Below are 232,317 nucleotides of genomic sequence, written 5' to 3'. Positions count from 1 at the left end.
GATGCATGTAGGCCTGGGGCCTACCGTATATATGGTACATCCGAAAACCAAAAATATCTGAAAATCAGACCACAATCGGTCCCAAGAGTTTTGGATAAAGGATACTCAACCCGTAGCATATTTTTGAGCACATATGCTGTAAGTTGCATGATGCCTTGTCCATGAATGTTATTTTAATCTGCTGCTGAGGTGAAGCTGTATGTATCTTGAAGTCCACAAGAATTAATTGTCATTCAGTAAACAGATGGCAGGGTCATTCAGAGTTTAATTATTATTTCAAAATGGAAATCTTCTGTCGGGAATGTCTTTCAAATTTTAGACTGCAGATCAGAAGCCAGGTTGAAATGATGAACTTGTATGTTTAATTGCTGGTCCCTGTCTCCTGTTCAAGCAGACTGTTTGCAATCTCAGCATCCTGACTTTCCGATCCCATATCCTCTTCGTAAAGGCTATCTTTTTCCATCCTCTGAATATCACCCATCATTGTCTCCTATTGTCTTTGTCACCTTCGGATCCAATTACTCCAATGCTCTCCGACTTGGCCTCCTGTTATCCATCCTCTGTGAAGATCTGCTGTCTGTACCCCACACCATTTCACCACCCCATCCCAGCTGACCGATAAATAGTCCACCATCTGTCAGTAACTTGGATTTAGTATTCCCACCATGGCCTTGTCTGCCTCAATTTCTACAACATCCACCATCTCTACAATCCTCACTCCAAGGCTTTCCATTCCTCTCACTTGCCTCTTGTGTGCACTTGGCCTTTCACCCCAGCACAGGCAGCCATGTCTTCAACTGCTCGGAACGCTGCTTTGCAGCTCCCACTCTGAACCCCACTGCATCTCCATCACATCGCGAGTTCGACATGTTGACAACATAGTAGTTCGCAATGGTGAAGGTTGAGGCCAAATGTGACCAGAAATTGTGGCAACAGAAATTATTGGTTGCAGACAGGAATTGAATGCGCAAAGGAAAGCGTTACATCTAAAACTTATTCTAATCAGTCCAGTTTGATTCTGATCACTCCAACTAATATTTTCTGCTGCTTAGTAGGCGGAGAGGTGATCTTATTGAAACATATAAGTTTCTGAGAGGGTTTGACAGTGTAGATGCTGAAAGGATGTTTTCCCTGTCTGGGGATCGTAGTCTCTGGGTACAGGACAGAGATGAGGAAAAGTTCTTCACTCAACCGGTTGTCAATCTTTGAAATTCTACACTCCAGAGGGCAAAGAATGCTCTGCCACTGAGTATGTCCAACACTATGGATAGATTTGTGGACACCAAGGGATTTGGGGATGAGTCAGGAAAGTGGGGTTGGGGTAAATCAGCCGTAATCGTATTAATAACTTAATGCTTAGTAGGCGGAGAGGTGATCTTATTGAAACATATAAGTTTCTGAGAGGGTTTGACAGTGTAGATGCTGAAAGGATGTTTTCCCTGTCTGGGGATCGTAGTCTCTGGGTACAGGACAGAGATGAGGAAAAGTTCTTCACTCAACCGGTTGTCAATCTTTGAAATTCTACAGTATGTCCAACACTATGGATAGATTTGTGGACACCAAGGGATTTGGGGATGAGTCAGGAAAGTGGGGTTGGGGTAAATCAGCCGTAATCGTATTAATAACACTGCAGGAGATGGGGGCTACAAAACCTATCCCTAATCCTGTTTCATGTGTTCTTCTATTCTCATATCCTTCTTAGCCGGAATTGAACCTGGGACCCCGGTGCTGTGAGGCAGCAGTGCTAACCACTGTGCCACCATGCCGCTGACAGTTATGGGTTCAAGGACTGCTCCATGATTTGAGCCCATTGTCTAAACTGGAGTTTCAACGCGATACTGCTGGAGGTGCTGTCTCCCAAATAAGTCTCTCCTCCGGCTGGTGTAAACAATCATTCTTTACAGAGGTCCATATTGGAAAGCGTGTGTTTACAAACAGTGGATAAGGATGGGCTTGGCCCCCTTCCACAACCATGATCCAGTCCATTGCTGATACATCACAAATGGCCAATTAGGGTGGCACGTGGTGTGGGGGAAATCAGATGGCCTCACCCCAACGCAAATCCTTAATAATCATGATATCTTTCCTATAGGGTGACAGTCCCTAGGGTTCCACAGATGAACCATCCATTCATCAGTCTTTGTTGCATGATGTCCTGAATTGTCTCAGTGACTGATTATCGAGATGTCCACAAGATCGGTGCCGTGATGGGGTCTGGTTATTTTTCTTCTTCGAACAGCTGCGAGTGTTATGATATGTTTTCTAGTGATTGTGTTGTCGCACGGGGTGGATTTGCTGCACAAAAATGCCTTGTCACCATCTTGGCACAGGGTTCCACAGAGCTGTGCGATCATTACATTTGGGGAGGGGGGGGAATAATAACCATGGATTGACACCCACGTAAGCCTGGACCATCATTTATTCATTCTCTGACATCAAGGTCTGTGCATGGTATAAAGGCCCTCCTCGGTGAGCTCCAGAAGCCAGCAGCTGCAACAATCACTTTGCATTGGTTGGATTGAGTATCCATTTGTAATGTTGGCTGTTGCGTGCTGATTGTGAATTTTGTTCATTATTATATTTCTTGAAGGAACTGCCCTCTTGGGGATGGACTTTCTTGTCATCCAAGATCATCTTTTCTATAAAATGACATTATGAAGAGAAGAGGGAGACTAGCTTCAATGTTCATTATCCACATATTGCCATTGGTTATTCCTTGCTTCGAGGATTATATTAATGTACATGAGTTTCTGCCCTGGATCTTCATGTAACTGAACAGGCTGATTCTCTACTTACAGATCTTTGGGCATGTGGAACAGGACGTCCCACAAAGCAGTGGGATCTGCAGTCATAGACTCATTGATTCATACAGAAGAGGTCTTTGGCCCATCGAGTCTGTACCAGCAAAACTACACTAAAGCTGCACTAATCCCACTTTCCCGCACATGGCCCTCTGCATTAGTCATTGATGTCAATGCTGCTGTGCTACAAGGAAAGCTTCAGAGTGTCTTTGAAGGGGTTTCTTTGTCCTCCCCTGGAATCAGAAGGATACGTTGGAGGAATTGCTGTTGGAACTTCTCCAACATTCTTGTGTGTGACTGATACACGGGGGTCCAGGCCTGACTGCAGTACCAAAATACTGATGACAACTTCTCTGTACACTCTGACTTTTGTTTACTGAAGGAGTTTTTTGTTGTCAAACTCTCACTGATGCAGTTTGTAGAAGGTTGAGCTGATGCAGCTGACCTGACGTTGGGTCTCCCTGTCAATTCTGACCTTTTGGGAGAGGAGGCTGCCATGGTGTGGGAAGTGCTCAACATATTCCCAAGTCTCTCCTTCAACGTATGTGGGAGGAGGAATATTTGACTGAGCACATCCTCAAAGTGAGGTTAGAGAGTTTTCCATCTTGATTGTATTCAATACTGACACCAGAGGGCAGTTGATCTTTGGTGAAGTGAATAGCCACTGTTGAGTAGATTGTAAGGGGGTTGTCACACAGCCTTGCTCAACACCAGTTGTTTGGTGGATTTTGAAAGCTTGTGTTTCAGATCGCCCACTCAAGACAGTTGCAGTCATATCATCATGGATGCATTGCAGGATTGTGAACATCCAAATCTTTGGAACACAAGCCACAGTACTTTGCGATTTACTGAGCCAATATCTTTGGTCATGTTGATGAGCAAAATGCAAGACTCTAGGGGCCTGGTAGGGGGGGGGGGGGGGAGGAGAGAGAGAGAAGAAAACACTGCTCGCAGCTTGGCATTAAGTTGGCACTTCTGTTTGCAAAGGCAGCGACAATGAGCAATGTGGGAGATGGGAATGTCGCGCCGATGCAGGAAGGACGCTTGCTCGAGGGTTGAATTCAAGGTGGTTTCTTTCATCGTGAAGCAATTCGAGACCTGGAATCTCTCACTGACTTAGGCAGAGTTGACCATCCGAGTCTTTTTTTCTTGTTCTTTCAGAAGGGTTTTCGGCAGAATGAAGTTGCAAGAACCCCTGTGGGGATTCCACCCCCCATGCCCATCCCCCGCCACAATCCTTTACCAAATTTACAATGATACTTCATTCGTTAAAGAAATGCCAGTGAGGCCTTGGAGGCTTGGTTGAAAACAGTCACTTGTTGTCATGATATTCAAACACACACATCATGATAGACACACCAACAGACAAATCAGAACACACAACACCACAACCAATGACAGAAAGATATAAAAGCACAGACACGACCCCCGGTGGTCAGTATTAGCTGGAGAGGAAGACCAGGACAGACCTGCTACCAGACACACTCGGAGACAGCACGTGCAGAGTATCCAGAACGAACTGTATTATAAGAGTTAAAATAAAATAGAGTTGTACCACATGCAACTGTGTTGGCTCATCTGTGCACCAGAGCACCCAACACCGCATGGTACAGGAGTGGATCGATACCTGCCGGCATACCTCAGTGTACACAGACAACCAGCAGTGCCCAGGCAAAATGATAGAGCTCCCGGTTCCACAGCCGCTCCAGTGCTACGGCGATCTCCGCGAAAACTGGCGGCGATTCCGGCAAGTGTTCGAATTGTTCCTGGTGGCAGCTGAACTCCAAGACCTGGATGATAGCGAAAAAATTGAATTTCTCCTCACCATCGCCGGTGCAAGGGCAAGAGAAATATTCACAAGTTTCAGGTTCTTCAGGAGGCAGCAAAGGTACGATTACCAGGCAGTCCTGGACAAATTCTCCAAGTACTGTGAAGAAAACGCAATCCAATCGGCAAGTAAAGGTAAGAAAAGCGTCAGTACTCACCTCGTGGCCGGGATCCCGGAGCCCGAATTCCCAGAGGCCGAAATCCCGGGCCTGAGAGAGGGCTGGGTCGAGGTCGGTGGCCATCTTGCTAAAGGTATCACGCTAGCACAGTTGCGCGAGCAGTGCGCAGAACCGGAAGTTTTGTTTGCGCATGCGCGAGATGCTGCGCATGCGCAGTCAAGAAAACGGCCATCGGTAAAGGAACAGCGATCTGAGCATGCGCAGTCGCTTCCTACGTGCTACATACCGAGCGTCAGGATGTCAGAGGCCCCAGACTGCACCAATTTAAAGGGGAAACGTCCCAAATCCAATTTAAAAGGGAAACGTCCCAAATCAAAAAAACAAAAATCTGTTAAAGCTGTAAAACAACCTTCCCTCACCTGGAATGACAGCACATTGCCGCAAATTGACCCAGGAGATGAATTTGACCTCCGAAGAACCCTCCGACAAGCAGTTACCTACGCACAAGCCGATGATTCCGACCTCGAATACTTCGATGACGATGTTTACAGTGTTTCCGGACCTCGCGAGCCCAATGATAGCTCCGTGGTCCTATACGACTATGACTCGGACGAACCTTTTGTGTTGCACATTGGCGGCCCCCACATTGAATCCGACGCAGATGCGGATTCATTTTTCGGATTTGAGGATCTTCAATCCAGCAGATATGACGTCCCAACTTATCAGTACCGGATGATGCTGCAGCCTGACATTAACAGACAGGGAACGCTGCAAGCACACGGAGAGCGCCCTGCTGCCACACAGAGCGTGGTCCACGTCCCGCTCAATGTTCCCGATTCTATGAAAGAAGACATGCAAGACTCCAGAGCGCAGTCCTTGCATGAACAAGAAGTGACTCCAGTGTCACAAGCCTCCACAGAGAGCTCGTGGACAGCCTCCACGATAGAAGCAACGCAAGACTCCAATGTGCAGTCCTTGCAGGAACAAGACCATGAGGGTCTAGCAACCTCTCCTGACCAACCAGCGGCAGACGATGCAAGTCTGCCATGCTCACGTGAACAGCAAGAAGGCTATAACAGCCTACCATGCTCCACTACACAGCAGCATGACCATGACGGTCTCTCATGCTACAATGAAGGGCACAGCGCTGAAGACTGTTCAAGCCCAACTGAAGACAAGCCAAAGGAATCGCCTCGTCCAAGCCCGAAGAAAAAAGGTTTATGCGCTGACCTTCAGGATCATTATAGCCGAACAGAGATTAATAATGCTGCACGGCCACAGAAGGATGCTGAGGATTTGCTAAAGAAATTAATTGAATGTTTAACTTGCAAGGAGCAGACTGAGAATTGCCAGTGTTTTAGTACGGATCGAAAAAATGGACAAGACATTGATCCTCAGGTAATGGAAATAACACAACCTGAATCATATCTACAGCAGGGACAAATGTCTCCCTTCAACACAACGCCGCAAAGTCCCAACTTCGGAGACCAGCAGTTAGTCAGTAATGACTCTTCAAACCTTGAGGGGAACATTAATTGCATTGAACCTATACACACTCCACTGATAAATGAGCAGAACATTGGAGCAAGAATCCTGAGGACACCGACATCGAGTAGCCAGATAACGAATTTAAAACCCACAGCAGTTTCAAGTGAACCAAGTGTGCTTTCCACCAATGGTGAAGATGCAGATAAGGTCGACCCGATTATCCATTGTACCACACTAACCCCAGTGATTAAGCAGTTATGTATGGGGAGTATAATGTGGGCAATTGAGAACAGTAAAAGAGAGACTGTGACCATGCCAGTCCCAGCAAAATCAGACCCAGAGACCATGAAGGCATGTACATTAGACAAAGATACATATGAGGTACCTGAGAAGAAAAGTGAAACGGAATGTTCTTTGGAAAATAGTACAATGTCGATAGAAACATTGGATCCTATATTCGAGACCATACATATGGGAGAATTTGGGGGTAATAAACAAGGTTCTGCAATGTCTGGGGGAAGATTTAAAATTCCAAAGAAGAAAAGCCCAAATGAAGGACAACGGCAAGACAATGACAGTCCACCGACATGGTGTGCACCGCCAGATGAAAACTCTGACAATTTACCCAACCCTAGTGAACAGCAAGCTGCTAATGAGGATCTATCCACGGGATGTGAGACGAGTGACGACAGCATCCCACTTCCCATGCAAAAGGTGCAAGGTGACAGACCTCGCCTCGTGCATACCGAGGCACTCGACGATCACGGTGGGACCACTGACGACTGCGGTGGCGGCGCACCGCTTCCACCCTCGATGGCTCGAGCCTCTCCACTGGTTGGTGCATTCCTGCATGTTCCGACTCCAGAAGTGCAGCTTCAGGGAATCTCGGCTGCCTCCAGTGAACCTGTTGGGACTCCGGACGGGGGGCATCGACGGAAGGCAGACCGGACTCCAGATGGGGAGCAGCCAAGCGCCGACTCTGATTCGCGCACACCAGACCTTGCTCCGGACGGGCGGTGTCGCGGCCTCGGTGATGGCACACTCAGGGTGACGGCGGATGCCACGGCGACAGGGAATGGATCGTGTGGCAGTCCCACTGGGTCGGCAGTGGCAACCAGCACCGGCGGTCCAAGATGGACACACCAATTCGCGCCATCGCCAGACGTTGATGCGAGCAACAATTCTCTCTCCAAGGCGACATGCTTCGATGTTTCTCTGCGGAGTCGCCCTTCCGGCACAGCAGGTGGCCGGAACCAGCGTGCACGGTCTCGGCCAACTTCCACATCTGGCACAGTCATCGCCTTGCATGATATAAGTGATGGTGCTACTTCGATGGCAACGACCCATCGGCACACTCAGGGTGACGGCGGATGCCACGGCGACAGGGAATGGATCGCGTGGCAGTCCCACTGGGTCGGCAGTGGCAACCAGCACCGGCGGTCCAAGATGGACACACCAATTCGCGCCATCGCCAGACGTTGATGCGAGCAACAATTCTCTCTCCAAGGCGACATGCTTCGATGTTTCTCTGCGGAGTCGCCCTTCCGGCACAGCAGGTGGCCGGAACCAGCGTGCACGGTCTCGGCCAACTTCCACATCTGGCACAGTCATCGCCTTGCATGATATAAGTGATGGTGCTACTTCGATGGCAACGACCCATCGGCTACAAGATGCTGTCCACCACAAACATAAAAAGAAAAAAGACTCCACCTTGTTCCTGGCATGCAGGGCAGATGGATTGGTGCGTAGGCGCAATCAGCGAGCTTTGCGCCGCCTTCCACGCTCGCAACTGAACCGTACGCACACGCCGGATCCTCCACTGGTTCCCAAGGATGACTTTGTGGAGATGCCACGGATCATGCCCCTTCCATCGCCACCAGAACCAAACCACAGCCAAAGCAACACTAACAAAGATGTTGAATGTTACATTTGCACGAATGAAAAACCAAGCACTGCACGAAGTACAACAAATGGTAAAGTAGAGACTTCGGCAACAGCATCACCTCCAACAGTCCAAGGTGAACCAGTGTGACCCCAAATCTCCACAGCTGAACCGGCTTGAGGACCAGCCCATTCTTGAGGCGGTCACCCATTAGACTGGACTTATAATGCTGTTCATACGTTCAAAAAGTCAAACACTTCTGTATTATAACCTGTTGTTGTTTATTGTTCCAGATATCGTCTGACCGGACCACTGTTCAAGTTTTTTTTTTTCTTCTCTCGCATCCATGTTTTGTTATGGTACAACCTTGTTAGTGTGACGCACCCGACATCGCCCCATGTAAATAGTTACGTCATATACACACGCTGTACACAACACACGCACACACTCTTAGATGCACTCACGACACGATTATATTTATAACCACGTAGGCACATATCTTTGTAAAAAGGGGGGATGTCATGATATTCAAACACACACATCATGATAGACACACCAACAGACAAATCAGAACACACAACACCACAACCAATGACAGAAAGATATAAAAGCACAGACACGACCCCCGGTGGTCAGTATTAGCTGGAGAGGAAGACCAGGACAGACCTGCTACCAGACACACTCAGGGAGACAGCACGTGCAGAGTATCCAGAACGAACTGTATTATAAGAGTTAAAATAAAATAGAGTTGTACCACATACAACTGTGTTGGCTCATCTGTGCACCAGAGCACCCAACACCACACTTGTGTGCCCAGTTTTCTGGGGGATCCAATGGGAGGTGAGGAGAATCCTAATGGAGTTTCACGATCTTTTTGTTTCACTTTGCAGAGAGGGTCAATTTGCCCGGATACTGGGGTTTGGTTGGAGCAAATCAATTTTACTTCTAACCTGTGCGGTGATTGATTTAGCAGTGTGGAGGGAGTTCTAAACTGGTCCATCCCCCACACTGACACCCTTCACTTTAATCACCATACCTGCTCGGCAAGGAAAAAGAAAGCTACAGTGTGTGCATTTCCCACTGCAATGAAAGTGTTCTAATGTCAGTGTATTTAAATGCAGCGAGAGCGCGACACGTGAAAGGAGAGACGAGTGACGAAGATGAGGAGACTGAATATTTCGATGCCATGGAGAATGCACCAGAATTCATCACAGTAACCACGGATCCCACAAAACACAGGCAAGTGATGGTGGAATAGATGGAATGGGGAGAGTTGGCTAATGCAAATGGATGGAACATTGCACCGTCAAGAGTGAACATGTACAGCAGCACACTCACACAAGTGCAGATCTGCACATGGGCAGGCACTCGGATGCAGACATACACCCTGACACATACACTTGCACACTCTGACACACGCACTCACACACCCTAAAACATGCACTCGCACATGCTGACATGCGCACTCCCTGACACATGCACTCGACACGCTGACACACGCATACGCACACCGTGACACACAGGCGCGCACCCTGACACAGATACTGTTTTTGAAAAATCGCCACTATTCTTAGAAGTCCCCCTATACCAAAAAGGGCCGACATTCTAAATGGTGATCAGGGCTTCTTACTCCCCGACTCCGATGCAAGCTTCAGTGGGTGCTATTCAGGTCAAACTATGTTTTCAAGTTATCCCCCGGTATAACCCATACCTTCACCGAAGATTTCATCTACTTACCACTTAGTAGCATTGATCCTGGGTCCCGCATTGCTAAGTAAGTAAAGTAGACTTTGGAATAACCACTGTTTCAGGTTAAAACTTATTATAATATTTTTTTCTCTTTTTAAAAGATGCAATCACTGTCTTTACAGAAAAGTAAAAAGATCTTGCTTCTGGATCCTTCTGGTTGGTTGAAGGGACCTTCAGGCCCAACTTGACAATCAATCTTCTTTAAAGTCTGGTCTTCTTTCGATGTATTTAGCTATTTTAGCTCGGCTGCTCTGCCCTGTCCATTTCCCATGGCCGAGCTGACTGTAATCTGAGTCTAGCTGCTTGTTCCTTCTCTGCTTCTCTCTCTCTCTCCCTCTGAGCTCTGGTTGTCGTTCTGGTTCTGCTAGTTCCTGCCCTGGGGCGAAATTCTCCCGAAACGGCGTGATGTCCGCCGACTGGCGCCCAAAACGGCGCCAATCAGACGGCCATCGCACCGCCCCAAAGGTGCGGAATGCTCCGCATCTTTAGGGGCCGAGCCCCAACATTGAGGGGCTAGGCCGACGCCGGAGGAATTTCCGCCCCGCCAGCCGGCGGAAATGGCCTTTGTTGCCCCGCCAGCTGGCGCGGAAATGACATCCCCGGGCGGCGCATGCGCGGGTGCGTCAGCGGCCGCTGACAGTTTCCCACGCATGCGCAGTGGAGGGAGTCTCTTCCGCCTCCGCCATGGTGGAGACCGTGGCGAAGGCGGAAGGGAAAGACTGCCCCCACGGCACAGGTCTGCCCGCGGATCTGTGGGCCCCAATCACGGGCCAGGCCACCGTGGGGACCCCCCCGGGGCCAGATCGCCCCACGCCCCCCCCCCAGGACCCCGGAGCCCGCCCACGCCGCCTTGTCCCGCCATTCAAAAGGTGGTTTAATCCACGCCGGCGGGACAGGCAATTTATCGGCGGGACTTCGGCCCATCCGGGCCGGAGAATCCAGCGAGGGGGCCCGCCAACCGGTGCGGCCCGATTCCCGCCCCCGCCGAATATCCGGTACCGGAGACTTCGGCAACCGGCGGGGGCGGGATTCACGGCAGCCCCCGGCGATTCTACGACCCGGCGGGGGGTCGGAGAATGACGCCCCTGGTCTCGAGGTTTATATTTGCTTTCTAACAATTACGTTTTTTGATGTTATTGTAAAGTACATCTTATTTTCTTTGATTGTAAAAAGTACTTTTGATCTAAACCTTTTAATCCAACTAAGTATACATTTTGACATGACTTCATCACATAGATCTGATTACATTGTTTCGTTTGTGGGGTTCAAAATGCTTTGGTTTCAATAGGTGTTACTTTTAATTCCTGTCATTTCTCTAGTTTTATTTTCCAATTGTGTCCTCAGCTCAATTTTGACTTTGATTTTGGCTTTGAATTATGTTTCTCGTAGACTGATAAACCTGGTATTAGCAAATTTTCACACCTAGAACCTCATCCATTCTTTTCCAGATCCTTACTAAGTTAGTTACTTTCAACGAAGCTGTGAGCCATTGTTTTTGGCTTCATTCAAAATCCCATTTGTCTTCTTTGCTCAGCCTACTTGACCAAGGATATCTGCATTTTACAATCCTTCCCTGACAGCTGCTGTTAATCCTTTGTGGGATCTTTCCCTGTATCCTATCATGTTTCTCTCAGACCAGATATTGCCAGACTTCCATGTTTCAAATGACACATCTTTCCATATTATCAATTACACCCCATCTTGACATTTGAAACATAACTATATCATTTCGTCAATTATCTCCCCATCTAATTGTACTGACTAACATTTATCCCCGATCTTTCTCATTTGTATGTACATGTTTTGTGATTTTAAATTGTGCACCGAAACCAATTTGTAAATGTATCCATATCACAGACCAGTGTCTTGTTTCGTTCTTTCCTCAAGTCCAATTACCGTGAACCATAGCCGCAGTTGCTCAGGAAGGTAACACAATAGCTGTATCCGTGTTCCACTACCTCCAAAGCATTTTACTTCCTTGGGGTAGCAGCACCGTAGAAGCTTCCTCGTGTCCCTTAGAAACAGCACACAACTCAGTCCATCATTAACCAAAGGGTCTTTTGTCCATCACTGGCTACGTGCACACCCTGACACACGTACGTGCGCACCCTGACACACGTACGTGCGCACCCTGACACACGTACGTGCGCACCCTGACGCTCGCCCTCGCGCACCCTGACGCTCGCCCTCGCGCGCCCTGACGCTCGCCCTCGCGCGCCCTGGCGCTCGCCCTCGCGCGCCCTGGCGCTCGCCCTCGCGCGCCCTGCGCTCGCCCTGCCGCTCGCCCTCGCGCGCCCTGCCGCTCGCCCTCGCGCGCCCTGCCGCTCGCCCTCGCGCGCCCTGCCGCTCGCCCTCGCGCGCCCTGCCGCTCGCCCTCGCGCGCCCTGCCGCTCGCCCTCGCGCGCCCTGCCGCTCGCCCTCGCGCGCCCTGCCGCTCGCCCTCGCGCGCCCTGCCGCTCGCCCTCGCTCGCCCTCGCGCGCCCTGCCGCTCGCCCTCGCGCGCCCTGCCGCTCGCCCTCGCGCGCCCTGCCGCTCGCCCTCGCGCGCCCTGCCGCTCGCCCTCGCGCACCCTGCCGCTCGCCCTCGCGCACCCTGCCGCTCGCCCACCCTGACACACATGCATCCTCACGCATACCCACACGCACCCACACGGAGACACGCGCATGCCCTGACACACCGGCGCGCACCCTAGCACCTGTGCACGGGCATTTACCCTGGCAAACACAATCATGCCAATATGTGTCTGTGAGCCGGGTGGGGGGGAGAAACTGGTCAATGGGTGGGCAGAGGGGAGAACTAACAGTGACCAGGAGATCCTCTTTGTTTCACCCTCGAGGTGGGTCTGGAAGCCATCTTAGGTAAGCCTGGGACCCAGGAATTTGTGTAGGAGTATTGCATCGTGGTGGGGATGGCTGACTCGAGGAGGCCCGGTGGGGGTGGGAGACCCCCAACAAATGTCTCCTGGAATGTGCAGGCAGGAGTTTGTTTCCCCCATTTAACGGGTTTAGGGGCTGGTGTGCTGTTCCTGCAAGAAACACTGGTGCCAGACCAGGCTGTGGAAGGACTGGGTGAGCCAGGCTTTCCACTCAGTTTGAGTGTAGGACCCAGGGGGTGGCAATTTTGGTCAGTAAGAGGGTTCGTTTTCAGATGGGGACAGTTCTGACAAATCGGGGGAGGTTGTTACGTGATGAATTGCAGTTACACTGGAGGGGATGCCATGGTGTTGGTGAATGTGTACACCCTGAATTGGGACAATGTGAGGTTTATGAGACTGTTGCTGGCTGCAATTCCGGAATTATATACACACAATTGATTCTGGCGGGGCGGGGGGAGGAGGAGGATTTTAATTGCGTGTTGGATCGGAAGTATGGTCGTCCCAGGCCGAGATCGCTGGCCCCTTCGGGGATGGCGAATGTGTTAGCCGCATTCATGGAGGAGACAGCAAGGCCGGATCCGTGCCGGTTTACACATCCAGGGGTAAGGAGTTTTCGTTTTTTTCACCCCGGTTCATAAGGTGTACTCGAGTATTGACTGTTTCTTCATGGAGAAAACCCTGCTCCCTGGCGTCTCAAACGCAGAGTATTCGGCGTTGGTTATTTCTGATCATGCACCGCACTTGGACTTGATGTTGGAGGAAGTTCGGGTGCAGTGCACTGGATGGAGGCTGGATGTGGGATTTTTATCTGATATCGGATTTTGCGGGAAGACTTTGATGGCCATAAAGGAGTGCATTGTATTGAATGAGAATGGGATGGTCTTGCCCTCTACTTCGTGGGAGGCATTAAATCATTGAAATCATAGAATTTACAGTGCAGAAGGAGGCCATTCAGCCCATCGAGTCTGCACCGGCTCTTGGAAAGAGCACCCTACCCAAGCCCACACCTTGACCTTATCCCCATAACCCAGTAACCCCACCCAACACTAAGGGCAATTTTGGACACTAAGGGCAATTTATCATGGCCTGCACATCTTTGGACTGTGGGAGGAGACCGGAGCACCCGGAGGAAATCCACGCAGACACGGGGAGGATGTGCAGACTCCGCACAGACAGTGACCCAAGCCAGGAATCGAACCTGGGACCCTGGAGCTGTGAAGCAATTGTGCTATCCACAAGGCTACCGTGCTGCCCAAAGGTGCTGATTAGAGGAGAGATCATCTTGGACAAGGCAAGCATAGATAGGGAGGCCAGGAAGGAGGGTCAGGATCTGGTGGACGAGATTCTGGGTGTAGATCGAGAGTATGTGAGTGACCCAATGCTGGAGTTATGGGCACATAGAAGCAGCTGTAAATGCAGTTCGACCTGTTGTCCACGGGCCTGGCAGTGCACCAGCCGCGGCACTTGAAGAGGGCGGTGTATGAATATGGGGAGAAGGCTAGCCGCCTTTTGGCTCATCAGTTATGGTGACAGGAGGCTGCTGGGGGGATTATGGGAGGGTGTGGGAGGCGGGGTGGGGTATAAGTTGGTATCCGCCCGGAAAAGGGCATTTCGGACCCTCTGAGTGGCTTTATAAGTCTGAGCTGCCAGAGAACTAAAGGGATTGCAAAGTTCTTAGAGGGTTTGGGGTTCCCCAGGTGGGGGAGCAATTTTGGGTGGAGCTGGAAGCACCATTGGGGTTGGCGAAAGTTTGAACAGCTTTCGGAAAGATGCAGATGGGGAAGGTTCCAGGGCCAGGTGGATGCCCGGTAGAATTCTAGAAGTTCGCGGATCAGTTGGGGATGTTTAATGATCCACTGGCACGGGGTTTGCTCCCGGAAACATTGGGGCAGGCATCCTTCTCTCTCCTCCAAGGAAGGACAAGGCTCCCACAGAGTGTGGGTCGTGCCTCCCGATTTCGCTGTTCAATGTGGATGCGAAGCAGGACTTGGGGCGGATACATTCAGGTACTTTTAGGTACGGGACTTTGTGCAGCAGACATTTCTAACATTCCCGGTAGCACCACCATCCATTTTATTGGAGAGGATACTCTACTGTGTGGGATGGAGGAGGGCCGCACATCTGGGATATATGGATGGATCTTGGGAGAAAAGCAGGTCTCAGTGGAAGAGGTGAAGGCCAGGTGGCGGAGAAGCTGGGACCCATTTTGGAGGAGGAATGTGGAATGAATCCCTCCACAGGGCGAGTGATATGTCATCTTGCGCGAGGTTGAACTTGATCCAGCTCAAGGTGGTGTTCAGGGTGCACCTCATCAAGGCCAGAATTAATTGATTTTCTTTTTGTGGGGGTTGAAGATAGGTGTGAGCGGTGTTCTGGGTCTGGTCCTGACCAAATTGGTGGATTTTTGGGGGTCTTTCTTCAGCACCATATCGGTAATCTTAAATGTTGACTTAGAGCCCAGTCCGTTAGTAGCTATATTTGGGGTGTTGGACCAGCTGGGGTTGAGGGTCTTAGTTGGCCATTCATATTGCACTGTAAAAAATTGGTCACTGTTAGCTTTGCGGGGGGGGGGGGGGGGGGGGGGAATTGTATTTCCGTTAAGGGGGGCATTGTTCCTGTTGTTGCTTGGAATTTTTTATTTTGTTTATACATGTGGGGCGGGATTCTCCGTAATCGGCGCAATGTCTGCCGACCGGCGCCAAAAACGGCGCGAGTCAGTCCGGCATCGCGCCGCCCCAAAGGTGCGGAATTCTCCACATCTTGAGGGGCCGAGCCCTTACCTTGAGGTGCTAGGTCCGCGCCGGACTGATTTCCGCCCTGCCAGCTGTAGCCACCTAAAATGGCTGATTCCCGATTAATTTGGCTAAAACCCGATATGAAAAGGCTGATGGGAAAAGCAGCCAACAGGGCACAAATGGACAGCTGCAGACAGAACAGCGTATTCGGCTCTGGGGAAGCCGGCCCAGATCGATACCTGCGACCATTAGCAGCACATCAACCCAGACATCTGCAGTTTAATCGGCTATCCCCGGGAACAATTGCAACATATTAGCAATTGAATGCCGATCCAGACCTCTCGGCGCCAGCAGTGGCCGAGACAAAGGCAGGTGAACGACCATCCCCCGATCAAGGAATCGCCCCATTATTGGAGCATATCGAACCCAGTGATAGGGAACATGTCCAATCACTTGGGACTCAGGGCCAAGGTCCGCCCCGAGAGGCAGGAAGCCCCTGGGCCCTATAAAAATAGGGGCCGAGTTCAGATCGACCCTTCTCTCCCTTCTTGTCCTGCTCGCAACCTTCGCAAGAACCATCGACCAGCAACCATAAGTTTGACTCCAGCAATCGCTACCCGATAGAGACTCCTAGCTATCGACCTGTATCAGCCTTTGAATCCCGCAGGCCAGACCCAATTCGATAAGCCATTCGTTTCCCTGAAATTCATGCACAGTGGAGTGGGTCTCTTCCGCCTCCGCCATAGTGGAGACCATGGCGAAGCGGAAGGAAAAGAGTGCCCCCACGGCACAGGCCCGCCCGCGGATCGTTGGGCCCCGATCGCGGGCCAGGCCATCGTGGGGGCACCCCTCGGGGCCAGATCGCCCCGTGCCCCCCCCCAGGACCCCGGAGCCCACCCGCGCCGCCGTGTCCCACCATCCCAAAGGTGGTTCAATCCAAGCCGGCTGGCGTGGGTTGACAGCGGCGGGACTTCGGCCCATCGCGGACCGGAGAATCGCCGGGGGATTCCCGCCCGATCGGCACGGCGCGATTCCCGCCCCCGCCGAATATCCGGTGGCGGAGAATTCGCGACACGGCGGGGGCGGGATTCGCGCCGTCCCCCCGGTGATTCTCCGACCTGGTTGGGGGGGGGTCGGAGAATCGCGCCCGTGGTTTTGTTTTGCTTTGTAAATTTTTGATATAAAATGCTAAAAGTTCAATAAAAGTATATATTTTTTAAAAACATGCCACTATGAACACAGACAATTTATTTGGTGCTTAGATCACTTCCCAGGCTTGTGGAAGTTCTCCATTTCCCCACACAAATTCAAGGCCCCCGTTGACATTAAGCTGATTTAAGGTAACAGGCATCAGGAACAGCTCGAGTTGCTTTGCTGGTCTTCAGATTATGTTGGAGAACTGCACAGTGGTAACTCTTCTGTGCAATCTCACCCCAAAGGGCCATTCTTCATGAGTAGACTTAAACAGTGAGGGTCCACAGGCTATTTGGTTACTTGGTCTTGGCTATTTGGCATGGAGGGCATCACAGCCAAAACCAACGCTGCACCCGCCTGTAATCAAACCAAGCCATTTTACATGATTAGAGGCAGAGATCCCTGTTGGTTTTATTCTAAGAATATTTGCGCTTTTCAAAAGTTCAGAGTGTCCCAAAGTGCTTTACAGCCAATGAAAATACTCAAGTGTAAGTGCTGGTGTAATGAAGGGAATTCAGCAGCCAGCTTAGACACGGCCAGATCCAACAAAAGAACAATGAGATGTTGACCAGATGATCTGTTGAGATAATCCTGTGGGATATTCAGCTGAGGGGACAACTGGGGCCTTGGTTTAATGTTGCACCCTCACTACTACACTTCAGAATTTGGACCCAAGCCCAACTGATCAGGGAAGAGAACCAGCCACCCCTGTCCCATCTGGTCAATAAGTGACTCCAGTCTTTCACTATGCTGTTGATTTTTAATGCCCTCAGCATAACTCATGATGGGCAGCAAACGTTGCCTTACCAGCATCACCCACATGCCAAGAACACAATTTTTTTTCTTAATATAGTTCCTGTGTAGAACTGCTGGCATTTCCATGTTTAGATCTCCCAATTTTCTGTTTGTGCAGGCGCACCGGAAGTAATATCAGCGGAACCAGCAGCGATCAGACTGAAACCTGGAACCTTGAGGACCATGTGAGTAACAGAGGGTCACTTCACTGCAACAGCCCCCGCCAGCCTGAAAACATCACCAGGGAAAACCTTCCGATGTCATGTTTCCGGTGGGGAGCTTGGCCAGTTGGAAACTCATTGCAACAAAAAGCTATAAAATACAGGCAGTGCGCATAGCTTCCAAATTTCCAGCATGTGTGTACTGCGCGTCAGCGGGCGAGGGTTTACACCGCATCTGATTTCACCCTCCGTTGACATTGATAAAAGAGGGTACTTCTTAGTTGCTTGTGAAGCATTAGATGAGTGCAGGCTTCAGTCTTTTGTATGTGGATCTCCGGGTGATGAATTGTGCGTAGCCTGAACTGCATGGAATTATGGGTATCAATCAAGGAAAATGAATATCGAATCCCTACAGTGCAGAAGGTGGCCATTTGGCAGATCAAGCCTGCACCGACTCTCCGAAAGAGCACCCTACCTAAAGCCCACTCCCCCACCCTATCCCCATAACCCAGTAATGCTACCTAACCTTATGGACATTAAGGAGGAATTTAGCATGGCCAATCCACCTAACCTGCACATCTTTAGACTATGGAAGGAAACCAGAGCACCCGGAGGAAACTCGCGTAGACACTGGGAGAACGTGCAAACTCAACACAGATAGTCACCCAAGGTCGGAATCAAACCCGGGTCCCTGGCGCTGTGAGGCAGCTGTCCTAACTACTCTGCCGCCCTCTTGATTGATGTGCTGGTAAATCTGATGATTATTGTAATAATCTGTATTAGTGTCACAAGTGGGCTTACATTAACACTGCAATGAAGTTACTGTGAAAATCCTGACTGTACGCTGTTCCCTTTACAACCAGGATTGTCATTGTGATTCCATTTTAAGCACACCGTCAAATCAACAGCTGCCCACAGGAAACATTCCTCACTGTGACTTCCCCATAGTGTAGTCTCACTCTGTAACCAGCTCTTTACAGGCTCCATGAAGCTCTACCATGGATTCTGCCAATTTTTCTCACTCTTTGTTTTTCCATTCTGATTTCCCCATTCAGTTGTACGGAAACAAATTTCCCCTTTTGGAATCCCAGTCACTGACAGCAGACTTCTCTCATATGTCAATTTGTACGTTTTTCATCTCTCTGCATTTCGCACTCTGCATACTTCATCTGCTAGGAAGGATGCCGAACTGTTCCAAAATCCTGCTGATTAAGGGGCTGTGAAGTTAGATCGTTCTTATTTATTTTGCAAACTGCACGAGTGTGAAATCCAGAGAGATTTTTTAAACTCTAGTCACATTGTTTACATTGCAGAGCCTTTGAGTCCAGTTTCTGAGTTCTTGAAGCTGGATGTCTACAATCCAAATGCTCATCATTTGGTATAGCAAGCATAGCTTCAGAATTATGTCACTCCCATTTATAATTGCACAACAGTAACAGTTACCTTAAATTAATGAAATACAAAATTATGTCCTAATTGTTTCTCACTAAAGCTTGTATTACAAACGTTATTCACATTTAAAATGACATTGGTGTTTGTATGTCCTGGTCTATTTGCTGTGCTGGGAAATCGAGTACCTTTGTAAAATATGACACCAGGTGTTGCTGTAGCTGTCCGTCACAATAAGCACTGGATTTACCAGCACATCAATCAGAAGAGGGGATACATGCCTGGAATAACCAGCAGGCTAATTAATAACCAGTGGTTGATCAGCAAATTCCCGAAGCCAGAATATACGGCTCACACTGACACGTCTCTCAGTTAACACAGCTGTCATTTCTATTGCAGTCATTATTACACAGCCGTAGTCCTCCGTGTAGCAGGCCCAGCATTGTACCCATCATTGTGATATACCCTCAGTGTAACTATCTCATGCAGTGTCTGGTCATGGGACCAGTGCCAGTGATTTGCCGACCTTGCAATGTTAATCCTATCGATTTTATTCAGTGATTTTGCTTCTTTTTTAAAAAAAATAATTTTTATTAAAGGTTTTCATAAAATATCAATAACAAAATGAGAAAGAAAAAAGAACCCAACAGGGTTAAGTACAAAACACAATCTAAAAAAGCAACCCCCCAATCCCCCCCACCCCCCCAACCCCCGTACCTAAATAATAAATTAACATTAACACCCCAACTTAAAACAACAGGTGTATACACCCCCTCAGACCCTTCCAGTGTAAATAACCTAAACAAAAATAAAGTAACCCCCCCCCCACCCCCCGAGCTGCTGCTGCCATTGACCAATGTCTATCATTCTGCCAGAAAGTCTAAGAACGGTTGCCACCGCCTAAAGAACCCTTGTACCGACTGATTTGCTTCTTATGAGTTTGAATTGTGATCAGTATTCTTTATTAATAATCAGGATTCTCTCCAAATCAGCAGATCAATTTTAAAATTACCTAAAACTTTCTCCACAAGTTGAAATATAACCCATGACTTTCATTGTAGTGTCGAGCCGCAGGACATAAGCTCTGCGCTATGGTAAAGTCGGCATAGTTCCAGATGACCATAGGGTGCTTTCTCCTTTGAGGGGGAGAGCTGAGTGGTGGTGATTTAACCTGAGGATCACCTCGGAGAAGGTGGGGCCTTCAAGAATAAACTCAGCCGGTGCGGGAATTGAACCCATACTACTGGCTTCACTCTGCATCATGAACCATCTGTCTAGCCAACTGAGCTGAACTGGCCCCTGCATTGGTGGGTAAAGTCACATTACCTTTAGCAAATACTGTTGTTATATTCCCTGCATCCTGTGTTCGGAAGCTATTTATGAAGGCACTATCTGTATCAACAAAGTTTCTTGTTCTTATACTTTCACACAGAAATACTACTTTGTGCTCCCAAGTCTGCATTTGCTGGGAATTAACAGTAACTCTCCTTTCTCAGACGCTGTCCCACCTACATATAATTTATCTCACATTGCTGATTGTGTTGTCCTTCCCGCAGGCTTTTGACTGTCAACATCAAGCTTCCTTCAGTGCAGCCAGCAGAGCAGTAAAGCCAAACAGAAAGAGACGGGCTCAAATCCCGGACAAGCCCAATTACAGCCTTAACCTCTGGAGCATTATGAAAAACTGCATTGGGAAGGAGCTGTCTAAGATTCCCATGCCTGTAAGTAATTTGTACCTTTAGCCTGGAGGAGGACACAAAGAGATATAGACAAGTTAAGGGTGTGGGCCTCAAGGTGGCAGAAGGAGTATAATGTGGGATGGGTGCGCTCACACACTTTGGTTGTAAGAATCAAAAAGCAGATTTTTTTTTTCTTAAAAGGTGTGGGTTTCCTTGGACAAAGAACACACACAGTTAGCAAGCAATTAGGAAGTCAAATGGCAGGTTGGCCTTCATTGCCAGGAGATTGAGTACAAGAATGGGAGTCTTGCTACAATTGTACAGGGGCTTTGGTGAGACCTTACCTGGACTTCTATGTGCAGTTTTGGCCTCCATATTTGAGGAAGGATACAGTTACATTGGAGGAAGGTACAGAGAAAGTTCACTAGATTGGTCCCTGGGATGAGAGGGTGATCCCTGGGGTGGGAGGATTTCCCTGTGGCGAGAGGCTGAGTAAATTGGGTCCATATTCTTTGGAGTTTGAAAGAATGAGAGGTGATCTTGTTGAACTATAGAATTTTATGCACACTCAGCAGGATTTTCAGATGGCTTAGATCTTGGCTGAAATGGAGCTGGAAAGCAAATCACAGAAGCCTGGTGAACCACCCAGCCATTCAGACGTCCTGAACTGTAAGTGCTGCTGGCTGGTTGGTGGCACATTTCAGAGAAAGATCAAGGCCAAGGCAATCAAAGGAGGCTAAGAGGACGGAACATGACACACGCCACTGAAGCTACAAGGGAATCGGAGAGAGCAGGGCAGGTTTCAACAAACATTGGATATTGAAGAGAGCCAAATATTGATAGAACCAATGAAATATTTTGGGCAGATTTTCAGGAGTATTACTGATGAGTAAATGGCTTTTTGTGTGCCATTATTGGAGAGATGGTAATTATCAATGCACAACAAGACCCTAGATTGTCATTTACTGGCTGAACAAGGCAGACAAAGAAATCAAAGTAAAACTGCTTTGATTCTCTAATCTTCGTATATTCAGGGGTTGAAGGGTTCTCAGGAGGATTTTTCACAACTGATTGCCCTTGGAAGAGCAATCCTAATTGTTATTTGAAGCACATTAACTCCATTCACAACGTGGTAATATCAAACTCCAAGCTTTGAGCACAGCTTTGTTACTGCTTTTCTGGTTCAATCTACAATTTATGGAAAATTTCTTCTGCAAAGAATCAGAATGAGATCAAACCGTTAAAAACATTTTGTAGCTGCGATGTTGAAGACCTTCTTAGGAACGCCTACGCATCAGCTCTTTCTCTCCCATTTACGGCTTAAAACGAGCATCACATCCCCCAATGAAAAGCTGACCTGGAAACTTCACCCTACACCACCTGCTGGCCTGCCCCAGTACAGCATCCATGAGTGATCGGATGCTGAAACCCGAGAGCACGGGCGTCATTCTCCGACCCCCCGCCGGGTTAGAGAATCGCCGGGGGCTGCCGTGAATCCCGCCCCCGCCGGTTGCCGAAGTCTCCGGCACCGGATATTCGGCAGGGGCGGGAATCGGGCCGCGCCGGTTGGCGGCCCCCCCCCCCCGCTCGACTCTCCGGCCCAAATGGGCCGAAGTCCCGCCGGGATAAATTGCCTGTCCTGCCGGCGTGGATTAAACCACCTTTTGAATGGTGGGACAAGGCGGTGAGGGCGGGCTCCGGGGTCCTGGGGGGGGCGCGGGCCGATCTGGCCCCGGGGGGTGCCCCCACGGTGGCCGATCGGGGCCCACCGATCCGCGGGCGGGCCTGTGCCGTGGGGGCACTCTTTCCCTTCCGCCACCGCTACGGTCTCTACCATGGCGGAGGCGGAAGAGACTCCCTCCACTGCGCATGCATGGGAAACTGTCAGCGGCCGCTGACGCTCCCGCGCATGCGCCGCCCGGGGATGTCATTTCCGCGCCAGCTGGCGGGGCAACAAAGGCCGTTTCCGCCAGTTGGCGGGGCGGAAATTCCTCCGGCGTCGGCCTAGCCCCTCAATGTTGGGGCTCGGCCCCCAAAGATGCGGAGCATTCCGCACCTTTGGGGCGGCGCGATGCCCGTCTGATTGGCGCCATTTTGGGCGCCAGTCGGCGGACATCGCGCCGTTTCGGGAGAATTTCGCCCCATGTCTTTTTCTTATCTCGAGACCCAACAATTCTGGAACTCTTGGTCCCTAAATCCGAACCTGCGCCGAGTCACGTTCACCCATCATCCACCCATCATCCTCACACTTACAGCTCCACATTGATCTAGCTGTGCCTCGATTATAACATTTGCGTGCTTGTGTCCCCCCCCCCAATCCCCTGTTGTAAAGTGAAAGGTGGGTAAATGTACCCAGACTGACCTTGACCAGTTTGCAGTAACCCTATTTAACTGAGGTGCGTTATGCAGTGAGATGACAAAGGGGAGAAGAGTCAGTGAAGGTCCAACACAATTTTATCGACAACATTTTGTGGAAAACAATTTTTCTCAAACTCTCTATAAATAAACAGTCTCAAATCTACACTAGCTATCTACTTCTGACACGCACTCCCAAGGTTTTTCTACGCCTTATCCACCGATTCCTATCACTATATTTGAACAGTTTGTCTGAAAATAGTTATTAGTAATACCTATTCATAAAGGTTGGGACAGGCTGTTCCTCGGTGTTTGAGGGTTGGCTGACGTTTCAGGATCTGCGGTTGCCGATTTGAGCTTCCCCTCTCATTTAGGACTGGTTCTGGTCTTCGGACCATCTCGCCGGGCTGTTCTCTCGGACGATGCCATTTAGGAAGGTGCAACAGTAGAGACAGAGAGCTGGGGTTCTAGGTTGTCCCTTGTATACCCCTCTTCACACCCTTCTCAAAGGTTTTGTGCCTGTGTCAAATACCAACATTGGCCAGGGCAGAAAGGTCAATGAGGTGACTGCTCCCCATATTTGGAGGTCGCAGAACAAAGTTTTGAACCTTCAACTATCAGGTGTTGTTCTGCCCATGCCAGGCCTCTGGCCCCCTACTGAGCTGGGTGCCACTAAATCTGCGCAGCAGTCTCCTAACAAAGCAGGTTCTCCTGAGGTGTAAGCAATGCTTTGTTTTGAAACCATTTGGCCATTAGCACCAGGCCAGGCAGTTCCAGGCCTGTCTGGTTTTGATGGGAAGTTGATTGTCCCAGACCTGGCTGCATGAATCCAGTCTGTTCCAACTCTGCAGTTTGCAACTTGTAGGGTCTGGCTATGTTTAAGCTTGGCTTCCACATTTTGAGTTTTTATCCAAGTTCATGGAAAAAAAAAACCACAATTTCTGTGATAATACTGGAAGTCATGAGTCACCTGACCACATTCCAAATCTCAGATATCCACACTCCTCCAATTCTGACCTATTCAACGCTCTAGTTTTCATTGTCTCAGCTGCCTAGATCTTGAACTCCCAAACTCCCTCCCTAAACATCATCTCTGCTCCCTACCTCTCCCATAAGACCATAAGATATAGGAGCAGAAGTAGGCCATTCGACCCATCGAGGCTGCTCTACCATTCAATGTGATCATGACGGATCTGATTTAGTTCTCAATTCCACTTTCATGCCTTGTCTCTACAATCCTCAATTCCCTTACTGATTAAAAATCTGTCTATCTCAGCTGTGAACATACTTAACGACCCAGCCTGTACAGCTCTCTGCAATAAAGAATTCCACTGGAACACTACCTTCCGAGAACAGATTTCTCCTCCTCTCCGTCTTAAATGGGTGATCCCTCACTCTGAGATTATGCCTTGCGGATGCAGGGAAACAACCTCTCAGCATCTACCCCGTCAATCCCCCTGAGAATCCTATATGTCACAATAAGGTTGCCCCTCATTCTTCTAAACTCCAATGAATACAGGTCCACCCTACGACATCTCTCCTCCATACCCGGGATCAACTTAGTGAACCTTCTCTGGACTGTCTCCAATGCTACTGTATCATTCCTTAGATAAGAGGGACGAAAACTGTTCACAGTACTCCGGTGTGGTCTAACGAGTGTCTCGTATTCTTCTTTAAGAAGCACATCAAAACCAAGTTTATAGTTGCTATAACCAACTCATGGGATGGGCTAACCATAGGATGCCCATCTCTAACTGCCGTTAAACACAGTGGCTTGCTAGGCCATTTCAGAGGGTAGTTAAGAGTCATAGAATTTACAGTGCAGAAGGAGGCCATTTGGCCCATCGAGTCTACATCGGCAATTGAAAGAGCACCCTACTAAAGCCCACGCCTCCACATATAGTCAACCATGTTGCTATGGACCTGGAGTCACATGTAGGCCAGGCCAGGTAACAATGGCAGATTTCCTTCCCTAAAGGTCATTAGTGAACCAGATGGGTTTTTATGACAATCAAGAGTTTCATGGTCACTGTTTTATAGTCACTAGCTTTATATTCCAGATATTAATTTAATTAAAATTGCACCAGCTGCCTTGGTGGGATTTGTGCCCATGTTCCGAGAGCATTAACTTGGAAATCTGGACTGTGAGTTCAGTGACATTACCACTATGACACCATCTCCGCTTAATCTCATGGATTTACACTGACCAATATTAGTCTCAATGAGGTGTAAAATCAGGCTGGTTGTAAAAAGCCAGTGTCGCACCAGATGGTGTCCATTTAATGGTAGGCAGGCTAGGTTAAGATTGCTCCCTAAGTAAACACTAAGACTGGGATATATCACAGCCAAACCTGCCCTTGCCCTCACCCAGCATCCAGACATACTTTGCAGCAAGGTTAATCTCCTTGTGTGGTTTGGAGTTCAATTGATAACCCTCCTGTGAAATCTCTTTACATGTTTTAGTGCATTAAAGGTGCTAAATAAATGCAAGTTGTTGTTGACATTGCCAACTTCTGCTGTGCCGTTATTTAATGCTTTGAGAAAGGTTCGGACAGTTAAGACTGCTTTCACATAGGATCATCAGCACCAACCCAAAACAGAAATTTTTACCCTATTGGTTCAGGCTTGCAAGACCATTATGCAAGACATTGCACCCATCTGTTTTCTTTATTCTTCTGCGAGACGTGGGTCAGTGCCCTCGAGAAGGTGGTGGTGAGCCACTTTCTTGATGAGAAAGATCCATCCCCTCCACGTCCAGCACATCCTGGCTGTGTATTGTCCATCAAAACACTAGCAACTTGCCAAGACACCTTTGACAGCTCATCCCAAACCAGGGACCTCTTCCACCTGGAAGCACAAGGGCGGCAAGCACTTCCGAACGCCGCTGCCTGCAAGTTGCCATCCTAACATGGAAATGTATTGCTGTTTCTTCATCGCCACTGCGTCAAAAACCTTGAACTTTCTATCAAACACTACTGTGAGTGTACCTTCATCATGGACTGCAGTGGTTCAAGAAAAAGGTTCACTACTCCCTCAAGACAACTAGAGATGGGCAATAAATATCTCCTCATCCGCAATGCCCACACCCTATAAATGAGTTAAAAAGCAAGACATTGTGAGTACCTAAGATGCTATTGAGCTTCATGAGGAAGTGTTTAGATTGCATTATTAACGTTGAAGGAAATCCACCTCCTTCAGCCCCTAAAACTTGTGTCAGAAATGTCCAGTGTAGACAAAAGCTCCTTCTGTCTCCATTTTGCGTGTCTAATCGGCTTCTCAGTGTTAAAAATAATCAGTTCGTTCACCAGCAAAATGTGATTTAATATTGTTCCTCTGCTGTTATTCTCCAGAATCTCCAAATCCTTTGGAATTTAGTGAGATGAGCAGCTGACAGGCTGTTAATGAGAATCCCTCGGGAAACGCGTCACAGTCTGGGACGGAGGAGGGAACAGACTGTGTGTGCTTTATCTCTCTCTGCCACATTCACAAAAACCTTAACCTGCAGTTATTATTCCTGAGTGAAGTGCATATTGTGTACTTAATGAAACCTTCCTTTGATAAGACTTGCAGTGACAGTGATATAAAATGAAAACTGCAGGAAATTATTTATGGGAATGTCTGCATTATCGCACTTCCAGAGGGGGCGCAGGTGAAAATGTACTGGAAACTGAGGCAAAGTGGGACAGCTATTTATAGTGAGCGTGAAGAGATGGAATAATTAATGTCTCGGCTCCTGGGATGCTGCCAATTTAGGAGAGGAAGCTTCAGCTCTGACAGGCTTGCTTCCAAGATGCAGTTTCACTTAAAGTTGCAGTTCTCCCACACACTTTGGGGGAGTTTTAAAAATTTATTTAACTTGTTATGTGATCAAATGGAAAGAGCAGCTTCTGAGCCAAGGTTTCAACTTTACAGCAAATCGACGATCATCTAATTTGCAATCGTTGTGGACGGTGGCACAGTGGACCCAGTACTGCCTCACAGCGCCAGGGACCCAAGTACAGTTCCAGCCTTGGGTGACTGTGTGGAGTTTTTACATTCTCCTTGTGTCTGCATGGGTTTCCTCCGGGAGTTCCAGTTTCCTCCCATTAGACTATTGGCCATGCTAAATTGCCCCTTGGTGTTCAAAGATTAAGTGGGGTAGCAGGGGACTGGGCCTAGGTAGGGTGCTCTTTCAGCGGGTCAGTGCAGACTCGATGGACGACTGACCTCCTTCTGTACTGTAGGAATTCTATGATTCTCCTATGTCAGATTAAGATAACAAGCGAGTGAATCAATGTTGCCCATGATATGCACTTTCTAGGATCTGACTGAAATCGAGAGATGAAATGATAGGATCTTGTGAAGATGAGGAAGTCTACCTTAATTCACCCATCCAGAGATTCCAACATCCCCTTCTTCTTGGTGAAGAAGGCCTTGGGGATGAAGATCGGGAGGGAGGTGAACAGGAAAAGGAACCTGGGAGTGCGTTCATCTTGATCGTCTGCACTCTTTCCGCCAGGGGGCGTAGGAGCAAGTCCCATTCTACAGATCCCTTTTTATCTCCTCCACCAGACTTGTCAGGTTCCATTTGTGGATCCGTGTCCAGTCGTGGGCTATTTGGATCCCCAGGTATCGGAATTTTGTTTGAGCCAGCTTGAACGGCAGTTTCCCCAGCTCTGCTTCCTCCTGCTCCCAGGGGATGACTTTGCTCTTGCTCAGGTTCAGTTTGTAACCTGATAAGGCTCCGAACTCCCTTCGGAGATCCATTATTCCTCCCATGCTGGCTTAAGGGGTTTGAGACCTAAAGGAGCAGGTCATTCGCATAGAGTGAGACTGAATGCTCTTTGTCCTCCCTTTGGATGCCTCTCCACCACTTCACTGAACTGAGAGCGATTGCCGTGGCTTGATCGCCAGGGCAAATAACAGTGGGCATCGCAACCGGAAGTATTCAGAGTTGGTGGTATTTGTCTGTGCGCTCGCCATGGGAGCGCTGTACAGTAGTTGCACCCATGAGGTGAACCTCTCTGCATCCAGGGAGATGATCACTTTACTGGTGTCTCTTCCCCGGGTAGGATTACCCCTTATTATTACAGTAAGAAGTCTGACAACACCAGGTTTGTTTCAAACACTAGCTTTCGGAGCCCTGCTCCTTCCTCAGGTGAATGGTGTTGGAAGACTTCTTACTGTGCTCACCCCAGACCAACGCCGGCATCTCCACATCACCCTTATTATTAAACAGTGACCCTAGTTCTACTTTCTCCTACGCCATCCACCCTGTGAAGATCCGTCAGAATCTTATGTGCTTCAATCATGTTGTCTCTTACTCTTCTAAACTCCAGCAGATACAAGCCTAGCCTGTCCAACCTTTTCCTCATAAGGCAACCTACCCATTCCAGGTATTAGTCTGGTAAATCATCTTTGACCTGCTTCCAACACATTTACATCCTTAAATAAGGTGGCCAATACTGTAAATGGTACTCCAAATGTGGTCTCACCAGTCCCCTGTACAACTGAAGCACAACCCCCCCCCCCAACTTTTATATTCAATTTCCCTTGCAATAAATTATAACCGTCCATTACTAATTACTTGCTGTACCTACATACTAACCTTTTGTGATTCATGCATGGGGGCAGTCAGATCCCTCTAGACGTCCATTCCCTGCAATCTCTCACCGTGATTTAATGCATTGTTTTATTCTTTCAGCCAAAATGGACAATTTCACATTTTCCCACAGTATGCTCCATTTGCCAGATCTTTGCTCACACATTTAATTTTTCCGTTTGTCGACTCCTTATGTCCTCTTCACAAATGACTTTCTTCCCTATCTTTGTGTTATCAGCAAATTTAGCAACCATCCCTTCGTCAATGTCATTTCGTAGAATTTACAGTGCAGAAGGAGGCCATTCGGCCCATCGAGTCTGCACCGGCTCTTGGAAAGAGCACCCGATCCAAGGTCAACACCTCCACCCTATTCCCATAACCCAGTAACTCCACCCAACACTAAGGGCAATTTTGGACACTAAGGGCAATTTATCATGGCCAATCTACCTAACCTGCACAACTTTGGACTGTGGGAGGAAACCGGAGCACCCGGAGGAAACCCACGCACACACTGGGAGGATGTGCAGACTCCGCACAGACAGTGACCCAAGCCGGAATCGAACCTGGGACCCTGGAGCTGTGAAGCAATTGTGCTAACCACAATGCTACCGTGCTGCCCCTATATAGATTTATATAGATTGTAAAACGTTGAGGCCCCAGCACTGATCCCTGTGGCACACCACTCGTTACACTTTGCCAATCTGAAAATAACCCATTTATGCCTACACTCTGCTTTCTGACAGCCAGCCAATCTTCCATCCATGCCAGTAGCTTAACTCCACTCCCCCCCCCCCCCCCCCCCCATAGCATAAGCTTTTATTTTCCTCAATGTGGCACTTTATCAAATGCCTTCTCCAATGAACCTATGTAAACCATTGTTTACGAGGCCTTAGTGTACTGATAATCCTGTTTACTCCTGATGATCATTTCCATTGTTTTACCTTTTTATAGAATTTACAACACCGAAACAGGCAGTTTGGCCCGACTGCTTTATGGGAAGAAGAGGTGTTGTTCCTCACTGCAGGAGGATAGACCGGTCAGAGAGGGATCTGTGTCTCATTCCACAGATGCTGCTTGGCCTGCTGAGTGTTTCCAGCATTCTCTGGTTTTATTTTATAATGAGTGTGGCACTGCCATTCTTTGTCTTTGTCTCCCTCCTTCTGCTGTTGTCATTCCCCCTTTAGTAGCTGTTAAGTGAAAAGTGAGACAAAGTATTTGTTCAGTAATCTGCCTTCTCAGCAACATCACCTCTAAAATCTATCTTGCTCGTCCCTTATCAGCACTATTCCTCCATTAATTATCCTTATTTATATGCCGGTAGAGCACTTTACTATTTATCTTAATGCTCTTTATCTTCATTACAGTATTTGCCTTACTAATTAGTTCTCTTCCTGATATCTTTTCTAAACTCATCATATTCCCTTTTGTCCTTTACTTAATATAAAATAAAAATCAATAATTCTTTCACAATCACTGGGTTTCGCTGGCTATGTCAACATTTTTAGTATTGGTTCATGCCTTGTTCTTTAGGGTCAGTGATATCCTCGCCTCTCGATTAATCCATGCCAACTCATTTGTTGCTACTTTGTTCTTATTGCTCAGTGGAATATCGTTCACTTGAGCTCTCTTCATCTTCCCTTTAAATATTGCCAAGTGTTTTATTCTCTTTGTCAATATTTTTCTCCAATTTACACTACTTATCTCCACCCTTCATAACTGGCTTTTTCCAATCAACTACTTTGATCCCTGTATCATATATATCTCTCTCAATCAGGATCTTGAATATTATTACATTATAATCACAATTCCCAAGATGCTATCCTGCACTTACGTTGGTACTGTTAGTACCTGGCATGGAAGATTAATGGGCTTGTGCGGTTACTGGCATAGAATGTTTGCTTTCTCCTTGACTGGCAAATCAAAGATTAGGTGGAAAAGTAACATTAAAAACTAGATAATTAAAACTTCAATGCATCTGCTGATTCTGACATAAGCTATCATATGAAAATCGCTTATTGTCACAAGTAGGCTTCAAATGAAGTTACTGTGAAAAGCCCCTAGTCGCCACATTCCAGCGCCTGTTCGGGAAGGCTGGTACGGGAAGCTTTGTGGTAGCTTTTATTTATGAGTTGGATGCGCGATGTTAGATGTGATTTGAAACCATCTGCAGACTTCTTGGTCGGTCAGCTCTGTCTTTTATAACCCACACACGCATTCCTCCTCATTGCCAGCAACATTTTTTTAATTGGAAGCTACAAATTAAACACTGACACAGAAAAATCAACACTGTATTGCTGTTGGCTAACCTAAGGGTGGCACGGTGACACAGTGGTTAGCACGGTTGCTTCACAGCACCAGGGATCCGGGTTCGATTACCACCTTGGGTCACTGTCTGTGCAGAATCTGGACATTCTCCCCATGTCTGCGTGGGTTTCCTCCCACAAGTCCCGAAAGACTTCTGCACTGTAAATTCTATGATAATCTATGATTAATTTAGGACAAAGGTTCGGCACAACATCGTGGGCCGAGGGGCCTGTTATGTGCTGTATTTTTCTGTGTTCTATGTTCTAAGACGTACTTGTTGGATGAATTGGACATTCTGAATTCTCCCTCCGTGTACCCGAACAGGCGCTGGAGTGTGGCAACTAGGGGCTTTTCACACTAACTTCATTGCAGTGTTAATGTAAGCCTACTTGTGACACTAATAAAGATTATTATTATTATTACCTCGGGCCTGTCTCTGAGTAATGGCGCTAAAGTCTGAGAGAAATGGATCTGTTCACATTCTCAGGCAGGACTGGGGGCTGTGCAGGGAAGAACCATTCACTTTGGGAAAAGGCAGTAAAATGGGATCAATCGGCCACAAACCACCCTTCTCACAGACCCACAGACTCTCAGTCCTGTGCACCCTCACAATCCGGCAGCCTCACAAAGACCTTTACAGAAACCCATGCACAGACCTCGTATGCTTTATGGGGGAGTGGGTGGCGTAGTAGTATTATTGCTGGACAAGTAATTCAAATCCCGCCACGACAGATGGATGGAATTTGAATTCAATAAAAGAAATCTGGAATTCAAAGTCTAATAATGATTGTGAAACTATTGTTGATTGTCGTAAAAAAACACATCTGGTTCACAAATGTCCTTTAGAGAGGGAAATCTGCCATCCTTACCTGGTCTGACCTACATATGACTCCAGACCCACAGCAATGTGGTTGACTCTCAAATGTTGGCTCAGCCAGTAATGCCCGCATCCCATGAACAAATTAAAAAGATGCAGTCTCACACACGAGGCTTAGAAGTATACCCTTCTGCACATACACAACCTGATCTTTTAATACAAAGATCCTTTTGATCACAGACCCATTTTTCGGTGCGGTAGTAATAATCCTGGGATGTTATATCAATAACTATCATTGTTACGGGTTGATGTCAGTACAGAATTCCACCCTGCCTTTATAGAAAGGCATGAAGCTGTGATAATGCTTATTAGTTAAAATGCAAAATGCGTCGACTCCATCCATCCTGCTGGCTTTATATTGAAGTTTGTAATGTTGTCGATTCATTTTCTGTCAGAAATCTTGAACCATAGTATTTAGCCCCATCCTGTTCGTGACTGTTAAGATCTAAGGCACTGAACAGCGCCACCTGCTGCAGTCACAAAGAAGGAGCACGAGAGTTCAGAGAAAATGGAGCGATTTAAAGAAAATAAAAAAGCAGCATAGGATGGTGCTGTAAGATTCGGGAAGTTATCAAATAGAGCATAAGGTTCTAGAAGCACATGGATTCAAGATCAGATTTAATTACAGAAGCATATAATTTGGTCTGAAAGGCCCAGTGCAGTACTGAAGGTGTGCTATCCCACGGCACTATTCTAATAATAATAATCTTTATTGTCACAAGTAGGCTTACATTAACACTGCAATGAAGTTACTGTGAAAAGCCCCTCGTCGCCACATTTCAGTGCCTGTTCGGGTATACAGAGGGAGAATTCAGAATGTCCAAATTACCTACCAGCACGTCGATCGGGATTTGTGGGAGGAAACCGGAGCGCCCGGAGGAAACTCACGCAGACATGGGGGAGAACGTGCAGACTCAACACCATGACCCAAGCCGGGAATCGAACCTGGGACCCTGGAGCTATGAAGCAACAGTACTAACCACTGTGCTACCATGCTGCCCAGAGTCATGGCCAATATTTGTCTCACAACCAACATCATTGAAACAGATTCTCTGGTCATTGTCTCATTACTTTCTGTGGGAACTTGCTGTACACAAATTGGCTATCATCTTTCCCACATTGTAACATTAATACTCTTGAAGAGTACACCAGTGACACAGCAGCACTTTGAGATCTCGAAAGGCACTATATAAATGCAAGCCCTTTCTTTTCCATAAAACCGTCAAATTAACCTAGATTTAAAACCTTCAAGTTTCTAACTTGAACGGGCATGGAACTCTGAGGAGAAAAACAATTCTCCTCAGCTCAGTCTTAAAAGTCTTAAGCTGTGCTAATACATTTAAGGGCAGAATTTGGGCTGTGTTAAACTGTATACCTCTACAAAATAGGAGCAGAAGTAGGCCATTCGGCCCCTCAAACCTGCTCCACCATTTGATAAGTTCATGGCTGATCTGTTTGTGTTTCAGGTTCTACTTTCTCATCTACCAAACAGAGTAAGTTAGTTGAAGTTGTGAGAATGTTTTCAGTTTGAATAGTGATCTGCTGATATGTGGTCATCTCGTACCACCTGGAATATCATTCAGGGATCCAATCAGACAGGATTTTCCACGGTTTATCCAGCAGATTCTGAAGCATTTCCCAATATCCATCAAACTTTCAAAATAGTCTATACTAGTGGTGGGCACCTAAGATCCGGTTAGGCCAGCATTTATTGCCCATCCCTAGTTGCCCTTCAGAAGGTGGTGGTGGATTGCCTTCTTGAACCACTGCAGTCCTTCAGGTGTAGGTATACCCACAATGCTTTTAGGGAGGGAGTTCCAGGATGTTGCCCCAACGACAGTGAAAGAACGGCGACATATTGCCAAGTCAGGGTGGCGAGTGACTTGGAGATGAACCTCCAGCTGGTGGGGTTCCCGGGTACCTGCTGCTCTTGTCCTAGTGTTTTGAAGATGCTGCCTAAGGATCCTTGGTGAGTTACTGCAGTGCATCTTGTCGATGGTACACTCGGCTGCCACTGTTCGTAGGTGGTGGGGGGTTTGAATGTTTGTAGAAGGAGGAGCAATCAAGCGGGCTGCTTTGTCCTGGATGGTGTCGAGCTTCCTGAGTGTTGTTGGAGCATCCAGGCAAATGGAGAGTATTCCATTACACTCCTGACTTGTGCCTTGTAGATGGTGCACAGGCTTTAGGGGCTGAGTTACTCGCCGTAGGATTCCTAGCCTTTGACCTGCCCTGGTAGCCACAGTACTAATGTGGCTAGTCCAGTTCAGTTTCTGATTCAATAATATGTGGCAGCACGGTAGCATTGTGGATAGCACAATCGCTTCACAGCTCCAGGGTCCCAGGTTCGATTCCGACTTGGGTCACTGTCTGTGCGGAGTCTGCACGTCCTCCCCGTGTGTGAGTGGGTTTCCTCCGGGTGCTCCGGTTTCCTCCCACAGTCCAAAGATGTGCAGGTTAGGTGGATTGGCCATGATAAATTGCCCTTAGTGTTGGGTGGGGTTACTGGGTTATGGGGATAGGGTGGAGGTGTTGACCTTGGGTAGGGTGCTCTTTCCAAGAGCCGGTGCAGACTCGTTGGGCCGAATGGCCTCCTTCTGCACTGTAAATTCTATGATAATCTATGATGATAACCCCGACACATTGACAGTGAGAGCGTGCCTGTGCCAAAGTGTAAATATTTATTTTGTTTTCAATATTTACAGTTGGTGACCAATCTATTAATATATGAATGATTATGCATTTTCCATAACTTGTTATGAACTTTTCAGTGTGTATTAAATGTATTTAATCTTATTCATGGTTAGTGAACAAGCCCGATTTCAATCTTGCGGCCCACTGAGATGAAGGAGGGCCACTCATGTGACCCACGCACCAGCCTGGGTTTCCTGGCACTGCTTTAGAAAGTTATTGAACCAGAGTAAACATCAGAACAGGTCTAAGAAAAGTGCCGGCTATGGTTGAGAAGTATGTTCCCCAGTGGGAAAACTGGTCACCAATGTCTAAAGGCAGATTCTGTGATTGAAAGTGCAACAAGACAAGAGTGACACTGAACCAGGGTGACTCTCGCTGCACTGATTTTATTTAACTGAACAACGTGGAGATTAGGAGTATATTATCCCAACATAAGCATCCCTATTATCAACATTTCACGGCTGGTGACTTTATTTTTGCCAAAAACGTTCATTAAAAATTCAGCCCAAGTAGAGCTGAGCCAGACAGATGAGGAAGGCCCAGTTATTGACTGATGTTGGCCTTGGCAGGCTGGCAGTAAGGGACTATATAATTGGTGGCAACGGCCATTGATTAGACAAAGAAAATAATCAGCCATGATGTCCTTTATTGTTCAACTTATATGGGAGAGTCCATGGCTGAATAGCTGTTAACACCTACTGTCTGGGCTCATCTGGTAGCACTCTCACATCTAGGTAAGCAAGTTTTGGGTTAAGTCCACACCAAGAGTGGAATACGTAATTACATAGACTGATTACTGGAGCAGGATTGAGGGAGTACTGTATTCTCTGAGGTGCCATTCTTTGGGAGGAGCTCTCACCTAAGGTTCATATCTTCTGTGGTTTCATGGTGAACTAGCATCAGTCTGGAAGCAGACCTTTTGTCCGGAATTGCTGTTCACGCTGGCGGGATCCTCCGGTCCCACCGATGGCGCACCCCCTCCTCCAGTTTCCCAGCGACGAGGGGTGCAGTCAATGAAAAATCCCGTTGACAACAGCGGGACCAGAAGAATCCGCTGGTGGTCCGCCTCCGCTGCCGATAACAATGCCACGGGTTGCGCAAAAAATCCCGCCCTTTCTGTAGATTGTGAGGATTTTCTTCAGTCTCAGTACAAATGTGAAATTGTACCCTGGTGGAATAGATGGCCCTGTTGTGGAGTCCTGGTCCAGAACTTATGTGGGGGGCCTCCTGCTCTCCTGCTGTAATGTGGCCAGGACATTATTGGGACAAACGCAGCAATGGTATCAAGAGGACATTTCTCCAGAGTTTTCTCCAGTCTCCACTGTAATTATAGCTGATGATCAGAAGAATCCTTGAGGGAATTTAGGACCTTTCTCTTGAAGGAATGCTGTTGGCGAGACTCCATCATTAATGAGCTGTAACCGCATTGACGCTGTGTTAGCATGTGGGTGCTTAATATGTTTGTATTATAATTCCATTGTCTTCTAGTTTAACTGTCCCCCGAGGATCATTACCTGCATTAAAGTAAGGGAAAAAGTAGTAAATGCATTGTGCAATTGATCTTCTAAAGTTTTAAACAACCATAAATTTTATTGAACTTGGCTTATGTTCTCAATGATTCCAGGTAAACTTCAATGAGCCTTTATCAATGCTTCAGAGACTAACGGAGGACTTGGAGTATCACAAATTATTGGACAAGGCAGCTAGATGCGACAGCCCTACAGAGCAGATGTGCTATGTCGCTGCATTCTCTGTCTCTTCCTATTCGACGACCACCCATCGCACAGCAAAGCCTTTCAACCCTCTGCTTGGAGAGACATTTGAGCTGGACCGGCTAGAGGAGAGTGGCTTCCGCTCGCTGTGTGAGCAGGTGAGGGGTTTCTGAGGGGATGTTGGCCATTGTCTTAATTGATAGACTCTGTGTGCGGGCAATGTATCGTAAACACTGACTGGTTATATCGTCTATAACTTTGTGATGACAAGTTTCCTAGTTGTGGCCTCACTATTCCAAAATGAGTTGTTCAAAACATATTCAGAGGCGAAGTGCGCCACCTGGGCTGGTATCAATCCATATGACCCAGGGAGCAGCCAGATTCAATCCTCAGTCTGGGCTGAAATAGAAATTTCTAGACAAAGATATAACAAGATCCATCCAGTTTACTTTCTACCAGTACTTGATCTCAGTCAGAGACTGTATTGGAGGCCTGGGTTCAGAAAGAACAAACAGCCAAATGTTCCTCATCTACCCAGTGACAACATGTTGAAATGCTGTCAGCTTGGAAATATTGCTTGACGACCATCTCATTCTGTAACCCTTAGACAATGGTGCTCCGGTTTCCTCCCACCGTCCAAAGATGTGCTGGTTAGGTGGATCGACCATGATAAATTACCCTTCATCTCCAAAATGGTTGGGTGGGGTTACTAGGTTACGGGGATAGGGTGGAGGCATGGTCTTAAGTGGGGTGCTCTTTCCAAGGGCCGGTGCAGACTCAATGGGCCGAATGGCCTCCTTCTGCACTGTAAATTCCATGATTCTATGAGTAATTGGGAGTTGAAAGCAGAGGACAAAAACTAGCCCAAATGAATGGCAGTTGTAGAGGTGTGTTTCAGTCTGCACGATGAATCATTCCTAATCCAGCGTATGTGTGGTCACTCCTCTCTCAGATCAGCACCAGCCAATGTATGAGTTTAACTCCCTCTCTTGCTGAGGATCTATCTCTTAGCCCTTAGCTTCACTGTGGTCTTTCTGTGCGGTAATTCTGATACAATTAAACATAGAACAGTACAGCACAGAACAGGCCCTTCGGCCCTCGATGTTGTGCCGAGCATTGTCCGAAACCAAGATCAAGCAATCCCACTCCCTGTTATTCTGGTGTGCTCCATATGCCTATGCAGTCCATTCCACACCCTAACCACTCTGAGTAAAGAACCTACCTCGGATATCCCTCCTATATTCCATGAAGAGGTAGGAGTTCCAGAATATCGGGCCAAAGCAATCGTAGTCTCTGCCCCAATGCTTTCACAGAAAGTGAGGGGATGCACCAGTGGCCAGATTCCAAGGGCCACAGGGATAGGGCTGGGATGGAGGGCTGGAGGAGGTAGCAGAGTCTGCACCGACCCACTTAAGCCCTCACTTCCACCCTATCCCCGTAATCCAATAACCCCTCCTAATCTTTTTGGACACTAATGGCAATTTAGCATGGCCAATCCACCTAACCACGTCATTGGACTGTGGGAGGAAACCGGAGCACCCGGAGGAAACCCACGCAGACACTGGGAGAACGTGCAGACTCCGCACAGACAGTGACCCAGTGGGGAATCGAACCTGGGACCCTGGCGCTGTGAAGCCACAGTGCTATCCACTTGTGCTACCGTGCTGCCGTGTCGCTGGTATGTTCTGATCAACCATTCCGTTATCTAACTTCATAGAAAGGAACATGGGCAAAGTCTGGCCTGCCCAAGTAAAGAAAGTGATTAAAGATCAACTTTTATTGAGCACATACTTTGGTGTTTCAGGAAGAAAGTAATCTCTGCAATGGCTATGCTGCTGGATTAAATACTCCTGTTAAGAAACTACTGTCAGACTGAATCAAGAAATATGTGAATTTGGAAACAGGCCATTCAGCTCAACTAGTCTCGTGTTCGTGCTCCATACTAGCTTCCACCCACCCTACTTCACTAATCCTATCAGCATACCTTTCCGTTCCTTTCTCCCTCATGCACTTATCTATCTCCCCCTTAAAGGCATCTACTATATTTGCCTCAACTACTTTGAGATGGCCAGTTCCACATTCTCATCACTCTCTGCCTAAATTTGTTTCATAAATTTAGAGTACCCAAATTTTTGTTCCAATTAAGAGGCAATTTAGCATGGCCAATCCACCGACCTTGCACATCTTTGGGTTGTGGGGGGTGAGACCCACGCAGATACGGGGAGAATGTGCAAACTCCATTCAGACAGTGACCCGGGGCCAGGATCGAACCCGGGCCCTTGGTGCCGTGAGGCAGCAGTGCAAACCACTGCACCACCGTGCTGCCCCATAAACCTTTCTTATTGGATTTATTAATCCTTTTCTTATATTTATGAATCCTGGTTTTTGCGAACTGTATCTTTTATTGTATCTCTTTTTTTTCTCTTAACCACAATTATGGATCTCCCTGCTTTTCTTGGTCTTCCCTTCCTCTTGCAATCTAAAGGCATCTAAAAGCATAAACTTTGTGGTCCTAAACCATTACAAGTCTCCCGCTCTTTAATCATTTAACAATGAGCTTGACTCTTCACCTGAATTCTGCAAACTTATTACTCTGGTTCAGTTGCTAACTCTGGTTCGGTTGCCTACTAATCAGAGAGGTATGTGTTCAAAATATACCTCAGGACTTGAGTAGATAACAGACTCCAGAGAAAGCTGCGTTGTTTGCCACCCATCGAACAAGATATTAAACTGAGGTGCCGGCTACCTATTCCGGTGGATCAGGTGGAAAGTAGGAATCCCCGACAGTATTTGTAAAAGCTCAGAAAGTTGTCCACGGGTCCTGGTCAACATTATTTCAACAGCTGATTAAACTGCCATTCATCTGATTGCAAAATATCTGCCACATTTACCTGTAACAACAGAGTTGCTGTATCGCTTTTTCTCAAAACAAAAACAGATTACCGATCAGTTCTATGATTCTGAATGAATCGGAACTTTAAACATCAATCTCGACATTCTGAAATTCACTCGAGGAGAGACCGATCTTGTCAAAGCGTTTTTGCTTAACTTTTATTTTTAAAAGTTTGTGACCATCCTCAAGTTGAGGGAACGTATTATCGGGGCAGGCAGTAATTCCCATTCCAAGCATACAGTATCATTTCAAGCACTCACAAACCAGGTATAACTTGGACAGAGACAGGACAAAATAACTCCCTCTGCTCAGTCTCAGCATTCGAAGACCATCCCCTACTTACCCACATCAACCATACTCTGCCTCTCTGTGCTGTTGGGAAGCTGTGTTAAATGCTGGGGCAGTTTTATGCTATAGGTCCTTGCCTATCATCCCTGCTTTGGGCGTGTCCAGGATTATTTCACAGATGAGATCGATATGGCCAGTGGACAGGAGCGATATTCTCTGGTGTAAGGGGCTGTTTAGCACAGGGCTAAATCGCTGGCTTTGAAAGCAGACCAAAGCAGGCCAGCAGCAAGGTTTGATTCCCGTAACAGCCTCCCCGAACAGGCGCCGGAATGTGGCGACTAGGGGCTTTTCACAGTAACTTCATTTGAAGCCTACTTGTGACAATAAGCGATTTTCATTTCATTTCATTTTCATATTCATCCACATTTGAATTTGCAATAGGAAATTCGGCCCTAGGTAAAAAGTAGTGACTAACCCACTGCGCTAGTCAGTGGAAGACTTGAGGTTAGATTTTCCAAACATTGACAATGTTTGGATTACTCTAGCTCGTAGTCTCACCCGTTACTCAATAACCAAACTTATAGCACTGTTTCTAATCATTAATTGACCCACTTATAACACTATTACACATAGCAACATGAGTTAAAAGGCTGCTAGACAAAAGTATTAAGAAACTGATGTTGCATATTCCCTACTGCACCATTATACTGGAGAAGATTGCAATCAGAATATTCATATCTATAAATAAGACCCTATTAAAGGCATATAATTACTGTCACTAATGACTGTAGCTAATGAATGTACATTTTAAAGTACTCTAAATGTGTGTTCGTGCATAAATTAGAATGTATCAGGAAAATGTTCCATACTGCTGTTTCCTACTTTGGGTTATTTTAGATTAATGTATCTGAAATTACATCTAGCTCTAACCCCATGGATGTCAGAATATCTCTCTCACTCACTAGGGCAAGTTATTTCCAGCTTCATCCATTCTGAAAAAGAATGCAGCTCCCTAGTTTGCGAGTAATGTTTGTATGTTTATCCTTCTATTCAGTCAGGGTACCATTCACTCCTCCAGTCCTATAGTATCTGCATCCGTCAAACTTCAGATACCTTGGGCTGGATTCTCTGTCCCGCCACGCCAGATTTCTGGTTCAGCACGCCGGCGGGATGCTCCGTTATGCCGGCTGGTCAATGGGGTTTCCCATTGTGGGCCAGCCCCATGCCATCGGGAAACCCCCGGGCTGCGGGAAAATGGAGCATCCCGCCAGCGGGGAATGTCCATCCCTCCAACTCTGGTTCTTCACTGTCCACTCCTGCAGCTCTAATCCCTCAGTGTGTGTCTCCCGCCACCTGAAATCTGTTAATCCCCAATCTCTCACCGTCTCTTTTTCTTCAATCCTCCGTGTACCTCTTCCTCCATCTCCAGTTCATCTCGGTGTCTCACCCTCCATTGCATTGTGTTCTTCCATCCCTGGTGCTTCAATTATTTAGTTCTCAGCTTTCTTCATTCCCTGAGCCATTGTATTCTGTTGTCTCTGTGGGTGTATTTGTTCAAGTGCCGTGAGCCACTTCGACGCACTCAGTAAGGCTGAAAACCTCAATGTGAAATTAGTTCAACTCATCCACGCAGTACTGGGTGAAAGCACAGAACTCTCCACAAACCAGAAAAAGGGTAGTTTTCTAGTGTTGGAGGTAAGCGGAGGGGGAAAAGACTTTACTGTTCACCAACCCTGACCTTGGGGACTGCTTGAACTTGAGGCTTGGTAAAAAAAACTAAAGGTTTTTCATTCCCCAGCACTGGCTGCTCTCACCACAAAGGTCCGATTTGTCAAAGTTCAACTTTCCTTCAGATCTCTGGGGGTCATTTCAACCATGCCCACTGGACAGGAATTCCACAGGAGGAGGTGGGACACATTTTTATACTCCTGCCTCAGTGATTTCAGTGGAGATTAAAATGGGTCTGGGGTGGAAATCCAGCATTGCAGCTGATCTCGCCAGTTTCCTGACGGGTGAGTTTGATTTAAATTGCCCCGTGTTTTTCAGTGGCATAGCCGCATCAGAACGTGTTTAACGCTCCACTGGCAGTGCCCAGCCAAGTGCCTCGATGTTATGTTCCACATGGATTGTGTAACTTTCAACTATCCTCTTACAATAATTAGCACACCTTGCTGACCGCACCTGGTTGTTTGTCTCCCATTCGCAGGTGAGCCATCATCCGCCTGCTGCTGCCCACCATGTCTACTCTAAGCACGGCTGGACGCTGTGGCAGGAAATCACCATCGCCAGCAAATTCCGTGGGAAGTACCTCTCCATCATGCCACTAGGTAAGTCTCTCGTTACCCTGTCTGCAGTATTCCCGCAGCTGAGAATAATAGAATCACCGAGAGCATTTGTCACATTAACAGTGACAAAATAATAATCTTTATTATTGTCACAAATAGGCTTACATTAGCACTGCAATGAAGTTACTGTGAAAAGCCCCTCGTCACCACATTCCGGCGCCTGTACGTGTACACAGGGAGAATTCAGAATTAGGATCAAACACAATGGGCTGTATTCTCCGCTCCGTGATGCCGAAGACGCGTTCGGCGACGGGGCGGAGAATCCGTTTTGGCGGCAAAATCAGGAGCGGTGCCGGATTTTGAATTATCCGCACCCTGAAAAGCACATTGATTATCCACGGCCTCAGGCCATTGCCTGAGGCCTGCCCCGCGATGCTCCGTCCCCGACCAGCTGAGTTCCCGACGGCGTGGGTTACGCCTGCTCACACTGTTCGTGAACTCGTCGAGGAGACTGCGGACTCAGCCCGGGGCTGCCACAGTCGGGGGAGGGCTGATCCGCGGGCAGGGGGGGGCTTCATTCGAGACTGGCAGCACTGTGGGCGGGAGGTTCGGGGGGCGCGAGAGGCCGAAGGATGGCACTACTTTGGCGGTCCAGGTCCGCGAGCTGAGTCCGCCATGGAGCACGGCGCGGCCGCTGCAGACCGCCGCTGCACACCTGCGTGGCCTCGGAACCTGAAGTGCTGAAGGCCGTATCGGCAGCTGGAGCTGCGAGCTCTACGCTGCCTCCCTGCTAGCCCCCAGCGGAACAGTGAATCAGTGGCCATTTTACGCCAGTTTTCCTGGCGTAAAAGACCTACGTTTCCACGCTGGCGTGGGGACTTAGTCTCCAAAACGGAGAATCCAGCCAATAATCTTTCACCAATACTACTAAATAGAGAGAACACAGAGAAGAGTGGCTCATCTCTAAAACCCATCTGCATAATCTCAATTAAATTCAGAACTCTCCAAAATGTACACTGATGTATTAAACCGTCTGCAGTTATGTCACCTAATCTTTTACTCTTGTACAAAATATTTTGAATATGCAGTAAAGTATTGCTGCTTATTCGTGGTAAGAGCCTTCTCATTCTCAGAATCAAAGCTCCATTAGACTATGTGTTATTGGACGGTCTCTGTTTTTGATCAGATTTTGATTAGTTACAGCTCGTACCCCGGAAAAGGCAATGTAGAATAGGGATTGACATTTCCACTATATTGCATGGTGCTTGTCGGCATGTGACAGTCAAGTGTTTAATTTTCCCCTCTTGTTAGTGGCATCTTGACTGTTCTCATTTCATGCAACAGTCTGCTAGAGAAAACTCTTCTCTTGAAACACACAGAAAATTGGACTTGATATAAAACCATAACACATAGAAACAGAATTAGACTATTCGACCAATTGAGTCTGTTCCGCCAATCAATCATGGCTGATATGTTTCTCATCCACATTCTCCTGCCTTCTCCCCATAACCCCTGATCTCCTTATTAATCAAGAACTTATCTATTTCTGTCTTAAAGACACTCAGTGATTTGGCATCCACAGCCTTCTGCGGCAAAGAGTTCCACAGATTCACCACCCTCTGGCTGAATAAATTCCTCCTCATCTCTGACTTGAAGGATCATCTCGTCATTCTGAGACTGTGCCCTCTGATTCTAGTTATTCCTACTAGTGGAAACATCCTCTCCACTTCCACTCTATCTGAGCCTCTCAGTATCCTGTAAGTTTCGATAAGATCCCCCCTCATCCTTCTGAAAGGGATAGTCACAAAATTACCATAATACCCTCCTAACCACCAGGTAGCCATCGCTATTCAGTTTCCATCCTCTGCAGGCAGCAGATTGCCATCTGCCAACTTCTGACCATCAACATGGGGGTCTGCGTAACAAACCCATCTTTCCACTTGCCCTCTGTGCTTTCCCAGAGGGATTGTTATCTCCACATAGATCTCAGTCACTCTTCCAATTGCCCCATACTTCATCTGCAACCAGAGCACAGAGAAATCTGTCCTTTCATCTCCTCCCATCCTTGACATTCAGGGCTCCAAAAATGATTTCCATGGAAGGCAATGATTTTGTGCCGCTCCAGCCTGACACACACCCAGTCTCACATACCACATGCATTAGAGAAATATAAATTGGATGATTGCTTTGCCAAAAGTCTTCCTTTTTAAAAAAAATAAATGTCCAATTAAGGGGCATTTAGCGTGGCCAATCCGCCTACTCTGGATGTGGGGGTGAAGCCCACGCAGACACTGGGGAATGTGCAAACTCCACACGGACAATGACCCGGGGCCTTGATCGAACCCGGGTCCTCGGTGCCATGAGGCAGCAGTGCTAACCACTGCATGACCGTGCCACTCAAAGTCTTTCTTGTTAGCAGGATGCAGATCTTCTGTGGAGCATAGAATTCCCCGAGGTATCTCCTATTCCTCACGCGTGCTCTTTGAGTTCTTTGGCGTGAGCATTGACTTTACCTGTTTATCATCTGGCTGTTCATTCCCTCCAAGTTCCCAAACAGATTTCATTTCCTCCTGGCAAGGAGAGAATGTATGTGTTTTCTTACTTCTCATGATCAGTATGTTATGTACGGAAAGAGATGTGTGTTTTCTTGCCCTTTATGTTGTGTGTTAACATTCTTCAGCAGCAAGCTTTTGTGAGTTAAAAGACAACTGTTATTTTGCTCGCACACTTATAAGGAATTAAACGCTACATCAGATGCACTTGTTCTCTCTCTCTCCCACACACAAGCACAGATTAGATACAGATAAATGTCACACACTTTTACAGATTACCGTTATGTCAGTCTCTGATTTACAATCTTTGGTCCCTGTGTAGGAGGCCTGTAGTTTCTCAGATCCTATCGATACATTAAAGATTAAAGGAATGCCTTGTACAGTGGAAGGTTCACAACAGGCTGGGAGGTTTCTTGTGTCAAATGTTGGATTTTAGGTGAACTTCATCCTGAAACAAGTTGTTAGGGTAATCCTTCTCTCTTTTGGGACTTCCCGCTTTCAAGGTGTGGCTGTTAATTTGCATACTGACTTTCAGCTAGTTCATGGTTTGGCTTTCTGACTAACTGATGACTCAAATAGCTCTCTGCTGGTTTTTAAAATCCAGTCTAGTTTGAATGGCGAAAGCCATTCATGGTGCAATGGGATGGTGATAAGAACCATTCACTTCCATCTGCCAAGAGTTGAGTTTCGATCTTCCCTTTTATTCAATATGAAATAGGAGGTCAGGCAGTCTGGAAATTCCATTGTCCTTTTGTGTTAGTGCATCCGTAAACAAGGAGATATGTGAATTTTAATTAGGTATTTATCTAAGTCTTGGTACTGACAGTAGCTCAAATGCCAACGGTCACATAATTTGCAGCAGCCATTTTAATAGCTTGTTTGTGTCTAGTTTTTAAAAGGTAGTGACTGATAGTTCATAATACACTGGGAAATGATACTCCAGATAAGCAAATGGATTCCACATCCTTGTTTTTCCTGTAGAGATGCAAAAAAACTGCAGATGCAGATGTTGAGAAATTAAAGTAAAAATGGGCAAAAAACCTGGAGTGTGCAAATTATAGCGGATGCTGATAATCTGAAATAAGATGGGGGAACTCCAGCTTAGGTGGCACTTCTGGAGAGAGGTCAACAGGTTGTGTGAATGCCAGAATTCTAATTCGATCTCTAATGAAGATTCGAGCTGAAAGGTTGAAGCACTCTTTTCTCAAAAAGGGCACTGACAGATTATCTGTGCATTTACAGCACTTTATTTTTTGTCTTTTCCATGTTTCTACAGCATTCTCCTGCTAACATTCACATTCCTTCTATTTTGTAATAATTGCTGACTTTCCCTCTGTCTTTTCCAAAAGCTTTGTACTTTAAATGGGCCAGGCTTTGTGGTCAACAGTGAACAATTAGAGACAGCCATCTTGTTATGTTCACACATATAATACATGAACTTTCTGTTGGCAGAAACTTTCTGTTGTACATAAACTTTCTGACTGGGGGTACATCTCGAGCAATGACTGAAAGAGAACAGTGCCCTCTACAGGGGCATTGTAGTAGGGCAAGCACCTCTGCATTTTATTAACTAATCAGATTGAAAGAGATTCAGATTATAGAAGTAAATTCAATGTCAAAATCATTAAAATAAAGAGAGGGAAAGCAAGATTGGATTAAGAGTGAGATATAAGGTGTCGCGGTGGGACAGTGGTTTTACGGGGACCAAGGACCCCAGCTCGATTCTGACTTTAGGTGACTGTGTGGAGTTTGCACATCCCTCTGTGTCCATGTAGGTTTCCTCCAGGTGCTCCGGTTTCCTCCCACAGTCGGAAGATGTGCAGATTAAGTGAATTGGCCATGCTAAAACTGCCCCATAGTGTCCAAAGGTTAGGTGGGGTTACGGGGATAGGATGGGTGTGTGGGACTAAGTAGGGTACTCTTTCGAAGGGACGGTGCAAACTCAGTGTGCCAAATGACGACCTCCTGCACTGTGTAGGGATTCTATAAAAAAGATAGAAGAAAGGTTTTAAACAAAAATTTCAATTAATTTATGCTTTCAAATTTCCAACAATAATTCAAACCTGAAGGAATGGACATCTACAGTTCTAAAAGTTCATTTGCAGAGCCGGAGAGGTTGCTTAACAGTAATTAAAACTTACCATTCCATTTAAAAAGTCCCTCACACTGGAAAGGGCAAGCTCTAACGTTTCAGTGACTCTGGGGTTTTGCCTCTTCCAGGATATTGCATACCTGTGGGAGAGTTAGGGTTGGAGGGGTGGCTAGAAAGGGTCTGGTCACAATGTTCCAGGCATCATGGCTGTGGGGCAGGCTTTATAGACCAGCTGGTCTTTTTTTGTGTTTGTATCCTGGCTTGTACTTGGATTCATGAAGAAGTTACAATTGTGCCATATCTGATGAATTATATCTGGAAAGTGAATCTGTCTTTTTTAATGTTCATCTGCATGCTGCGTGATTCCAGCCGGCATAACAGAAGTTGGAGTTTAAGAGTACAGAATGCATGGCTTAACCCCAAATAAAAGGAAACCTGTGTACTGTCTGCACTGATCTCGGCTGCCTCTTATTGTCTCACAGGTGCTATTCACTTACGGTTCAAATGTGGGGGCAACCATTATATATGGAGAAAAGTCACTTCCACCGTGCACAACATTATCGTGGGCAAGCTATGGATTGACCAGGTTAGTGGCGAGTAGCATACACACTTTAAAACTCTCTACACGCTGCCATTAGCCAAGTTTACTGAATAAGTAAATGGCACTCCTGAAGCGGGGCCTCACTGTGGGCTGGGCTTGTGCAGGTCTTCTTTGGATCAACATTGCTAGTCATTAGAAGTGCCCTCGGGACAGCTTAGTACTCGGACGCAGTTCTGTCAACTGCCGGACATCAATCAACTGCACGGAATATTTTATGATGTGGAGATGCCGGCGTTGGACTGGGGTGAGCACAGTAAGAAGTCTTACAACACCGGGTTAAAGTCCAACAGGTTTGTTTCAAATCACTAACTTTCGGAGCACTGCTTCTTCCTTGGGAAACAAACCTGTGGGACTTTAACCTGGTGTTGTAAGACTTCTTACCGTAGTATTTTAGTTAAAGGTTTGTGGCAGATCCTACGTATAATCGTGTTCTCTATCCTTCAGTCAGGAGAGATCGAAATCATAAATAACAAGACAAAGGACAAGTGTCAACTCAAATTCAGTCCCTACAGCTACTTCTCGCGGGACTGTGCCAGAAAGGTGAGTGCCGTCTCATATTGTGTCCCTGTGGAAACATCAGCTAAAAGCTGGGAATCTTTGCTTTGGTGGTAGCTGTTAAATTGGAGAGGGTTTTTTTACTTTGTGTCTTTTCTCGTGGTTCCAACTCATTTCCGAATCATACCGTCCCCATGTACAATGTCATAAAGAATCTTGGTGATTGTCACCAGAGATGATGTCTGTTGAAGCTGTGTTACTTGAAGGTTGTCTCTGCCAAGCTTGGTTAGCATTTCTGCTGTTTGTGCTTTTTGTGTGGAATCAAACCCACCTCCCACCTGTTCATTCTGCAGGCAATTTCTCTGCCTCTTCCCCCTCCATTTTGGAGTCCGTTTGCTACTTCCAGACGTTTCCAGAAGAGTGAGTCATGTGCTCTTGGCTGAGTGTGGAGAGAAGATGCCTGATCTTTGGAGATCACCTTGCGCACTCTCCAGCTGAAGACTGTTTGGGGAATCATGGGCTGGATTCTCCCTATATTGAGACTATGTCCCCACGCCAGCGTAAAAACTGTGGAATTTTACTCCCGAAATTCCTGCAAAAAAGTTAAATGAATTCCAAGCCTTGCAGGAGGCTAGCAGGGACCGGAGTGAATCTCGCAGCTCTTGCTGCAGATACGGGCCCCCGCACTTCCGGGTCAGAGGCCGCACATGCGCACCGTGGTGGCCTGACTAATCCAGCCTTTCCTCAACCTGACCTGATCCACTACTTTAAGGTGTGTCTCCTGCAGCATTACTACATCCGCCTTCAGTCCCCTCAGGTGCGCAAACACACGTGCCCTCATTACCGGCCCATGTAGCCCCCGGACATTCCAGGTGACCAGCCTAGTTGGGGGGGGGTGGCAAAGTGCCCCCTCACCCGCTGGTCAGCCATGCCCTTGGGCCCGCCACCAGCCCATGCGCCGCACCTCTACCGGCCCATCCCACGGAGGCTTCCACCCCGACCCCCTCAGTGACCTTCCATCGAAGTCCCTCCCACGTCAGCAGAACCCAACCCAACCCCCCCCCCCAGCAACACTACTCTAAAACCCAACCTATCTAATGAACTAAACATACACACACCCCACTGTGCTTCCGTGAGCTAGCTCACCCAGCTAGCTTTGTGGTCCCCGGCGCCAAGAAGTCTCCCACCTATTGTTCTCTCGCTCCCCACCCCCTGCCCATGTAAACAAATTCCCTCATCTAACAATCCCCAAACAAACATCCAGCAGCAAGAAAACACAAAAACAAAAGCCCACCGAATCTCAGACAGGCATGTCTCCATCCCACAAAAGTGCACATCAATAAAAACACACAAGATAAAAGACAAAAAGGACATTGCCAACATCTACCGGGAAAAAGAACCAGAAAAAAACGAAAAATCGACTTCTCTCCCCCCCCGCCCCCCTCCCCCTTTTCTCTAAGCAGAGCTCCAAAAAACAGACACAAAACAATAAGAGAAGGCATAACCAACTTAAAAACAGGAAAACAAAACCTACCAAAAACCAAGGGGGAGAAAAGAAAGAAAAAACACAGAAAAACAGAAACAAAAGGCCCGATATAGGCCAACAAGTTGTCTCTAAGTCCGAGAGTTCTCAAACTCCCACCAGCCCTTATCTTTTCGCAAAGTCCAGTGCCTCATCGGGCGACTCAAAATAGTGATGTTGGTCCTCATGCCTGACCCAAAGACGTTCCGGATACAGCAGACCGAACTTCGCCTGCTTCTTAAAGAAAATAGCTTTGACTTGGTTGAAGCCTGCCCTCTTCCTCGCCACCTCCACACTCAGGTCCTGGTACACCCGCAGGATGCTGTTATCCCACTTACAACTCTGCGTGCACTTGGCCCACCGAAGAATGCATTCCTTGTCCAGGAACCTGTGGAATCTCATCACCATTGCCCTCGGAGGGTCCCCTGCCCGCAGCTTCCGAGCAAGCGCCCGGTACGCCCTGTCCACCTCCAACAGTCGGGGGAATGCCCCCTCCCCAGCAGCTTTTCGAACATACCCGCCACGTATGCCCCAGCATCTGCTCCCTCCGGGAGCCCGACAATTCTTAGGTTCTGCTGGTGGGACCAGTTCTCAAGGTCCTCCACCTTCTCCAGGAGCCTTTTCTGCTGTTCCCGAAGCATCCCCACCTCCAGCTCCACCGCTGTTTGATGCTCCTCTTGTTCAAGCAGCGCCTTCTCCACCTTCTGAATCGCCCGATCCTGGGCGTCCAGTCTGCTCTCTAGGTGATCAATTGATTCTTTAATCGGGTCCAAGCATTTCCGCTTCTGCCTGGCAAAGCCATCCTGGATGGCCTGCATCACTGGGTCCATTGGTCGCTGCACTGCCAACCCAGGGGTCCGGTCCTCGGCCATTCTGTCTCCCGCTGCAGCTTCAACACAGCTCATGACTGACTTCTTGTTTCTGCCCTTTCGTGCACTTCTGGTCCTTTTCTCCGTACACCGATACGTGGAAACGGTGCCCAATTGCCTCAGCCTTCAAATTTGCCGTTTAAAACCGAAAAAAAGTCCGGGGGAAATGTCCAAAAGTCCGACCAGAGCGGGAGCCACCAAATGTGTGACTTACTCCTCCATAGCCGCCACCGGAAGTCCGAAAATCACTATTTAATCCATTTCCTCCACCTGTCCTGTGTAAATGCCTCGAGGTAGTTGAGCAACAAGAAGGGAACTTGTTTCAGCAATGGGCAATGGTGACCTAATCTGAGATATTTGATCGTTTACTCCAGGATAATGTAAAGAAGGGCTTTCCTACAGATAGATGTACAAAGGTTAGCTGGTCCTGAAAGGGAGCTACACTTGTCTGCAACTTAACTGAGGGAAGGGGATTGTTGTTAGATTTCTAATTGTCAATTGATTTGGGCTATGTGTGCATGACCAAAGATCTAAAATTCATGAGGCTCAAGTAAATAGGGCCCTAAAATTTCAGGTGGGTTCCGCAGAGGAAAGACTAATACACCCCCAAGAGGACCAGTCATTTGCACAATTTCCCCAATGTCTTCTTCAGCCTCCCGGTCCCGGTGGAGTTATCCTGGGAGACCTAGACAACCTCCACACAATCTCATGGCCTGCAGTGTACACTGAGGCCACTACATGTGGACCACCTCTCACAAAATCACCCAACTTTATCACAGTATCTTTCTATTCCTTTCTCCCGCGTGTACTCTACATCCAGGCTCTCTTAGAAACTTCTACTCTATTCACTTCAGGCTACTTCACTTCATTATTCTTGGCTCGGAGAGTGCTCATGTTGAACTTTAAATGCGCTTAATGTGCCGAATGGCCTAGTCACAGCCCAAGATCACTGAGATTCCTCGGCGTTTACTGTGACGGTACAGGAGGAACTCTGAGAGCTCATTGCTATCCAAGGTGGCACAGAAAGAAATTTGCGCATACGATGCAATGATGGTACAGTTAGAACTGGATGGGTAGGCCCTGTATATGATGGTATACAGGCAGGATTTGTAGTGGTTCTGGCCTTTGGTGTTGTCGCATCCTGTAAACTTTCATCCCATTGTCTCAAAATATGACGAAACCTTATGATAGGAAGTGGTGGGATGACCAGTCCGATGCAGAAAAAGTCCCTTCTCTGTGAATTTGGGGAAGTCTTGTGTAACGTGATGATAGGACATTTTTCCCCTGGTGCAATCAGGTAACCGGCATGGTGACAGACTCGGAAAGCAAAGCCAGCTACATCCTGTCAGGTACATGGGATGAGAAGATGGAGTTTGCGAAGGTTGTGGAGAGCAGTCAAGATGGGACCAGCTGCGAGGGCAAACAGAAAACCGTCTACCAGACCCTTCCTCCCAAAGTGCTGTGGATGAAGTACCCACTTCCGTGAGTATCGTGACTTTCCAAGAGCTTTGCAAAGTGTAGATCTGCCAGACATCATCTTATCAAGTTTCAAATGCACTGTATCTACCTCTGATCCCTGGCAAAGCCCTGACTATAGTGACTGTGTGCCCTTTCAACAGGCCAGCAGGGACTTGATGGGCCTCCTTCTGTGCTGTCAGAGTTTATGATCATATTGACCAGCACACCTGACAGAGATTGATCCACATCTTTCCATTACTGTAAAATAATCCATTACAATGTGGAACATCAACACTTGCACTTGCTTCCAACCAATTGCAACTTGGACGTTTCCACTTGAAGGGGATTAAGCCCTTCTCTCGCTTCTTCCTATTTCTATTTAGCCCCTGAACAGCCTCTTCCCAGCAGAGACAATTAACCCTTTCATAACTGTCCTTTCGCTTACAACTACAATTGTGCGGAGGTGTGAAAGATAGTTGTCACTTTAATAAAGGCGCGGGAGTCCAAACCGTAAAAACTGAGTTTTATTCACAAACAGTGTATTTCCTCCGGGTGCTCCGGTTTCCTCCCACAGTCCAAAGATGGGCAGGTTAGGTGGATTGGCTCTGCTAAATTGCCCTTAGTGTCCAAAAAGGTTGGGTTAGGTGGGGTTAGGGGGATATGGTGGAGGGGTGGGGATGGGATGGAGGTATGAGCTTTAGGTAGGGTGCTCTTTCCGAGGGCCGGTGCTGACACGATAGGCTGAATGGCCTCCTTCTGCACTGTAAATTCTATGATACACTCCCGGTAGACCCAAAGAACAAAGAACATTACAGCACAGGAACAGGCCCTTCAGCCCATCAAGCCTGCGCTGATCCAGAATCCTTATTTAGACGTACTAGTTATTGCCCAAATGATCACCCTACCTGGGACTATGATGCCTTTACTTTTACTTTCCATGCCTGGTGCAGTATTCAACCACACAATACCAACCTCATAGTTGGTTTCAGAATTATATGAGGGATCCATTGGAAGCAGGTGTGAAGCATCAGGAAGCTGCTTTCATGTTGAATCCTCTGACAGCCTCAGGGACAAAGGACCCAGTGTCTAAAGAGCTGTGCAGTTCAAAAGATCCAACAGTCAATTTATTGTGCTAAATTAGATGCTTTCAGTCAGCGTAACAGTTGGAATGTAAGATTTAGCCTTTGCTGAGGGGGAAATGTCATCACAGATTGTTCTCCCTAACTACAGCCCTGGTCACTGGCCTCCATTGCTGTTCTCATGTCCCCCACCCCACCACCAGATTTGACTGTGATAATTCCATTCTAGGGTCTTTGACCATCCACATGGGTGAGGGTCCCAAGAAAACAGAACACCGTGTGAATCCGCGCACCTGAGTGAGGCAGCTACCCAGATCATCAAAGCCCACGTCCTACTCAACATTGAGATCACTTATTCCACTATGGCCTGCCTCCAGAGTACCAATAAAACTTTTATTACCACTTTTGGTACCTTTTGATTTTGTCAGTACCTTACTTTCTAGCCTCCTATCCTTCACTGTCAATAACCTAGGTAAAAACTTAGATGGCTCTACCCTAGTACCCCTTAAGTCCTGATCAACCCTTTTCACTGTCTCACTGTATCTAAGCGATTGAATCTGACTGTCATTCCATAACCGTGCCCACCCTATTTCCACAGTCTCCTCCAGTCCCCTCCCACAACCCTCACTCCTTCACTCTGTCCGTCTTACCCTCCTGTGGCTCCATCATTGGTTGCGGAACCTTCAGCCATTAGACCTGCATATCAGAATTCCCTCCTAAATCTCAGCATTGCTACACCATTTTCAACTAAGCTTCTAACTTGCATATCCTTTCTCTCGCACGTGACTCGTAGTTCATTCCTTTATTTCTTTTGTCCCTTTCTATTAATGATCCTATATACAGTCAGTACAAGTTGTTCTTGTTACTGTGCTTCACATTAAGCCAAGTCTTTGCTATTTTTAGGGACATGCAAGACAACTCCCACCACATCAATATCACTTCATGTGACCTGACAAAATATGCCATTCATCCCCTTGAGCTTGCTTGCTCTGTACTTCAACTCCATTAACCCACCTTTTCTTTGTATTCCTCGATATCCAACAAAAATCTATTGATCTCAGTGCTGAAGATTTAAAATTGACCAAGTGGGTTCTAGGTATCCATTCCCCTTGTTTGTAGAAGTGTTTCCTGATTTTATTCTTGAACTTCCTAGCTCGACTGCTAAGATCATACCCTCTTGTTTATCAGCAATTCCTCCACTTAAAGTAAAGGTTCTTCTGAATCTATATTATCGAATCCATTGAACATCTGAAAGGCCTCAATTAGGTCACCATTCAACCTTCCATACTCGGGACTACAAAACCGATTAAAGATCCCACCCTTGGAAGATAACATTTTAAACCCTGTTACCATTCTAGTGACTCTATGCTTCACCCACTTCCAAGGCCAATATATTGTTTGCTGTGTTCGAATGCATAGTAACAGCCTGTTCTGTTATTGCAGTGACAATGCAGAAAACATGTACTACTTCTCTGACCTGGCATTGACCCTGAATGAAATGGAGCGTGGAACGGCACCAACTGACAGCCGCCTGCGACCGGATCAACGGCTGATGGAGAACGGCGATTGGGAGGAGGCAAATGTGGAGAAGCAGCGATTGGAGGAGAAGCAGAGAGCCGTGCGGCGCCTGAGAGAGGCTGAGGCAGTCACAGCTGAGGAGGAAGGTGAGCGTCAACCTGTTGTGGCTCTGCTGGGACTGGGAGGGGAACTGGGTGGCGAGGTGACACAGAACTCCGAACTTGCTCCTCGGACCCCAGGGCTTGAACCCAGTTTCGCCCTAAATAACAATAAAATGTGCGAGTCTCTAATGAAACAAGCATCTTCCAGCACCCTCAGACAAGTGCAATACCCCTCAGAGAGGAGGAGGACAATTCATAAACCCAGTAACTTCAGGAATGAACAGTGTGTGTCGAGGGGAAAGGGGGAAAAAAATCACTGAAGAAATTGAGTGTGCTCAGAATATTGGGGACAGATTATTGCCAGAGGTGTACAAAGTGACTTTGATTTGTTGTGTTAGCCTTGGTTCAGTTGGTAGCCCTCTTGCCACTCGAGTCAGGAGGTTGGGGATTCATAGATACTTTGGGGATCTCAGTGCATAACCTAGGATGGTACTTTAGTGCAGAACCGAGGGAATGTTGCACTGTCAGAGTGCCATCACATCATTCCGCCTGGCCCACGTTTGTGTGGACCAGCACAGGTTGGCATCCGACTGCAGCTCCCCTGGGGGGGCCAGTGAATCGAGGGAGGCCAGTGTATCCCGGGTGAGTAAGTCTTAAGTAGGTTTAAGACTTACTTCCAGGAGCGCTGTTTGGTCCCGCTCCTTTTGGGCTGAGTTCCGACTCTTAACACCTCGTGGGATTGAGTGAATCCCACGAGGTGTAGAGGCTGCCTGGAGCCCCGTGAGAGAGCACTCCCGGGATTGTCCGGCTAAGTTGTGCTCTCGCCCAAGCACAATGCAGCCAGAAAATCGCACCCATAGTCATTACTGCTTGGGGGACATTCCTCTCCACATTTTGACTGCTAATTTTCCTTTGTTACAATAGTGACAATATTTTAAAAGTAGATCATTGGCCATGAAGAACTGTTGGGCATCATGAAGCTCGAAAGGACATTATGAAAATATATAAAATTCTTTCTTTTACAGACCGGGAACATGAACCCTACGAACCAGTGTGGTTTGAGAAGAAAGAGGACCCTTTCACTGGGGAAGAGATGTACGTTTACAAAGGTGGCTACTGGGAGTGCAAGGAGACACAGGACTGGAAGACCTGCCCAGATATCTTCTGAGCGCCATTGACTCCGGCCCGATGGACTTCAGAGTCTCCCTGGTCACCTGTGGGAGAGGAAAGGAGTGCCGCGACTCCACTGTGGGACTCAAAACAGTGGAAAACACAGGGCAGCTTTCTGGTACAGACAACATCAATGCAAAAGAACACCATGCTCCATCACCCCAGACAAGGAAACACACCGCAGAAGGCCCACAAACAGTTTTGTTAGGCTGAGATGTCCAGGAAGTAAAAGCTGTGGGTTGCTTGGGGATTGGGCATGAGCACCAGTAATTTAACAATCAAATCCACCCCCCTTGCCCCACCCCCAGTCCCAAATGTTACATGTGACCCGTGCGTTTGGGTACAAACGAGATGATCATTAGTTATCGCAACATTTCCCTGACCGGAGCTTTTTCTTTCCATAATAGCTAGAGTTAGATTTTATCATTTAAACCAAATGATCAGTACAAATTACCGGCGAGGTGTTTGCCAGTAGTCATTCTGTGTTGGAAGGCAGGTGGGAGTTTCTTCAGTATCCAATGGGCAGCCAACACCGGGTCTTTTGGTGGTCTTGGTACGAAGAGACTACAAAGCTTGCAAAACCAAAAGGCTTTGACGTAAAAAGGACGGGCAGCCAAGAAGGAAAGTGCCTACAATAAGCTTTTACGGGACTTTGAAATAAGAACACAAGCTATCTTTACAAAGTCCGTGAGTTGCACTTCCGGAAGGTGAAGTGTAGATCATCCCTGCCAGGGATGAAGAATACTGTCCCACATCTTAACTTAGTTTAGTTTGAATAAGTTATCTTTTAGATCGGCTAAGAACCTCACATTTTCATGCTTCTGCGGCTTCTTTATATAATTGTAGTAGCAGGTAGCAAATCATATGAAGAGCAGTAAGTGTAGAGAATTGCATGGTTTGTCACAGCAAATCACTTGATCTAATTTATGACTCTAAATCGGTTATTTTCTGACTCATTGCCTTTAGCAGATTAATCCCAATTTCTACCTCCCCTCACCCCGCCTCCACCAAGCACAATATGTCAGCACACTGACACTGCAGGTCACCACCTGCTCCTGGTACTGAGGGTCGGCCTGCTGCCTGGCAACTTGATATCACTCCCTCCTAATCCCTATGAATGGACCAGACATTTACAGAACAGTATTAGCACAATCTTGGGTTCATGTATTGAACACGTGCTGGCTTTCTGCCTTGCTTCTTGCCAATGATACCTGCCCTGTTAAATGGCAGAGTGGCTCCTGAGCTAACAGTCAAAGAAAGTGCCCATCAAACACGGGTATGTAAACCAAAACAGCAGTGACGATGTCTTTCGAAAAGCCAGTTATTTAGCCTGGTGCGTGTCGTGTTCTCAGGATCATTGAGGCTGGGAGATGTTTCATTTCTCCCCAGTACAATGGAGTGGCTATATCACTGAGTCCATCTTGGGAACCAGCTTCTGTTGATGGTTGTACTGCTTGAACACGGGGAGGGTTTGCAGGCCTGGCCCTGCCATGGGTTATTCATTTCTGAAAATCATTGTTTACATCACAGCTTGATAAGGTTTATCAGTTCAATGCCAAGATGGTGGGAGGGGGGGTGCTGATGGATGCTGGTATATTAACTTTAAAATGATGAAAACCGACTAAAGTAATCTCTGGCCATTAGAGGGACTGTTGATGGGTCACACAGAGGTCCCACTGCCACCTGCTCGTTGTGCTGCAAACTTTCACTCCCACAATCTCACAGGGTTCGAGGGAAACACAATCCATGGGGCACAGCGCTGACACACAATGGGATTGGCTTGAGCTGCAGACACAAAGGATACAACCTACAAATCCATATTTGCGCTCTTCTCTCCTGAGAGTGACTGGTAGCTCCTCAGATCACGTCACAGAGTGCTGAGCAGTCACAAGTGTCCCAATTCAGTGATCATTTCCCTACCAGGAGCTTTTCCCAACTCATGACCAACTCCGTAAAAATAAAACTGTGGGGACTGAGTATCAGCCAAGAGTTCTGCAGCAGAGGCTGATAGTGATCTCTGCTGCGTTGGAGGGATGCAGGAGATGCATAAATGGATAGTATGCAGCAAGACAGTGGCTCTTTGTTAAGTTCCCAAACAGGACAGCCTAGGGTTTATTACTGAGGAAATAGTATGATACAAAGACTAGCAATGGAGAATAAGGCTGTGCACACATGCCTGCTTGGATTGACACCCATTCAGAAGGTACCAGCTGAGCAGGTATGGGTAGGGTGTACTGCTACTGAAGATACCCAACAACGCATGACTAGAAAAGATAACATTAAGTTCAGATGAAGAGTTCTTTTCATCCCTATTGGGTCTCATCCTTCAAGAATGTAATCCCCACTGCCCTCCCTTAATGTTCACCCAAATAGGAACACTGAGGCCTTTGGTCTAATATCTCAATTAAAGAGTGGTGTGTTACAGTGCTGCAGTATCAACCCGGAGAAGGTTACTGCTTACTGAACCTTGTGATTAAGCAGCGGTACTGTCCTATAAATCTCTGACTAGTGAGCCCTTGTTGGCGTCACAATTACATGGGCCAGGGGACAAGAGGTGGCAAATTAACTCCCTTGCACTGCTCCGTTTCCAATCTTCATTGTGGTGCAGGGGTGGCAGAATCTCCCCAGGAAGGTGGTTGGAGAAATCCTGTTGAGTACCTATTCGGAGCTGGCTGAGGGGCCGTGGAGCGAAGTCTGGGAGTAGGACGTAGGAAGAACTCCGAAATAGAGAGTAGATTAAGATTATAAATTGAATCACATTCCTGTGGAGGATAATCATGCCCGATTTATGCGAACTAATCATGTGATTCCAATGTTGCAGTGTTCTCTACTTTAGGACTTTTGGGGGTTATAGCACAGTGATATCATGCACAGGGGTCTTATATTGTGGTGTGAAATCCCCAATTGTAAAGTCATATATAAAGCCATGTGTTTAAGGGTTTCTCTGTCCCGCCACACCAGATTTCTGCTTCACTCCGCCGCCGGGATGCTCCGTATCGCTGGCTGGTCAATGGGATTTCCAATTGTGGGGCAGCCCCACGCTGTCGGGAAACCCCGGGCTGCCAGCAAAATGGAGCATCCCAATGGTGGAGACTTCGGCCCAAGATGTCTCCTTCCAGCCAGCAGTTCAGAAGCTTTAGGCAGGGTAACAGAGCGAGGCTGATAAGTCTGTGGCTGCCTCTCTGTAACATCTAGGATTGAGCCCTGGACAATAGACTTCAATAAAGAATAATGCGGAACAGTTTAGATTGCAATACTATATCTCTAATCATGTGTCCGAGCTTTAATTTCCCTTCTACATTTAAAACCTCATCCGGATGCAGAAAGATATATATGGGATGGGCAATAACTGCCTCACCAGCGATGCTCACATCCCATAAATTCATTTTTCGTTCAATTCACTTTCTAGAGCTGTTCTCCAGCCTGTTAGGTTTTCTGCCCATTCCACCATCCACAGTGGAGCTATCTGACAGTTTCAGCCTCAGCCTCTGGCAATGTCTTTCCCACTTCCCACCTCTTCCCTCTCCTATAAGCACCTGCTAACTTGCCATCTTGACCATGCCATTGAACATCCAAGTTCGTCCTCTTGCTCCGTGAACCTCAAATGCCACCGCCTTGCCTCCTCCACTCTATATCCATTCGTTGTACTCTTTGAAGCACTTTAGGACATTTTGCTACATTGAAGGCACTTTATTAGTGGTAATCTGTTGTTAATTGTGACTGAAATCTCTCAGCTGGAGAATTTAGTTAACTTAGCAGAAGCAAGAAATTAGTGTGACATTTGACCCCCAGCAATTATAGGCCCTTCCAAACACCCCTTGTGAAATAACTTTGGATCCCGTGTTAACTCTGACCTCTCCTCACACATCCAAAGTAGTTCTGTAACTTAGTTGGTGCATTGATATTGGACACAATTTGCACCAACTGGAGATAGGTAAAAATAACAATTAGATAGTTACCTTCTGGTTTGTAATGGAAACGAGCTGAGAGAAAAATAACGGACCAACACGTAATCCCTGTTGCCTGCTGAACAATTACAATTGGGTAGTTTTCATGAACCAGTTCCTCAGTGAATCAGAAAGAGCAATCAGACCCTGAGAAGCAATTCCCAGGACTGTTTTCTCTATTGAACCAGGTGCTTGTGCCCCCTCTGCATTATGTATACAGTTGAATCCTGATATACACTTAAAGGTTCATGTGTAGATGGAATGCAAAACTTCTGCATAATAACACAGTAATTCTAATAAATTAGCTGGGCTATCAGGAAGACGGGCTGAATGGAGACCAGATGTTTCCTCCCAGTGGAGAGAGGAAATCCGAAAGGGAATTGCTCCTCTATCCCTGACACACACACACACACCCTCCGCCCTTACCCCAGTCACTGTTAAGAACTTTAGAGACAGTGGCGGGGCTGGGGGAAGAGGACAGATGCTGCCCTTGTGACTCATTTCCGCAGGTCTTCACAGAAACGCCAATCACAAGCAAAGGAGGCCCCAGAGTCAACCTTGTTTAACATTCCTAGGTTTGTAACAAGTGAAGTCTGACTATCCCTTCATTTACTGACGGGAGCGCATCCATGTTCAATAATTGGCCAATGTGTATATCTGGATTCCACTGTATCCATACGTTACATCCCGTTGAGTAGCTGGATTTGTTCTCTTATACAGTGTTTGACTCTGAATCTAACTTGCCCCAGCACAAACATAGCATGTTACTTCTGATAGATTGGTAGAACGTTGGAAGCATTCGCTTGCCACCGGCAGTTGTGAATATCTTATGGAGAAAAACCCCCCAAATAGACCATGTATATATATTTGTATTATTTAAACTATTTAGAACATAAAACTGATGTTGTAGAGATCTGTGGTTTACACTTAAGAGATTGACTAGTATCATATTTATATTATTATTAAGATTTGCATATCAATTATGTCAAAACAGCATTGTCTACCCTGAGTGAACCCATAGTACTTCAAGGAGCAATGAGAGATGAGGAGAAAGCTAAGATCTTTGATCTCAAGCCTCTGGGAAGAAATGGAAGTTTTGGATTCATTTGATCGTCGACTATCATGACGCATCGGGGTGACACCTTCCCCCAGGTCCCCCGACTCCCACATCCCATCCATGCTGCTCTATGATTGGTTGATTGGTGTGTGTACATCTCCATTATCTTGTATTTCTCCATTGTCATTTGCCCTGCCCCCTCCCCACACTAGCACACATGTCTCCAATACTTTCTCCTCGTTGAGATGATTTTGGACTGATAGTTTCAATACATACCCTTCGATGTTGAGGATGGAGATCAATACTCCACAGAATGAGTTGCCAGACTTCCTCATTTTGTGAAGAGTCCACCTTTTCCCTATTAGGCAGTAGACAATCCATTACTGGATGAAGCACTGTTCCAAAACAACACTGGGCCAAACTGGGGGCTTATCTGAGTTAGTTCTGTTAGCTTTATAAGAAAATGTAGTCAAGCACTATTCCAAACCACGCGAAGAGGAAAAGCTTTTCTGAGACAGCATCTCACTGGACATTTTCCCATTGACAGTGATGAGAGAGCGGCACAGTTGTGCAGTGGTTAGCACTGCTGCCTCACAGCGCTGAGGACCCGGGTTCGATCCCAGCACCGGGTCACTGTCTGTGTGGAGTTTGAACATTCTCCCCGTGTTTGCGTGGAGATGTGTAGGGTGGGTGGATTGGCCACGCTAAATTGCCCCTTAATTGGAAATAAAGAATTGGGTACTCTAAATTTATTGAAAAAAAGATACCAATGATACCATATATGGTTTACAGCCTCGCCCCTCAGCATTGTACCTTTTCAACATTGCTATTGGGAAAGGTTATGAATCTTGAACACACAAAATATTTTTTCTTGGGAGGGGGGAAAGAACAGGGTTGAATCAACCCCAATGGGTTGTTGCTTAACTTTGAAGTTGATGTTGTAGATTCTTCTTCAGGGTTCAGCACAAGTTTTTCAGCTAAATTATCTGGACCGTGGACGTTTGGATTGAATAGGACATTGTCAGCACTGTCTAGTTCCTAAAAGCAGAAATGGACAGGTCGTTGAGATGTCTGGTTCTCTAACTATTATAATAAGCCAATTGAGGCACTTTAAAATGAAGTAGATCATATCCTGGGACAACACTGATTACCTCTTACCTCCTATGAGAACTGATGAAAGGAACCGTGAACCTTTTGCCTTCTCATGAGTGCTATTACTGTCCATTTAGATTTGAAGTCCATTTCAGTGAGATGGTTTCACTTAAACCTTGCATCGAGGCCCTATACATTAATTGTGTGACCTCCTCCCACTCTATAACAAATGGGGGCAGCATGGTGGCACAGTGGTTAGCACTGCTGCCTCACAGCACCAGCAACCCAGGTTCCATTCCAGCCCTGGATGATTGTCACATTCTCCCCGTGTCTGCATTTCCTCCAGGTGCTCTGGTTTCCTCCCCTGAGAATAGGGTGGACCAAGTCTTTCAGGGGGCCGGTGCAGTCCTGTTAGGCCGAATGGCCTCCTTCTGCGCTGTAGGGTTTCTACGTTAAAACTTAGCAAATGGACCTGGTCGTAAAAAGTAGAGGCTAGGTGTGGTTACCCAGCAGATGATATGAAAGTCTACTATCTAAAGGTGCTAAAGTATAATACCACAATCTCAATACTGGATCTAATTGACCATTTTAGCTGGAAGTTGGTCTACCCAACACCTGCCCCTGGGTCTCATTCTAAATGTTTGTCAACTGGGCAACTTGTTGAACTGACTAGCAACTGGATTGCACTCTACATCGTATACAGTGGGGCCCGCATTTGATTTCCAGCTCCTTCTTAACTCGTACTTCAAGTATTTTAGGTGGGTTAATATTGGGAAGTTGTTCCCAGCATGGTAAGACTTGAACAAGGGACAAAAAAACACATATTGGTGCACTGTACAAGATTTATCGGTGTTCCCTTATCATGGAACACTTGGATCACCTCCTGAAGATCACCGCCAGAGGCTGAACTCAACCGTGCAACAGTAAATATTATGCCATTATGCAATATGGAGGGAGTGCCATTTTAAAAATTGGAGTTTATTCTCATTGTTAGTACAGAAAAGCTCAATGATGGTTATGCCTTTCTCTAATTCTACTTTTCAATATTCTATGATAGATAACGTGCAGCAAGTCTAGCTTGCTGAGACCGCATAAAGGAATAGTGTGTATTTTCAATGGTGCAAAGATTATGTCCAGTGCTCAATGTGTTAATCATGCTCTTCCCATGTACTTGTGCAACCTGCTTAATTATACAAGTAGCCAAAGCTCTTTATTTTCTATGTACATTTAAATTGCTTAAAGGATTATATTTACATACATTAATCAATTATTTGCCCAAAATCTGAGCTTTTGGGTGCACTCACCTGCTCGTTTGCATATCCCACCACAGTCCGATCTCTAATCTAACCAAGCACCAATCAAAATCCACGTTGAACTGACAGGACAACAGAACGCACCCTTCTTGTGGGATTTTAAAAATGCCAAAAGAGTAGAAATAAAATAAAGTCAGAAATAAAGAGCCTTGTTGTGTTGGTGCTTTGTGATGTCTGACTCCCATCATTTAGTTTCTAATTACAGCAATCTGAACCTTCAAGGTTTGGACACTGGTTGAATACGTAATGCTGTCCAGACAAGCACATTTTTGGAATGCTTCAGAAAGCATATGGGAAAACCTAGACACAATGATAATTGACTACAGCACATTATCCAGTGTGAGCACCTATGTGGATTGCATCTCTCAGGTTTCCAATTCTCCTGCTGCCTCATTGCCTGTTACCACGAGCAGGGGCAGAGCAGCCTGGGAGCTGGCTTTTACTGTGGCAGTAAATCCAGAGCAGCTTTGCTTTGTCGGATGGCAGGATTGTCCTGTGGAGTCTTTCAAACTACTGAAATAGAGTCACCAAATGGTAGCTGTGCACGCTGTTCCTACTGACAAAGATCTGTTGGCATTAGCCCTGTTGCTTTACCTCGGGCACCCATCTGAAAAGCTGTAATGTGTCTACGGATGCATGGTGTGCTTTGTGCATGTAATGCTAAATATAGCAAGGCCAAGAACAGCTCAAGTTTTAATTTCTACCCATTTGTTTTGGTCACATATTCTTGTCCAGTTATCTTCTCTACTGAAGGTAATGACTCATTTTGGGCATAAAGCTGCCCTCTGATACCAAATACAAATGCCTACTGTTTGTGTGTGAGTTTAGACGTTGAGGAAGAAATTCTCTGATTCCAGAACCATTTCTGCAGTGAGGTCCTCTGCCTACAGCAGTAAATATTCTGACGTGCAACATGGAAAGTGTGTCATTTTTAAAAATGAATTTTATTCTCATTGCCAACACCAGTATCTTCTGTGGCAGGTATGTCTCCAGCCATTTCTCCCATATCTGATCACTTTCGCCCAGCACGGTAGCACAGTGGTTAGCACTATTGCTTCACAGCGCCAGGGTCCTAGGTTTGATTCTCGGTTTGTGTCACTGTCTGTGCGGAGTCTGCACGTTCTCCCCGTGTCTGCGTGGGTTTCCTCCCACAAGTCCCGAAAGACGTGCTTGTTAGGTAATTTGGACATTCTGAATTCTCTCTCTGTGCCCCCGAACAGGCGCGGGAATGTGGCGATTAAGAGCTTTTCACAGTAACTTGTTAATGTATGCCTACTTGTGACAAAGATTATTATTATTAGGTCCCTAGCTGCCATACCTATTTTAATGTTACCTTGATATCAAGGGTGGCTACTCTCTGTTTCCTGGCATTCAGCTCTTGTATTTGTGAATCAAACCTACAATGAGATTTGGAACAGAGTGACCCAAGGGAACCTGAACTCAGCATCAATCAGATGGTATTGTTGAGAAGCTGTCTCTTGATGACTGGTTAGCACTGTTGCTTCACAGCACCAGGGTCCTAGGTTTGATTCTCAGCTTGTGTCACTGTCTGTGCGGAGTCTGCACGTTCTCCCCGTGTCTGCGTGGGTTTCCTCCGGGTGCTCCGGTTTCCTCCCACAAATCCCGAAAGATGTGCTCGTTAGGTAATTTGGACATTCTGAATTCTCCCTCTGTGTACCTGAACAGGCGCCGGAATGTGGCGACTCGGGGCTTTTCACAGTAACTTCATTGCAGTGTTAATGTCAGCCTACTTGTGACAGTAATAAAGATTATTATAATAACCTCACCAAGGCCAGTCTTTCAGTATCATACGCTTTAATAAGTACAATGAAAAAGGCGACTACCGCAGCTTACAGTTTACAAGTCCAAGCACAGGAACCAACAGAATGCCGGTCCGGGTTGAAGCAGCACGTTTTAAGCTCCCGCTGCTCATTTCCCATTGGAAGAGCTCCCGCTTGCCCAATAGGGGAAGTGCTACTCCACGAAACCCACGGTGGGATCGATTGATGATCCCACATGTCCTTTGTGGCCACCTTTACAATGGCATTGTCGATTGTCCCTTCTATTGGTTGGTTGATGATGATTGGAGGAAGCTGACAGAATGGTAATTTTTATGAATTGGATCTTTCCCGGGGCGGCACCGTGGCACAGTGGTTAGCACTGCTGCCGATGCCACTGAGGATCCGGGTTCAATCCCCGCCCCGGGTCACTGTCTGTGTGGAGTTTGCATATTCTCCCCTTATCTGTGTGGGTTTCACTCTCACAACTCAAAAGATGTGCAAGTTAGGTGGATTGGCCATGCTAAATTGCCCCTCAATTGGGGGGGAAAAATTGGGTACTCTTTAAAAAAAAATGTTAATTGGATTTTTCCTGCTTTTTGTGGATAGGAAATAACTGAGCAATTTGCCATGTTGGTGGTTGGATGCCACTGCATAGCTGCACTTGTATAACTTGTTTAGGGGTATCTATTTCTGGGACGCAAACAGCCAAACATTGCCAAAACCAATAGGGTGGGATTCTTGTCCGGGATTCTACATCTCAACAGCGGCCAATGGGATTTCCCATTGCGGGCAGCCTCACACCGTCGGGAAATTCCCGGGGTGCCGGCGCTACGGAGAATCCCGGCAGCGGAGAATCCAGCCCATAGTCCCTGCTTTGTCCAGTAATTGAGCTGCTTCTTAATGTCACATGGAGTGAACCAATTTGGCTAGACGCTGGTATATATGAGCTGAAATTCTCCTGCCATTGGGATTCTCTTTTCCCACTGGCAGGGCAGCGTACGCACGTCCGCGGATTTTGCGGTGGCGTGGGCTGGCTTCAATGGGAAATCCCATTGACAAGAGGCGGGAAGAGAGAATCCAGGTGCCAGCGCACCGCACGCCGCCAAGAAACATGGGGCTGGGGGAATGGAGAATGCCACCCATGATGTTGTGGACCTTGGGATGCGGCCTAGTGAGATCATCCACTCGACACGTGCAAGTACCACATCCTTGTTTCAAAATTGGCTAGTGCTGGGCACCTCCATGACGAATGGGGTGTTCTAGTAGTTGTCTGATTGTCCACCACCGTTGTTGACTGGGAGTGACAAAGATAGAACCATAGCAACATTACAGTGCAGAAAGAGACCATTCAGCCCATTGTGTCTTCCCTGGACAAAAAAAAGGAAAAGAAACAAGCCACTCATTTTAACCCCATTTTCCAGTTGGTCGGTAGCCTTTCAGGTTACAACACTTCAGAGGCAGGATCGGGGAACTTATGAGTGAATTGAGTGATTCAGGCTCGACCAGCAACTTAGGCAGTAAATACCACACACCCACTACCCTCTGGGTGTAAAAGCTTTTCCTTGTGTTCCCTCTAATCCTTCCACCAATCGCCTTAAATTAATACCCCTGGTAATTGACCCGTCAACTAGGGGAAACAATCTTTCCTGTCTACCCTGCCTAGGCCCCTCATAATTTTGTATACTTCAATTAGGTCACCCCTCAGCCTCCTCTGTCCTAGTGAAAACAACCCAGCCTTTCAAATCTCTCCTCATAGTTGCAAATTTCAAGCCCTGGCAACATTCTTGTAAATCTCCTCTGTATTCTCTCCAGACCAATTATATCCTTCCTGTGAAGTCCTGACCAGAACTCTACACAAAATTCTAGCTGCCGCCTAACCAGCATTTTATACAGTTCCGTCATTACATCCCTACTTTTGTATTCAATCTCGTCCAATAAAGGAAATCATTCCTTATGCCTTACTGACCACCTATCCTTTCACCTTCAAGGAACTGTTGCTAACTTTTGGTTGGCTCTTAAATGTTGCTCGTTGTGTCTTTACTTAATTTGCTCTGTTTCTATAACCTTTGCTCTAGAGTCACCAGGTATCTTTATGATACCAACACGAGGTTCAAGTTCAAGTGCTGATCAATAACTCAATACACCAGTTAGTACGTTTCAAATCAAAACACATTTATTATACACCGTCAATCACCACTCATGCATAAAACTCTACTTACTAGACTATCTCTAACACTAAAAGGCCTATACTTAGCTTTGGAACTGTCCCACTAGGTCAGGGGAACAAATGGCCTTTTGTTCGATTCTGAGTCTGCAGGATTCAAAGCTGGTATGGACTGGTAGCTAGGAGCGCCTATCTCGTAGCGTGCGTTGACTGGAGACTTGGTTGATGCAGCTACTAGGCAGGTCACTGTCAAGGGTTGTTTCGAGCTGCTGAGAGACTCTGCCAAGAAGGACAAATTGAACTTGGGGACTCTATCTTATAGTCCCCAGGGGCTCCGCGCCCTTTTGGGCAGACCCCGTACCTGGTTCCAAGTAATTAGACTAAGTTCTGATCACTTGGATCGATTTCTCCAATACTGGAGCTGTTCCCTGATTGCTGGGCAGTTCCTAAGTGTCCGTTGGCCTTCCTTTGTCTTGGCTCCTACTGGCGCCGAGGAGTCTGGCTTGGCCTTGTTTACCTTAACTGTTTCCAATTGTAACCGGGGATCGCTCATTAATATGTAGATGGTTGTTAGTTTGTGCTGTCTGGGTTCTTGCAAGTTCTGATATACAGGAAACTTTGCACCTGCTTGTTTTCCTGCGTTTGACTGAATTTCCCTGCATTCTTAGCGGATCTCCATTTTAAAGTCGGGAAGTGGCCAACCCAGGTGGCTACAGAACTATAGGCATGAAGTTAAAGGTCCCTCATTTCCTTTAATCCCTGTCAATATCTTCCTACTTATTGAGAATGCCTTTGCTCTTTTTGCTTTCCCCACATGCATTATCTCATTCTTTTCCAGATTAAATTTCCAGATTATAGGCTCGTAGTATGTGAAATAAGGTAAATGAGTTGATGGCGCAAATCATCGTGAATGACTATGATTTAGTGGCCATTACTGAAACATGGTTAAAAGATGGTCACGACTGGGAGTTAAATATCCAAGGGTATCAGACTATACGAAAGGATAGAATGGACGGTAAGGGTGGTGGTGTAGCTTTGTTGTTTAAGGATGTCACCCGGGCAATAGTAAGGGATATTGGTGCTATGATGGACAAGGTTGAATCAATTTGGGTGGAAATCAGGAATAGTAGGCAAAAAGGTCACTGATAGGAGTAGTCTATAGGCCACCAAATAGTCACCAAATAGTAACAGGATGGTAGGGCAGGCAATAAGCAAAGAAATAACGGATGCATGTAGAAATGGTACAGCGGTGATTATGGGAGATTTTAATCTGCATATCGATTGGTTTAACCAGGTTGGTAAAGGCAGCCTTGAGGAGGAGTTTATAGAATGTGCCCGGGATAATTTCCTGCAACAGTATGTAATGGAACCTACAAGGGAACAAGCGGTCCTAGATCTGGTCCTGTGTAATGAGGCAGGATTGATTAATGATCTCATAGTTCGGGATCCTCTTGGAAGGAGCGACCACAATATGGTGGAATTTAAAATACAGTTGGAGGATGACAAGGTAAAATCAAACACTAGTGTTTTGTGCTTAAACAAAGGCGATTACAATGGGATGAGCGAAGAACTAGCTAAGGTAGACTGGGAGCAAAGACTTCATGGTGAAGCAGTTGAGGAACAGTGGAGAACCTTCCGAGCGATCTTTCACAGTGTTCAGAAAAGGTTCATACAGACAAAAAAGAAAGACGGTAGAAAGGGGAAAAATCGACCGTGGATATCTAAGGAGGTGAGGGAGAGTATCAAATTGAAGGAATAAACATACAAAGTGGCAAAAATTAGTGGGAGACTAGAGGACTGGGAAGTCTTTAGGGGACAACAGAAAGCTACTAAAAAAGCCATAAAGAAGAGTAAGGTAGACTATGAAAGTAAACTGGCTCAGAACATAAAAGCAGATAGTAACAGCTTCTACAAATATATAAGACAAAAAAGAGTGGCTAAGGTAAATATTGGTCCTTTGGAAGATGAGAAGGGAGATTTAATAATAGGAGACTGGGAAATGGCTGAGGAGCTGAACAGGTTTTTTGGGTCAGTCTTCACAGTGGAGGACACAAATAACATGCCAGTGACTGATGGAAATAAAGATATGATCGGTGAGGACCTTGAGATGATTATAATCACTAAGGAGGCAGTATTGGGCAAGCTAATGGGGCTAAAGGTAGACTAGTCTCCTGGCCCTGATGGGATGCATCCCAGAGTGTTAAAAGAGATGGCTAGGGAAATTGTAAACGCACTAGTGATAATTTATCAAAATTCACTAGACTCTGGGGTGGTCCCAGAGGATTGGAAAGTAGCAAACGTGACACCACTGTTTAAAAAAGGAGGTCGGCAGAAAGCGGGTAATTATAGGCCGGTAAGCTTAACTTCCGTTGTAGGGAAAATGCTGGAATCTATCATTAAGGAGGAAATAGCAGGGCACCTGGAGGGAAATTGTCCCATTGGGAAGACGCAGCATGGGTTCACAAAGGGTAGGTCGTGTCTGACTAATTTGGTAGTGCAAAGTGTCAAAGTTTGCAGACGACACTAAGATGAGTGGTAAAGCAAAAAGTGCAGAGGATACCGGAAGTCTGCAGAAGGATTTGGATAGGTTAGGTGAATGGGCTAGGGTCTGGCAGATGGAATTCAATGTTGCCAAGTGTGAGGCTATCCATTTTGGGAGGAATAACAGCAGAATGGATTATTATTTAAACGGTAAGATGTTAAAACATGCTGCTGTGCAGAGGGACCTGGGTGTGCTGGTGCACGAGTCGCAAAAAGTTGGTGTGCAGGTGCAACAGGTGATTAAGAAGGCTAATCGAGTTTTGTCTTTCATTGCTAGAGGGATGGAGTTCAAGACTAGGGAGGTTATGCTGCAATTGTATAGGGTGTTGGTGAGGCCGCATCTGGAGTATTGTGTTCAGTTTTGGTCTCCTTACCTGAGAAAGGACATATTGGCACTGGAGGGAGTGCAGAGGAGATTCACTAGGTTGATCCCAGGGTTGAGGGGATTAGATTATGACGAGAGGTTGAGTAGACTGGGACTGTCCTCATTGGAGTTTAGAAGGATGCGGGGAGATCTTATTGAAATATATAAAATTATGAAGGGAATAGATAGGATAGATGCGGGCAGGTTGTTTCCACTGGTCGGGGAAAGCAGAAGTAGGGGGCATAGCCTCAAAATAAGGAGAAGTAGATTTAGGACAGAGTGTAGGAGGAACTTCTTCACCCAAAGGGTTGTGAATCTCTGGAATTCCTTGCCCAGTGAAGCAGTTGAGGCTCCTTCTTTAAATGTTTTTAAGAAAAAGATAGATACCTTTCTAAAGAATAAAGGAATTTGGGGATATGGTGTACGGGCCGGAGAGTGGAGCTGAGTCCACAAAGATCAGCCATGATCTCATTAAATGGCGGAGCAGGCTCGAGGGGCCAGATGGCCTACTCCTGTTCCTAGTTCTTATGTTCTTATAAATTCCATTTGCCACTTCTCTGCCCGCTCAACTAAACCATTGATACCATTCTGGAGTCGACGGCTATCCTCTTCACTATAAATTACATGGAGAAATTTTGGTGACATCTGCAAATTTCCCAATCATGCCGCCCACATTTATGTCTAAATCATTAATATATACAACAAACAGCAAGGGCCCCAACACTGAGCCTTGTGGAACACCACTGGAAACTTTCCAGTCTGAAAAATATTGCATCGACCATTACCCTATGGGTGCGATTCTCCAGCCTCCTTGTGCTCGGGCTCAAGCGTAACGAGACTGGTGAATAGCAGGAGAGGCCGAAAACGAGATCTGTGCCTGGCGCCAAACAGTTTGCGATGCAACCTGCCCGCTCCCGTAGGCGAAATCAGATCTCACCGTAGCATGGCGAGAAACCAATTATCACTACGCAAGCCGCATTTCCATACAACTAACAAGAGAGACACCATATCCAACGGCGTCCTGTCATTCAGCGGCCTCCCCAGCAAGTGCCGTTGCTGGCGCCGATTAGTACTCCTTTTGAAAAATGTGTACCTGGCGGAAGGACTTCTGTGAGGAGCCGAGGAGGTGAGTAGCCATCTTTGCTCACAGACAAAGAGCCCGGTGGTGCTGGGCTTACCATCCAATGCTCGGTAGGGGATGGGGGACCCTCAGCTGGAGGTGGGACCCTCCTCAGGGGTGGACCGTCATGGGGGGGGGGGGCAACCGGCACCACCACCACCATGCCAACCCCTGTCTCAAATACCGATGTCCAACACTCTCCAAATTTTGGTCAGGACCAAAACATGCAGGTGATTCACCGGTCCCGCTTCGCACTCTCACACCTATTATCCACCTCTGCGAAAAACCCACTCATGTCCGCACAAATCATATGAGCCCTGTGAACCACTATCAATTATATCAGACTCATCCTAACACAGGAGGAGGTCGAGTTCACTTGATATAATATCTCATTCGGGACCCGTCCCCCAATGCCCCTCCCAAATCCCTTTTATCTCTTCTAATGACACCTTCCCCGTCTTGAGCAACCACCCATATATGTCCCAAACCCTCCCCTCCCCCAGCTCATAGCTTGATAACAGTCTATCCAGCATACTTGGCAGCTGAGGGAACATACGAACTAGGAGCAGGAGTAGGCCATCTAGCCATTCGAACCATTCAATGAGACTGTCATAGTCGCTTTGTTGTTCACGTGAGTGTGGTAGACTGTCATAGTCTTCTTGCTGTGCACTTGAGCATGGCAGACTGTCATAGTCTTCTTGCTGTTCACTTGAGCGTGGTAGACTGTCATAGTCTTCTTGCTGTGCACTTGAGCGCGGCAGACTTGCATCATCTGCTGCTGATTGCTCAGAGGAGGTTGCTAGACCCTCATGGTCTTGTTCATGCAAGGACTGTGCTCTGAAGTCTTGAATTCCTTCCATCATGGAGTCTGTCCACGAACTCGCTGTGGAGGCTTGTGTCACTCCCTCTGTGGAATCTTGCAGCGTTCCCTGTCTGGAATCGTGCATTGGTCTCGCTGTGGAGACTGTCATCACTTCTTGTTCATGCAAGGACTGCGCTCTGGAGTCTTGCGTTTCTTCTATCGTGGAGGCTGTCCACGAGCTCGCTGTGGAGGCTTGTGTCACTGGAGTCACTTTCTGTGTGGAGACGTGCAGTTGTCTCGCTGTGAAATCTTTCATCGCTTTCTGTGTGGAGGCTGGGACCCTTTGTGGTGCGTGGACCACTCTCTGCATGGAGTCAGGGACTCTTCGCGGTGCATGGACCACTCTCTGTGTGGCAGCAGGCTGCTCTCTGTGGGCTTGTACCGCTCTCTGTCTCTTGGTGTCAGGCCGCAGCATAAGCCTGCACTCATATATGCTGGGCTGAAGATCCTCAAATCCAAAGAACACATCCGCGTCTGTGTCGGATTCGTCACTGTGCAACACATCTCGTCGCGGTTCGGATTTGGTAATGGGGCTGCCATCTCCAAAGATGAAATCATCGTCTGAGTCATAGTCTTCTCGGACGATATCATCACGTTTTGGGTCAGAGTTGGGCTCGCGATGTCCAAAGAAGAAATCAAGGTCTGAGTCGCAGTCTTCAAGGACTGTATCAGCTCTTTGGGCAGTGCTAACTGCTTGTTGCAGGGTTCTGCGGAGGTTACTTTCAGCTACTGGTCGAAGGTCAGGCATTGTGCTGTCGTTCCAGGTGAAAGAATCTTGTTTTGAGGCTTAAACAATTTTTTTTCTTGTTTTGGGACATTTCCCCTTTAAGTGGGAGTGGTCCAGGGTCTCTGACGCCATGACGCTTGTGACGTAGAGCGTAGGAATGGATTGCGCATGCGCAGATCGCTGTTCCTTTACTTTGCGCCCTTCTCTCAACTGCGCATGTGCGGCACCTTTTCCAAGTTGGCCGCCAATCAAAATTGTCGTTCGCTGCTCGCCTACCTTGGCCTCGTGGTTAGTATTGGCGCCTCTTTTACCGTTTTCTGTTGGTTTCTTTGTGTTTTCCTCGCAATATTGTTCCAACTTGTCCAGGACTGTCTGGAAGTCTCTCTTTTCTTGCCATCTGGAGTACTTGAAGATTTTGAAGATTTGTTCTGCATTTGCACCCGCAATTGTGAGCAGAAGCTCTGTCTTTTCAGCATCGGCCATGTCTTGTAGATCGGCTGCTACCAAGAAGATCTCAAAACTTTGCCTGAATGCACGCCAGTTTGCACTGAGATTGCCGTGGCACCTGAGCCGCTGTGGAACCGGAATCTTGATCATCCTGCCTGGGGGCTGTTGCTGGTTGTCACGGTTTGCTGAGTTATAACTATATGGATTTAAACAGTCACTCATTGGTACTATGTTTTGTTATGCTCTTGACGTAGCATAAGCTGCTTACTTGATGTACACTCTGACAAAGGAAGGTTCAGACTTGGAGATAACTTTAACACATTTATTAAACTATTAACAATTCTCCTACTTGGAATCGACTCTCCTGTTAATCCTGCTTATAGCTACTCAGATTAACTAACCAGTCTGCTACAATCCACGTGGTGGGTGTGATGTGTTTCAATCAACCCTGTCTGTACTCACTCGGTGTCTCCACTGGAAAGAGACTGAGCATGTGTGCTGTGTCCTTTTATATGGATAGGTGTAATGCCCCCCCCTGTGGTAGTGTCCCGTCTGGGTGTGTCGTGACTGCCCATTGGTCGTGTCCTATCTTACTGACCTATTGGTTGAATGTCTGTGTGTCATGATGTCTCTGGTGCTCCCTCTAGTGTTTATCTAGTTAATTTGCATTAACCCCTTGTGTATTTACAGTGATGCATAACACCACACTTGGCAGCTGAGGGAACATAAGAACTAGGAGCAGGAGTAGGCGATCTAGCCCTTCGCACCATTCATAGAATTTTTCATAGAATTTACAGTGCAGAAGGAGGCCATTCGGCCCATCGAGTCTGCACCGGCTCTTGGAAAGAGCACCCTACCGAGGCCCAGACCACCCTATCCCCATAACCCAGTAACCCCACTCAACCAAGGCCAATTTTGGACACTAAGGGCAATTTAGCATGGCCAATCCACCTAACCTGCACGTCTTTGGACTGTGGGAGGAAACCGGAGCACCCGGAGGAAACCCACGCACACACGGGGAGAACGTGCAGACTCCGCACAGACAGTGACCCAAGGCGGGAATCGAACCTGGGACCCTGGAGCTGTGAAGCAATTATGCTAACCACTATGCTACCATGCTGCCCTACATTCAATGAGATCATGACTGATCTTTTGTGGTCTCAGCTCCACTTTCCCTCCCGAACACCATAACCCTTTATTCTTCAAAAAACTATCTATATCTTGAAAACATTTAATGAAGGAGCCTCAACTGCTTCCCTGGGCAGGAAATTCCATAGATTCACAAACCTTTGGGTGAAGAAGTTCCTCCTAAACTCAATCCTAAATCTATTTCCCTTTATTTTGAGGCTATGCCCCCTAGTTCTGCTTTCACCCACCAGTGGAAACAACCTGCCCGCATCTATCCTATCTATTCCCTTCATAATTTTATATGTTTCAAGAAGATCCCCCCACATCCTTCAAAATTCCAACGACTCATGCGCTAGGACACCCAGGTCCCTCTGCACAGCAGCATGCTTTAATATTTTATCATTTAAATAATAATCCCTTTTGCTGGTATTCCTGCCAAAATGGATAACCTCACATTTGTCAACATTATATTCCATCTGCCAGAACCTAGCCCATTCACTTAAACTAACCAAATCCCTCTGCAGACTTCCAGTATCCTCTGCACTTTTTGCTTGACCACTCATCTTAGTGTTGTCTGCAAACTTGGACACTTTGCACTTGGTCCCCAACTCCAAATCATCTATGTAAATTGTGAACAATTGTGGGCACAACACTGATCCCTGAGGGACACCATTAGCTACTGGTTGCCAAACAGAGAAACACCCATTAATCCCCACTCTTTGCTTTCTATTAATTAACCAATCCTCTATCCATGCTACTACTTTACCCTTTATGCCGTGCATCTTTATCTTATGAAGCAACCTTTTGTGTGGCACCTTGTCAAAATCTTTCTGGAAATCCAGATATACCATTGGCTCCCCTTGTCTACCGCATTGGTAATGTCTTCAAAAAATTCCACTAAATTGGTTAGGCACGACCTGCCCTTTATGAACCAATGCTGCGTCTCTCCAATGGGATAATTTCCATCTAGATGCCTCGCTATTTCTTCCTTGATGATAGATTCCAGCATCTTCCCTACTACCAAAGTTAAGCTCACTGGCCTATAATTACCCGCTTTCTGCCTACCTCCTTTTTTAAACAGTGGTGTCACGTTTGCTAATTTCCAATCCGTCGGGACCACCCCAGAGTCTTGTGGATTTTGGTAAATTATCACTCGTGCAATTGCAATTTCCCAAGCCATCTCTTTTAGGGATGCATTCTGGGATGCCTTCCATCAGGGCCAGGAAACCTATCTCTCTTTCATCCTATTATCTTGCCCATCACTACCCACTTAGTGATAATAATCGTCTCAAGGTCCTCACCTGTCATAGCCTCATTTTCATCAGTCACTGGCAGGTTATTTGTGTCTTCCACTGTGAAGACCAACCCAAAAAACCTGTTCAGTTCCTCAGCCATTTCCTCATCTCCCATTATTAAATCTCCCTTCTCATCCTCTAAAGCGGCGCTCCCGATTGCGCAAATTCTCACGCATCAGCCGCAGCGGGCGGCATTAAACAATACCGGCTGCAAACGGCCTTCAAAACGGCCGCTACCATATTAAAAAGATGCGGCCACACTGCACGTGTGTGCCCGCATTTGCGCCTGCGCACTGATGAGCAGGCACGCAAGCGCAGTGCGGCTGCATTTTTTTAATATGGTCGCGCCCATTTTGAAGGCCACTCGCAGCCGGCATAGATAAAAGCCGGCTGCTGCTCGCTCTGCCCGGTTCGGAAGTGCTCGGTTCTTCTGAACAAAGCTAAGGCCGAGTTTCCTTCCGGCAACTAGCACCATCGGACCCACCCGCAGAGATCCAACGCCATGGCTTCCATCTCGGAACTCGCCTGTATCTACAGCGCGCTCATCCTGCACGACAACGAGGGCATCGACACCGAAGACAAACTCAAATGCCCTGATTGAAACAGCTGGTGTGACCATTGAGCCTTTCTGGCCTAGTCTGTTTGCTGAAGCATTGGCTAATATTGACGTCAATAGTCTGATCTGCAACGTTGGTGCTGGTAGCAGTGCCCCAGCTGCTGCAGCAGTTGTTTCCACCGCTGCCCCTGTTGCTGCTGAAAAGAAAAAGAGAAGAAACAGGAAGAATCTGAAGAGTCTGACGATGACATGGGCTTTGGTCTCTTTGATTAAATATGCCGTGCAACAACATTGTTACAATTTACAAAAAAAAAAAAAATAATTGACTATAAAAGCCGGCTGCTGCGGCTGAAGACCGCAAATTTGCACAATCGGAGACACAGAAGATTTTTTAAAAACTTCTATGTAATCTTCCTGCCTGAGGGAGGCAGAGAGCAGGTCACGGCCCCCGAACGTCGCCATCATGTGCTTTGGGCCTGATTGCAATTCCTCCATTTTGTCAGCTGCAAACAAGGTAAGAGAAAATGGTTGGCCGTGAAAGTCGGCCAGCGGGGGTCGCAAAGGTCGGCCGGCGTGGGCCGCGAAGTTCGGCCAGCGGGGGTCGCAAAGATCGGCCGGCGTGGGTCACGAAATTCGGCCTGTGTGGGACCCGAAGCGGCCGGCGTGGGTCCCGCTGGTTGGTAAAAATGGGTCCCTGGAAAAAAAGTTTGAAAAACACTGCTCTACAGGTCCAATATTTGCCTTCGCCATTCTTTTTTGTTTTATATATTTGCAGAAACTGACTATCTGTTTTTATATTCTGAGCAAGTTTACTCTCATAATCTATCTTACTTTTCTTTATAGCTTTTTTAGTAGCTTTCTGTTGCCCCCTAAAGATTTCCCAATCCTCCAGTCTCCCACTAATCTTTGCCACTTTGTATGCTTTTTCCTTCAATTTGATACTCTCCCTTTTTTCCTCAGATATCCACGTCAGTTTTCCCTCTTTCTACCGTCATTCCATTTTGTTGGTATAAACTTTTGTTGAGCACTGTAAAAAATTGCTTGGAAGGTTCTCCACTGTTCCTCAACTGTTTCACCATAAAGTCTTTGCTCCCAGCCTACATTAGCTAGCTCTTCTCTCATCCCATTGTAATCTCCTTTGTTTAAGCACAAAACACTAATGTTTGATTTTACCTTCTCACCCTCCATCTGTATTTTAAATTCCACCATATTGTGATCGCTCCTTCCAAGAGGATCCCTAACTATAAGATCATTAATCAATCCTGTCTCATTACACAGAACCAGATCTACGACCGCGTGTTCCCTCATAGGTTCCATTACATACTGTTCCAGGAAACTATTGCAGATACATTCTAGAAACCCCTCTTCAAGGCTGCCTTGACTGACCTGGTTAAACCAATCAGCATGTAGATTAAAATCCCCCATGATAACTGCTGTACCATTTCTAGTGGCGCCGAGTCCAGAGGTGGCGATTTTTGGGGTGTCGGAACACCAGGGAGTCCAGGGGGCGAGAGAGGCTGACATTTTGGCCTTTACCTCCTTGGTAGCCCGGAGATTGATATTACTAGCATGGAAGGACTTGAAGCCCCTGAAATCAGGGGTATGGGTTAGCGACATGGCTGGGTTTCTCAGACTTGAGAAAATTAAGTTCGCCCTAAGAGGATCAATGTTAGGGTTCGTTCGGAGGTGGCAGCCGTTTATCAACTACTTCGGAGAAAACTAAACTGTCAGCAGATTCAATAAGGGAGGAAGGGGGGGTAGGGGGAATTAGGCTATTTTTTGTCTAGATTAGGCGGGAACAGTGGGAGATGGAGGGATGTGTAATGCACTGAACTATGTTTACATTTGTATTTGTATCTTTTATTGTTATAAAACCATAAATGCCTTAATAAAATGTTTGTAAAAAAACCAATTCATAAAATACTCCCCGTGCATGACGGAGCTAGCCCACCATCTTCCCTGTTGATACCAGATTGAACTCCACCTGTAGCCTCTTCCTTTCCACTCACAGCTCTCTGGTTGAGGCCACTGAATACCGCCGGTCCACTTCTATAGTCACCTCGACCAATCTCTGCCTCTCAATCCCTCAATCCCGGTGGGCCTTGTAAGTTCTCACCTCCCCACTAATGACTGCTTTCAACATTTCCTGAAACATGGAGGGCAAAAAGCCCCGTTCTGATTAAACTCCACAGTCCTCTATTGTCGAGGCTACCTTTGTTAATAGTTTAATAAATGTGTTAAAGCTATCTCCAAGTCTGAACCCTCCGTTGTCAGAGTGTACATCAAGGAAGCAGCTTATGCTACGTCAAGAGCATAACAAAACATGGTACCAGTGAGTGACTGTTTAAATCCATATAGTTTCAACTCAGCAAACCGTGACAACCAGCAACAGCACCCAGGCAAGATGATGTTCGAGATTCCGGTTCCACAGCAGCTCAGGTGCCACGGCAATCTGAGTGCAAACTGGCGTGCATTCAGGCAAAGGTTTGAGATCTTCCTGGTAGCAGCTGACCTACAAGACATGGCCGATGCTGAAAATACTCACAATTGCTGGTGCAAATGCAGAACAAACATTCAAAACATTCAAATACTCCAGAGGGCAACAAAAGAGAGACTTCCAGACAGTCCTGGACAAATTCGAACAATACTGCGAGGAAAACACAAAGAAACCAACAGAAAATGGTAAAAGAGGCGCCAATACTAACCACGAGGCCGAGGGAGGCGAGCAACGAACGATAATTTTGATTGGCGGCCATCTTGGAAAAGGTGCCACACGTGCAGTTGAGAGAAGGGCGCAAAGTAAAGGAACAGCGATCTGCGCATGCGCAATCGCTTCCTACGCTCTACGTCACAAGCTTCATGACATCTGAGGCCCCGGACCATGCCCACTTAAAGGGGAAATGTCGCAAAACAAGGAAAAAAAATGTTAAAGCCTCAAAACAAGATTCTTTCACCTGGAGCGACAGCACAATGCCTGAACTTCAACCAATAGCTGAAAGTAACCTCCGCAGAACCCTGCAACAAGCAGTTAGCACTGCCCAAAGAGCTGATACAGTCCTTGAAGACTACGATTCAGACCTTGATTTCTTCTTTGGACATCGCAAGCCCAATGCCAACTCCGACACAAAACGTGATGATATGGTCCTAGAAGACTATGACTCAGATGACGATTTCATCTTTGGAAATGGTGACCCCACTAACAAATCCGAACCGCGACGAGATGTGTTGCACAGTGACGAATCCGACACAGACGCGGATGTGTTCTCCGGATTTGAGGATCTTCAGCCCAGCATATATGACATCCCGACTCGTGAGTGCAGGATTATGCTGCGGCCTGACGCCAAGAGACAGAGAGCGGTACAAGCCCTCAGAGAGTGGCCTGCTGCCACACAGAGAGTGGTCCACGCACCACGAAGGGTCCCAGACTCCACACAGAAAGCGATGAAAGACTCCACAGCGAGACAACTGCACGTCTCCACACAGAAAGTGACTCCAGTGACACAAGCCTCCACAGCGAGCTTGTGGACAGCCTCCACGATAGAAGCAATGCAAGACTCCAGAGCGCAGTCCTTGCATGAACAAGAAGTGATGACAGTCTCCACAGCGAGACCAATGCACGATTCCACACAGGGAGTGACACAAGCCTCCACAGCGAGCTGGTGGATAGACTCCACGATGGAAGGAACGCAAGACTCCAGAACGCAGTCCTTGCATGAACAAGACCATGAGGGTCTAGCAAAATCCTCTGAGCAACCAGCAGCAGACAATGCAGGTCTGCCATGCTCAAGTGAACAACAGAAAGACTATGACAGTCTACCACGCTCAAGTGAACTGCAAGAAGACTATGACAGTCTACCACGCTCAAGTGAACAGCAAGAAGATTATGACGGTCTACCCAGCTCAAGTGCACAACAAGAAGACACTGAGGCTCTACCCACTGTATGTGCGACAAGTGACGACGGCATCCTACTTCCCATACCAGATGTGCAACGTGACAGACCTCAACTAGTGTGTACAGAGGCACTCGACAATCACAGTGAGACTACTGGTGACTCCGGTGACACCATGTTAATTCAAACCTCATCCGCTCGAGCCTCTCCACAAGCAAATGTATTCCTGAACGTTTTGACTCCAGACGGGGTGCATCACAAAACCTCAGAAGATTCAGGGGAACCTGAAATGACTCCGGACGGGGAGCATCAAGAAACCTCGGCTGACTCAAGTGAACCTGAAATGACTCCGGATGGGGAGCGTCAAGAAACCTCAGCTGACACAGGTGAACCAGAAACGACTCCAGACGGGAAGCATCGACAAGCCAAAGCTGATTCAAGTAAGCCGGACATGACTCCAGACGGGGAGCGCCGCGATCTCAATGACGGCACGCTCAAGGAAACAGCAGATGCCACAAAGGACGCTGACATGAGTAACTGTGTGAAGGACTCGTATAATCCCCTCGGTGTGGTCATTGAGCACAACAAACTCAACAACAAAATCTACACAAACAACAACAAAGACAACAACATGAAGCGTACCAGAGGCAACAACGTCAACAACAAGCACGACAAAAACAACAACAATGGAACTACAACTGGTACGACATGGTACAACTCTGCAAATGCGGGACACTGTTACTGCTCAGCTCAGTACAATGACATACCATGGCAGGACGACACAGATTGCCACCACAAGCATCAAAAGAAAGAAAGAGTCCACATCAGACAACAAAGTGATTTGGCCACTTCTTGGTTCCTTATGCACAGGGACACTGACGGTGTTTACAAAGCAATGCCACCATCAACATCACCACCTCACCAACCAAACAAGAAAGACACTCGACCAGAATAATTAATGAACTTTGGACTCATACATATTATTTGGTATTGTGTAATCATCCCTCATCATGATTTGTACATGTCATCACTTATCTACCTATTTTGTTCAATTTTCTTTAACACTGTACAGAAAATATATAACACGAAAAAAGGGGGGATGTGGTGATATGCATCACTGTAAATACACAGGGGGTTAATGCATCACACCCACCACGTGGATTGTAGCAGACTGGTTAGTTAGTCTGAGTAGCTATAGCAGGATTAACAGGAGAGTCGAATCCAAGTAGGAGAATTGTTAATAGTTTAATAAATGTGTTAAAGCTATCTCCAAGTCTGAACCTTCCTTTGTCAGAGTGTACATCAAGGAAGCCGCTTATGCTACGTCAAGAGCAGAACAAAACAACCTTCTGGCAGAACTTCTTGTCCGCCAGGAGTGCTGAATCTAACCTCCATGGGGGACACTGGGCTCAACCTGTTTTGAACGTCACATCCACATAAGGTGGCGTGTGGTCTGATATTGCTGTCGCGATGTATTCCGTCCCCTCAATTCGATGGCGTAGCGACCTCCCCACCACAAAGAAATCTATTCAGGAATACACCTGATCCATGTCGGAGAAGAATCTCTCCAAGATGTGTAAACCTCGACGGGTTCAACGCACCCCCCTCCCTGCCCCCATCTGATCCATAAAACTCCCAGTTCCTTTGCCATTCCCATATTTATCAATGACTTGTGGCTCGATCTATCCATCCTCGTATCCAGAACACAATTAAAATCCCCCCACCACCAATGATCAATTGATGAGAGCCAAGGTTCGGGATGGCCACCAGCGCCTTCTTAATAAAATCTGTATTATCTCAATTGGGCGCAACCAGTGCCCCTGCCAGGACCCCGCTTACCATCGCAAACCGCCCGTCTGGATCCAACACTTCGTTAAACACCACAAAAGCCACCCACTTTTTAAACACAATTGCAACACCTCTTGCTTTTGAATAGAACCCTGAGTGGAACGTTTGTCCAACTCATCTCTCCCTTAACCTCGTTTGATCCTTTACCCTCAAGTGTATCGCCTGCTGGAAGATCACATCCACTGTTAAGCTCCACCTTCAAGTTCTTCAAATGGACAAACACCCAGGATTCTTTTAACTAGGCCATTCAGCCCCCATACGCTCCATGCCATCATCCCCACAGGCATTCTCTGGACTCCCCCACTACTAAGGTCCACCATCCGAACCTAGCATGAAAACCCCACTAATTCCAGACCCCTCTCTTGCTCGGGTCCACCCAAAATGGCCGCCCCCTCCATTCCCATTTACACTTAGCCACCAAAACACTTGCGACACCAGCACACTTACCCCCTCTACTTCACTCCTCCCCCTGATCCACCCCACACCCCCTCCAACCTTTCCCCCGCCGCAACCCTGCCTAACCGCACTGCCCCCCCCCCCCCCTTCCCTGGCTACCCGCTGCAGCCTATCCCCCAAACTGCTTCCATTTGCTAGCATGGCAGCTCCCACCTAAAGATCCACACAAAGGACCCTACACACGACGGCTAAACTACCCCACCCCCCCACTCCTCCTCCCCCACCACCTCTCCTCGGAAAGAACCAGTCCGGCCCCACCATCTCCAGCAGAACAAATCCAGGACTCGGAACCATCCCACCATCGACCATAACAAATAGATCAACATGTGCAGCAATAACACTTCCCAACATTCACATTACAAAAACATTAAAAAACAATACACATTTCCTCCATTAGTCCTCCCCCAAACCATGCTTCCTGCCAAAGCCATTCGCCTCCTCTGGCGTGTTCAGATAATGTTGTTTGCCCTTGTATGTCATCCACAGTTTAGCCGGGCACAACATCCCAAATCGGACCTTGCTCCAAAAGAGCACCGCCTTGGCCTTATTAAAGCCCGTTCACCGCTTGGCCAGGTGGGACCCCATGTCCTGATAGATCCGTATCTGATGACCCTCCCAGCTATTGTCCCTCAAAATCCATGCCTTCTCCTGGAGCTGGGTAGTACTGTTGCTCCACAGCGCCAGGGTTCAAGGTTCGATTCCCGGCTTGGGTCACAGTCTGTATGGAGTCTGCACGTTCTCCCCATGTCTGCGTGGGTTTCCTCCCACAATCCCGAAAGACGTGCTGTTTGGTAATTTGGACATTCTGAATTCTCCCTGCGTACCTGAACAGGGGCCAGAATGCGGCGACGAGGGGCTTTTCACAGTAACTTCATTGCAGTGTTAATGTAAACCGACTTGTGACAATAAAGATTATTAAATTATTTATTTTAACATGTGCGTCCGGACGATCACCTCGCATGGCGGTTCTCCAGCTTTTGTTCTCTGACGCAGTGACCAGTGAGCTCGATCCACCTCTGGCGGCTTCTCAAAGACCCCCGCCCTGACCAGCTTCCTGAACATCTTTTCCACGTAGTCAGTGGCACTCGGACCCTAGACCCCCTCGGCAATTCGAATATTCGTAAACTTTGCCGCCTAGATTGATTTTCCTGGTCTTCCATTCTTGCCTTCAACAACTTATGGGACTGAACCAGCATTGCCACTCCGCCTCCAAAGGCACAATACCGTCACTGTGATCAGCCACTGCCCTCTCTACCTCTCGGATCATTGCACCCTGTGACTCCATATGCTGCTCCACCTGTTCTAAAGTCCTGCAAAGAGGGGCTACTGCTCCCTCGATTGCCTTGTACAGACCCTGCCTCCTGCATCTCCTGCCAATGCTTCTTAAATTCCCCTCTAATGAACTCCATCAATTGATCCATAGGCAGTAGGGCAGGCGATGACAACATGGCAAACTCCACCATACTTTCTATTGCTGCGCCACGAGGGTTATCCACCTCTTGCGCCAAGGCTTTGTTCGATTTAAGTCCGTTGTTGTAACCCGCCGACATTCCACATTGGAGTAGAAACCTACACACTCCAGTTACTTTGCACTTTTTCCCACCAGAATTCGCCATTAACCGGGTAGAAAGGGCCAAAACATGAGCCTCCAAGCGGGAACCACCTTGTGTATGACCGATCAACTCATGGCCGTCACCGGAAGTCCCGGCCTTTGGCTTTGTGGCCTATCCCGTGCCCCCCCTTTTTTTTAAATGTATTTTATTACAAACGTGTCAAAACAGGTTACAACACATAAACACCCCGGGAAACATACTTCCCAGCAATCAACTATACAGTCTGTACAAATGTTTTCCCCTTTTTCACCCTCCCCTGTTCTCCCCCCCCCCCCAACGACAAACAGCTGCTCCAACACGGTCACAAACATCCCCCAACTTTTCTCAAACCCCTCTGCAGAGCCCCTTAATTCAGATTTTATCTTCTCCAACTGCTAGGAAGTCGTACAGTTTACCCAACGAAGCCGCTACCCCTGGTACCGATGCCAACAGCTACTCCAGTAAAATTTGCCATTGTGCAATCAGAGAGGCGAAGGCCGCGATATCGGCCTTCCTCCTCTCCATGTGCTCCGGCTTCTCTGAAACCCCAAATATCACCACCAAAGGGACCGGGTCCACTCCCTCCTCCACTATCCTGGCTAAGACCGTGAATACTCCTGCCCAGAACCTTCCCAATTTTTTGCAAGCCCAAAACGTGTGTGCATGATTCGCTTGCCCCTGCCCACACCTCTCACACTCATCTGCTACCCCCTGAAAGAACTCACTCATTCTCGCCCGAGTCATATGCACCCTGTGCACCACCTTAAATAGTATCAGACTCATCCTTGCACTAGAGGAGGTCCCGTTTACCCTTCGCAGTGCCTCACTCCATACTCCCTAATTGATCTCCCCTCCCAACGCCCCTTCTCATTTCTCCTTGATCTTCACCACCCTCTCACCTCCCTGCCACCCCCCCCCCCCCCCCCCAGCCACTTGTATATATCCCCAATTCTTCCCTCCCCATCCACATCTGGAAGCAGTAGTCGCTCCAGCAGGATGTATCCTGGCAACCTAGGGAACTCCCTCCGGACCTTTCGAGTAAAGTCCCTAACCTGCAGCTACCTAAACTCACTCCCCCTCGGCAGCTCCACCCCCCTCCCTTAGCTCCTCCTGACTGAAGAACCCTTCCTCCAAATACAGATCCCTCACCTTGGCCAGCCCCACTTCCCTCCACCTCCGGTATATACTATCCATCCCCCCCGACTCATTGTGCGCCCTTTATAAATAATTGTGCAACATTTGCAGATCTCCAATCCTTTGTACCTCACCTGTAACTAGTGAAGATTGGAAAATGATCCTCAGAGTATCCATTTTTTAATCTCTGGCTTCCTTTAACAACCTGGAATACAATCCACCTGTCACTGGTGATTTATGCACCTTCAATGATGCCGGTCCCTCCAGAGCTTCCTCTCTCACTATGCTTATTGTATCTAATATATCGTACTCCTCTTTAACTAGAATGTCTGAACCATCTCGCTCCTTACTGAAGACAGAGGCAAAGTGCTCACAGCCCACATCTTCTGAACTAACCCCAAAATGACCTTGTACATCTTTGATTTGCTCTACCTTTTCCTTAGTTATTCTCTTTCTGCAATCATTACAGAGCTCTTTGCTCTGTCTATGCCTGTTGCTTTGATGCTTTGCATGTATGTAGCGCTGTGGAGTAGATTCATGGTCATGGAGCCTCATTCTAAAATATACTGTATATGATCCTGACAACCTCTCCTTTATGCCATATTCAACCAGCATTGAGTTCCCACTTTATTGATGGAGGAATAAGGGATTGGCTAAACTACAAGCTTACAGATTGTGGTGGCATGCATTAATGCAGCTGCTGATGCCAAACATCAACTCATGGATCTCCAGTTTTAGATAGCTAGATCTGTCATTGGTTCAAGTTAGCATAGCCAGGGTAATTAGGATGTGGTATTTTTGACACTTTAGTATGTTGAAGCTGAGACATGAGGCCTAGCGTTATTGTTGAAGGTTCACCGACACCTAATTGTTTACCCTCTTCTCTAGTTAGTTCTTCTAGATCACAATATTGTTACGTTTAGATGTTGTACCTGTTAACTGTAAAGCTATGTCTTTGTTGCTAATGTGTTTAATTCTGCACTGAAATTAAAACTTGTTTTAATATAAAAGTTGTCTACTGGTCAGTGTTATCACTCACTTCAGCATGGATTTAGTAAGGGGAGGTCGTGCCTGACAAACCTGTTAGAGTTCTTTGAAGAGATAACAAATAGGTTAGACCAAGGAGAGCCAATGGATGTTATCTATCTTGACTTCCAAAAGGCCTTTGATAAGGTGCCTCACGGGAGACTGCTGAGTAAAATAAGGGCCCATGGTATTCGAGGCAAGGTACTAACATGGATTGACGATTGGCTGTCAGGCAGAAGGCAGAGAGTTGGGATAAAAGGTTCTTTTTCGGAATGGCAACCGGTGACGAGTGGTGTCCCGCAGGGTTCAGTGTTGGGGCCACAGCTGTTCTCTTTATATATTAACGATCTAGATGACGGGACTGGGAGCATTCTTGCTAAGTTTGCTGATGATACAAAGATAGGTGGAGGGGCAGGTAGTATGGAGGAGGTGGGGAGGCTGCAGAAAGATTTAGACAGTTTAGGAGAGTGGTCCAAGAAATGGCTGATGAAATTCAACGTGGGCAAGTGCGAGGTCTTGCACTTTGGAAAAAAGAATAGAGGCATGGACTATTTTCTAAACGGTGACAAAATTCATAATGCTGAAGTGCAAAGGGACTTGGGAGTCCTAGTCCAGGATTCTCTAAAGGTAAACTTGCAGGTTGAGTCCGTAATTAAGAAAGCAAATGCAATGTTGTCATTCATCTCAAGAGGCTTGGAATATAAAAGCAGGGATGTACTTCTGAAGCTTTATAAAGCATTAGTTAGGCCCCATTTAGAATACTGTGAGCAATTTTGGGCCCCACACCTCAGGAAGGACATACTGGCACTGGAGCGGGTCCAGTGGAGATTCACACGGATGATCCCAGGAATGGTAGGCCTAACATACGATGAACGTCTGAGGATCCTGGGATTATATTCATTGGAGTTTAGGAGGTTGAGGGGAGATCTAATAGAAACTTACAAGATAATGAATGGCTTAGATAGGGTGGATGTAGGGAAGTTGTTTCCATTAGCAGGGGAGACTAGGACCCGGGGGTACAGCCTTAGAATAAAAGGGAGTCACTTTAGAACAGAGATGAGGAGAAATTTCTTCAGCCAGAGAGTGGTGGGTCTGTGGAATTCATTGCCACAGAGGGCGGTGGAGGCCGGGACGTTGAGTGTCTTTAAGACAGAAGTTGATAAATTCTTGATTTCTCGAGGAATTAACGGCTATGGAGAGAGAGCGGGTAAATGGAGTTGAAATCAGCCATGATTGAATGGCGGAGTGGACTCGATGGGCCGAATGGCCTTACTTCCGCTCCTATGTCTTATGGTCTTATGGTCCTGTGAGGCAGTAATGTTTCTTCACGGTTTTAACAAATGGAAATAGTTGGGTTTGAATCCGTGATCTTTTTTTAAAAAATATTTTTATTCAGGCATTTGTATAAACAGTAAATACAAAAACAAAAGCAAGAACAAACAGGAACATCACCGTAAATAACTAGCTAACCAACACCCCAACCCTCATGCCATTCCCCTCTTCCCATCCTGCCTTCCCCATTTTTACCCCTTTATCCCCCCCTTTCCCCCTCCCTCGCCCTGCTGACACCTCAATTCTCCTTGAAGAAGTCGATGAACGGCTACCATCTCAGGGCAAACACATCAGCCGACCCTCTCAAGACAAACTTGATTTTCTCCAACCTTGGAACTCCGCCAGGTCACTCACCCACACCCCCGGTTTCGGTGGCTCTGGGTCCCTCCACTCCAGCAAAATCCGTCTCCGGGCTAGCAGGGAGGCAAAGGCCAGGACATCGGCCTCTCTCACCCCCTGGGCTCTCCCAGGCCTTCTGGCCCTCCAAATATCCACCCCCATCCTCCCATTCATCAACCAACAAAGAAGAACAAAAGGCACACTCACCATCACCCACTCATTCTACTATAAACACAAAGCTCCTCTCCAAATTGCCCCTTAATTGGAAAAAAAATTTACCAAAGGAAAAATAAATTCCGCCTCATGTTTCTGTTACTTCTAACTGAAATGTATCACCTCACGTTTGTCTATTTTAAAGTTACTTTGCCACTTAACTGCCCACTCTACAAATTTTTGATTTTTCTTGTATTATATTGCATTCTTTCTCAGTGTTATCTACAGCCTCAGTTTGATATCAACTTCAGAAAGTGCTGGAAAAACTCAACAGTAGTTGCATCTCAGGCAGCATATGTGGATAGAGAAACAGGGTTAACATTTTGAAACCTTTGGAACTCAAGTTTTGATATTGAGTTACAATTTCCTAAGTTCAAATCATTAATGTAAATATTGAATAGCCATAGTTCCAACACTGACCTTGGTGAAATTCTATTTTCTATCATCCCCCAATCTGAATAACTATCCTTTGTCCCTACTCTCCACTTTCTGTTTAAGCCAACTTGCTGTCCATTCAGCTACTTGTCCCCTGACTCCACAAGCCCGAACTTTTGTCTTGAGTCTGCCATACAAAATCTAAGTATATTGCATCTACTGAATAACCCTTGTCTACTCTTTCTGTTACCTTTCCAGATAAATTTATCAGGTAAGCTAAGCATGGCTTTTGGAATCCATGCTGACTATTTTGACACAAAAGATGGGGGCTATTGCTTTTAAATCACTAGTTGGGCCTCAGTTATATTGTGGCATCCAATACTGATTATTGCACTTTATAGGAGGTTAAGGCTTTAGAGAATGAGCAATGAATATTTCGTAGAATACTGCCAGGGTTGCGGAATTTCAGTTAGGTGCAGTGTTTAGAGAGTCTAGGATTGTCCAACTTAAAGAAGAGAATGTGGAAGGTTTATTTACTAGCGCTGTTCAAAATTGAATGGTTTTGATGGTGCAAATAAAGAAAAACAATTTCATTGGCAGGAAGGTTGGTAACCCTCACAGATTTAAAGTACAAAAGCAAATTACTGCGGATGCTGGAAATCTTCAATAAAAACAGAAAACGCTGGAAACACTGACCACATCAGGCGACAGTAACAGGGTTTAACGTTTCAGCTCTATAACCTTCGAGCGGGGAGGTTCTAATGCTGCCTGACCTACTGCGTTATCCAGCATTTTCTAAAATTATCTTAAATCTGAAGGGCAGAAACCCTGATCAGAGGTTATTGACCTGAAACGTTAACTGTTCCTCTCGCCTGACCTACTTAGCATTTTCTATTTTCAATACAGATTTAAGATAATCAGCAAAAGCGGCCCAGGGGTAAAGAAGAATTATTTTTTTTTATTGCGGAAGGGAGGTGGAAGTAGATTCGATAGTAACCTTTCAAAGGGAATTAGATACATACGGTTAAAAAGCAGAGGGGGGGGGGGGGTTAAATTGCAGGACTAATGAGGTAAGAGCAGGGGGATGGAAGCAATTGGATAGAGCCCTGTGCACTGCTGTGTGATGCTCCCCATCCCCCGTGCTTCACAAGGCGCTAAAATTCCCGCCCTCTGCTTCCGGCGTCCTCCTGTCGCCAGGCAACCGGGACTGGACCTGTCAATCAAGGAAGCCGGGCCTTCCGGCGTGGTCCGGTTGCGAGGCAACAGCCCCTGCTGAGCGCTGTCAACCAGTCCCCAGCTGGTGTGAGGGATGAGCGGAGGTGAGGGCGCAAAGGTTTAAAGTAAGGATTATTACAGATTGTTCGCGATAGTTTGAAAAGGGCGTTTTCTGCCGGTTTATAAAAATATATGTAAATGGAGCCAATTCGTGTTTAATAGGGAGCGTGTAAACTCTGTGTCGAAAGTAGATCTGGATTAGTGAAAAAGTATCACTTTTCCATGTTTGGATAGTTTGAATTTTGTTTTGCGCTGAGTCGATTTTCCAAAAATGATTTGCGAAAATGAGTCCTCACGCCTGGGAAATCCTCCATTCGGCTGAAGTCGCTATACGAATGCAGATGGTTGTTGGCAGCAGGGACTCTTCTTCAGGAAATGGCCCTGGGACCAGAGCTTCGAGCGGGTTAAAGTCTCCGCTCTTCCACTGATTTTGATCCCGGGGAATAAAAGTTGATTTTTTTCCTCTCTGCCCTGTCGGACGGTCGGAGAAGCGGGTGAAAAGGTGCTGGGCTGTGATTTGGGCTGAAAGCACTTTCTGAGCATTAGCATTGAATTTGTGAGAGCCTTGCAAGCATTGGCCTCGAGTCTTTGCGGAATAAGTCTGACCGCCTGGTTTTAACAGGGCCGCGCTTTCTAAAGATCCTACTGTCCGGTCATATTAGGGCGCTTTCACGCGCTCTTCTCTGTCCAGCTGGGGCAGGTTGAAGGAGTGGACTAGAAGAGAGTTAGGAAGGCGTAGGCAAATTGGGTGAGGAAAACGCATCGATATAGGATCCTATAAACTACTTTTGTGCCCCCCTTTCTCTTTCTGGGATCATCTCCTCAAAAACTGCTATCTCAAAAGTCCTGGCACTAACCTTTAGGCCACTGTACGTCCCACGATAATCATTCAATTCTACTCTCTACCTGCTGTCTCGATCAGTTTTGTACCCAAACTGCCACTGCTTTTTTGGTCCCCAAACTGCCACTGCTTTTTTGGTCCAAAAGGCTTCAATTTTGCTAAAATACCTATTTTGCGATATTTTATAAAACACCTTTTGAATGTCCACATACACAATATCAACTACACTACCTTCATCAACCCCCATCTGTTATTTAATTCAAAAAACTCAATCAAGTTAGTCAAACACAATTTCCCCGAATGAATGACAGTCAGCGTAGATTTGTTATCACATATATTTCCAAGTACTCAATATCCCAGTTAATTGGTTCCCATTGGCATTAGGCGGATTGGCCTGTAATTGTCATCTTTATTCCCCCTCCTTTTTGGGGGTGCAATCTTCTAGTCCTCTGGGATGACTCCCATATCTAAGGAGGGTTGGAAGAGTTTAGCCTGAGCCTCTACTGTACCCACTATTCCCTCAGTGACCGGGTGCATCCAATCTGGACTGGAAGATTTTTCTACCTTGAGTAACTTCACCTCACAGCAAATGTTGGAGCTGTGTACACAGAGGATCTTAAGCTATCTCCTGTGACTTGCAGAATGTGGCTGCAGAGCACAGTGCCAGAGGGTACCAACAAGCAAGCTTATGTCTGTCAGCATCTGCGGGGAGAAAAGGGAGCAAACATTTCGAGTCTGGATAACTCTTTGTCAAATCTTTGGCAAAGAGTTATCCAGACTCGAAACATTAGCTCGAAAGATGCTGTCAGACCTGCTGATATTGTCCAGTATTTTCTATTTTTGTTTCAGATTCCAGCATCTGCAGTAATTTGCTTTTATTTTAAGCTTATGTCTGTGATCCCTTCAGACAATGAGCTGCAAAGCAAGGGAAATATTCAGAGTGACCTTTATAATCAGATGTTGAGCAAATGTCTTGAACATTAATCATTAGAAGGAAACGTGGGTCAAATCGCTTCTGCTTTAGGTGGCAGCTGTGGCTTATCTGAGTCAGAAGGTTATGAACTGGAGCCACAGCAACCCCACCCCACAGCGCTAACCCCCACAAATCTCCCAACCATTGCTCACAGTTCCCGGTCTCATCCAGTGTGTCGTTTCCCTTTTGCTTGGAGGAAAGATCAAATAGTTTGAGACTAACATTAATATGGTTTATTTTACTGGCAGCAAGTAAAGTGATTATTACTTACAGCTATTTAAACAGTATTTGGTAGATATTGCTGCCTGTGATTTTATCCTGTCCATCCATTAGCCTCCCATTTGCACCCCAACTTTCCTTTTCTTATTTAGGCACCTGTGGAATGTTTTACTATTTTGTTTTATCTTCCTTCATTATATAACTAAGCATACAAAGTGGCAAAGATTAGTGGGAGACTAGCGGATTGGGAAATCTTTAGGGGGCAATAGAAAGCTACTAAAAAAGCTATAAAGAAGAGTAAGATTGATTATGAAAGTATAGTTGCTCAGAATATAAAAATAGATAGTAAAAGTTTCTACAAATATATAAAACAAAAAAGATTGGCGAAGGTAAATATTGGTCCTTTAGAGGATGAGAAGGGAGATTTAATAATGGGAGGTGAGGAAATGGCTGAGGAACTGAACAGGTTTTTTTGGGTCAGTCTTCATAGTGGAAGACACGAATAACATGCCAATGACTGATGGAAATGAGGCTATGACAGGTGAGGACCTTGAGACGATTGTTATCACTAAGGAGGTAGTGATGGGCAAGCTAATGGAGCTAAAGGTAGACACGTCTCCTGGCCCTGATGGAATACATCCCAGGGCACTAAAAGAGATGAACATAGAACAGCACAGAACAGGCCCTTTGGCCCTTGATGTTGTGCCGAGCATTGTCCGAAACCAAAATCAAGCTATTCCACTCCCTGTCATTCTGGTGTGCTCCATGTGCCTATCCAATAACCGCTTGAAAGTTCCTAAAGTGTCCGACTCCACTATCACAGCAGGCAGTCCATTCCACACCCTAACCACTCTCTGAGTAAAGATCCTACCTCAGACATCCCTCCTATATCTCCCACCCTGAATGTTATAGTTATGCCCCCTTGTAACAGCTACATCCACCTGAGGAAATAGTTTCTGAACGTCCACTCTATCTATCCCCCTCATCATCTTATAAACCTCTATTAAGTCGCCTCTCATCCTCCTCCGCTCCAAAGAGAAAAGCCCTAGCTCCCTCAACCTTTCCTCATAAGACCAATCCTGCAAACCAGGCAGCATCCTGGTAAATCTCCTTTGCACCCTTTCCAATGCTTCCACATCCTTCCTATAATGAGGCGACCAGACCTGCACACAATACTCCAAATGTGGTCTCACCAGGGTCATGTATAGTTGCAGCATAACCCTGCGGCTCTTAAACTCAAGCCCCCTGTTAATAAACGCTAACACACTATAGGCCTTCTTCACGGCTCTATCCACTTGTGTGGCAACCTTCAGAGATCTATGAACATGAACCCCAAGATCTCTCTGTTCCTCCACATTCCTCAGAATCCTGCCGTTGACCCTGTAATCCGCATTCAAATTTTTTCTACCAAAAAGAATCACCTTGCACTTATCAGGGTTAAACTCCATCTGCCATTTTTCAGCCCAGCTCTGCATCCTTTCAATGTCTCTTTGCAGCCTACAACAGCCCTCCACCTCATCAACTACTCCACCAATCTTGGTGTCATCAGCAAATTTACTGACCCACCCTTACCCACCCTTCAGCCCCCTCCAAGTCATTGATAAAAATCACAAATAGCAGAGGACCCAGCACTGATCCCTGTGGTACACCGCTGGTAACTGGTCTCCAGTCTGAAAATTTTCCATCCTCCACCACCCTCTGCCTTCTATGTGATAGCCAGTTACTTATCCAATTGGCCACATTTCCCTCTATCCCACACCTCCTTACTTTCTTCATGAGCCGACCATGGGGAACATGATCAAACGCCTTACTAAAATCCATGTATGCGACATCAACTGCTCTACCTTCATCGACACACATAGTTACCTCCTCAAATAATTCAATCAAATTTGTGAGGCAAGACTTACCATTCACGAATCCGTGTTGACTATCCCGGATTAAGCTGCATCTTTCCAAATGGTCATAAATCCTATCCTTCAGGACCTTTTCCATTAACTTACCGACCAGAGAAGTAAGACTAACCGGCCTATAATTACCAGGATCATTCCTATTCCCTTTCTTGAACAGAGGAACAACATTCACCACTCTCCAGTCCTCGGGCACTATCCCCGTGGACAGTGAGGACCCAAAGATCAAAGCCAAAGGCTCTGCAATCTCACCCCTTGCCTCCCAAAGAATCCTTGGATATATCCCATCTGGCCCAGGGGACTTGTCGCCCCTAAGGTTTTTCAAAATTGCTAATACATCCTTCCTCAGAACATCTACCTCCTCCAGCCTACCCGCCTGTATCACACTCTCATCCTCAAAAACATGGCCCCTCTCCTTGGTGAACACTGAAGAAAAGTATTAATTCAACGCCTCTCCTATTTCTTCTGACTCCATGCACAAGTTCCCACTACTGCCCTTGACCGTCTCTAATCTCACCCTGGTCATTCTTTTATTTCTCACATCAGAGTAAAAAGCCTTGGAGTTTTCCTTGATCCAACCCACCAAGGACTTTTCATGCCCCCTCTAGCTCTACTAAGCCCATTTTTTAGCTCATTCCTTGCTACCTTGTAACCCTCAAGCGACCCAACTGAACCTTGTTTTCTCATCCTTACATACGCTTCCTTTTTCCTCTTGACAAGACATTCAACTTTTTTGTGAACCATGGTTCCCTCACACGGCCATTTCCTCCCTGCCTGACAGGGACATAGCAATCAAGGACATGCAGTATTTGTTCCTTGAACAAGCTCCACTTTTCATTTGTACCTTTCCCTGACGGTTTCTGTTCCCATCTTATGCTCCCTAATTCTTGCCTAATCGCATCATAATTACCCCTCCCCCAATTATAAAACTTGCCCTACCGTATGGCCCTATCCCTCTCCATTGCAATAGTGAAAGACACCGAATTGTGGTCACTATCTCCAAAGTGCTCTCCCACAAACAAATCTAACTCTTGGCCCGGTTCATTACCCAGTACCAAATCCAATGTGGCCCCCCCTCTTGTCGGCCTATCCATATATTGTGTCAGGAAACCCTCCTGCACACACTGTACAAAAACTGCCCCATCCGAACTGTTCGCCCTATAGAGGTTCCAATCAATATTTGGAAAGTTAAAGTCACCCATGACAACTACCCTGAGACCTCCACACCTATCCATAATCTGTTTTGCAATTTCTTCCTCCACATCTCTATTACTGTTTGGGAGCCTTCGAACTGCCTTTCTGCAGCCGTTAAACTATCCTTGATTAACAATGCTACCCCTCCACCTCTTTTACCACCTTTCCTACTCTTACTGAAACATCTATAACCCGGAACTTCCAACAACCATTCCTGTCCCTATTCTAACCATGTCTCCGTAATGTCCATAACATCGTAGTCCCAAGTACCAATCCACGCTCCAAGTTCACCTACCTTATTCCAGATGCTCCTTGCATTGAAGTAGACACATTTCAACCCACCTTTCTGTCTGCCGGTACACTCCTGCGACCTTGATACCCTCCTCAATACCTCACTACTCTCAACACTGGCTTCTGGACTACAGCTCGTTTTTCCATCCCCCTGACAAATTCATTTAAACCCCCCCGAAGAGCCGTAGCAAATTTCCCCCCAGGATATTGGTGCCCCTCTGATTCAGGTGCAAACCATCCTGTCTTTACAGGTCCCACCTTCCCCAGAATGTGCTCCAATTATCCACATAACTGAAACCCTCCCTCCTACACCATCCCTGCAGCCACGTGTTTATCTGCACTCTCTCTCTGTTCCTCACCTTGCTAGCACGTGGCCCCGGCAACAAACCAGAGATGACAACATGGTTTGTCCTGGTTCTCAGCTTCCACCCTAGCTCCCTAAATTCCTGTTTTAAATTCCCGTCCCTTCTCTTACCTATGTCGTTGGTACCGATGTGTACCACGACTTGTGACTGTTCCCCCTCCCCCTTAAGGATTCTGAAAACACAGTTCGAGATGTCACGGACCCTGGCACCCGGGAGGCAACATACCATCCGTGAGATGGCTAGGGAAATTGCAAATGCATTCATGATAATTTACCAAAATTCACTAGACTCTGGGGTGGTCCCGGCGGATTGGAAAATAGCAAATGTGACACCACAGTTTAAAAAAGGAGGTAGGCAGAAAGCGAGTAATTATAGACCAGTTAGCTTAACTTCGGTAGTAGGGAAGATGCTGAAATCTATCATCAAGGAAGAAATAATGAGGCATCTGGATGGAAATTGTCCCATTAGACAGACACAGCATGGGTTCATAAAGGGCAGGTCATGCCTAACTAATTTAGTAGAATTTTCCGAGGACATTACCAGTGCGGTAGATAACGGGGAGCCAATGGATGTGGTATATCTGGATTTCCAGAAAGCTTTTGATAAGGTGCCACACAAAAGGTCGCTGCCAAAGATAAGGATGCATGGCTTTAAGGATAAAGTAGTAGCGTGGATAGAGGATTGGTTAATTAATAGAAAACAAAGAATGGGGATTAATGGGCGTTTCTCTGGATGGCAATCAGTAGCTAATGGTGTCCCTCAGGAATCAGTGTTGGGCCCACAATTGTTCACAATTTACATAGATGATTTGGAGTTGGGGACCAAGTACAATGTGTCTAAGTTTACAGATGACACTAAGATGAGTGGTAAAGCAAAAAGCACAGAGGATACTGGAAGTCTGCAGAGGGATTTGGATAGTTTAAGTGAATGGGCTAGGGTCTGGCAGATGGAATACAATCTTGACAAATGTGAGGTTATCCATTTTGGTACGAACAACAGCAAAAGGGATTATTACCTAAATGATAAAATATTAAAACATGCTGTTGTGCATAGGGACCTGGGTGTCCTAGTGCATGAGTCGCAAAAAGCTGTTTGACAGGTGATTAAGAAGGCGAATGAAATTTTGTTCTTCATTGCTAGAGGGATGGAGTTTAACACTAGGGATGTTATGCTGCAACTGTATAAGGTGTTCGTGAGGCCATACCTGGAGTATTGTGTTCAGTGTTGGTCTCCTTACCTGAGAAAGGACGTACTGGCACTGGAGGGTGTGCAGAGGAGATTCACTAGTATAATCCCAGAGTTGAGGGGATTGGATTACGAGGAGAGGTTGAGTAGACTGGGACTGTACTCATTGGAATTTAGATGGATGAGGGGGGATCTTATAGAAACATATAACATTATGAAGGGAATAGATAGGATAGATGCGGGGAGGTTGTTTCCATTGGAGGGTGAAAGCAGAACTAGGGGGCATAGCCTCAAAATAAGGGGAAGTAGATTTAGGACTCCGCTTAGGAGGAACTTCTTCACCCAAAGGTTTGTGAATCTATGGAATTCCCTGCCCAGTGAAGCAGTTGAGGCTCCTTCATTAAATGTTTTCAAGATAAGATAGATAGTTTTTTGAAGAATAAAGGAATAAAGGGTTATGGTGTTTGGTCAGAAAAGTGGAGCTGAGTCCACAAAAGATGAGCCGTGATCTCATTGAATGGCGGAGTAGGCTCGAAGGACCAGATGGCCTACTCCTGCTCCTAGTTCTTATGTTCTTATATAATTTCAAATTCCCCTTTGCCTTCCACATTGTTTTCTTTTAACGTCCTTCCTCTCCTCTACAGTCCATGTATTTAGTGTACAACTCTTCCCTTATCCTCAATTTGTCCCTATTACAATCCTGGACTACACCCAAACAACGACTAAGATACTGAACAGAAATCCCAATATTTTATTTTAATTTTTTAAGACTATGAGAAAGGATACCTCTTCCAGGAATGACTTCACGCAAAACCAGGATATGATATATTAAAACAAACATTATTACTAACACGGTATTAAAATATCTTTAACATCACACAATTACCCCTTAAACAATGCTAATCAATACACTGACACAATGACCCTTAACTGCAATCTTTATTTCCACTCAAACATCAAAACCATCTCCGATCCCAATCCACTTTTAAATACAGTTAGCACTCAGGGATACTTGCTATACAGAGATGTTTTGAATACTCCACTTTGTGAATGAGGGATCTTTTGACACTGCTTTAAAGAAAGAGACCTGACCCTGTCAGAACAATGCAGCATCTCCAGCTGAAGTCTTCAGAAGCTGCCTTCAGAGCTTGACTTCCAGCTCCCAACTAAAATGTATTTGTCTACAGCCAGATCTTTAACTGAACTGTATTGAGAGCAGATGCTTGACGTCGGTTCACATCTCAATCTAAACTGAAACCTCAACATCTGATTGCTTCAGCCCTTGGCTCCTCCCATTAACTACACTGAACAAAATGGGCGCGATTCAACCAAAATGTTTCTAAGTGTCGTTTTGGATGAGTTTGGCAAGGTGTTTCTCGTTGGCTTTTTGGGTGAGATCCACACCATTAATCAACCACACATAGTTATTTTTCTGGTGCTTAGGAGTTTCTTCCTGGTCAAGCCCACACTTAGAAATACTTTTATCACTGGGGGCTGAACTCGCCGGCCAGACTGGCTCGTCCAAGGTCAGGGTGCCATTTGGAGAGGGTGCCCCAATCTGCAAGTGAGTTTGAGGGTTCTCACATCCCCCACCCATGGGCAATGTGACCCTCTGCACACTTGAGCATTACCCCACACTCCCCCCAAGTGAGGACCACTCCACTATGGGCCCCCACTTTTCAGGTCTCCCCAGCACCCCCTCCTTTCAGGGCTCCACTCTTCAACTCTCCAACCTTTATTAGGCCCCTTCATACCCACCCTTCAGCCTCTCAACCTTCATACCACTTTCATCCCCCCCCCCTTTCATAAGAATGGCCCCCCTCAGGCGCAGATCCTTGGCACTGCCACCTGGGCACCCTGGGGTGCCAGTGGGAGAGTCAAGGACCACTCTTCCCTGTCGTCAACCACCCAGGGGTCTCGAAAGGCCTGGAAGATCCCCCAGGTGTCGTTAGGCCTGATCCACATTTGTGTGGACTAGTATTAAATGGCGCCCCATCCAAGATTCGCTGGCCAGGCCGTTAGTTCCCGGGCCCCTGGAGAATACGGCGCAAGCATATTTAAATAAGGGGTAGAACTCATTAGGAGGGAACCCTCTTAATATACACAAAAATCCATTAGCCATGCTTTTACGATGCTTTATTTGCACCTCTGGCTCTTGAAAATCCTAGCTGTTTTACACACCAAGATTTTGAAAACACTACTGCAGCAGTCATACACAACTATCCCAGGCTTTTAACCCTTACTGTACCAAATACATATAATACAATATATCTGAAATTCCCACATTCATCACATCCTTATATCTTTATTCATACGTCTCTTTAGGTTCAATCTGTTCTTGTGCTTTTAGCAGAATTTATTTTTCCTGCGCTCGCTTGTTTAAATTTTTCCCATTGCTGCACTACATCACTGCTTGTTAATATTTTTAATTGTTTTATCTTCCAAAGTTATATTCTCAGCCCCTCAAAATTGACTTTTCTCCAACCTACCTCTATTGTTCTGGTCTCCATCATATTCACGTCCTTTGTAATCATTATCTTAAAGCCTATTATTTTATGGTCACTTTTGCCTAAATACTCTCTTATTTCTTTTTGTTTCCATTCTGGGTAATTCCCGTGGCTTGATCGAATAACGCATCCTTCCTTGTAGGGTTTCTTGCATATTGGCTCAGGAAGAAGTCCTGTACACATTGTAGAAACTTTATTCCCATATCACCATTACCTATTAATTACCTATTAAGTAAATTTGGAGGTTTTGGTACCCCACCAAATTATACTTCTATGCTCTTTTTTTATTTCCTTTTTTTCTGCATATTTCCTCCTTCATCTCTCTTCCACCATTATGTGGATTATTAATGTGACTGATCTTCATTATTTTATCTCTATCTTACCTCTATCAACATGGAATCTGTTTCTTACAATGGCTGTCATTTTCTTCTCCTACCGTTGTGATAAATGAATATGGCTACTCCATCTTTACTTTTCCCCACTCTATCATTTTTAAATATGTTAAGCCTGTACTGTTTAATACCCAGTCATTATTTTTCTGTAGCCATGTCTCTGTAATCCCAACTATATGTGCTTCAGTGTTTCAATGCATCGTATTATTGCATCCATTTCCCTCTCTTTATTCTGGATACTCTGTGCATTCCTGTACAGCCCCTTGGACTCATCCTTAATAGCAGTTCCACTTATTTTATTTTAAACCATCTTTTTACACACCTGTTCTATAACTATTTATTCACTGTCATTTATGTCCTTCTTTAGGCTAGCTCTGCTTTTTAGGATTGCTTTGTTTCTTCTTCTGTACATTTTAGCAGTTTAACGCCTTAGACAGCTCTATATTTTTCATATACATATTTGTTCGAGACACTGGCTAGGCCAACATTTATTGCCCATACCTACTCCATAGAATCCCTATAGTGTTGAAGGAGGCCATTCAGCCCATCGAGTCTGCACCAACCCTGTGAAAGAGCACTCTACCTAGACCCACTCCCCCACCCTACCTCACCTAACCTGCATATCTTTTGACACTTAAGAGGCAATTTATCACAGCAAATCCACCTAACCTGAATATCTTTGGACGGTGGGAGGAAACTGGAGCACCTGGAGGAAACACACGCAGACACGGGGAGAATGTGCAACTCCACACAGCCAATCACCCGAGGTGGGAATCAAACCAGGCACCACTGTGCCACGGTGCTGCCCTTGAGGAGGTGGTGGTGAGCTGCTTTCTTGCTGCTGTCCACATGTTATAGGAAGACCCACAATACTGTTAAGGAGGGAGTTCCAAGATTTTGATCTAATCACAGTGAAGGAACGGTGGTATATTTCCATGTCAGGATGCCATGTGGCTCAGAGGGAAATTTGCAGGTGGTGGTGTTTCCATGTATCTGCTGCCCATGTTCTTCTAGGTAGTAGATGTCTGGAGTTTGGAAGGAGTCTTGGTGAATTGCTGAAGTTCTTGTCGATAGTACATTCTGTTGTCACTGTGCGTCAGTGGTGGAGGGAGTGAATGTTTTGTTTGGTGAATGGGGTGCCAATCAAGCAGAGCTGCTTTGTCCTGGATGGTGTCGAGCTTCTTAAGTGTTATTGGATCTACACTCCTCCAAGCAAGTGGAGAGTATTCCGTTACGCTCCTGACATGTGCCTTGCAGGTGGTGGACAGGCTTTGGGACGAGTTACCCATGTCACAATTCCCAGCTTCTGATCTGTTCTTGTAGCTACAGTATTTATATGGCTGGTCCAGTTCACTTTCTCGTCAATGGTAACCTCCAGGATGTTGATAGTGGGGGATTCGGCGATGGTAATGCCATTGAATGTCAAGGTAAAATGGTTAGATTCTCACTCGGTCATTGCTGGCACTGGTGTGGTGCCAATGTTATCTACCAACGATCAGCCCAAACTTGTATATTGTTCGGATCATGCTGCATATTTAGCCTTTCCACTGGGACACTAGTCACATTCCATTTCAGGTGAAGTTGGTTCCATTGGTGCAGCTACTTCTGTTCCAGTGCTGGTACCAGTTTCCCATGAAAAATAACCATCTTTTCCAAACCAGTCTTTTCACCATGTATTAATTCTTCTCATCTATTTTTCTCTATGCTAGTTTGCACAAGAAACAGGCAATAATCTAGAGATCATTAACTTCGAGGTCCTGTTTTTTAATTTAGCTCCTAATTTCTGATAGTCCTTCAGCAGGACCTCTTTCTTGTTCCTAACTTGTTGTGACGTGGGCCACAACAAGTGGATATTTCCTGACTCTTTGCAAATTCTTTTCCAACTGCCTCAAACTATCCCTTATCCTGGCACAGGGTAGGCAAAACACCTTTCAGTACTCCCTATTGTGGGTGTTGAGGACTCTACATATCCTCCTAATTATAGAATCCCCTATCACTATCACATTTCTCTTCTGGATAACCTGAGGCAACACTTTGGATTTCTACCCTTCCCCACTTTAGGACTAACACGCTGGTCATCAGTAATTCAATTTGACCGTGTTGCAATCTATGCACCACCTTGTTGGGATGACAGGATAAAAGAGTGATACAAAAGAATAACAACTTGACAACAATGGCAGACAAAACCCTTTACACATTCTCTGGCATTCTTCTCACTGTTTGAAAGAAGGCATTAGCCAGGCATTATTTTGAATGATTTAATGCCTTTGACGGACGAGTGTGGTACCGACATGTTAAGTGTCCGCTGTAATTTCTGTTCTCGGGTGCAAAGTTTTTGAAAGCAGAAAAGAGTAGACAGCGCAGCATCAACAAGAAGAAAAAGGCTATTTAATATTTGGCTGTGCGCCATCAGTCAAAGTCTGTCCTAAGGTTTTATTTTAATGACATTGTGGTGGTATGTATTAGGGGTCATGTGGGACTGTGAAGCCGTGATGCTATTGGCTGACAGATCCCGGGTCCTAGTTGGCTGTTGACTCCTGGCTCTGCCCTGAAGGTGGAGTATAAGAACCCGAGCTTCTCCCCGCCGCTTCATTCTGTTGCTGAACTGGTGGGGACAAGTCTCGCTTAATAAATTGTAGCGCACAATGACTTACGAGAGAGACGAGAAGTGATGAAGTTGATGAGGCTTTATTAAGCGAGACTTGTCCCCAGCAGTTCAGCAACAGAATGAAGCGGCGGGGAGAAGCTCGGGTTCTTATACACCGCCGCTTCATTCTGTTGCTGAACAGCTTTACCCCTCCTGAAGTCCCTTTAAAATTGAAAAATAGTTGGCTTTAAATAGTTGACAGTAACCCGTTTTAACTTCTTCAACATAGTAAAACATCGAAGATTTTATAGGAGGGCTTTTAAACAAAAAAAAGAACCCAAGAAGGAGATAATATGCCAGTTGGTCATGTAGGTAGTCGTTGAGGTGAAGAGGGAAAGCATTTCCAAATTTGAAGGACTAGACAGCTGAAGCCACACTTGTCAATGGTCAGATGATAAGAGCTATTGGAGGGTTGCTGGATTGAAGGAGATTAGGGAAATGTGAGGCCATGGCGGAATTTGAACATGAGATTGAGAATTTGAACAGGACCCTGTAAATCTGCATCACTGCACATTCTATTGCTCTCACATTTAAAATATCTCTCCCAAGGCAGTTTTTGCATAATGGCGCTTCCAGTTCAATGGAGTGTCTTGACGTGCCAGGAGTCTTATGTTTGGGGCTGTTTTCAAGCTGTTAGCTTTTTGGAACATTGGACAACCATGCAGCTGGTATTCTGATGGCTTTGAACATGATGACTCCTCTTTAACCAGACCGACACTGGAAACTCTGGGCTTTGCTTCAGAAATGTATGTAAACTCATTTGAAGTCACTGCTTCAAAACCTTGAAAAAGGACAGCAAGTGAGTTGTTTGCCATTGACTCAGGGAAAGATTGATGCCAGATTGTTGTAGGGCTTTTATGGCACAGGTTACCTGGGCAACGACAGTTCAACAGAGAAGCCGGTCCATTTGTAGCCAGGTAGTTGCATTCCAGTTCAGGGAGCTTGGAACTGGGAGTTCGGTAGCTTAGAACTTTGTACCACAGAACATGAATCAAAAACTGCAGATTTGCTTATGAATCATAAAGTTGTTTGTGGGATCTTGCTTTGCACAAATTGGCTGCTGCCTTTCCGACTAAGATGAGAATTGTTAGTATTGTTTTTACACAGAGGGTTGTGAATCTTTGAAATTCTCTCCTCCAGGACGCTCTGAAGCTCAGTCTTTGAGCATGTTTAAAGTGGAGATTGACAGATTTCTAAGTGCCAATGATGTAAAGGGATATGGAGATAGTGTAGGGAAAAAGGCAGTGAAGAAGATGATCAGCCATGATCACATTGAATGGCGGAACAGGCTCAATGGGCTGAATGGCCTCCTCCTCCTATGTTTCTATATTCAATTGAGAACATGGGGCTATTGTCAATCGTCACAACATTGGTGTCTAATGCGTGTTTTCAGGCATTCTATGATCTCACTTGTAATGAATAGTAGTCTGAATTGTAATTGACTATGATGAGATCATCAGTTCTAATAAGACTGAAAGGGTCTACTTCAAGCCCCATCCATGGCCTATCGGGTATGTCATGAGAGCTCCTTAGCTTGCTCAGTTTGATGTTCATTGCAAGTGCTGCACTGACAGATGAGATCTGTGAAGGAAGTGCAGTTTTCAACACCATGTCTGGGTCAGACCCTATTTCCAGTTCTCTCCAGGTTTGACAAAGAGTCATCCTGACTCAAAAGGTTAGCTGCTTCTCTCTCCATAGATGCTGTCAGGCCTGCTGAGAATATACCTTTATCGGCTTGCTTTTTTTCTTCTTTCTAGCAAAGCATTTGCATATAAAGGGTTCAGCTTCTGGCAGTTAGAGCACTTTTCCTGACTGTGGAAATGGTTTATTTTCTTCTTGTTCCCCCACATCTGGCACTCGGGCCTTGATCTTTCTGCTGGTCTTTCTAAAAGTTGTACTTTCTTTTTATCATTGACTCTTGCTTGGACTGCCTCTCAGTGTAGTGCGCAGTCATATTGATTCCTTTATCAATACTCTTTAGTTGTTGATTAGCCACTTCAGAGATTCTGCACTTGTCAATAACTTTCTTCAGAGTCCAGAAATGTGCAGGTTAGGTGGATTGGCCATGATCAATGCGCGGGGTTACGGGGATAGGGTGGGGGAGTGGGCCCAGATAGAGAGGGTCAGTGCAAATATGATGGGCCAAATGGCCATCTTCTGCACTTTAGGAATTCTATGGGCTTCTAAGCTTCTCTTCTCTCAGTAGATATGCTCCCAGCAGAACCTAATGTTCCTCAGAAACCCTGTATGACTAATGATATCATCCTTAAGTGTCCAAGCTCTTTTGATTTAGCTGGGTGTTTCAGTACAGTCACATACTGATCGAGATTCTCCTTCTCTTCTTGAACTATAGTGTTAAACACAGAAAATTCCTAAATGACATTTGTAGAAGGATCAACATGACTCTTCAAGGACTCTAAAATCTCACAAGTCTTGTTTTTCTTCTCCTCGGTGAGGTCCAGGCAATACAGCTTGCAACATTCCTTCCCCCATCAATGATAGCAGAGTTGTTACTCTAATCTGTTTGGGTTTCTTTGCCAGTTCTGTGGTAATCTCATAATTCTGCCATTGAGACTGGAAGAATTAACTATTGGATTTGTTTATTGTCACGTGCACCGGGTACAGTGAAAAGTATTTTTCTGCGTGCAGCTCAAACAGGTCATTTGGTACATGAAAAGAAAATACATAATAGGGCCCCTCTCAAATCTCCCTTCATATCCATACGAACAGATACTGAAAAATACAAAGCATAATGACTTACCCAGTTGTCACTACCCTGTGCAAAGTTGCAGACAGAAGTTTTATGACCCAGATCCAGCACAGAATGAACACATGGCTTTCTTAATTCATTAATCCCATTTGTCCATGGGAGTGTGGCCATGCCCCAGGTGGTCAGACTTTTGTCCAAAATTGCCCTTACCTTGCTGGAACTCCACTTGGTAGAAATCTCCCCTGCTGTTTTGCACATCCAATGGGCTGCCTTACCACTGCCTTGCCTAAATTCAAATGCTATCAAATTCCCCTCAAATCCCCATGGTCCAATTCTGACATGAAATGAAATGAAATGAAAATCGCTTATTGTCACAAGTAGGCTTCAAATGAAGTTACTGCGAAAAGTAACTTCATTTGTTGTGTTGTGTTGTATAAAAATGGCTACGGCCTTTATTTGCAGACATTGACAACAGAGGTTATATGTACAAAAGTATTATCTGAAGACAACTTGCCCCAGCTCCTGACATTTTGCTACATTTGGAAGTAAAGGCTTTTGTTTGGAGGTTATTTATTTTTATCGTAGCCAGACTGAGGAGGCAAAACAAGGCCTATTTCCAGGTTTCTACCAATCCTGCTTGGAGGTGTTGGTTTGAATTCCTGTCTGACCTTCCCTTTGATCATTCTTCTCTGTTCTGGAAGATGTCTTCTCCAAGGGTATTGAATTGGGTAAAAATTTTAAGGCAGAACTCTGTGGATGTTTGTATCAGGAATGTCCATGAGAAATCCATCAGCTTGATTTCAAACAGGAGAATAGTTAACAATGTCTGCAGTGATTGAGGGATAAGGAGCTTTCTAAACAGTTTACCATATTACTCCTGGTAATGTAACTACTTTTTAAATTCCTTCTTGAGATATGGATGCTGCTAGCAAGGCCACCATTTGTTGCCCATTCCTAGTTGCCTTTGAGAAGGTGATAAGCTTTCTACTTAATATCATTATAATCAATGCGGTGTGGGTGGTTGAGCTCCAAGACTGGGACCAGAACCCAAACTCAGTCAGATTTATGTCAGATTGATTGATCCAGGTGCCAAGACAGATTAATTCTGAATGTTGGTTTGGGTTTAGCATGATATTTTGTTGTGAGTGGGAGTCACTTTGGATTGGTTTGGTCCATGTTGGGTTTTCTAGTTCCAGTTGTAGTCATCACGTTTGATGTTCCTTCCTAGGTTAGTAACGTGGCTTGTTTAAACTTGCTAAATTTACACATGGGAACTGGATTGTAGCAAACCAGGAATATGTTCAAGCCTTGTGTCTTTTTTGAATGACCTGGAGCCTATAGTTCCCCAGTGCTTTCCCCTTGGTCATGTCTTAGCCAATCAGAGTCGACTTGCCAACCAATCAGCACTCTTTTCTCCTGTATTATAAATTGTTATGATTGTTTGAAATTTGGTATTCTTGCATTTGTCTTGATGAATGCAAGACGAAAAGCTTCAGCAAAATGTCCCTCTTTTCAGTAATATTCAACTTTGTGCTACCAAGAGATTGTACTGGGTTTGACTATATTTATGACGAGTTTGCCCCCTCGTTGGTTTGTTTGGGCTCTGGCCAGTTCCTCTGTGATTCCTCTCTTGGTGTGTGGTTTGAACCTAGTTTGTAACTGGTTCACATTTTCTTTGAGTTTAATTTGACTTGATCCATTTGAACCTGACATTCTATCAACTCCAAGGGTGAAATTCAGTAAAAAGCGGAAATATTTTTTATGCAGAAACCGAGATAGGACCTGTCCTGAAGCAAATTAAAAACCGCATATGTGAGCATGCAAATTAAATCAATTTGATTTGAGGTACCAATCATAACATTTTATATAAGAACAAAGCTAAATAGTTGACCAGACCAGCCAGTGATCATTTACTTTGTGAATATTTATTGCTTCTTTTTCCAATGCCGATTCTCCTTAGAATTCTCCATGTCCAGGCATCTCTCTCCAATGTTCCAAACTGACCAGCCTGCTCTTTATGTCTCCATTCATTTCACATTGCCATCATTATCATAACTCTCCCTGTCCCTCCCCCTCTTACTCTTATTCATAGAATCCCTACAGTGCAAAAGGAGGCCATTCAGACCATCAAGTCTGCGCAGAACCTCAGAAGGAGCACCTCATCGAGGTCCACACCCTATCCCCGTAACCCCACCTAAACTTTTTTTTTAGACACTAAGGGGCAATTTAGCATGGTCAATCCAACTAACCTGCATATCTTTGGACTGTGGAAGGAAACCGGAGCACCCGGAGGAAACCCACACAGTTGTGGGGAGAATGTACAAACTCTACACAGACAGTCTTCCTCGATGACTTTCCCTCTCTCCTCCTCTCATTTTTCCTTCTTCTCTCCCTCTTTCTAAATGTTTCTCTTTTTCTCTGTCTTCCATTCCCACTCTTGGCCTGCAATGATAGAAATCAAATGAGAAGGATTGGGGTTATGAGCTGGCCAATAGAGATTCCATAAAAGAGCAAACTCTGGACACAGTAGCTCCCATTTAACTCAATAGGGCCTCACCCTGTTCATGCATGCACTAACAACATTAGACAGCGTTTTTGAGCAATTGATGCACAGTGGGTCACAGCTCTTGGTCCCAGTACCACTCTCAGCCCACCATGGGCAACTGCTGAGTCTAATCAAAATCCAGGGTTTGACAGTGTGATTTGTGCTACTTGTGACAAACTGGAGTTTCTGCCTTTATTTCATCTAATAGTGTGATTCCAATGGAAAATGCAATCATCCAGCTGTGTCTGTGAGATGTCAATATGAGGTTTATTTTAACCCAGTGGCAATATTAATCAGTAGGTGGCTGATAAATGAGACTGTTGCACCTGTTGGCTTATTGAGTATGAACAATGACCCTTCGCTGGCTAGGCCAGCATTTATTGCTCATCCCTTATTGCCCTTAGGGAGGTGATGTGTATTTCTCCCATAGCCCACAGGACACAGTATGTGAAATCCTGAACTGCCATCATTTTATGTTCATTCCTCCTCCATAGCTGTCTGAAGATGCCATTTCCCGATTACTGGTTATCGAGCAGCACTCCCATTCGGAACCTCTGGACACCGTGGAGGAATTAACGCATTGTCCACTCTGATGTAAGTCTAGGAAACTTTCCACTACCTTTTCTGTGAAGAAATGCTTCCTAACGTCACCCCTGCAGTCTGCACTGATATTCCTGTTAACGACAATCTTCTACTTCAATATGTAATGCAGGGAACCTCCCGAGGTGTTCAGGTGCTATTTCTCTGAACAGCAGTGCATGCAATGTAATAGGGCTCTCAAAATAAATCTTTGGGCAGCACGGTGGCGCAGTGGGTTAGCACTGCGGCCTCACGGCGCCGAGGGCCCAGAATCGATCCTGGCTCTGGGTTACTGTCCGTGTGGAGTTTGCACATTCTCCCTGTGTTTGCATGGATTTCACCCCCACAACCCAAAGATGTGCAGGGTAGGTGGATTGGCCACGCTAAATTGCCCCTTCATTGGAAAAAATTAATTGGGTACTTGAAATTTATTTAAAAATAAAATAAAATAAATAAATAAATCTTGCAGGTCCCACCATCAGAGGCTGTGTTGTCGAAGAAGAGTATTGTCCGAAATCAATTTTATATGTAAAGGATGGACTGGTTGCTGCTTTAATCATAGTATTTTGGAGTTCACGGTGGTTCGTTAACCTTAATATTAATCCAGTAGTACATTTGGTGAGGTTTTTGTTTGCAATTTGTAGTGCTACACATGAACTGATTGTGGATTGATTACTGCTTTAACTACAGTGGTGTCATTAGGAAGCACATATCACTGCTGGGCAGCACGGTGGCACAGTGATGAGGATTCTGCCTCACGGCGCCGAGGTCCCAGGTTCGATTCTAGCTCTGGTCACTGTCTGTGTGGAGTTTGCACATTCTCCCCGTGTCTGCGTGGGTTTCGCCCCCACAATCCAAATATGTGCAGGGTAGGTGGATTGGCCATGCTAAATTGCCCCTTAAGTGGAAAAAAATGAATTGGGTACTCTAAATTTATTTTTAAAAATGGAAGCATATATCACTTAAGGTAGTTATTAATCCATAGGTTAACCGCAAAGAATAATTTCTAGAAATAGTTCACAGTGGCACAGTGGTTAGCACTGCTGCTTAACAGCCCAACTGATCTGAATTCAAGGTCTTGGGTGACTGTCTGTGTGGAGTCTGCACGTTCTCCCTGTGCCTGCAGGGTTTCCTCCGGGTGCTCCGGTTTCCTCCTACAGTCCAAAGATGGGCACAGTAAGCAGTCTTACAACACCAGGTTAAAGTCCAACAGGTTTGTTTCAAATCACTAGCTTTCAGAGCACTGCTCCTTCCTCAGGTGAATGAAGAGGTAGGTTCCAGAAACATATATATAGACAAAGTCAAAGATGCAAGATGATACTTTGAATGCGAGCATTTGCAGGTAATTAAGTCTTTACAAATCCAGAGAGAGGGGTAATCCCAGGTTAGAGGTGTGAATTGTCTCAAACCAGGACAGTTGGTAGGAATTCGCAAGCCCAGGCCAGATGGTGGGTGTTGAATGGAATGTGACATGAATCCAAGGTCCCGGTTGAGGCCGCACTCATGTGTGCGGAACTTGGCTATAAATTTCTACTCGGCGATTCTGCGTTGTCGCACGTCCTGAAGGCTGACTTGGAGAACGCTTACCCGGAGATCAGAGGCTGAATGCCCTTGACTGCTGAAGTGTTCCCCAACTGGAAGGGAACATTCCTGCCTGGCGATTGTCACGCGATGTCCGTTCATCCATTGTTGCGACTCAGCCAACGTTGTCTACCTCATACGCTGCAGGAAAGGATGTCCCGAAGCGTGGTACATTGGCGAGACCATGCAGACGCTGCGACAACTGTGAACGGACATCGCGTGACAATCACCAGGCAGGAATGTTCCCTTCCAGCCGGGGAACACTTCAGCAGTTAGGGCATTCAGAAACCTCTGGCCAATGGTTCCGCACACATGAATCCGGTCTCAACCGGGACCTTGGATTCATGTCGCATTACATTCACCCCCACCATTTGGCCTGGGCTTGCAAAATCCTACCAACTGTTCAGTGAACACACGGGTACTCACACTCCCGGGTTCAATGAACACACAGGTGCTCACACTCCCGGGTTCAGTGAACACACGGGTACTCACACTCCCGGGTTCAGTGAACACACGGATACTCACACTCCCGGGTTCAGTGAACACACGGGACTCACACACCCGGGTTCAGTGAACACACGGGAGCTCACACTCCCGGGTTCAGTGAACACACGGGTACTCACACTCCCGGGTTCAATGAACACACAGGTGCTCACACTCCCGGGTTCAGTGCACACACGGGACTCACACTCCCGGATTCAGTGAACACACGGGTGCTCACACTCCCGGATTCAGTGAACACACGGGACTGCACTCCCGGGTTCAGTGAACACACGGGTGCTCACACTCCCGGGTTCAGTGAACACACGGGTGCTCACACTCCTGGGTTCAGTGAACACACGGGGCTCTCACACCCTCGTTCAGTGAACACACGGGTACTCACACTCCGGGCTTCAGTGAACACACGGGACTCACACTCCCGGATTCAGTGAATACACGGGTGCTCACAGTCCCGGGTTCAGTGAACACATGGGTCCACACACTCATGGGTTCAGTGAACACACGGGTGCTCACAGTCCCGGGTTACGTGAACACACGGGTGCTCACACTCCCGGGATCAGTGAACACACGGGACTCACACTCCCGGGTTCAGTGAACACACGGGACTCACACTCCCGGGTTCAGTGAACACACGGGGGTCACTCTCCCGGGTTCAGTGAACACACTGGGGTCACTCTCCCGGGTTAAGTGAACACACGGGGCTCGCACTCCCGGGTTCAATGAACACACGAGGGTCACTCTCCCGGGTTCAGTGAACACACGGGGCTCGCACTCTCGGGTTCAGTGAACACACGGGGGTCACTCTCCCGGGTTCAGTGAACACAAGGGGCTCGCACTCCCGGGTTCAGTGAGCACACGGGGCTCACACTCCCGGGTTCAGTGAACACGCGGGTACTCACACTCCCGGGTTCAGTGAACACACGGGGCTCACTCTCCCGGGTTCAGTGAACACACGGGGCTCACACTCCCAGGTTCAGTGAACACACGGGGCTCGCACACCTGGGTTCAGTGAATAGATGGGACTCACACTCCCGGGATCAGTGAACACACGGGGCTCGCACACCCGGGTTCAGTGAACACACGGGGCTCACACTCCCGGGTTCAGTGAGCACGCGGGGCTCGCACACCCGGGTTCATTGAACACACGGGACTCGCACTCCCGGGTTCAGTGAACACACGGGGCTCGCACTCCCAGGTTCAGTGAACACGCGGGACTCGCACACCCGGGTTCAGTGAACACACAGGGCTCACTCTCCCGGGTTCAGTGAACACACGGGACTTGCACACCCAGGTTCAGTGAACACATGGGGCGCACACTCCCGGGTTCAGTGAACACGCGGGTGCTCACACTCCCGGGTTCAGTGAACACACGGGACTTGCACACCCAGGTTCAGTGAACACACAGGGCTCACTCTCCCGGGTTCAGTGAACACACGGGTGCTCACACTCCCAGGTTCAGTGAACACACGGGTACTCACACTCCCGGGTTCAGTCAACACACGGGGCTCACACTCCCAGGTTCAGTGAACACACGGGACTTGCACACCCAGGTTCAGTGAACACACAGGGCTCACTCCCCCGGGTTCAGTGATCACACTTGGCTCACTCTCCCGGGTTCAGTCAACACACGGGGTGCTCACACTCCCGGGTTCAGTGAACACGTGGGGTGCTCACACTCCCGGGTTCAGTGAACATGTGGGGTGCTCACACTCCCGGGTTCAGTGCACACTCGGGGTGCTCACACTCCCACGATCAAAGAACATGTGGTGTGCTCACCATCCTGGGTCAGTGAACACGCTGGGTGCTCACATACCTGTGTCAGTGAACACGCAGAGTGCTCACACTCCTGTGTCAGTGAACACGCTGGGTGCTCACATTCCTGTGTCAGTGAACACGCAGAGTGCTCACACTCCTGTGTCAGTGAACACGCGGGGTGCTCACATTCCTGTGTCAGTGAACGTGCTGGGTGCTCACACTCCTGTGTCAGTGAACACGCGGGTGCTCACACTCCTGGGTCAATGAACACGCGGGGTGCTCACACTCCTGGGTCAGTGAACACGCGGGGTGCTCACACTCCTGTGTCAGTGAACGTGCTGGGTGCTCACACTCCTGGGTCAGTGAACACGTGGGGTGCTCACACTCCTGTGTCAGTGAACACGCGGGGTGCTCACACTCCTGGGTCAGTGAACACACGGGTGCTCACATTCCTGTGTCAGTGAACACGCGGGGTGCTCACAGTCCTGTGCCAGTGAACACGCGGGGTGCTCACAGTCCTGTGTCAGTGAACACACGGGGTGCTCACACTCCTGTGTCAGTGAACACACGGGGTGCTCACATTCCTGGGTCAGTGAACACACGGGTGCTCACACTCCTGTGTCAGTGAACGTGCTGGGTGCTCACATTCCTGGGTCAGTGAACACGCGGGGTGCTCAGTCCTGTGTCAGTGAACACGCGGGGTGCTCACACTCCTGGGTCAGTGAACACGCGGGGTGCTCACACTCCTGGGTCAGTGAACACACTGGGTGCTCACATTCCTGGGTCAGTGAACACGCGGGGTGCTCACACTCCTGGGTCAGTGAACACACGGGGTGCTCACATTCCTGGGTCAGTGAACACGCGGGGTGCTCACACTCCTGGGTCATTGAACACGCGGGGTGCTCACACTCCTGTGTCAGTGAACACGCGGGGTGCTCACATTCCTGTGTCAGTGAACACGCTGTGTGCTCACACTCCTGTGTCAGTGAACTCGCGGGGTGTTCACACTCCTCGGTCAGTGAACGCGCTGGGTGCTCACACTCCTGTGTCAGTGAACACGCTGGGTGCTCACACTCCTGGGTCAGTAAACGCGCTGGGTGCTCACACTCCTGTGTCAGTGAATACACGGGGTGCTCACACTCCTGTGTCAGTGAACATGCTGGGTGCTCACATTCCTGTGTCAGTGAACACGCGGGGTGCTCACACTCCTGTGTCAGTGAACACGCGGGGTGCTCACATTCCTGGGTCAGTGAACACGCAGGGTGCTCACACTCCTGTGTCAGTGAACATGCGGGGTGCTCACATTCCTGTGTCAGTGAACACGCGGGGTGCTCACACTCCTGTGACATGTGAACACGCGGGGTGCTCACACTCCTGTGTCAGTGAACACGCGGGGTGCTCACATTCCTGGGTCAGTGAACACGCGGGGTGCTCACATTCCTGGGTCAGTGAACACACGGGGTGTTCACAGTCCTGGGTCAGTGAACACGCGGGGTGCTCACATTCCTGGGTCAGTGAACATGCTGGGTGCTCAGTCCTGGGTCAGTGAACACGCGGGGTGCTCACAGTCCTGGGTCAGTGAACACGCGGGTGCTCACACTCCTGGGTCAGTGAACACGCGGGGTGCTCACACTCCTGGGTCAGTGAACATGCTGGGTGCTCACAATCCTGGGTCAGTGAACACGTGGGGTGCTCACACTCCTGCGTCAATGAACACAGGGGTGCTCACATTCCTGGGTCAGTGAACACACGGGTGCTCACACTCATGTGTCAGTGAACACACGGGTGCTCACATTCCTGGGTCAGTGAACACGCGGGGTGCTCACATTCCTGGGTCAGTGAACACGCGGGGTGCTCACATTCCTGGGTCAGTGAACACGTGGGTGCTCACAGTCCTGGGTCAGTGAACACGCGGGGTGCTCACAGTCCTGGGTCAGTGAACACACGGGTGCTCACAGTCCTGCGTCAGTGAACACGTGGGGTGTTCACATTCCTTGGTCAGTGAACACGCTGGGTGCTCACACTCCTGTGTCAGTGAACACGCGGGGTGCTCACACTCCTGGGTCAGTGAACATGCTGGGTGCTCACACTCCTGTGTCAGTGAACATGTGGGGTGCTCACATTCCTGGGTCAGTGAACACGCTGGGTGCTCACACTCCTGTGTCAGTGTGAACACGCGGTGTGCTCACATTCCTGGGTCAGTGAACATGCTGGGTGCTCACAGTCCTGGGTCAGTGAACACGCTGGGTGCTCACACTTCTGTGTCAGTGAACAAGCGGGGTGCTCACATTCCTGCGTCAGTGAACACGCTGGGTGCTCACAGTCCTGTGTCAGTGAACACGCGGGGTGCTCACAGTCCTGTGTCAGTGAACACGCGGGGTGCTCACAGTCCTGTGTCAGTGAACACGCTGGGTGCTCACACTCCTGGGTCAGTGAATGTGCTGGATGCTCACACCTGTGTCAGTTAACGTGCTTGGTGCTCACACTCCTGTGTCAGTGAACACGCGGGGTGCTCACACTCCTGGGTCAGTGAACACCTGGGGTGCTCACACTCCTGGGTCAGTGAACACGCTGGGTGCTAACACACTGGGTGCTCCCACTTCTTTCAGTGAACAAGCGGGTTGCCTTCACTCACAGGATCAGTGGATGCACAGGGTTCTCACACTCACAGGATCAGTGGATGCACGAGGTTCTCACACTCACAGGATCAGTGGATACACGGGGTTCTCACACTCACAGGATCAGTGGTTCACGGGGTTCTCACACTCACAGGATCAGTGGATGCAGGGGGTTCTCACACTCACAGGATCAGTGGATGCACAGGGTTCTCACATTCACAGGATCAGTGGATACATGGCTTTCTCACACTCACCGGATCAGTGGTGCACGGGGTTCTCACACTCACAGGATCAGTGGTGCTCACACTATTGTTTTCAGGTAAGAAGTGGTGAGGTCATGGCGGGATTTCTACATGAACATCAGAATTTTAAAATCAAGTGGATGGGAGAGGTGGCAGGTTTGGGAGGTGAAATATCATAGAAATTTCATAGAATTTACAGTGCAGAAGGAGGCCATTCGGCCCATCGCATCTACATCGTCCCTTGGAAAGAACACCCCACTTAAGCACACATCTCCACCCCATCCCCGTAACCCAGTAACCCAACCTAACCTTTTTGGACACGAAGGGCAATTTATCATGGCCAATCCACCTAATCTGCACATCTTTGAACTGTGGGAGGAAAGCGGATCACCCGGAGGAAACCCACGCAGACACGGTTAGACACCGCACAGACTATGACACAAGCTGGGAATCGAACCCGGGTCTCTGGCGCTGTGAAGAAACAGTGCTAACCACTGTGCTACTGTGCCACCCATAGCGAAGGTACGAGCCTAGAGGACCCAAGGAAATTTGGCAAATTAGATCCAGAATTGGCTGACTGGCAGGAAGCAGAGGGTGATGGTCAAGGGGGGTTTTCTGACTGGAAGCCTGTGTCCAGTGGGGTCCCACAGTGATCAGTGCTCGGGCCTTGCCATTTGTGGTTTACATAAATGATTTAGATATGAATGTATGCGAGTTGATTAGTAAGTTCGCAAATGATACGAAAATTGGTGGGATGGTAAATAGTGAGGAGGATAGCCTTGGATTACAGAAGGATATAGACGGGCTGGTCGGATGGGCTGATCAGTGGCAAATGGAATTCAATCTGGATAAGTGTGAGGTGATGCACTTGGGCAGAACAAACACTGGAAAAGAATACATGATGAACGACAGGACCCTGGGAAGCTCCAGGGATCAGCGGGACCTTGGTGTGCATGTACACCCATCCCTTAAAGTAGCAGGGCAGGGGGACACAGTGGTTGAGCAGGTATATGGTAAACTTGTCTTTATCAGCCGGGGCATAGAGTTTAAGAGTAGGGAGGTTATGCTGAAACTGTATAAAATGTTTGTTTGGCCATAGCTAGAGTATTGTGTGCAATTCTGGAATCCACACTATAGGAGGGATAACAATGGGAGGGGTGCAAAGGAGATTTATCAGGATGGTGCCTGGGCTGGAGAGTTTGAGTTATGAAGAGAGATTGGATAGACTGGGGTTAATTTATTTGGAACAGAGGAGACTGAATGGGGGACACGAGTGAGATGTATAAAATTATGAGGGGCATTGATAGAGTAGACAGGAAGAAACCTTTCCCCTTTGGTGGCGGGGTCATTGACCAGGGGGCTTGGATTTATGGTAAGAGGCAGGAGGTTGAGAGAAAACTTTTTCACCCAGAGAGTGGGAGGAGTCTGGAACCCCCTGCCTGAAAAGGTGGTGCAGGCAGAGACGCTCATAACATTTAAGTATTTAGATGTGCTTTCTAGACGGGCTGGAGTACCCGAGGTTAGGGGAGGGGGACAGGGCTACACTAAGGAGTGATAGTGGAGCAGGAGATAAAAGATGCGATTAGGAGAATGCAGTCAGGGAAAGTGGCAGGGCCAGATGGCTTTCCGGTGGAATATTATAAAAAGATTCAAGGAGAAGCTGGCACCCCGGATGGTGGGGATGTTTGAGGAGCCGATAGGGAAGGGGGTGTTACCACAAACGTTGGGGCAGGCATCGATTTCACTGTTGCTTAAAAAAGATAAGGATCCAACAGTGTGGGTCGTATAGGCCCATATCACTTTTAAACGTGGACGCAAACGTATTGGCGAAGGTACTGGCAGGTAGGCTGCAGGAGTGCCTCCCGAAGGGGATAGGTGAAGATCAGACGGGGTTCATGAGAGGGAGGCAGCTCTTTTCGGACATGAGGAGAGTTTTGAACATGGTTATGGTACCGGTGGAGGGGAAGGAAACAGAGATGGTTGTGACACTGGACGCTGAGAAGGCGTTCGACCGGGTAGAATGGGGATACTTGATGGCAGGTCTGGAGCGGTTTGTGATTGGACCCAGATTTGTGGACTGGGTAAAGCTACTATATAAGGAGCGGAGGGCAAGTGTCCGCACAAATAACATCAGCTCAGGATACTTTCCTCTCCACCGTGGGGCTAGGCAGGGATGTCCAATGTCCCCTCTGCTCTTTGCATTCGCGATTGAGCCGTTGGCCATCACATTATGACATTCGGGGGTATGGAAAGGAATAGTGAGGGGAGGGGGGGATAGAGCATAGGGTGTCCATATATGCCGATGACTTGTTGTTATACGTGTCGGAACTGAATGTGTCAATAGGGGGAATATTGGAGCTGCTTCGGGTGTTTGCGTCTTTCTCGGGGTACAAATGAAATCTCAACAAGAGTGAGTATTATGTGGTGTCTCGGCCGGGGGTGGGGGGGCTGCCATTCCGTAGGGCAGGGACTCATTTTAGATACCTGGGGGTACAGGTTGCCCGGGAGTTGGGGGAGGGGGGCTCGGGGGGCTCCGTAGGTACAACATTTCTAGTTCGGTAGGGAGAGTGAAAGATGATCTGGCAAGGTGGGATGGTCTCCTTCTGTCACTGGCGGGTCGGGTACAGGCGGTTAAAATTAACGTGCTGCCGCAATTTCTGTTTATTTTCCAATGCCTGCCGACTTTTCTGCAAAGGCATTTTTCAGAGAGATTGAGGAAAGGATTACCTCGTTCATATGGGGAGGGAAGGTGGCCAGAGTTAGAAAGGTGTTGCTACAGAGGGGAAGGCAGGCAGGGGGTTTGGGCCTTCCGAACCTGATGTATTATTACTGGGTGGCGAATGTGGAGAAGGTGCAGAGAAGGGTCAGAGGGGTTGATTCCCAGTGGGTCAGAATGGAAGAGAGTTTGTGCAGGGGGTTAGAATTGAAGGAGCTAGCAACACTGCAGCTCCCGATAGCCCCGGGGAAATGCTCAGGGAGTCCGGTAATAATTGCTTCATTGAGAATTTGGAGGCAGTTTCGCCAACACTTCGGGTTGGGGCAAAGTCATGGGAAATGCCGATTCGGGGGAACCACAGATCTGAGCCAGGAAAGTGGGATGGAAATTTTCGGAAATGGGAGGAGAAGGGGATTAAGACACTAAAAGATTTGTTTCTTGGGGGTCGGTTGGCAGGATTGAAGGAGCTGGGAACGAATTATGGGCTGGAGCAGGGGGAAATGTTTAGATACATGCAGGTTCGAGATTTTGCCAGGAAGGAGATACAGAGCTTTGCTGGAGGAGGTGCTGACGACAGGGGGACTGGAGAAGGGGGTAGTGTCGGCGGTTTACGGGGCTATTTTGGAAGAGGAGAAGGAACCACTGGAAGGGATCAAAGCAAAGTGGGAAGAAGAGTTGGGAGAGGGTATGGAGGAGGGATTCTGTTGTGCGGTGCTCCGGAGAGTGAACGCCTCCACCTCGTGCACGAGGTTGGGGCTGATACAGCTGAAGGTGGTATATGGAGCACACCTCACAAGGGCGAGGATGAGCCGGCTGTTTGAGGGGGTAGAAGATATGTGTGAACGTTGCGGGGGGGGCCCCCGCAAATCACGTTCATATGTTTTGGTCCTGTCCAAAGCTAGAGGATTACTGGAAGGAGGTTTTTTGGGTAATCTCTGAAGTGGTGCACGTGAAACTGGACCTGGGCCTCCCGGGTGGCCATATTAGGGGTGTCGGACCAGCCGAGGTTGGAAACAGGTGCGGATGCAGATGGTGTAGCCTTCGCTTCGTTGATCGCCCGAAGGCGGATCCTGATGGAACTTAGAGCAACCTCTCCACCCTGTATCCTGGCGTGGCGGGGGGGACCTGTTGGAATTCTTGACTCTTGAGAAGGTTAAGTTTGAACTGAGGGGAAGGATGGAGGGATTCTACAATTCATGGGCGTTATTCATTATGCACTTTTGAGAATTGGATCACATCGAACATTAGGGGGGTTGGGGGCTGGGATGGTTGAGGGGAGGGGGACTGTATGTATTAATGGTGACTATGGGTGATTCCTGATTCCCTCTTGTCATTTGTTTATGTTAACATGCGGGCTAATGTTTGGGGGGTTGGTGGGAGGATGGGATCGTTGTTATTGATTTGGGGCTTGACATTATATTCGTTACTGCTTATTGTTTATTGTTGGGTGCAAATTTGGGAGAAAATGTGAAAATGGAGAATAAAAATATATATATTTTTTAAGTATTTAGATGTGCACTTGTAATGCAAAGGCATACAAGGCTATAAGCCAGGTGCTGGGAAATGTGATTAGAATAGTTAGGTGGTTGTTTTGACCGGCGGGGATGCGGTGGACCGAAGGGCCTTTTCTGTGCTATAGACATCTGTGACTTTACGATAGTTACTTGTTGGAGCTGCACTCATCCAGCCAAAGTAGATAGTATTCCATCACGCCCCTGACTTGTGCTTTGTAGATGGTGGACAGGTTTTGGGGAGTGGAGAGGTTGAGTTATTTGCTGTAGAGGTCTTGCAGCCACAGTATTTATATGGTTAGTCTGGTCCAGTTTTTGGTTATTAATGACCCTCAGGATATTGACAATGGAGATTCAGCGATTGAAATGTCAATTCACTCGTGCCCAACCTAAGCCAGGTGGTCATAAACTAATCCTCACCACCCACCCCCCATGTCGGGGTAAAATCTGGAACCCTCTGCAAGAACCTGGCTGCTGGTCAGATGAGGTGGCGAGGGATGGCCTGCTTTTGAGGCTGTGGTTAAAGAAGTTAATAAACTGACTCAAAAGGGTTTTCCTTCAACCTGCCTCAGTGCAGCATGGCTGGGAATGACCCTGGACTGGATGATGAAGATTAGCTCCTTAAGCCAGGTCACGTCCCACAGATAAATTCTCCTGTCATTGGGATTATTGTTATTTCAAACATAGTTTTAACTGTGGGGCAGCTCCATTTTGAAGGGCTCCGTGGATCCTGCTTTTTCCAGTAGACTGTTTTCATTAAGTGAAATTGGTTAGCGGGAACGAAACAACACAGAAGGAGGCCATTCAGTCTATATTGCCAGTGCCATCTTTTTGAAAGATTCCTTCCACTCCTCTGCTTGTTCTCTTGGCTCTGCAAGTTACGTGGCAGCATTACAAAACAATGTTATTTTAATTTACTTAGTGTATTACGCTGTTCCTTTTGTCTCAGACCTGTATTGTTAACCCCACTTTCCTCTTCTGGCCAATATTTATCTCTTGGCCAGTATCACTAAAGGTGATAGGTCATTTGGATCTGAAACTTTAAGTCTGTTTCTCTCTGCAGATACTGCCAGATCTGCTGAGTTTATCCAGCATTTTCTGTTTTTATATTGCTAAACCTGATACTGTTTGTGGCCCTTTGCTCTGTGCACTGTCACATTTCCCTGCATTACAAGAATAACTATGTTTCAAAAGTGCTTCATTGGCTCTAAAGCATTTTGGGATAGCCTGAATGCATGAAAGGCGCTATATAAATGTAAGTTCTTTGCTTCTCTACAGTTGCTACCTGACCAGCTGAGTATTTACCGCATCTTTACTTTATATTTACAACATGCACAGTATTTTGCTTTCTATTCGCAAGTAATGTTTCCTCAGCCTCAAACCTGCGGTAACACCTGACCTGGCACTGCTTGATGCTGACATCGGTGTTCAAAAATAAGAAGGGGCCTTATTCTGTCACTAACATAAACCTACTTTCACATTGCAAAAAATAAGGTGCATCGTTTGCCAAGTCCCTCCACTGGCATTAATTGGGCACCGCAGCATTTTAGTGTGCCATTTTCACTTTCCAATTACCTTTGTAAAGACGGTCCACCTAATAGGATGATCCAGATTTTCCTGATTGATTAAGTAGCATCATAAAAGCTGTTGTGAATGTCAGCAGGTGTAACAATTTCACAATTTAAAAAAACGTGAAAATCAAAGTTGTTGACGCTGTCGGGCTCAGGGATAGATTATCTTCATAAATTGTTCCCATTGCTACTTATAAGACACTAATTCTGGCTAAGGAAGAGCAGTGATTTGATTTGAAGAAAGAGGGATCCACCAGTGTCACGTTCCATCATTCTTGAACCTAGTATTTCACTGGTATGTCTCCCTCTGCAGTCCCACAGATAAGAAAACTGTGAACCCTGCCGGACTTGCTGAACCTTGCGAGTCCTGCAAGACCTTTGCGGTATCGCTGGGTGTAGCTGTAGCCTCTGCTATTTTCCAAGTTTGACAATAGGCATGCATTTTAATTCCGGGTTCTGCATAATTCAGTCCTGACGAAAGGTCGTCAACCCGAACCACTAATTTGTTTTTCTCTCCCCACAGATGCTGCCTATCTTGCTGAGCATTTCCAGCATTTTTTATTTTTATATCAGATATCTAGCATCCACACCTCTTGTTACAATTCAGCAACTGTCCAACATTATCCCTTTCTACATGAACATGGTGCCAGTTATTGGTTCTGGTCTACTGCGATGTTATTGGAATATAGGGGCAACTAGACAAAAGAAAGATCTCAGTCCATCGAGTTCCATATACCACCCTGGTAGTAACATGGTCCAATGTTAATAGAATTCCTACAGTGCAGAAGGAGGCCATTCTGCCCATTGAATCTGCACCGACCCTCTGAAGGAGCACCCAACCTAGGCCCACTCCCCCGCCCTATCCCCGTAACCCTATAACCCCACCTAACTTACACATCTCTGAATACTAAGGGACAATTTAGCATGGCCAATCCACCTAACCTGAACTTCTTTAGGCTGTGGGACGAAACCGGAGCACCCGGAGGAAACCCACACAGACAAAGGAGAACGTACAAACTCCACACAGGCAGTCACGCAAGGCCGGAATTGAACTGGTGCTGTGAGGCAGCAGTGCTAACCACTGTATCACCATGGTGTCCTTAAATGGAGTTGGTGTCTAATCATAGAAATCAACTCTTATCACTTAGTCTCCAACAAACCCAGACATGATGCAAGAATAACACCCCAGTGACGGAGAACTGTTTCGCCCAAGCATGCTGGACCTACCACACGTCATGTCTCAAATTGTTTCATATATTCCAAAATGTTATTTTTGGAAAGGATGTGATTTAAATTGCATTATTTACGAACCATTACTAACTGCTTCCATTGTCTTCTGTCCCTTGGATTGACCGTTCACTCACAAAGATACTGGGCGGCATTTTACAGTCCTTCCCGCCGGTGAGACTTTCCAATCCTGCCAGTCAATGGACTATTGAGCGCCTCGCTACATTTTCCGGTCCCACTCCTGCCATGAAATCCTGCCCCATCAAAGGCATCCGATTCTGTTGTTCTATGAAAGGTGGATACAGTCGTTTGTCACATCATCTAAAAGGGAATAGATGACATGGTTTGTCATTTAGTCCCTTTTAGAATTCTAATCATATCACCTCCCAACCATCTGTTTCCTGGTGGGAACATCTCCAGTTTACAAAATTGCTCCCAATGATCCAATCTCTCCACCCCCTCAATCATTCTAATTGTTCCCTTCTGTATCCTTTCAACAGCTGCTATTTGTATTGTAGCAACCAGAACTGTTACAGTATTCAAAGTGTGGGTTGCACCAATGATTTATAAAGTGGCAGAGTTATCTCGCTGATTCAGCTCTCAATATGTACCTTTCACTACATCCCAACACCTGATTTGCAATGTTGACTCACCTCTGAGCATGAATGAATGATTCCAGTCTCTTTGCCCTCTGTGCAGTAACTTGACTCTATCTCTCACTCACGGTGATGAAGCTAAGCTCTGCTGTTTATGCTGTTCCTCCATGAACTACAGTGGGAGATCTCCTACAGAACAGTTCGGAGTCCAAGCCAAAAAAATGAGGACTGAAATTTAAGTACACAAGGTCTCAATGAAGAGTTGAAAAAGGGATTATTATTAAGTATTGCCCTCCTTTTTCAAAGAGGTGCGACCATATGCAATTAGTTCAGAAATTCAATTTTTTTAAATGTCCAGATAAACAATGAAGTATAACCATTATGTTTGAAATAATTTGCCTTTTTTGCCCCAGTTTAGGGATGGAGGCAGAGACTCCAGCCCAAAGTGAAGCTGTGTCACGTCCCTTGGCAGACCACTGTGACTATCTGATGGACTCCATTGATGCTCAACTCAGCCAACTGCAGGTAAATCAGAGGCTAAATTGTCTCCATCTTTAAGTCATACTTTGTCTGAAGCTACCCTTGTGGGTAACCAAGGGGTGACTTCTATTGACCGTTTCCCAGTGAGAGTCCTTGGGTTGCTTCCTGCTTCAGTTATTATGTACTTTTCTCGGTCGGCCTCTGATATTGAGAATTAATTCAACCTGGAATGATGACAATTAGACTTTCTGACTTCATCTCGAATCAGATCTGTTCAGGATGAGGTTTTCCTTCCCCAAACTTATTTTGTCTTTTATAATTCGCTCCTGCGATGAGCTGCAAGCAGCAAACATTCTCAGGTCAGCTGCAGACTGAACTGCTCCATTCTGGGTACCAGTAATAGAGTTGGCCAGCGACTTCCGGGTGTGGCTATGCCGAGGTAGGTCGCACGTTCGGCAACTCCCGCCGGGAACGGACTTTTCGGCTCTCCAGAGGGGCCCCAATGGAAATTGTTCGATGGTTTCCAGTGTGGGAAGGTGACAGCAAGGTCCCCCCGACATTATATGGATTGGACCAGGAGTGGAGTGGTTAAAAAAGTGATCCTGGTGCAGCGAAAAGTGCGAGGGAGGAAACGCAAGATGGCGGCGGGTGGAGACCAAGCAGCACGGGCGCAGTGGTCGCAGGAGCAGCAGGAGTTTCTTAAACGCTGCTTTGAAGAGCTGAAGACAGAAATGCTGGCGCCAATGAAGGCGGCGATTGAGAAACTTGTGGAGACCCAGAAGGCCCAAGGGGCGGCGATCCGGGAGGTGCGAAAAAAGCCTCGGAGAACGAGGATGAGATCTTGGGCCTGGCGGTGAAGGTGGAGGCGCACGAGGCGCTGCATAAGAGATGGGCAGAAAAATTAGAGGACCTGGAGAATAGGTCGAAGAGGAAGAATCTTCGAATTCTAGGTCTCCCTGAAGGAGTTGAGGGGCCCGATGCCGGGGGATATATGAGCACGATGCTCAATTCGCTGATGGGCGCGGGAGCTTTTCCGAGGCCCCTGGAGCTAGATGGGGCTCACCGGGTCCTGGAAAGGAGACCCAAGGCCAACGAGCCGCCAAGGGCTGTAGTGGTGAGGTTCCGCCGCTTTATGGACAGAGAGTGTGTCCTGAGATGGGCCAAAAAAGAGCGGAGCAGCAGGTGGGAGAACTGGAACCAGGACTGGAGTGTGGAGGTGGCTAAGAAGAGGGCTGGTTTTAACCGGGCTAAGGCAGTGCTCCATCGGAAGGGGGTGAAATTCGGGATGCTGCAGCCAGTGCGATTGTGGGTCACGTTCCAAGATCGGCACCACTATTTTGAAACGCCCGATGAGGCATGGAACTTTCTACAAACTGAAAAGTTGGACTCAAATTGAGGGTTGGTCGTGGGGGGATGTTTACTGTGTTTATTGCATTTGGGGAATGTTCTCTGGGTTTGAGTGCTGGGTGGGGATGGGTGAATGGATTTGATGTGGGGGCTGTGGGAGAGTGTGGGCGTCGGTGTTGGAGGGGCAGGGCCCCACGGAGGAAGAGGGGGAGTGGAGGCGCGGGGATGGGGAGTTGGGGTAAGGCCGCAAAAAGGAGCTGCGCCAGAGGGGGTGGGGCCGGCTCAGGAAAGCGTGGGCTTTTTCCCGTGGTAGAGACGGATGGGGGTGGGGCCGGGGGGGGGGGGGGGGGGGGTGCTGGAGAGGAGCGCACACTGACTGCCAAGGGATGGGGGGATTCTCACACTGGGGGGGGGGGGGTCGATGGAATGGCGGGAGAGGCCGGGGTCAGCAGGAGTCAGCTGACTTACGGGTGTGTCATGGGGGGGAAGCAAAATGGCTAGATGTGGATCTAGCGGGGGGGAGGGGGGATGGGGGGAACAGGGTTGCTACTGCATTGGCCAAAAGGGAGCTGGAAGTAGGAGAGGTCGTCGGGGCGGGGGTCCGCCGCCTGGGGGACTGGAGGGTGCGGGAGGCGCGGGCACGTGGCTGGCCTAGAAAAGGAGGTGGCTAGTCGGCGGGGGGGGGGGGGGGGGGGGGGGGGGGGGCGGCGGCGAGTAGCCCCCCAATCCGGCTGATAACTTGGAATGTGAGGGGCCTGAATGGGCCGGCCAAGAGGGCCCGGGTGTTCGCGCACTTTAAGGGACTGAAGGCAGACGTGGTTATGCTCCAGGAGACACATCTGAAGGTGGCAGATCAGGTTAGGCTTCGAAAGGGATGGGTAGGGCAGGTCTTTCATTCAGGGCTGGATGCGAAGAACAGAGGGGTTGCAATACTGGTGGGGAAGCGGGTGTCGTTTGAGGCAATGAATATTGTAGTGGATAATGGAGGTCGATATGTGATGGTGAGCGGTAGGTTGCAGGGGGTGTGGGTGGTACTGGTGAATGTATATGCCCCGAATGGGGTGATGCCGGATTTATGAACCGCATGCTGGGTCGGATTCCGGATCTGGAGGTACGAAGTTTGATAATGGGGGGGGGGACTTCAACACGGTGCTGGACCCAGCACTGGACCGGTCTAGGTCCAGGACGGGTAAGAGGCCGGCTGCGGCCAAGGTGCTCAGGGGGTTTATGGACCAGATGGGGGGAGTGGATCCATGGAGGTTTGTCAGGCCGCTGGCCAGGGAATTTTCTTTCTTTTCCCATGTCCATAGAGCCTAGTCCCGGATAGATTTTTTCATTTTGAGTAGGGCGCTAATCCCGAAAGTGGAGGGAACGGAATATTCGGCCATAGCCATCTCGAACCACACCCCGCATTGGGTGGAGCTGGAATTGGGGGAGGAGAGGGACCAGCGCCCGCTGTGGCGCCTTGATGTGGGACTATTGGCGGATGAGGAGGTGTGCGGGCGGGTGCGGGGGTGCATTGAAAGATATTTGGAGGCCAACGACAATGGGGAGGTGCAGGTGGGGGTAGTCTGGGAGGCGCTGAAGGCCGTGGTCAGGGGAGAGCTAATCTCCATTAGGGCCCACAGGGAGAAGAGAGAGGGGAGGGAGACGGAGAGGTTGGTGGGGGAAATTGTAAGGGTGGACAGGAGTTATGCTGAGGCCCCCGAGGAGGGGCTACTCAGGGAGAGACGGAACCTCCAGATGGAGTTTGACCTGTTGACCACAGGGAAAGCAGAGGCACAGTGGAGGAAAGCGCAGGGGGCGACGTATGAGTATGGGGAGAAGGCGAGTCGGATGCTGGCACACCAGCTTCGTAAGAGGGAGGCAGCGAGGGAGATTGGTGGAGTTAAGGATAGGGGGGGAATACGGTGCGGAGTGCGGTGAGAATAAACAAGGTATTTAGGGACTTCTATGGGGATCTGGACAGGTCTGAGCCCCCAGCGGGGGAGGAGGGAATGCGACAATTATTAGATCAGCTGAGGTTCCCGAGGGTGGAGGAGCAGGAGGTGGCTGGTTTGGGGCGCCGATTGGGCTGGAGGAGCTGGTTAAAGGATTGGGGAGCATGCAGGTGGGGTAGGCTCCGGGGCCGGATGGGTTCCCGGTTGAATTCTACAGGAAATACGTGGACCTGCTGGGCCCGTTGCTAGTGAGGACTTTCAATAAGGCGAGGGAGGGGGGGCCCTTGCCCCCAACAACGTCTAGGGCACTGATTTCTTTGATCCTGAAGCGGGACAAGGATCCACTGCAATGTGGATCGTATAGACCGATCCTGCTCCTCAATGTTGATGCTAAGTTGCTGGAAAAGGTGCTGGCTACGAGAATTGAGGACTGTGTCCCGGGGGTGATTCATGAGGACCAGACGGGATTTGTGAAGGGTAGGCAATTAAATACAAATGTGCGGAGACTCCTCAATGTGATTATGATGCCCCCGGTGGAGGGGGAAGCGGAGGTAGTGGCAGCTATGGAAGCGGTGAAGGCCTTTGACTGGGTGGAGTGGGAGTATCTTTGGGAAGTGTTGCGGAGGGTTGGGTTCGGGGAGTGGTTCATCAGCTGGGTCAGGCTGCTATATAGAGCCCCGGTGGCGAGTGTGGCTACGAATCGGCGGAGGTCGCAGTACTTTCGGCTGTACCGGGGGACGAGGCAGGGGTGCCCTCTGTCCCCCTTGTTGTTTGCACTGGTAATTGAGCCTCTGGCCATGGCACTAAGGGAGTCCAGGAAATGGAGGGGATTGGTCCGGGGGGGAGAGGAACACCGGGTGTCGTTGTATGCTGATGACCTGTTGTTGTATGTTGCGGATCCAGTGGAGGGGATGGCGGAGGTCATGCGGATCCTTAGGGAGTTTGGGGGCTTTTCGGGGTATAAACTCAACGTAGGGAAGAGTGAGCTCTTTGTGGTGGATTCAGGGGACCAGGGAAGGGGGATAGACGAGGGCGGAAAGGAGCTTTCGGTACCTAGGGAGCCAAGTAGCTAGGAGTTGGGAGGCCCTGCACAAGCTCAATTTGACGCGGTTGGTGGAGCAGATGGAGGAGGATTTTAAAAGATGGGATATGCTGCCACTCTCACTAGCGGGTAGGGTGCAGTCGGTCAAAATGACGGTCCTCCCGAGGTTTCTCTTTGTGTTCCAGTGCCTTCCCATTATGATCCCTGAGGCCTTTTTCAAACGGGTAAGTAGGAGCATCATGGGTTTTGTGTGGGCAAATAAGACCCCGAGGGTGAAGAGAGTGTTTCTGGAGCGTAGCAGGGACAGGGGGGGGAATGGCGCTGCCGAATTTGTGTGGCTATTATTGGGCTGCCAATGTGGCGATGATCCATAAGTGGGTAATGGAGGGAGAGGGGGCGGCGTGGAAGAGGTTCGAGATGGTGTCCTGTGTGGGCACGAGCCTGAGGGCGCTGGCGACGGCACCGCTGCCGCTCTCGCCGACAAGGTACACCACGAGTCCGGTGGTGGCGGCGACGTTGAAGATCTGGGGGCAGTGGAGGCAACATAGGGGCGAGGTGGGAGCCTTGGTTTGGTCCCCGATTCGGGAGAATCATCGGTTCGTCCCGGGAAGGATGGATGGGGGTTTCGGAGCTGGCATCGGGCAGGGATTAGAAGAATGGGGGACCTGTTCATCGATGGGACGTTTGCGAACCTAGGGGCGCTGGAGGAGAAGTTTGGGTTACCCCCGGGAAACGCTTTCAGGTACATGCAAGTGAGGGCATTTGTGAGGCGGCAGGTGAGGGAATTCTCGCTGCTCCCGGCACAGGGGATTCAGGACAGGGTGATTTCGGGTGTATGGGTTGGAGAAGGCAAAGTTTCAGCGATTTACCAGGAGCTGAAGGAAGAGGAGGAGGCCTCGGTGGAGGAGTTAAAGGGCAAATGGGAGGAGGAACTGGGGGAGGAGATAGATGAGGGTCTGTGGGCTGATGCCCTGAGTAGGGTTAATTCTTCCTCCTCTTGCGCCAGGCTCAGCCTAATACAGTTCAAAGTTACTCACAGAGTGCATATGACAGGGGGGAGGTTGAGTGGGTTCTTTGGGGTGGAGGACAGATGTGGGAGGTGCTCTGGAAGCCCGGCAAATCACGTCCATATGTTCTGGTCGTGCCCGGCACTGGATGGGTTTTGGAGGAGTTTTGCGAGGACTATGTCCAAGATGGTGAAAGCCCGGGTCAAGCCGAGCTGGGGGTTGGCACTATTTGGGGTAACGGACGAGCCGGGAGTGCAGGAGGCGAAAGAGGCCGGTATTCTGGCCTTTGCGTCCCTGGTAGCCCGGCGGAGGATTTTGCTATTATGGAAAGATGCGAAACCCCCTAGTGTGGAAGCTTGGATCAATGACATAGCAGGGTTCATCAAGCTAGAGAGGATAAAGTTTGCCTTGCGAGGGTCTGTGCAGGGGTTCTTCAGGCAGTGGCAACCGTTCCTAGACTATCTCACGGAGCGTTAGGAGGAGGTCAGCAGCAGCAGCAGCCCAGGGGCGGGAGGGGGGGGGGCGCTTGCGGGGGCTTCCCTATTGGTGCTTTTAAATGTCATATGGGGGGTTATTGTATATGGGGGAAATCCAATGTATAATTTTTGTATAATTTTTGATTGTAGTGTTCTTGTTTCTGTTTCTTTCTTTTTGTTGGGGGGGGGGGTTTGTTGAAAATCTGTTGAAAATTTTGAATAAATCTATATTTTTTTTTTAATTGATTTGGCCAGTTTGTTGGGAAAGATGCTACAGCCCCTCAGTCTGAGCCCCCTCAATCTGGGAGTACACCGTATTTAAACTACCCTCACGACCAAGTCATGCTAATGATGGAGTGGTTTACTCCTGCTATTGTAATGGTGATAATGATCCTCATCCTCTTATGTGATCCTTTCATATAGGTTTCCATATTAACCAATCATGGACAGCCAGCAACAAACAGCTTGACTGAGAGTTCCTCCTTCAGGAGCACAACAAGACTGTCGAGAAGGACAGGTGAGGCAGTCAGTCCTTGTCTCTAAATGTGCCAGACATGTGCTCTTCAGGGGTGGTGCCGGTGACTATCTTGTCGTCAAGGTAGACCAGCACATTGGAAATCCCTTGCAGGAGGTTTTCCATCATATTCTGGGTAATAGCACAAGCTGGCACAATGGCAAATGGTATTTCCGTGTCCTGAAACACACCCTTGTGGGTATGTATTGTGGTGAACCTCTGAGACTCTTCGTCCAATTCTGATTGTAGGTATGCATGGCGAAGATCTAATTTGGAGTAGGTGAGGCCTCCCGCTAGCTTGGCGTAGAGATCTTTGATCCTGGGGATCGGGTAACTATCCACCTGGTCAGCCTGATTTATGGTTAACTCGTAGTCCCCACAGATACTTATGGATTGATCCGGCTTGAGGACGGGGACTATGGGGGCCGTCCACTCGGAGAACTGAACCAGTTTGATTATGTCCGGTTCTTTTAATCCCAGCTTCAGCTTTCTGACGCAGGACACAGGGAACTGGTCTAGCTCGAAAGAATTTGGGTTTTGAATCCGGATTGATATAAATTTTGGCTTTGATTCCTTTAATCTGGCCTAGTTCGCTGTGAAAATCACCCTCGTATCTTTACAGGACATCTTGAATGACACCATTGGATATTTTATAAAAATCCAGCCAATTCGGTTTGATTTGCTGGAAGCAATCCCTTCCCATCAGGCTGGGTCTGTGCCCTTCAAGGGTAGATGGGCCTCTTGCTCTTTATAAGCCACTGGTGTGTTGGTGGTCCCAAGGATTTTCAGGCTTTCCCAGTGCAAGTGGAAAGCTTGGCTGTGGTGCTGCTCACATTTAAAGTTTGAGCTCCGTCATGAATATACTTTACGGGGCGGCACGGTGGCGCAGTGGTTAGAATGATGCCAAAGTCCCAGGTTTGATCCTGGCTCTGGGTCACTGTCTGTGTGGAGCTTGCACATTCTCCCCGTGTTTGCGTGGGTTTCGCCCCCCACAACCCAAAAGATGTGCAGGGTAGGTGGATTGGCCACGCTAAATTGCCCCTTAATTGGAAAAAATGAATTGGGTGCTCTAAATTTATTAAAAATAAATGAATATGAGTTCGGGTGCGGCTATGCAGAGCTAGGTCGCATGTTCGGTAGCTCCCGCTTGGAACGGACTTTTGGGCTCTTTTGCAGGGCCCCCACGGCATTTGTTTGACATTTCCCGGTGTGGCAAGAAGACTGCAGCATTCCCCTGACAGTGTCCCCCAGGAGTGTTGTGTCTTTTGGCTGCCAGGCCCGGCAGAAGCAGTAGAAGATTTGGCTGCAACAGGATAAACAGCATTTGCAGCAGTTTGCAGCATGCAAGCGGGGGAAGGGCAAGCTTAAAGCTGCAAACTGACCTGAGGACCTTTATCAAAAGTGAATTCTAACAGCAGAGGGAACAACTGTGAAAAGATCTCACCAGGGCCATTGAAGAAGCGGGGACGAGGCTTCCGGTGGCGGCCATGGAGGAGTAGGTCACGCATTCGGCAGCTCCCGTCTGGAGCCGACTCTCAGACCTTTTTCATGAGTTTCCATGGACATTTTGGGGCAGATTGGTGAAGCGAACACTGCCAAAAGGATTCCCTCTCAAGACTTTTGGGCTCTTTTCAGGGCCCCCAAGGGCACTTTTTTGACGTTTCCCGGTGTGGGAAGGAGTTAATAATAGTTCCCCGTCAGTACATGGCTTTAACTAGGAGCGGGGTGACAAAAAAGGTGGTGCTGGACTAGAAGAAGGGAGGGAAGAAGGACAAAATGGCGGCGGGCGGAGACCAGGCAGCGTGGAGGCAGTGGGCGGAGGAGCAACAGGAGGGTATCCAGCGCTGCCTCAGAGAGATTAAAAAGGACCTGCTAGAGCCGATGAAGGCTTCTATTGATAAGCTGCTGGAGACACAGACGGCCCAGGGGGTGGCGATCCAAGAGGCTCAACAAAAGATCTTTGACAAGGAGGACGAGATCTTAGTCCTGGCGGTAAAGGTGGAGGCGCACGAGGCGCTCCACAAGAAATGGCAGGAGCGGTTCGAGGAGATGGAGAATCGGTCGAGGCGGAAGAATCTGCGGATTCTGGGCCTCCCGGAGGGGCTGGAGGGGCCGGACGTGGGGGCCTATGTGGTCACCATGCTGAACTCGCTGATGGGAGCAGGGTCCTTCCAGGGGCCCCTGGAGCTGGAACGGGCCCATAGAGTGCTGGCGAGGAAGCCCAAGGCTAACGAGCCTCCGCGGGCGGTGCTGGCGCGGTTCCATCGGTTCGTCGATCGGGAGTGTGTGCTCAGGTGGGCCAAGAAGGAGAGGAGCAGCTGGTGGGAGAACGCGGAGGTTCGGATATATCAGGACTGGAGTGCGGAGGTGGCGAAGAGGAGGGCCGAGTACAATCGGGCAAAGGCGGTGCTGCACAGGAAGGGGGTGAAGTTTGGCATGTTGCAGCCGGCGCGATTGTGGGTTACCTACAAGGATCGGCACCATTATTTTGAGTCTCCGGAGCAGGCGTAGGCCTTTGTTCAGGCCGAGAAGCTGGACACAGACTGAGGGTCGGGATGGGCGATTGGGGACTGCGGTGGATATGTTATGCCTATTTTTGGTTCGGCCTTTGCATTGTTTTGGGTTTCTTTCTCTCTGTGTTTTTCTCTTTCGGGTTGGGGAGGGTGGATGGGGCGGGTTGGGCACTGTTTTGGTTGGTGGCATGGCCTGGTAGGTGGAGAGCGTGGGATTTTTTTCCCGCGCCGAAGACTGGGGGGGGGGGGGGGGGGGGGGGACCGGGGCGAGGAAGCAAGGATTGTTTCCCGCGCTTAGAACGGAGGGGGAGAGCCTTTGAATGGGGAGCGGGAGAGGAGGGTGTACCACACAATGGGAGGAGTCGAAGGGGAGGCGGGAGTGGCCGGGGTCAGCAGGAGTCAGCTGACTTGCGGAAGTGCAATGGGGGGAGTAAACCAGCTAGGATGGGTCCTAGCCGGGGGGGTGGGGGGGGGTGGGTGGGGGGGAATCGAGTTGCTGCTGCTAAGATCAAGGAGGAGCTGGAGCGAGTGGGGTGGGTCAAGACGGGGGTATGCCGCTGTGGGGAACGGGCCGGGAGTGGGGTGCGGGCGCGTGGCTGGCCGAAGAGGGGTCATGGCTAGTCGACGGGGAGGGGGCGGGTAGCCCCCTAATCCGGCTGATAACCTGGAATGTAAGGGACTGAATGGGCCGGTTAAGCGGGCCCGCGTGTTCGCGCACCTGAAGGGGCTCAAGGCGGATGTGGTTATGCTCCAGGAGACACACCTGAAGGTGGCAGACCAGGTAAGACTGAGGAAAGGGTGGGTAGGTCAGGTGTTTCACTCGGGGTTAGATGCCAAAATTCGAGGGGTGGCGATCTGGGTGGGAAAGAAGATGTTATTTGAGGCGTCGAGCATTGTGGCAAATAATGGCGGTAGGTACATAATGGTAAGTGGTAAGTTGCAGGGAGAGAGGGTGGTACTGGTCAATGTGTATGCTCCGAACTGGGACGATGCGGGTTTTATGCGGCGTATGTTGAGTCGGATCCCAGACTTGGAAGTGGGGGGCCTGATAATGGGAGGAGACTTTAACACGGTGTTGGATCCTGCACTGGATCGCTCCAGGTCTCGGACGGGTAGGAAGATGGCGGCGGCTATAGTGTTGAGGGGATTTATGGACCAAATGGGAGGGGTGGACCCTTGGAGATTTGCAAGACCGGGGGCTAGGGAATTTTCATTCTTCTCACATGTCCATAAGGCTTATTCTCGAATCGACTTTTTCATTTTGAGTAGGGCGCTGATAGCGAGAGTAGAGGATACCGAGTATTCGGCAATAGCCATTTCGGACCACGCCCCGCATTGGGTGGACTTGGAGATGGGGGAGGAGAGGGACCAGCGCCCGCTGTGGCGCTTGGAGGTGGGGCTGTTGGCGGACGAGGAGGTGAGCGAGCGGGTCCGAGGAAGTATAGAGAGGTACTTGGAGACCAACGACAACGGGGAGGTCCGAGTGGGGATGGTATGGGAGGCACTGAAGGCGGTGGTGAGGGGAGAGCTGATTTCCATCAGGGCCCACAAGGAGCGGAGGGAGCGGGGGGGAGAGGGAGAGGCTGGTGGGGGAGATGGTGGAAGTAGACAGGAGGTATGCGGAAAAACCTGAGGAAGGATTGTTGAGGAAGAGGCGCAGCCTCCAGGCCGAATTCGACCTGGTGACCATCAGGAAGGAGGAGGTGCAGTGGAGGAAGGCCCAGGGGGCGGTCTACGAGTATGGGGAAAAGGCAAGCCGGATGCTGGCGCATCAGCTTCGGAAGCGGGACGCAGCTAGAGAGATCGGGGGAGTTAAGGACAGGGGAGGGAGCGTGGTGCGGAGTGGGGTTGGCATCAATGGGGTCTTCAGGGACTTCTACGAGGAATTGTATCGATCCGAGCCCCCACGGGAGGAGGGAGGGATGGGCCATTTCCTGGACCAATTGAGGTTTCCAAAGGTAGAAGAGGGACTGGTGGCGGGACTGGGGGCCCCGATTGGGCTGGAGGAGCTGATCAAAGGGATAGGAAGCATGCAGGCGGGGAAGGCACCGGGGCCGGACGGTTTCCCGGTCGAGTTCTATAAAAAATATATGGACCTGTTGGGCCCGCTGTTAGTTAGGATCTTTAATGAGGCAAAGGAGGGGGGGGGCTTTATCCCCAACGATGTCCCGGGCACTGATCTCCTTGATCCTTAGCGGGACAAGGATCCCCTGCAATGTGGGTCTTACAGACCGATTTCCTTGGTAAATGTAGATGCCAAGGTGCTGGCGAAGGTCTTAGCCACGAGGATTGAGGATTGTGTGCCGCAGATCATCCATGAAGACCAGACGGGGTTTGTGAAGGGGAGACAGTTGAACGCGAATGTGCGGAGGCTTTTGAACGTTATCATGATGCCGGCGAGGGAGGGGGAGGCGGAGATAGTGGTGGCGATGGACGCTGAGAAAGCCTTCGATAGGGTAAAGTGGGGGTACCTGTGGGAGGTGCTGAAGAGGTTTGGGTTTGGGGAGAGTTTTGTCAGGTGGGTTAGGCTGTTGTATCAGGTCCCGATGGCGAGTGTGGCCACAAATAGGAGGAGGTCTGAGTACTTTCGGTTGCACCGAGGGACGAGACAGGGGTGTCCCCTGTCCACCCTGCTCTTCGCACTGGCGATTGAACCCCTGGCTATGGCACTGAGAGAGTCGAGGAACTGGAGGGGGTTGGTGAGGGGTGGGGAGGAGCATAGGGTGTCGCTTTATGCGGATGACCTGCTGCTGTATGTGGCGGACCCGGTGGGAAGAATGCCAGAGGTAATGAGGATGCTTAGGGAATTCGGGGACTTTTCGGGGTACAAGCTCAATGTGGGGAAGAGCGAGCTGTTCGTAGTTCAGCTAGGGGACCAGGAGAGGCGGGATTGGCGAGCTCCCATTAAAAAGGCCGGAGAGGAGTTTTAGATATTTGTAGGTCCAGGTGGCCAGGAGCTGGGGGGCCCTGCATAGGCTTAACTTTACAAGGCTGGTGGAGCAAATGGAGGAGGAGGTCAAGAGGTGGGACACGTTGCCGCTGTCCCTGGCGGGTAGGGTGCAGTCAATCAAAATGACGGTGCTCCCAAGGTTTTTGTTTCTGTTCCAGTGCCTCCCCGTGTTTATCCCGAAGGCTTTTTTCAGGCGGGTTAACAGGAGTATAATGGGGTTTGTGTGGGCGCGAGGGACTCCGAGGGTGAGAAGGGTGTTCCTGGAGCGGAGTAGAGATAGGGGGGGGCTGGCGCTGCCCAACCTCTGTGTGTACTACTGGGCCGCCAATGCGACAATGGTGCGCAAGTGGGTGATGGAGGGGGAGGGGGCTGCATAGAAGAGGCTGGAGACGGCGTCCTGTGTGGGTACGAGTCTGGGGGCGCTGGCAACGGCACCGCTGCCACTCCCGCCAAGGAGGTATACCATGAGCCCGGTGGTGGTGGCGGCCCTCAAAATTTGGGGGCAGTGGAGGCGGCATAGGGGGGGGAAGTTAGGGCCTCGGCGTGGACCCCATTATGGGGGAACCACCGGTTCGCCCCAGGAAGAACAGGTGGAGGGTTTTCGGGGTGGCACAGGGCAGGCATACGAAAGTTGGGGGACCTGTTTGTGGACGGGAAGTTCGCGAGCTTGGGTGAGCTGGAGGAGAAGTACGGGCTCCCCCCGGGGAACACCTTCAGGTACTTACAGGTAAGGGCGTTTGCCAGACGGCAGGTGGTGGAATTCCCACGGCTACTGCCACACACAGTACAGGACAGGGTGCTCTCGGGGGGGTGGGTGGGAGTGGGGAAGATCTCGGAAACTTACCAGGTGATGCAGGAGGAGGAGGAGGCTTTGGTGGTGGAGTTGAAAGGTAAGTGGGAGGAGGAGTTGGGAGAGGAGATCGAAGAGGGGATGTGGGCAGATGCCCTAGGGAGGGTGAACTCTTCCTCTTCATGCGCGAGGCTCAGCCTCATACAGTTTAAGGTGCTGCACAGGGCACACATGACCGGGATAAGGATGAGCAGGTTCTTTGGGGGTGAGGACAGGTGTGTTAGGTGCTCAGGGAGCCCAGCAAATCACACCCATATGTTCTGGGCATGCCCAGCGCTGGAGGAATTTTGGAACGGCGTAGCGAGGACGGTGTCGAGGGTGGTAGGATCCAGGGTCAAACCGGGCTGGGGGCTCGCAATATTTGGGGTGGCAGAGGAGCCGGGAGTGCAGGAGGCGAAAGAGGCCGGAATTCTGGCCTTTGCGTCCCTGGTAGCCCGGCGAAGGATTCTCCTTCAGTGGAAAGATACGAGGCCCCCAAGCGTGGAATCCTGGATCAGCGATATGGCAGGGTTCATTAAATTGGAGAGGGTGAAATTCGCCTTGAGAGGGTCGGTACAAGGGTTCTTTAGGCGGTGGCAACCGTTCTTAGACTTTCTGGCAGATCGCTAGACATTGGTCAATGGCAGCAGCAGCCCGGGGGGTGGGGGTGAGATGGGGGGTTTACTTTATTTTTGTTGAAGTTATTTACACTGGAAGGGTCTGAGGGGGTGTATACACCTGTTGTCTTCAGTCGGGGTGTTAATGTTAATTTATTATCTTGCTACGAGGGGGAGGGGTTTGGGGGGTTGCTTTTTTAGATTGTGTTTTGTACTTACCCCTGTTGGGTTCTTTTTTCTTTCTCATTTTGTTATCGATATTTTATGAAAACCTTTAATAAAAATTATTTAATTAAAAAAAAATGAATATACTTCAAGATGTGGGGGGTAACTTTTTCATGCAGAGAGTGGTTGGTGCCTGGAACCCGCTGCCAGAGGATGTGATGGAAACAGTGAAACTATCATAAGTGTCAACTGCTGCTCATCTTCCCCCGTGATCTCGTTCGCGGTGATGAAATAGTGGAGCCGTTCGATAGACTGGCTCCAATCTTCAGCCCCTTGGTCAAGCGGGTTTAGTTTACCAATAATAAGCATTTTCACTCACGTCTTGATGGTCCCCGAGTCTCGGTCCTTGTTTCTCTTTCCAATTGTTCCTTTCTTCCCCCTTGAATCACAAAGTACTGCAGGTTGTGATCAAACCTTTCACCTCGTCATCAATGTGGTGGCTCGAGCACCACTCTGGGGCTTTCAGTAGTAACAAAGGGATTTATTAACAAAAGACAAAGACTGATAATTATACAGGCACAGAACACAATAAGATGGATCTTGCCTCTTCGGCTCCGGGTCCACACTGCCCGGGTCCCTGCTCCCAGGTCCCCGCACTAACTCGCTATTGGATTAGGGTTCGTGCACTCCTGTGCGATTGGGCCCGAGGCAGTCACGTGGGCTGCCAGGTCCGCCCCCTTAAAGGGACCATGTTACCATAGAACTCTAGGCTGCATCCCGCCAAGATTACACGCTGTACTTGGGTACTAGCCCGCTCAAGTCAGTTTGCTGTTACAAAGTTGATTCAGACATCTAATATATTATACAGCTGGTCCTTGCTGTTCTAACAGTTTCCTTGTCATATACTCCTTTGTATTCCAAAGGAGCTCTGAATACAAGCTTGTCCAATACTAGGGATACTGGATTGGGTAGTGTCAGTGGCATCAGTGCCCTGTCAGGCACAGACGTGCTGTTCCCCATGAAACAAGAAGCCAACAATGTTTCAGGTGGGTAAGGGATTTATACTGGGGTAGGAGCTGCATAATTTTGTTCCTGTCATTATTTAGAAGTGGGCATTGTTGGCATGATCAACATTTATTGTCCATCCTTTAGTGATCTTTTTGGTCTTCTTCTTGAACTACTGCTGCCTGCCTGGAAGGAAAACGGAGGGGGTCAACAGCATTGGGGTATTGGGGATGACATAGGAAAAATAATGGGATGGTAGATGAGATGAGGATGATATGAGAGGGATGCAAGTAATGGGGTGGGTATGCCGTGAGGGGTGTGATGAATGTAGAAATTTCAGATATATCTTAGGTTTGGCATGGTGGCACAGTGGTTAGCCCTGCTGCCTCACAGCATCAGGAACCTGAGTTTAATTCAGCCTCAGGTAACTGTCTGTGTGGAGTTTGTACTTTCTTCCGCTGACTGTGGATTTCCCCCAGGTGCTCCGGTTTCCTTCCACAGTCCAAATATGTGCAGGTTAGGTGAATTGGCCATGATAAATTGTCCTTTAGTGTCCAAAAGGTTAGATGGGATGCGGGGATAGGATGAGTCTGACCCTAGGTAGGGTGCACTTTCAGAGAGTCAGTGCAGACTCAATGGACCGAATGGTCTCTGCACTATCGAGATTCTATATGTATCTGGTGCAGTCCTGGTTAAAAGTCTGAGCTAGTGTGTGTATGTATCTACTGCAATAAGGGTTTGAAAAATCTTGGTTTAAAAGACAGGCAAACACTGTGGCTACAGAAGGTGTAATTAAAGTGTTGTAAAAGTAAGATAATCATTCATTCTAACCATTCATAGAGTTTAGTTTACCTATATAGGGCTAATGGAATTTTGTTTAGAAAAAGAAAGTTCCCTGGGGTTTAGATAATTGAGGGGATGTGGTTAGCCTTAGTAAGATGGTCATAACCCTGTTAGTGAGATAGAGATGGTGTAGTTAATGGGAGGAGCCAGGGACTGAAGCAGTCAGGTATTTAATTTCAGTTAAGATTTTGCTGTGAACAGAACAGGAGCCTTTTGCCAAATGCTGAAAGTTAAACAGTAGTTTGAGACAGGCAGGAATCTGCAGGCTGTTTCCTGAATGATCTCTTGCTCAAAGCAATCTCTTCTAGACATTTCTATACAGCAACTTTCCTGTGTTTGCTCACAGTATTTAAAGGTGGATTTTGACCCGAGATATGTTTTGCTTGATTGGAGATAAAGAAGCTATCAGTTAGGAGTTAGTGTTTCATTTTACTGTTAAGCCTTGTTTAACTGGTAATTGTAAGCTATTTCTTGCATGATGTTAAAGTTAGCTTAATACTGTGTTAATGATAAAGATTGTTTTAATATACCAAATCCCTATTGTGCATGGGGTCACTCCTGGAGTGAAGCATCTTTTCTTCACAGTCTGACAAATTAAATAAACTATTGGGGTTTCCGTCCAGGTATCATAGAAACTGGAAGGGGTCTGCTACGGGATGGTAATAGAGGAATAACATGGGAAGAAAAGAATGGTGCGGGATGCCGAGTTAAAGAAATAGAGTTGCAATAAAGACACTAATTTCCCAGCAAATGTTTTACAATTTTTTTGCTAGTTGTATATTAATTGGATGTTTAAGTGTATTGAGGGGTGGGCATTAACTGGGAGTTCCAGTTCTATCCTTCACCACCTGCCTATCAGAGTTGCAAGAAAGGAAATGCTATCAAGGAGAGGGAGAAGGTGAATGAAAGAGAGAGAAAAAAACTTGAAGAACTGAATAGATGGCAAGAAAAGAAATGGTGAGATTAGAGGAATGAGGGAGGAGAAGAGAGAGGTGGCTAAAGGCACTGTGGCAGCTTGAAATGGAGAAAAGGAAAGAGGTTTCAGCAAGGACAGGGTAATTGGTGAATGGGATGGTACATGTTAGGAAACCGTAATAAGAGCTTTCCATGATCTCAAGTTTGCTAGGAAGAGGAATAGAAAGTGGGAGAGCGTCCAGGAATGTGTCAGAATATTCAAGTCCAGAGGCAACAAAAGTATGAATGAGAGTTCCAGCAACAGATGAGCTAAGACAGGGCAGGGTGGGGCAATGCAATAGAGGTGGAAATGGGCATTCATCGTGATGACGTGGGTTAAATGTAACATCAAAGTTGTGATCAGTCTGATTCCGTCTCTGACAACTGTCAGAGGACAGGGAGGGTGTCAGTGACTTCCAAATAAATTCTATGGTGGGGTCCATGACATTTGTCCTTCAAATATTTGATTGATGAATGACCATTTGGGAGAGGATATCAGAGGGTTTCTGGAACCTGAAAAACTCTGCCCATCTACTGGAGGGAAAATGAAAGAACTGGGGATCATTTGACTCGTACTCAACTCACGCTGACTGTTTTCTCACAACCATAGAACGTGAAGATCAGAAAGAAGTCTTCCTGAGTCTCACCGGAGCACCAGAAGTTACAGCACTCTTTGATCTAAGCCCAGGCTTTGGGACAAGGCAACCCATCATTCCAGTGACTGAGCATGGGAGATCAGAAGCAGAGACAGATAGTGAGTCTAGAAAGGAGCAGTATGAATGGAGAGTTCAACAACTGCTTGGGCCACAACAGATAGAGATCCAGGGATATCGAAGTGACACCAATACTATGGACAGCATTCGTACAGAAGACTTTGCTTTGTGCTTTAATGAAGGGATGGTAGATCCTACACTGAACTTTGACGCTGAACCAGACAATGAGGGTTCAATCATGAGCAGTAATTCCTTCAGCGAACAGACTCAGGAATCTGCTGGCCTTTACCTAGAACCTAATTCCCAACAAGGAAATCTGGGAAGTGAAGCCTGTGGCCATCCTCTGGAATGGAATCTATTCAGAAGGAAAGAATGCAGTAGAGACTGTGCTCAACTTGACCGCATGTCCAGGCAAGATCGCTGTGGGGCTCTTTCAAAAACCTCTGCAAGAATTCACCCGGCTCAGAGTTTAACTAGCGCAGAGAAGGATGAATTTGATGAATGTGCCTCTTCGCATGGTAATGAGGATGACACTGTGGCTGATGGACCTGTCAATTGTGCAGCTCCGAGGCTAAATGTTGTACAACAGTTTCGAGAGGAATTAGAACATGTTCTGCAAAGGACTAGGTCACAGGCTGGACCCCCATGGGCAGAGCAGGCAGCTTCCAGGCCTTTGACTCTAAGGACCGAAAGTATTGAGTCTTTAGGCGGTAGGATTTCAAAACTCAGCCAGATCAACATGTCAGAGAAATCATCACAGCAAAGGAACTTCCCTTCCAGAAACAGAATCCAGGTGGCAAACCCATCCAGGGAATCTCCTGTAAACCTACTGAAGGGAAATGGATTGACGACTAGCTCTTCCCCAGGTGTGATAATCCAAGAAGATCTGGAAACTAATTTTGGGGATATTGGAATGAAAGTGAAAGGCGCACAGAAGAGCCAGCCAGAGAGTCCAGAGGGGCTAGGTAGAGACAATAACCCTGGGGCACAGAGCCTCTCAATAGGAGATCCCGCCAACCTGATCCCAATACAACGGGAGAGCTCAGCACTCAGTCACAAGCTTCTGCTATCCAATTCAGAGGACAACCAGCAAGGTGTTGCGATGGTGAATGGAACCACCTCCCCATGCTATACGGCACCAGCTTTGGTGCCTCACTGTACACCACGTGTCAGTGCAGCAAATACAAACTATTCAGCTAAAACAAACACTTCACGCCAGTGGAATAGAACGGCCAATGCACACATTGACTTTCAATCACGGCCGCTGGCTGTTGAAAGTTGCAGGAGAAACCCAGTGCGTTCTTCTGGATCTGCCTCACCGCCAGGCTGTTCCTTCTGGAAGGGTAGCAGTGGCAGCAAGCTGGCTCCAGATCACCGCTCAAACATTGCACGCTCTGCACTCCTTCCCAAGAGGAAGATGCAATTGCCAGATTTATCACAGGGCAAGCTGACTGGCTTCATCAACATAACCACAGCAAAACGGACACATGCACGAAGCAACACAGATGGTGGTTACAGAGAGGAATTGGGAAGCCATGGACTGGGACGAGCCAGAGCTAAACCACTTTCACATCAGGCTGGTAAGTTGTAACTATTTCTAAACAAATCTCTCCCACTGCTTATGCAACGTTCTTCATAATTACGTTAATATGTTACATAATCACAGCTGATCATAGACTTCAATGTTTTTTTCCCCACAAAATCCCCATATCCCTTTATGCCACTGATTATTATAAATCTGTCAATCTTTGTTTTAAACATATTCAATGACGGAGCTTCCACAGCCCTCTGGGGTAGAGAATTCCAAAGATTCACAGCCCTCTGAATTAAAAAATCCTCTTTCAATATTTTGTAAGTTTCAATGAAATCACCTCTCATTCTTCAAAGCGTTAGAGATTACGGGCTCAGTTTTCTAAATTGCTCTTCGTAGGATAGTCCCGCCATGGGACTCGCTGGAGCAGAGAAGGTTGAGGGAGCGACCTGATCGAGATGTACAAGGTTATGAGGGGCATGGACAGGGTGGATAGGGAGCAGCTGTTTCCTTTAGTTGAAGGGTCAGTTACGAGGTGACTCAAATTCAAGGTAAGGGGCAGAAAGCTTGGGGGGGATTTGAGGAAAAACATTTTTAGCTAGAGGGGATGATGGTCTGGAATGCACTGCCTGGGAGGGTGATAGCGGGGGGGTTGCCTCACATCCTTTAAAAAGTACCTGGGTGAACACTTGACACATCATAACATTCAAGGCTATGGACCAAGTGCTGGCAAATGGGATTAGGTAGGCAGATTAGTTGTTTTTTATGCATCGGTGCAGAATCAATGGGCCTCTTCTGCACTGTATTATTCTGTGATTATTCTGTGATTCATCCTGGGGACAAGTCGGGTGAATCTTTGTTATACTCCCTCTATGGCAATCATCCTTCCCAAGGTAAGGGAACCAAAACTGCACACAGTACTCCAAGTGCAATCTGAGTAAGGTTCTATACAATTAAAGCAAGACTTTTCTGCTCATGTACTCAAATCCTCTTGTGATAAACTTGCCGTGAGCTTTCTTAATTGCTTTCTGTTAGTTTTCAGTGACTTATTGACTGGGAAACCCAGGTCCCTTTGTACCTCTTCACTTCCTAATCTCATGCCATTTAAGACATACCCTGCACATCTGTTCCACCTACCAAAGTGTATAACCTCACTGTTTTCCACATTATATTTCATCTGATATATTTTGTCTACTTTGTTCTCCAAATTCCCTTGAAGCTGCTGTTGTGCTTTCTTTTACTTGGTCTTTTCTGTGGCTCTATTCCAATTATGGCAATCAGTGAGTTTGCCCTTCTTTCTGTGTTATCTATGTCCTAATGCTTAGAGTCGCCAGGTATCAAATGATACCACCACAAGTTTCAACCGGCTATCGATCAAAGAGCCAAACACCAGTTTGTTAGTTCAAGGTCAAGGGTACTTTATTTACACACAATTAGTCATGCAACATAAACACTACTAGTTAACTACACCTGTCGACTAAGGCATCCTGTACTTAACTTCGGGCACCCGGTTTAGGTCAGAAAACAGTGGCCGCTGTTCAATTCTGGATCTCTCGGGTTCGAAAGAGTAACTGCTGCTCAGCTGGGCTCATCCGTCTGGTAGCGAGCGTTGAACTTGGACTTGCTGTGATTGGCAATGGCCGTGACCAGGGTACTAAGGCCAAGAGAGAGCGAACATATGATGAACTCTTCTTCTTATACTCGGGGGGTTTTCGCACTCTTTTGGGTGGTCCTTCAATTTGGGCCTTACTAATTGGGTGATCCCTGATCACTCCGTTCGATTCCTTAACCAATAAGTGGGTGGGGATCTGGATGGCTGTGCGTGTCCCAAGCGGTCACTGACCCCGTTGTTTGCATTTCCTTTGAACAGGGAGTGGCGCCGAAATGTCTGGGACTGTCCCGGTTGCTTGAGTACCAGTCCTTTGTCTTGGCGAAGATGGGCCATCAAATGCTAATCGGCCCCATTAAAATGCTAATTGGCTGGAGTTTCGATACCGTCTGGACGTTTTGCTGCCAAATATGCATTTCAGGCTGTGAGCCTGCCTGAGTCTTGGCTTGTCCATTTTACCCGCTAGGTTTTGCGAGTTTCTCTGTACCTAGTTGGAAGTGGCCACCCCAGATGTCTACACTGCTTTGCATCTTCCTCACTGCACAGATTCCCACCTAGCTTTGTGTCATCCGTGAACTTGGAAATATTATATTTGGTTCCCACATCCAAATATTTGATTATATTTTGTGAACAGCTGGGGTCCAAGCACTGATCCTTGCGGTACCCCACCAGTCACACCCTGCAAACAAGTAAAAGATTTGTTTATTTCTACCCTCTTTTGTCTGCATGTTCGTTAATCCTTAATCCAGGCCGATATATGACCTTTTATCCAATATGCTAATCAACGTCCTGTGGGGAACTTTATCCAGAGCCTTCTGAAAATCCAAGTATATTAAATCCATCAACTCCCCTTTATCAATTCTTAGTAATATACTCAAATAAACTCCAACAGGTCTGTCAAACATGATTTCCTGTACCTAAAATCCATGTTGACGATGTACAATGTGATCATTATTATCGAACTGTCCATTTAGTACATCCTTTAGAATAGGTTCCAGTATTTTCCCTACTACTGATCTGTGGTTAACAGTTCTGTAGTTCCCAATTTTCTCTCTCCCTCCCTTCTTAAATAGTGGGGTGACATTTGCTACCTTCCAATCTGCAGGAACCATTTCAGAAGCTATAGAAATTTGGAAGATGGTCACCAATACATGTGCTATCTCTACAGCAACGTCTTTCCACCATAATATATGAAATATCAGGTCCCGGAGACTTATCAATCTTTAGTCCTATTAATTTCTCCACTACAACCTTCTTACTCATACTGATTTCCTTCAATTCCTCATTCTCCCTCATCTCTTGAATGTCTAATTCTGGGAGATTTCTTGTATCTTCCTCGGTGAAGACAGTCATAAAAGAATCATTTAGCTTCTTGGCCATTCTCTATTCCCCATATTAAATTCTTCCTTTTATTTTATTCTTTTTACGGAAGGTGAGCTTTGCTGGCTGGGCCAGCATTTATTATGCATCCCTGACTGTCATCCACTTTTTTTTGGAAAATACTTTAATTAAACTTTTAACATTTTATATCAAAAATTTACATAGCAAAACAAAACGAACACCTGTACTAACAAGAAAAAATTCCAAATGACGATAACAACAATATGCCCCCTTAGAAATACAACGCCTCCTCCCCATACAAACAACCAAAAGTGACCAATTCCTTAAAGTACAATATGAACGGGCGTCATCTACGGTAGAAACCATCAATTGGCTCCGTCACAGTTAACTTGACCGTCTTGAGGTACAGAAACCCCATCAAGTCACCTAGCCGCACTGAAGCACTAGGTGGCCTCCCCTGCCTCCAACTCGGTGGAATCCACTGCCGAGCAATCAACGAGGTTAATGCCAGAGCATCCGCCCTGCATCCATCCTTAACTTTGGCTGGTCTGACACCCCAACGTTCCGTCGGACCGAACAGCAGAGAGGCTATCACTGGCCTTCCAAACCAGACCCTTTGCAAGACCCCGGGTCCATCCGCTCCCAAGTAATTTCCTGGTCACCACACCGTCCCAAAACCTTCTCCACATTGGCTTCCCAATCATAAAACATCAAATTCGGCAGCGCCAGCACCTCCGCCTGCCTATCCCTCTCTAGGACCCCCTTCTGAATCCAAAGAGTTCTCTCTCCCCATATGAAACCATTATGAGCCATTCCATTCCTCAGAAAAAGACTTGCGTAGAAAACCTGTGAGGCATTGATATATAAACCAGAATCGCGGCAAGATATTCATTTTAATGGATTGAACCCGACATGCCAGCGACAACAGAAGGCCGTCCCACCTCTGTAAATCCGCCCTGACCCTGCTCACCAGGCTAATTTAATTCAGTTTGCAAAGCTGCGGCCAGTCCCGAGTCATGTGGACCCCCAGATATCTGAAACTAGTCCCAGCCAAACGGAATGGCAGCACCCCAAACCCAACTCTTTCCCCCGAAGGACTGACCACAAAGTATTTGCTCTTCTCAAGCTTCCATTCATACCCTGAGGAGGAGCCGAACCACTTCAATATATCCATGATATCCCCCATAGCTTGCTCCGGTCCCATACGTGCAGCAAGAGGTCATCCGCTACAGGGGCATCCTGTGTTCTATCCCACCCCTCACAATTCCTCTCCACATGTCCGAAGCCCTCAAAGTGATAGCCAATGGCTCGAACGGCAACTCAAAAAAAAGAGGAGATCTAGGACACCCCAATGCAGCCAAAATGACCCCGAACCCGTGGTGTTGGTGTGCATACCAGCAGACAGAGCTTCGTACAACAGTCATACCCATGACACAAACCCAGGACCCAGTCCAAACCTCTCCAGAACCGCAAAAGGATAATTCCACTCAATGCTATCAAATGCTTTATCTACGTCCAGAGACACGATCATCCCTGGCTCTTGCCCCTCTGTCGATGTAAGAAATACATTGAATAACCGCCTCACATTGAACAACAGTTTTCTGCACTTCACAAAACCTGTCTAATCTCCCCGTTACTTACGGAAGACAGGACTCAAACCTCAACGCTAAGACTTTAGCCAAAAGCTTCGCATCCACATTGAGCAGTGAAATCGTGCTGTATGATCCACACTCTGTCGGGTCATTATCCTTCTTCAGGAGGAGGGAGATGGATGCCTGCCTCAACATCTCTGGGAGAGAACCCCATGCCAGTGAATTGTTAAACATCCCCAACACCAATGATCCGTAAACATCTTATAAAATTCGAGGCAGCAAGGTGGCGCAGTGGGTTAGCACTGCGGCCTCATGGCGCCGAGGTCCCAGGTTCAATCCCGGCTCTGGGTCACTCTGGGTCCGTATGGAGTTTGCACATTCTCCCCGTGCTTGCGTCGGTTTCGCCACCATAACCCAAAAATGTGCAAACTAGGTGGATTGGCCACGCTAAATTGCCCCTTAATTGGGAAAAATGAATTGGGTACTTTAAATTTTTAAAAAACCCAACTTCTTATAAAATTTTACTGGGAACCCATCTGGCCCCGGCACCTTCTCTTTCCTAAAGCGTTTTTCCTAAAGCTGTTCGGGCCTCTTCCAACCTCAGTGGCATCTCCAACTCCTCCTGCAATTCCTCCCCCACCTGGGGGAACTCCAAACCCTCTACTCTGCCATCTCCTACTCGTCCTCGGCGGCTGGGACTTATAAAGCCACTCATAGAAGGTCCGAAAGGCCTCACCACCTTTTCTGGGGCTAGATCAACCTACACCCTGGCTCCTGCACCTGCACATCTCCCTAGCAGCCTCCTGTCACTGTAACTGCTGAGCAAACAGGTTACTAGCCTTCTCCCCATATTCATACACCGCCCCCTTTAAGGGCTGCAGCTGGCACATCGCCCGTCCCATGGACAACAGGTCGAACTGCATTTGCAGCTTCTTCTCGTGTGCCCATAACTCCAGCGTTGGGTAACTTTCATACTCCCAATGTACACCCAGAATCCTGTCCACCAGGTCCTGTCATTCCTTCCTGGCCTCTCTATCTATATATGCATTGTACGTGATGACCTCCCCCTAATCACCACCTTTAACGCCTCCCACAAAGTAGAGGGCGAGACCAATCTGTACTCATTCAATTCAACATACTCTTTTATGGCCCTAGAAATCTTCCCCCAATATGCGATTACATTCAACCTCCTTGAGTGCGAGGATGAGTTTTGTTCAATTTGAGGTGGTGCATATGACTCTGGCGAGCATGAACGGGTTCTTCCAGGGGTGGCAGCCAAGTGTGAGAAGTGTGGGGCAAGGACCAGCAAATCACTCGCATATGTTCTGAGGCTGCGATAAGTTGGGGAGATACTCTGGTCGCTATCAAAGATTGTGGGCGTCGAGGCCGGGCCGAACCCTATGGTGGCAATGTTTGGGGTATTAGAAATGCCGGGACTGAAGGGGAGGAGGAGACATGAGACATAGAACATAGAACATAGAACGATACAGCGCAGTACAGGCCCCTCGGCCCACGATGTTGCACCGAAACAAAAGCCATCTAACCTACACTATGCCATTATCATCCATATGTTTATCCAATAAACTTTTAAATGCCCTCAATGTTGGCGAGTTCACTACTGTAGCAGGTAGGGCATTCCACGACCTCACTACTCTTTGCGTAAAGAACCTACCTCTGACCTCTGTCCTATATCTATTACCCCTCAGTTTAAAGCTATGTCCCCTCGTGCCAGCCATTTCCATCCGCGGGAGAAGGCTCTCACTGTCCACCCTATCCAACCCCCTGATCATTTTGTATGCCTCTATTAAGTCTCCTCTTAACCTTCTTCTCTCCAACGAAAACAACCTCAAGTCCATCAGCCTTTCCTCATAAGATTTTCCCTCCATACCAGGCAACATCCTGGTAAATCTCCTCTGCACCCGCTCCAAAGCCTCCACGTCCTTCCTATAATACGGTGACCAGAACTGTACGCAATACTCCAAATGCGGCCGTACCAGAGTTCTGTACAGCTGCAACATGACCTCCTGACTCCGGAACTCAATCCCTCTACCAATAAAGGCCAACACTCCATAGGCCTTCTTCACAACCCTATCAACCTGGCTGGCAACTTTCAGGGATCTATGTACATGGACAGCTAGATCCCTCTGCTCATCCACACTTTCAAGAACTTTACCATTAGCCAAATATTCCGCATTCCTGTTATTCCTTCCAAAGTGAATCACCTCACACTTCTGTACATTAAACTCCATTTGCCACCTCTCAGCCCAGCTCTGCAGCTTATCTATATCCCTCTGTAACCTGCTACATCCTTCCACACTATCGACAACACCACCGACTTTAGTATCGTCTGCAAATTTACTCACCCACCCTTCTGCGCCTTCCTCTAGGTCATTGATAAAAATGACAAACAGCAACGGCCCCAGAACAGATCCTTGTGGTACTCCACCTGTGACTGAACTCCATTCTGAACATTTCCCATCAACCACCACCCGCTGTCTTCTTTCAGCTAGCCAATTTCTGATCCACATCTCTAAATCACCCTCAATCCCCAGCCTCCGTATTTTCTGCAATAGCCTACCGTGGGGAACCTTATCAAACACTTTGCTGAAATCCATATACACCACATCAACTGCTCTACCCTCGTCTACCTGTTCAGTCACCTTCTCAAAGAACTCGATAAGGTTTGTGAGGCATGACCTACCCTTCACAAAGCCATGCTGACTATACCTGATCATATTATTCCTCTCTAGATGATTATAAATCTTGTCTCTTATAATCCCCTCCAAGACTTTACCCACTACAGACGTGAGGCTCACCGGTCTATAGTTGCCGGGGTTGTCTCTGCTCCCCTTTTTGAACAAAGGGACCACATTTGCTATCCTCCAGTCCTCTGGCACTATTCCTGTAGCCAATGATGACATAAAAATCAAAACCAAAGGTCCAGCAATCTCTTCCCTGGCCTCCCAGACAATCCTAGGATAAATCCCATCAGGTCCCGGGGACTTATCTATTTTCAGCCTGTCCAGAATTGCCAACACCTCTTCCCTACGTACCTCAATGCCATCTATTCTATTAGCCTGGGGCTCAGCATTCTCCTCCACAACATTATCTTTTTCCTGAGTGAATACTGACAAAAAATATTCATTTAGTATCTCGCCTATCTCTTCAGACTCCACACACAACTTCCCATCCCTGTCCTTGACTGGTCCTACTCTTTCCCTAGTCATTCGCTTATTCCTGATATACCTGACTTGCTGATGTTGTGGCCTTTGGCTCTCTTATTGCCTGGTGAAGGATTCTGTTGGAGTGGGGCCTAGCTGGTGAATGTACGATTTCCTCTGGCTGGAAAAGATCAAGTTTGAGTTGAGGGGATCAAGGGATGGCTTTGAGACACGGTGGTGACTGTTCATGACCATGTTTGAAGAATTTTTGTCGCGGGGAGAGGGAGGGGAGGGGGAAGAGCGGGTGAGAAGGGGAAAACTTGCACAAACTGTGAACTGTGGGGTGTGGATAATGTTTTTTGATATATGTCTTTGTACGTTTGAATACGTTTGGATTAAATCTGTGCAGGGTCTGCACGTTCTCCCCGTGTCTGCCTGGGCTTCCTCCGGGCGCTCTGGTTTCCTCCCACAAGTCCCGAAAGATGTGCTTGTTAGGTAAATTGGGCATTCTGAATTCCCCCTGAGTGTACCCAAACAGGCGCCGGAATGTGGCGACTAGGGGCTTTTCACAGTAACTTCATTGCAGTGTTAATGTAAGCCTACTTATGACAATAAAGATTATTATTATTAATATTAAATACATTTTAAAAAATAGATCATACCCCTTTATCTCTATCTGGGCCTTTAAATCATCTACCTCTTGGCTTCTTGTGTTAAACAATAGGTTAACAACTATTGGTAGACAATCTATCTTACATCGATACATCCTCATTCCAACTAGACCTGAGCACAACATCTTGACTGACACTCCAGTGCCTGACAAAGTGAGTTCTGTATTTTCAATGGTGCTGTTGTTCAGATGAGACATTAAATCAAGGCTGTCCTCCTCAGAGGATGTATTGTATCCCATGGAACTATATAGACGAAGATTATCCAGGTGAGGTGGCCACTCTTTATCCTTCAACAGACACCTAAAACAGCAGATTATCTGGCCATAATCACGTTGCTGTTTGTGGGACTTTGCTGTGTACAGATTGGCTGCTGTGTTTATACCTTTACAACAGTGACTGCTAACGGCTGTCAAATGCTTTAGGATGGCCTGAGATACTGAAAGGTACAAGAAAAATGCAAGTCTTTGTTAAGCCAAAGAGCCGTTGTTGTCATTGCGCCAGTGTTCCTTCCTGATGCTGCGCCTGCTCAGATCCTGAGAGATTGTTAAGCATTTGTTGTACTGCACCTGAATGCTGGGTGTGTCCATATCCAATCCCCTCAAAGCGTGTGAGCATTTGACCAACAAAGTGCAATCAAACTGAGTCGCGCAACTGTACAAAACCAAAATACCACAGATGCTGGAAATCGGAAATAGAAACAAAAGATGCTGGAAATATACAGCTGCTCTGGCAGCATCGTTGCAGACAGGATGTGACCTGACATTTCAAGCCAATCACCTTTTATCAACGCTGTTCTTACAAAGGCTCATTGATCTGAAACATTCACTCTGTTTCACTCGTACAGATGCTGTTGGAACCGCTGAGTGTTTCCACCTTTTTCCATTTTTATTACACACGCAGTAATTACCCTGAGTTATGGTCTTTGTTGTGCATGAAGCAATTACCATCAAGAGGGTCTTTGAGAGGGTTTTACTGTTGTCGCCTTACTTTGCAGGAAAGCCTGATGCAGGCATGAGTGGAAGACATGCTGGAAAGAAATGCTGCAACACCAGGAGGGAGCCGGGCAGGTCTGAGAAATATAATGCACAAATAATTTGTCCAATTCAATAAAATGTTTATCCTTCGTTTCTGTCTGTGAGGGTATCAGTGCTTTCAGCAGAATGCCCCCTCCCTCTAGCCAAAATGCACTTATGTGATGCATTTCATCTCCTTCAGCTGTGGAGATATCATGGAACATAGTCAGCGTTGCTCGGACTGTTGTTGTCTCTGTATTGCTATAGTTGTCTCTATATGTTGGGACTTGCTATCGTGGACTGTGGTGGCTGCTGAGCTGAGAGAGAGACAGTGAAGAAACTTTACTCTGTATCATTATAACTGTCATTAAACAATTCAGAGGAATCTGCACCCTGCCCCTGTATCCAGCCCATATTGTGCATGACAGAAGTGTTTCAAAAGTGAAAAATGGCACTGTGTTCATTCCCAACATGGACCCTGCTCATGATGTGCTGACAAATGTGTGACTGCAAAATCAATTCGAAAGTAAAAATAAAACGACATTTCTGGATTATTGTCTTTGCTTCGTAGATGAATGAAGCAAATCTTGTTGTTTGAAGTTAGTCAGGTACAGTGAATTCTTCCTTACTTGTGCCACCTAAATCCTGAAAGCAAATTTTTAAAAAGCAGTGGAATCTACTGACTGGCTGGACATTCCATGAAGTAAATGCATGCCATGGCAATTTGTTGCAAAATCAAGGTATTAGGTGAAAAAAACCCAAGTTGTCAATTTATATCTCAAAATGCAATGTCTACCTTATTATCCAGTTGAACATTTGCTGTAGAACTTTTTCAACACTGATGCTACCCTTAAGGAGATGAAACGTGTCTATTTTACATCGTGTTACGTTGTGTTGGCAGAGTCTGTTTGTAGCTGTTGAATGAGGGTGTGGGGGTTGGCAGGATTTACTGTGCTGGCCTGGACTCAGTGAGCCAAATGGCCTCCTACTGGGGTGGAATGACTATGGTTTGTGACTGTGGTGCTGAGATTGCTTGTTCCACTTGTTCCAGGGACAAGAAAAAGATGGTGGATGAAGAAGACGCCGAACATTTCATCAGGGAGTCAGGCAGCAAGTGGACGACCAGCAGACCCTCTAAATCGGATGCCAGCTTGAAAGAGTGGGCGGATCACATCTGGAATTGGAACGGAGCGCCCAGGATGATCAGCTCTAGCAGGGTGCTGTGCATTCCTCCTTTACACTGTCTTACAGAATCACCACAATTTATTATAATTATGAATCGAACACAGCAGCATAACAGGCTGACATTGCTATGCAGTAAGATTGGACTTTGTTGTGACAATCCTCCATATCCTAAGTAAATCCACTACTTTCATATCCTAAGTTATTGATCTTCTGAGTGAGGCTGTACAGAGGACAGAAGGAAAACTTGGAAAATTGGACAAAGGGTAGCTCTCACTGACCTTCTGGAAGACAGTTTCAGAATGGCATTGACAGAAGCCAGGAAGTGGCACTCAGGCTCCAGGGAGTGGCAGAAACAATGGCCTGGGATTAACAGTGACAAAACGGGCGTTGACAGGAGCCTGGGAAAGGCAGTTAAAGAGATCTGGGCCTGTCTCTCTCAATATTGAGAGACATGTGTGAGTGACATTGAGGTGCCTGAGGCTTTGAAAGGAATCTGGGACAGCAGCTACAGACCTGCAGGCATGAGGTTGACCTGCATGAGAATATGTTGGCCTTCCTACACCCCCAAACATCAAGGTATGTGTGGCACAGAAAGATCCGAGAAAAAATTAGAAGAGAGAGGCTCGTACTGAACAAAAGATTGGGAAACTGGACAGAATTTGGATCCCTGTGCCATTGACTAATCTGCACTCTGACCTCTGCAAGTGCCTCTTCTGAATTTGCTGCTCGAGAGAATGCACGTGGTTCATTCCTAGGACAGTATTTTTTTCCTTTTGCTGCACTGGCTTCGATGCATTATCCTGAGCTGGCACTTTCCCCAATTAGGAAGCTGCTGATGCAAAGTTGCACTCTACTGTTTAATAAGAAGGGGCTTAGTGAACTCCTTTGCCCAATTTTCCAAGTTTTCCTTCTATCCTCTGTACAGCCTCACTCAGAAGATCAATAACTTAGGATATCAAGGTCCTGGATTTACTTAGAATATGGAGGATTGTCACGTCAAACTCCAATCTTACTGCTTGGCGATGTCAGCCTGTTATGGCGGTGTGCTCTATTCATAATTATAATAAACTTTGGTGATTCTGAATCATAACTTAGAATGTCATACAGTGTACAGGTACTTTGTGCCAAGCTGTTCATGATGACTGATTTGCTGGTTTCAATGCAGTGTCCACTGGCTCTGAGGAGTTCAAGGCGATGCCAGCAGTTTGATGCCATTCGCACTGACGAAGCACAGTTAGAGCAATCCACAGTCAAACTGCAGCAAGTAAGTCATGCTCCTGGAAATGTGCAAGGAAAGCTGATCCATCTAGTTCGGCAACACCATAAATGATACAGATATGTAGACAGTTGTGGTGGAAGCCAGGTTGCCACTTGCTACCGTTACATTTTGTGCTTCTGGGTTGAGTGCTTATTACACCTACACCTCAGTGGGATCTAGGGGTCCACAGGTGAATGCTGTGTGTTTACATGGAAATCAATGGGAGTGTCTGCTACACACACATGCACGCACACGCGCACACACACAAAGAAAGAACCAGCTCATGTTTAGGAACATGGGGCCAGGAGTGGGCCACTCGGCCAGTAGAGCATGAGGCTGTTTGTATAGATTATTTCATAAAGCTCTGAAATGTTCTACAGTCAATGAAGTATTCCATTTTTGAAATACCTTCACTGTAGAAAATGGACCATTTAATTTATGCACAGCCAGGGTCCCACAAACATCAGTGTGGCAAACAACCTAATTTTTTTTTAATTGACTTTTAATGAGAAATAAGTGGGAGAGTTCTGCTGTTCTTTGAATAGTGCTTTGGGAATTTATATGCCTGAGAGGAAAGACATCTTTAGGTTCTGTCACAAGGACAGCACCTCCAACACTTTAGCACTCCTTCAATACTGCACTGGGAGTCTGAGGTTGAGTTAGGCGTTCAGATCACTTGATGGCAATTGCACCCAGAACCTACTGACTTAAAGTGTGGATGCTGCCAATAAGTTGTATGCAATGGCACAGTGGCTAATTTATGGCCCATATTTGTCTGCCGGTGCTTTTTAGAGCTGTACGTTGTAGAACCTATCTGGAACGGGCTATTTTAAATTTGGTTTTACATAGAACAGAGAACATAGAACATGCAGTGCAGAAGGAGGCCATTCGGCCCATCGAGTCTGCACCGACCCACCCAAGCCCTCACCTCCACCCCATCCCCATAACCCAATAACCCCTCCTAACCTTTTTGGTCACTAAGGGCAATTTAGCATGACCAATCCACCTAACCTGCACGTCTTTGGTCTGTGGGAGGAAACCGGAGCACCCGGAGGAAACCCACGCAGACACGGGGAGAAAGTGCAGACTCCTCACAGACAGTGACCCAGCGGGAAATCAAATCTGGGACCCTGGCGCTGTGAAGCCACAGTGCTAGCCCCTTGTGCTGCCATTTGTGTAATGACGAAGGATTAATAAGAAATCTTGTGGTTAAGGATCCCCCAGGGGATAGTGACCACAATATGATAGAATTCCAGATACAATTTGAGGGTGAAGACCATAGGTCCATAACCAGTGCCTTCAACTTAAATAAGGACCATTATAATGGTATGGGGGAGGAGTTGTCTTATATGAACTGGGTAAACAAGCTACGATACAGATCAGTAGATGAGCAGTGGCTCATCAGGAGTTTTTTCCAATCAAAAAGAGGGATACCACGAGAAAGAGGCAAAATCCATGATTAACAAAGGAGGTCACGGAAAACATCAAATTGAAAAGCAGGAAATACAAAGTGGCAAGGGATAGTGGTAGATCAGAGGACTGGGAAGTTTTTAGGATCCAGCAGTAAAAGACTAAAAAGCTCATAAGGGAGAAAATGAATTTTGAGAGAAAACCTGCATGCAGTGTAAAAACAAACAGCAGGAGTTTCAATGGATATGTAAATAGGAAGCGGGTGGCTAAGGTAAATGTGGGAGCTCTACTGAACGAGGTTGGTGAACAAAGAAATGGTAGATATGCTAAATACATTTTTTGCATCAGTCTTCACCATGAAAGACATTTTAAATATCCTTAAGATATCAGATGGACTGATTTCAAATAACGTGGTAGAAATTACAAGGGTTAGAGTATTAGAGAAACTCAAGGGGCTAAAGATAGACAAGTCACCAAGACCTAATGTACTGCACAGTAGAGTTTTAATGGAAGTGGCTACAGAGATAGTGGACCCATTAGTTGAAATTTTTCGTAACTCGCTAAATTTCAGGAGGGTACCAGAAAATTGGAAAAGAGCCAATGTGACTCCCTTGTTCAAAAAGGTAGAAAGACAGAAGGCAGGGAACTAGAGGCCAGTTAGTTTAACAGCTATTATTGGAAGGACACCGGGGTCAATAAGAGGAAGAAAAAATAAGAAATAGCTAATCATTTAGGAAAGCTGAATATAATCAAACCTAATCAACATGGGTTTATGAAAAGTAAATCATGTTTGACAAATTTGCGTGAATTCTTTGAGGGTGTAACAGGGAGAGTAAATAGAGGGGAACCTATAGATGTAGTGTATTTAGATTTCCAAAAGGCATTTAACAAGGAGCCACGTAAGAGGCTGGTGCATAAAGTAGAAGCCCATGGCATGGGTTGAAAACTGGCTGTGACATAGAAAAGAGAGTTGGAATAAATGGGTCCTTTTCAGAGTGAAAAGATGTAGCTAATGGAGTACATAGGGATCAGTTCTTGGCCTGCAATTATTTACTATTTATATTAATGACCTGGAGGAAGGAACAGAATGTAAGGTTTCCAAAGTTGCCGATGATACAAAAAGGGAAGGGCAAGTTGTAATGAGGATATTGTGATTCTGTAACGGGAAATAGATAGATTGGGTGACTGGCCGAAAACCTGGCAAATGGAATTTAATGTGGTGAAATGTGAGGTCATGCACTTTGGGAGGAGGAATCGAAAGATAGATTTTTATCAAAATGGAGAGCGACTGCAGGTGAGTGAAGTACAGAAGGATCTAAGTATTCTCATTAATGAATCACAAAATCTAGCAGGCAGGTCCAACAAATAGTTAAGAAGGCAAACAGTATTTTGACCTTTATTGCAAAGGGATTGGAGTTTAAAAATAGGGAGGTTTTGTTGCAATTGTACAGGGTGTTGGTGCGGCCTCACTTGGAATACTCCGTACAGTTTTAGTCCGCTTGCCTAAAAAAGGATATAGTAACATTGGAGGCAGTCCACAAGAAATGCACCAGCCTAATTCCTGGGATGATAGGGTTGCCCTATCAAGAGAGGCTAAACAGTCTGGATCTGTATTCCTTGGAGTTTAGAAGAGGGGTGACCTTATTCAAACAAATACGATCCTGAGGGGGCTTGACAGGGTAGATGGTGAGACGTTTTCACTAGTGGGAGAGTCTCGAACAAGGGGACACAGCTACAAGATAAAGGGCCAGTCATTTAAAACTGAGGTGCATGGAAATTTATTTTTGCAGAGAGGTCTCTGGTATTCTCTGCCCTGGAGGGTGGTGGAAGCTGGGTCGTTAGAAGTATTTAAAATGGAGGTGGATAAATATTTGATAGATTATGGAATAGAAGGCAATGGGGAAATGGCGCAGAAAAGGGAGTTGAGGCCGGCATAAATCAGCCACGTCTGATTTTGCTCAGCGTGCTCTGACAGGATGGGAAAGTAAAGTGAATTGCAAGATAATTTGTACAAAACGGGCAAGGTATACCCATCACCGCAGGCCTTGTGAAATTAATGGTGGCCTCTCCTTTCTCTCCTGTTCCCAGCATGTCAAGCATGACGTTCATTCCCTGAAGGAGATTACAGAGGAATGTCAACAGGACGCAATGGCCCTGGAGTCCCGACAGAGAGAGGCACAGAATGAAGCCAACAAGGCCAGGTGCTGCAATGTTGCATGCAGGCTCCCAAAGGCTTAAAGAGAGACTCAGGAAGACTTTGTCTTTGTTATAGTGGGGTGCAGTGGTTGGTTTTAGCCATGTAGAGACAACTCAAGGTAAAAGCGTAATTTAACACGGTTTATTCCACCAAAGCAGGTTTGTATTAGAAACTGACCTAACCAGCAGACAATCGACGATAGTTCAAACTGCGGCCCACCGCAGACAGAGACATGTTGCTGGAGTCAGTTAGCAGCTGACCAACCAACAAAAGTACAAATCGCCTCCCATTCCCCCTCATGCGCTGTCCACTTGCTATTCATTCTCTGCACCAATCATTTGACAAAGGGACTTAATTACAGGGCTTGATGGAGAGGGTGATTGAAGAGTTGGTCATCGAACCAGGCTGCTGAGCAGGCGTAGCATAAGCAGGGCCAACCGCTGTCAGTCCGTTTAGACCCCATCAAAGACTGTTGGGGTTGGGGGTGTGAAGTGTTAGGGTACCAAACCAGACCCCAATTTCAGTTAGGATATCGGATGAGAAACCCTAAATAGTTTACAATTTATAAAACTGTGAGCAAAGGATATTTCACCCCAGGAGTGATGGCCCTGACCAATATGTATCTTTTATGTTAACACAACTTTAATTTAAACAGAGAATTAACATCAAAGAAATAGCTTTACAATTAACAGTCATTGAGGGCTGCAGCACAGACAAGGCACTTCGGCCCATCGCGTTTGTGCTGGTCAAAAACAACCATCTAACTATTCTAATGCTATTTTCCTGCACTTGACCTTGTTCTTAAATAAAAGGAAAAATGTTAACTTATGCCCTACACCTTCACTATAAATCATCTAACCAAGCAACCCAATACAGTTCAAATGCCACTTCTAAATAAAGGTAGCAAAACAGGTTTACTTGCTGTCCTCTGTGTAGAGACATTTGAGGGAGACTCTTTCAGGAACAACCTGAAAATGCTCTGTCTTGTCAGACTCAAACCCTATGGAAAAACTACCAAAGCTACAGACAGACCTGGCTCCTCCCATTAATTACATCATCTGCATTCCACTAAGATGTCCCATGAACTGCTTAGCTAGGACTAAACACCATCCTGCAAATTATCTACACCCAGGGATCTGTTCAAATCTAAACAATATTCCATTATCCATCTAGAAGTCAACAAGTAAATGGTTAGAATGAATAATTATCTCCCTTTTACGACACCTTAATTACAGCTTTAGTATACACACTCCCTGCATGTATTTTAAGCCAAGGGTTTTAATAACATTACTACACAAAAACATAAAATATAACATGTAACAATTTCCTGCATTCATCACAGAAGCCATCACATGCTTACCCAGCGCTGCTGTCTCTTCACTTCCCACTTCTGTATTATTACCTGTGGTGTACAGAATATAATCTGAAAGGCTGTTGTGAATACGAGCCTCCTTAGACCTCGTGAACACTACACCCTGTATGCTTCATCCGATGCCAGTGCTTATGTAGTTACATTGTATATGTTGTGTTGCCCTATTATGTATTTTCTTTTATTCCCTTTTCTTCTCATGTACTTAATTATCTGTTGAGCTGCTCGCAGAAAAATACTTTTCACTGTACCTCGGTACACGTGACAATAAACCAATCCAATCCAACTTGAATGCATGGGAGTAAAAGTCTCAAAAAAGACTTTCAGTTATATAGCACCTTTCACAACCACAGGACGGTAAATGGTACTTTACAGCCAGTGAAGTACTTTTGACATGATGTCAGTGTAGTAATGTAGCAGAACCAAGTTGTGCACAGCAAGCGCCGATGATATAATGACAGGATAATTTATTTTTGGTGATGTCGACTGAGGGATAAGTTTTGACCTGGACCCAGTAGAGAACTCCCATGTTCAGAATAATGCCACAGATCTTTTTCATCTCCCTGAGAGGATAAATCGGTCCTCTGTTTAATATACCATCCGAAAGATTATGGGAGCGTGGGATTTTGCACTGCTATTTTTGGAGAACAGGCTCAGAGGTGGGTGTGGGAAGTCCCATGGGCATTTCTAAACGCAGTTTACGCCGATGGGATTTCCTGTTTGATTGCACCTGCCCCATGCCAATGATACAATGGGATCCCCATTTGAATACATTTAACTGTAATTATCAGGCCCATATGCCCCCCCCCCCCCCAAGTTAATTTGTCTATTCATGTCAGTATGGGGGCGGAGGAGAAGGGGGAAATGTGAATCACGCCAGGCCCTCTGGCCATGTCCCTGGCAAGCTGAACCCGCTAGAGGTGCGCAGGTGAGTACCCATGCTTGGGCACTGCCCCCTGGCACTGCATCCTAGGAGGGGATGTTGCGTGGCTGGCGGTTCTGATTGGGGGGGTTCTCTTTTTAAATTTTTGGTATTTGAACGCCCTAAGTTGCTGGCGGGGCAGGCTCAGTCACTGGCACTGGTCCTGATGGGGGGGGGGGTTCTCTTTTTAAAAAATAATTATGTATCTGGGCACCCTCCGTTGCTGGTGGGGTGGGCTCAGTCACAGGAAGCTGGTGGGTTCCTCACCGGTTTTACACCCAATGCCAGCCTGCCAACTTTTGAGAAAATTCCACCCAAAATCTCTTGACTGTCCCTTAGTACCCACTGGAACATCAGCTTAGATTCTATCCTGAAGTCTCTGAAGTGGGCTTGAACCCACGACCTTCTGAGTCAGAGGCAAGAATCCTGCCCAATGGAGCCTTAGCTGACAGCTGAAAGAGTGTAGCCGGTGACTTATCCATCTGTTGTGATGTATCGATAGGCCTGCCTTAAGATTTCTATTTGCACTGGGCTGGAGGGTAACACCTGAGATTTTGTGAAGGGGTGAGAGCTGATGATACTGGAGCTGCACAATGGCACAGAATGGCTTCTATATCAGGAACGTCCCACTGAGCTGCTCCCTCTTTCTCTTTCTATGCCTCAGTACAGAGCTGGTGGTGCCAGAGTTTAAGCGAGATGGCTATCTGCAGGAGCTGCGAGACGTTGAGGTAGAACGTGACCTGCTGGAGCACCACAGCACCGTGAGTAAGAGCAGTGGACAGGGGAGGATACAGGAACATGACCCTCATGAAATGGTTGTGTTTCTTAAAGCCACACACTGATACCTATTTCTATTTTAGTCAGTTAGCAGAGATGTACAACAAGCTTACAAATTCACCATTATCTTAGAGTCCTAGAATCTCATGGCACGTAACAAGACCATTTGGCTCATTTCTCTGTACCTGTTTTCTTAAAGAACTGTGCATTTTTACCATTCCTCTGTTCTTTCCACAGTCCCTTTTAAGATTTTCTCTTTCAAATAGTTATCCCCTTGCCCTTTTGAAAGTTGTTATGGATTCTGCATCCGCCACTGTTTCTGGTGGGACTTTCATATCCTAACAACACTGTGTGAAAACCTTTCCTATTGCTGCTGATCATAATTGTGCCTTCAGGTGACGGACCACCTCCTCCTTCCGGTACCAAGTCCTAAGAGGGTATTGGCGACCATGAACTTCCATTGGATTGGCCCATGATTATGCTTGGCAAAGTACTGCAGTGGTTTGCTGTTGGCATCTGCAGTATGGCTGACCAGGAAACTTTCCCTCTCTTACCACCTGCCATCGGGTGTATTGTAAGGATTTAAAGGCTGATGATCAACCTGGGACTTGAACCTGGAGCTTCTGGCGCAGAAGTATAGGGATGCTATCACTGCGCCACAAAACCTCCTTCTGGCTTTGACACCCTTTCTAAAGATCGGCTTTCCAACCTGGATCCTAACTGTGACATAACCAATAATTTCTGCAGGATTAGTATTACCTCTTTGCTTTTATGTTTTATAGCCCTAACTATAAAACCTTGGATATGTTTTTATTTGACCTCACACACTTTATTGTGGTATTTTCCCACTATCTGATTTATTTATACATCTCCCGACCAATTGAAGACAAATAGATGATCTGCTCACAGGCCTCATTCCATTGCCCTGCCCTTTTCCACCTTGCTGCCAGGACCCTTCCCTAGTTGTGCTCCCTCTACCAAAGATTGTGCAATTTTTCTCTTTTTGTGTCTCTACTCCATCTCCCCTCCCACAGATCGCAGCACTCAATAAGGAGCGTGATGACTTAAGGGCACATCTGCGGCAGCTGCAGCGCAGCCTGACCGTCCTGGAGCATCAGGATTTGGACCAGGGGCTCAGGAGCATGAAGGATGAGTTATTCACAGAGCAGCAGAGCACCAGAATCAGGATTGAACAGCTGCAGCAGGTGAGGGAACTTTCTAGAGGAACAGGAAGAACTGGGGAGAAAAGTACACTAATGAGAGGCACATATGGCGCGGGGTGGGGGGTCACCAGCAGAACAAAGGAATGAATAAACTCAACAACAGGGCTAAAGAATCAACACACCAGACAATCTACTGTGCACCTTCATTCTTCAAACTTTGTAAAGGAAAATCAAATCTGAGCATGAAGAACCCAATGCAGCAACAGGGATCCTGGTGGTGACTCTTTGGATTTCAGCTGATTCAGCACCCAATCCCTCAGCCAATTCTTGGATTGGTGCATGAAGAACCTGGGGCGTCATTCTCCAACCCCCCAGAGGGTCGGAGAATGGCCGTTGGCCGCCGTGAATCCCGCCCCCGCCGGTTGCCGAAGTCTCCGAAGGGAGAAAAGTCGGCGGGGCGTTAATGGCGCCGCTGCCGCGGAGAATGTCACGGGTCTGCGCAAGGCAGCCGATTTTCGGCCTGCCGATATTCTCCCTTCCGGATGGGCCAAAGTCCCATCGACGTGATGACCGTTCACGTCGATGTGAAGCAAACCTCCTTTTCATCGGCGTGACCCGGTGCTCCAGGCTCACGCCGACCAGCGTGGAGGTGAGTGACGGCCTGGGGGGTTGGCTCTGGGCAGGCAATGGCGTGGCCGCAGTCTGATTGCGTGAGGAGAGGTGTGTCTCGGGTTGTGTGTGTGCGGCGGGGGGGTGGGTGGTTAGAGTAGGCTGGGCTCTGGGGGAGTGCCGGGAGGGGGTCCGTGCCGGGGTGGAGGTTGGGGGGGGGTCCGTGCCGGGGTGGAGGTTGGGGTTTGGGGGGGGTCCGTGCTGGGGTGGAGGTTGGGGGGGGGTCCGTGCTGGGGTGGAGGTTGGGGGTTGGGGGGGGGGGTCCGTGCTGGGGTGGAGGTTGGGGGGGGAGGTTGGGGGGGGGTCCGTGCTGGGGTGGAGGTTGGGGGGGTCCGTGCTAGGGTGGAGGTTGGTGGGGGGTCCGTGCTGGGGTTGAGGTTGGGGGGGGTCCGTGCTGGGGTGGAGGTTGGGGGGGTCCGTGGAGGTTGGGGGTTGGGGGGGTCCGTGCTGGGATGGAGGTTGGGGGGGGGGGTTCCGTGCCGAGGAGGGGGATGGGAGGGCAAGTGAGTTGGTCCACCTGGCCAGGTGCCAGCCTCCAACAGTTGGACCCATGCGGTCCATGCCACCTGGCTGGAGGGAGGAGGGGATATGGTCAATGATGACATGTCGTTGTTCCCCTCCCCCCCACCCGGCCGTCATGTTTTCAGATCATCCAGCGATGTTGGCCGCCGTGGTGGCAGCCGCTCATGTCTAGGTTGCCCTGGATGAGGAGGAGGAGGAGGAGGAGCGTGCCAGAGAGGCGGCGCAGGCTGCCGCAGAGGGGCAGGTGGCAGCCGCCCAGGCTGGAGGGACACCTGACCGACAAGACGAGGAGGGGGAGGAGGACTTCGCGGCCCCACGGCAACGGAGGCACCCGAGGGCGCCCCGTGTGTACCGGCCCCGGCAGTCATACCAGGACCTCACGGACCGGGAATGCAGGAGGAGACTCCGGATGAGCCGGGAAACCGTGGCACACATCTGCCACCTTCTGGCACACCTGTCACCGCGTGGCACTGGCGGGGGACACCCTCTCCCCGTGTCCGTCAAGGTTACGGTGGCCCTGAACTTTTATGCAACGGGGTCATTCCAAGCACCGAGTGGGGACCTGTCCGGCATATCGCAGACATCGGTGCACCGGTGCATCCGGGCAGTGACAGATGCCCTATATGCCATGGCGCACCGCTACATCCGCTTCCCCGTGGACCGGGCCAGCCAAGATGCCCGGGCCGTGGGCTTCTCTGCCGTTGCCGGGTTCCCCATGGTCCAGGGCGCGATCGATGGGATGCACGTTGCCGTGCGGCCACCTGCAGAGAACAGGGCCGTGTTCACTAATAGGAAGGGGACCTATTCGATGAACGTACAGGTGGTCTGCGACCACCTGATGATGATCCTGCACGTCTGCGCCCGTCACCCAGGCAGTGTACACGACTCATTCGTGTTGTCGCTGTCATCCATCCCCGGCATGTACGAGGGACGCCATCCCCGGCTGAGGGGCTGGTTGCTGGGCGACAGGGGCTACCTATTGCGATCGTGGCTGATGACGCCTATACGGAGGCGACGCAATGAGGCGGAGAACCGCTACAATGATGCCCATGTAGCGACAAGGGGAGTGATCGAGAGGTGCTTTGGTGTGCTGAAGATGCGTTTCAGGTGCCTGGACCTCTCTGGGGGCGCCCTCCAGTATCGGTCAGATAGGGTCGGCCGCATCATTGTGGTGTGCTGCGTCCTGCACAACATAGCCCAGCAGAGGGGCGATGTGCTGCAGGCAGAGGAGGGCGGAGTGGAGGAGCAGCAGGAAGAGGCCCAGTCCTCCCCAGATGAGGGGCATGGGGGCAATGGTCAGGGCAGACGGAGTAGACACAGGCGGGTGGCTGTCCACCGTTACCGGCTGGCCCAGCGGGCACGGGACAGACTGATAGACGCCCGCTTCACTGACTAGATGGGCGTGGGAATCGGGTAGTATGGCCACAGACCGCACACCATGGCAACAGCCGACCACCCACACCCCCCACCCACCCAGCACCCTCACCCCCCTCCCCAACCCCACCCACCCCACCCGCATGCACACCACCCACCCCCCCCCATTGCCGATCCACCTGCGGCACAACGGGCCGGGCTCACACAGTTGCGGGTGGACGCGTGTCTATCGCAGGCCATGGAGGATGATGACAACCCGCCCTGCGATGAGCTCCTGGCTCTACATCGTTGGACTATGTCTGACCCATGGCCACAGTACCACCATCCACCCGGACCATCCCTGCATGCGGCTGTGACACTGCAGCGCACGGTCCCGTCCTCTGCCCGGGGGATGTTGATGGCGGCCCAGGGGGAAGGGGGCAGACTCACCTGGGGCTGAGGTAAGACCACCCCTCACACACACACTTGCGCTCAACATACATGACACCCCCGCACACTTTGGACAGAGCACAAAGGCAGCTTCGGTAGGTGTAACATTGACTTTAATAACCAAAGGAGTTCATGCACGTGCCCTAGCCCCTAAAACTCATCTGTGCCCTGCACCCGTGCCAACTTCCTCAGTGTCTAATTGTTTGGCCTTACGGGCCCTTTGACTACGTCTACGTGGTTCCCCAGACGGTACAGCAGAACCGGAGGTGGACTCCTGTGATTCCTGCCCTCTGACACTGGATCCCTTTGGCGGCCGTTTCCTGGGGCGTCCTGGCCTAGATGGGCCAGGCTGCGGCCCGGGCGACTGGGATGGTGAGCTGCCAGCCCGTCCTGCCCGTTGCCCACCCGATGCACCTGGGACGGAAGGGGGGGAGTCCGAGGTGTCGCGGTGTACCGGGACCTCCCCTACAGAGGGAGCCGGGACGGACCACACCACCTCCTCCTCCCTCGGGGTGCCCGATGGCCCCCAGGCCTCTACATGGGTGGAGGATGCGAACGGACTGGCCATCCGACGCCCCCCCGACATCTGGCGCTGCCAGTCCTGGAGGCCCGTGCTGGTATAGACAGGGGTCTGCAGGTTTGCATCCATGGAGCCCAGGGGGTTGGCAAACCCTGTCTGTGACAGTGCGACGCCGGCTCGCACATGGCCACTGGCGTCGATGCCCTCAGCGATGGCCTGCAGAGACTGGGCCATGGCCTGCTGAGACTGGGCCACGGCCTGCAGAGACTGGGTTATGGCGTTGAGCGCCTCTGCCATCTGGCGCTGGCACTGGCTCATAGCCTCCTGTGAGAGGGCAGCCATGTCCTGGGCCACAGACGCCGCCTGCACGGAAGGCCCCAGGCCTCGCAAACCGTTCCCCATGTCTGACACCGTCGCACCCATTGCCTCCACCGCGGACGCCACCCGTGCGGTGTCAGCCTGGGTGGCACGCATGACCGGCACCACTCCCAGCTCCTGGACGCGGGTGGACTCCTCCACCTGCGACCGCAGCCGCCGCAAGCTGCCCGTCACCCTCTTCGCTCGTCTCCGGGTCGGTGGTTGCATCGGATCTATGTGTGGGTGTGGTAACTGCAGGAACCCGGGATCCATCTGGGCGGCAGATGTTCGCTTGGGCTGGGCTGCCCTCCGACCGCCCGGTCCTGCTGCTCCTACCTCCACCTGCTGTACCGGGACGGCTGTGTTGTGCGCACCAGTGAGTGTACCAGACGCCTCATCACTAAAGTGCCCAACCGTGGTGAGTGTTTCTGCGATGGTGGAGGGTGTTGGTGACAGCAGTGGCGTTGTGTCGTGCTCTTCGTCCCACTCTGAGTCCATGGCACTTTGGGGTGGGGGTTCGTCTCCACCCATCCACTCTGAGTCACTGTCCGGTATTTCGTCTTCCTGGGTAGTGCTGTCCCAGGTAGGGGTGTCCTGGGTGGTGGTGTCCTGGGTAGTGGCGTCCTGGGTAGTGGCGTCCTGGGTAGTGGCGTCCTGGGTAGTGGCGTCCTGGGTAGTGGCGTCCTGGGTAGTGGCGTCCTGGGTAGTGGTGTCCTGGCTCGGATGTGACGGGGGCCTGTGGCTGCCCCCCTCGTCGCTGGGTGGTCGCTCCCACACGTGACGGGGGTGTCGTCTCCCTGTTGCTCCAGGTCTCTCCGTCTCCCGTGGTGTGCGAGGGGCATCCTGCGGGCGTCGCATGCTGGAGGGTGCGGGTCTCTCCGTCTCCTGTGGTCTCCGAGGGGCATCCTGCGGGCGTCGCATGCTGGAGGGTGCGGGTCTCTCCGTCTCCTGTGGTCTCCGAGGGGCATCCTGCGGGCGTCGCATGCTGGAGGGTGCGGGTCTCTCCGTCTCCTGTGGTCTCCGAGGGGCATCCTGCGGGCGGTCTGCATCTGCGGGGATGGGTGCCTGGATGTTTGGTCCTGCGATACACAATGAAGCATGCATGGTTAGACATCAGGCAGTGATCAGGTGATACGGGGGAGGGGGATATAGGGGAGGGGGGATATGGGGACGGGCTGTCGGTGGCTCACTTGCTAGTACGCCCCCGACCTCTGCATCAGCAACCTCCCGGTCCTCAGGTCCGCCAGCCAGTTCCAGGGCCCTTTCCTCGTGTACGGTCAGTGGCCTCTCATCAGCGGGCCCTCCTCCAGTCCTCACATGCTCCCTATTGTTGTGTGCGCGCTTCTCCTGTGGGGGGGGGGGGGCAGGGGTAAAAGGCAACAGTGTTAGGCAGGTATATGAATGCACGCCATCGGTTGCGCGTGCATTGCAGAGTTTAAGGTTAGGGCTGGATTCACTTGGGGATATGGGGGATATGGGGGAGGGGGGATATGGGGGAGGAGGGGATATGGAGGATATGGGGGAGGGGGGATATGGGGGAGGGGGGATATGGGGGAGGGGGGATATGGGGGAGGGGGGATATGGGGGATATGGGGGAGGGGGGATATGGGGGAGGGGGGGATATGGGGGAGGGGGGATAGGGGGGGATATGGGGGAGGGGGGGATATGGGGGAGGGGGATATGGGGGAGGGGGGATATGGGGGAGGGGGATATGGGGGATATGGGGGAGGGGGGATATGGGGGAGGGGGATATGGGGGATATGGGGGAGGGGGGTATATGGGGAGGGGGGATATGGGCAGGGGGGGATATGGGGGATATGGGGGAGGGGGGATATGGGCAGGGGGGGATATGGGGGAGGCTCACCCTGCCTGCTCTGACGAGGTTGTTCACCTTCTTGTGGCACTGGGTGCCTGTCCGTGGTGTCAGGGCCACAGCGGTGACGGCCTCTGCCACTTCCCTCCACAGACGCCGGCTGTGGTGTGGGGCAACTCTGCGGCCGTGCCCGGGATACAGGGCGTCCCTCCTCTGCTCCACCGCGTCCAGGAGCGCCTCCACATCGCGTGACTCGAACCTCGGGGCTGAGCGACGGCCAGCCATCCAGTCGGGTGTTGCGGTCGGGTGTTCCGGTCGGGTGGGGGGGAGCTGCGCGGCCTTATGAGCCGTCACGCCGTGCAGCGCGTATGACGCTGCACGGCGTGAACCACTGCGCAAGCGCGGATCCCGTTACATCGCTGCTAGCCCATTTCGGGCCGGAGACTATCGACCCATTTTTCCGACGTGACGCAAGTCGGATTTGCGCCGTTTTTTGCGCCGATCGGCGGACTTTCCGCCGATAATGGAGAATTTTGCCCCTTATTCTGCACCTGATTTGGATCTGCTTGATTTAATAGGGGAGACCGAGGAAGCCTGAGGTCAGAGACTCAGTGCTGACTGTGGTAGTCCTAACATGCATCACATTTAATCTGTTGATGACTTGCTCTGGCCTTGCTCGCCTCTTCACCTTTCATTTTTTTCATCTACAGCATTTGGAAGAGGCTGAGGTGAGATTAGAGCAGAAAACAGCCAAGATCACTCAGTTACTGGAAAAAAACAACAATCTGGAGTCACAGGTCCGGGAAATGGAGAGGACTCTGAGAGTTGAGGTGAGCACAAACATTGTCAAAAATTATCTGCAAATTTAAATTAATGGCCGACATCTCACTTAGCGTGAGAAAACCTTGACCTGAAAGCAAACTTTAAGAAGAGCAAGGTACTGAACAACCATCTGAAACAAAGGGCAGGATGTACCAATCTACCCGCCGCGTGTTTTCGGTGGCGGAGGGTGTGTGTAGTCGTGTGTGTGTGTGTGTGTGTGTGTGTGTTTGGTGTTTGTGTGGTTGTGTATGTGTGTGGTTGGGTGTGGTCGTGGTCAGTTGTAGGACTAGGATGAGCAGGTTCTTCCCTGGGGTTGAGGATAAGTGTGAGCATTGTTCCCATGGGCCGGCTAACCATGCACATATGCTCTGGTCCTGTCCCACGTTGATAGACTTCTGGGCTTCTTTCTTCATCACCATGTTGGAGAAACTCAGTGTAGATTTGGATCCCTGTCCGCTGATGGCCATAGAGTCTGGGGTGAAGTCGGATGTCCTCGCCTTTGCCTCATTGATTGCCCAGAATAGGTGGAGGCCTCCCACTCCGCCTAGAGCCTTGCCTAGCTGGGTGACGTAATGTCACTCCAGCATTTGGAGAAGGTCAAATTCACCATCAAAGGCGACCATTTATTTCCTTTTTTAAGGAGTTAGTCACCATTCGCTGTTAGGGGGAGTTTAGGTTAGAAACATAGAAAATAGGTGTAGGAGTAGGCCATTCGGCCCTTCAAGCCTGCACCACCAATATGATCATGGCTGCTCATTCCATATCCCACTCCCTATTTTGCTCCATGCCCTTGATCCCTTTAGCCGCAATAGCCACATCCAGCTCCCTCTTGAATATATCCAATGAACTGGCCCAACAGCTTTCTGTGGCAGAGATTAGTTTTGGGGTTTAAATTAATTAGGTGTTGTGTGTGTTTTTGCTTTTTGACTGTTTTGGGTTATTATGGAAAATTTCTTAATGAACATTTTTGTTCAAAAGCTTGCATTAAGGGGCAGCACGGTGGTGCAGTGGGTTAGCCCTGTTGCCTCACGGCGCCAAGGTCCTGCGTTCGATCCCGGCTCTGGGTCACTGTCCATGTGGAGTTTGCACATTCTCCTCGTGTTCGCATGGGTTTCGCCCCCACAACCCAAAGATGTGCAGGCTAGGTGGATTGGCCATGCTAAATTGCCCCTTAATTGGAAAAAATGAATTGGGTACTCTAAATTTAACGAAAAAAAATTAAAAAAATATCAGACAAGAAAAAAGCTTGCATTAAGGAGAATTTGAGACCGGCATCCAGAAGAGCTTTTTCCCCACAAAGAATGATTAACATTCAGAATGAGATTCCAGGTTGGGTAATGGGGTTGAAACCATTTTCAGAGATATTTTGATGACCTCTGATGGATTAAATGGCCTCCAAGACCTGAATTCTCCTTGTGATGGGGAGCGCAGCCTCTTGTTCTATTAATCATTAGCAAAGAGATTTGGGCCTTTCTATATCGGGTGCCTCTCGACAAGACATTGCTTGGGCTTGCAGGCCATGGCAAAGGATCCTGGCTATTACTGTCCTGAATCCAGTCTTTCCAGCCCGACTGAGAACACTCTCACCTTGTCTTCAATTCTGACAGGGAGCTGACTCAAACCCCAACAATTCGATTCGTGTTCATGAGCTCTTGTCGCAGCTGACAGAACGTGACCTGAAGGTCAGCGCCCTGGAGAAAATCCTGTCGGAGAAGGAGCTAGAGCAGCTGAGGCTGAGGGAGAGCATGGTGGTGTTGAGGGCAGAGAAAGAGGCTCAGCTCTCTATGGAAACACTGAGGAAGGAGCATGAACGACAGCTCACTTCAAACACTGCGGAAAGAAAGTGGGAGCAGGTAATGGCACTGCATTAATGATTCTGGCGGAAACTGTCTGCTCAGTGTGCATGTAAATATGTCACCATGATGGTGCAGATGGTGTAGCATGTGATCCCCTGCTTGTGTGTGGTTTAATGCTACCTGAGCCTACCACAATCATTACACAGACATCAATTGATTGATCTCTCAACACCAAAATGTTTGGTATGAAATTGTTGACGTCCCTACATGATTGGTTTTGATGAACTTACAATTTACCCATTAATCCAACTTGTTCGGGCATTTTACCTTTCAAATATCCAAGTTATCTAAGGGAGCTCATTGTTAATCTGAGAGCACAGAAGGAGGCCATTCAGCCCGGCTTTTCTTTGTTGGCTCTTTGAAAGTTATGCAATTAGTCACATTCCCCCACTCTTCCTCTTTAGCTGTGCAAATCCTTCCACTGCAAGTATCCGTCTAATTGTCTTTTTGAAGTTATTATTGAATCTGCTTCCACTACCTTTTCAAACAATTCATTACAGATCACTGTAACTTGTTAAATGAAGCAATTCTCCCTCTGGTTCTTTTGACAATTATCTGAAATCTCTGTGTTCTGGTTACTCATTCTAGCCAGTGGAAAGTAGTTTCTCTCTATTTATTCCAATCGGAATCCTGACAACATTTTATTACAATCCTGGACCAGACCCCAACAGTGACTAGGATACTGGACAGAAACCACAATATTGTATTTTAATTTTGTTAGACTGTGAGGAAAGGATACTTCGCTCCAGGAGTGATTACACACAAAATGTATATTATGGTATATTAAAACAAACTTTATTGCTAACACAGTATTAAAATATCTTTGACACCACAGAAGAAAAATAGCTTACAATTAGCCCTTAAACAATGTTAATCAATACAGTGACACAATAACCCTTACCTACTGTCTTTATTCCCCCTCAAACAACAAAACCATCTCGGCTCTCAATCCACTTTCAAATGCAATTAGCAGATTCGGGCATTCTTGCTTTACAGAGATATTCTTTGAGACCTGGGGCGAGATTGTCCGACACCCCACCGGGTCGGAGAATCGCCGGGGGCTGGCGTGAATCCTGCCCCCGCCGGTTGCCGAATTCTCCGGCACCGGATATTCGGCGAGGGCGGGAATCGCGCCGCGCCGGTTCGCGGGCCCCCCCCCCGGCGATTCTCCGGCCCGAATGGGCCGAAGTCCCGCTGCTAGAATGCCTGTCCCGCCGGCGTGGATTAAACCACCTCTCTTACCGGCGGGACAAGGCGGCGCGGGCGGGCTCCGGGGTCCTGGGGGGGGGCGGGGCGATCTGGCCCCGGGGGGTGCCCCCACGATGGCCTGGCCCGCGATCGGGGCCCACCGATCCGCGGGCGGGCCTGTGCCGTGGGGGCACTCTTTTCCTTCCGCCTTCACCACGGTCTCCACCATGGCGGAGGCGGAAGAGACTCCCTCCACTGCGCATGCGCGGGGATGCCGTGAGCGGCCGCTGACGCTCCCGCGCATGCGCCGCCCGGAGCTGTCATTTCCGCGCCAGCCGGCGGGGCACCAAAGGCCTTTTCCGCCAGCTGGCGGGGCGGAAATTCGTCCGGCGCCGACCTAGCCCCTTAAGGTTGGGGCTCGGCCCCCAAAGATGCGGAGGATTCCGCATCTTTGGGGCGGCGCGATGCCCGTCTGATTTGCGCCGTTTTGGGCGCCAGTCGGCGGACATCGCGCCGTTTCCGGAGAATTTCGCCCCTGGTTTGCTAAAGTCCAGACATTAGTTACTTGTTGGATATTTCTGAACTTTCCCCATGTAAATTTGGAAGCAACAGTAGGGTTTGCTGCCTGTGTCTTAGAAATTTGATTGATTGATTTATTGTCACATGTACTGAAGTTCAGTGAAAAGTATTTTTCTGCAGCCAAGGGAACGTACACAGTATGTTAATAATTAAGCCAGTGAGGGGTGGGAATATTATACGTATTTTTTGTTGATCTTTACTCTGTCTTACTCTGGCCAAGGATGAAGAAGCCCTGACCCTACAAGAACAGGTCTGGGCTCAGGAGGAGTCGATGCAGAGTGAGGAGCTGAAGCAGGAAGCAAAAGAGTTGGTGAGGCACATTTTTATTGGACAAACAGTTCCGCACAGAGACGATTAATATTGCATGACAAAGTCGTCACAAGTTATATGAAGTGAATGATGGTTGACCTGAGTTTTCAGAAGAGTAACTCTTCATCTTCACCACCTGGGTGGAATGTAGAGAGGTTGCACATCCATAATCAAATCCAACTGTATCAGGTGTACCATCCTCCCTACGTAATCTTTAATGTCCAGGTGTAGATTTGTCCCAATGGTTGTTTAGAATTTGGTGGTTTATTTAGTTTGACATTCCAGTCCCAAAGGTGCAGCTCCTGAGTGCTGCTATTCCATAAAGATGTGTGTTGCTTCATACCCATGTGACCATTAAGGAGACAGGTTACTGCCACCTTTTTAAGGGCAATTAGGGATGGGCAAAAAATTGCTGGCTTGGCCAGCAACACCTACATCCCAAGAATAAAAGAAATATTCTTCTCATGGGTACTGAACACTGACTTTTCTGTTAAACAGCTTGGCTATTTTCATATGAGGAGCTTCACTATTGAATCTGATCTTATCCCTACTCGACTGGTAATTTTCCCCTCTGTGACATAGCGCACCAGCTGCCACCTAACTTAACAATTTCTTCAAGTTTCTGTGAAAATGTCAAACCCGAGACTTCACAGCAACGAGTGGGAATGTGCCCTGGGAGGTGTAAATTAGTGTGAAGAATTGGTTTGTTTTATATGGTTTCATATATCTATCCATGTGAGTGTTCATCTTCAGGTTCAGAATGCTCTAGTCCAGGATGACAGGAAGTGGGAAGCTGGTTGGAAGGAACAACTCCAACAACAATGTTTGTCTCTGGAAGAGGAGAATGGGAAAGCCCTTAAACAGGCTAACGAGGGCCTGGAGAAAGAGAGGAGGAACCCACTAGCTTTACAACATAAATTAGTTGAGTTGCAGAAGGTAATTGGCAGAACAACTTGGCAGCCATGCCAATGAGTATCGACTCCATGTCATTTTAAAAACACAGTGTGAAGTATGTGAATATGGGTAAGGTGCAGTGCCATTGTTATACCCCTAAAAATAGATTGTGCTTAAGTTCAAACAAAATACATAACAATGTGACTCTCTTTCTTTGGGAGAAGGCCACACTCACTGAAGGAAGCAGAACGTTTTTTTCTTCAGTTTTCTTTCCTGACCAATTCCTCCTCCTCTGGAGTAGTGCGATTTTTATGATCATGGAACCCTCAAATTTTTGATACAGTGCGGTTAGGGACCAAAAACGTTTTGATTAAACAAGATTTGCAATTCAAGACACTCGCTTAAGAGAATAAAGCCACAGGATTCCATGGATGTTGTACAACTAAAAATACATTTTATTATACAAGATCACAAAGGTAAAACAATTTACAATATCTATCCAGGGTCAAAATGAGGTACGTGTGAATTGACAGGTTGAACACACCAGGCTACACAACAAGTAGCAAATTCAACTGAGACAGATCCCACGGATTTCTCCGCCCAGACATCAGTACACAGTGCGAGTCTACCAAAGTCATTGGAACTCTGGCATTCTCACAGGGGATTCTAGTCTTCTTCGAAGATCTTACCTTGGGCCTTTCTCCAAAGGTCAACTCGGACTGCTTCAATATCCACACCTCCCAAGATTTCAATCCTATCTCTCGAGACTCCATTCTCCTGAATTTCTGGGTCTGCATTCTTAACCTCTACTAGCACAATTTCAGCTTTTTAATAGCTGATTAGCTTCACTGAGCAGGTACTATCCCTGAATTATCATCTCTTCAGCTGCACCCAAATGGCTCCCAGGGTGGCTTCTGAGCCCGAGCTGCACAGAGCTATCGGACAGTTCCTGAGACTTCTCCTGAGTACCAACTACACAGAGCTCGCTAACCAGCACCATTTCAGTGTGGTCTTTTCCCCTGCTGCAGAACACGCACTCTCACAGCAAACACGCAGATAAATTAAAAAGCTAGCACTTTATTAAGTTCCAACCAATTCCCTAACGACGTAGCCTCCCTAGGCTCTCTGAGTGTTTTAAAAATAAATTCTAGCTCTAGTTTCCAAAACAAAACAACTCTCTGGGCTACATTTTCTTTGTGTGGTAGTATGTATTGGGGGTCATGTGGGACTGGAAGCCCTAATGTCATTGGCTGACAGATCCCGGGTCCTGGTTGGCCGTTGACCTTATACTCCGCCCTGAAGGCGAAGTATAAGAAGCCGGTGCCTTCCCCCGCAGGCCAGTTTACTATCAGGCTGCTGGGGAACAGACATGCTTAATAAAGCCTCATCGACTTCACTCTATTCGTCTCATGGAGTCTTTGTGCGCTACACTTTGCAAGCAGTGTAGTTACCTCAACTCAAATCCTACAGCTAGGTAAGCCCACCTGATATTTTATGACCTTATCTTTCTAGCTGTTAACCATTTAAGTCAGGGGGATGGGAACCTATGGCAGGATTCAATGGCAGGAACCTATGGTAGGATTCAGAGCAGATGGAATTAAGAATAAGAGAAAAAGACAGAAAGGAGAATAAGTAAAGTGATAGGCAGCGAAATCAAGGGCCTGTATCAGATAATGACACGGTAAAAAATAGGAGGAACGGGACAAGGTTAAAGGACTAACCTTAAGGTTTTGTACCTGGATGCGTGGAGCATTCGAAATAAAATGGATGAATAGTTGTAAGGGGATATGATATAGTTGGGATTATGGAGACGTGGCTCCAAGGTGACTAAGGATTGGAACTAAACATTGAGGGCTATACAGTTGTTAGGAAGAACAGGCAGAAAGGAAAAGGTGGTGGAGTTGAACTGTTGATTAAAGAAGATTTTGGGGCGGCATGGTAGTACAGTGGTTAGCACTGTTGCTTCACAGTGCCAAGGACCCGGGTTCAATTCCTGGCTTGGGTCACTGTCTGTGTGGAGTCTCCCCGTGTCTGCGTGGGTTTCCTCCGGGTGCTCCGGTTTCTTCCCACAAGTCCCGAAAGACGTGCTTGTTACATGAATTGGACATTCTGAATTCTCCCTCAGTGTACCCGAACAGGCACCAGAGTGTGGCAACTGGGGGATTTTCACCAAACATCATTGCAGTGTTAATGTGAGCCTACTTGTGACACTGATAAAGATTATTATTATTGATATAATATTGAGGAAAGATATTAGTACAGTATATGTCGAATCTGTCCGGGTCAAGTTAAGAAACATCAAGGGGCAAAAAAACATTTGTAGGGGTGGTATACAGACCACCAAACTGCAGTGGTAATGTTGGGAATAGCATTAGACAGGAAGTCAGAAATGCATGTGATAAAGGAACGTCTTTGATTATGGGTGTCTTTAATCTGCATATAGATTGGGTGACTCAAATTAGTCACCGTACAGTAGAGGAGAAATTTCTGCAGTGTGTACAGGGTGGTTTTCTGGACCAGTATGTTGAGGAACCAAAAGGGAACAGGCCATCTTGGATTGGGTGTTGTGCAATGAGAAAGGATTAGTTGGCAGTCTAGTTGTGAGAGAACCATTTGATGAGTGACCATAATATGGTAGAATTCTTTATCATGGTGAATAGTGAGGTAGTTGATTCTGAGACCAGGGTCCTGAGCCTCAATAAATGATGGTATGAGGCATGAACTGGCTATGATGGACTGGGAAACATTACTGAAAGGAAGGACAGCAGACAGGCAATGGCAGGCATTCGAGGAATGAATAGGTGAACTTCAAAATTTGTTTATTCCTAATTGGCGCAAGAGTAGAAAGGGAACTGTAGCCAAACTATGGCTTATAAGGTGAATTAGAGATAGTATTAGATTCAAAGAAGTGGCATACAAATTAGCAAGGAAAAGCAATAGACCTGAGGATTGAGAACAGTTTAAAATTCAGCAAAGGCAGACCAAGGGATTGATTAAGAAGGGAAAAATACAATTTGAAAGTAAATTAGCAGGAAACATAAAAACTGACTGTAAAAGATTCTATAGGTATGTAAAGAGAAAAAGATTGATTAAAAACTAATGTAGGTTCGTGTGGAGTGTGCACGTTCTCCCCGTGTCTGCGTGGGTCTCACCCTGACAACCCAAAGATGTGCAGGGTAGGTGGATTGGCCACGCTAAATTGCCCCTTAATCGGAAAAAAAAGAATTACCACTTTAAATTTTTTTAAAAACTAATGTCGGCCCCTTACAATCAGAAAAGGGGGAATTCATAAATGGGAACTAAGAAATCATTGAGGAACTAAATGATTGATTGATTTAACAGATGATTAGCTGCAAAGAAAACAAGCTGAACAGACTTACCTTGAATTTGAAAGGGTTAAGCAAAGTCATTTTGATAGGTGGGTAAGGGCCTTGAAAATAGGGAAACCTATGAAACCCTTAGAGAGATCATTCTGTTGGAGGAATTTTAATATTTGTTGCCTACCATCATTAGAACTGATGTTGAGGAGCAGAAAATTAGTCCTGCCAGACAAGCGGCAGAGCTTGGGGACGACTATGAGCTGGTTCACAGACCAAAACCCTTCTTTAGATCCAATTTTAAATCGGGGAATGCTAGAAATTGGGAAAGTGCAAGAGAGGGAGTGGTCAGCCATAATAAAATGTCCCAAAATGCTTCACAGGAGCATTATAAAACAAAGTACGACACTGGGTCACATATATTAGGTCAGCTGACCAAAGACTTGGTCAAAGTGGTAGATTTGAAGGAGTATCTTAAAGGAGGAAAGCGAGGCAAAGAGGTGTGGGGAGGGTAATCCAGAGCTTGGGGCCAAGGCAAATTAAGACCGAATGGTGCAGCAATTAACATAGAACATAGAACATACAGTGCAGAAGGAGGCCATTCGGCCCATCGAGTCTGCACCGACCCACTTAAGCCCTCACTTCCACCCTATCCCCGTAACCCAATAACCCCATCCTAACCTTCTTGGTCACGAAGGGCAATTTATCATTGACAATCCACCTAACCTGCATGATTGGACTGTGGGAGGAAACTGGAGCACCCGGAGGAAATCCACGCAAACACGGGGAGAACGTGCAGACTCCACACAGACCGTGACCCAGCGGGGAATCGAACCATGGGACCCTGGCGCTGTGAAGCCACAGTGCTATTCCCTTGTGCTGCTGTGCTGCCCCAAAAGAGGGATGTCAGGAGTGGGATTTGAACCCACGACCCGAGAAAGGGACCAGAAATCATCAAGTCCTCAATGTCTACTTAAAATCAGGGATAGAGTGTATGGCTGGCGCAAGACTCATTTGGAAAAAGCCAGCTATGATAATGGGTCTAGGGGAGTTATACTGGAAAACAAATATTGACAGATCAAAGAACAGTGAGCGATATGTGAAGAAGAGATCAATAAAGTTCAAAATTAAAATGCACTACTAAAAATTATGAACCATCCAGCCAAGGATAAATATAGAGTTGAGCCAGTATCGAACCACTGCAAACTCAATATATGTACTGGGCAATGCAATGGGTTTGGTGCTCGTCATTAACGTAGAAACGTGAATATCCGTTTGAGAATAAATAAATTGGGGGCGAGGAAGAATAGTAAAATAGGTAAAACAAATGGAGTTTTGGTTTTCTAGTGTTCCATGATTAACCTAAACGATATGTTCTACACTCTGTTCCTGTACTGACACCCTGCTCTGTTGTTGGCAGAGAATCCAGGAGCTGTTGTTCCAGAACCACTCCCTCCAACGAGAAATGGATCAGACCGTGAACAACCTGAGAACTGAGATGACCGAAGAGAAACAAAAGGAGATGCAGCAGCTCAGGGAAGACATGCAGCTGGTATGAAATAGGGGTGGCACAGTAGTTAGCACTGCTGCTTCACAGAGCCAGGGACCCGGGTTCGATTCCGGTCTTGGATGACTGTCTGTGCGGAGTCTGCACCTTCTCCCCGTGTCTGCGTGGGTTTCCTCCGGGTGCTCCGGTTTCCTCCCACAGTCCAGAGATGTGCAGGTTAGGTGGATTGGCCATTCTAAATTGCCCTTAGTGTCCAAAGATGTGCAGGTTATGGGGTTGCAGGGATAAGGAGGGGGAGTGGGCCTAGGTGCGGTGCTCATTCATAGGGTCAGTGCAGACTTGATGGGCCAAATGGCCTTCTTCTGCACACTAGGACTTTTAAAAACTATAGTTTTATTTGTTTTTTAACATTTTAACATTTTATACATCGAGCAAAACAACAAGAACAACATCAACCCCCCCCCCCCTGTTCGCCAACCAACACCTCAAAAAACTCAAAGAATAGTCCCCCCACCCCTCCCTTATCCCCCAAACCTTTTCCAAATATCAAAGCTCCATATGGTCCCTCAGCCATAGCTATACACTCAGCGGAGAGGCTGACCTCCACCCCAACAGGACCCTCCTGTGTGCAATCAGCGAGGTGAAGGCTAAAATGTCTGCTCCCGCTTCCTTCTGCAGCTCCGGCATGTCTGACACCCCAAATATGACTCCCAGGGGACTGGGCTCCAAATCCAAGTGCAAGATTGCCAACATGGTACTGAAAAACGACCCCAAAATTTCTCCAACTTCGGGCAGGACCAGAACATATGTACATAGTTGGCCAGACCTCTCCCACACCACTCGCAAGTGCCCACCCACCCCCTCAAACAACCAGATCATCGCTTACCTCGTCAGGTATGCCCTGTGCACCACCTTTAATTGTATTAACCCCAACCTCGCACACGAGGTATTCACCCTCCATAACACCTCACACCACCTCCAATGGCACTCCCAGCTCCTCCTCCCAGTTGGCCTTAACACCCTCGAACGGCACAATATCTTTCTCCAAAATCCTCCCATAAATTGCTGAGATGAACCCCCAGCCCCCTTCCAACCCCATCACTGACAACACCCCCTCCAATAAGGGAGGTGCCACCGGAAAAGTCAGGAAAACCTTCCTTGCAAAGTCCCGCACCAGCATATACCTAAAGGCCTTCCCTCATAGAATTCCAAACCTCTCAGTAAAGTGCTCCAAACTTTCAAACCGCCTTCCAAAAATAAGTCCCACATTTTCACCACCCCTGAAACCTAGCATACGGTATCGCCGGTTCAAACACATGATTCTCTCGGACCGGCATCAGTTGAGACCCTTACCCAATTTAAAATGCTGCCAAAATTGCCTCCATATTTTCAGCATGGCTATCACCACTGGACTACCCGAGTATTTCCCTGGGGAAAATGGAAGCGGCGCCATTGTTATGCCCGCAGCCCCAACCCCCTTCAAGAGCCTGCCTCCATATTCAGCCGCATCGCCTCCCACCCCCTACCCCAGCCCAACACCTTCTTGGCGTTCACCGCCGAATAGATTCGGAGGAGCCAAACACCCCGACTGTCGCCCTCTCCGAAGCACCGGCTTCTGAATTCTCGTCAGTTTACCCCCCCTCCATAAAAATGAAGAAATCAACCATTCCACCCCCATAAGAAACACCTTCGTCAAAAAAGCACTGGAATAAAAATAAAAACCGCAGACATGGTAGCACAGAGATTAGCACTATTGCTTCACAGCACCAGGGTCCTGGATTTGATTCCCGGCTTGGGTAATGTGGTAGTCTGTGTAGAGGTATTACGGTACCTGGTAATGCTGGAACACCATTGGTAGATATTGTATGTTTCTTATTGGTCAAGCTGTATGGTAGTCCGCCCTGCAAGGCGGAGTATAAGAGACTGTGCCGCCCCAGCAGCCTTCATTCTGTACCTGAGCTGCTGGGGGAAACATCTAGCTGATTAAAGCCTTCAGTTGGACTACAACCTCGCTCTAGTGGTCATTGATCGTGCATCAGGTCACTGTGCGGTGTCTGCACGTTCTCCCCGTGGCTTCATGGATTTCCTCCGGGTGCTCCGGTTTCCTCCAAGTCCCAAAAGAGGTGCTCGTTAGGTGAATTGGACATTCTGAATTCTCCCTCCATGTACCTGAACAGGCGCTGGATTGTGGCGACTAGGGGTTTTTCACAGTAACTTCATTGCAGTGATAATTTCAGCCTACTTGTGACACTAATAAAGATTATTATTATCTTTTCCGCCTCCACCTGGCCTGCCAATGATAGGGGGAGGATATCCCACCTCAACCAACTGCCTTAACCCTACCCACCCCAGGCTGGTAAAATTTAATTAGCTGGGCCCAGACCCGGGCCACCTGCACCCCCAGGTACCTGATGTGATGGTAGCCACACAAAACGGCAATCCTCCCCATTCAGCTCCGGCCCTAGAAGAGGAACCAATAAGCATTTGCTCTTCTCCAAATTCAATATATATCACAAAAAAGCCCCAAATCGCCTGAGCAGCCCCATTATATTCCACACCATGTGACCCGGGTTAGAAATATACAACAAAGGTTGCCAGCATACAGGGGCACCTTATGCTCCCCCCACTCCCATCTCATTGTACCCCTCCACTTATCCGAGTTCCTCAGCACAATGACCAAGGGCTCTATCACCAGCGCAAATAACAGGGGCTACATGGGACCCCACTGTCCTGTTCCCCAATGCAGCTGAAAATATCCTCAGTTCACCTCATTTTTATGAATATTCTCCTTCGGTTCCTTATATAACAATTTGATCCACGCCACAAACGTAGGCCCTAATCCCAAACTGCTCCAACATGCAAACAAATAACTCCACTCTACTCGATCAAACACCTTCTCCGCATTCAGCGCCACTACCACCTCCAACTCCCTTCCCTTCTGATGGGGAGAGCACAACATTTAACAAGCGCCACACACTCGAGGACAACTACCTACCCTTTACAAACCCTGTTTCATCCTCCCCAGTCATCTTTGGAAAGCACCGTCAATGCTTTGCTAGCGAGATGGCCCCTGCCAGAGCCCCCTCCCCCCACATACTTAGTACAAAAAACAACCTAAAAACCCCCACACCCAGCACTTCTAAACCAGACAAACATGCTAAACCCCAAACAAAAGGGGAAAGAACGCCCCCCAACACATTATCCCACCATCCCCAAACCATACGCTCCCAACCACAACATAAGAAAACAAAGTCCAAACTCCATTCAATCCCAATCCTTCAACCCTCACGAATGCCTTTGCCTTCTCCGCAGTCTCAAAGAGAATCATAGAACCCATACAGTGCAGAAGGACACCTAACCTGCACATCTTTGGACTGTGGAAAGAAACCAGGGCACTCGGAGGAAACCCATGTAGACACGGGGAGAAAGGGCAAACTCCACACAGTCACCCGAGGCTGGAATTGAACCCGGGATCCCGGAGCTGTGAGGCAACAATGCTAACCACTGCCACCAATGCATGGCTCTCAACTTGACTTGGTAGGCCATCCCAAACCACACTTACTTTCATCGAGTGCCGCTTTCGCCCTGTTAAAGGCCGCCCGTCGTTTTGCCAGCTCCACCATGATGTCTTGGTATATACGAATACCACTGCCTTCCCACCTCACCTCTCGATTATGCTTGGCCCATCTCAAGACCTTCATCTCCACCTGATAGCTAAGAAAGCAGGCTATCACAACTCTTGGTGGATCATTCATTCGCCTTTGGCATCGGCTGGAGTGACTGATGAACCCTATCCAACTCAAAGAGGGAGGTATTCTCCTCCTCCCCCAACGACTTGGCAAACATCTCCAAAACGTACTCTGTCAGCCTCCGGCCCTCCAACCCCTCAGGCATCACCATGATCTGAAGAATCTGCTGCCGTGACCTGATCTCCAGGTCCTCCACTTTGGCTCTTTATTACTTCCCTCCACTTTCCACAGCTCCTCTCCCATTGAGGCAAGCTGGCAGCTGTGCTGCGACAATGCCTCCTCCACCCCTTTCAACACCACTCACTGCTCCCACATCGCCGTTGACGTATTTTCCAAGAGTCTCCTTTCTCGGGGCCAATGTATCGTCCATTAACTGTTTGAGCATTCCCATCATCTCCTTTCCGTAATGCTCAAAATGCTTGGCAAGGTGGTGCTCAATTTCCACCGTCATCACCTCGGCCAGCATGTCCGCCGTAATGGGTGCAGCCCCACCTGGCAAGCTTACCCCTGCCATCATTCCTCCCACTATACTTTGCACAGAACTCGAGCTCTCAGGCGGACTAGCGCTCGTTCCTTTTTTGTCCCGTATTCTTCTGTTGGGCTTTCGACATCCTCTGGTTACCACAATCTACTGGAGACCGTTCATATAAAATCTCCCCCCAAAAATAGGCGAAAAGGACCAAAAAGCAAAAGCTCTAGCGGGAGCCACCCAAAGTGCGACCTCCACCTACATGTCGCCACCAGAAGTCTGATCGCACTGTAGGAATTCTATGATTCTATGAAACAGAGATTCTCCACTTTAGGAAGAATGGACTAAGTTAATCCACCATTTGATCGCTAGTAAAGTTGAGTCTGATTCATGGTAATATTGGTATGATGCTTTGCAATATTGACTCAGATACCTCATATTGGTGGTTCTGACCCCTAGTAATGTTAGGTCTGACTAATAGTAATGGCTGTTCAGATCCCAAAAATTTCTGGGGGTCTAACCCCCAGAAATGTTGGAGCTAATCTTCATTAGATATAGTTTTCATTTTTTTCCCACAGGTTAAAAATATGAAGAGGTCAGCTCCATCATTCTATTAGATCATAACTAATCTACACTTTAACCTGCCTTAATACACTTACCTAATAATATTGACTCTATACACCTAAAATACACATGGCAAACACATTTTTTAATATTGTGCAAAATTGTTTTCATTTTCATATCCTCTTTGGGATTGTTCTGAGCTTCTCCTGTTGTGAGTCTAGGAGAAAAAACATGATATTGAAAGGCTGACTTCAAAGATGGTGCAGATGGAGGAAGAGCTGCAGATCCTGCAGGGTGAGAAGAATGAAGCTTCACTCAAAGAGAGAGAAGCCAGAATGCAGGTAGAGCGGGCAGAAAGGTCCTTCGTATCCGAGATCAAGATGGAGTGTGAACGTATTCAAGTGTTAATACAAAGCACACAAGTGCGAGCCTTGGGGAGAACTATAAGCCTACCAAACAGCGACCTGGGGTAAGTTACTAACATGCTCCCATATTTGTCTCACCCCTGGGATAGATCCTTGTGAAGATGGCAGCGTTAGACATGGAGAATAAGGGGAAACATTTAATCCACTCTGCTCAGAAGTGACTGTTTGGTAACCTAACTATAAAAGGGGGCAAGAAAACTATTTATTCAATTATATATGAGTTCACAATTACACTGTCCTTGTGACAATTCCGATGACTGTATCCCTGGACTGATCAGTTTTGCCAATTTTTTTCATATCCTACACTACGACATAAAAATGATATTTCAGTAATAAAACTGTTCAAATATCAGGAGCAGCTTTATCAATGTAATTTGAAAATTAGGAGTAGGCCATTCAGCCCCTCGAGTCTGCTCCACCATTCAGTTAGATCATAACGAATCTACACTTTAACCTGCCTTTGCCCCGTATTCCTTGAAACCCTTGCCTAATAATACTGGCTACAAATATAAAATACACATTGCAAGTACATTTTCAACAAAAACACTGAAATTCCACGGTGTCCTTCAGATCTTCCACCTTCAATTCAACATAGGATCAGGAGAAACTCCATTCAAGACCTTTGCAAAAATATATGAACTGTTTCTTTCTGCTTGTCCTACATTCCTCCGCTGGTCAATCTCTTGGTCTCTTATCTTTATTCTCTTTGTCTTCCTTTCAATTTTTTTTCAGCGAATGAATTTACTCCCATTGTCTGACTCTAAAATTTTAATTATAAAATGTATTTTTCTCTTTCTTTTCCCATTCAAAAATGAGGGTTAGTTTTTTTTAGAAGTGAGTTTCCCACTGGCTGAGAACCAACTCTGAAGAATGCTTTCTTAACCAGTCAAAAACTCTGGGTGGAATCTTCTCAAATGTTTTTAAAAATAAATTTAAAGTACCCAATTATTTTGTTTCCAATTAAGGGGCACTTTAGAGTGGCCAACCCACCTATCCTGTACGTCTTCAGGTTGTCGGAAATTTTGTTTTTATTGAGGGGCAATTTAACGTGCCTAATTCACCCACCCAGCACACCTTTGGGTTGTGGGGGTGAAACCCACGCAGACACCTGGAGAATGTGCAAACTCCACACAGACAGTGGCCCGGGGCCAGGATCGAACCCGGGTCCTCAGTGCTGTAGGCAGCAGTGCTAATCACTGCGCCACCATGCCGCCCTGGAAGCTTCCCAAAATTTGTCAGAATGTCAGTTTCCGTCTGGAAACCAGTTGTACAGCTGAGTTTTCTCTCCATATTTTCTGGCACTCAATACACGGAGAATCTCGGAGGTGTCACTCTGGTGGGGCGGGTCCTGAGAGACTGGGGTATTATCTTTAAAGGGTGTTCCTCCGATCCGTACAAAAAAATAAATTTGTCCCCACATCCCTTGGACATGTAGAACCCCTCACCCCCCAACAAGCATTGGGCAACCCTCATGCCCCCCCAAGGCTTCGGGGTACTCCCCCATATCCAATAGCATACAGGCATTAGGGTGCACAAAATTCATCCACTCACAAGCATCAGGACACCCACCCCCACCCCACCCCCCAAGCATTGGAGTGACCCTCCCTCATCCGCCCATGATACAGACATTGGGGTGCACCCCCCCCATTCCCACCAGACAAGGTGAAACCCCAATGTGGCCTTTCAAAGATCCTGCCCCAGCACTGCCAGGTTGGCACTGACCAGGCATGTCACTCACCATCCGGGGACTATCTTTACCTGGGCTCTCCCGTCACGGTCATCACAACTGGTTTCCGTTTTTGAAAACTGTCATGATATTCAAACACACACATCATGATAGACAGACCAACAGACCAATTAGCACACATAACACGACAGCCAATCACAGACAAGGACAGAGACAGTATAAGACAAGAAACACGACACCTGGTGGTCAGTCCATCTGGAACAGGACAAGGACAGGACCTGATTAAGAAGACACTCACACAGTCACCACGTGCTGAGTACCAAGACAGATCTGTATATAACAAGTTGGAATAAAACTGCGTTGTACCAATCGCAACCGTGTTGGTTCATCTGTACCTCAGAGCACCCAACACCACAAAAACCAGCACCACATGATACCAGTGAGTGGATCGATACCTGCCGCCATACCTCAGCGAACAGTGACAACCAATCAGACCCAGAGACTATGAAGGCATGTACATTAGAAAAGGATACATATGAAGTAACTGAGAAGAAAATTGAAACGGACTGTTCTTTGGAAACTAGTACAATGACGAAAGAAACATTGGATCCAACATTTGATGCCCTACATATGGGAGAAATTGAGGGAAATGAACAAGGTTCTGTAATGTCTGGGGGAAGATATAAAATTCCAAAGAAGAAAAGCCCAAATGAAGGACAACGGCAAGACAATGACAGTCCACCCACATGGTTTGCACCACCAGATGAAAACTCTGACAATTTACCCAACCCTAGTGAACAGCAAGCAGCTACTGAGGGTCTACCCACGGTATGTGAAACGAGTGACGACAGTATCCCACTTCCCATGCAAAAGGTGCAAAGTGACAGACCTCAGCTAGTGCGTACAGAGGCACTCGACGATCAGGGTGAGACCACTGGTGACTATGGTGACACCGCACTACTTCCACCCTCAATTGCTCGAACCTCTCCACTAGTCAATGCATTCCTGCATGTTCCGACTCCAGAAGTGCAGCTTCAAGAAATCTCAGCTGACTCCAGTGAACCTGCTAAGACTCCGGACGGGGAGCATCAACAAAAAACAGACCAGACTCCAGATGGGGAGCAACCAAACGCCGACTCTGATTCACGTAAGCCAGACTTTACTCCAGACAGGCAGTGTCGCAACCTCAGTGATGGCACGCTCAGGGTGACAGCAGATCATAGAATCATAGAAGTTTACAGCATGGAAACAGGCCCTTCGGCCCAACCAGTCCATGCCGCCCAGTTTTTACCATTAAGCTAGTCCCAGTTGCCCGCACTTGGCCCATAACCCTCTATACCCATCTTACCCATGTAACTATCTAAATGCTTTTTGAAAGACACAATTGTACCCGCCTCTACTACTACCTCTGGCAGCCCATTCCAGACACTCACTACCCTCTGAGTGAAGAAATTGCCCCTCTGGGCCCTTCTGAATCTCTCCCCTCTCACCTTAAACCTATGCCCTCTAGTTTTAGACTCCCCTACCTTTGGGAAAAGATGTTGACTATCTACCTTATCTATGCCCCTCATTATTTTATAGACCTCTATAAGATCACCCCTAAGCCTCCTACGCTCCAGGGAAAAAAGTCCCAGTCTATCCAGCCTCTCCTTATAACTCAAACCATCAAGTCCCGGCAACATCCTAGTAAATCTTTTCTGCACTCTTTCTAGTTTAATAATATCCTTTCTATAATAGGGTGACCAGAACTGCACACAGTATTCCAAGTGTGGCCGTACCAATGTCTTGTACAACTTCAACAAGACGTCCCAACTCCTATATTCAATGTTCTGACCAATGAAACCAAGCATGCCGAATGCCTTCTTCACCACCCTGTCCACCTGCGACTCCACCTTCAAGGAGCTATGAACCTGTACTCCTAGATCTCTTTGTTCTATAACTCTCCCCAACGCCATACCATTAACTGAGTAGGTCCTGGCCTGATTCGATCTGCCAAAATGCATCACCTCACATTTATCTAAATTAAACTCCATCTGCCATTCGTCGGCCCACTGGCCTAATTGATCAAGATCCCGTTGCAATCCTAGATAACCTTCTTCACTATCCACTGTGCCACCAATCTTGGTGTCATCTGCAAACTTACTAACCATGCCTCCTAAATTCTCATCCAAATCATTAATATAAATCACAAATAACAGTGGACCCAGCACCGATCCCTGAGGCACACCACTGGTCACAGGCCTCCAGTTTGAAAAACAACCCTCTACAACCACCCTCTGCCTTCTGTCGTCCAGCCAATTTTGAATCCAATTGGCAACCTCATCCTGGATCCCGTGAGCTTTAACCTTCTGCAACAACCTACCATGCGGTACCTTGTCAAAGGCTTTGCTAAAGTCCATGTAGACAACGTCTACTGCACTGCCCTCATCTACCTTCTTGGTCACTCCCTCAAAAAACTCAATCAAATTTGTGAGACATGATTTTCCACGCACAAAGCCATGCTGACTGCCCCGAATCAGTCCTTGCCTCTCTAAATGCCACAACGACAGGAGATGGATCATGTGACAATCACACTGGGTCAGCAATAACAAGCAGCAGCTACAGTCCAAGAGGAATACACCAATTTTCACCACAGCTATGTCCACACATTTGTTCCACACCGACAGTGCGGCCAATGGCAGCTCATGCTGGACAAACCCAGTATTCAAGCCTGCAGCAGCCAGCAGTCCATGCAGCATATTCTCAAACAGGCCAGCACTACGGATTGCCGGCTAATGGAATCAAGACCGAAGGAGGACTACCGCCAGCGCAATCTGCACTACAGACTGGATGCCTTAGTTACTGCCCAGGATTTGCTGCTGCACCACAGCCTGGCCAGATAGCATATTCCTATCAGATGCAAGGTTCTAGTTTCACACCATCACCAGACATTGATGCGAGCAGCAATTCTGTCTCCAAAGCGACATGCTTCAACGCTTCTCAGCAGAATCACCCTTCGAGCACAGCATGTGGCCAGAACCAGCATGCACAGTCTCATCCGACTTCAACATCTGGCACATCCATGACCTTGAATGATATTGTTGATGGTACCTCTTCAATGTCAACGACCCATCAGCTACAAGATGCCATCCGACAGCACCACCACAAACATAAAAAGAAAAAGACTCCACCTCGTTCCTGGTACGCATGACGGATGGATCGGTGCGTAGGCGCAATCGGCGAGCCCTTCGCCTACTTCCACGCTCGCAACGGAACCACACACAGACGCCGTGTCCTCCAATGGTTCCTGATAGTGACTTTGTGGAGCTGCCATATACCATGCCACTTCTGTCGCCACCCGTGGCCAGGCTCGCACCTCAGCCGGTGGTTCTCGACCCACCCTTGAGGCGGTCAACCCGAATTCGTCGCCCACCTACTAGACTGGACGTATGAGACTGTTCACACGTCAAAGTTTAGAAACTATTGTATTGTAACATGTTACTGTTTTATCATTCCAGATCTCGTTTGACCGTACCACACTTCAAAGTTTTTCTTCTTTTGTTATGGTACAACCTCGTTAGCATGCCACACCTGACATCGCCCCATGTATATAGTTACGCCACATGTACATGCTGTAAATATCACGCACACACACCTTTAGCTGCACTCAGGACACATTCATATTTATAACCACGTAGGCACATAATCTTGTAAAAAAGGGGGGATGTCATGATATTCAAACACACACATCATGATAGACAGACCAACAGACCAATTAGCACACATAACACGACAGCCAATCACAGACAAGGACAGAGACAGTATAAGACAAGAAACACGACACCTGGTGGTCAGTCCATCTGGAGACAGGACAAGGACAGGACCTGATTAAGACACTCACACAGTCACCACGTGCTGAGTACCAAGACAGATCTGTATATAACAAGTTGGAATAAAACTGCGTTGTACCAATCGCAACCGTGTTGGTTCATCTGTACCTCAGAGCACCCAACACCACAAAAACCAGCAGGGATTTGCGCTGGCGTGACATCATGTGGGCTGGGTGGGAAGATATGCTGTGGGTCGGAAGTGGCGGCGTCAAGCCTGCTAATTTATTATTATATTATAATATATAAAAATCAGGCTCAAACCCACCCCCGGCGTGAACCAAATTGCATCATCAGAGGGGGACGGGGAGGATTGGAAACCAAAACCTCGCCGGCACAAATCCCGTTTTTGGCCTTGCGCGAGATTTAGTGCCCATTACAGAATTTGCACCAGCAGCAAATCGCAGCCCCTAAGTCTAATGATTAACAGGTTAAATTGTAGGATCAACTGGCTCATTTGACATAAAAGTGCATTTGCTGCTGGACAAGTTATGCTGTTTGTTTGGGAAGGTTTAATTATTGGTAAATTGATTGCTGCAGATTTTGATATGTTGCCATAATGTAGAATGGGCAACAGTGATTTGGCAGCCTGTTTTGCATCCATCACAATTGACTTCAATGTAAACCTAAATAGGGAGAGATGTCAAATCGGCTGCTGAGTCTTTAACACCAGTTTTACTCTATATTACACAATGTTCTGATCTGCTCCATTGTCTTTTTAGTAAATGCAGTACATTCTGGGGAGGGAAGGGTTTAATGATCAATGTTGCTTGTAAGTTTGAAGGGAATTGTTGCGGTAGGTGCCATGAGATTCTCTCTGCTGACCTACAAGAACCAAGGGGCATCAATATAAAACTTGACTTCCGTCACATGTGACTTATGGGGTATCCTAGTGCACCCTTAGAACTGCTCAGATAATGAATAGATTGTGACTGAGCAACTGGAGTGCAGAATCCCAAGAGGAACTAGGGAGATCCCTGATTCAGCAGGGAGCAGATCTTATTGGGAGAGAAGCTACAAAGGTCCCATCTGTAGATCTCACTGCTTGGGTGAGCTATCTTTCATAGGCCTGTCTGATCGCAAATTGCACTCTGCAGAAGGCTGGAGACGTGATATGGTAATTTTAAAAATAGGATGTGCTTCTGATGGTTCAGTGGGTTAATTAATGTAAATTTTTATACAAGGTGTCATTTGAATGAGGTGGAAATTCACACCAACCTTTGTACGATACTGATCATGATAGTTAAATGATGCTGGTCTTTGTAATGGTTAAATGAAATGGTACAAACTGAGCCATGTGAACTGTTGGTGTAGACTTTCCTTGTGATTATTAGAATGTTTAGCTCCTAGACGCAGTGAGGAGGAAAAAGTGATATCAGTCAGGTCTCCACACACACCTACCTGCTCAGTAGTATAATTCCCTGCATTTCCCAATCGGCCTGTGCTTGGTGTAGATGCAGGCCCAATGTAAACTACTTGAATGAGACAGGGAATATATTCCTGTCTCCCACCTCAATTTCCTGACTGTCCAACTATTGAGTGCACTAGTGGAGGAGTGCTCAAACTAACCAGATACTGAAACTTGCACTAGGACTGATGAGAACCAAAGAGTCTGTGAAATCTGCAGAACAATTATAAAATGGAACAGGAGTCCGGAACAAAGATAGCAAGATGTTTCTCCTCTTCCCCCAAAACCCGCTTCATTGCCAAGAACATAGAAAGATGGAAAATAGGAGTAGGCCATTCAGCCCATCGATCCGCTTAACTACATTCAGTGACTCGGAAATTCTAAGGTGCCTCTCCTCTGACAGGTTAATTACACCTGGAGAGTCCAGAGGAAATTCTATCCTGCTAAATGAAACTTTTTGTTGCTTTGCAGAAGTCTGACACGAATGACGATGGGACAAGCTATTTGCACACTGCGCAGAGCGGGTGAGGATCTGCGCCAACTCGTGATAGACCTGCATCAGGAGCTGGAGAGCCAGCGGTGCATGGCAAATCATCTCCAGAGGGACAAGGTACTCGAGACTTTGATTAAACCCAGGTGTAAGCTGGACTGGTTGCTCCTTGGGTTCAGCACAGCGAGTTTGAGTCACAGCCTTCGTGTAATTTCGACAAACCAAAGTGACTGGATAATTTTTGGGAGTTTGGGGTGTCTCAATAATGTCATTTTTGTGCACAGTTTATAGTTTGTATTTTAATCTCTACATAAATAAACAAATTAGATTGTTTGGCTATTTTAAGATAGGCGAATTTTAAAGGTGAGGGGGAGTATCAGCTGGAGAGTCAGCAGCCCACTTTATATCGTCCCCATTTTTATTTCCATTGTAAGGAAAGATGTTGGGCAGGATACCAACTCCCTGGTTTTAACACTGCCACAGTAAGTTAAATTTCATTTCAGTGTTGTAGCATCTGTGCATCAGTGAAAGCAGCTCGACAGGTGATGCGCACAGCCATTGCATTTATTTCTGATTGGCTGGTCAGCAATGCATTTGTTGTTTATTCAGCCACTAGGAAGGTTGTGTCATCCTTTGCTCAAGCTTATAAAAAAGGAATGGAAATGAACTTTTGTTTAACACTTTTCAGTGGAGTGAAAACAATAACCCCCTGACTGCTGATAAAGATATTGATATCTTTGCAGTGCAGGAAGAGGCCATTCCTCATCAAGTCTGCACTGACTCTGAAAGAGCATTCTATCTAATCCTACTCCCCTGCCATCTCTTGGTAACCTTGCACATTCTTTCTTTTCAGATAGCAATCCAATTCCCATTTTTTTGGGAAGTCTTTTTATTCCCCCCCCCCCCCTCCTCCCTCCCCCTTACTCCTTATCTTACTCCTCATTGCTGGCCTCAAAGAGGTTTTGGAACAGGCCAACAAACTCAAACTGCCCCCAAGTATCTAGGAAGCTTTCCTCCGACCCTCAGATGGCATAATACTTAATCTTCTCCAAGTGGAGAAATTCCAACAGTTCAGCGAGCCAGTCTGCAGCTGCAGGTGGTGCTGCTGATCGCCAGCCGAGCAGGATTCCCGGCGTGCGATTAGGAAAGTGAAAGCAAGGGCGTTAGCCCCCTTCCCCATGTGTGGTTCTGGCTGCTCCGATACCCCACAGATTGCCACTATCGAGCATGGCTTCACCCTCACCCCCACAACCTTCGACATTGCGTCGGAGAAGGCTGTCCAGCACCCAGCAAGTTTGGGACAAGCCCAGAATATGTGGGTGTGGTTGGCCGGGCCCCTCTGGCACCGTTCACATTTATCCTCCACCTCCGGGAAGAACCTGCTCATTTGGGTTCTGGTCAGGTGCGCTCTGTACACTACTTTGAGCCGCATTAGGTTTAGCCTTGCGCAGGAGGAGGTGGAGTTAGCCCTCCTCAGTGCTTTGCTTCAGAGTCCCCACCCTATCTCTGTCCCCAGTTCATCCTCCCATTTTTGTCTGGTCTCGCCCAGTGGTGTAAGAGCTTTGTCCAGTATTTGTCCGTATAATTTCTTATTATCAGCTTCTTGCTGCTTGTGCCTATCAGGTCCTCTAGTAGTGTGCTTTCTGGGGCCCCAGGGTACCCTACTGTCTCTTTGCAGTGGAAGTGTTTTATTTGGAGGTGTCTCATTTCCTGTCCTTTTGCTAGTTTCCACTTCCTCGTCAGTTCATCCAGTGTCGCTAGTCTGCGCCCTACGTAGAAGTCCCCGACTGTCAGTGTGCCCCCGTCCTGCCTCCATCTTTTGAAGGTGGTATCTAGCATGGCTGGGGGAAATCTGTGATTGCCGCAGTTGGGGACCATGGGGGACATTTTAGTTATCCCAAAGTGATGTCTCAGCTGGGCCCACGTTCTCAACGTGGCCGCTACAACTGGCATCGATGTGTATCTTGTTAATCCAATTGCCTTTTGAATATCTCGATCGAACCCGCCTCCAACTCCCTCTCAGGAAGTTAGGCAAATCGTTAACAGAAGCTGCAACACATCCAGAAACAGAGAGGAACAGTTTAAGGGAAACCCACATGCTGACTATAGAAGCAATCTAAGCAAAAGGTGTCTAATAGTGAGCATGTTGTTTCATCTCTGGGGCCTGCTTTGAATCCAGCACACTCTGATGTGATGAAAGTCTCTCTCCCCACTGGTTGTGTCGCACTTTAGGATTGGCCTGACCAATGTCCGAACGGAGAGGATTTAGAAATACATTATTGTGATTGTACGTGTTGGGGTAAAATAAAAAGACAACCTAGAGCCTTTCACGACTGTGGGATGCCTCAACGCACTTCATAGACAATTAAGTAGCTTTCAGGTGTCATCACTTTTGAAATGTGGGAAACCCAGCAGCCAATTTATGCACAGCAAACTCCCACAAGCAGCAACATAATAATGACTACAACACTCGTTTTTTACTGTTCATCCACTGGGGTGAGCTCCACGGATCACCTTTGGAATAGGAAGATAGGTTCTTCTGCATCCACCTGAGAGTGAGATGGGGCCACCTCTGTTTAATGTTTCATCTCAAAGTTGGCATCTCTGGGACTATAGCACTCCCTCAGTACTGCACTGGGAGTGTCAACCTAGAGTGGGGTTTGGAGTTGATGCTTTCAGGCTCATAGTATTCAAGTGCTGGAATTGTTCCAACTCCTCTCATTTCTATTTTCCTACAGAGTTTTTAAAATAAATACAGTTCACTAGAAAACATTAAGCAATTCTTTTTGTGTCATTGCACGCACTTATTATTGCGAACCCATCACAAACATTAGTGAGTGATGGACATGAAATTTGATGTTTTTTATAATGAACGAACAATTCCTTATGCCAGGTTTCAGTTCAGGCAGTAAGTCTTAAAAGCAACTATTCCAGTGATTTCTGTTTGGGGTTTGGAAATCCAATCCTGTGCTTCCTGACTAACTGACTTCCCATAGTCATGTGACTATGTGATGTTCTTTGGTTGTTTAAATTAATATTCTTAAAGTTGTAGAGATGCTACAAAGAACATACAGACTTTGGACTAAATCAAAGTCAATTTATTTACACTACGCTATAAACTGTGAATGCTTAAGTATGCCGAAAAAGCTAAGTATTAGATTAAATAATTACAGTACACAGAATTACTGAAAAACACGACTGACTCCAACTCTCTACTAACTCATTTCCCAAGATCACGTGGACCACCATGTTGCACGTGAGATGTGCTCTTACTACATCTAGTGGCTGGATGTTGTAATTACACATTATTCTACATGATCATTATTCTATGCAAAGATGATGTACTAAATATAATTACAATGTGATCATGCCATGAGACTCTCCCTCTGGAAGCAGACATCTTAAGATCAGGCAATAAAGCCCCTCTCAGAACTAATGAAGGCTGCCATATGTGTAAAGAAATTGTCACCTCAATTGTACGCAGTGGACGACCAAATATACCGGTGCAATTGCAGGCATAGTTGAACAACAAGAGATTGACCAGTTATGGAAAAGCAATCTCAGCAGCTGTACTAGGTAGAGTACTACCATCAATCCCAGAGGTCCACGAGCCCCCCCAAACTGCAATAGAACAACAAGTCACCAAAGCAACAAGGGCCATGGGAACAACAGTCTCTGGACAAAGAACATCACCCTGAAGAACGGACAACACATACGTGTTCCATTAAGAGACCTGCACAATTTAAAGACTGTGGACAGGTTCTACCAGCTGTTCACGTCGGTGAGATATTCCGGTCGTCCACTGGCAGGTTTCCCGGCAACGAGGGGTGCAGTCACCAAGAAATCCCGTTGACAATGGTGGGGTTGGTGTAATCCCGCCCTGCGTGTACATGTGCAGAGCCTGACTATTAGACCAAACAGTTATTAATGCATGAGAATGGTGGATGTACAGAGCATAACAGGATAATATATGCAAATTTGTCTTTTGTTCTTTAGGCAAAAAGGGGATGTTTCTCTCCTTTTTTGTGAAAAGGGAAAGGGGATGTTTGGGTTTTGGAAATGCATTCCTGCACTGCCAGACTGACTGATGTGTTATACTCATGTGATGATACCATGAGACTCTGCTTCTGGAGGAAGACATCTTGAGATCAGTCCATAAAAGATTGCTAACCTTATATACTTGCAGCAACTTCCTTATCACTCTAAAAATACAGGAAATGAAACACATCTTGCAGATTGGATTTTAATATAAAACCCCAAAAATTCCATTTGGAATTTTTCTTTTTAGGTACCACTAAGAGGCTGTTGCATTGTTCTTCATGTGCTCCAGGTAAATTGTATGTCTGAGAAAATAAAGTGAAAGACCTTTTAAATATTCATGACAAAACTATTTAATGTTCTATAAAATGTAATAATTTTATAGAAAGCATGTATGGGCATATCTCTCCTGCATTATCCATTGCACAGGACCACATCGAGGAGGTCAGCAAGCTACAGAGGCCACAACTGAAGGACGGTGGGGGCAGAGTGGAGAACACCCTTCAGCAGCAGCATCAGAAGGGTAACGAGTTACGTTCAGTCCAGAGGAACATGGACAAATGGAAGGATGAGACCACCTGCAAGCCTGAGGAAAAATTGAATGAAACGTATGTGATTTCTACATCTCTTTAAATGTGGACAAGAGCTTGTTTTTGTCTCCTGAGATAGAAGGGTCACATGCTTTTACCAGGTCTCATAACCCACAGTCATTAGAGGAACATGGAAATTGTTTTCCTGATTCTTTGTCTCTGTTTGTGTGAGGATGCACTTGGGTCTTACTCAGAGTCTCTTTCTGATAGGTCGACCGAGATTGGGAACTCTGTGCACATGAGGAAATCATAGGTCTGCCTGCCCAAGTCTCTTCTTGATGTAAGATGAGACACAGCTGCAGCTGAAAATACCTCTCCCTCTTACTCTCCTAGAGCTGGGACTTGGTGGGGTGTGGCAGTTCTATTTTTATTTAAAGGACTGCCCCAATCTTTTAATAACTAAGTCACAGGTGGACAGTATCCATTTCTACTAACTCCATTCCTCCACCTGGCAGATGTTTAAAGTTGAACCAGCCTGTTCACAACCTTGTTCATGTTTGACCCTGAAGTGAACTTCCTACCACATATCCACTCCATAACAAAGGCCGCTTATTTCCATAACAACCCCTTACCTCCATTGCCTCAGCATAACTGCTGCTAAGACCCTCAAACCTTTATTGCCTTTAGACCTGACTATTTCAGTGCATTCCTACCCACTATAAATTTAATGTCTGTCAAAATCTGTTGCCAGTCTCCTAACTTGCGCCAAATCCTGCTCACAAATTTCCCCTGTGCTCGCTGCACTACACTCGCTCCCAGTTAAGCAATATCTTAGTTGGGTGTTTGCACATTCTCCCCGTGTTTGCGTGGGTTTCGCCCCCACAACCCAAAGATGTGCAAGGTAAGTGGATTGAACACGCTAAATTGCCCCTCAATTGGAAAAAATTAATTGGGTACTACAACCTGATGTGTTGGGTGCTCTGGATCCATGGAACACATACAGGCCACCAACACTTAAAATAGTACAACACTATTTTATTAAGTTAGAAACTGTTGAACATACTTTCACTGTGGGTTAACACGATGTTAAATTAAACTAAAGACTTATGACTGTCCTAACCAGTCTATGCACTCAGCACATGGTGAGGACCTAAGCTGTAAGCTCTGTCCTTCTGAGAGTCTGCATCCCGAATGAGTGGGAACTCCGGTGCCCTCTGTCTATATAGTGAGTGTGCTCTAACTGGTGGTTGGCTGCGGTGTTTGTGTGTGTTGATTGGTCTTGCTGTGTGTCCATCAGTGTGTGTGTCTGCACCATGATATACTAGTGTATATTATGACACAACCCTCTTGTGATCTCTGCGTTCCTCTATTTCTGGTCCCTTGAGCATTACCATTTTAAATTCTTCCATCATTGCCAGCCATGCCTTCAGCTGCCAAGGCCCTGGGCTCTCAAACTCCTTTCCTAACATTCTGCTCTCTTACCTCCTTTAATGCATTCCTTAAAAACGTACCCCTTGACCATTCTCTTGTCATCCAGCATGCAATCTCCTTATGAAGCTCAGTATCTGATTTGTAATGCTCTTAGAAAGCATCTTGGAGCGTATTACAAATGGAAGTCATTATTGTAGGAGAACAGGGAATATTACTTTAAAAAAGGGTGCCTTTGTTGCATAGTTTAATCAGGGGAAGATACTTTACAAAGAGAAAGACTTGGTATGTGGGCACATGGTAGGATATGCCTGTACTGCAGCATTCTCCAAACAAACCAACACTGTGTCCCTTTACAGAAGCCTCTATAAGCATCAAAGTGAACATCAAAGGAAGACCGAAACACTAGAAAATGATATCCATCAACTGCCATTGGTAAACATTTGATTTTACTTAATCCATTTGCCTTACTTCTACCACCTAAACTGTATGTTAAGATGGGTCTCCCAATCTTTAAGAAATGGGTGTTTATCAAATAGCTGCAGTGATGTCAGAGTGTGGGTGGAGCTGGGCTGTCGGTCTGTTTTTACTTTCGTTTGTGAGCTGGTAGCTACAGTGTGTGTTTAGTTTCATTTTCAGAGTTGGAGCTGCAATCAGCCAAACAAGGTGTAATTTTGATCTCTCTCTGCATGAAAAGAATGTATTCAGATCACTTGCTAATTTAAAAGTGATAACTGCTCTCAGTAGGGAATTTAAATCTGCTGTCTTTGTTAGAGGGTATTTGTCTTATGGATGTTGTTTGGAAAGATTAAGGGTTACTTATAGAGTACTGTATTCTTTGGGGGAAGTATTTGAGTTGATAGTTGCTAAGATGTTTACTGTGTGTTTATAAAATGTTAACTGGATTCAAATAATAAACATTGTTTCGTTTTAAAAGTACTTTAGTTCTTTGTTGCATCACACCTGTAGAGTGGGCCCTTGTGCTCCCAATAACCAAAATCTATTAAAGAAGTGTGGGTCAGATGAACTCCATGACACACTTTGGGGTTCTCTAAACCCTGGCCTGTAATACCAAGGATTTATGGAACATAATGAAATATGCAGCAATAGTTAATTTTGGACTTTGTAAACCATTTCCATCCTACTTTTTCTTCCTTCACCTAGGTGTGTTTTTTTTTTTGCGCACACCATACATTAGTGCTCAGGAAATAACATGGCTCGTTTCAGACAGCATTGATAGAAATTAGGGGGCTGGATTCTCCGAGTCTCCGCAGCAAAATCGTGTTCATCGCGGGGGCGAAGAATGGCCGTTTACCCGGAAAATCGTAGCTGCCGCCACTCCTGCGATTGGCACGGCGGGGGGGGGGGGGGGGGCATTGACAGAGCCCCCCCCCCCGCGATTCTCCGCGCAAAACTGGCCGAGTTCCTGACGGCGTGGTTCTAACCACGTATCCAGCCCAGGATTCATGGTCGGGACCCCGACGTCAGGTGCATTTACTACACTGTTTTATGTTCCTTGATAATTTAGCTTCATAGTATCTTGCCTTCTAAATTGTTTCCTTGGCCTCTCCCCTAATCTCTTTGTATTCTTCCTTGTCATGCTTTCTGTTGGCCATGTGCTTATTGTATACCACTTTCTTTACTCTTTGTTTTTCTCTTTTGTCTTTATTCTTCCATGTGTCTCATTTGTTTGTTCTTGCTTTCAGTGCAATGTATTTTTTTTCTTGACTCTATTGATCACTGTTTGTTTTCTGTTGATGTTCTACATCATTGTTTTCCTTGATATTGTCGATTTTATTTTCCAAATTCTACTCTAAACACCTCAAAATTAACTGGCTCTAATCGGTTACCCTGTTCTTAGATTACATTACTTTATTACATTATGGTCACTATTGACTGGATGTTCCCTTATTTGTACTTCCCTTATCTGTCTAGCTTCATTCCCATTACGATATCCAGTAAGGAATCTCTTGTGTGTGTTTTTCTTACATATGGGTTAAAAAAGACCCTTGTACATATTTCTACATGCACCACACATCTGGCAGATTAATTTCAGGATAGTTGAAATCCCATATGATTATTTTTCACAGCGTACTGCTCATTTCCCTAAATTTCTGTATATTTCTTCCTCTGCTTCCTTTCCATTAATAGATAGTCTGAGGACACCCCTACAATGTGATTCATCCTTGATTTATCTTCTATGTCTATCCACATGCATTTTACTGATTGCTACATTACTTTTTTGTATTTCCAATATGTTATCTCTGATAAGTACAGCTGACTGACCTCTGGAGTACTGTATGTTATTCGGGTTTCCAAATATACTTTCTTTCAGAAGGTTCATTAGAATGATTCCTGTGATGAGATGCTTCCCCTATGAGGAGAGAATAAGTATAATGGACCTATACTCTCTGGTGTTTACAAGAATGAGAGGTGATCTTACTAAAATAAAAAAGACTGAGAGGGCTTGACAGGGTAGATTTTCTTTTTATTTATTCATAGGATGTGTATGTCATTGGCAAAGCCAGCATTTATTGCCCATCTCTAATTGCCCTTGAGAAGATAATCATGAAAGCCTTCTTGAACTATTCCAGTTCATTTGGTGTAGGTGCACCCACAGTGCTGTTAGGAAGGAAGTTCCAGGATTTTGATGGAGGAATGGAAATATATTTCCAAGTCTGGATGTTGTTTGCTTTGGAGGGGAAACTTACAATGATATTCCCATGCATCTGTGGTCCTTGTTCTTCCAAATTGAAGCAATTGTAAGCAGTTCTTTGAAGCAATTCTTGGACTCTGAAATGGTTCCTATAGATTAGAGGGCAGCGAATATAACCCCGCTATTCAAAAAGGGAGGTACAGAGAAAGCAGGGGCAGAATTTGTTAGCATCCAGTGAGGTACTAAATGAGTACTTTGCATCAGTATTCACCAAAGAGAAGGACTTGGTCAATGATGAGTCTAGGGAAGGGTAGACTGGGCCGTGTTGATATCAAAAAGGAGGTGGTGTTGGACGTCTTAAAAAGCATTGAGGTAGATAAGTCCCCAGTGCCTGATGGGATCTATCTCAGAATACTGAGGTAGGCAAGGGAGGAAATTGCCGGGGCCTTGACAGAAATCTTTGTATCCTTATTGGCCACAGGTGAGGTCCCAGTGGACTGGAGAATAGCCAATGTTGTTCTTTTGTTTAAGAAGAGTAGCGGGGATAATCCAGGAAGTTATAGGCTGGTAAGTCTTACATCAGTGGTAGGGAAATTATTGGAGAGGATTCTTAGGGCCAGGGTTTACTCACAGTTGAAAATAAATGGACTTATTCGCAATAGGCAGCATGGTTTTGTGAAGGGGAGGTCGTGTCTCACTAACTTGATCAAGTTTGTTGAGGAAGGGACTTCCGGGTGCGGCGATGACCAGCTGAGTCGCACGTTTCGGCAGCTCCCTGTGAAACGGACTTTTGGGCTCTTGACAGGAGCCCCAACGGCAATTTTGACGGCTAAAAACACTGTGCGGTAAACCAGAAGGGAATCCCCCCTGGATACGGATGGAAAAAGGAGGAGAGAGTGGCCAGATTGCAGTGGATCCTTTAGAACAGCGGCAAGGAAGGCAAGCAAAAACCAAGATGGCGTCGGAAGGTGGCAGTTTAACATGGGGCCCTGAACAACGAGAGTTCTTGAAATGCTGTGTGGAAGAGAATGAAGAAAGAGCTGTTGGCCCCGATACTACAGGCGATCGAAGGGCTAAAGGAGGAACAAAAGACCCAGGAGCGGGAGCTTCGGGTCGTGAAGGCAAAGGCAGCCGAGAATGAGGACGATATACAGGGCCTGGTGGTGAAGACGGAGACGCAGGAGGCACATCAGAAACGATGTGTGGAAAGGTTGGAGGCACTGGAAAACAACGCAAGGAGGAACAACCTGAGGATTCTTGGTCTTCCTGAAGGTGTGGAGGGAGCGGACGTCGGGGCATATGTGAGCACGATGCTGCACTCGTTAATGGGAGCGGAGGCCCCGGCGGGTCCGTTGGAGGTGGAGGGAGCATACCGAGTGATGGCGCAAGGACCGAGAGCAGGAGAAATTCCCAGAGCCATAGTGGTGAGATTCCTCCGTTTTAAGGATAGAGAAATGGTCCTTAGATGGGCGAAGAAAACTCTGAGCAGTAAATGGGAGAACGCGGTGATCCGCGTTTATCAATACTGGAGTGCGGAGGTGGCGAGAAGGAGGGCGAGCTTTAATCGGGCCAAGGCGGTGCTTCATAAAAAGAAGATAAAATTTGGAATGCTGCAACCGGCAAGACTGTGGGTCACATATCGAGGGAGGCACCACTACTTTGAGACGGCGGATGAAGCGTGGACTTTTATTGTGGAAGAAAAACTGGAATGAGCGGGTTATTAAAAAGAACGTTCGAACAAAGTGGTGGGGCGAATGTGGGGGGCAAAGAGGGGTTTTATGTACTAATCCTGCGATGTGGTAACTTTTCTCTCTCCCACAGGTGGTGATGGGGGGAGGAGGGGAGGTGGAGGAGATGGGGCGTTGGCCATTGGGGGCGGGGCCAAGGGAGAAGCGCGGGCTTGGTTCCCGCGCTATGATAATCATGGCGGGAATAGAGAAGCAGGAAGGAGGGGGCGTCGCACGGTGCGAGCCGAGGTCACGGGGGGAAGCCGAGATCAGCCAGAGTTTGCTGACTTCTGGGAGCAACATGGGGGGAGTAATTACGCTAGCGGGGGATCTAGCGGGGGGGGTGGGAGGGGGGAATTACTGGGTTGCTGCTGCTGGGGAGAGGGGGGAGCTGGTATGGGAGAGGATGGGCGGGGGGGCACCGCCTGGGGGAGATACAGCTGCGTGGGAACCGGGTGAGGAGCTGGAAAAAGGTGATGGCTAATCGACAAGGGGGGGGGTAGGAAGCCCCCCAACTCGGCTGATCACGTGGAACGTGAGAGGGCTGAACGGGCCGATAAAGAGGGCACGGGCACTCGCACACCTTAAGAAACTTAAGGCAGATGTGGTTATGTTACAGGAAACGCACCTGAAACTGATAGACCAGGTTAGGCTACGCAAAGGATGGGTGGGGCAGGTGTTCCATTCGGGGCTAGATGCGAAAAACAGGGGGGTGGCTATATTAGTGGGGAAGCGGGTAATGTTCGATGCAAAGACTATAGTGGCGGATAACGGGGGCAGATACGTGATGGTGAGTGGCAAACTACAGGGGGAGACGGTGGTTTTGGTAAACGTATCTGCCCGGAACTGGGATGATGCCAATTTTATGAGGCGGATGCTAGGACGCATTCCGGACCTAGAGATGGGAAAGCTGATAATGGGGGGAGATTTTAATACGGTGTTGGAACCAGGGCTGGATAGGTCGAAGTCCAGGACTGGAAGGAGGCCGGCAGCAGCCAAGGTACTTAAAGATTTTATGGAGCAGATGGGAGGTGTAGACCCGTGGAGATTTAGCAGACCTAGGAGTAAGGAGTTCTCGCTTTTCTCCTATGTCCATAAAGTCTACTCGCGAATAGACTTTTTTGTGCTGGGTAGGGCATTGATCCCGAAGGTGAGGGGAACGGAGTATACGGCTATAGCCATTTCGGATCACGCTCCACACTGGGTGGACTTGGAGATAGGGGAGGAAACAGGAGGGCGCCCACCCTGGAGAATGGACATGGGACTAATGGCAGATGAGGGGGTGTGTCTAAGGGTGAGGGGGTGCATTGAAAAGTACTTGGAACTCAATGATAATGGGGAGGTCCAGGTGGGAGTGGTCTGGGAGGCGTTGAAGGCGGTGGTTAGAGGGGAGCTGATATCAATAAGGGCACATAAAGGGAAGCAGGAGAGTAAGGAACGGGAGCGGTTGCTGCAAGAACTTTTGAGGGTGGACAGACAATATGCGGAAGCACCGGAGGAGGGACTGTACAGGGAAAGGCAAAGGCTACATGTAGAATTTGACTTGCTGACTACAGGCACTGCAGAGGCACAATGGAGGAAGGCACAGGGTGTACAGTACGAATATGGGGAGAAGGCGAGCAGGTTGCTGGCACACCAATTGAGGAAAAGGGGAGCAGCGAGGGAAATAGGGGGAGTGAGGGATGAGGAAGGAGAGATGGAGCGGGGAGCGGAGAGAGTGAATGGAGTGTTCAAGACATTTTATAAAAAATTATATGAAGCTCAACCCCCGGATGGGAGGGAGAGAATGATGGGCTTCTTGGATCGGCTGGAATTTCCCAAGGTGGAAGAGCAGGAAAGGGTGGGACTGGGAGCACAGATCGTGGTAGAAGAAGTGGTGAAAGGAATTAGGAGCATGCAGGCGGGAAAGGCCCCGGGACCGGATGGATTCCCAGTCGAATTCTATAGAAAATATGTGGACTTGCTCGCCCCGGTACTGACGAGGACCTTTAATGAGGCAAAGGAAAGGGGACAACTGCCCCCGACTATGTCTGAAGCAACGATATCGCTTCTCTTAAAGAAGGAAAAGGACCCGCTACAATGCGGGTCCTATAGACCTATTTCCCTCCTAAATGTAGATGCCAAGGTAATGGCAATGAGAATAGAGGAATGTGTCCCGGGGGTGGTCCACGAGGACCAAACTGGGTTTGTGAAGGGGAGACAGCTGAACACGAATATACGGAGGTTGTTAGGGGTAATGATGATGGCCCCACCAGAGGGAGAAACGGAGATAGTAGTGGCGATGGATGCCGAGAAAGCATTTGATAGAGTGGAGTGGGATTATTTGTGGGAGGTGTTGAGGAGATTTGGTTTTGGAGAGGGGTATGTTAGATGGGTGCAGCTGTTGTATAGGGCCCCAGTGGCGAGCGTGGTCACGAATGGACGGGGATCTGCATATTTTCGGCTCCATAGAGGGACAAGGCAGGGATGCCCTCTGTCCCCATTATTGTTTGCACTGGCGATTGAGCCCCTGGCGATAGCGTTGAGGGGTTCCAAGAAGTGGAGGGGAGTACTTAGGGGAGGAGAAGAGCACCGGGTATCTTTGTATGCGGACGATTTGCTACTATACGTGGCGGACCCGGCGGAGGGGATGCCAGAAATAATGCGGATACTTGGGGAGTTTGGGGATTTTTCAGGGTATAAATTGAACATGGGGAAAAGTGAGTTGTTTGTGGTGCATCCAGGGGAGCAGAGTAGAGAAATAGAGGACCTACCGTTGAGGAAGGTAACAAGGGACTTTCGTTACCTGGGGATCCAGATAGCTAAGAATTGGGGCACATTGCATCGGTTAAATTTAACGCGGTTGGTGGAACAGATGGAGGAGGATTTCAAGAGATGGGATATGGTATCCCTGTCAATGGCAGGGAGGGTGCAGGCGGTTAAGATGGTGGTCCTCCCGAGATTCCTCTGTGTTTCAGTGCCTCCCGGTGGTGATCACGAAGGCTTTTTTTAAAAGGATTGAAAAGAGCGTCATGGGTTTTGTGTGGGCCAGGAAGACCCCGAGAGTGAGGAAGGGATTCTTACAGCGTAGCAGGGATAGGGGGGGGCTGGCACTACCGAGCCTAAGTGAGTATTATTGGGCCGCTAATATTTCAATGGTGAGTAAGTGGATGGGAGAGGAGGAGGGAGCGGCGTGGAAGAGATTAGAGAGGGCGTCCTGTAGGGGGACTAGCCTACAGGCTATGGTGACAGCCCCATTGCCGTTCTCACCGAGGAACTACACCACAAGCCCGGTGGTGGTGGCTACACTGAAGATTTGGGGACAGTGGAGACGGCATAGGGGAAAGACTGGAGCCTTGGGGGGGTCCCCGATAAGAAACAACCATAGGTTTGCCCCGGGGGGAATGGATGGGGGATATGGAATGTGGCAAAGAGCAGGAATAACGCAACTGAAAGATCTGTTTGTGGATGGGAAGTTCGCGAGTCTGGGAGCGCTGACCGAGAAATATGGGTTGCCCCAAGGGAATGCATTCAGGTATATGCAACTGAGGGCTTTTGCGAGGCAACAGGTGAGGGAATTCCCGCAGCTCCCGACACAAGAGGTGCAGGACAGAGTGATCTCAAAGACATGGGTGGGGGATGGTAAGGTGTCAGATATATATAGGGAAATGAGGGACGAAGGGGAGACTATGGTAGATGAACTAAAAGGGAAATGGGAAGAAGAGCTGGGGGAGGAGATCGAGGAGGGGCTGTGGGCAGATGCCCTAAGCAGGGTAAACTTGTCGTCCTCGTGTGCCAGGCTAAGCCTGATTCAGTTTAAGGTATTACACAGGGCACATATGACTGGAGCACGGCTCAGTAAATTTTTTGGGGTGGAGGATAGGTGTGCGAGGTGCTCGAGAAGCCCAGCGAATCATACCCATATGTTTTGGTCATGCCCGGCACTACAGGGGTTTTGGATGGGGGTGACAAAGGTGCTTTCAAAAGTAGTAGGAGTCCGGGTCGAACCAAGCTGGGGGTTGGCTATATTTGGGGTTGCACAAGAGCCGGGAGTGCAGGAGGCGAGAGAGGCCGATGTTTTGGCCTTTGCGTCCCTAGTAGCCCGGCGCAGGATATTGCTAATGTGGAAAGAAGCCAAGCCCCCGGGGGTGGAGACCTGGATAAATGACATGGCGGGGTTTATAAAGCTAGAGCGGATTAAGTTTGTCCTAAGGGGGTCGGCTCAAGGGTTCACCAGGCGGTGGCAACCGTTCGTCGAATACCTCGCAGAAAGATAAACGGAATGGGAAAAAGAAGGCAGCAGCAGCAGCCCAGGATCGGGCGGGGGGGGGGAGGAGGAACCAGAAGGACTCTCAGGGTTGTTAATATATACTGTATAATATGTATAGGTCGTTGCTACAGATAATTATATATTGGACTGTTAAATTATATTTTTGGAGAGTGTTACTTGTGACAAGGCAGTTGCCAATTAGGGCTAGTTTTCATTTTTATTATTTATTATTTATTCATTTTTTGTTTATAAAATAGGTCATTGTTATTTGTGTTGTTATAATATTGTGTAAAGGATGCACAATGTACTGTGTTGGTTGACCAAAAATTTTCAATAAAATATTTAATTAAAAAAAAAGTTTGTTGAGGAAGTGACAAAGATGATTGATGAAAGAAGGGCAGTGAATATTGTCTACATGGACTTCAGGAAAGCCTTTGACAGGGTTCCTCATAGCTGACTGGTACAAAAGGTGAAGTCACATGGGATCAGTGGTGAGCTGGCAAGATGGGTACAGAACTGACTTGGTCATAGAAGACAGAGGGTAGCAGTGAAAGAGTGCTTTCTCTGAATGGAAGGCTGTGACTAGTGATGTTGCGCAGGGAAGAGTGCTGGCACATTTGTTGTTCGTAGTGTATATAAATGATTTGGGGGAAATGTAGCTGGTCTGATTCGTACGTTTGTGGACGATACAAACATTGGTGGAGTTGCAGATAGTTATGCGGATTATCACGGGATACAGCAGGATATAGATTGGTTGGGGGGACTTGGGCAGAGAAATGGCTGATGGGATTTAATCCGCACAAATGTGAGGTAATACATTTTGGAAGTTCTAATACAGGTAGGAAATATACAGTAAATGGCATAACCCTTAAGAGTATTGACAGGTAGAAGAATTTGGTTGTACAGGTCCTCAGATCACTGAAAGTGGCAATGTAAGTGGATAAGGTAGTCAATAAGGCATAGGGCATGCTTGCCTTCATCGGGTGGGACTTTGAGTATAAAAATTGGCAAGTTTTGCTGCAGCTGTACTGAACCTTATTTAGGCCACACTTGGAATATTGTGTACAATTCTTGTCGCCACACCACCAGAAGGATATGGAGGCTTTGGAGAGGGTACAGAAGAGGTTTACAAGGGTGATGCCTGGTCTGGAGGGTATTAGCTATGAGGAAGGAATCATAATTCTACGGCACAGAGACAGGCTCATCGACACAAACTGGTCCATGCCAACCAAAAAGCCCATCTAAGCTAACCCCATTTGCCTGAATTTGGCCCAAATCCCTTTAATAATAATCTTTATTGTCACAAATAGGCTTACATTAACATTGCAATGATGTTGTGAAAATCCCCTAGTCACCGCATTCTGACGACTGTTTGGGTACACTGAGGGAGAAGTCAGAATGTCCAATTCACCTAACAGCACGTCTTTCGGGACTTGTGGGAGGAAACTGGAGCACCCGTAGGAAACCCACGCAGACACAGGGGGAACGTGCAGACTCCTCACTGACAGTGACCCCAAACCAGGAATCGAACCTGGGACCCTGGCGCTGTGAAGCAACAGTGCTAACCACTGTGCTACCGTGCTGCCCAGTAACCTTCCCTATCCATGTATCTGTCCAAATGCCTTTTAAATGTTGTCAATGTCCCTGCCTCAGCCACTTCCTCTGGCCTTCTGGTACCTCACCCGTGGCTAACGATGATGCAAATATCTCATTCAGGGTTCCCACAATTCTTTCTCTAGCCTCCCGCGGTGTTCGTGGATATACCTGGTCAGGGCCAGGAGATTTATCCAGCTTCATTCATTTTAATATGTGCATCACCTCCTCTACTGTAATGCGAACTGTCCCCAGTATATCGCAACTATACTGTGGCGATATACACAGTATACAGCCCCAACCTTGGAGGGCTGAAGGGGCAGCACGGTAGCATTGTGGATAGCACAATTGCTTCACAGCTCCAGGGTTCCAGGTTCGATTCCGGTTTGGGTTCACTGTCTGTGCGGAGTCTGCACATCCTCCCCGTGTGTGCGTGGGTTTCCTCCGGGTGCTCCGGTGTCCTCCCACAGTCCAAAGATGTGCAGGTTAGGTGGATTGGCCATGATAAATTGCCCTTAGTGTCCAAAATTGCCCTTAGTGTTGGGTGGGGTTACTGGGTTATGGGGATAGGGTGTAGGTGTTGACCTTGGGTAGGGTGCTCTTTCTAAGAGCCGGTGCAGACTCGATGGGCCGAATGGCATCCTTCTGCACTGTAAATTCTATGATAAATTCTATGAACCTTCCCAGGTTCCCAAGTCTTCATGTCTTTCTCCAGGGTAAACACAGAGAGGTTGGAGAAACACAGATTGTTTTCACAGTAACGACGGAGATTGAGGGGCTGATGGAAGTTTACAAAATTATGAGTGGCATGGACAGAGTGGATAGTCAGATGCTTTTTCCCAGGGAGGAAAAGACAATTACTAGGGGACATTGATTTAAGATGCGAGGGGAAACGTTTAGAAGAGATATGCGAGGCAGGTGTTTTGCACAGAGGGTGGTGAGTGCCTGGAATGCGCTGCCGGGGGAGGTGGTGGAAGTAGATATGATAGCAACAGTTAAGGGGCATCTTGGCGAATACATGAATAGGATGGGAATAGAGGGATACGGACCCCTGAGGCGCAGAAGGTTTTAGTTTAGACAGGCATCATGATCATGACAGGCATCACGAAGCAGGCTTGGAGGGCTGAAGGGTCTGTTCCTGTGGTGTACTATTCATTGTATTCATTGAAAGCCAGCATGGATTTGGTAAAGAAAATCGTAATTAACTTACTCAATTTTGTTGAAGTAGAAGGAGAGACAGAGAAGACTGCTGGGCAGAGTAGAGGAGCTGGAAAATAGAGCCCGCAGACAAAATCTGAGGATCATCGGCCTCCCGGAGGGGGCAGAGGGAGCAGAGTCCACAGCGTTTGTGGCTGACCTGTTGATGCAGCTGATGGGGGGCTGACGCCTTTCCGCGACCGCCGGAGCTGGAGGGGGCACATAGAGTACAGGCGAGGCAGATGCGTCCGGGGGGTCCCCCCCATCCGATGGTGGTCAGGTTCCACAGGTTTGTGGAGAAGGAGCGGGTGTTGCAGTGGGCAAAGAGCGCTAAGAGCAGCATGTGGAATAACCGTGTTCTTCACATTTATCAGGACCTAAGCCAGGAGGTGGCCAGGCGTCGAGCAGCCTTTAAACAAATTAAGGAGGTATTATTTAATAAGCATGTGAAGTTTGGTCTGCTCTTCCCGGCTCACCTTTGGGTCACGCATCAAGGCCAACACCACTACTTCTCCGAACCTGAAGAAGTGATGGACTTCGCGAGAGATCAGGGGCTGGTCCCGAAGAAAGGACCCACGGACACAAGCTAGGGTCCGAGTTATCCTTTGGGGGGATGCCTACTGTGCCTGGACTGACGGTCGACTGTTTACCGCTTTAAAGGTGCCGTGTGTTGTATTTTTGGGCAGCTTTTGCCTACGGGGGGTGCGGGGGGGAGGGGATCCCCCTCTCGTATGCTGTTTTTTTTCTTTTCTCTTTTTTCTGCAGTTGTTGGTACCTTTCGTCGTGTTCTCTGGGTGTGCTGGAGCCTTCATTGTAACATAGAGGTGGCCGGTAAGCAATGGGGATTAAAGATGTTGGTTGGGGTTTTTTTATGTCTATGGTTTTTATCATAGAATCATAGAATTTACAGTGCAGAAGGAGGCCATTCGGCCCATCGAGTCTGCACCGGCTCTTGGAAAGAGCACCCTACCCAAGGTCAACACCGCCACCCTATCCCCATAACCCAGTAACCCCACCCAACACTAAGGGCAATTTTGGACACTAAGGGCAATTTATCATGGCCAATCCACCTAACCTGCACATCTTTGGACTGTGGGAGGAAACCGGAGCACCCGGAGGAAACCCACGCACACACGGGGAGGATGTGCAGACTCCGCACAGTGACCCAAGATATCCACAAGGCTACCGTGCTGCCCTATGTTTGTTTCGGGTGGGTGATATACGGGTACTGTGTTACTGTGTTGCTATTTTATTAATTCTCAGAAAGGAATGTGGGTTAACACTTATCTGTGTACACAGCTGGAACTTATTGTACCTGGAGCAGCCTCGCGGTGCTGTTTGATGTTTCCATTTTGTTTGATCTTTCACATTTGAGCGAGGCTGCTCCGGTGGGTCGGAGTGGGGGATGGTGTGTTGATAAGTGGGGAGATGAGGTCGGTGAAACAATGGGAGTGAGACAAGTGGGCGCCGGAGGGATGAGTCACCGGGCTAGCAGATTGGCTAGTCAAGGGAGTCAGGTCGGGGCGATGAATACAGCCAGTAGATGGCAGGGATGGGGCTATCGGGAGATGTTGCTAGGGGGGGATCTGGAATGTCAGAGGACTAAATGGGCCAGTTAAAAGGGCACGTGTGTTCGCGCACTTGCGGGCTCTAAAGGCGGATGTAATTATGTTGCAGGAGACACATTTGAAAGTGTCTGACCAGACTAGGCTAAGGAAGGGCTGGATCAGCCAGGTCTTCCACTCGGGCTTGGACTCTAAGTCCAGGGGGGTAGCAATTATGATCAATAAGCGGGTTCAGTTTGAGGCGGAGGGCGTAGTCGCAGACGGCGGGGGCAGATTCCTTATGGTAAAGGGCAAGCTGGAGGGGAGGAGAGTGGTGCTGGTGAACATATATGCTCCAAACTAGGATGACGCAGACTTTATTAAAAGAGTGCTGGGGAAGATCCCAGACCTAGACTCACGCAAGTGGATGATGGGGGGGGGGACTTTAATACAGTCCTCGACCCGGGGCTAGACCGGTCATGTCCCAGAACGGGCAGACTCCCAGCAATGGCAAGGGACCTGAAAGGGTTCATGGAGCAAATGGGGGCAGTGGATCCATGGAGAGCCAGACAGCCGACGGGAAGGAGCTACTCGTTCTACTTGCATGTTCATAAAGTATACTCTAGGATTGATTTCTTTATCTTGAGCAGGGACTGTGTATCATAGAATTTACAGTGCAGAAGGCCATTCGGCCCATCAAGTCTGCACCGGCTCTTTGAAAGAGCACCCGACCCAAGCCCACATCGCCACTCTATCCCCATAACCCAGGAACCCCACCCAACACTAAGGGCAATTTTGAACACTTAAGGGCAATTTAGCATGGCCAATCCACCTAACCCGCACATCTTTGGACTGTGGGAGGAAACCGGAGCACCCGGAGGAAACCCACGTACACACTGGGAGAACGTGCAGACTCCGCACAGACAGTGAACCAAGCCGGGAATCAAACCTGGGATCCAGGAGCTGTGACGCAATTGCGCTAACCGCCATGCTACCGTGGGGAGGTAAAGAATACGGAATACTCGGCAATCACTATTTTGGACCATGCCCCACATTGGGTGGACCTGCAGGTCGGTGGAGCGAATTACCAACGCCCGCAATGAAGGTTAGACGTAGGACTGTTGTCGGAGGAGGGGATATGTGAGAGACTGCAGAAGTGTATGCAAAATTACTTGCAGGTGAACGGTACGGGGGAGGTTTCAGCGACGACCCTGTTGGAGGCGTTGAAGGCAGTAGTGAGGGGGGAGCTGATCTCAATTCGGGCTCACAGGGATAGGGCGGACAGAGCAGAAATGGATAGATTTGTTAAGGAGATTTACCGGATAGACGAGGAGCATGCGGGGTCCCCGGGGGGAGGATCTAATTCAGGGAAAGACGGAGACTGCAGGCGGACCTGGGGGTGCTATCCATGAGTAGGGCCATGAAACAACTTAGGAAGGCGAGCGGAGTGGTGTATGAGCATGGGGAGAAGGCCAGTAGAATGCTAGCGCAGCAACTCAGGAAGAAGGAGGCGGCCAGGAAAATAAGTAGAGTGGTGGACGGGAAGGGGAGCAGAGTGGAGGACCCGTCAGGACTGAATAAGGTATTTCGGGATTTTTATAGTAAGCTTTACACTTCAGAACCCTCTGAGGAGCCGGGGGAGATGAAATGATGCCTGGACGGACTTACCTTCCCAAAAGTAGGTGGGGGACTAGTGGACTGGCTGGGGGCCCCGATTAGAGCGGAGGAGGTATTGGGGGGGCCTAAAGGCCATGCAGTCGGGGAAAGCCCCGGGACCGGATGGATACTCAATAGAGTTTTACAAAAAGTTCTCTGAGATAGTGGGACCGGTCCTGACTAGGGTTTTTAATGAGGCGAGAGACAGAGGGACCCTGCCTCCGACAATGTCGCAAGCCACCATCTCACTGATATTAAAGCGGGACAAGGACCCGGAATCCTGCGGATCATACAGGCCAATCTCCCTGATCAATGTGGACGTCAAGCTCCTGGCCAAGGTCCTGGTGATTAGAATTGAGGACTGCGTACCGGAGGTGATTGGGGACGACCAAACAGGTGTTTGTGAAAGGCAGGCAGCTGACAGCCAACTTGAGAAGATTGCTTAATGTGATCATGATGCCCCCGACGGGCAAGGAGGTGGAGGTAGTGGTGGCAATGGACGCTGAGAAGGCCTTCGGCCGGGTGGAGTGGGACTATTTGTGGGAGGTACTCGGACGGTTTGGGTTCGGGGAGGGACTGGTTAATTGGGTCAGAATATTGTACCAGGCCCCAAAAGCTAGCGTAAGGTCCAACAGGATAATGTCAGATTACTTCAGACTACATCGCGGTGTTGCTTGTTTTAGCCTTAGTTTACTTTATTCTTATTCTGTCACCTTTGCTCATGAGTCGCCAGGTATCTTTCTGATACCGCCACGTGGTTCAAGTCCAAGTAATGATTAATAATGCAACACACCGCTTAGTAAGAGTTAAATCAACGCTCATTTATTATATACAGCAATAAATACTTATACAATAATCCTACTTCTAGACTACTACCTACCACTAAAGGCCAATACTTAACTTTGGAAATGGCCCACCAGGTCAGGGAAATGAATGGTCTTTCGAATTGGTTCTGAGCCTGCGGGATTCAAAAGCTGGTACAAGTCGATAGTCAGGAGCGCCTATCTGGTAGCGATCGCTGGAGTAAGACTTACAGTTTTCTTGTAGAAGGGTCTCGAAGGTTGCGAGCAGGAAGAGAAGGGTCGATTTGAACTTGGCCCCTATTCTTATAGTCCCCAAGGGCTTCCCGCCTCTCGGGGCGGACCTTGACCCTGGTCCCAAGTGATTGGACTTGGTCCCAATCACTTGGTTCGATATGCTCCAATAATGGGGCGATTCCTTGATCGGGGGGTGGTCGTTTACCTTTCTTTGTGTCAGCCCCTGCTGGCGCCGAAAGGTCTGGGTCGGCTTTCAATTGCTAATTTGTAGCAATTGTTCCCGGGGATGGCTGCTTACTATGCAGATGGCTGGGTTGTTGTGATGTTGATGGCTGCAGGTATCGGTCTGGGCTGACTTCCCCAGAGGCGAATACACTGTTTTACCTGCAGCTGTCCGTTTGAGTCCTGTTGGCTGATTTTCCCATCAGCCTCTTTCGTTCGCCATTTTAACTCGGGGTTTGACCATTCTAATCGGGAATCAGCCATTTTACATGGCTACAGCGGGACCAGACAGGGATGCCCACTCTCCCTGTTGCTGTTCGCGCTGGCCATAGAACCGTTGGCGATTGCGCTGAGAGCTGCAAAGGGGTGGAAGGGAATGACTGGGGGGGGGGGTGGAGCACAGGGTCTCTCTCTATGCGGATGACCTGCTCCTGTACGTGTCGGACCCACTGGCCGGGATGGAAATGATACTGGAAACATTGAGGAAGTTTGGCTGGTTCTCAGGGTACAGATTAAATATGGCCAATAGTGAGATGTTTGTAAGGCAGGCAAGGGGCCAGGAGAATAGACTGAAGGAGCTGCCATTTCGGCTGGTGGAGGAAAGTTTCCGGTACTTGGGGATAAAGATGGCACGAGATTGGGGCAGGTTACATAAGTTAAATTTGACAAGAGTGGTGGAACAAATGAAGAGGGAGTTTCGGAGATGGGATGCACGCCTGCTGTCACTTGCGGGGAGGGTGCAGACTGTAAAGATGACAATCCTCCATAGATTTCTGTTCATCTTCTAGTGCCTCCCGATCTTTATCCCACGATTCTTCTTCAAAAGGACTGGCAAAATCATCATGAGCTTTGTCTGGGCGGGAAAATCCCCACGGGTGAGGAAGGCGATGCTTGAAAGGAGCGAGGGGAGACTGGCATTGCCGTGTCTGATCAACTACTACTGGGCGGCTAACATAGCCATGATAAGGAAGTGGATGGTGGGTACGGGGTCTATCTGGGAGCGGGTGGAGGTGCTTAGTGCAGGGGCACGAGTTTGGCAGCCCTGGTCACGGCTCCCCTACCGCTTGCGCCGGCCAGATACTCCACCAGCCCGGTAGTGGGGGCGGCCCTGCGGATATGGGGCCAGTGGAGGAGGCATGTGGGGGGAGGTGGGGGCGTTGGTCTGGGCTCCAATTTGTGATAACCATCGATTCGCCCCCGGGAACATGGATGGAGGGTTTCGAACATGGCAGCGGGCGGGGGTGAGGAGGGTGGGCGATATGTTCCTGGAGGGGAACTTTGCGAGTTTGAGGGATTTGGAGGAGAAAGCTGGGCTGCAAAGAGGAAATGACTTTAGGTACTTACAGGTGCGGAGCTTTGTACGCAGACAGGTCCCATCCTTCCCACGCCTCCCGCCAATAGGGATCCAGGACAGAATAGTCTCTAGAGGAGAGGGTGGAGTCTCGGATATCTACAAGGTGCTCATGAAGGGGAAAGAGTCCCAGACGGAGGAACTGAAACTCAAATGGGAGGAGGAGTTTGGCGGGGAGATGGAGGACGGGCTGTGGACGGAAGCCCTGAGTAGGGTAAACTCAACCGCAATATGTGCCAGGCTCAGCCTGATTCAATTTAAGGTCGTTCACCGGGCCCACATGATGGTAGCTCGGATGAGCAAATTCTTTGGGGTAGAGGACAAGTGTGCTAGATGCGCGGGAGGACCAGCGAACCACGTTCACATGTTTTGGGCATGCCCTAAGCTTAGGGGGTACTGGGAGGGATTTGCGGGGGTCATGTCCCGGGTGCTGAAAACGAGGGTGATGATGAGTCCAGAGGTGGCAATTTTCGGGGTTTCGGAGGACCTGGGAGTCCAGGGGGAGAAAGAGGCCGATGTTTTGGCCTTTGCTTCCCTGATTGCCCAGCGGCGAATACTGCTGGCATGGAGAGACTCAAAACCCCCGAAGACCGAACTATGGCTTTCGGACATGTCAAGTTTTCTGGGTATGGAAAAAAATCAAGTTCGCCTTGAGGGGATCTGTACTGGGGTTCGCTCGAAGGTGGCAACCATTCATCGACTTCTTCGCGGGAGTGTGAACGTCAGCGGGGGGAGGAGGGGTGGAGGGGGGAGATTAGAGTAGCATAGGAGGGATAAATAGGCGGGTAGTGCCTATGGGAGAGGAGCGGGTATGTGCATTATGGTTTGGTTGAAGTGTTGGTTTTCATATTTCTGTACTCTGTAACTGTTTACTATGCCAAAAAATACCTCAATAAAATTGTTTGTTTAAAAAAAAAATGTTGTTGAAGTAACGGAAAGGTTTGATGAGGATAATGTTGTTGATGTGATGTATAAGGACTTCTCGAAGACATTTGGTAAAGTGCTGCAAACAGACTTGTGAGCAAACTTAGAACTGGTGGAATAAAAGTAAAAGTGGCTAAGTAACAGGATATCGTAGTGGTGGACGGTTATTTTACAGATTGGAGGAAGGTTCATAGTGGAGTTCTCCACGGATCGGTGTCATGATCCCTGCTCTTGCTGATATATATAAATAATCTAGACCTTGGTGTACAGGGCGTAATTTCAAAATTTGGAGATGTTACAAAATGATGGAGAACCAGAGGGCCCAGATTTAAGGTAATTAATTAGCAAAAGAAGCAATAGAGAAATGAGAAAATCTTTTTCACACAGCGAGTGTGAGGATATTGAATGCACTGCCTGAGAGGATGGTGGAGGCAGGGTCAACTGAGGCTTTCAAAAAGGAATTGGATTGTTATCGGAAATGAAACATTTGTCAGGCTGCAGGGATATGGTAGAGGGATGGCGCTGAGTGAATTGCTTGAAGGGCCTCTTTCTGTGTTGCAACCATTCTATGATTCAATGATTCTAACGGTTCCAGTAAGTTTTCAATAAATGAAGTCCAATCAGGTGAGTTCAAAGAATGCTCAATAAGTTGGCTGGAACATTTAAACTATCCATTTTGATAAGATTGGAGCCCCAACCTCCCACTGATAATATGTGGTGTAACTAATTGGATTCATACGATGACTGTGTCTTCAGTGTGATGAAGAACAATACAGCACAGGAACAGGCCCTTCGGCCCTCCAAGCCTGTACCGGTCATGATACCATCCTTGGCCAAAACCCTCAGCACTTCCTGGTGCCGTATCCCTCTCGACCCATCATATCCATCTATACCTATCCTATCCAGGTCGAGATACCTTTTGAACGCCGTCAATGTAGATTTTAATTGGATACTGACTTTGTAGTGTCATTAATTTATTGAAGCTCAGAAAGGACAGTGATGGGAAATACAACATGTTCTTTATATTCAGTGACATTGTTGAGTATAATTCACGTGCTTCATTGTGCTGTGCCAAAGTTTTCCCAGCATTATACTTCGTCCCTCCCCTATAAGTGCTTAATTGTAGAATCCCTACAGTGCAAAATGAGGCCATTCGGCCCATTGAGTCTGCACCAACCCTCTGAAAGAGAACCCTACCTAGGCCCACGCCCCCACCCTATCCCCGTAACCAAGTAACCCCACTTTACCTTTTGAAACCAAAGGGGCAATTTAGCCAATCCACCTAACCTGCACATCATTGGACTGTGGGAGGAAACTGTAGCCCCTGGAGTAAATCCACACACACACGAGTAAAAAGTGCAAACTCCACGCAGTCACCTCTGGTTGAAATTGAACCTGGGTCCCTGGTGCTGTGATGCAGCAGTGCTAACCACTGTGCCACCGTGCCACCCATCCTGTCTATTCTAAGAAGAACTATCCCAGCTTCTCTCAGAGGGTAGTGAATCTGTGGAATTCTTTTTTTTTTAAATATATTTTATTCAAATTTTTTGGCCAAACAAAACAATACAAAGGTTTTCCTTTTTACAACAGTAAAACAGTATAAATAACAGTGGCCATTTTTAACAAATAAATAATATATAAACTAAATGGCAACTGCCATATCAAAAATAATAACTCTCCAAAAATAAAATCAAGCAATCCAATATACATAACCTAGTACAAATATCTATACAAAAACACCCCTGAGGACCCCCCCCCCCCCCCCCCCCCCCCCCCCCTGGGTTGCTGCTGTTACCTTCCCATTTCCTTTATCGTTCTGCGAGGTAGTCAATGAACGGTTGCCACCGCCTGGTGAACCCTTGAGCCGTACCCCTTAGTACGAACTTTATCCGTTCTAGTTTTATAAACCCTGCCATGTCATTTATCCAGGTCTCCACGCCCGGGGGTTTGGCTTCCTTCCACTTAAGCAATATCCTTCGCAATATACTAGGGACGCAAAGGCCAAGACATCAGCCTCTTTCGCCTCCTGCACTCCTGGCTCTTCTGCAACCCCGAATATAGCCAACCCCCAGCCTGGCTCGACCCGGACCCCCACCACCTTCGAAAGCACCTTTGCCACCCCCACCCAGAACCCCTGTAGTGCCGGACATGACCAAAACATGTGGGTGTGGTTTGCTGGGCTTCTCGAGCATCTCCCACACCTATCCTCTACCCCGAAAAATTTACTGAGCCGTGCTCCGGTCATATGCGCCCTGTGTAAAACCTTGAATTGTATCAGGCTTAGCCTGGCGCACGAGGACGATGAGTTTACCCTACGTAGGGCATCAGCCCACAGCCCCTCCTCAATCTCTTCCCCCAGCTCTTCTTCCCATTTCCCCTTCAGCTCATCTACCATGATCTCCCCCTTGTCTCTCATTTCCCTGTATATATCCGACACCCTACCATCCCCCACCCATGTCCCTGAGATCACTCTATCCTGAACCTCCTGCGTCGGGAGCTGCGGGAATTCCCTCACCTGTTGCCTCGCAAAAGCCCTCAGTTGCATGTACCGAAATGCATTCCCTTGGGGCAACCCATATTTTTCCGTCAGCGCTCCCAGACTCGCAAACGTCCCGTCTACGAACAGATCTCTCAGTTGCACAACCCCAGCTCTTTGCCATGCTCCAAATCCCCCATCCATTCTCCCTGGGACAAACCTATGGTTATTTTTTATCGGGGACCGCACCGAGGCTCCCGTCCTTCCCCTATGTCGTCTCCACTGCCCCCAAATTTTTAGTGTTGCCACCACCACTGGACTTGTGGTGTATTTCTTCGGGGAGAACGGCAACGGCGGCGTCACCATTGCTTGTAGGCTGGTTCCCTTGCAGGACGCCATCTCCAATCTCTTCCACGCCGCTCCCTCCCCTTCTCCCATCCACTTACACACCATTGAGATATTGGCGGCCCAGTAGTATTCACTTAGGCTCGGTAGTGCCAGCCCCCCCCATCCCTGCTACGCTGCAAGAACCCCCTCCTCACTCTCGGGGTCTTCCCGGCCCACACAAAACTCATGACACTTTTCTCAATTCTCTTGAAAAAAGCCTTCGTGACCATCACTGGAAGGCACTGAAACACAAAGAGGAATCTCGGGAGGACTACCATTTTGACCGCCTGCACCCTACCCATCAGTGACGGGCACCATGTCCCATCTCTTAAAATCCTCCTCCATCTGTTCCAACAATCTTGTTAAATTAAGCCGGTGTAAGGTTCCCCAACTCCTGGCTATCTGAATCCCTAAGTACCGGAAATCTCTTGTCACCTTCCTCAGCGGTAAGTCATCTATTCCCCTGCTCTGCTCCCCTGGATGCACCACAAACAACTCACTCTTACCCATATTCAATTTGTACCCTGAAAATTCCCCAAACTCCCTGAGTGTCTGCATTATCTCAGGCATCCCCTCCACTGGGTCCGCAACATACAGCAATAAATCATCTGCATACAAGGATACCCGGTGTTCTTCTCCTCCCCTGAGCACTCCCCTCCACTTCCTGGAGCCCCTCAGTGCTATGGCCATGGGCTCAATCGCCAATGCAAACAGTAACGGAGACGGGGGACACCCCTGCCTCGACCCTCTATGAAGACGGAAGTAATCAGACCTCTGTCTGTTCGTGACCACGCTCGCCACCGGGGCCTATACAGCAGCTGTACCCATCCGATATACTCTTCTCCAAAACCAAATCTCCTCAGCACCTCCCACAGATAATCCCACTCCACTCTGTCGAATGCTTTCTCGGCGTCCATCGCCACCACTATCTCCGCCTCCCCCTCTGGTGGGGGCATCATCATTACCCCTAGCAACCTCCGTATGTTCGTGTTCAGCTGTCTCCCCTTAACGAACCCAGTTTGATCCTCGTGGACCACCCCCGGGACACAGTCCTCTATCCTCGTCGCCATCACCTTGGCCAGGAGCTTAGCATCTACATTTAAAAGGGAAATGGGCCTGTAGGACCCACACTGCAGCGGGTCTTTTTCCTTCTTCAAAAGGAGCGATATCGTTGCCTCCGACATAGTCGAGGGCAGCTGCCCCCTTTCCCTAGCCTCATTAAAGGTTCTCGTCAAAAGCGGGGCCAGTAAGTCCATATACTTCCTATAAAATTCCACCGGGAATCCGTCCGGTCCCGGGGCCTTCCCCGCCTGCATGTTCCCAATCCCTTTTATCACCTCCTCCATCTCAATCTGTGCTCCCAGTCCCGCCCTCTCCTGCTCCTCCACCTTAGGGAATTCCAGCTGATCCAAGAAACACATCATTCCCTCCTTCCCTTCTGGGGGCTGAGCCTTATATAACCTCTCATAAAATGCCTTGAACACCCCGTTCACTCTCTCCGCTCCCCGTTCCATCTCTCCCTCCTCATCTCTCACCCCACCTATCTCCCTCGCTGCTCCCCTCTTCCTCAATTGGTGGGCCAGTAGCCGACTCGCCTTCTCTCCATACTCATACTGTACACCCTGTGCCCTCCTCCACTGTGCCTCTGCCTTACCCGTGGTCAGCAGGTCAAACTCCATATGTAGCCTTTGTCTTTCCCTGTACAGTCCCTCGTCCGGTGCCTCCGCATATTGCCTGTCCACCCTCAAAAGTTCTTTCAGCAATCGCTCCCTTTCTTTACCCTCTTGCTTCCCTTTATATGCCCTTATGGATATCAGTTCCCCTCTAACCACCGCCTTCAACACCTCCCAGACCACTCCCACCTGAACCTCTCCATTGTCATTAAGCTCCAAGTACCTTTCGATGCACCCCCTCACCCTTAAACATACCCCCTCATCCGCCAATAAGCCCATATCCATTCTCCAGAGTGGGTGCTGTTCTTTTTCCTCTCCTACCTCCAGGTCTACCCAATGTGGAGCGTGGTCCGAAATAGCTATGGCCGTATATTCCGTCCCTGTCACCTTTGGAATCAGTGCCCTTCCCAAGACAAAAAAGTCTATCCGTGAGTATACTTTGTGGACATGGGAGAAAAATGAGAACTCCTTACTCCTAGGCCTACTAAATCTCCAGGGGTCTACCCCTCCCATCTGCTCCATGAAGTCCTTGAGCACCCTGGCCGCTGCCGGCCTCCTCCCGGTCCTGGACCTCGATCGGTCCAGCCCTGGATCAAGCACCGTATTGAAGTCTCCCCCCATTACCAACTTTCCCGCCTCCAGGTCCGGGATACGTCCCAACATACGCCTCATAAAATTTGCATCATCCCAGTTCGGGGCATATACGTTCACCAGAACCACCACCTCCCCTTGCAATCTGCCACTCACCATCACATATCTACCCCCACTATGGTCTTTGCCTCAAACAGTACCCGTTTCCCCACCAAGATAGCCACCCCCCTGTTCTTCGCATCCAAACCCGAATGAAACACCTGCCCCACCCATCCTTTACGTAGTCTGACCTGGTCTATCAGTTTCAGATGCGTCTCCTGCAACATAACCACATCTGCCTTTAATTTCTTTAGGTGTGCGAGTACCCGTGCCCTTTTAATCGGCCCGTTCAGCCGGGTTGGGGGGCTCTTTACCCCCCCCCCCCTTGTCGACTAGCTATCCCCTTTTTTAACCCAGCTCCTCACCCGGTTCCCACGTACCCGTGTATCCCCCTGACGGCGCCCTCCCGCCTCGACCACCCCATCCCATTTCTCCTTAGCAGCAGCAACCCAGTTAACCCCCCCCCCCCCTCCGCTAGATCCCTTTCTAGCGTAGTTGCACCCCCCATGTTGCTCCCAGAAGTCAGCGAACTCTGGCTGACCTCGGCTTCCCCCCTTGTCCTCGGCCCCCACTGTGCGAGGCCCCCTCCTTCCTGCGTCCCTGTTCCCGCCATAATTGAAAAATCATCCCCCCCCCCTTTTTCCTCGCCCCACATAATCACCCCATCACTTTGTCCCAAAAGTTCTTTCTCTCGCCAGACTATTGCAGCTTCTCGTCCACAATGAATGTCCGCGCCTCTTCTGCCGTCTCAAAGTAGTGGTGCTTCCCTTGGTGTGTGACCCACAATCTCGCCGGTTGTAACATTCCAAACTGGATCTTCTTTTTGTGAAGCACCGCCTTAGCCCGATTAAAACTTGCCCTCCTTCTCGCCACCTCCGCACTCCAATCCTGGTATACGCGGATCACCGCGTTCTCCTACCTACAGCTCCGAGTTTTCTTCGCCCATCTGAGGACCGTCTCGCTGTCATTATAGCGGAGAAACCTCACCACTATAGCTCGAGGTATTTCTCCAGCCCTCGGTCTTCGCGCCAAAACTCGATAAGCTCCCTCCACCTCCAAAGGGCCCGTCGGGGCCTCCGATCCCATTAGCGAGTGAAGCATCGTGCTCACATATGTCCCGACGTCCGCCCCTTCTGCGCCTTTGGGAAGACCCAGAACCCTTAAATTCTTCCTCCTCGAATTATTCTCCAGTACTTCCAGCCTTTCCACACACCTTTTGTGCTGTGCCTCGTGCGTCTCTGTCTTCACCACCAGGCCCTGTATTTCGTCTTCATTTTCAGCAGCCTTTGCCTTCACGACCCAAAGCTCCAGCAGCTCCAGCTGCTCCTCCTTTAGCCCTTCAATCGCCTGTAATATCGGGGCCAACAGCTCCTTCTTCAATTCCTTTTTCAGCTCTTCCACACAGCGCTGCAGGAACTCTTGTTGGTCTGGGTCCCATAACAAACGGCTACCTTCCGACGCCATCTTGCTTTGAGCTTGCCTTCCTTGCCGCTGCTCCAGAGGATCCTCCGCAATCCGGCCGCTATCCTCTCCCTTATCCATGCGTGTCCGGGGGGATTCCCTTCTAGTTTACCGCACAGTGTTTTTGGCCGTTTAAATTGCCGTTGGGGCTCCTATTAAGAGCCCAAAAGTCCGTTCCACCAGGAGCTGCCGAAACGTGCGACTTAGCTGGTCATCGCCGCACCCGGAAGCCAATCTGTGGAATTCTTTACCACAGAGAGCTGTAGAGGCTGGGTCGATAAATATGTTCACGGCTGAGATAGACAGATATTTAATCAGCAATGTAATCAATGGTTATGAGGATAAGAGAGGAAATTGGAGTTGAGGATTCTATCAGATCTGCCATGATCTCATTGATTGGCAGAGCAGAATCGATGGGCCAAGTGACCTACATCTCATGGTCTTCTCAAATAAAAACACAAAATGTTGGAACTACTCAGCAGGTTACGCAGCTTCTGGGGAGACAGAATCAGAATTAATGGCCAGAATACTGAGGGGTGGGGCAGGGGCAGAGTTTCCGCCAGTGGGTCATGGCCCCGCTTTGGTGGGCAGGAGGAGCCAGGACTGTGTATTGCCAGCAGCTGCCAATTAAATTTCCTGCCATCCTATTAAGGCTGGTAGCTTATTCCCCAAGAGCTGCCGGCAGCTCAGCAATGCTACCACTAGTGGTGGCCATTGCAGGGGCTGCAACTGCAGAATGGCTGTGCATTGTCGCAGAGGGGTAAGTGGGATCTGGGGACACTAGGGCCAGTCAGGCAGGCCCTGGTAAGGGGCTGTTCATTGGCAATGAAAATGCCTGTCCTCAGAAGAAACCTTTTGTGGATTTCTATGCCACTCCGATCAACATATTCCCTTCCTCCTCCTGAGCTTCCCCTTATCTGCCCTATTTGTCCCAACTTGTGGTAGCAAGTTTTGCCGTCTTAATTTTTTTACACAAAAGGAATAATTTCAAGATCACTACAAAAACTGATTTTAAAACAAATCCACAATCAATTTCCCAAAGTCATTCCAATCCCTAATTGAAAACATTATTGTTCAGTAAATTGGACTGTTGAACATCAGTTTCTCTATGTAATGCTGCTGCATTTCTGCACCAGGATGCCTCTGAAGCTGAGCCCAAGTGAAAATTAAAGTATTTTGATGATCTGGCCCTCAGTGCAAATTGGTCATTTTATAGAGGACCCGAGTGTACATCTCTGGTCAGCTCCATCAATTTGGTGTGGCTCTGTCCCTTCATCTCAAAGCCTTGGGTGTGTTTCTCCCTCTAGTTAGCCCCTCACTGTGTCTTTCCCTCCAACCCATCAATGCATGAATCCTTCTATTTCCATCTTCCAGTCCTCTTATCTCCGACCATGCTTATCTAGTTCTACAACCCGTCTTGAAAGACTCGGTTCCTTGGAAATAGTAAAAAAAGCTTGTGAAAAGATTGATGACCGATGGATTTTCCAGTCCCTCCTGCTATTGAGTTTTTCCAGCCCCTTCCACCATCGGGATTTTCCTGTCCCGCTGAAGTCAATAGACTTTTGAATGGCCCGCCGCATATTCTGGCCCCAATCCCTACTGTAATGGGGCTGTAAAATTCTGTCTTGAGTGTTCACTGGCTCAAATACACATTGACCTTGATATAGAATATAGATACACATCTGGGAGGCACAGTGGTTAGCACTGCTCCCTCACAACGCCAGGGATCCGGGTTCAATTCCGGCCTTGGGTGGATTTCCTCCGGCTGCTTCGGTGTTCTCCTACAGGCCAAAGATGTGCAGGTTAGGTGGATTGGCCATGTTAAATTGCCCCTTAGTGTCCAGGGATGCATGGGTTAGGTGGAGTTATGTGGTTACAGGGATAGGGCATGAGTCTGGTTAGGATGCTCTTTCGACGAGTCAGTGCAGACTCGATGGGTCTAATGACCTCTTTCTGCACTGTAGGGATTCTATCATTCTATGATCTGGCAAAATCAAATTGGATTATACTCACACTAAGTAATCTCGATATATGTTTGTGTGTTTATATTTCTTGAAGGACCACGGTGAATCTCCTCATTTGCAGCCTACCTCCACTCCATCAATGGCTTCCTCTGCAGTGGCCTCATTCAGACAGAAGACTTTCGGGACATTGAAGCTGCTTCAACATTTGCAGATCCGGGTGAAGCAACTCCGAACGGAAAACATCATCTATCATGGAGCCAGCCTGAAGGATGGAAGCATTCTCCATACCCTGACCAGCAGCTCTCACAGAGAGATGGTGCGTGGTGTACTGAGCAATTGGAAACTCCGCAGATTGTAGGTGGTATGGTGGCACAGTGGTTAGCACTGCTCTCTCACAGCTCCAGGGACCTGGGGTTCAGTTCTGGCCTCTGGTCACTGTCTGTGTGGAGTTTGCACTTTCTCCCCGTGTCTACGTGGGTTTTCTCTGGGAGATCCGTTTTTCTCCCACAGTCCAAAGATGTGCAGGTTAGGTGGATTGGCCATGCTAAATTGCCTTTAGTGTCTAAAATGGATAGGTGGGGTTACTGGGTTACGGGGATAGGGTGGAGGTGTGGGCTTAAGTAGGGTGTTCTTTCCAAGGGCCGGTGCAGACTCGACGAGTTGAATGGCCTCCTTCTGCACTGTAAATTCTATAATCTATACAAGACTGGCACAGAGATGACATCCGATAGCACATGCAACTAGGGAAAGGTGGCTTGTGCAGTAATGACAAGAAGGACTTTCCTCTCGGGCAGTAATTCTGGTTAGAGTCTGGCAGGACAGGACTTTGACTTGCCTGTCCAACTTGCTGGTAACCAGGGCAACCTTCCTGGGTCAGGCTCCCATTTATATAAAGCTAGCTATGCTGAGTGGTGATCCTGCATACCTGCCACGGGCAGACGATTGACTGTCTGCAAATTAAAACTTCTATTTGTTACTCTCTCCTCTCCAGAGCCAAGTGACACCAGATAGATCGTCGTCATGCTTCTCGGGAAAGGAAAGCAGAAAGTGACATTTGTAAATCTTTCAAGACCTGTGCAGGGCCACACCTTCCACAGACGGACACTGCGGAGCCATCCATCACTGGGACAAGATCTTATTTCAGGTTTCACACTCGGTCAGTGCACCTGTCCCAATGGGCCAGAGCTTCTCAATGAGCTGGGAAGCAGTCACACTTTAAGCAACTGGACAGTAGTGCACACTGATGATATCATGGCCTGATTATGCACAGGTCCAAGAAACACCAAAAGGCCATTGTAATTTTATTATATGTTTGTAGGAGGGGGTGGATGGCTTTTTGTATCTGTGCTTAGTACAAGATTAATTCTACAACAGAATGTCAATGTAAATGATATTCTGTCCAGTATAATGCAAAGTACTTTTGATTTTACTTTTTAAATATCTCTCCTGCCAGCCCCATAACTCCCACTGGAACGAGGCTTAACGTCCATGCTGGAGGAGAGGCTGTTGCAGACCTGGCAGCTGGTCCACAATTTGGTCTTTCCCTTGGCACTTGGGTTGGAATGGAGCGGTCAATCAGAGGAGAAAGCACATGGTTTGATCCAATTGCAGTGCAAGTTTATAAATAATCTGTTATTTTCACCCATGAAGGCATGCCTGCTGGGCCTGGCTAGAAATCCATCTGGTGGGCAGCACAGTAGCACGGTAGCACAGTAGTTAGCACAATTGCTTCACAGCTCCAGGGTCCCAGGTTCGATTCCGGCTTGGGTCACTGTCTGTGCGGAGTCTGCACATCCTCCCCGTGTGTGCGTGGGTTTCCTCCGGGTGCTCTGGTTTCCTCCCACAGTCCAAAGATGTGCAGGTTAGGTGGATTGGCTATGATAAATTGCCCTTAGTGTCCAAAATTGCCCTTGGTGTTGGGTGGGGTTACTGGGTAATGGGGATAGGGTGGAGGTGTTGACCTTGGGTAGGGTGCTCTTTCTAAGAGCCGGTGCAGACTCGATGGGCCGAATGGCCTCCTTCTGCACTGTAAATTCTATGATAATCTATGCTAACACTCATGAGGTAGTGTTGATCAGGAGCAAATCGACTTTATCTGTGCATTACTAAAGTAAGGAATTTCAATGTGTTCTTAGAATGTTTCCACAATTGTAACTGAATTTGCATTAAAATCTGTTTTATTTAATATTGAGTTCTTTATCAAAGAGAATGCAGCTGTCCTATTGCTCAAAACTATACTGAAAAATCCAATTGTATTTACTGAAGTTTTGAAAATGATCAAATGAGTTCTGGTGAGATTACTGACAAGTGTGAAATTGGATGGGGAAGGGTAGGGATTATGGTGCATGCTGAATGAGATTGTGGCTTTGAGTTCTGGTGTTTTTGATACTGGTGAAAATTAGTTGAAAGCCTTAATAACTGTGAAGGATATTAAGGAGTGTGGACAATGAAGGGCAAAAGAGACAAGAATGGAAGGGATACAGGGAATTGATGAGCTATGGTCGTGTCTGTAATTGAGACAATGGGAATAGAGAAGTCACTAGAGATAACAAGATGACTGTGAATATAGGTAGGGGGAGTTTAGAAGAGGGACAGAACAAGGAGCTTAATGCTAGACTTGCCTCTCAGGGGGAAGTAAGAGACTGCTCTGTTTCACGGAGACATGGCTCACACCTGCCTCACCGGACTGTGCCATCCAACTTGATTGCTTCTCAATGTGTGGATGGACTGCAAGGCGTCATCAGGCAAAACGAAGGCTGGAGAGATTTAACTCCTCCTGGTGCTTGGATATGGTGACCCGGCGAACTACTGCTCCCGGACTTGGAGTACCTGACTGTGAAGTGCCGCTCATACTACCTGCCACGCGAGTTCATCTCTGCCATTATCACAGTGGCCTACCTCCCACCCTAGGCAAAAGTGAAGAAGGCGCTTGATGAATTGTACACCGCTATAAATAGCAATGAAGCAGAATACCCGGAGGCCTTGTTCATCGTGGCCGGGGAGTTCAACCACGCCAACGTCAGGAGTGTATTGCCAGAATTCCATCAACACATCTCATGTCCCACCAGGGGCACCGACACTCTCGACCACTGCTACACAAACCTCAAGGTCACCTACCAATCCATCCCCTGACCGCACTTCAGAAAATCGGACCAAAAGACGGTGCTTCTTTTCCTGGCATAAGCGGAGAATCCGGTTAAGAAGATCATGCAATGCTGGTCCGAGGCAACAGAAAAGCTCCAATGCGACTGCTTGGAGTCAGTGGACTGGTCCATATTCAAGAACTCAGCAGCCAACCAAAGTGAGTATGCCACCACCATCACAGACTTCATCAGCAAGTGTGTAGAAGATTGCATACCAAAGGAGGTAGTGTGTATGTTCCTCAACCAGAAACCATGGTTTAATCAGGAGATTCGCTCCCTACTGAAAGCCTGGTCCGAGGCGTTCAAGTCAGGCGACCATGACATATACAAGATATCCAGGTACAACCTCCGCAAAGCCATCAGGATGCCAAGAGACAATACCAGTCTAACGACACGGACTCTTGTCAGTTGTGGCGAGGCTTAAACAACATAACGGGCTACTAAGCAAAGCCGAGTAGAATCTCCGGCAGCAGTGCTGCTCTCCCCCATGAACTCAATGCTCGGTTCAAGCAGGAACCATCGAACAGTTGTCAATTGGCCCAGCAGCCTCAGACACATCCATACCTACTGTTACAGCTTCTAAAGTCAGGTCGACCTTCTTGAAAGTGAAAGTTCGGAAAGCAACGTGTCCTGACGAATTCCCTGATCGTGCACTCAGATCCTGCGCGGACCAACTGCCATGTTTGTCCGTGGACATCTTCAACCTCTCCCTACTCTGTTTCCAGGTTCCTACTTGCTTCAAGAAGACCACCATCATACCAGTGCCAAAGAAATACCAGGCAATGTGCCTCAACGACTATCGTCCGATGGCCTTGACATCTATCATTATGAAGTGCTTCGAGAGATTGGTCATGAGACACATCAATTCCATACTCCCTTTAATCAACTGCAATTTGTATACCACCAAAACCGGTCCACAGCAGACGCCATCTCCCTGGGGCATCTCGACAAGGACTCCCCAGGTCAGACTCCTATTCATTGACTACAGCTCCGCCGTCAACACCATAATCCCAGGCTAGCTCGTATCAAAACTCCAAAACCTAGACTTGGCTCCTCCCCCTAAAACTGGATCCTCTACTTTCTGACCCATAGACCACAATCAGTAAGGATAAACAACTACACCTCCTTCATGATAGTCCTCAATACCGGGTCCCGCAAGGCTGCATACCTAGCCCCCTACTATACTCCCTATATACTCATGCTTGTGTGGTTAAACTTTGGCTCAAACCCCTTCTACAGGTTTGCTGATGACAAGGCCGTAGTGGGTCGGATCTCGAACAACAATGAGTCAGAATACAGGAGGGAGGGAGAAAACCTAGTGGTGTGGTATAACGCCAACAATCTCTCCCTCAATGTCAGCAAAACTAAGGAGCTGGTCATTGATTCAGGAAACAAAGTATTGTACACACCCCATCTGCATCAGTGGTGCCGGGTGGAGATTGGTTGACAGCTTAAAGTTCCTAGGAGTGCACATCACCAACAATCTGTCCTGGGTCACTCACTACGACAAAGAAAGCGCAACAGCGCCTCTACTTCCTGAGGAAACTTAAGGAAATTCGGCATGTCCACTGTTACCATTGATTGTTACCAATTTTCACAGATGCACCATATAAAGCATCCTATCTGGCTGCATCACAGCCTGGTATGGCAACTGCTTGGCCCAAGACTGTAAGAAACTACAGAGTCGTGAACATAGCCCAGTCCATCACGCGAAACCGCCTCCCAGCCATTGACTCTGTCTATACCTCCCACTGCCTTGGGAAAGTGGGCAGCATAATCAAAGACACTTCTCACCCGGGTTATTCTCTCTTCCAACTTCTTCCATCAGTCAGGCGATACAAAATTCTGAAAACACACACACTAACTGGTTCAAAAACAGCTTCTTCCCTGCTGTTACCAGACACCGGAATGGCCCTCTTATAGACTGAACTGATCCCTTCACACACCTTCTCTACTGAGTAGTACTGCACTTTGTATGCTCACCAATGTCTGTATTTACACTGTGTGTTTATGTATGTCCTATGTTTTTTCATTTATGGAACGATCTGTCTGGACTGTACGCAGAACAATACTTTTCACTGTATCTCGGTACACATGACAATAAATCAAATAAAGGAAGGTCAGTAGGACAGCACGGTGGCGCAGTGTTTAGCTCACAGCGTCGAGGTCCCATGTTTGATCCCGGCTCTAGGTCAGTCCGTGTGGGGTTTGCACATTCTCCCCGTGTTTGCATAGGTTTCGTCCCCACAACCCAAAGATGTGCAGGGTAGGTGGATTGGCCATGCTAAATTGCTCCTTATTTAAAAAAAAAGGAATAAAAGGAAGGTCAGTAAAGAGAGGACAAGGTGATTTAGATGGAGCTTGAAATCACCAAAAATGCAAAGTTGCTCAGTGGAGGAGCAGAGCAAGGAAAACAGTGAGGATATGTGCTGTGAGGAATAGAGAAAAAGGATTGTTATGGACGAGTTGAGAGAAGTGAAACAAGGTGATCTGCTGAAATGAGACTACTCAAGGTAAAAGCAAACAATTTAGCACATCCAGTCCATGTTTCCACACAAGCAAATAGTTTTGGTCATATTTTCCTACCCCTTCCCATATCTCTTCAATCTTTATTTCTGTCATTCCCCCCCCATCCAATCTAATATTGAATATTTGTCAGAGACTGAATTTCCCCAGCAATGATCCTGTGTGTGAACACTTTTGCTGGTGAAGGTATAGCGGTGCGAATAGGAGCAGTTCTAAGAAAAATGTTGTTCTGCCTCAACCACAACCCTTAGTTAGATACAGGAGTGGTACCAGACAGCTGAAGAGTTGCCAATACTACACCCTTGTTCAAAAAACGTTGTAAAGATAAACGCAACAACTACAAGTCAGTCAGTTTAACCTCTGTGGAGGGAAAGCTTTTAGAAATGAAAATCCAGGACAAAAGTAAGTCATTGGACAAGTGAGTTTATTAAAGAAAGCCAGCAAAATTTGTTAACGTCAAATCTTGATTAAATTTTCTGAAGAGGTAACAGAGTGTTGATGAGGGAAATTCAGTAAATGTGATGTTATATATAGTGGAGTTTCCCAGGGGTCAGAATTGGTTGCCTTCACATATATTAAGGCTCGAGACTTGAATTTGCAGGGCACGATTTCAAAATTTTCAGATGACACATAACTTCGATGTATTGTGAACTGTGATGGAGCTAGTGCTAGACTTCAAGAGGATGTAGGTAGGTGGAATGAGCAGATATCTGGTGGATGAAATTTAATGCAGAGAAGTGTGAAATAATATATTTTGGTAGGAAGAATAAGCAGAGACAATATAAAATTAAGGCTACGATACTTGGCAGGCCTGGTAGCACTTGTGCAGAGAGAAATAACTTTAAGGCTGGCCGCTTACATGTCAGCTGGCGCAAACCTATCAAGTCTGCACCGGCCCTTGGGAAGAGAACCCTACTGAACATGGTGGCATTGTCACGTACTATTGATTTGTATGATTGTATAAAAATATAAAAACAATAATAGTAGACAAAACAATAACAACACTAACACAGGTATCACACGCTGCTACCACGTCTGTGACAGTAGTCCCAGTACTATAATTTCCTACATTATTTACATTAGTGTATATCATACTGTTTTTTCGAAGTGTTCTTCATAGGATTTTTAGCATTTAGTAGTAAGAATTATCCATTACTTTACATATGTATTTGCAATTACTTCCAGGACTCTTTACATCGTTTATAATTCTGTTTGTTTTGCTTGGCGGGGGGGGTGGTCCTGTTCCCACCTTGAGTTCTCGAGGGAAGTTAGGAAGGAAGGTCCAGTATGATACGTGTGGGAGGGATCTGTGTCCCCTCCTGCGAATGGCCTTCCTCTGCTATACACAAGCTCCCTTTCACCCAGGCGGTGCTCTCTGCCCCAATCCCCTTTTTACCCCCCTTCTTATACCCCCCAAATTCCTATATGCTCTCCCTTAGTTAGTTGCTTGTGAACAAGTCTGCAAAGATGTTTATGAACTTCTTCTACGTGCCGTGGCATCTCTCCTCAGACCCCCTTATTTTTCTTTTTTAGTTTCAGGAACTCGGCCAGGTCTGAGAACCACTCTGAGGCACTGTATGGCGCTGCCGACTTCCAGCCTAGCAGAAGTCTCCGCCTGTTGATCAGTGAGGCGAAGGCCAGGGCGTCCATTCCCTTCACTGCCTAGAGCTCTGGATGCTCTTGACACCCCAAAGACCGCCACAGATTGGTGCAGCTCCATCTCAACCGCCACAACCCTGGACATTGCCTTGGAAAAGGCTGTCCAGAGCTCCCCGAGTCGGGTGCAGGACCAGAACATGAGGGTGTGGTTGGTCGGGTCCTCCTGACTCCCCTGCCACTTATCTTCCACCTCCAGGAAGAACCCGTTCATGTGTGTCTTACTGAGGTGTGCTCTGTGCACCACCTTGAGCTGCATCAGATTAAGCCTGGCACAGGAGGAGGTGGAGTTGATCCTGTGCAGCACCTCGATCCAGAGTCCTTCCCCTATCTCTGCCCATCTCCTCCTCCCATTTCCATCTGGTCTCGTCCAGTAGGGTTCTGACATTTTCTAGTAGTCCATAGATGTCGCCACATTTTCCATCCTCTAACCAGTCCAGCCCTACCATTGTGTCCATCTGTCCTGGTCTCTGGGGAACATTTTTATCTCTTTGTGGAGAAAGTCGCACAGCTGCAGTCACCTGAACCTGTTCCCTTTCGGGAATTGACACCTCTTTGAGAGTTCACCCAGGGTCGCCAGTCTATTGTCATGTGCATGTCCTTCACTCTCCTTGTCCCTCCATGTCTCAAATATGGCATCTATCCTCATCGGTATGAACCTGTGGTTGTTGCAGATGGGGGCCTCTATGGACATCTCACCAAGTTTGAAATGGCTCCTGAATTGGTTGTATGTCCTTAGTGTGGCCATTATCACTGGGCTCCAGGAATGTGCATGGCGAGGCTGGGAGTGGTGCAGTGGCCAGCGCTTGGAGAGATGTCCCCGTGCAGGAGAGGAGGCCTCCTCCGTCAGAAGGTGGTGGTGAGCTGCCTTCTTGAACCGCTGCAGTCCCTGGGGTGTAGTTGCACTCATAGTGCTGTTAGGGAGGGAGTTCCAGGATTTTGACCAAGTAACAGTGAAGGAATGGCGATATATTTCCAAGTCAAGATGGTGAACAATTTGGAGGGGGACTTCCAGGTGGTGGGGTTTCCATGTATCTACTGCCCTTGTCCTTCAAGGTGGTAGTGGTTGTGGATTTGGAAGGTGAGTTCCTGCAGTGCATCTTGTAGATGGATACACAGCTGTCAGTTTGTCAGTGGTGGAGGGACTGATTGTTTGTGGAAGGAACTGCTTGTCCTCGATAGTGTCAAGCATCTTGAGTATTTGACATAGCTGCACTCATCCAGGCAAGTGGAGAATATTCCATCACACTCTTGACTTGTGCCTTCTAGGTGATGGACAGGCTTGGAGAGTCAGGATAGGAGTGACTTGCCACAGGATTCCTCGTCTCTGACCTACTCTAGTAGCCACAGTATTTATATCATAGGATGTTGATAGTGGGGGATTGTGTAATGGCAATGCCATTGAATGTCAAGGGGCAATGGTTAGGTTCTCTCTTGTTTGAGATGATCATTGCCCAGCCCTTCCATGGCACAAATGCTACTTGCCACTTGACAGCCTAGATATTGTCGAGGTCTTGCTGCATTTGGACATTGACTGCTTCAGTGTGTGAGGAGTCGCGAATGGCGCTGAACATTGTGCAATCATCAGTGGACATCCCCACTTCTGACCTTGTGATGGAGGGAAAGGTATTGCTGAAGATAGTTCAGCTTAGGATACTATCCTCAGGAACTCCTGCAGTGATGTTCTGGAGCGGAGATGATTGACCTCCTCCACAACCATTTTTCTTTGTGCCAGATATGACCCAGTTTTTTGCTAGAGCTCCTTGATGTCAGTCGGTCAAATGCTGCCATGATATCACGGGCAGGCACCGTCATCTCACCTCTAGAATTCAGCTCTTTTGTCCATATTTGAATCACTGCTTTAATGAGGTCAGGAGCTGAGTGGCTCTGGTGTCAGTGAGCAGATTATTGCTAAACTAGTGCTGTTGATGAGCCCGTCCGTCACTTTACTGATGACAAGAGTAGGCTGATGGGGTGGGAATTGGCTGAATTGGATTTCTCCTGTTTCTTGTGTACAGGGCATACATGGACAATTTTCTACATTGTGAGGTAAATGTCAACGCTGTAGTTGGACAGGAACAGCTTGGCAAGTTCTGGGGCAGTACTGTGACCGGAATATTTTCTGGGCCCATAGTCTTTGCAGATCCAATGCCTTCAGCCATTTCTAGATAGCACGTGGAGTGAATCGAATTGGCTGAAGACTGACATCTGTGCTGCTGGGGACCTCTGGAAGAGGCCGAGATGGAACATCCACCTGGCTCTTCTGGCTGAAGATTGTTGCTCAAGATTGTTGCAATGAGTCATACCAGGTGTCAAAGGGCACTTGTATAGCAAATAGTGACTCAGATGCTTAAAAAAAAACTTGCAGCTTGGGGATTCTTCAAGAAATCTTGGCCTGGTCCCAGTACTTACAGCAGGAATTAAATGAGCTGCTTCTTCAAGATAACTGATTTTCTCCAACATTTGCTCCACATCACAAATAAGACAAATTAGTACCGCTGTCTTGCCCAAGGGTCACTCTCACAAAAACTGCAACATGAAGAGGCAATGCCTGTGATTTGCCATGAGCTCCACATTTTAATTACCTCAATAAAAAGATGGCAAATTCTACAGGAAGTAGATAGAAGAAAATCCATGGCACCAACAGTTCAATTATATTTTTTTAAACTGCTTGCAATGGCAGAGGTGACATTCCTCTTGACTGTCATTCACTGACAAAAAGTAGGGGCAAAGGAGATTATACAAAATTACAGCTGAGAGAATATTGCCTGATGGACCATGCGGTGTGTCCAGTGGTACACTAAATTACATTCACAACAGGTAGATACTACTGAATGCAAGTAGCTTTGTAGATGATGAGAAGCAAATCTTGATCTAACTGCATTGCATACATCTTTCGTGCAGAGACCGTTTCTATTTGTGCTAGCCTCTTGGAGGGATGTGTACTTGATTTGGTGGTAAAGGACAAACTCTTCTCACCCCATTGATTGATTGAGATCAGATTTGGTCCTCTAGCATGCAGGCCAGATGCAGCCTACAAAGCCTCGCTATCATGGCCCAGGGAGTCAGTTTTCAAAATGCTGGTAAATGAAGTGAA

The 232,317-nt window shown here is 47.8% G+C and overlaps 2 protein-coding genes across 4 annotated transcripts in view; both read left to right on the top strand.

Annotated features, from left to right (window-relative positions):
- osbp2b (oxysterol binding protein 2b) overlaps positions 1-62,692 on the top strand; it is a 614,672-nt gene extending 551,980 nt beyond the window's left edge. For all 3 annotated transcript variants that reach the window (XM_072497983.1, XM_072497976.1, XM_072497988.1), the window contains 10 exons: positions 9,239-9,356; positions 17,584-17,650; positions 20,572-20,736; positions 36,127-36,372; positions 41,602-41,722; positions 46,807-46,910; positions 47,370-47,465; positions 51,109-51,293; positions 53,792-54,012; positions 54,993-62,692. In XM_072497983.1, the coding sequence (XP_072354084.1) occupies positions 9,239-9,356; positions 17,584-17,650; positions 20,572-20,736; positions 36,127-36,372; positions 41,602-41,722; positions 46,807-46,910; positions 47,370-47,465; positions 51,109-51,293; positions 53,792-54,012; positions 54,993-55,135 (1,466 nt within the window). In that variant the 3' untranslated portion in view covers positions 55,136-62,692. The remainder of the gene's footprint in view (positions 1-9,238; positions 9,357-17,583; positions 17,651-20,571; positions 20,737-36,126; positions 36,373-41,601; positions 41,723-46,806; positions 46,911-47,369; positions 47,466-51,108; positions 51,294-53,791; positions 54,013-54,992) is intronic.
- A 26,346-nt stretch (positions 62,693-89,038) lies between these two features.
- On the top strand, positions 89,039-224,080 carry LOC140409629 (uncharacterized). Its single transcript, XM_072497967.1, has 21 exons — positions 89,039-89,076; positions 107,282-107,381; positions 122,098-122,209; positions 128,400-128,493; positions 138,977-140,659; positions 149,979-150,051; positions 151,049-151,214; positions 152,348-152,446; positions 155,939-156,051; positions 159,003-159,099; positions 160,150-160,320; positions 166,673-166,792; positions 168,392-168,637; positions 170,628-170,717; positions 176,348-176,479; positions 181,438-181,685; positions 189,074-189,212; positions 193,560-193,738; positions 195,448-195,523; positions 221,990-222,211; positions 222,887-224,080. Exons 3-21 carry the CDS (start codon positions 122,105-122,107, stop codon positions 222,944-222,946), a joined length of 4,113 nt encoding a protein of 1,370 aa, XP_072354068.1. The 5' UTR covers positions 89,039-89,076; positions 107,282-107,381; positions 122,098-122,104; the 3' UTR covers positions 222,947-224,080.
- The last annotated feature ends 8,237 nt before the right edge of the window (positions 224,081-232,317 follow it).

Source organism: Scyliorhinus torazame, chromosome 1, assembly GCF_047496885.1.
Source record: "Scyliorhinus torazame isolate Kashiwa2021f chromosome 1, sScyTor2.1, whole genome shotgun sequence".
Classification (NCBI taxonomy): domain Eukaryota; kingdom Metazoa; phylum Chordata; class Chondrichthyes; order Carcharhiniformes; family Scyliorhinidae; genus Scyliorhinus; species Scyliorhinus torazame.
This window is presented reverse-complemented; position numbering and strand designations above follow the sequence as displayed.

Excerpts from the sequence above, each read along its gene's own strand:
- LOC140409629 (XM_072497967.1), top strand. The coding sequence starts at position 122,105 with ATGGAGGCAGAGACTCCAGCCCAAAGTGAAGCTGTGTCACGTCCCTTG. Across the intron at positions 150,052-151,048 it reads ACCAGGAGGGAGCCGGGCAG|GGACAAGAAAAAGATGGTGG; the intron begins GTCTGAGAAATA and ends CACTTGTTCCAG. Across the intron at positions 176,480-181,437 it reads TCAGGGAAGACATGCAGCTG|GAGAAAAAACATGATATTGA; the intron begins GTATGAAATAGG and ends TTGTGAGTCTAG.